This window comes from Aquarana catesbeiana, linkage group LG05, assembly GCF_042186555.1.
Source record: "Aquarana catesbeiana isolate 2022-GZ linkage group LG05, ASM4218655v1, whole genome shotgun sequence".
In the NCBI taxonomy this organism is placed as follows: domain Eukaryota; kingdom Metazoa; phylum Chordata; class Amphibia; order Anura; family Ranidae; genus Aquarana; species Aquarana catesbeiana.
Window position 1 is genome coordinate 410,058,162 of NC_133328.1, and position 288,358 is coordinate 410,346,519.

Consider the following 288,358-nt stretch of genomic DNA (forward strand, 5'->3'; position numbering starts at 1 on the left):
AAGTGAAACGTTCACTTGAGAAATTGCACACCAAGTGCACTTGTTGGAAGTGCAGTCGCTGAAAAACTGAGGGGAAGAGCTTAAATTCGGGGAAGCTCTGCTGATTTATTCCTAAAATCATGTAAAATCAAAATAAATTCTTTTTATTTGACAAAAACACACATAGGGGTTGATTTCCTAAAGGTAAAAAGCCTGTGCATTTTGGAAATTGCATTTGCCCTCTGCAAGAGCAGTTGCTCCAAAGCTTTATTAAATGTGAAGCAGCTCTGCTGAGTTCCATCATCCAATCATGTGCAAGCAAAAATCTTTTTTTTTTTCTTTTACTTGCACAGGATTGGGTACTCTTTGCAAAGTCAAGCTTTTAAATAATTTCTGATGCTCTGGAGCAATTGCACTTGCAGAGGGCAACTGCCCTCTGCAAAGTGCACAGACTATTTGCTTTTCTCAAATCAACCCCATAGTCTTTTTGACCTGTACCTGCCTACTCCCAAACAAAATGGCGTTTTTTAATCAAAAGACATAGGCAAGAATGTAAGGTAAACCAAAAAGTATTTATTTTATAAACAAAAAAATTAGGAAGGCAACACTGGACACACTTTTAGAATCTGGGAAGCCTTTCGTCCCCCAGGACACACATCAAGTTTGAGGACAAGAAAATAGGTATCTTGCGACTATAGGGAGCACAGGGAGCACAGTCAGACCAGACAGAAACCAGGCAATCACTTTCGACTCTTCCGTGGAGCCTTCCCTCCACGCTTCTCTGCAGCCTTCCCTCCACGCTTCTCTGCAGCCTTCCTCGGAGGTTGTGCCTCTGGTGGTGTACTTGGGGCAGGAGGAGGAGGAGGAGGAGGAGTAGGAGTGGCTTCATCTGCCAGATATGTGTTAGCAGTAAGCTCCCCTCTCAAGCCCTTCTGGTATGCCTGGAAAAATAGACCCTCACAGAGGAGGCGTTGGCCCTTTTCCAACTCCTGTAATCTGCAGGCTATATAGGTGCCATACGCCTCCTCTACATTGGGAGGTTTACTCAGGATCCGGCTTGCTTCCCGTATGAGCTCTAGGGATTCCTGCTCTGTTGCAGTCATCCTCCTGGGCCTTTTGTGTAGAATGCGGAGGGGAGGTACCTGGCACTCCGTGCGGCTTCTACTTGGCCCAGCCACAGCCTCCTCCTCTCTCCCACTGGGCAAGGCCTCCTCCTCTCTCCCACTGGGCAAGGCCTCCTCCTCTCTCCCACTGGGCAAGGCCTCCTCCTGGCTGAGGTCATCCTGTGTAAAAAAAAAGGGACATAGTTGTAATTTTCTGTTATGCAATCACACACAATTTTCAGCTCCTAACTTTCAAATATAATTACACAAAATAGTAAAGGCTATCTATTTGACCACACCATTATTTCAGATGATCAACAAGATCTGAAGTTACGTATATATTTGGCCACTACTGTCTAGTGATATGTCTACATATTACTCTTTGTGCAGAAGTGATTTTTGATGAAGCACTTTCAAAATGAACACCTTAACATCATTAATAACATTTACACAATCCCAAAATCTTCAAAAAAAGTATACCTGGCTGAAGCTGGCCGCATCCACTTCATCTATGGTGAAAAGGCCCAGTTCATCCTGGGACTCCTCAGCTGGGGTGGAGGTGGATGGAAGGCTGGAGGGAAGAGTGGATGGAAGGCTGGAGGGAAGGCTGGAGGGAAGGGTGGGGGGAAGGGTGGAAAGGGATTGCCTGGCTTCGGTCTGCTCATCCAGGAATCGCAATTTGTGGTAATACCACAACTTGGGTACATAAACTTGGTCAGCTGCTGCCCCGGATCTCAGCGACTCCTGGATTTTCCTGTGTTCCCGCTTATACATATTACGCAAGATACCTATTTTCCTGTCCACAAACTTGAGGTCTGCCTGGGGGAGTCGAGTCTTCACAAACTCTAAAAGTGTGCCCAGTGTTGCCTTCCTAACATCACGATTATAATATTGGGGGTGTTTGACCTCCCAGAGGTTTTTCTTCTGCTCATAGAGATCAATGAAATGGATCAAAAACTCTTCCTCTTTAAAGGGATTCATTATTTCTGCAAGACAAGACACAAGATCAAAACTTAAATGTCAGTCCCAAATCTCAGGATTAGTTTGTGTTGTAATCTAGGGGACACACACAAACACACACACACACACACACACACACACACACACACACACACTTACCTTCGTTTGTGACGCTCGCTACTTCCGCACGGACATACGTAGGCCATCGTACTAGCTTTATATACACTGCGCATGTGTCATGCTCCGCCTGCGTCGCCCGCCCCTGACGTTCGTGAGTACGATTTGGCCCCGCCCCTTCACTCTTCGTTGCGCAGTGGGAGTAGATAGCAAAAGATGGCGGAGCGATTAAGTGGAAGTAGCGCGGAGGAAAGCCCGGAGCCCCAAACATCCACATCCCGGAGGAGATATAAGGCCACCAACATGGCTTTTGAAGAGATGGTGGAGATGGTGTCCATATTAAGAAGGGAGGACTACGATGGCAAAAAAGGACCGTACACACGACCCAATCTGAGAAAGGACAAAATAATGTCCTCAGTTGTCACCGCTCTGGAAGATAAATTTGGTACAAAACGTTCGAAAGAACAATTGCGGAAGCGGTGGTCTGACATCAAAAGTCGGGAGCCAGAACAATATTGGCGAATAAAGAAGCTGCTGAAAAAAAGTAAGTACTTGTGTTTTACTATTGAGATACAGAACTTGCATGCTGATCCTTATTTTTGGCGGTTTTTCTGCATCGTTCGTAAATACCGTTCTTTGGAATAGATCGGATACTTTAAAAAGTGACGTTATTTTTTTCGCCAAATACGATGGGACAGGGTTGGACATACATTTATGGCTTGATAATTTGGCGAATTCCCACAATGAGTTGATGTGGTGTAGATGTGTTTGAAAATATAATGCTTCATCAAAAATGATTCAGTGTAATGTAGGGACAGGACACAGCAGCTGTTTCCACATCTGGACTCACGAGCACTATAGTTAGTGGGAATGATTTAGCAGTCCCACTATTGTTCTTCGATTTTATTTTTTGAAATATTGAATTGGAATATTATTCCGTACGTTTTTTGGCTCTGCGTAACTTCTGCATACTTTCAGCTATTAAAACCATTCAACTATTAAAATGTTCGTCTCTTTTAGCTGATGTGTGGTCATTTTCAAATTTTTTACTACCATTTATACTTTATTAAATAATCTTTTTTTTTTTCACTTTTTTAAACATTGAATTCAATGGGAGCATGCTTGAAATCCTCAAATTCTTCTTCCGCTCCCAAAAGTTTCAGCTCCTTCATACTTTCACCTAGAGACACCAAACAAACTTTACAATGTTCACTAAATATTCAGCTATCTGGCTATATCTTTTCAGTTTGATCTTTTTATAATTTTTGGAGAAAAAGCTTTTTGTTTAGAGGTCATTTCGTGTAATTTTAGACATTAATCAGAGTGTACTGTGTTTGTTTTGTTGCCATGGTTACCAAAGCTTCTGTTATACACAGGGGGGGAGGTGGCCGGAGCATCTCAGCTCTGATTACAGAGCCCGGGGGGAGGGGACAGACACACCATGTACTGATTTATAATATAGGAATATGATGGGGCAGTTTTGATGGCGGCCATTTTAGCCATTTAGCTATTCAGCATTCCCCCACATTTTGCTAAGGAAATGCATTTTCTAGTGTACTATGTGACCATAACTAAATTTTTGAGGGGTAATACACATAGGAGATCATTGAGGTGTCAGCATCTGTGAAACTTGCCCAAAAATATGCATTCTTTCTAATTGTTGTTCAGAGGTAATGTTCATCCTGTCTTCAACATTTATTATGATGCAAAATTGGCAAAAAAATCATAAACAACATTTTACTTTCTTTATTAAAACATAAAAGATCAGTGTGTTTTAACTTTACCTTTTTTTCTAATCTCATAGGGGAGAAAAGACTCAGACAACAGTCCAAGGATCTCAGGACCCCCCCAAGTCACCAGCCTGAGGCCCAAGATACCCCAAGCCCCAGCCCAAGACCACGCCCACCCGACGACCTTGAGGAAGGAGAGGTGGAGGAAGTGTGCGAGGTTTCAAGCCCACCAAGTGAGTGACTGACACCCCAGCTTGAGTTACTGTATTTTGGCGTGCATATTGTAAACCTTGTTTTTATTCACTCGTTTTAGGTGAGTTTCTGGTTGTGGAAGGCCAAGCGGCAGAGCACTTCACCACAGACAGTGCGCAAAGATTAATTGGCCAGATTATGCTGTGGAATGGCCACATAGATCAAATGCGTGAACAAATTCACAGCATGAAACTTCGCCTGGACTCCATGCAACAGGAAATGAAGAACATGATTGATGTTTTGGGCCGAATATAATCACGTTTGGCCTAAAAACATCAATCATGTTCTTCATTTCCTTGGGAAGTTATTTAGTTAAAAAAAAATTTGTTTAAAGTTTTGGGGTATACCCAAATTTTCATTGTGTGATGCACACGGTGTGTCATCATGTGCTATCTTCCATCATGGGTTAGCAATGTACTTGTTTTGTGTTTGCAAACCCTTCATCCTGAAAATTCTTTGGTGGTGAGAGGAACCAAAAATGGGATTGCACACACAAAACACGTACATTGCTCTCCCATGATAGGAGATAGCACATGTTGACTTGACCCTTTAGTAAAGCTCAATTTTGAGCATCTTATAAATGAGCAATTTCTGCAAGGGTGACATTACATGCACCGTTCTCAAAATATTGAACTTTGTAAGTTTTAATGTATTGTAAGTTTTGTTTATAAAAACACTGTTGTGTATGTAAATGTTTGGAGATAAAGGTCTATATATTTTATAAAAAATGGCTTGAATAATTTAGTAAAAGATAATTTTTTTACACAACGTAAAATATTTTTTTACAAAATAAAAAGAACCAAAAATTTACAAAAATATGATACAAAATGCACCTTTCAATGTGCACCAAGTAAAATTTTTTTCCCTATACAATGTGTGTGGCTGTTTCTTGAAGTCAACATTTGGGGTTTGTTTTTGTGGGCCTGATTAACTAAAGCTAAATGCACTTGACACTACTACAAGTGCACTAGGAGACAGACATAACTTAAAGGTAAACAACAATAAAAACAAGATATTTAGATAAACAAATTTTCTTTTTTATTTTTAAAAAAAAATTATAGCTGTTGCTGAATAGCAATGGCCCCCCGACCATTAAAATAATTGACATAACGGTCACGCACTTGACGTGCGGTTCGGGGGGCCAAGCGAATACGGCCAATTTCTAGGCCTGTCAAAGTGCTAGCCTCTTCCAGTCTGGCCTCAGGCCCAACAGAGGATAGATATGTAGCTGAATGTCTCCTTAAAAAGTTATGCAAGATGCAGCAAGCAAGGATGACGTGGTTGATTTTATAGTCCGCCAAATTAATAGCCGTAAGAAAGATACGGAACCGGCTGGCCAGAATACCAAAGGCATTCTCCACAACCCTTCTTGCTCTGGCCAGCCGATAATTAAATACCCTCCTCTCAGGGGTGAGTGTCCTTTGGGGGAACGGCCTCATCAAGTTCTCACAGAGAGCAAATGCTTCATCAGCAATAAAAACTGAGGGGAGTCCATCCACATTCTCGTCATCAGGTGGCAATTCCAGGCCACCGGTCTGGAGACGATGGCACAGCTCGGTCTGTGCAAAGACTCCTCCATCAGACATCCGGCCGTTCTTCCCCACATCCACAAACATAAACTCCAAATGTGCCGAGACCACCGCCATCAAAACTACACTATGGAACCCCTTGTAGTTAAAGAAATATGACCCCGAATGCGGTGGTGGCACAATCCGGACGTGCTTCCCGTCAATCGCCCCTACACAGTTGGGAAAGTCCCAACGGTCAGCGAACTGGGAGGCCACAGTCTGCCATTCCTGTGGACTTGAAGGAAACTGTGGAGTGTAAAAAAAATAAGATAAGGACTTTAATAAAAAAATTGTATATCAGATTACACCAAAACATTACTAAACAACAGCAGTCAAATATTATGAATATGTGTGTTTGTAATTGAAATGTTGAAAAACATAAGGCACACTTATAAGATTACTCACCCCCTATGATGGCCCATTGATACATTTGAATGTGGGGGGAGGGGTTCTAATTAGGTTAACAAACACACCTGACTGGCTGAAACATTTGTGGGGTGGGGGAGGGGTTCTAATTAGGTTAACAAACACACCTGACTGGCTGAAACATTTGTGGGGTGGGGGAGGGGTTCTAATTAGGTTAACAAACACACCTGACTGGCTGAAACATTTGTGGGGTGGGGGAGGGGTTCTAATTAGGTTAACAAACACACCTGACTGGCTGAAACATTTGTGGGGTGGGGGAGGGGTTCTAATTAGGTTAACAAACACACCTGACTGGCTGAAACATTTGTGGGGTGGGGGAGGGGTTCTAATTAGGTTAACAAACACACCTGACTGGCTGAAACATTTGTGGGGTGGGGGAGGGGTTCTAATTAGGTTAACAAACACACCTGACTGGCTGAAACATTTGTGGGGTGGGGGAGGGGTTCTAATTAGGTTAACAAACACACCTGACTGGCTGAAACATTTGTGGGGTGGGGGAGGGGTTCTAATTAGGTTAACAAACACACCTGACTGGCTCAAACATTTGTGGGGTGGGGGAGGGACAAACAAGACAATGGAGCAGACAATATACATTGTTCAATGGACTATAGGCTAGAGATAAAAATGGACCCAGCATTGCATGGTGGGGAGGTTAATGAAAGAAATTATGCATGTAGGGCAATAAATGATTAAAATAGGCATGCACAAAGATAAAGGGGACATTCACAGCAGATTGAAAGCATGGCAATTAGGTAAAGAGGACAGTTCTACAATACATCAAAAAACAGTTAATACATATCATGTAATGTTAAAGGATAAAACTTACCTTCATATATTCCTTCTGCAGGACCTGAATAATAGCAGAACAGGTCTCTGGGATTATGATCCCCAGAGCCTGGGGGGAGATGCCTGTCGAGAACTTTAAGTCCTGAAGACTTCTCCCTGTCGCCAAGTAACGTAACGTGGCAACTAGCCTCTGCTCCGCACTAATGGCTTGCCTCATGCAGGTATCCTGCCTGCTGATATAGGGGGTCAGCATAGCCAAAAGATGCTCAAAGATGGGGTCCGTCATCCTGAGAAAATTCCTGAAATCATCAGGATTATTCTCACGGAGCTCACGGAGCAAAGGCATATGACAGAACTGGTCACGCTGGCGCAACCAATTCTTGGTCCATGAACTCCTCCTCACCCTGTTCATGGACTGGACTCGGGTCAAAGTATTAACCCCAACACCAAGTCCCCACACAGCACGAACTCGAGAACGAGAACGTCCACTCGACATGGCTTCAAAACGGTCGGCTGCTCAAACTAACAAACTTATAACAAACGCACTGAAGAACAGCAAGGCCTATGAAGAACGACCTGAAAATCAGGAACGAGCGGAGCAGAACGGCCTGCAAGGCAGGTTACGAACTGACCAACACGCACTGAAAAGCAGATACAAACCTCACAAGCACAAACTGAACCGCAGAAAACGAACGAAATAAGCTGAAGTGTGAAAAGCGCGAATCGTCTCTAACCAAACTTCTACTAACACGAGATAAACACGAGATTAGCAGAAGGAGCCCAAAGGGTGCAGGAGTGGGGCTTGGACTTCCTTTTTCTAGTCCCGTCGTACGTGCTATACGTCACCGCGTTCAAAACCAGCGGACTTTTGCAGTGACCGTGTGTGGCCAAGTCCGTCCGTTTTTAAGTCCGGCGCAAGGAGCAAACAAAGTCCGACGAAAAGTCCGCCGGGCAAAGTCCGCCGTAAAGTCCGCTCGTGTGTACGCGGCATAAGGCGTGTATTTTCTGGCAGTCCTCTCAAGCATTACATATATTGAACATTATCTGCAGCACTTTGGTGATGTCAGGGGCCACATTTGAGGCCTCCTTTACCTCATAAGTTGACAGCCACTGCTCTAGGGCCATAATGCATAGTGAACCCTACACTGGTAACCTGTAAAGGCCTTGAAAGAGTTACCTATGAAATATTTTAGATACAAAAGTTTGTTGCCATTTCATGGGCACACACAGCTTTGAGTTTTGACACGCTTAGTCTGTGTTTACTCAATGCAACCCCATCTTTTACAGTGAGGGAAAAAAGTATTCGATCCCCTGCTGATTTTGTACATTTGCCCACTGACAAAGAAATGATCAGTCTATAATTTTAATGGTAGGTTTATTTTAACAGTGAGAGACAGAATAACAAAAAAAAAAATATCCACTGAAATAAGTATTTGACCCCCTTCGCAAAACATGACTTAGTACTTGGTGGCAAAACCCCTGTTGGCAATCACAGAGGTCAGACGTTTCTTGTAGTTGGCCACCAGGTTTGCACACATCTCAGGAGGCGATTTTTTTCCCACTCCTCTTTGCAGATCCTTCAACTCCCTCCACATATTTTGGATTTTATGGGACTAATGTCTGGAGACTGGCTAGGCTACTCCAGGGCCTTAATGTGCTTCTTCTTGGCCGTGTGTTTTGGGTCATTTTCATGCTGGAATACCCATCCACGACCCATTTTCAATGCCCTGGCTGAGGGAAAGATGTTCTCACCCAAGATTTGACAGTGTATGGCCCCCATCCATCGTCCCTTTGATGCAGTGACGTTGTCCTGTCCCCTTAGCAGGAAAACACCCCCAAAGAATAATATTTCCACCTCCATGTTTGACGATGGGCATGGTGTTCTTGGGGTCATAGGCAGCATTCCTCCTGCTCCAAACACGGAGGATGATTGAGTTGATACCAAAGAGCTCAATTTTGGTCTCATCTGACCACAACAATTTCAGCCAGTTCTCCTCTGAATCATTCAGATGTTCATTAGCAAACTTCAGACCGGCATGTTCTTGATCAGGGGGACCTTGCGGATGCGGCAAGATTTCAGTGCTTCACGGCGTAGTGTGTTACCAGTTGTTTTCTTGGTGACTATGGTCCCAGGTACCTTGAGATCATTGACAATATTTTCCCGTGTAGTCCTGGGCTGATACCTCACTGTTCTCATGATCACTGAAACTCCACGAGGTGAGATCTTGCATGGAGCCTCAGACCAAGCAAAATTGACAGTAATTTTGTGTTTCTTCCATTTGCGAAAAATCACACCAACTGTTGTCACCCTCTCACTACAGTAAGCTGCTTGGCAATGTTCTTGTAGCCCATTCCAGCCTTGTGTAGGTCTACAATCTTGTCCCTTACATCCTTGGACAGCTGTTTGGTCTTGGCCATGGTGAAGAGATTGGAATCTAATTGATTGATTGCTTCTGTGGATAGGTGTCTTTTATACAGGTAACAAGCTGAGATTAGGCGCACTCCCTTTAGAGTCCATTCACACAGGGACGACTTGTCAGGCGACCTAGTCGCCTGACAAGTCGCCTCCCGTTCTGTGCTATGGAACCGTTCTAAGGGGAGCGACGCAAGTCGCTCCGACTTAGAAAAAGGTTCCTGTACGACTTCGGGGGCACCTTGGGGCGACTTGCATAGACTTCTATACAGAAGTCGCCTTGCAAGTCGCCCGGGCAGTCGTTTGCAGGTCGCCTCGCTGAGGCGACCTGCAAGTTCGTGTTGCCCCTGTGTGAATGGGGTCTCAAGAGAGCGCTCCTAATCTCAGCTTGTTACCTGTATAGAAGACACCTGGGAGCCAGAAATGTTGCTGATTGATAGGGGTTCAAATACTTACTTCACACATTAAAATGCAAATCAATTTGTAACTTTTTGAAATGCGTTTTTCTGGTTATTTTTGTTGTTGTTCTGTCCCTCACTATTAAAATAAACCTACCATTAAAATTATAGACTGATAATTTTCATTGTCAGTGGACAAATGTACAAAATCAGCAGGGTATCAAATATTTTTTTTCCTCACTGTATATTTTACTAAAAATGGGTATTATATTTTTTTGTGTGCAGTAAAATGTATTTAACCACTTGACCTCCAGAAGATTTACCTCCCTTAATGACCAGGTCATTTTTTGCTGAGGAAGACCATTCAGAGGTTGATACATGTGCAGAGGAGAGGATCCAAGCCTATGACGTCCTGCAGCCACGGTGGTGAGCGAGCGGACCCTCTCAATACATGTAACAAGCGAATTTTGTTTTTATATCTAGTAAGTGTCCTCTTTTAGCAGGGTTTTAAATAAGTTTTAGTCCTCATGCACACGGACGTTTTTACAGCTGCTTTTTTGAGCTTTTTTTGCAGCTTAAAAAGGCCTGTCTATGTTAGTCTATGGCTTCATGCCCACCTAGGCGTTTTTGAGCTGCAAGTGACATAGGCGTTTTTAAGCTGTAAAAAAAACCCAGGACCATTGGGTTCTGAGAGACGTTTTTCAGCTGTAAAAACGCTCTAACGCTGAAAAACGCTCAAAAACGCTCAAAAACGTAATTTACCAACGTTTTTTAGCGTTTTTGATCCATTGAAAAAAAAAAAAATTTTGAAAAAAAAAAAAACGCTCAAAAACGCTAACGCGGAAAAACGCTAAAAAACGCTGAAAAAAGCTGAAAAAAGTTTAAAAAAATCACTGCAAAGATACTGGCGTTTTCATAATGTTTTTTTAACAGCCTGTGTGCATGAGGGCTTATAGCAGAGAGCACTATGTCGGCTGTGTTTTTGATTACATGATACATGAGTCCCTTGAAGTGGAGGAACAGCTGAATAATCTTGGAGATCAACCCCCTATCTGTGAGGGATACATTGGGTGGAGTGGAGATTGTGAAAGGGAGAAAATGAACAGCTGAGTCCTGAGAGAAAGAAAAGATGTTTGGGGAGTGAAAATAAAGAGTTCATTTGAGTCTTCCTGACTCATCCTTGAGGTGAACAGATTAAATAGCTGCTGGTGGTTTGCACAAGCAATAATGCCCCGTACACACGGTCGGATTTTCCGATGGAAAATGTCCGATCGGAGCGTGTTGTCGGAAATTCCGACCATGTGTGGGCTCCATCGGACATTTTCCATCGGATTTTCCGACACACAAAGTTTGAGAGCAGGATATAAAATTTTCCGACAACAAAATCCGTTGTCGGAAATTCCGATCGTGTGTACACAAATCCGACGAACAAAGTGCCACGCATGCTCAGAATAAATAAAGAGATGAAAGCTATTGGCCACTGACCCGTTTATAGTCCCGACGTACGTGTTTTACGTCACCGCGTTCAGAACGATCGGATTTTCCGACAACTTTGTGTGACCGTGTGTATGCAAGACAAGTTTGAGCCAACATCCGTCGGAAAAAATCCATGGATTTTGTTGTCGGAATGTCCGAACAAAGTCCGACCGTGTGTACGCCCTATTAGAATTAATGAGAAGCAAGGTGATATGATAATAACACTACTATCAAGATATTGATTTATGGGACATTTATTATGATTTTTTTACAAATTTTATTGCATGTATACGTAGCACTAAGTATAGCATTGAATTATCCCTGTAGTAGTGCTACACTGTGTGTGTGTGTGTGTGTGTGTGTCTTTTGGTACACATACACATATATATATATATATATATATATATATATATATATATATATATATATATTTTAAAGTGTAGTGATTTCACTTAAAGTGTATAGCGGCTGCAACTTTGCACTTGATTAATTTAGGGTGCCGCTTATTGTTTCACACATTTGTTCGTTTTTTGCGATATGACACTGCATTATTTTAACTGACAATTGCGTGGTTGTGCAACTTTGTACCCAATAAAATGTATGTTATTTTTTTTCCCACAAATAGAGCTTTCTTTTGGTGGTATTTGATCACCAAAAAGACCAACAATTGAAAAAAAAAACACAACAATATTATTTACTTACTGCTATAAAACACATCCAATAAAAAAAAATTTAAAAATCAAATTTCTTCATCAACTTAGGCCAGTATGTATTATGCTACATATTTTTGGTAAGAAAATCCAAATAAGCATTCATTGATTTGTTTGCGCAAAAAAGTTATAGCATCCACAAACTTTGGGATATTTTTATTTCTTTTTTTTTATTTATTTATTTTTACTAGTAATGGCAGAGATCCGCGACTTATAGCAGGACTGCAATATTGTGGCGAACATTCTGACACTAACACTTTTGACATTTTTTGGGAATCAGTGACACTAATCTAGTGATCAGTGCTAAAAATATGCACTGTCACTGTACTAATGACATCAGGGTCGATCAAAGGGTCAACTGTGTGCCTAGCCAGGGTTTTACTAAACTGTGGGAGGTGCTTTTACTAGGGGAAGACAAGGATCCTAGACCCTGCTTTGCAGAGACACAGGATCCATGCCTTCCCTCCTGTCAGAACGCCAATCTGCCTTGTTTACAAAAACTGCTATAGGGCGGTCGCTAAGTGGTTAACGTTTACCTTTCCAGAGAATAGCCTATGCAGTCAAGGGGCCTCGGCAGATATTAAAAATCTGTGCTGTTTGTAATATGATCATTAACTTTCTTGTTGTACCTGTAGACCATTTGGTTCGCTTTAGAAGCCTGACTGAAAAACTCCTAGTTGGTATTAGTTTGTGTAATGTTGTGAGCTATGATAAGGTCTATACAGATATGTTTCTCTACATGCTATTTTCTGTATACGGTACAAGCTTTTGTCTTTCCCTCACGTTGTCATTTAAACATTTCCAAAAGGTTTTTTTTTTTACTGATAAAACCAAAACTCCCTACTAGCAACTTTCATGTCCTGCCTTGTTGTTAGGACGTAAAAACCATTGGGAGCAATGCTGGGGGTGAGCATCCAGCGGTTTTCACGTCCTAGCAAAAATTCAGGAGTTTGGGGTTGCTAACTAGGAGTTTTTCAGCCAAGCTTCCAAGATGACCCAAATGGCCTACAGGTAAAACAGTAAAATTATTAAAAATTTTACAAAGCTGCACAGATCCTTAATATCTACTGAGGTTTCTTGACTACATAGGCTTTTTTCTGGCTTTTTTTCTTTTAAGTATGTTTTGTCCTGACAATATGTTTGATAAGCAGCTGCACTCATATCATGTGACACAAAAAAATTTAAATGGCCACCATTTTGTTCTCCAGGGACTCTGCTTTCAGAAAATATATAATGTCTGGGGGGTTCTGAGTCATTATCTAGCAAAAAATGCCCCATTCCTCTCTCTACTTTTGTTTACGTCCTGGGGTCCTTCTTTAGGTGTCCATATCACTGCCTGCGTGATGTAGACACTGCCTATTGGTGCAGATGACACTTCCAACAGCCGGGACCCGCTACAGGACTCTCAGCACTTCCCCCTAGTGGTACAAATCTGCATAGAGCATGAATCTAGGACACACATATTTGCCATCCTGGACACAACCAGGCGATTCTACCTGCCTGCTGTCACAATATATATCCAAATAAGACACTTGAGCTCATCTCTTTACTCACACACAGCCACAAAGGCAAGAGAATTCTTCTTGGGCAATGTAGTGGAAATAAAGAGGAAGTAAAACCCACAAACCCTGGTGGGTTTTACTTCCTTTTTGTTTCCTTGCAAAGGTAAAGCATAATGGGCTACTATGCATCGCATAGTAGCCCATTATGTGACACTTACCTGCAGGAGAAGCCCACGATGTCCCCATCTTCCTCACTAGCAGCGAGCGTCCATTCTTCACCCCTCTTCCTTCCGGGGCCGCAAACTCCGGCTCTGTGACTGCCCGGAGTCGCGTGACGTTACTCCCGCGCATGCGCGCGCCAGCCGCCGATCACGGCATGACCCGAGCTAGAAGCAGCACAGCATGCCCTTTCTAACTCCAGAGCATGCGCAGAAGAAATCGCCGTACTGTGTAAGGGTTTACAACCACTTTAAGTGGTTAACTATTTTTAACCCTTATGCTGCTAGCCGAGCTGGAAGAATTTTGAACAAAAAAAGAAGGTTCTAAGAAAGTTTGTTTGTTACGCTAATCGTTAGTGGGGCCAAATCATTGTTCATTATTTCCTTTATAGAGGAGAAAACTCGAAAGAGCAGGATGCAAAAAAATTTTCTCACACAAATTAATTTCTAACAGTTTATGTGGTTTTCGTTCAGTAAAGTCCATTCTCTTCATTTCAAAGTCAAATGTTAAAAGCAATTTAAATTTTTCGAACGACAAACAAATGTTCTGAGTATTTGCATTTTCCTAACACTTTCACTAAGAATTTTTGTTCAAAATTCTATCCATCTATGGCCAACTAGGAAGGTATATTATATTTACTTGTTTTGAACTTTTTTTTTTTTTTTTTTACATTTCTTCGGTTGCTTACTGATTTCTGGCCTAGGCCAAACTTATGTCATACTTCATACGGGAGTCTTAACCTCCCTGGCGGTATGATTATTTCTGATTTTAGGTGCTGAAAGCGGTACAATTATTTTGCACAGAAATTTGGCGTTTTATATTGTAGGCCTGTAATTCTTAGGAATAGTTCACTTGAATCTGTCCAAACAAGAGTCTAGTAGACATCCCGGGTATGATAAAGTTTGAAAAACGAAATAAAAAATTATAATATAATAAATAACTATAAATAATTATAACAAATAATAATATAATAATAATAAAAATTATTCAATAATGTAATCAAATCAAAAACACTGAAATTTGCTCAGTTGCAGAATTTTAGCTTTTGTTACTTTTAGTGTTTGATGACGGATCTCCTCACAAATCACTATCGCTCAATTCTGCGAGTGATTCTAATTTATTATCGCTTTTTTCTAGCTGCTCTAAAACCACTTTTGATGTAAAGAGACAGTTTTGGTTGCTATGGACAATCTCCAGTTTCCTGGCAGAAAGAACAGTTTTATATATATAAAACTGCATGCAGGACACTGGACAGACCACTAGGGACAAAGGGGATGTGTAGTTATTTGATACAGTACTGTAATCTGTAAGATTACAGTATGCTGTATCTATACTGTGTGTTTCACTTTTGAATTTACCGCCGAACTCCGTCCCCGTGCGTCGCAACGCTCGCAGGGAACGGAGCTCGGCACTGTGAATCGAGCGAGACACAGCGGCTCGCCGATCACAGCGGGGAGACATCGCAGGATCCAGGGGACAAGGTAAGTATGCTCTTCCTGGATCCTGCGATGCAAGCCCGAGTCTGGCTCGGGGTTACCGCTTTTGGTATGAAAAATCCAACCCGAGCCAGACTCGGGAATACCGCCAGGGGGGTTAATGGGCATTTCTTTTTTTCCTTCATCTGGAGGAGGGGTATTCTCAGCTAAACGCACCCTTCTACCTGCATGTCTGAGCTAAGGGCAGATGGATTATGAGAAGTAAACTACATGATTAATCTGCTCTTACTCAAGATGGCCACAGCCATAAATGATAGGGGGGGGTATTTTTTAAAGTGATTTCTCTGGGGGGGAAAAAGCATGGAGACATGAATGGATGGGTGAGTTTGCTTTGAATATTAAAAAGGGAATAGTGTTTGTAGTTTGTGGTGCTCAGATGCCATTAAGTTTTGCTTTAACAGAGAACAGAATCTTTGTTACCATGCTAGAGTGGGAGAAATAGGACTAATCCTTGTAAGGACACTTATATACTGATTGTTCTTAGTGAAAAACACTCCCCGCCATGCCATCACAAATCGGGTTCATTGGAGAGCTTCATGTTTTTCTTATAAATATCCTCATCCATTGGGATTCCATTATCTATTGTGTTATGAAGGAAAGTTCTATAGAGACATTGTACAAAGTTTCTATTGATTTCCTCTATTTCTGTGAAGGTTCTCATTTATCCTATCATGGTATAGCTCAGGGACTTGTGGTGAGGTCAATGGCTGGTGAGGCACTGGCTAGTATCAGAGCCAGATATACACAGGTTACATACGCAGTAATCGTTAGAGCGAGAGCAATAATTCTAGCACTTGAAAAATTGAAAAAAAAACATTTGGAGAAAATTTTTTCTTTACTCACCTCTAAATGCCTGTTGCTAGGGGGTCCCTCGTAGTCTGCTTCCTTCGGTGCCTGGGCTCCTGACGTCACTTCCCTCGGCACAAGAAGGGAGATCGCCTCTCCCTCTTGTCAATCATATGGGACACGTGACAGGTCCCAGATGATTGCGCGACCAGTCACGGCGCGCGGTGCGGCTCGCGCATGCACAGTGGGTGCCCGGCTGTGAAGCCACAGCCGGGCGCTCTCAGTTAAAATGCCGGCGTCGCCGAGCGGAGGGGGAGACGAACGGGGCTTCCATCCCCCGCATCGCTGGACCCTGGGACAGGTAAGTGTCTGATTATTAAGAGTCAGCAGCTGCAGTATTTGTAGCTGCTGACTTTTAATTTTTTTTTTTTTTAGCGGAACTCCACTTTAAAGAGTTGCCTATGGAGATTTTTAAGTACTGAAGTTTGGCGCCATACCACGAGTGTGCCCAATTTTAAAAGGTGACATGTTATGTATCTATTTACTTGGCGTAACATAATCTTTCACATTATACAAAAAAAACTGGTTATCTTTAGTGGGTTTTTTTTATATTTATGAAGCGATTTTTTTCCAAAAAACGCGTTTGTAACATAAAAAGTTGCAATGACCACCATTTTATTCCCTACGGTGTCAACTAAAACAATATATATAAAGTTTGGGGGTTCTGAGTAATTTTCTAGCAAAAAAATGCTGATTATTACATGTAGGAGAGAAGTATCAGAATTGGCCTGGGTGGCAAGGGGTTAATTACCCTTAGTAAGTAAGTAATATACCTGTCCCGAGAAAGTAATATCTATTGTTGGGGTGTTATGGTTTCTGTGTGTATGTAATATGAGTATGTGTTTGTGATGATTTATGTGTGTGTTTGTGATGGTTTTTGTTTGTGTGCAATATCATTGTATGTGTGCATGCTGCAATGACAGATACACACACACACACACACATACACATACACATACACATACACATACACATATACTGTATACTGATAGATAAACACACACAGTCACAAATGAACACCATGACACCCACACAATCCCAAACTAACACTTGCAGACACACAAATACCCACACAATCCCAAATTAACTGACTGACAGACACACACATTGCCAAATTATCACACTCAGAGATACACACATATATTCCCAAATGAACACACTGGTAGACAAACACACACAATCCAAAATTAACACACTGGCAGAGACACAAACACACATAGAATTCCAATTTAACTCACTTCCAGACACACGCACATAATCCAAAATTAACATACAGATAGACACATGCACGCATATGAAGCCTACCGGTGCAGCGTCCACCAAATGCAGCCTACCAGTGCAGTGCCCACCAAATGCAGCCTCATCAGTTCAGTGCCCACCAAATGCAGCCTCATCAATTCAGTGCCCACCAAATGCAGCCTTATCAGTGCAGTGCCCACCAAATCCAGCCTCATCAATGCAGTACAGTGCCCACCAAATGCAGCCTCATCAGTGCAGTGCTCACCAAATGCAGCCTCATCAGTGCATTGCCCACCAAATGCAGCCTCATCGGTGCAGTGCCCACCAAATGCAGCCTCATTGGTGCAGTGCCCACCAAATGTAGCCTCATCAGTGCAGTGCCCACCAAATGCAGCCTCATCAGTGCAGTGCCCACCAAATCCAGCCTCATCAATGCAGTACAGTGCCCACCAAATGCAGCCTCATCGGTGCAGTGCCCACCAAATGTAGCCTCATCAATGCAGTGCCCACCAAATGTAGCCTCATCAGTGCAGTGCCCACCAAATGCAGCCTTATCAGTGCAGTGCCCACCAAATGTAGCCTCATCAGTGCAGTGCCCACCAAATGCAGCCTCATCAGTGCAGTGCCCGCCAAATCCAGCCTCATCAGTGCAGTGCCCACCAAATCCAGCCTCATCAGTGCAGTGCCCATCAAATGCAACCTACCAGTGCCTGGATCACGATCTCCCGCTGTCACGGAGCTTGGATTTGAATTGCTCGCCCGGGTGGCCACTGTAACATCCCAGGTCCTGTGATACACGTCACACTGATTCAATTTTCTGGCTTTGGATCAGTGTTCTGTCTATCACAAGAGCAGGTCTAGGAGGCGGGACTCTGTTACAGCAGCCATCCGGGTATTTCGGACCCACTCTCCGTGACAAAGCGGGAGATACCCACTGTGTGTCCTATACACAAGGAGAGGAGGAGGAGGAAGGGGAGGACCAGTGGCGTCACTAGGGTTGGTGTCACCTGGTGTGGTAAAACATGGTGTCACCCCCCCCCCTCCACCAACTATAGTCATCCCTCAATAGAGACCCCCCTCCACTAAGTAAAGACCCCTCTACATCAGTACAGACCCCCCCTCCATCAGTACAGACCCCCCCTCAGGATAAACCATCCCTCCTCCATCCGCGCTTAGAGACATGATGACATCACGCGACGATGCATCACCAGTGTTTCGTCAGATTAGATGACCCGCCAGAATGTGTAACGGAAGTAACGTTCCGTCACTCCGTATGAATGTTTAGATGTTGAATTTTAAAAGCAGCGAACTTCTGTCAGGTTAGCAAACCTATGAGATCAGCAGGCTGCTTTTAAAATTCAATATCTAACCAGTCAGACAGAGTTCTAAGTACTGTATTTCACTATATAACCTCAGTTTACTGTTAAAAATAAGTGTAACATGCAAAACTCCAGTGGGTGTAACAAGATGTCTGCTTGCCCCTTATCAGTGTATCCTTACTATGGAGGAGTGCGGGGTATAGCAAGATGGCGGCGACGGAACGTCATTTCCATTACTAACTCTGACGGGTCGCCTAATCTGACGAAACACCAGCGGGAGATTACTCTAGCTGCAACTGCCATAGCAGTGCGGACAGGGTGCAGAGGAGCTCCTCCCCAATTGTGGGCCAAGGGGACACCTAATGCAAGCATCAGTGTCAAGACTGGCCCAAATGGGTGGAGCTTACCTGCCGGGTGGTGCGTGGAGCAGCCCCACTAAGAGGGCACACAGAGGACACCGGTGGAGGGCGCTGGGCATGGCAGCCAATGAGGAAGATGTTATAACCAAAAACCACAGTATGGGCAGCAATGGGGACACACAATACATCACTAGGGCACAGAAAAAAGCAAAAAAACAGACTTTACAAAAAACAGAGACCAAAGCCATACAATAAGAAAAATAAAGACTATATTGTATATATTGAAAATAAAAAATAAAAATAAATATAAATAATAACAAAAAAAACAAAAAAACAAAAACAAATGAAAAATGTGGAGTAAAAACAGGGAGATAGAAGGGGGGGGTAAAGAATGATGATGGAAAGCAAGATATAGGAGGTAAAGGCAGTTTATAGGGAGAAAGAATATATATATATCGCGCTGTCTTCTATAAATAAAATAGGTAAGCAGCTGACACAACAAGTGATCAAATCTTGCACCTTTTTATATTCAAAAGCAGTTTGTAGGTTAAGTTTGCATCCTCCTGATATAAAACCTGGAAGATGGGGCTTGAGGTTGAATGCCTCATTTAGACCAGATGGTGAGGTCGCCTGTAGATCAAAAAGTTCACATTGCAGTAAGAGTTTATTAAAATCGCCTCCTCTTGGATTTGGATGCTAGAAATTGCACTTTGGGGAGTGAGTCTACATGAACGAGAGCCATATGTCGGCCAATAGGTAGAGATGAGTCTCGTTTACGTATACTAAGAAGGTGCCAGTAAATGCGTTTCCAAAACTCATTCACTGTCTTCCCGACATAGTAACATCCACGATCGCAAAAGAGAGTAGATAAACTATGCCGGGAGTCCTGCAGTTAACATAATGCTTCGGATAAAACATATGGGCATTGGGTAGCTTTATATTTCTACATCTATCCATATATTCACAATATGTACAATCTCCGCATGAAAATGTGCCCAACAATTTACATGCATCTCCTCTGGTAAATTTAAACTCTTGAATTTGTTGGCAGCATTCTGGAGGGAATCATGAACGTCAGCCCACATAGAATTGAATGATTCCTGAACAGTAGCCAAGGCTGGAATGTCGGAAGAACAGGTCATAGGAAGAGGGAGTTAAGGGTGTTTTCTGAGAACTGACGTGGACATGATTATTGTGGGAGAACTCTGCCCACGGGAGTAGTGATGCCCAATTATCGTGATAAGCCGAGACCAAGGGATAGAGAAAGACCTCCAACTCCTGATTAACCCTCTCAGTCTGGCCATTGGATTTGGGATGGTAAGAAGAGCTAAAATCCAAGGTAATGTTGAGGGATTTGCAAAAGGCTCTCCAAAAACTGGACGTAAACTGAACACCCCTGTCCAAAACGACATGGGAAGGAACACCATGAAGGCGGAAAATCTCTTGTACAAAAATGGGAACCAAGGCAGGGGCAGAAGGGAGACCAGGAAGAGGAACAAAATCAGCCATCTTGGAGAACCGATCAATTACCACCCAAATGGCCGTATTATTCTCCGACAGTGGAAGATCGGCGATAAAATCCATGGCGATGTGAGACCAGGGCTCCTTAGGAATGGACAAGGGCATGAGAAGACCAGCAGGGGCTTGTGTGGAAGATTTAGACTGAGCACAGACATGACGAGCCTTAACGCAATCTTTAAGATCCGAGCGGAGATAAGGCCACCAGTAGAGACGACTGATGAGCAGGAAGGATCGGAGGAACCCAGCATGACCTACCACCTTGGAATCATGTCCCCAACGAAGGATCTTAGCTCTTAGCTCCGTGAGAACAAAGGTCAGGAGGAATTTTTGATTCCAGGGTGGTAGAATGGGCAACAATGCATGAGGTCGGAATGATCGGCTCAGGATCAGGGGTGGACTCCTCCTCCAAAGTGTCAAATGACCTAGAGAGCGCATCAGCCCAACTGTTGCAGGAGCCAAGTTTGTACGTAATCGTGAATCGTGAAAAGAAGAGACTCTACCTGGCTTGTCTGGGATATAGACGTTTAGCATTCTGTAGGTATTGTAGATTCTTGTGATCAGTAAAGATCGTAATGAAGTGAGGGGAACCCTCCAAGAGATGACGCCACTCTTCCAACGCCAATTTAATTGCGAGAAGTTCCCGATCACCAATGGCATAATTTCTCTCTGCCTGAGAGATTTTTTTGGAGAAGAACGCACATGGTTGACGTCTCTTCTCAAAAAACTGAAGAAGCACAGCTCCCACCCCCATCGAAGAAGCGTCTACATCAATAAAAAATGGGTCCCCAGGATTTGGTCTCCTCAAGAGAGGTCCAGAAACAAAGGCCTGTTTCAGATCGCGAAACGCAGAGACAGCCTCGGGAGGCCAGTCTTTGGCATTCGCACCCTTCTTGGTCATAGTGACAAACCAAAAGGCATAACCAGGTATTTGTAATGTCCGTCCCTAGTGTTAAACGCAGTCTTCCATTCGTCACCTTCCCGTATTCTAGTGAGATTGTATGCACCTCTGAGATCCAACTTGGTGAAAATGGAAGCCCCCTTCAACATGTCGAAAAGCTCAGATATTAGAGGTAAGGGGTATCGGTTTTTGATAATCACTGCGTTTAACCCTCGATAGTCGATGCAGGGTCTGAGGGTACCATCTTTTTTGGCAACGAAAAAGAACCCTGCTCCTTCAGGCGACTAGGATTTCCAGATGAAACCTCTCTCCAGATTCTCTGCGACATACTCAGACATGGCCTGGCTCTCTGGAATGGACAGAGGGTAGGTACAACCCGTGGGCAGAGTTGCTCCAGGGACAAGGTCAATGGCACATTCAAAAGATCTGTGGGGAGGAAGCACCTCAGCAGACTTCTTACAGAACACATCCCGGTATTCACTGTATGCCGCAGGAAGATCAGAAGATACGGATGTGGTAGCAATGGGAAGTCTCTCCTTGGGGGCCACCTTGAGAAGACAGGAAAAGAAACATGAAGGACCTCAAGCCAGGATCTGCCCAGAGACCCAGTCCACATGTGGAGAGTGGAGCTGTAGCCAAGGAAGGCCCAATACAATGGGGGTAGAGGCCTTGGGTAGAATGAGGAAGGAAATCACTCCTGGTGGAGTATCCCTACCGACATCCTAATAGGTAGCGTCTGGAAACGGATAGGGCCCCCTGGGAGCACAGTGCCATCAATTGCCGAGACTACCAGTGGTGTAGCGAGGGGAGAAAGGGTAAGCTTCATAGAAGAAGCAGTTCTCCAGTCCATAAAATTGCCGGCAGCCCCGGAGTCCAGATATGCTAGGACCGATTGGGGAGAAGGGCCTACATGGAGGAACACCAGAAGAAGAAGACGAGAAGGTGATGTTTCTGGATCCAATACTCCACCTTCTAAATGTATTAGACCCGAGCATTTCCCGGACGAAGCGAGCAGGAGTCACGAAAATGACCCTTGCCCCCACAATAAAGAAACAAGCCCAGAGTTCTGCGTCTAGCACGTTCTTCGGGGGTTAGACTATGCCGGCCCAGCTGCAGAGGTTCCTCAGCAGGCAGAGGATGCTCCACAGGGCGACGGGGGAAGAATTCTGGCAGACTAGGACCTAGGGGGTGCTGGCGTCTTTTTTTTTCTAGGGACCTCTCCTGGAAACGAATGTCTGATCAAACTGTCAGGTCACCTTGAGGCTAGGTGACAGATGCACACCGTTGGGATCAGGAGTGCACCGCAAGGTAGTGGACCCTACGGCTGACTGCTGCGGATGGAAGTCAGGGTGGTAAGGAAGGCAGTGCCGCTGGAACACCAACACGGATCCCACCGGGGTTAGAGCGTAAGATTTCCTGGGGTGCGGAGTCTAAGAGCCAGCAGGTGTTCACCAGAGCCTCTAGTGGTGAGGATGGACTGGGCTGCAACTGGCTCTAGGTAGCGACCCCCAGGCTCCCCAGCTCACACCCACAGTAGGCAATGGGAGGATAGGAATTGTAAGGGAATAAGCCAAGATCGGGGCCACAAGCAGACAAGGACAACAGAGTTCACACCAAGGTTCAGGGTCACAGGCAAACAGGGATAGTTGGGGACACGCCAAAGGTCAAGGTCACGAGCAGACAGGAATAGTTGAGAACACGCCAAGGTCGGTAACAGAAACAAACGTAGCGCACACAGCAGGCAGGAAACAGGAAGCCAAAACACACAAAGGTTGATCAGCAGGGCTGGCCTGCAGTTCCGAGGTTAATATAGAGTTCTCTGATAGGAGCTGGGGTGGAGCCATGTTAGAGGAGAGATTATAAAAGCAGTCAGGTGAGAGTCAGCTGGTCTCTAGAGATGAACACATGGAGACAGGTAAGCTGACAGACAAAACTCTATTGCATAACCATGACACATCAATATAGCGATGCCATGCAAGAACATGGCTCACATATACAGATAATGTGTCATCGGCCAGCAGTGAACGTTCCCACTCCCCCAGTTACAGGTAGGCATAGGAGGGTGCTGTATAAATGTCACTGGTCCCAAAAAAATCTGTCCACCACAATGTCGCAGTCCCGCTAAAAAGCTATAATAAATATATCCGCTATTTTGTAGATGCTATAAATTTTGCGCAAACCAATCAATATACGCGTATTGCGATTTTCTTTTTTCTTTTTTTTTTTTTTTTTTTTTTTTTTACCAAAAATATGTAGAAGAATACATAATGGCCTAAACTGATGAAGAATTTTTTTTGTTGGATATTTATTATAGCAAACAGTAAAAAATATTGTTTTTTTTTTTTCAAATTGTCGTCCTTTTTTGGTTTAAAGCGCAAAAAATAAACACCGCAGAGGTGATCAAGTACCATCAAAAGAAAGTTCTATTTGTGGGAAAAAAAGGACCTCAATTTGGTTTGGGAACAGCGTTGCACGACCGCACAGTTGTCAGTTAAAGCGATGCAGTGCCGTATCACCTGGTCATTAAGGGGGTAAATCCTTCCAGGGCTGAAGTTGTTATAGTACTAAACCCTCCTCTTTTCTTTTCTGAAAGAATGCCACTTCCCGCAAGGAAAGTTAAAGCATTAACAGTTGGTTAAGACTATGGAGTTGATTTACTAAAGGCAAATAGGCTATACACTTTATAAGTGCAATTGCTCCAGAGCTTAGTAAATGAGGTGAAGCTCTGCTGACCTCCATCATCCAATTACGTGCAAGCAACAATGCTGTTTTTTTTTTTTTTCCTTGCATGTGATTGGGTATTCTTTGTCAAATGAAGCTTCACCTCATGTTCTAAGCTCTGGAGCAACTGCACTTGCAGAGTGCACAGTTTATCTTTCTTTAGTAAATCAACCCCAATATGCCAAATCTCTTACTCTGTGTTGACATGCACTCCTTAGAGATCAATGTCACAGCTTGAATTTCAGGTCGGGGAGGATGGGGAATATGCACTGTAGTGTAAGGTGACCAGATTTTTAAAATGAAATCCGGGGACATTTTTTTTTTTTACTAGTAATGGCAGCAATCGACGACTCTTTGCCCGACGCCGCCCGCCTCGCAGCCTGTCAAGTCTAAAGCCCCATACACGCTATCAGATTTTCTGCTGATTTTTTCCTTCAGATTTACCAAAACCATATAATATGAGGTCAAACCTTAGGAGTTTCAATTTGTATGCAATCAGGCAGGCCCTCGCACTACATGGTTTTGGTAAATCTGAAGACAAAAATCAGCAGAAAATCTGATAGTGTGTATGGGGCTTTACTCTTCGGGCCCCGGCTACTGCTGGGTGGGGAGCAGAGGAAGATCACTCCACCAGGGAAGGCAAGGAGATAAGCAGGCAGGCAGCTGGCCGGGACTTGAGCCAAGGCAGAAGAACATGCGAGTGGAGCTGAATGGGCATGCGCCTGAAACTGAAGAAATAGTCCCTCCGCTCTGACCAGCACATGATCATCAGAAAGGGGCACAGATAATGGAAAAAATAAACCCCCATAAGCTAGTAGGAGCGGCAGAGGGGGAAGGGTGCAATTCAGATTTTTTTCTTTTTATTCTGCAAATTGCCCCAGCCCCTGTTCAAATCCAATCCGGGGACAAAACTGGGGACAGACTTGGTCTGGGGACAGTGTCCTCAATCCGGGGACTGTCCCCAGAAACCGGGGATGTCTGGTCACCCTACTGTAGTGGTCACATGACCGTTCATGTCACAGTATTGGGTTTCCAATTCCTATTGAAGGCACAGCACTGACCCCCATCACAGGCCTACCTATGTCAGCTGTACTGACGTCACTCTATCTCACTAATGGGATGGAGTGAGCTTGTGCGTGCCTTTGTCCCAGGTTGAGGAGCAAGCTCCTTCTTCATCACATGACTGCTCCCATTTCTAGTGCATTAATAACTAGGTGCATATGTTTATGTGATAGGCAAAAGTGTACACATATCAGTGGCTCCATGGGACCCCCACAAGACAGTGGAGCCACCCTCAAAATGGAAACAAGGAACCCTTAAAAGCAGTATGAAAACAAGGGACAGGCCTCGGACAGAAAGCATTGGGCAGCCAGCGGTTTTATATGTTGCATTTTCAAACTGGGTTTAATAACACTTTTAAAAAGGGAATTTTAACAAACTTTTAAACCTTCCATCATATTCTTCAATAATCTGCCTTGAAATGTGACACCATGGTGATCCGATTAGGTTTTCAGGTTACTGAATTCAGTAGAGTGTGTCCAGCACCCCAAATTGTACATTGGATCGGTACACAGACCCCCCACCTAGCTGATGTGTCTCCATGTTTGGTGGCAGATTTCAGAATGAAAAAAGTGAACAGAAGGAAGATCTTCCATTCAGTAAAAGTCAGCTGACAACCTCAATTGCCTACATTCTGCTACTTTTTGGGACATGGTGACAAAGCTCTAATGTGCTCAGTATAGGAAAATATTTCTGCTTAAACCAGTGGTCTCCAAACTACAGCCCAGGGGCCGAATGTGGCCCTATGCTTGCCTTTATCCGACCCTTGGGGCTCGACTCCTTCCACTGACACCAACAATAGGGCAATAATTGCTGCACTGATATCAAAAATGGGGTACTATTCCTCCCACTGACACCAATGGTGGGACACTATTCCTCCCACTGACACCAATGATGGGGCACTAATCCTCCTACTGACACCATCGATGGGGCACTTTTCCTCCCAGTGACACCAATGGTGGGACACTATTTCTCCCACTGACACAAATGAAGGGGCACTATTTCTCCCACTGACACAAATGATGGGGCACTATTCCTCCTACAGACACCAACGATGGGGCACTATTCCTCCCACAGACACCAATGATGGGGCACTAATTCTCCCATGGACACCAACGATGGGGCACTATGCCTCCCAGTGACACCAATAGTGGGAGACAATTCCTCCCACAGACATCAATGATGGGGCATTATTCCTTCCATTGACACCAATAATGGGGCACTATTCCTCCCACTGACGCTGATGATGGGGCACTATTCTTTCCACTGACACCAACAATGGGGTATTATTCCTCCTACTGACACCAATGATGTGGCACTATTCCTCCCACAGACACCAATGATGGAGCACTATTCCTCCCACAGACAGCAATGATGGGGCACTATTCCTCCCACAGACACCAATGATGCTGCACTAATAATTCCCCTAATACCCAAGATAGGACATAGTGACAAATAAGACTACATTCATATGGGCGCATGGTGGTGGTGGTGGTGGTGGTGGTGGGGGGGGGGGGGTTCAAAGGAAGCTACTTCTGGTGGTATTAAAGCTACCTGCACACTCTGTGGATGGCTATGGCTACTCTGTAGAAATCAATGGCCAACACAGCTACTGTTCGTGGGTTGGGATGGATTGCTCATCTCAGCAGTTACATGGCAATAGAAACTCCAGCCGACCCTGGATGCAGCTGGGGTGTGTTCTAGGTCGGCTTTTCTGCAGAGTTTTGACTGCAGTTAATCAGCCAGTTTTATTGCGGCCATAGCACAGAGTGTTCCTGCATCTAGAGTCGGTGTTTAATCACCACCTCTGAACATAGCAAACAATCCCTCCCTGGCCACCACTGTGAATGTAGCCTTAGACGTTGCACTATGTTACAGACTCGCCAGCTAGTTTTTGGACCAGCGGAGCGGAAAGCGCTGTCCAGGACTGACCCCAATTGATGCAAATATGTTCTCCTGGCAGATCCAAATGATGAAAGCAATACTGATTCTGTCAATTGGGTGAGTGGAGCTTAAAGTTAACCTCCAGGTATCTATTGCATACATACGCTGGTCCAGCTTGGCCATATGTAAGTATATATATCTCATACTTGAGGGGCTGCTGGGGAAGCTGACAATCACTCTAGTAGTCGGCACTCACTCGGCCTTGCTATTCACTATTCACCAAACACCATGTTTTTTATTTTCAATAAAAAAGGGAGGAAGGAGGGATCACTATGATATATGGAAGAAAGGAAAGAGGGATCACTATGATATATAGAAGGGAGGAAGGAGGGATCACTATGGTATATGGAAGAAAGGAAGGTGAGATCACTATGGTATATGGAAGAAAGGAAAGAGGGATCACTATGGTATATAGAAGGGAAGAAGGAGGGATCACTATGGTATATGGAAGAAAGGAAGGTGGGATCACTATGGTATATGGAAGAAAGGAAAGAGGGATCACTATGTATATGGAAGAAAGGAAGGAGGGATCACTATGGTATATGGAAGAAAGGAAAGAGGGATCACTATGGTATATGGAAGGGAGGAAGGAGGGATCACTATGGTATATGGAAGAAAGGAAGGTGGGATCACTATGGTATATGGAAGAAAGGAAAGAGGGATCACTATGGTATATGGAAGAAAGAAAGGAGGGATCACTATGGTACTAGATCTAGCCTCCCCTCCTCTTTCATTCTGTGGAGCCAGCAGGCGAGCGGGGGGGTAGGGGCGCTGTGCTGGCTGAGCACTGAGCAAGTCTCAACTGCAGCGCTGCGCACACTGACAGGTGGAGTCCAGTGCCGGAACTTGTTCTGGTACTGTGTTCCGCTGCAGGATTCAGCCTGGATTTGCGGGATGTGGGGATTTACTTGAAATCCTGGGACAATCCCCGCGACGGTTGGGTGATATGCACTTGCGTGACTCGATTTACAGTGCGACTTTGAGTGTGACTTTTATCCAACTTTACACTCTCTGGCACTAGGTCGCATTAAAAGTCACACCAACCTAGTGCAGGCACTTTTTCAAAAACCCTGTGACTTTAAATTGGAGTTCCACTCAAAAGTGGAACTTCCGCTTATCTGTCTACCCCCCCCCCCACCGGTGCCACATTTGGCACCTTTTGGGGGGAGGGGGAACGGGTAACTGTTTTTGACAGGTCCCCCTTCCCCACTTCCTGAGACGGCGCCGCGGCACCATCCCTCGGAATTTCAGTCTCCTCCTCCTTCATCTGCCACTGGGCCAATTAGAAAGAGTCGTGTGCTTCACTCATGCGCATTAGGGAACCGGCTGTGAAGTCGAAAGGGATAACTGCCGGTTTGGAAAGAAAATATAGTTCAAATAGGTTCCAAATCCACACAAATCAAATCCTCTTCTGGGGTCCCTCTGCGGCGCTCCTGGCTCCTCCTCTTCTTGAGTGTCCCGTCGAAAAAGTGGTCTCCTATGGGACACCCGTGCAGGTGTGCTCCCGTATCCTGCTGCTTCGTCTGTTGACACAGACAGCAGGACTCGGCTCCGCCCCCCGGCACCCGTCTCATTGGATTTGATTGACAGCAGCAGGAGCCAACGGTTGCTCTGCTATTAATCTATCCAATCAGGACACGAGACACCGGCTGGAGCTGGTGTGCTCGTTCCCGTTGTGGGAATTACGGGGCTCAGGTAAGTATAAGGAGATGTTGGGGTTGCTCGCTAAAGAAGGTTTTTCACCTTATTGCATAGAATGTATTAAGGAGAAAAACACTGAGGGTTTACAACCCCTTTAATGTCAGAACCGAGGGAAGCTTCTCTTATGTCAGCCATACACAATGCGAATTACGAATGAAAATTCAAATCAAAACTAAAATCGTTCGTTTTTCGCATTTGCGGTATGTGCAACTTTTTTACGACAGCCGAAATTGACTGATCCAACATGTTGGGTTTTTCTACGAAAACCGTCCATATTTCGTATCATTAATGGGAGAGTTGGAAGATTTGATCTAAGAAACTGCGCATGACCCGATTTTGTACAGTAGGGGCGTGTCCAGTAGAAGTGTGGTTAAAAGGTTAAACATTACATCACTTCCTCTATTGGCATGAATAGTGTTTGGAAGTACGATTTTGATGGTACACTCGCATGCTGTATGTGAGCGCCGCTTTCGTTTATCGCTCAATGGATCGTTCGAAATTCACATCGTGTATGGCCTGCATTAGTCTCCGTCTTATGACAGTATAGGAGTTTCCTAGGAGCAAGAGCATCTCCTAGCAATGAGCTATAGTGAAGTCTGTGCTATGAGGTGGGATTTGGGGAAGGGAGGGGACATTTACAATATATAATATGTGCTGTGTAAATTGATGGCGCTATATAAGTATCTCATCTGTAATAAACAAATAAACAAAAGACAGTTAGCAGCAACGAGAACGACTAACCACCCACCACCAGATGGCGCTGTCATCTCTCTATCGTTTGATTAGCACATTTATGGTACTGTACTCGTAGACGTGAGAGAGACACACAGAGGTGATTGGAGGGGGGATGGTGACTCTAGGACGATGATTGGACGAGGAGAGAAGCTGCAGACTGATGATTGGGAGTGCAGACACGCAGGATGGTGATTGGTAGAACACACACCCCTTACGGACGTTTGCCTATGTCAGTGTCAGTGCGGTGTTCGTAATGTAGTATCTGTCATATCAGCTGTAGCAGTCTGTGCATTGTTCACCTCTGTACACCTTGTACATTGTCTTGTCTGGATTGGTAGTATAATGTAAGGAGTACAGGGAAGACTATCAGTATTCCTACTTCCTCAGTCCTGATCTCTGACCACCCCTTCCTCATTAATCATTGACTGACTCACATTCCATCTGAACATTGCCTGGCATGTAATGATTGCTGATTTTTATTGCATGTAATCACCTAGAATTGTGCACATTGCAGATTCCATCCTCTTGCAGGCGGTCTCTTTGTATCTGGAGATAATGCTCGCACATCTCCCCTGTCCTGGCACCCTGAGAGCATTCTGCAGGATGTCCTCCTCCTGTGTCAGCGCATTGCCCGCATCCCTGTTGCGCTCAGCTGCCTACGTCGGGGGTTCCTGGATACGTTCCTCTGATTCTGCCACTTTCCCGGTGCTGGATCCCGCCACTGGCACAGAACTGGTGCAGGTTACTGACTGTGGGCCTGCAGAGTGCAGAGAGGCATTAAGAACTGCTTCAGGGGCATTTCAGAGCTGGAAGGAGGTGCCCGCCAAGGTGAGCATCAAACTGCCTGTGTGAAGGTGATATACCGCACTGCCAGGGTTATGTCTTCCACGCCAGATACTAATCTTCCAAATCTCAGGTTACTGAGAGCAAAAAAATCAGTTGTATGTTTAAGAATAGCTGATGATGGATTCACATTTCTATACTGTTCTATTACTATTATTATATATAATGTAATAATAGTAATATCGCTATTATTAGTAACTGAAGAGGCCGTTGTGGGAAAGTATCTTTTGTTTACATAGTTAGTTTGGCTGAAAAAGACACAAGTCAATCTAGCAAAAGGACAGCAGGTATTTAAGGACTTTAAATATACCAGTGTGCACACTTACCATGCTAAAAGAAAAATGTTCCTATATTATACAGTTTGTATAAAAATAATTTTCAGAAGATTTAATGCGCTTATCTTTGTGATGTATTTTCACAGACAACAATATGTGTTTTTATATTGTATGAAATAAAAAATAGATTTTTATACAAACTGATATAGGAAAATTTTTGTGTGCACAAATCCCAAAATCCTCTTTGTCCTTTTGCTACTTTATTGGGATGATACCCTAGTGCTCACACATTTTAGGTTTATTTCACTCTCCCACAAACATAAACTCGAAGCATACACAAGTCAATCTAGTTTAACCAATATTTAGTAAATAATTTCTACTTATGTTTGCATACATGCAGAAACAGTTACTCTGGTACAGAGATTTCCAAACTTTTCAGTACAAGGGCCAAATCTTATATTTTACAAATATGCATGGGCCAAAACACTGCTTTTTTTGTTTTTTTTTTTTGTTTTTATATGTATGCATACAATTTAAGTGAACGAGAAAGTCCTCCCTTCCATCCAGCAGTGCCCAGCAGAGCCCCCCCTTAGGGAGGGGGGGAATCTGTGCTGAAGACTCGGGGGGGGGGGGGGAGTCACGGCTGGCTGGCAGCAGATGCCCCCTTACAGAGGTGTTCAGAATGCCACCCTCACAGACAGCTGAAAAACATTGGTGTCTTGCTGCTGGCTCTGCTCTGTTTAGTGGTGTTGGACCCAGAACAATGTAGGCATCATTAGTTGGGACATTAGTCCGCCACAGCTCAAAGAACCCTTAGCAACCTCTGGAGGAACCCTCGGGTACTACAGAACCCTGACTGAGAATGGCTGCTTTAAAATGATTGTGAACGATGGCCTTCTAAAAAAACATATTTCAAAATAGAAATGAAAGGCAAAACATTTTTATATAAATATAAAAGTACATTATAAATACATTTTTTTTGCTTTTTATAAGTGATCACGTTCCCTCTGTTCTCTGTTGCATAAGAGCTGGGGGAGGAGAAGCAGGAGCACACTGAGCTTCCCAGTGAATGGCTGTGCGGTAGGGGCGTGTCAGGACAAGTCTGATCATTGAAGGAGAGCACACCGAGTTCTCAGCATAAAATAAAACAATGTGTCTGCGCTGGAAAAAAAATCACATCAATCAAAAGTGCAGCAATAATAAACATAAACAACATAGGTATTAACAAATAGTACACTTGAGTGAAAATACCCCTAAGTGCTAAAGTATAAAGTGCACAGTGCTATATAAAACGCACAATGTGAGTGGTCAATCAAAAAACATATAGATATTGGATCAAATGAAATATAAAGGGATATAACTACTAGTGAATGAAATAAAGTCCAAAACAGTATATATCCAGAAATATAAGAGTGCCCAGAAATAACATAGTCCGAAGATTTAGTGAAATCCGCATATCCTTCTTTCCAAAAGTGTGTCACCAAGAAACATGCTGTAGTGTCTTCCAGCCACCCCCACAGGTATATATGCTCACCTTCCTGTGTGTGACACAGTGATTAAACTATGTCAAACAAAGCTTTGGAGCCACTCCTGTGCTCTTTTGGAACCAGCTGTGCAGACTTCCAATGCTCTCAAATGAAGATAATATCTCCTCAGGAGATTTACAGCCTAAATGGGGGGGTCTTCTGAATTGGGAGAGGCTGAACACAACAGGATGGATGGAGAAGAGGGGAAAAAAAAAAATGATAGAGAGATATATATATATATATATATATATATATATATATATATATATATATATATAAAAAACAAATAAAAATAAACTTTAAAAGGCGTCCGGAGCGAGGACAAAAAAAAAAAAAAGAACGTTCTTTTTTTTTTTTGTCCTCGCTCCGGACGCCTTTTAAAGTTTATTTTTATTTGTTTTTTATATATATATATATATATATATATATATATATATATATATATATATATATATATATATATATATATATATCTCTCTATCATTTTTTTTTTTTTCCCCCTCTTCTCCATCCATCCTGTTGGGTTCAGCCTCTCCCAATTCAGAAGACCCCCCCATTTAGGCTGTAAATCTCCTGAGGAGATATTATCTTCATTTGAGAGCATTGGAAGTCTGCACAGCTGGTTCCAAAAGAGCACAGGAGTGGCTCCAAAGCTTTGTTTGACATAGTTTAATCACTGTGTCACACACAGGAAGGTGAGCATATATACCTGTGGGGGTGGCTGGAAGACACTACAGCATGTTTCTTGGTGACACACTTTTGGAAGGAAGGATATGCGGATTTCACTAAATCTTCGGACTATGTTATTTCTGGGCACTCTTATATTTCTGGATATATACTGTTTTGGACTTTATTTCATTCACTAGTAGTTATATCCCTTTATATTTCATTTGATCCAATATCTATATGTTTTTTGATTGACCACTCACATTGTGCGTTTTATATAGCACTGTGCACTTTATACTTTAGCACTTAGGGGTATTTTCACTCAAGTGTACTATTTGTTAATACCTATGTTGTTTATGTTTATTATTGCTGCACTTTGGATTGATGTGATTTTTTTTCCAGCGCAGACACATTGTTTTATTTTACCACTTTGCACGATTATGAAACGTGACTGAGTGTTTGCAGCTGGTCTCCACCTAAGATTAATTACTCACCATTTTGTTAGGCATTTATCCGTAAGTGGCTCGCAGGGTTTGCTCACTACTTGAGTTCTCAGCATAGCTAGAGAACTGACCACGGTGTGTTTTCTTGCTGAGTGTGGTTTGTTTTTAATCAGGAATATGAAGTTTTGGGGTAACAAACGCTTTAAGTACACTTCATAGATCTGAAAATCTTTTGTTTATATTGCCTTAGGAACGAAGCAATTTGTTGCGCAGATGGTATGACCTGATGATCCAAAACAAGGAAGATCTAGCCAAGATTATTACAGCGGAAAATGTAAGATCCTTGATGAACTTTGGCCAAGGTTCTGAAACCTCCTTGACCCATCCCTCTTTTTCTCTATATCCACATACAAAAACCTATGAATAGTATACACTTTGTAATGTCATATTAATGGAAACCTGTACTGAGAGAAATATGTAGGGAGTAATTTCTGACCTGCTTTTGAAATTGCTAGTTGCCTGGTTTCAATACTTCCTTCCACCATCATGTATTTTAGGGCTTTATTTTAGTTTTTTTCCTTGGCCATATCATTAATAGAGACTAGACAAATATTCATAACCAGAATTATTGTCTATCATGTTTAACACTAAAAAAAAATGTTGTGCTATATTGTAAACTCATTCGCAGCATGTGATCTGTGAAGTTTGTTATTTTTTTTTATAGGGCAAACCTTTAAAGGAAGCACTTGGTGAAATTATATATGCTGCAGGCTTTCTTGAGTGGTTCTCTGAAGAGGCTCGCCGTATATATGGAGATGTGATCTCTGTGTCACTGAAAGACCGAAGAGCTTTGGTCCTCAAACAACCTGTTGGAGTTGCAACCATCATTACCCCAGTAGGTCTTAAACCAGCCAGAGTGAAAAAAAAACAACATATCAATCTTTTCAGTTGTTATTGTTTATAGCAATTATAACATGGCAATCTTTCTCCATTCCTTAACCTGAAAATGGCAATTTTTTTTTTTCTTTGTATATTTTTGATCCAGTCCAGCCCCTTCCTCAATTCTCTTCTCGCCTACTTGAAGCGGAGTTCCAACCAAAAATGGAACTTCCGCTTTTCGGATCTCCCCCCCCCCCCCCGGTGTCACATTTGGCACCTTTCAGGGGGGAGCAGATGGAACGGAATGTCCCACGCTCCGCTTGAGTGCTTCCGTCGGTATATCGCTTCCTAAGTCCTGGAACACGAGTCCAATGGATCTGGCTATAGTTACCTCAGGAACCAGACAAAACCAGTCTTGGAGTACATCAGGAATAGCCTTCTTTATTTGAGATCTCACACAAATATATACAGCAGGATTGCAATACAAACTGTAACCAGAAACCTAATTAACATGAGCTAATTATCTAATCCTTTAGACAGCCTAGGTGACTCAGAGGCATGACCCCTCAGGACAGACTTGCCGTAGTTTAGCTCAGAAGACACAATCAAAGTTATCATAAATAGAAACACAAACCTTCTCGCAATAGCAGAAGCTAATTACAATTAACAATACAAACAGTAGACTGTTCGGCTCCTACCCAGCTCTGGAGGCCTGTGATCAGCTCTAAATATATATATATCTCCTAGGGGATGTTGTGGATAAATATTACTGTTATATTTAAGTAACCACCTTCTCATTGTCCATTAAACAGCTGTCCATCATTTTTCTCATGCACCCTGTGCCTCTCATGGACTCAGGGTGGCTTAGACATAGAAGGTGCATGGGGAGCTGAAACAAAGGTTTCCCAACCTCTCCAAGGGATTCTGGGTTCCACGGGCCCTCCCGTCACAGCAGATACCTGTATAATCCAGGTATTTGCTCCCACTTCCGGGCATAGATAGCTGCAGTATCTGCCGCAAGGCTTCACTTCCTGATTCCCTTACCGAAGATGGAGGTGCCTCCACCCGAGAGCCGAGGGACAGATCGGCTTCGGGTGCCGACATCGCGGGAGCCCTGGACAGGTATGTGTCCATATTTTAAAAGTCAGCAGCTGCAGTATTTTTAGCTGCTGACTTAAAAAGAAAAATTTTGGCGGAACTCCGCTTTGAGATTTACATAAGCCCCAACCCAGCAGCCACCTGAGATATCTACATCAGATATCCCAGGAGGAATTGCTTTCACACTCTGTGGCTGGAGGAGGGCAGAACTAGTGGCAGATCATCGGGGAGCTGTCTGAACCAGGAAGAGACAGATGGCGCCTGATGAAATCATGAAAGATGAGGGTGACGTCGGACCCTGTGTGCGGCAGCTGAGCGGCAGATCACAGCGGGACAACACTGGATTCGCTGGGTGGGTGAGTAAGTGAATTCAGGATATCAAGCAAACCCAGTAAAAATAAAAATGAACCCTGGGATTGGGGGGTGTAGTTCCTCTTAAAATGCCTCCCCTGAAGTATCCAAGCTCCACTCTTCTCTTATTTGTGCATAAATATGCCTATTTCATTAAGGTCCACCTGCTGGCTGTTAGGAATGGGTGGTTATAAAGCATGGTTTTATTAGCAACTTTATACAACCTTCGACATTAACATGACTGCAGTGTTGGCATATGCATGCTTGTGATGTTTCGCCAGCAAGCTGTGGCTACTTCGGATATAGAGGAGAAGAACAAAAATACTACTACTTAACTTATGGCAGTAGATATCATTACTTGCTTTGTACAAACCATTTGTATATTTGTAATTAATCCTTATTTTTTCTCTGCCATCAGTGGAATTTTCCCAGTGCAATGATCACAAGAAAGGTTGGGGCTGCTCTGGCTGCTGGGTGTACAGTTATAGTGAAGCCTGCAGAAGACACCCCACTGTCTGCATTAGCACTTGCAGAGGTATAGTTTATGTGAAATCCTTACATTTCATCCTGTGATCCTTGTGTGTGGCTGAGCATACTTCTCTTTGCTTTGTGTATATTGCAGCTCGCTCATCAGGCTGGCATTCCAGGTGGAGTGTACAATGTTGTGCCATGTTCCAGACAGAAGGCCCAAAAAGTTGGAGAAATTCTTTGCACAGATCCTGCAGTAGCCAAAATTTCTTTTACTGGGTCCACTGCTACAGGAAAGGTAATAATGCATTTAATACACTCTTTAAATATGCATTACTGTTAAGTATTTCCTCTGTTATTTCTACAAGCAGTGGTATAGATTTAGCAAGACATGGGATTTTCACCTTGACTCGTAGGAGTTATTTACTAAAACTGGAGTGATAACAATCTGGTGCAGCTCTGCATAGAAACCAATCAGCTTCCAGGTTTAGGCTGGGTTCACACTGGTCCGACAAACGCTCCGACATTGGGAGCTCATGTCGCATGACGTGTGAAATTTAATGTTTCCCTATGGGAGCCGTCCTAACTGGTCCGACACAAGTCGTTCCGACTTTATAAATGCTCCCTGTACTACTTTGGTCCGACTTTGATCCTACTTCAGCCTATTGACTATCATTGAAGTCGGATCAAAGTCGGATTGCCGTCTTGCATGATCCGACTTCGGCACGCGACTTGTGCTCAGATGTTCTTGAGGGGGAACTCCGCGCCAAATTTTAAATAAAAAACCGGCATGGGTTCCCCCTCCAGGGGCATACCAGGCCCTTGGGTCTGGTATGGACCTTGAGGGGAACCCCCTACGCCGATAAAAACGGCGTGGGGGTCCCCCCCAATCCATACCAGACCCTTATCCGAGCACGCAGCCCGGCCGGACAGGAATGGGGGTGGGGACGAGCGAGCGCCCCCCCCCCCCTCCTGAACCGTACCAGGCCGCATGCCCTCAACATGGGCGGGTTGGTGCCTTGGGGGAGGGGGCGCGCTGCGGCCCCCCACCCCAAAGCACCTTGTCCCCATGTTGATGAGGACAAGGGCCTCTTCCCGACAACCCTGGCCGTTGGTTGTCGGGGTCTGCGGGCGGAGGGCTTATCGGAATCCAGGAGCCCCCTTTAATAAGGGGGCCCCCAGATCCCGGCCCCCCACCCTATGTGAATGAGTATGGGGTACATGGTACCCCTACCCATTCACCTAGGGAAGTGTCAATAAAAAAAACCACAGTACACAGGTTTCAAAATTAATTTATTGGGCAGCTCCGGTATCTTCTTCCGACTTCTCCCGGTGTTCCGCCTCTTCTCCCGGGCCCCGCCGCTATCTTCTTCCAGCTCTATTGCCAGCGAGGGGCCCGGTCTGCTGCCGCTGTCTTGTCGCCGCTGTCTCGCCGCTCCTTCTCTTCATCTCTTCTTCCGATGTTGACACGACGCTCTCCCCGGCTGGAATGCTCTCTGTGCGCTCTGCTCTGACTTATATAGGCGGTGACCCCGCCCCCTTATGCCGTCACAGTCTCTGGGCATGCTGGGACTGTGACGGCATAAGGGGGCGTGGTCATCGGGTGATGACCACGCCCCCTAAAACGTCACAGTCCCAGCATGCCCAGGGACTGTGACGGCATAAGGGGGCGGGGTCACCGCCTATATAAGTCAGAGCAGAGCGCACAGAGAGCATTCCAGCCGGGGAGAGCGTCGTGTCAAAATCGGAAGAAGAGATGAAGAGAAGGAGCGGCGAGACAGCGGCGACAAGACAGCGGCAGCAGACCGGGCCCCTCGCTGGCAATAGAGCTGGAAGAAGATAGCGGCGGGGCCCGGGAGAAGAGGCGGAACACCGGGAGAAGTCGGAAGAAGATACCGGAGCTGCCCAATAAATTAATTTTGAAACCTGTGTACTGTGGTTTTTTTTATTGACACTTCCCTAGGTGAATGGGTAGGGGTACCATGTACCCCATACTCATTCACATAGGGTGGGGGGCTGGGATCTGGGGGCCCCCTTATTAAAGGGGGCTCCTGGATTCCGATAAGCCCTCCGCCCGCAGACCCCGACAACCAACGGCCAGGGTTGTCGGGAAGAGGCCCTTGTCCTCATCAACATGGGCACAAGGTGCTTTGGGGTGGGGGGCCGCAGCGCGCCCCCTCCCCCAAGGCACCAACCCCCCCATGTTGAGGGCATGCGGCCTGGTACGGTTCAGGAGGGGGGGGCGCTCGCTCGTCCCCACCCCCATTCCTGTCCGGCCGGGCTGCGTGCTCGGATAAGGGTCTGGTATGGATTGGGGGGGACCCCCACGCCGTTTTTATCGGCGTAGGGGGTTCCCCTCAAGGTCCTTGGGCCTGGTATGCTCCTGGAGGGGGAACCCATGCCGTTTTTTTATTTAAAATTTGGCGCGGAGTTCCCCCTAAAGATTCATACCAAACACAGTGCCGGGCATTGGCGGGGATCCAAGTCGGATCCCCGTTCATTGAAAATCGGACACATGCCGGCTTCATGTCGCAGGGCAAAGTCGGATCCAAAGTAGGACGGCTGTCGTGTCGCACCAGTGTGAACCCAGCCTAAGTTGTCAAAGCTTAATTGAACAAGCTGAAGCTGATTTGGCTTTCTGACTGCCTTCCTTTGCTAAAGACAGAGGGAATATGTGCTAAGAGTGTCTATAATGACCAAAGGCGACATTTAAGGTTGTGGTGAAAATGGAAAGGAATTCTCCTGCACTAGTGGATTATTTAAACTATTGTTTTATTTTCTGTCTCATGAAGATAACATGTTTTCTAAATCTCTGTATAAGAAAAGTTTGAGATTTTTTTTAGAGTATGCATGAAGAGAAATGTGGAGGCATCCTCCATCTTCTATTCAATCCCTGAAAATGCTTGTTATTTGTCCATCTCTGGCTTCATTATTTTCATTGTCTTGGAACAAGTGGGCAATTTAGAAAGTAGGGGTTCAGTCAGAACTTCTTTCTGGTCTGCTTGCCTAAGTTCTTAGACTTGTAAACTATTGCACCAACTGGAACAGCATAAAGGTAACGAGCATATTTTGGAAGGGGGGGTCAACAATGGCACCCTAAATCCCTCTCTAGGTATAGGTGTTCTTTAGTAGTCCTATGTTTTAAAGGTGGGAATTGTGGGAAACTATGGGCATAACAGACAGTTATTTTTCAGTTTTAAATATGAGAATTGTTTTGTGACTGATCATTTTTCCTGTTTTTTCCCTGTGCAGGTTCTGCTTCGCTATGCAGCTGATTCTGTAAAGCGGGTGTCTATGGAACTTGGAGGACATGCGCCGTTCATTGTGTTTGATAGTGCAGACATTGACAAAGCAGCAGCTGGTGCTTTTGCTTCCAAATTTCGGAATTCTGGACAGGTATGAGACATTGCTCATTTCAAAAGGAGACCTGAAGGGGGAGGATAAGTTAGGTGACTTTGGACTTGGTTCTCCCAGCGATGCAGGATTATGCCATGTACACACGGGCGGACATTTCGGCATTAAAGATCCGACAATCTTTCCGACGGATTTTCGAGGGAGTTACGACGGACTTTCGACGGACATTCTAATGAACAGACTTGCCTACGCACGATCACACCAAAGTCCGTCGGATTCGTACGTAATGACGTACGACCGGACTAAAATAAGGAAGTTCATAGCCAGTAGCCAATAGCTGCCCTAGCATCAGTTTTCGTCCGTCAGACTAGCATACAGATGAGCTGATTTCTCGATAGGAACTAGGTCCAGCGGAGTTTCGGCGGAAAGATTTCAAACATGTTCCAAATCTAAAGTCCGTCTGATTTTTGACAGAAAAAGTCTGCTAAGGGTTCAATGAAGCCCACACACGGTCGGAATGTCCGACGGATTCGTTCTGTCGGACCAGATCGGTCAAAAAGTACACAGCATTAGAGTATTTTGAAAGTAGCACATTAAAAAGTGAATACCGTGTTTCCCCGAAAATAAGTCTGGGTCTTATAGTAATTTTGGCTTCAGAAAATGCTTTAGGGCTTATTTTCAGGGGATGTCTTGTTTGTCCCGTCTTCTCTCCCCCTCTTCCTCCCTATCAGCTCAGGAGTCAGCATCTCTGTAATCTCCAAAATAAACCCTAGTTAAAGTCCTTGTAAAATAATTTAATCCGTTCTGTAAATGGATTATATAATGTCCAGTGTCTGTCTTTATGTAACATTATTGTAGAAAATACCTTATTTAGAGCGCTGCTGGGTACTCTCATGACCCACTGGAGCTCTTTTTCCCCACTCCGAGCACTGCTGAGGGAGTTGCCGAGATCCCCGCTGACCACAGCCGTGCTCCGAGCACTGCAGAGGGAGGGGCTGCTGACGTAAGCCAGGAAGAGAGATCCGGCGGGTCACATGAGCTCCCAATGAAGCTGTAAATATGGTATTTTCTACAATAATGTTACATAAAGACACACACTGGACATTATATAATCCTTTTACAGCATGGATTATGTGATTTTACAAGGACTTTAAACAAGGGCTTATTTTCGGGGTAGGGCTTATATTGCAGCCATCCTAGAAAATTGAGATAGGTCTTATTTTTGGGTTAGATCTTATTTTCAGGTAAACATGGTATGTCACTTTGCCAATTCAGCTCAAGGTGACAGGTTCTTTTAAGAGCCCCTCATCCAGTGTTGCTCACCCTTTGCCATGCTTCCCATCTGCCCTGTTCTTCTGTCCTTTGGAAATGCCAGGAGAGCCTGTGATATAACGGAAAATTTATATCAAATACTTACCGTAATTTTCCTTTCCTGATAGGCTCCATGGCAGCATACGTGTGGGTAGGCTCCCCCTCCATAACTACCCAATAGGACCCCCTCTCCCATAAATCTTTTCTCTAGGCTGCTATCCATGTTCCGTAACTAGCCTACTCCAGACATTTTGGGAGGGAGTCCTGCTGCCATGGAGCCTATCAGGAAAGGAAAATTACGGTATTTGATATAAATTTTCCGTTTTCCTGACAGGCTCCATGGCAGCATACGTGTGGGAAATAACTCGCCCAAAAATACACACGGGCGGGTAAAAATGTTTGAGCAAAGAAACCAAATTTATTTTACATTGTCAACCGACAATACTTGTAAACCAAAATTAATAGATGACAGAGCAGCAGGCTCAACACAATAATGGGAAACAAATGTGTTAATAGAAGACCAGGAAGCCGCTCTACAAATGATTTCAGGCGCGACATGCCGGGAAGCTGCCCACGAGGTCGAGATACTCCTGGTCGAATGAGCTGTCACTGCCTCTGGAGGAGCCAAGCCCTTTGCCTTGTATGCCCTCTGAATGGTCTGCACAATCCAAGAAGAAATTGATCTGACCGAAGCTCGCATTCCCTTGTTTTTACCATGGAGAAGAACGAAAAGGAATTCCGTTTGTCTGAATGGAGCCGTGACCTCCAGATATTGCTTTAGAGTGTGGCCTACGTCAAGTGGATGGACATCCTAATCATCCGATGTTCTGAAAGTAGGAAGTACAATCTCTTGATTTTCATGAAAGACTGAGGTCACTTTAGGGTTTGACCCAAGCATGGGAATCAACACTACCCTGTCTGGAAAGAAGGTTAGGAAAGGTTCTTCTGATCCTAGACTTCTAATCTCTGACACTCTTTTAGCCGATGTCACAGCTACTAAGAAGGTGGTCTTGAGCGTGAGATTTCTCATGGAAAGAGGATTGTCAGGATCTGATCCTAGATTAGAGAGAAAATCCAAGACAATAGGAAGGTCCCATTTGGGAAACCTAGGTCTTCTTTGAGGTTTAAGCCTGATAGCTCCTTTAAAGAATTGACGGACTAATGTGTGATTAGCCCAAGATACTCCTGTGAAGGCCGAGATGGCTGAAAATTGAACTCTTAGTGAGCTGACTGCTAAGGATAGGTCCAGTCCTGATTGGAGAAAACTTAGAATATCCTGTACTGTTGGAGAATTACACGGATTTGACCGGGAAGACATATGATCAGAGAATTTAGACCATATCCGTTCGTATACTCTGTTCGTACTTCCCCTCCGGGCACTAAGAAGAGTTGGAATAGCTTCTTCCGGACAACCTAGAGATTCAAGCCTCTCCCTTTCAAGAACCACACCCTGAGGTGTAGGCAAGATGGGTATGGGTGTAACGTCGAGCCTTGCGACAGTAGATCCGGCCTGAGAGGAAGGGGAACTGGGTCTTGATAACTCAGGAGCGATAACAGAGGAAACCACGGCCTGTTGGGCCAGAAAGGAATCACTGCAATGATCTCCACCTTCTCTGTTCTGAGCCTCCGGAGGAATTGAAGAATCACCGGTACCGGAGGGAAGGCATAAGCCTTCTGAAACTTCCATTGATCTGAGAGAGCGTCTATCCCGTAAGCCTGAGGGTCTCCGAACCTCGAATAATATCTGGGCATTTTGTGATTGCACGGAGAAGCAAATAGATCGACTTCTGGAAGTACTCCCAGGGTCAGAAGCCACTCGAACACCTCTCTGTGGAGAGACCACTCGTTGTTGTCCATTTGCACTCTCGAGAGGAAGTCCGCCTGTACATTCTGAATCCCCGGAATGTAAACTGCCGAAATGTTGGACAAATACTTCTGAGCCCAGCTCATTATTGGCTCCACTTCCTGTAGCAGAGACCAGCTACGAGTTCCACCTTGCTTCTTTATGTAAGCCACCACGGTTGTATTGTCCAACCTTAGCATCACAGATGACCCTACTATTAGATGGCGAAATGACAGGAGTGCCTGAAAGGCAGCCCTCAGCTCCGGAATGTTGGATACAATCCCTCGAGCTGGGAAAATCCATTGGCCTTGCGCCACTTCTGAAAGGCAGTGAGCGCCCCAACCTCGATTGCTGGCATCCGAAGTTAACGTGACCCATGAGATGGGCATGATTGAATGGTGATTGCGCAGATTCTTCTCTTGAAGCCACCAAAGGAGAGACGTCCTCATGGATGACGTAAGGTGTATGCGCTGGACTTGGCTGGAAGAATCCCATTGTTGAAGGAATCCTTTCTGGAAGGGTCGTGTATGCCATTGGGCCCACTTCACCATAGGAATGGTAGCTGTCATTGTGCCAATTACTTTCAGGCATTGGAGAGCGGAGAGGTGAGACGACGCAAGGGCTGCGTGTATTCTGTCTCGACTCACTCCAATCTTCTCCTCTGGAAGGGAGATGGTGCCTTCCAATGTGTTGAAGTGAGCCCCTAGAAACACCAGAGATTGTGTTGGCTCTAGATGGCTCTTCTCTAGATTCAGAAGCCAGCCGAATTCCTGCAGTGTGGAGATGACTAAGCTCTTGTGCTCTAACAGTTGATCTTTGTTCTGAGCTGGGAGAAGTAGGTCGTCTAAATAGTGGTGTAGACGAACCCCCTTGATACGAAGCAGAGCCACAACAGACAACAGGACCTTTGAGAAGACCCGAGGTGACGTTGTTAGGCCGAAGGGTAGACATGTGAACTGCAGATGCTGATTGCCTACCGCAAAGCGGAGGAATTGTTGAAACTCTGTTGCCACTGGCACGTGAAAGTATGCATCTTTCAGATCGATTGAAATCATCCAATCTCCCAGATGTATTGATTGTTGGATCGTAACTAAAGACTCCATTTTGAACTTTTCTTTTCGGATAAAGGAATTGAGATGTGTTAAATCTATTACTGGCCTCCATGTACCGTTTTTCTTCTGTATCATGAACAGAGGAGAATACATGCCTTTGCCTTGTTCGTTTTCTGGAACAGGGACGGCTGCGCCTTGATCCAATAAACAGCTCACGTAGGTTAATAGGACCTGCTTTTTCTCTTCTGAACCAGGAAGAGATGTGGGAACAAATCTGAGTCTTGGGGTATTGTTGAAGACCCACTTGTGACCGGAGGAGACCGTCTTGATGGTTCAGTAATCTCGGATTGAGGCCGCCCAGACATGCCAAGTGGCGAAGACGAGCCCCCACCTGGCATGCCTGAGCGGGCCCAATCTCAAAAGGACTTTGTGGCGTCCTGGTTGCCAGAGGAACCCCCTTTTGCGGGTTTCTTGAAAGAAGACTCGATTTCCAGGATCTTGAGAACTCCCGACCAGGTCTGTAGCTGCGCGCATCCCTAGCGCGATCAGAGTTTTGTCTTCTAGGAAAACTGCGTCTCTGATTTTGTAGGCGTCTGTCTTGAGGGAGGAAACCAGACTTCCCACCTGTGGCCCGGGTTATGGCACTATCGAGCTTATTGCCGAACAATGAAGAACCTTCAAACGGAATTCGGCACCAAGCTTGCTTGGAAGCTGGATCCGCCAACCACGGACGGAGCCATAAGGCACGACGAGCTGAAACAGCTGCCAACATAACCCGGGACATCAGGCGGATAACATCAATAGATGCCTCCCCAAGAAAGGCTGATGCCAGCCTGATCTCTTGGATAGGAGAATCCTTAGCTGTTTCAGTAGAGATACCTCTTAAGAACTCATCCACATTATCAGACCAAGATTCCAAAGCTTTGGAGACTGCAGCTATTGCAAGTACTTGCTTACATGCCATTCCTGACGTCAGGTAGATCCTCTTTAAATCCGAATCAATTCGCCTTTCCAAAGGATCTTTAAAAGATACAGTGTCTTCTAAGGGAAGCGTTACATATCTTGCTAGTCTCATTAAAGCTGCATCCACTAATGGGGCTGATTCAAGGTGCTATACTTCCTCTTCCTTAAAAGGATATAGTTTCAAGACCTTTGACTGCATGGAACTTTTCTTGTCCATTTTGCTCCATTCCTCAGAAATGACCTCACCCTGCTCAGCGAGAAAAGTAAAATACTGTCGCTCCTTATTGAGCTGCTTGAAAAACTTCCTTTGTTTTGGGGGGGAAGTAACTGGATCTTCCCACTTCAGGGCCTCTTTAACTGCCTTCACCAAAGAAGGAACTAAAGCATACTCAAACCCCACACCAGGATCTTCCAGATCCGATTCGCTATCTGAAACAGGAGCAGAAGGGTGACTTGGCTGGGAAGATTCCCATGTCTCATGCACAGAACCTTCACCCACTGGAGGGCATAATGGGTCTGATGGGGAATCATGGGGCTGTTGGGCCTCTCTCTCCTGTAGAGATTCTTTCACAACCCGCCTCACCATAGATTCCAAACGCTGGTCTGCACCATCCCTCTCATCTGCAGCTTTAGAGAAGCAGTGATCACAGAGAGATTTGTCTGTTGGAACAGGCATCCTGCATCCCCAGCATGATTTTCCTGAACTCTCTCTAGAGTGAGATGAAGGGGGGTGAGAAGGATTTTTATTGCGCTGTTCAGATCTGGAAGGAGATTTATGATGGCTAGACCTGGAGGAAGATTGCCGGTGGTGTGATTTTGATGATCCACTTCCTTTATGGGAACTACGGTGTGGATCAGACCTAGTAGGGCTGTGAGGAAAGAAACACAAAGAAGATAGAGAAAGAAATCAACTGGTGCCCTAAAATTCTACTCTCAATCCTTGTACAGGCAGAAAAGCAAAACTGCAAACATACCTGCTACAAGCGGGCTGGCCACTAGGGGGCAGTGAGGAGTCCATAGTGTCAATACAATAGGAAGCTGCAGAGACAGATTCACAGATTCAGCTGACTGACAACAGACCTTCCCCCCCAGACAATAGAGATTGTCTTACCTTGAACCGCCAAGATAGTAGCCCCGGGAAGTCGCCGTATCCCCCACGATCATTCCCAGGGCTCTGAAAGCTTTCCACAGCTTTTAAAAGTGGCGCCCGTGATGTCATCACCGACGTCAGACGCGAGACGCTCGCGCGCATGTGCGAACCAAGCCTCGACTTCGTATTGGGTCCGCGCATGCGCAGAGCGCACGCCGGTACCCGGAAGTCACAGAGAGAGCGGCTGCTGGAGCGCAGAGAGCGTCAGCGCCAATCTAGGACACCAGGAAGCAGAAAAAAACACACAGAGGTATGAAAACACATAAACACTGCTGCCGTATGTGAATGAATGTAAAAACTTACCCCTCCACCTACGATCACCTGGGCCGAGGAACGCCATCCATACACACACACACCGGACTTGGCAGCAGATAATGGTCGCCTGAAACATTAGGCAAACAGACCGTGCGCACATAGATGAACCGATCCAATCTTCAGCGCTACTCTGCTATACACTCCATACCCTGCTTAACAGTCAGGGCCTATCGGAGGAATCTTTGGCACTCGGCATCATCGATCGTAGGGAGGTTTATCTTCAGGTTGGAGAACCAACACCTGGTCCTATGGAGGAGGACAAAAAAGGAACATGGATAGCAGCCTAGAGCAAAGATTTATGGGAGAGGGGGTCCTATTGGGTAGTTATGGAGGCGGAGCCTACCCACACATATGCTGCCATGGAGCCTGTCAGGAAATATTTTTTTTCCCCCTTTCCTCCCAAGATGAAGCGCTCAGGCTTAAGCGACTAGCTGCCAGGCAAAAACACTGTCATGTATGGGATAGATGTCAATATTTCTACAACTTCCATGGCAGTAATAAAATGTTAGCATTCATACCAGTTTTTAGGTAGTGATGACTATCTATGCAGTGCTTTACATGTTGTACATTCACATTAATATCTATTGTCAAAGAGCTTACAATCAAACGTTCTTATCTCGCATACATAAATATTAGGGTCAATTTAGACAAGAGTCTGTTAACCTTTCACATGTCTTTGGAATATGCAGAGTAAACCCTCGCAAGCACAGAGAGGACAAGGGCATTCCATTTGGGTAGTGTCCTGGTTAGGATTTGAACTGATAATCCTAGCACTGCAAGGGAGCAGTGCTCACCACTATTTGCCATGTTATATTTCCTATCATCTTCTGTCTCAATGGACAAATCTAGTGTGTGAATTTCCCAAAAGTGTTCTAACACTTTCCTACTCTTTAAAAACTGGCTATACATACATTTAAATTCTTCAGCATCTTCTGAGGTCTAGATCAAGACTATTTATTTTTCCATAATTTCACATTCCTTTCATGCTATGTACTACCCCGTGCTAGTGCTAGTACTCTAACCTCAAAAATGGTGATACATTTTTATGCCTTGTTCACAGGGACTTGTTTAAAGTGACAGTCAGCACTCTAATCTCTGTTTAACATTCTCATACTAGACCGAAAAGGTTTCTTTTCTCTTTTAAAGCAGTACCCACTTAAAGCGGAGCTCCACCCAAAAGAGGAAGTTTTGCTTTAAGGCCCCCTCCCCCCTTGTTCCCCAAAGGGCACTTTTTGGGGAGTGGGGGGAGCGGGTACCTGGTTTTAACAGGTACCCACTCCTACTTCCGCTCGGATCACCTAGGCAGAAATTCTCCTCTCTCCAATTAGCCGCTCGGATGACTTTTATAAAAAAGCCAATCGCCTCCTGGAAAAAAAACAATACCAGGATGATGCCTGTAGCCGCAGGCATCATCCTGGTATACCACTTGATAGTGGTAATGTATATGTACGTTAGGCGGTCTTCAAGTGGTTAAACCCAAAAACAAACATTTTATTATATCGCAGCTTACCAATTCTTGGATGTGATGGCTGCATTCATTTTCTTTTTTAGGCTTTCTTTCTTCTATTTTCATCTGGTCATCTGGCCAGTAAGTTTGATTTGAAAAAGAACAAGCTGTCTTCCAGTTCACAGGGATGAGACAAACCATTTAACACTGGCAGGGGTAGTTAAAATAATCAGCTTTCATTTATGTAAACCCTTTATCCCAGAAGCAAAAAAAAAACTGCTGTAACTAATTGTAAAGCGTGAGTTAGAGTCTGACTTCAATTTGTTAGTGTATTTAACACTACCCCCCCATCCCCCAGAGATTGATAATGCTGCTCCCTGCTGTGCCCCCTGTGCACATTCTCCTAGAGTGGGGCCACTTTAATGCAGGAGGTGTTACTGGCTCGATCACCGGGTAAAATAGTGGGTTGAAAAGCCTAAAAAAAAAAAAAACGAATGCAGTCACCACATCTAATGATTGTTAAGCTGAAGTATATTACATATTTGGTTTTGGGTTTAACACCACTTTAAGGCTTTATCAAAGCTGCTAAAGTTGCCAAAGGTGTTATTAATGCTTTGTAAAACCTTACTGTACACACTGCTCTTATACAAACAGAAGCTTCCATGAATAACTAAAGCAGGAACAGGGGTTTTTTTGTACAACCAGCGGGTTGAACGAAAAAAGCTCCACAGATTCCTACAGCTGCTGTTGAACAGAGAGGGTTACACACACGTGGAATTTGAATATCAATACTTGTATACCATGCTTTAGTTGCACAAAACGAGAATAGATTGCCTTTAAATAATTGTATTTCTTATCTCCTACAGACTTGTGTCTGTTCAAACAGATTCCTTGTTCAAAAGGGAATACATGATGCCTTTGTAAAGAAGCTGGCAGCGTTGGTAACAAAAGATTTGCATGTGGGCAATGGATTTGAAGAAGGTGTCACTCAGGGTCCACTTATTAACGAAAAAGCCGTGGAGAAGGTAATTATTAGAAGAAACGTGAGCTTTTCAAATATTCTTCCGGGAAGCATAGTTATTTAATATGATGTGGAAACCTTGCAAAAAGATCTGAACGATTTAATGGGGTGGGCAACTACATGGCAAAGGAGGTTTAATGTAGAAAGATGTAAAATAATGCATTTAAGTGGCAAAAATATAAATGCAATCTATACACTGGGGGGGGGGAGAACCTCTGGGGGAATCTAGGATGGAAAAGGACCCTGGGGGGTCCTAGTAGATAATAGACTCAGCAATGGCATGTAGTGCCAAGCTGCTGCTAACAAAGCAAACAGAATATTGGCATGCATTAAAAAGGGGATCAACTCCAGAGATAAAGCCATAATTCTCCTGCTCTGCAAGACTCTGGTCCGGCTGCACCTGGAGTATGCTGTCCAGTCCTCAGGAAGGATGTACCAGTTTTCAGGAAGGATGTACTGGAAATGGAGCAAGTACAAAGAAGGGCAACTAAGCTAATAAAGGGTCTGGAGGATATTAGTTATGAGGAAAGGTTGTGAGCACTGAACTTATTCTCTCTGGAGAAGAGACGCTTGAGAGGGGATATGATTTCAATGTACAAATACCGTACTGTTGACCCCACAATAGGGATAAAACTTTTTCGGGGAAGGGAGTTTAACAAGACACGTAGCCACTCAAAATTAGAAGAAAAGAGGTTTAACCTTAAACTACGTAGAGGGTTCTTTACTGTAAGAGCGGCAAGGATGTGGAATTCCCTTCCATAGGCGGTGGTCTCAGCGGGGAGCATCGATAGTTTAAAAAAACTATTAGATAAGCACCTGAACGTCCGCAACATACAGGGATATACAATGTAATACTGATATATAATGAGACACATAGGTTGGACTTGATGGACTTGTGTCTTTTTTCAACCTCACCTACTATGTAACTATAAGAAGAACCAATTGTGGGAAGTTGTCTGTACACTCCAGTGGAATTTTCACACCAGTGATAATTTGTCCCAGAAATCCTGTACAGACTTTTTCCAAGTCAGAGTCAAACAAACAAAAGATTTCCCAGCACACATACCAGCCAGCCTGCAAAACAACCAAATTGGCACTGTCTAATGCCTCGTACACATAGTCGGATTTTCCGACGGAAAATGTGCGATCGGAGCGTGTTTCGGAAATTCCGACCGTGTGTGGGCTCCATCGGACGTTTTCCATTGGATTTTCCGACACACAAAGTTTGAGAGCAGGCTATAAAATTTTCAGACAACAAAATCCGAGCGTCAATTCCGACCGTGTGTGGACAATTCCGACGCACAAAGTGCCACACATGCTCAGAAGAAATTCCGAGACGGAACAGCTCGGTCTGGTAAAATTAGCGTTCGGAATAGAGCACGTTCGTCATGCTGCAATGTAAAAAATTGTTTAATAAAGCGCACTCTCTTCTTCTTTATAATGTGAGAAGAATGAAGTAGTTTTGCTGCTCATATTCACACAGACTTCTCACAAACTTCTTTCTTTATTATTTATCGTGATTCCCTCAATATATTTTGATTTGTCACATCTGACTTAAATTTTTTTTTTGTTGTTTTATTTTTGTTTTTTGTTTTTTTCAAGGCTGATTTTTCTATTTTTTTTGGGGGGGGTTTGTATTTTTTGCAAGGCTGATGTGTTTTTTTTTGGGTTTTACTCCATAATATTTTTGTGTGTGTTTTGTGTGTCAAGTTACCACAACACCATTATTATCTTGTATTATTTAATCTCAAGGAGATTGCTTGCTTGGTGTTGGTGTCACTTGTTAATTCCACATTGTATTTTTGAAATGTACCTGAATCCTCACAAACAAACTGTCCTTTTTGAAGGAAAACACACATAGGCGAGTATTATTGAAACAAAAATTCCTTTATTAAGGGCTCAAAACCAAACAAAGAGGGAGGCAACGCTGGAGAAACAGCAGAAATTGGCGAAGCCTTGGACCCCCAGGGCACACATCAATTATTTTACTGTAAAATTGGTGGCCTGAGGAGTTCATATCTAAGGGAGTGCAGTCTGGTCCAGAAGTCCCAGAGATCAGGAAAGCAGCAGATGACATCTGTGTCCCCAGGCTGTGGTACTACAAGAGCCTGCATCTTTTGCCAGACCAGACTGAGCACAGGGCCATCACTCTCTTGTCTTCTTTCCACGCTTCCTTCCCGGCTGTGGCTCTGGTGTTGGAGATGTGACAGGAGGAGGAGTAGGACCTGGAGGAGGAGTAGGACCTGGAAGAGGACTATGTGTGAGGTCACAAATGTGGGTAGCACATGTTATTTGGCCCCTCAACCCCTTATTGAGAGCTTCCAAAATTAAGGACTCACACAGGAGTCGTTGGCCCTCCTCCATCTGCATCATATTGCAGGCAGTTATGCCAGCAAAGTCCTCCTCCACACTGTGGGGTGTTCTGAGGGCCTCAGTAGCCTTCCAAAAGAGGCCTATGGCAGCCTCCTCCAGGTTACTCCTCTTCCTGCCACTTTGTCTTTAAAGAGGTAGGGGAGGGACCTGAGTATAAGGCAGCCTGCTTGGCCCGGCCACCTCCTGGCTGAGACTTCCCTGTGTATGAAAAAGGGACATGGTTTTAGTTTTTGCTTCATCAATCACAATCATAAATTAGTACTCCAAACTAACATCTAGTTAACATCATTGATTGGACAACCATGAAGATTTAGAGGCATGCTATACCTGGCTCAAGCTGGGCTCTTCCACATGTTGCTGCCTGGAAGGCCCAGGTTGGGCGTCAGAAGCCTCAGCTGGGGGGGGGGAAGGAAGCACGGAAGGAAGAGTGGAGAGTGCTGGCCTGGGTTCAGTCTGACCTGCCAGAAAATGCAGTCTGTCATAGTACCACAGCCTGGGGACATAAATGTCATCTGCAGCTCCTGATCTCTGGGAATCCTGGACCTTCTTGTGCTCCCTTAGATATGTACTCCTCAGGCCACCAATTAGGATCTTTAAATAGGTGATGTCTGCCATGGGGATCACCGTCTTCACAAATTCCAACAAATTATCCAGCGCTGCCTTCCTCTTTGTTTGGTTCTTATATTCAGGGTGGTTTATCTCCCATAGACAGGGCAGCTCCCTGAACATATCAATGAAGATAAAGTCTTTATCTTTCAAGATATCCATTTTCACTGCAAGACACAACACAAGACAAACCCTAATGTCAGCCTAAAGTCTTCTAAACTTGTGCAAATACAGGCCTCAATCTAGAAGCAGTATAGGCCCAATGTTAAATCTTACCTTCGCAATCACGATTGGCGCCTCCGTTACTCCTTCCTCCGCTCACAGATCGTACGTACTATGCACGCGTGTTACGCTTTATAGACACTGCGCATGCGTGAATCTCCGCCCACCCCTGACGTTCTTTATAGTCTATTCCCCACCCCTTCTCGTTCGTCACAGTGGGGAAGAGCACAATGCGGAGACACAGCAGGTGTCAGATAATTACACCAATGAGGAGGAGGAAAGCCCGGAGACAGAAACGTCCCGATCCAGAAGGAGACGATTTAAGGTATCAAATATGTCCTTTGCGGAGATGTTGGAGATGGTTGACATCCTGAAGAAGGCCGACTATGACGGGAAGTATGGACCTTACCCCAACCCCAATGTCAGAAAGGCCAAGATCATGGCGAAAGTGGTCAAAAGTCTGCACCGGAATTTCGGGGTACGTCGATCGAAAGATCAGCTCAGGAAACGGTGGTCGGACCTCAAATTAAGAGAGCACGAGCAGTACAGAAAGATCCGAGGAGTGCTGCAAAAAAGTAAGTAGTTGTGCTGTGTTCCTATTCTTTTTATGTTTATTACGTTCGTGCTACTCCATGTGCTTTTCTTAACTGTTATCCAGTTTAAAATGTCAACTTTCATGTTCATGGGCACATTATTCGTTTGTATCAAACATTTTTCTTTCGGCCTAGAAAACACCATTGTTTTGGCCATATGCATTTGCCCACATTTTTTAGGGCCTACTTGTCTGAAAATAATTTGGTTGTGTAGATGGATTTGTTACTAGAATGAAATGCAAACTAGATTCTGTGTAAGGAGAGGACACTCATTAGCTATTTACACATCTGGACGCTGGAGCACTAGTGTGGGACACAAGAACACCCTTTTTATTAGGGGGCCCACACAGGTGCTCCAGTGTATACTATAGGGGTGTCTCCATCTGTGAAGCTTGCACAAAACAGGTAAGTATTGAAGCTTGACAAAGGACAAGAAAAATGCAACATCTTGGAACTCTGCCAAAACAGACAATTGTACCCCACTTCCAAGCAATGTTTCATATTTATAGTTCTGCCATCAAATATCTGTGTGCTGAGTATACCTATTTTTTTTTTTTACATAGGGGAGAAACGACTCGGAGGACACCCCTCATCCGAGGAGACCAGAGACCCCCCCACCTCTGGAAGAAGGGGAAATCCACCCAAGACAAGCAGAGCAGGAGGAGGAAGACGTGGTGGAAATTGGCACCGCAACAGGTGAGTGTCTGCGACCACAGGCTCAGGTAAGAGATGGATGCCGGCATATTTATAATACATAGTGTTTTTTGGTTTCTATCTTTTTAGGTGATCGTGATGTTGTGGATCCAGATCCTTTCACCTCGGAAAGTGCACAGATCCTGATCGGGGAGATCATGGGGTGTAATAGGGACTTGGAAAACATCAAGAAAAAGATCAATGATGTTCTTCAAAAAATGAAGAACATCATTGATGTTTTAGGGAGAGTTTAAAACCCCACCAAATTCCTTTGGTTTTTTGTGTGCTAAAACTTTTTGACATTTTTTGACAAATTTGAAAAAAGCCAAATTTTGAAGATGTGTCAACATGTGCTATCTGCCATCACGGGAGATCAATGGACGCGTTTTGGGGGTGCAACCCCTTCCTCAATAATAAAGTAACTATGAGGAAGGGGTTGCACCCCCAAAACACGTTCCTTGATCCCCCGTGATGGCAGGTAGCACATGTTGACATTCATAAATTTGTGTGCATCTTCAAAATTTGCCTTTTCCTGGGGTTACTTCACCCCATCTCAACACAATATCAAACACAGTTTGTAAATACTCACGTCTGATATTGCCTTCAAGTTCTACCAAAAGTGAACTTTGTAACTTCAAGATTTGTGTCTTTCTTGTTGGTTTTAAACATGCCTGTTTTATCTTAAATGGACATTTCTACTTTTTCTAATGTGACCGCAAAAATTGTTATACAACAAACATGTTGGTTTGTTTTAAAAACCTTTTCTAAATGCACATGTGATTGTGCTGGTATTAAAAAGATTGTTAATCAAGAATGTGTGGATTATTGTTTCAACGCTACAACACTTTTGTGGTGCTCTAATTGGTGTTTTCTGTGACAATGGGTGTTATTTCCTAAGGGCAGATCCACTTTGCACTACAAGTGCATTTTCAACTGCACTTGTAGTGCAAAGTGTCTTTGCCTTTAGTAAATAACACCCAACAGTGCTTTGTAAGGTTACACAATCACGCCACTGTCAGGGTCAGCTAAAACAAACACAAGCAGTAAATGTCACCAAAGATTTGAGTAGTTATTTGTTTTTTTTTTATTATAAAAAGGTTTCAGACATTGTCTGGCATAATGATAACCCCCCTACCCGCAAAGTATTCAAGGTATCTTAGCCGGACATCACGGGCACTCAGGGGGTTCAAGCCAGGACGGCCACTTTCAAGCACCGTCAGGGTTGTTTCATTTTGAATTCCAGCCACAGGCCCAACTGAGCCAGCATAGTTGGCAGAATGTTGCCGTAAAAAGTTGTATAGAACACAGCAAGCCAGGATTATATGATTCAGTTTATACTCCGCCATATGTATGGGTGTAAGAAATAGGCGGAACCGGCTGGCCATGATTCCAAACGTGTTCTCTACCACTCTTCTGGCTCTGGCCAGCCGGTAATTAAAAACCCTCTGGTCCGGGGTGAGGGTCCTCATCGGGAATGGCCGCATAAGATGGTCCCCCAGCGCAAACGCTTCATCCGCAACGAATACGAATGGGAGTCCTTCCACATTGTCTTCTGGAGGTGGCAAGTCCAAGCTGCCATTCTGGAGACGCCTGTAGAACTCCGTCTGGGCGATGACTCCACCATCGGACATCCGGCCATTCTTCCCCACGTCCACATACAGGAACTCATAAGTAGCCGACACCACCGCTAACATCACAATACTATTGAACCCCTTATAATTATAATAGTACGACCCCGAGTTGGGTGGTGGGACGATGTGGACGTGTTTCCCATCAATTGCCCCTCCGCAGTTAGTAAAGTCCCACCGCTGGGCAAAGTGGGAGGCCACAGTCTGCCATTCCTGTGGCGTGGAAGGAAACTGTGGAGTCAAACAAAAAAAAAATGTTGTCATTTTGCACATAAACAGGGAAAGCAGATTAGACACAAACATTCTTGGCCAACATCAAGATAACATTTATTTGAGGGAGTTTTTAAAGACCAAAGTATAAGGTACACCTATCAGATTCCCCCCCCCCCTCTCATGGGCCATTTCTAACATTATGGGGGGGGGGACTCTTGGACAGGTAACCCTCTCCACTTCATTGAGAGATGAATGCCTAAATAATGTGTATTACTTTGAACAGCCCCTCCTTAGTTACACTATTGGCAGCCCACTGGACAGGTAAGAAGTGTCATAATACAAAGATATAAATACACACTGTACACATTTGAGTACATTTGGACATTCTGCTATTACCTATCAAGATAATAATAGTATACAGAAACTTGAAACAGTACCATCTGAAAGTATTCAGGCAGGCCCTTGCACTACATGCTTTGGGGAATTCATCCATAAATCTGACCACAAAAGAGGTGGGTATAGTGTGTATGGGTTTGGCAAAGTCAGCAGATAGATGATTGAGGATAGATAGAGAATTGTTATCAACTGACTTAGCAGTTGGGGGGAGGGAAGGTTAAAAATGATTTGGGGACCCCCCCAAAAAAGCCTCTGGCACTCTGCCTGAATTTAAAGCACAAATCACATTTCAAAACATTTTAGGGGATGTTTGGGGTAAAGCACTACTATGGTACTGATAAAATACATTTTTAAGTGACTACATGAGGTGAATATAGGGCCAGGAGACCATGCTGGGGAGGTAAGTGAAGGCAAATATGTATGAAGGACAACAAAAATAATGACATAAAAATCCAGCATGCATGAGAACAAAAGGGACATTCACAGCATATTACAATCATGTTAATTAGGGAATGAGGAAAGAAATACAATATATTATCAAACATTAAATACAATAAAATGTGATATTAAAGGATAAAAATCTTACCTTAATATACTCCTGCAGGACCTGGATGATGGCAGAACAGGTCTCTGGGATAATGATCCCCAGAGCCTGGGGGGAGATGCCTGTCGAGAACTTGAGGTCCTGCAGGCTTCTCCCCGTCACCAAGTACCACAGGGTGGCGACTAGCCTCTGCTCCGGAGTGATGGCTTGCCTCATGCAGGTATCCTGCCTGCTGATATAAGGGGTCAGCAAAGCCAACAAACAGTGAAATACGGGGTCCGTCATCCGGAGAAAGTTCCTGAAATCATCAGGATTATTCTCACGGATCTCACGGAGCAAAGGCATGTGACAGAACTGGTCACGCTGGAGCAACCAATTCTTGGTCCATGAACTCCTCCCCACCCTTCATGGACTGGACTTGTGTCAAGGTAAGGACCCCAACACCAAGCCCCCGCACAGCACAAACTCTACGAGGAGTACGTATACGCAACATGGCTAGAAAACGGTTGGCTGCTCAGAACGGAGTAACAGAACGCACTGAAGAACAGCAAGGCCTGTGAAGAGCGACCTGAAAAACAGTAACGAGTGGACAAGATCGCACTGAATAGTACAATACGAACTGACTGCATGCACTGAAGAGCAGATACAAACCCACAAGCACAAAATGAACAGCAGAAAACCACGAGTCCGAAAAAGCGCGAATCATCTCTCACCAAACTTTTACTAACACGAGATTAGCAAAAGGAGCCCAAAGGGTGCCGCACTTGGTTCTGAACTGGCCTTTTCTAGTCTCGTCGTACGTGGTGTACGTCACCGTGTTCTTGGCGATCGGAAATTCCGACAACTTTGTGCGACCGTGTGTACACAAAACAAGTTTGAGCCAACATCCGTCAGAAAAAATCCATGGATTTTGTTGTCGGAATGTCCCATCAATGTCCGATCGCGTGTACGGGGCATAACAGTTTGCGTTAAAAAATAGGGGGTTTTGCTTGCACACATTTGCAAAATAGTTACATGCGTAAGTCGCAGTGCCCACGTCAAGGGACCTCTGAATATACTGCGGTCCTAACTCTAAAATTTCCAGAGCCTCCATAGTAGGAGCACACATATTAATGTATAGGTTAAGGTGTGCCTGGACCAACCTATAACCAACCTTTGTAGCAAGGTGCACATGGCAACGCACATCGCAAAACACTACTGTAGTTGCAAATGTGTGCAAACAAAACCCCCTGTTTTTAATGCAAACTGTTAGACAGGGCCAATTTGGATGTTTTGCATGCTGGCTGGTGAGTGTGCTGGGAAATCTTTTATTTGTGATGTGCGTTGTCTTTCCATGTTCACCTTGCTGCAAAGGCCAGTTATAGGTTGGGATGGTTGCAGTTTTTTTGTATTAAAATGCACTTCCAGGGCACTGTGGGGGGGGCCTTTGACTTAGAACAAAATCAACATTTGATTGCTGGTAATGTATACTAATATTCCGCGCTTAGGACAGACACCAATACGAACTGCAGCCCCCCCAAAAAAAGGAAAACACCTAGGCGAAGTCCAAGTGCTATAAACTATGAAAGGGGGATTGGCGCTGTTCACTATTCAAATCATGATAACTTATCTCACTACAAAGGAATGCAGATCTGGGTGAAAAATTATATATATAGTGAAAATAAGTTGAAAAATTAATTGTGTGTAATCACATAAACATTAAATATCAAATATCCAAATCACCCCAAAAAAATTTATATATATAAAAAATGATGAAAATTACCATACGTATGACTGAAAACACTAGTAGACATAAGGACTATTCATAATAAAAATAAAAAATAAAAATGATTGCAGATGAAAAGTGTATTAAAAACACCCTGAAAAAACAGTAAATAATAAACAGTCCAAATTATGTTATACAAAAGTGTGTATGTAAGATTTAAATTGTGATCGTACAAAAAGTGAAACACTGGTGAAAAAATATAAAATTCAGATCAAAAGTGGTTTAAAAAATATGTGATGGTTATCCGTGCAAACAAAAACTACAAAAGTTAGTGCAAATATCCAGAAATTGTCCTATGTGTAATAAAATCCTTGTGCAAAAAATCTGATGTGTATCCAAGCAATTCCGGATAGGTCTGCTGTGATTGGTGTAAACCGACTTATGTGGAACCCCCTCTTGTGCACCCACTCACCGGAGCGCCCAACCCCTGCAGGGCTAATGGGCATATGAATGTAAATCCGGTGTCCAGAATTCCAAGCGATCGATGTCCCCCTCACCGCACCGAAACTCTACACTTGGGTTCTTGTTTTTCTTGAGACTCTTGCCACAAAGACACTGCAGCATATGCGTTCCTTTGCTGAAAATGTTCCAAAGAAACCACATTGATTTGGGCAAAAAGCAATCCAGCAGTTTAGACACCCTGAGAACGAAGAAATCCTTGTTGTTGCATACTAATGCCCCGTACACACGGTCGGACTTTGTTCGGACATTCCGACAACAAAATCCTAGGATTTTTTCCGACGGATGTTGGCTCAAACTTGTCTTGCATACACACGGTCACACAAAGTTGTCGGAAAATCCGATCGTTTTAAACGCGGTGACGTAAAACATGTACGTCGGGACTATAAACGGGGCAGTGGCCAATAGCTTTCATCTCTTTATTTATTCTGAGCATGCGTGGCACTTTGTCTGTCGGATTTGTGTACACACGATCGGAATTTCCGACAACGTTGTGTTAATACACAAATTTTTCCAACCGATGGGTTCCCTTTTAAATACAGGAAAGAAATGCAAAACAAGACATGGGTAAACCTTGCACGAGACCACATGGGTGAAAGGTCATGCCCACCTTTACCAGGTCTTGCCTTTTTGATTATGTCCGAGTACCACAGTTCTCTCTTTAAGGGCCAGTTCACACCATAGAAACGCAGTCCGGATGTGTTCCAGATGCTTTTCTGAATGTGTGTTTTTTAGACGTTTTTGCTTTTCAGTGCATTTTTGGTGTGTTTTTCATCCAGTCCAGTGCATTTTTTCCCCCCTCTTTTTTTCTTAACCTGAAGGGCCAGTTCACACCACGTACAGTCCAGGGTGTGTTTTATTTCTGCATCAAAAATGCATGGAAAGTAGGTTATATTGTTTCCAATGGCATAGTTCACATCAGTGCTGTCAGATCTGGGGCTTTCCAGTTCCAGAAAAAAAAGTAGAAAAGCATGACCAAAGCAATTCTGATACCTTCTACATACAGTTGTTACTGAGTTTTGAACTTATAATTACATTTTTGTAATTTAAACTAATTAAATGTGTTAAACTGTCACCATGTAGCTGAGATTTTCACATTTTGTTTTTAATCTAGGTGGAGCAGCATGTGCAAGATGCCGTGTCTCGGGGTGCTTGTATTGAAGTGGGAGGCAAACGGTCCAGTGCTGGCAAAAATTTTTATGAACCTACATTGATCAGCAATGTTACTACACAGATGCTTTGCACCAGAGAAGAAACATTTGGACCCCTAGCACCCATCATTAAGTAAGCAGAGATTGCAGTTGGATCCCTATTATGGGTCTGTTAATTCTGAGTGTAATTAAAGTGGAACTTTAGTCAGAAAATTAAGTTCTGCTAGATCACTTCAGGCTGGCCCCTTTTGCAGGTAAAGCTATGTAAAACATAAAAAAAAGTCCCTATACTGTTTAACACCCAGTAATACACAGTCTCACCCTGTTCTGCACATGCTCAGTTGCTCTCTCTTTTTAGGCACTGCTGAATTTGTAGAGGCCGATCTGCTGACAGCCTTAAAGCAGGATTAAACCTTCCTTTCCTTTACAGCCAAGAAAGCTGATTCTGTTTGAACTGCAACTGCCATGGCACTGCACATGTCATTTAGGACACCAGACATTTGATGGTTTGACACTCTGGTTGAGGACACAAGCAGATCAAACAGTTTTTTGTTAAAGTGGAAGTCCATGCAAAATCTAAAACCCCTGCATTTATAGATACCAGGGATCTAACGCTAACTTCTCTATTCCTGTAAAGAAAAAATTAGTATACATACCTTTTTTGGAAGCTGATCTGACTGGATCCCACGCTGAGCTGTCAACTGCAGCTTCACTGTAGAGGTAGGTGCAGAGGAGACGGAGGGCAATGGATCTACATGGACTTCCATTTTAAACTGGCAAATCGATGGGTTTAGTTACGCTTTATGATTTACAGCTGAGGGCTTTGGGATTCAGCAAAATGGCAGCCTCCAGCAAGAAGGAACAGGAACACCACTGTAGGCAATTTACAGCAAACGCTAATTCTGGTGGCAATTATTAATGTGGAATGTTTCTTCCTTGCTAAAGAACATTATTTTTTATCCAGTTGTTATGGGTAAAGTTTCACTTTAATCTTGTTTTCAAGCCTTTTCTGTGAGGAAGTTTATACCTTATGATTGCTTTATTTATGTTAGTGCTTTTTTTCAATGATACAAGGAATTGCAGGTATGCTCTGTTGCATTTTGTTTTGTATTTTTAATGTTTTTGTACTATAATACTCTATACTCTTATGTGTGGCTAGTGTGTTTTTCATTTTATTTTTATTTTTATTTTTAATTAACCAGATTTGATACTGAAGAGGAAGCCCTTGCCATTGCAAATTCAGCTAATGTCGGCTTAGCAGGTATGTTATACCACAGAACTCTGTAAACCAATGTACTAGGAGATAATGGCCAAACTTTATATGTGAGCTTAGGGTGGGTTAGATCATGCCTTTAGAGTCTTATATTTCAGAAATATATAGTGAAACATTTTTTTAGAACTCTGTCTACCTGACTCCTCCAGCAAGACTGCTAACATTCACAGATGTAGTTTTGACAAAAATATTTTGCTAGGATAAAGTTCAGATGTGAAGAGTTCTAACCAACCTGAGAGATGTAAGAAATCAACATGAAGGTAACCACACAAATATGAAATACGGGATATCAGGGTATTTTTGATTAAAAAATATATATATATATGAAATGGAACATATGCATTGATTAACAAGGCAGTCAGGGCATTTGTTTTTCATCTAAAGTAGTCCTTACCCCCCCCCCCCCAAAAAAAAAATATATATGTTTCCCCCCATTTGCATTACACTCTATGGCCAGTATTCTTCATATTTCAGGTACTAAACCTTTCGGCTGAATAACTGTTCCTGTGAGCTGTATTGATGACATTATTAAAATGATGGCAGCCACGTCATGTTTCACAGCATCTCCAGTGATAGAAGCATTTCTCCAACTACTGTCAGGAGCTTATTAACAGCATAAAACTTCCCTGTGTTAAAGGCTAACTCTACCTTTTTATATCATGTTACGTGCTGCATCCAAACCCTCTTTACTCCCTTTGCTTCCTCCAATGTGCAGGCCCTCCTTTCAGTAGTAACTCAGAAAAAATAAGGGACAAGAGGCTTGCATAGCATAAAACCTTTTAAAACCCTATTATAATATAGGATCGCCTGCACTAGTAACAGCTTTACAATAATATTAATTTTGCTTGTTAATTTTAGTGTGTTTTGTAGCTGCTATAAACATTCATGGAGGCTTTTTGGAGATTTTTTTTTCTTTACAGTAATATACATATACTATATTATGTGGTTGCAGGTTACTTTTATTCCCAGGACCCAGCACAGATCTGGAGAGTGGCAGAACGCCTTGAAGTGGGAATGGTCGGTGTTAATGAGGGCTTACTGTCCTCAGTAGAATGTCCGTTTGGTGGAGTCAAGCAGTCTGGCCTTGGCAGAGAGGGATCCAAATATGGCATTGATGAGTATTTAGAAGTTAAATATGTCTGTTATGGAGGTCTATAATGTACAATATCAAAATGCCATTATTTACCGAGCACAATAAATCCAGTAGTGCCATATGAACAAACCTTCCCTAATGAGTTAAGGTAGATGTTTGGGTTGACATTGACTTAGCAACCATCTGTCTTTATTTATGTTCTTGCAAGTATTGTCCACTGACCATCCTACCTTAAGGTAAACCTTAAGTGACCTAAAACATTTTGACGGAAACAGACTGCACCTTGTAGTTCTCACAAGTACCTATTGTCTATTTCACAATAGAGGCTCTGGCATTATACAGCTGAATATAGGGGAATCGTTTTAGAATCAGGGGGGAGCAGGACTTAACTTTGGTCGATCCAGTGGGTTCCACAGGGATCATTTTGAAGGCTAAAATAGTGCTCTCTTGTTACCTTAGAAATGTTTCATGGATCTGTAACTAAAGTATATTAATGCTGACTGTGAAAAAAACATGTGCCAAGAATTAAACTTGAATATCATTTTAGTACATCTATCAGGCTTTTCCAGTACTGCAGCTAAAAATAAACACTAACCATTTATTATAGCATTTAGAAGGAGGATCTGGACAGCCGCACTCCAATAAAAAAGCCTTTATTGTATAAAATAACAAAAGTTCAAACCACAGCAGGGTACAGGATAGATTAACTGACGCGTTTCACGCTCTCAACAGTGCTTAGTCAAAGCTGTTGACTTAATGTTAACTTTTCTAGGAATCTTCCAGGATGGTTTTCAGAGAGAGAAGAAGCTTCTCCCACCTAGCACAGGAAACACATTATAAAAAGGCTCCCACAGCCAGCGGCCCCTCAGTAATAACAAATAACCGAAGGCATAGATCATTAAGGCAACAAGAAAAATGACAGTAGTAAAATAATTATGCATAGATCCCTGAATAACTTAGTGATTGTAAAGGCAGAAGGTTTTTTTATCTTAATGCATTCTATGCATTAAGATAAAAAACCTTCTGTATGCAGCAGCCTCCCTAATACTTACCTGAGGATCCTCTAGAGCTATCAATGTTGCAGGAGTAATTTGGCAGCCCAGGACCCAGTCACAGCTCTGTGTGTCCATTCAGACATGAAGCCGCGGCCCGCCCCTGCTCCCTTTCCCTCCTCATTGGCTGAGAAAGCAGCGTGGCGCTATTGGCTCCCGCTGGTGTCAAAGTTAGCCAATGAGGAGGGAAAGGGAGCAGGGCCGGGCCGCGGCTTCATGTCTGAATGGACACACAGAGCTGTGACTCGGCTCAGGGGCCCCCTATAGCAAGCTGCTTGCTGTGGGGGCACTCAACAGGAGGGAGGGGCCAGGAAAACCAAAGAGGGACCCGAGGAGGATCTGGGCTGCACTGTGCAAAACCATTTCACAGAGCAGGTAAGTATAACGTTTGTTATTTTTAACTACAAAATAAGACACTTTACAATCACTTTAAAAAGGGGGAGAAACTAGTGCCATCCTGGAAGATTCCTGGAAAAGTGAGTTAACAAGAAAAAACACTTACTTCCTGAGTCATCTTACAGGACGGCTTACAGAGAGGACAAAATAGAACTACCCGATTAGGGCGGGACCACAGTTTACAGCACTCTCCTGCCAAAGGTCTGATCTTGACTTGAGAGCGAGTCCAACCTGTAGTGTTTCACAAAATTCTGGAAACTGGACCTGGTTGTGGCTTTGCAGATCTGGAGAGGCGAAGCTCTGGCCCTCTCAGCCCATGTTGTAGATACCGCCCTTGTGGAGTGAGTATTGACTGTTGAAGATTGTGTCAAAGAAGACGCTTGATATGCTTTAATGATTGCTGACTTCATCCATCTGGCAATTTGTTGCTCTCCTGCCTTTATTGGGCCTGGAAAATAGCACAAATAAACTAGCAGATGGTCTCCAGTCCTTTGTGCACTCAGTGTACGCAATCATGCACCTTCTGACATCTAGTTTGTTGAATTATGCTTCATTTGAATTTTTTTTGGATCTCTACAAAACAAAAGAATTATGTTTTCTTCCGTCCGATGAAAATTTTAAGCCAACTTTGGGGAGGAAGGCTAGATCAAGTGAAAGAGTGATCTTGTCTTCTGAAATGTTACAAAAAGGTTCAGCAATAGAAAGAGCCTGCTAGTGGAAACCAGCACCACTAGGAATACCATTTTTTAGGCTCAGTAACCTAGTTGAACAATCCTCAAGAGGCTCAAAAGGCTCTTTACATAAGCTTTGCGATACTGTGGACAAAGCCCAAGATGGGAACCTTCTGTTTTTTGGAGCCCTTATTCACTCTATTATCATTAGGAATCCTGATTAATGGTTTTTCTATTAAACTCTGTTTTAAAAAATTTGACAGGGCTGCCACCTGGACCTTGAGGGTTCTGAGTGCTAGATCGAGATCTGCCCCTGCTTAAAGAAAACCCAGAACTGCTGGAATAATTGGTTCTGTAATCCGGTTGTTAACTTTAAGCCATCCACAGAACTTCTTCCAAATTTCATTGTAAATAATGTTAGTGGATGATTTCCTGCTACTGAGACCCGTATCTTCTTCTTTGAAAGAAAACCTCCTCTTAAGATTTTTGGGAAAGAAAACTCTCTTTCTGGTTCTTTCTACTTTTGGAGAACAGTTTCCTTTAGGGAAGCATGAATAGGAAAGGTTCTAGCCTGTTTGGTTTGAAGACCCCCATATAGCTGGCTGTGGACTGTTGATTTCTTGTTTTCCTTTTCCTCTAATTCCTTCCGTCTCTTCTGAATGAAACAAAAATCTCAGAATTTTTTTGTTTTCACTTCCTTAAAGTGGAACTTGTCATTTTTTCATCTTTCCATCTATTAAATCCTCTGCCCTTGTTGTTTAAACTTTGGATAGTAAAACATTTTTTTCTACCAGTGAATACCTTATACAGCCCACTTCCTGTTTCTTGTCTAATAAAAAGCCTAGGCTTATGACATCATGCACAGCGCTCTCACTCTCGTGAGAGTTTGCCAGGAAGGGAGGGGGGTGAGTCATAAGAGGGCCAATGAGAGCTGCAGGTGTGCCTCTGTGTAAATCCAGGAAGTGTACAGGCAGCAGCTTCAGCTGCCCACAGTTAAAATGGTTGCAGCCAGACTCGGTGGAGGGAGATTTCTGAAGCATATTTGCCAATACAGAATCACAGTATATATATATATAAAATAATATGCAATATGCAAAGTGGTTGGAGGGAAGCTTCAGAATGACAAAGATGTTTTTATTACAAATTATGTGAGCAGACTGCAGTTCCTCTTTAAGCTCCCCCTCTTATGATTTCGAAGCTGACCCAGAGCTTTCTTCCATAATACCCTGCTCCTGCATCACCTGAACAGGTGCAGGTGCCAGAGAAGCTACGCTAGTGTTGGATTTATGGGAAAGAGGCCCAGGACCAGCACCTCCAGACCTGCTTCCCCGCTTGCAGCCTCCTCCATGATGACCAACCACCTCCTGAAGTGGGAAGGTGCCACGCTTCTCTAACAACCCTTTAAATGCGCGGCGGAGGGTCCCGGTCCAGCACTGCCATAGGGAGCAGTGTCCAGGGCTCCAGCTCTGGCGTGCAGGCTGCATATTCCCCCCAACCAATATGGCTGCCGCACGACTTCTGGCCGTGTCCACATCACTTCCGCCTGAAGTGCTAGAACTGACCTCATCGCCGCATGCCTGCAGCCGCTGGGGCTCGGTCTGCACAAGGGGACACCATCAGCTAACATAGGAGAACCATGGAGCCCAGCTGTACTGCCATCCCAGGGAAGACTCAGTGAGCACCAACCCTCCACCACAAGGTATCACCTCACTGGGGATACCCACATATACAAGTCAGGCTTATCTTCAGATCCACCCTAGACAGGGGGACCCTGGATGGCCCGAACCAATTGAATCCCCAGGTTCACTGCCCCTGTTACTGGGATTTAAAGGCCAGGAGGCCCCTGCCTCCTAGCATGGAGGCCAGTAGAAAAAAATAACTCCTGAGTTCCTGTCTTTGCCGGAGGAAACTCATATACTGAGGGGCTGCTGGCTGTGGAAGCCTTTTTATATTGTCGATCATGTTTTTCCTGTGCTAGGTGGGAGAAGCCTCTCTTTGTAAGCCATCCTGGAAGATGACTTGGGGGGGGGGGGGGGGGAGTAAGTGAACCCATAGACTAATTATTTCAACGAAAGGTCAGTAGTTTGCACACCTAAGTCCAGTTATTGAAATTAGTTTGGAGGTGTGGTTTAGAACTACGTTAAAAAAATTCACAAACATTTTAAGATTGCTGTTCATAAGAAGCATCAGCTGATGTGATCCATGCCTCACAAAAAGGAGCTCTCTGAAAAAATATGATCAAGAGTAGTTGATCTGCATAAATGCTGGAAAGGGATACAAAGCAATCTCAAAGTGTTTAGACATCTATCAGTCAACCGCTAGACAAATTGTTAAAGACCGTTTAGCACTGTGGCTACTCTTTTTCTAAAAGTGAGTGCCCAGCCAAGGCAGATCTCCCCCAATGCGTGCCCGCGAGTAGCGTGTTTCCGAGAGGACATACATGGATGCCCTCCCGGCAATTAAGGCAGTCTGTAGCAGTCTTTCGGCAATAGCGCGGGCGTGAGGTGGTTAAAATGTTTGCGGGTCAGGTGCACGTGAATTCATCACGTGCACTGACAGCTGGACATTTAGAGGCCCGTGGGCTGTAGGTTGACGACCCCTGGCCTATGTGATCTACAATCTAAAGGCAGCACTTTTTGTGATTGTTCAATGAAGGGGAAATAGATGCAACTTTTATTTTACAGACGGCAGTTGCCCATGTCACTCAACCATTCTTCCTTTTTGCTGCAAACTAGAATCTGGTACCTTTGGGTAACCAAGAGCATCCTTTGCTCTTTGTACTTTAAAAAATAAAAGCTAATGCTAAATTTTGATCGTACATTTGAATATAGTATGCCCACAAACTAGTCTAGAAAGACTATATAACATCATAATGTGCTTTTTATTGTATAGTGCTTTACATTGTATTATGTTGTCTGGTGTGGGATCTTTTCACAAATCTAAATAATTCTGAGAGTGCCATGTAGTGTGGATAACAAAAATATTAATAATTGAAAAAAAATGATATTTAAGTGTATCTGAGTTATATATAATACTAGTGATTTATACTGTGAACATTGCAATAAAACACTTAGAAATATTTATTTAAATAACCTTAATATGAATAGTAATGGAGTCTAGCTGCAATGTGATATACTGTGCTATTGATTTCTAAACTAGAACAATTTCACCAGTTGTATAGTTCAACTGTACATACTGAAAGCTTTAAACACATGAATCGTTTAGTTATTTGTTGGGGTTCCAGTAGATGAGGATGAAGAACACACCACTATAAAGAAGGTATGGTATTAATGGATATTGCTGTAGGAGGTCACTTGGCAACACCATCAGCAAGCAAAATGAGTCAAACTGCAGGTACCTTTTAGATTCACCTGACTTCTCAAAGTGCTTCTGGTTGCTCTCGTATAATAATTTATTTAGCACAAGCATCCTCTTATGTCCCGCTATATATTAGCAGGGTTGCAGTAAGCAAAGAGCTCAAGGTTGACTCTGCCCCTTCCAGGCCTGTCTGTTGGTCATTGAGGTCAGCCATAACAAAAAAAAGGGAGCCGATATATTTTGCGAAAGTTTCTCGCTTGTGTTCTAAAAGTGGCACAGCATGCACCAAATTCATATCCCTGTTAAAAACTTGTACTTGAGTTTGGAGCATGCTACCCCACTTTTAGAATGCATGTGGGACATGCTGCCTCTGTATGCCAAAATAAGTTAGTACTAATTAGCTTCAGTTTCCTAAGATATAAATTGTCTGTATTTTATTTTGAATTTGGCAAAGGTGTTGCACCACAATATAGAAGTGGAACAAATTAAAACTACCTGAATTTGGTACACAAGTCGCTATCAGAACCAAAACTGTTGCAGATGTTTTTTGAATTTGGCAGGAGCAATTATTGCCAGAAAAGTGGTGTAGCTTTATTGCATTCCCTCTATATGTTAATGCATAATTATAAAACATTGAATCATAAATTTTCTTTCACATGGCTTCTAAATATCTTGCCAATTACCTTCATGTCATAGTCTACTATGCTTTACAAGTATTAGATATATTTAGGTGCTGCATTTTCTTCAGACCAGTCCACTGATTTTGTAAAAGTTGATGGACTTCAAAATGAGATCTAATAATCTAGAAATAACCGAGCTAAGTTCTTGAAGGACTGGGCCATGGTACAGCCTTTTTGCGATGTCATAGTATATTAATTCCAAATAGGTATTTTTTCCATGTAGCCTGAAGAAGTTAATACAGTGTACTTTGATAAATGTTATGTCTGTGTAAATGTAGATTGATGAGAAATTTGAGAGAGTTCTTTTTCTGATTTCAGATAACTTGATAAATATGTTTTATTGATGAATGTGATCTGACAGTTGAATTCATGGTTGTATTTGTACTATGTTTTGTCTAATATGATTTTAATAAAAAAAAAATATTTTGCAAATGCTGTTTTATTAAATTTCATCACTTGGTATGCCCTAATATTTGATCTATAGTAAATTTTCACTCGCTCATAATTCTTTTTTTTTTTGAAGTGTGTATCTTAACCAGCTGAGGACACTGGATGGTGCTACACATGCCATGAAAAAAACATAAAGTACACAGGACTTGTGTAGCATATACAGTCCTTTTTGCTGCATCCCATCTTCCCTAGCTGCTGGCAATTCTCGGCTCTGAAAATGAAGCCTAGATTTGCTGTGTACATATAACTGCTTTAGCAGCTGCTGCTATCAAAAAAAGAACAATCTGACTCAGTGCAAAATATAGACACGGCTCAGTGAAGTCAGTTGCAGAGGCCTCCTCCCAAAAAATGGGCATGGCTAGGAGACAGGGGACTTGCAATGCAGCATGTAAATAATCCCTGAAGACTGTAGCTATTGAATTGGTAATTATGCATCTCTGGAGAGGGATAGTGGGATCTGTTCGGTTACAAAAAAAGAGTCCTCTACCCCCCACCTATGACTGGCCATATGAGTAAGTAGCATTGGAGGGCAAATAGATATAAACAAGGCCAAGGATGAATCCAAGGAAAAATTCCAAGCTTACTTACCAACCAGCCCGCGGACAACCGAATCAACCTGCCTAACGGCACTAACAGAATAAGTGCAGTCTGCCTGTGGGAGTCATGCTTGTAACTGTCAGCCTTGCAATGCTTCATGGGACTTGTAGTTTCGCAACAGCTGGAGGGCCGCCAGTTTGAGACCCCTGCTTTAAAGTGTATGAAAAGGGGTGGTATATGGAAATGTTATGCCCTATCGGGTTATGCTTTGCTGCCTGCGTCCTCTTGGAGAAATTTCTCAAGTGAATACATTCCCATTTTGGAGAGCTATCGCAAGAACAGGTGTCTCCATTAGGGGATTTCACTTCTCTCTTACTATGGTGGCAGTAAAATTTTAATTTCTTTTTGGCTTTCTGTCTCGGACAGTGGTCTCCAGGACAAGTAGGGTTAATCCCTCCAGCAAGGACACACAGAGAGACAAAAAACCCAGCCCTTCCCTAATCTATCCAAAATTAAGGATGAACATTTCACCTTTGCATATACACATTAAAGCCTAACTCCAGGAAGTAGACACAATCTACCCTTCTAGTGAGCCCCCTGCCCTGCAAGGGTTAAATGCTTGTAAGGTTTAGGGGCAGCTGAAGAGGCTTTATTACAGATCTTATCTTTAATCTGGCCAGTGCTCTCTTATTCTCCCTTTGGTGTTCTGGGCTGTGGTGGGCCTTCTGCATCATCACATACAATGCAGGGCTTTTAACCCTGCATTGTACATGGAGAAGGCAGGAGTGCATCCGCGACTGAGTACACATGTTCCTGCACCCGTAGACTAGATGAGCAGTTTACCCTTGCAGTTCTTCCTAACCACTTAGTGGTTATTAAGCCACTATGTGATCTTTATACCATCACCATTGTTAGATAACAACCTGTGTCCTAGTGCCTGTGCTTTATAAAAAAAAATATCAGATTTCTACCCGATTTTACACCGCCTCCCGGTGTTCATGTGACTCCCAGCTCTCTCCTCTCCCCGTCTAACAGCTCCAGCGGGTGGGACCGAGAACTGCTGAAGTCGGGCAGGGAGGAGAGGAGTAGAGAGCCGGGAGGCGCTGTGAAATCAGGTAGAGATCTGATTTTTTTTAAAAATAAAAAACACAGGCACTAGGACACAGGTTGTTATCTAACAATGGGGATGGTATAAAGATCAGATAGTTTTGTAGCAGCGGGGAGGGGAGCAGAGCGGCGCTAGTGAGAGCTGACAGGTGGGGGGGGGGGGGGGACAGAGGGAGAGCTGCAGATAGCAGTGGAAGATGGAGGCACGTAAATTGACCATGGTGTCAGGGCTCAGCAGCCATGATATATACCGTGATCAATTTACAGGGGGGAGGGCAGAACCAGGCAGGATCAGCCAGGTATTTCAGGTGATACAGGGGGGCAAATGACACAGCACAAGCACTGTGCTGTATAACATGCTTTAACCGCTAAGCCACCGCCCACCGTCATATGACGGCTGGACGAGGCTTCTATTGTTCTGGGAGGACGTCATATGACGTCCTCGCCTTCCGAGCCACTAGGGGGCGCGCGCGCGCCGCCGGCGGCGCGCGCGCCCGCTGCGTTGCTCGGGACCCGGTGCGCGTGCCCGGCGGCCGCGATGTCCGCCGGGCACCCGCGATTGCCGGGTAACAGAGCAGGAGCGTGGATCTGTGCATGTAAACACAGATCCACGTCCTGTCAGAGAGGAGAGGAGACCGATGGTGTGTCCCTTGTACACAGGGACAGCGATCGGTCACCTCCCCCAGTCAGTCCCCTCCCCCCACAGTTAGAATCACCTCCTTAGGTAATACATTAACCCCTCGAGCGCCCCCTAGTGTTAACCCCTTCCCTGCCAGTCACATTTACACAGTAATCAATGCAATTTTATAGCATTGATCGCTGTATAAATGTGAATGGTCCCAAAAATGTGTCAAAAGTGTCCGATATGTCCGCCGCAATATCGCAGTCACAATAAAAATTGCAGATCGCCGCCATTACTAGTAAAAAATAAATAAATAATAAAAATGCTATAAATCTATCCCCTATTTTGTAGACGCTATAACTTTTGCGCAAACCAATCAATATACGCTTAGCGCAATTTTTTTTTACCAAAAATATGTAGAAGAATACGTATCGGCCTAAACTGAGGAAAAAATTTGTTAAAAAAAAAAAAAAAATTGGATATTTATTATAGCAAAAAGTAAAAAATATTGTGTTTTTTCAAAAATGTCCCTCTTCTTTTGTTTATAGCGCAATAAATAAAAACCGCAGAGGTGATCAAATACCACCAAAAGAAAGCTCTATTTGTGAGGAAAAAATGATAAAAATTTCATTAGGGTACAGTGTAACATGACCGCGCAATTGTCATTCAAAGTGCGACAGCGCTGAAAACTGAAAAATGGCTTGGGCAGGAAGGGGGTGAAAGTGCCCTGTATTGAGGTGGTTAAAGGAACAGGATCCATTTTTTTTTTTTAGGATAACAAACACTTTAACAAGTGAGGAGATAAGATATAAGCCATAAAAGGGAATGCATCGTTTTCAATTAGTTGGTGGACTTCATAGACTTACACCGTGAATTACTGCAAAGCAGGAAGCAGAGAATGAGCATAAATAAAAAGGGATGTCTCCATGTAGACCTAAAATTACAATTTATTCATAGAAATAATGGCACTTTCCATTATCCAGGAGCCATTATTGTCATTGTCTGAGAGGGGCAATTTGGTCTTGTAATGATTTACCACTCTCAATTGGATGGTCTGAAATCTGCCAAAGGTAAGCCCCTAAAACCAGTAAAGAGGAGAAGAGGGTGTGAATTTGAGTCAGCCTCAGCATTCTGTGAGAAGAAATTTATTGATGTTAGTACCTAACTACATTATCAGGAAGCCTGAAATACATGAATAACTTCAGATATAAAACTAATATGTTTCTCATTTTTCCTGGTGAGGGGCATTTCTTCTTACAGAAGACTAAGGCTGTGGCTCCCGGATAAAAGTACCAAATACCATTGTCTTCCATATACATTATGAAGAATCAGAAGAATGTTGGACACGTATGGGAAAAATTACACAAAAAAATGTTTTTGTTTTTACCATTTATTTAACAAACTGCATAAAAGCATTCAAAACAAATCTGTATTTCACAACGTACAAGGTAAATACTACAGAGCGTAAATACATTTTCTCAGGTAAAGGACAACTAAGACCAAAAACAGAAATGTAATATATCACAGATTACAGTTTTTTAGATACAGTGGTGGCATTTGTTTTTATTTTTCAGGTTATGGACATTTTCAGTGAGTAAAGAAATACCTGTTGAATTCCTGTGAGCTTCACTGAAAGCACAAACAAACTTTTTGTTATTTATATTTTAAAGTTGCACTTGTTTGTCAAAAGCAATACTTTTGTTTATGATACTGGAGATTTTAGTTGACTAAAATACAGCTAAAACTAAAGCAATTCAGATGACTAAAATATGACTAAATTAAAATGCCATTTTAATCAAAAGACTGACTAGAGCTAAAATGAAATTTGATGTCAAAATTAACACTGCAGGTCACATGTTATTTGCAGGATTACTAGGTAAATAAAAGCTGGAAAAAAATGAATGCAGTCACTTCATCTAAGGACTGGTAAGCTGCAGTATATAAAACATTTGTTTTTGGTTTTAGCTATGCTTTAATTCTGGAACTGGAAATCTTGCCCGATATGAAAACCCATACAAATTGCAATTTCCTTTCCAATGATTCCTTTTAAAAGTTATAACAGGAGATGTCCTCATAAGTCATCTTTAACCCCCTACCTTTACTAAATATCACAAAGCACCATATTTTTTTGTACATATATCAGTTACCACAACAGATTTTGGTAGATGTGAGTAATAGTATGCTTACAATGGTGGATGACCTGTATCTAAAAGCACAAAAGAGAAAAACCCCTAAAAAGGACTTTAACCACTTCCATACCGGGCTTATTCTGGCACTCCTCTCCTACATGTAAAAATCATAATTTTTTTGCTGGAAAATTACTCAGAACCCCCAAACATTATATATATATTTTTTTAGCAGACACCCTAGGGCCTAGGGAATAAAATGTTGGTTGTTGCAATGTGGATCAGAGGGGAGAATGAGACAGCCGACTTCACAGAGTGACATATACAGTTCTGACATGGAGAGTGAGTGGATTGTTTTTAAGCATTTATTTTATCGAAAACTTCCGCACCAGCAGCTGCCTGTCGCCTCTCTCTCCCTTATGTTTTGATTGCTCTGTAATTGCTCCCCCCGCCCACCGCTCCGATCCCCCCTGCTGTCTAGGTCCCCCTGTGTGCTGGGGCTCGTAAAAGGAGGCCCCATGGTACCCCCTGTCAACTGGAAATGGTGTCCGGGTGTGAGGCAGAGGGAGACTCGGGCACAGCCTCCTAAACCCGTACTGTCCAGGTCAAAACCAGACAGGTGGCAACCCTAATGTCAGGACGTACCTCCATGTAGACATTACATTTATGCAAGGTATGATGGAGCAAGGATCTCTCTCACTTTTTTCATCTTATCCGGGTTTTTCCACCCACTCTTTGTTCAGTTTTCATTTATAATTTTGGCTCTGACCTGTCCCTCCGTTTTTTGGGCGTAATACACATATAAATTGAATCCTCTGTGAGTAATACTAGGTACCTATGTTGTATTATATTTATTAGATTGATACCGACCATGATCTATTGAATCCATAGAAAGATTCATTTCTATAGATCTCTCAATTCTTAATATATTAATATAGAAAAAAAAAACTTTGATTGCATTGATATAAAGCATTTTAAGCCAAACATCCATGTATACATATAGGGCATATGAACTATGGGCTATCTTATATATATCTCTGTCTATATCTTTATACTCGATATTACCAGCTTAAACATAATTAGGGGATTTAGTAATAAAATATAAACTATCAATTAATTTCTTGATGGAAATTTCGATATATAATATACAAATTTTATATTCAGACTGCTAATTTACATTTATATACTTACTACCTATTTAGCACATACCATCTATATATCCGCAAACCATCATCTGCACACTAAACCCATCCCTACATTGGTACAGTTGAAATCAATTAAACTAAGTTTTGCTCTAAATCTGTAACTATTCTATACAAACTACTTGAGAATATTAACAACAGCAGCTGCTTTGTGCAGAAGGGTCCGGAGACACAGTCCTATCTATGTTTGTTTTAAAATTCTTTGTGGAATGTTTTCATCTGTAACACCACTGTAATATATGTGAGTTGTGTTTAAACTACCTTTAATGAAAAAAGACATTATACTATATTAATTGAATTTTTTCATGATTACACTTATAATGTATTTTTCTTAAACCACTATATTGTAGATGAACTATCAATCCTCTTATAAACCCCTGAAGAAAGAGTTATCCAATACTCTGAAACGCGTCGGTTGAACCTAGGGAATTTCGATGTTATCTATGTGGTGATTGTGTACAGTTACTGTAACCATTCCAGTATATTTTAATGTTATAGTATGTTCAATAAATTGCACATTTTTTCAATATGACAATACATTAGTGCCTTTAAAGTCCTTTTAGGGGTTTTTCTCTTTTGTGTAGATAACTGTTTTGGATGTTGGCACTCCATAGGAATCCGATCACTGATGCAATTTATTGATGTATCAAAATGCAGATCTTCATTTGTGAGAGACGTGAATATCTGTTTGGATATTGTATAGTCGATATGGTTATACAAGGACAACACTTGTATCTTTACGTGGCACTGTGACAGATGAGCATTTGTTTGGATTTTGTATAGTCAATATACAACAGTGCTTCTCAACCTGGGTGGCATTAACGCCTGACCCAGTTTGCCTTGGACCAGCGTCATGACTTACCATGGTGTTATGGGTGTGGCAGGCTGGCTGCCAATCACCTTAGGAAGAAATGACATTTCAGGGCAGGATGCACAGTGTCATTCTTTTTTTATGGTGATGACAGCTTGCCCGCCTACACCATGGCACTAAATGATGCTGATCCAGGGCAGACAGCACGCAGGGCTACCCTCAACATTCAGGAGAGAATGTCTAATGCTTCCAGACCTGCTCCACCTCCTGCCATGCTGCTGGAGCCAAAAAATAGGATTTTTGACTTACCGTAAAAATCCATTTCTCCGAGTTCATTGAAAAACACAGTGCTCCATTATTAAGAACCATAGGGTTATACTGCCCCCTACAAGAGTAGGCAAAAAAAAGACTTGGCTACGCCTATGGGCAATCCTAGATGATATACACCCCCCTCTCTGCTATAGGCGTTCAGTTTATTTTTCTGCCTAGTCAGAGAGGGGGGTGTATATCACCTAGGACTGCCAATAGGCGTAGCCAAGTCTTTTTTCTGCCTAGTGTCCTACTCCGGTAGGGGGTGATATAACCCTATGGTTCTGAATAATGGAGCGATGTGTCTGTAAATGAATGAATGAGAAAGTAGAGTTCTGAAGTGATTGGGGGGGTGACTGTGTGGTGGGCTGTGAGATGGGTGGACTCTCTGATAGAGGAACTCGGATGTGATGGAGACTCCCAACGTGGGAGGAGGGGGGCTCTGATGTGAAGGAGAGCTTCTGATTCCAAGTAAAATTTTCATTTTTAGACTTGGGTGCCTCAAGATTGTGCATACTTTAAGAGGGTGCTGCAACTGCAAAAAAGGCTGAGAAACCTTGATATAGAAGTTATGGTTGTACAAGTGCCACATCAACAACTGTATGTGACTCTCTAACAGATGAGTATATGTTTGAATATCATATAGCCAATAAAGATATGGTTGGATATGGAAAATAAGGGCTAAATCAGTGTATGGTACAGTATGTGGCTCTGTCAGGACCATTTATAAGGATATATTAACACAGACATGCAGCGCTATACAGTGTGCAGGGCCCTGCAAAATCCTGCGCCTGGGAGTCACAGGTGTTGTGTACAGCCGCCTGTACAGATTAATGACAGGATGTGGATACATGCTGGTATGTGCACATCCAAGTGTATACATGCATACAGGTATGGCTGTATGACTCTTGAGTCTACATTCAGGGGTGTACATCCATATCTGTACGCATGTATACCCTCAGATGTTCATTTACCAGCATACAGCCACATTCTATCGTTGATTTGTACAAGCAGCTATACCTCCCAGGCTCAAGCTTCTGCACAGACATGCATGGTGTATGGCTCTATGTGAACGAGACCTTTGTGTCCAATGTCCAGAATTTGAATAGCTAATTTTATTGCATTCTACAAAGTGACTGAGTTGTGCAATCTATGGGCTTTTCTCTGCCTGGTTTTGCTGCAGTTAGTGCTGGGCTTTAAGCATTAAATTCTACTCCCAGTGCATGTGTTTCCTGCTTTCCCGTAGCCACTGGATACTGGACTTGAAGTTCTACCTCCTGACCTCTACATTGGAAAGGATATTTACTGCAAAAAAGGTAGGGGTTTGCTTTGTGATCCTAAAAATCACTGAAATTATAGAACAAATATCAAAAGATTTTGAATGAGAGTTTCACTTTTAAAAATTGCTTGCATTTATGGTTTATAGTTATATGTTTATACGGTATAGACATATGTTATTCAGTTATGCAGATATAGATATGTCTACATTATGAGTGTAAATATGAAAAAAATCTTCACATATACAAGAAATGATAAAAACATAATAATGTTTCAGAAATACATCATTTTAAAGAATAGGGATGATGTATCATATTAGGATTGATGAACATTACTATGGTCTGTCTATTAGGCTTGTAACCTTTGCCCCGATATATGCAGACGATGCAAGGTGTGTTTATCAGCACCCATCTAACAGCACCTGAAAACAAATGTCTTTATACATTTTCCAGGAAAGTAATATGAATTGCATCTGTATGCCAAAGCCCCCTTAACACCTATTGGCTTAAGGGGCTGAAAAACAATAAAAGGGTCATTGACCTAAATCCACTTTACCTCTAATCCAACAATTTGCTTTGTAATGTTATTCTTTTTTTTTTCACTTGCACAGCGTCTTCCAGGACAGCAACCTTTACTGCTCCCCAACAAAGTAGTACTGTGACATGATAGTCTGATGGGTAACACTAGCATTTATCCCTTATGCTTTGTCCTTAGAGATGCTCAAAAGCTATTTTTTTCTTTAATTGAACATCTTAATCTTCGTTGTAAGACCAAACAGATCTGTAAAAAGGAAGGCTTCCAGCTTCGAGTTTGGTCAGACACAAAACACATTTCTTTTCCTTCTAATCCAGTTCATCTACATTTGGAGCTGAAGTTAAAAGGCGCACCATTCCTAAGGGATCCGCTGGAAATATTTTTTGGATTCTCTTGGTCTGCCTTGTCACGTCTGAATATTGTGTCTTGGTCACTTTCAAATTCTGATTCTGAAACCATAAGGCTGGAGTTGTGCTCTGTGCTCCTGTGCTTTATGCCTGTCCAACAGAAAGAAAGAAAGAATGGCAGATCAATGAATTAGCACTTTATGTTACACAGCTTAGCTAAATCTAATCCTTCTTACCTTAAAGTATGTTCATGCTAACAACCGGTATTGGGAATATTTTATCTGTGCCTTTTAGTATGTGAAGTCTGGTAAAACTGAACTCTGAGCTGTCCCACCTCCCCACACACCCTCTCCTCTCCCATTCCCCATTAACTAATCACTGGCCAAAAAAAAAAAAATTGTAAAATTCCCCTTTTAGTCACCTAAATCCATGGTCACAAACTCTTGACCTTCTATTGGGTGCCCACACCACTGCATAACACAGACACTTACTATTGGCTGTAGGCGATGATGTCAGCACAGTGGGACTGTTGGGTAAATCTGCAGTGATGTAGTAATGTCCACCACACCTGAAAATGATGCTGGTGAGGGACCCAGGCAAGTATAAAACAGGTTTCATGGGTTTGTTTGCCTGTAGGTAAATGTTTTGTTTAACCACTTGCTTACTGGGCACTTAAACCCCCCTCCTGCCCAGACCAATTTTGAGCTTTCAGCGCTGTCGCACTTTGAATGACAATTGCGCGGTCATACAACACTGTACCCAAATGAAATTTTTATCATTTTTTTCCCACAAATAGAGCTTTCTTTTGGTGGTATTTAATCACAGCTGGGATTTTTATTTTTTGCTAAACAAACAAAAAAAGATGGAAATTTTTGAAAAAAAAAAAAATCATGTTTAATAGTTTGTTATAAAATTTTGCAAACAGGTAATTTTTCTCCTTCATTGATATGCGCTGATGAGGCGGCACTGGTGGGCACTGATAAGCTGCACTGATGGGCATGGATAGGCACAGATAAGGCGGCACTGATAGGCACAGTTAAGGCGGCACTGATGGGGACAGATAAGGCGGTACTGATGGGGACAGAAAAGGCGGTACTGATGGGGACAGATAAGGCGGTACTGATGGGCACAGATAAGGCGGCACTGATGGCCACGGATGGGTGGCACGGATGGGTGGCACGGATGGGTGGCACGGATGGGCACTGATAGGTACCACTGATGGGGGGCACTGATGGGGGCACTGATGGGTGGCACTGATTGGCACTTATGGGCACTGGTAGGTGACACTGATGGGCCTCTGATAGGTTGCACTGATGTGGGTGCTGATGGGTGGCACTGATGTGGGTGTTGATGGGTGGCACTGATGTGGGTGCTACTGATGGGTGGCACTGTGGGCACTGATGGGTGGCACTGTGGGCACTGATGGGTGGCGCTGATTGATGGCACTGTGGGCACTGATGGGTGACTCTGGTGGGCACTTGTAGGCAGCACTGCTGCCTATTGCTTTGTGTTGTAATAGCGCCGTGATCGGGACTGATGTCCCGATCACGGCCGCCGGCGATCGGGTTTTTTTTTCCTCCTCACGCTGTCAGCGCGAGGAGGAAAAATAGCCGATTACCGGCTCTGTTTACATCACATGATCAGCTGTCATTGGCTGACAGCTGATCATGTGGTAAGGGGTCGGGACCAACCCCTTACTCTGATCTGTGATCAGGCGAGTCTCATAGACTCGCTGATCACCGCGCGCGCCGCGCGCGCCCTGCAGGGGGCGCGCAGGCCGCTCGTGCACGGGACGACGTCAATAGACGTAGTCCCGGCAATTTAGATCCGCGCTGTTGCCGTCATTTGGCAATGGCCCGGATCTGAAGCTGTTAAAATTGTGTTGGCCAGGATATATATATACTGTAGCAAATGAGCCCCTCCACGTTGCTAGTGAGGGAAGAGTCCCTAAAGCTCTGTCTAGATGTGGGATAGGGCGGGGAATCACCACTCAAGGTGGATATGTGGATACAAGACTCTCCTCAGAGCTGGAACACCAGGTGCCGGCTAAGCATATAGCAAAATGACGCAAAAAGGAAGTTCTGGACAGCTGCACTCCGGAACATAGCCTTTATTTGTAAAAAGTCCAACAGATACAAACCACAGCAAAAAATGGGACAAACGAGCTGACGCGTTTCACACTTAACAGTGCTTAGTCATAGCTTTAGATGTGGGATGTTGTTGGAATTGGTGAAAACCTTTTCGCTGTACACCTGCATGTATCCACCACAGATGGGCGGCCTGGTACTGCGTAGTACCAATCACTGCAGGCAGGTGGTACAAGTGATGGTAAAGAGGAACTGCAGTCTGCTCACATAATTTGTAATATAAACATCTTTGCCATTCTGAAGCTTCCCTCCAACCACTTTGCATATTATTCTATATATACTGTGATTCTGTACTTGCCAAATATGCTGCAGATATCTACCTCTACTAAGTCTGGCTGCATCCATTTTAACTGGGCAGCTGAAGTCGCTGCCTGTTCACTTTCTGGATTTACACAGAGGCACACCTTCAGCTCTGCAACTTTCATTGGCCCTCTTATGACTCATCCCCCCCCCTCTTCCTGGCAAACTCTCAGGAGAGTGAGAGAGAGCTGTGCATGATGTCATAAGCTTAGGCTTTTTACCAGACAAGAAACAAAGTGGGCTGCGTAAGATATTTAAGAATAAATCCGCGCTTAGGACAGTATAAGAGCTGCTGCCTATCTCTAATTGGGACCCCTAAGGGTCTAATTGCATAGTAGATAAGTAAGATGAGAACATAAACGGCGCTGCCCTCTATATTATTAATAAGTACCAGGTAAAAATATCACAAAATCCACACTGAATCCAGATGACTCCGATACATAAAAGCTCCACCAATATCAAAACTTACTGCGGTTTAAACCAAAATGAACCATATATTTGGAGATAACCAAAATTTCAAAAACACCAGTACTTTAAAAATTGCTGAATAAAATGTGTTCCCCCAGCGGGATAAAAGTGTCATCCAGAGTGAAATATATAATACCTGAGTGAAAAAATTAGGTTGGACAGTGCAAAACAAAGGACAGTGTAAAAAACAGGGAATCAAGTTAAAAATTTTTTTTTAAAAATGTCTTAACCCCAAAGTTCAAAAGTATTGGGACAAGATGGCGCCAAAGGAAAACTATTAAATATTGAAAGAATATGTGTGCTTATTATTATCAGTGTGATGTCTGTGTTACCCCTTCCATATTTATATGCAAAAAATAAAAAATTGAAAATTGAGTAGGGTTGTGTTTGACCCCAATGTTCAAAAGTATTGGGACAATATGGCGCTTGTGAAACGTAAGATGTGAGATGTCCTTCTGTGCGAAGTGTGAAATGTCCTTCTAGGTGATAAACTAAATAATAATTGAATTTAAACCACTCCCTATGTTTAAATTACAGTGAATAAAAGAATATATACAATTAATTCAAATTTCTTTTGTTTGAGACAAGTAGTATAGTTAATTTCTAAAAAGTTTATATATATAATCCATGCAGAACAAAATGTTGTTAACCAGGTGGGGAGAACAGAGTTCAGCTGAAAATGCTGTTTATTTCACCCAAGAGGGTACACCGTAGTGACTTCTGTGCGATTTTTTCATAAGGTGACTTGAAGTGCTCGCCCCCCCGGTGCTACCCCACTCACCAGAGATAATCACCCCTGCAGGGGTACCAAGCGACAAAGTGGGTGCCTCAGGACGAATGATGTTCACTTCAAAAATGCTTCCATTCCTCTGCTCTGTGCGATCCTTACGGCTGTTCCAGATAAAATGTGTGCTCTGACATGACCATGCTACTCCAGCAGTGTACCACCTTAAGCTGTTAAACACTCCAGAAATCCAGAGAAAAGAGAAACACAAGGGGCTGCCTTCGTGAAGTATGTCAAAGTGTTTATTCCATAAAAGCAAAGCAAGTCCAAAAAATACAAGCCACAATGTAAGTAATAGACCACGCTGTAAGCAAGGAAGGGACCAGCAGCGATCTGCGAGCGTGCGTCCCAGCTTGCGTTCCAGCGTCCACTTCCGGGTATGACGTGTGAGCGTGACTCCGGAGTCCCTTCCTTGCTTACAGCGTGGTCTATTACTTATATTGTGGCTTGTATTTTTTGGACTTGCTTTGCTTTTATGGAATAAACACGTTGACATACTTCACGAAGGCAGCCCCTTGTGTTTCTCTTTTCTCTGGATTTCTGGAGTGTTTAACAGCTTAAGGTGGTACACTGCTGGAGTAGCATGGTCATGTCAGAGCACACATTTTATCTGGAACAGCTGTAAGGATCGCACAGAGCAGAGGAATGGAAGCATTTTTGAAGTGAACATCATTCGTCCTGAGGCACCCACTTTGTCGCTTGGTACCCCTGCAGGGGTGATTATCTCTGGTGAGTGGGGTAGCACTGGGGGGCGAGCACTTCAAGTCACCTTATGAAAAAATTGCACAGAAGTCACTACGGTGTACCCTCTTGGGTGAAATAAACAGCATTTTCAGCTGAACTCTGTTCTCCCCACCTGGTTAACAACATTTTGTTCTGCATGGATTATATATATAAACTTTTTAGAAATTAACTATACTACTTGTTTCAAACAAAAGAAATTTGAATTAATTGTATATATTCTTTTATTCACTGTAATTTAAACATAGGGAGTGGTTTAAATTCAATTATTATTTAGTTTATCACCTAGAAGGACATTTCGCACAGAAGGACATCTCACATCTTACGTTTCACAAGCGCCATATTGTCCCAATACTTTTTTAACATTGGGGTCAAACACAACCCTACTCAATTTTCAATTTTTTATATATAAATATGGAAGGGGTAACACAGACATCACACTGATAATAATAAGCACACATATTCTTTCAATATTTAATAGTTTTCCTTTGGCGCCATCTTGTCCCAATACTTTTGAACTTTGGGGTTAAGACATTTTTAAAAAAAATTTTTTAACTTGATTCCCTGTTTTTTACACTGTCCTTTGTTTTGCACTGTCCAACCTAATTTTTTCACTCAGGTATTATATATATTTTTTCACTCAGGTATTATATATTTCACTCTGGATGACACTTTTATCCCGCTGGGGGAACACATTTTATTCAGCAATTTTTAAAGTACTGGTGTTTTTGAAATTTTGGTTATCTCCAAATATATGGTTCATTTTGGTTTAAACCGCAGTAAGTTTTGATATTGGTGGAGCTTTTATGTATCGGAGTCATCTGGATTCAGTGTGGATTTTGTGATATTTTTACCTGGTACTTATTAATAATATAGAGGGCAGCGCCGTTTATGTTCTCATCTTACTTATCTACTGTGTAAGATATTTACTGGCAGAAAAAAAAATGTTTTACTATCCAAAGTTAAAACAACAAGGGCAGAAGATTTAATAGATGGAAAGTTGAAAAAAATTACTGAAGGTCCGCTTTAAGCAATGTTGATAAAAAATTGGTTACTTTTGTGGAAAGTGGTCTCACAGTTCTCTGCGAGAGTGCTTCCAGTGGCAGTTTTGTGCAGAAGGCGCTCAGGGGAACTGCTAGGGGAATCAGAAATGACAGACATGGTGAAAGTCTCTCTGTATGTTGGTGTGATGAGGTGCATTTCTGCTGGTGCGGTCCGAGGTGCGGCTGAGCAGTGGTTGGTACATGGAACATGTACTGCCCAGTGGCGTCACTAGGGTTGGTGCCACCTGGTGCGATAATACATGGTGTCACCCCCCACCCCCGGCACTAAGCAGGCTAGCACGTTGGTGCGGCTCTCCCCCTTAACCCACCACAATGGATAGAGCTGGAATGGGATCAGGGGAATGGATGGGGATGAAATCAGGATGGATGAGTCGGGATGGGATCAAGGGATGGATGGAGCCGAGATGGGTTCAGTGGGTTGGATGGAGCCGGGATGGGATCCGTGGAATGGATGGAGCCAGGATGGGATTGGGGAGGATGGATGGAGCAGGGATGGGATCGGGGGAATGGATGAAGCAGGGATGGGATCGGGGGGAATGGATGGAGCCGAGATGGGATCAGGGGGAATGGATGGAGCGGGTATGGGATCCAGGGGGTGGATGGAGCGGGTATGGGATCGGGGGGTGGATGGAGTGGGTATGGGATCAGGGGGGGGATGGATGGAGCTGGGATGGGATCCGGGGGATGGATGAAGCTGGGATGGGATCCGGGGGATGGATGAAGCTGGGATGGGATCGGGGGTGGATGGAGCGGGTATGGGATCGGGGGTGGGTGGAGCTGGATGGGATCAGGGGGTGCATGGAGCCGCGATGGGATGGGGGTTAGAGGATATGTGCTAGGGGGTGCTTTGGGGGGAGAGGAATTGCACTGGGGGGAGGGGGTCGAACTTCAAATCTGCCCCCCTCCTACTTCTAGCACAAGTCCTCTCTAACCCAAAACAAAGAGTACCCCCTAGCACCTATCCTCTTAACCCCCCTAAAATCACTCCCGGCAACCTGCCAATGCCCCCCCACCACTATGTCCCCCTCCATTGCAATACTCCTGTTGCATACCTCAGGGCAGGTGCTTTCGCGTGGATGGTGTCCCTTCACCTCCTCGTCTCCTCCTCCCAGCCTGTGTACATGTCAGAGCCAAGGAGGAAGCGACAGTGAGTGCAGCCAGAGGGGACAGAGATGTGATTGCGGCCAGGCCGTGTGTGGGGGGTGTGGGACGGTTGGATCCCGGGCACCCAGTCTGTCTCTGCTTCACTCCTCCCTCACTCTCCCTACACATCACATGGAGCAGAGAAGATCCCGGAAGGGAAGGAGGGAGCCGCGGCGCCCCTCTTAATGCAGCGCCGGTGCAAGTCTGAGCCTGTGTCACCCTCTGGCGCACCCCCTAGCAACGCCACTGGTACTGCCTCACCCGCTAGACCTCATGTGAAGGAAGGGCCCAGAACAGACGCCACTGTAGTGGGAATTCTGTCCATCACTCGCAAAGAGGTACAGTTTGAGGTACCCAGAGACACTCTGACAGGAAATAACAGTGTGGGTAACTATAACCGGGAAGTGAGTAAACCCATGTTGAATTTTGTCTCACGATGTGCTGGGTTGCTTCCTACTGATGTGGTGTATGAGAAGCACCCTAGAGCACTATCGGGACGCTCAGAGGTATTGGTTGAGGTACCAATGGACATAGAAATGGTTAAAGAGATTGGTGTACAAAAATGTTGCGAAAAGATTAGTGGGAACCCACGGTTCGGGAAGAAGTGCTTGTGGAAGCACACCCGGAAGATGTGGGTGGAGTGCCCCTTTAGAAAGAAGGTTGGGCAGGTTAGGACTCCTGCTGCTGATAGTTGGCACAAAGATGACAAAGGTGAAGTGTTGGTGGAAACATACCCTGAAAAAGAGTTGGGCCTACGCAGCTAATGGCTGGCACAGGGGTGTCCCCATCCATAGTGATGGGTTTATGTGTTCCTCCCTCCGGTTTGAAACAAAGGGGGAGGATATGTAGCAGCGGGAGCACGTGCTACTCAGAAGATTGCTGATTTATGCCAGATTTTTGGAGAGGCAGGCATGCCGATTGCACATCTGTGTGCTGGGCTATTAATTGTGACCTAACTCAGGGCTCCACCAACAAACAGGAGGTCTGTGCATGAGAGTCAGGTGGACTCCAAACCTTTCCAGGGGTTAGACCCTTTCACACTGCCAGCGCCAGGGTCGTTTTTGGCAGAGCTTTTTGGGGACTTTTAACCCCCGCTAGCGGGCGAATAAAGGATGCTGCTTTGCAGGTGCTCTGGCGGCGCTGCCCATTGATTTCAATGGGCAGGGGCACTTTAGGAGCAGTGTATACACTGCTCCTAAAGCACCTCAAAGAAGCTGCTTGCAGGACTTTTTTTGACGTCCTGCCAGCGCAGCGCTCCAGTGTGAAAGGCTTTCACACTGGGATTGCAGATGAGGCTTTTTTCAGGCGCTATTTTTAGAGCTAAAACGCCTGAAAAATGCCTCCAGTGTGAAAGGGGTCTTAGAAAGGCTGCAAAGGGGCATCCAGAGCGTGCATGTCTGCAGGAGGCAGATTTAGTTTGTGACAAAGCAACAAGGAGCTGATCGTGAGTAAGCTATGAGAGAGCTTGTCTCTAAGGAACTCTCTTTTGGTCTGAGGAGCAGACCTAAGGCCTAGGCTGGAGGCCTGAAGCAGCCGTGTGGCAAGAGCGTAAGCCAGGGGGCTGAAGTATTCTGATTGTGCAAGTTACAGTAATGGTGGAACCCCCTGCATGGGCTAACTGATGTCTTTTGTGAACTTTTCCATTCTTTTTTTTAAATAAAAGTGGACTACCCTGCCCTTAAAAATACCGCTTTGGACTCGTGCACTCATTGAAAACGCACCTACCGCTTGAGTCTGATCATCCCAATCTTACAATACATACACACATACATATGTTGTGTCACAATGTTTTATATGTTGTGTTAACACATACATACAATACGGTATGTTATTGTAAAACAAAAAAAAAACAAAAAAAAAAACAGTAAGTTGTATTCAGAGTTTCAGTTCCCACTTAATTTTGGCTCAATGTAGAGATTTCTGTTAAAAATAATATTATAGAATGTTCAATAAATAGTGGTGGTGTTTTTCAAGTGAAGGAATGAAGGAAGGTCAGAAGAAAGAAAGGAAAAAGTAGAACTTTGGATTTTAAGACTGTAGTGTTGGGGTTCTGTAGTAATGGTAGCCAAAAGAAGATCTCTCATAGTAAGACTGCCCTAAACCGCGACAAATCAAAATTATCATATCACGAAAACACATAAAGATTGACCTAGGGTACGTTCACACCTGCGAATGCACTAGACGCCAATTACATGCGAGAACCCCAGCTGGGATTCCTGGCAATTAGCTGCGGGAGGCAGCACCATTGAAAGCAATAGGAGATTCCCACAGCTAGTTGTGGCCGCAAGTATGTAGTCACAGGAGAGTGATCACTTACATGTGCACCCTTCAATGCATGTCGAAAAACTGATTTTTCACATTTGTTTTTACTTACCATATTTGGGTCTCAGTGCCATTCTTTCTTGATCATCAAAATTATCCAAAATAGTATATTTTGTTTTCTTTCTTATTTTGGTTCTCTTCCGGCTGATGTGAACACAAAAGTTTTGTATGTCAAAAACGAACGTAACATTGCAGGATCTAAATGTGTTTTTGCCTAAAGACTTAGTTCTGCATTAAAATAACATATTCAGTGCAATGACCCTTGGATGTCAGTTGCGTTTATGGAACACTGGATGGTACAGTCCTTAACTGAAATATGATGTTTTTGTATCAGTATGTATTTTCTTTAGGTTTATAAATAAAGATTAGAATTTTTTTTTATTTTTTAGACCGGTAAATACAAAATATTGCATATGAATGTTTCATATTTACCTTGTGCAGCCATCAGGTGGAGCTTAGGTCTCTGCCGACTACAAACTCTGTACTTTTATACCAATATTCGATCCCCTGATTAGCTCTATTCAGAAAAAAACAGCTGAATGATCAGAGGAGGGACACCCCTCCTTCCTTCTTTCATGTGCTGTTGCATGGAGTATAAGTTATAGAGAGGCAGGCCAACAGTTTGCAGCTACTGCTGTTTTACTACAATGCTCTGCAAACACAGTGGGGGTTATTTACGAAAGGCAAATCCACTTTGCACTACAAGTGCACTGCAAATGCACTTGGAAGTACAGTCGCTGTAAATCCGAGGGGGACATGCAAGGAAAATAAAAAAACAGCATTTTAGGTTGCACATGATTGGATGATAAAATCAGCAGAGCTTCCCCTCATTTCAGATCTTCCCCTTAGATTTACAGCGACTGAACTTCCAAGCGCACTTGCAGTGAAAAGTGGATTTGCCTTTCGTAAATAACCCCCAGTGTGTTGGGAGTTTTTTGTATGAGCTTGCCTAGCCCATAGATCCCTTTGTTGGGAACTAGCCTATCTATTTAATCGTGTCTTTGTTTTTTCTAAGATTTCCACCTTTTGGTTCTGCAATATATGATCTCGCTGTTTACATTACTATAGTTACCCTAGCTTTTGTAGTATTATAGTTATTAACTTCCCCAAATGTAACCAAACTTTTCCAGCATATGAGACTGATGACTAATAATATTGTGGCAAGTACAGTACAGAGGAGTATAGTCAATCCAATAATGTTTTTTACCTTTTATAGCAACAGATGCATACCCAGACCATGCCCATAAGAAAGGCAACCAAGGCAAATGTCAGCACAGTAATATAAAGTACACTCCAATCTGCAAAATAAATTAGTACCCTATATTAACATACTTTGCTTATGGGATGCAATTTATTAAAAATGTCAAATGCAGACCTTGCCTGCTGGGATTATACCTAGAGCCAGATATGAACAAATTCACTAAAATCTTTCTAAATGAAGTACTTTTTTCTGCACAGAAAGTCCTGGTAAATCAATGGATGAGAACTAATTCACCTGAGTTCAGTACATGGGTAGCAGAAATGAATAATAGCTTACCATATAAAAAAAACTCATATACAAGCACAGAGTATGCCCATCAAAATATAATAAAATTTGGGATAGGTGGCTACAACCTGCAGAAACCCTTAGTTAGCAAGGCAAATCTTCCTTTTTGTACCTAAATACTGCCCTCCACCCGCATTTTTGCTTTTTAATGGAAACTGAGTGATGAGTACACATATGTCAACAATGTACCATGATTACTATTACTAATATCTTTTTCTGTTATATGTGTAAATGCGTGTCTCAGCATGTAGTATACTATATACGAAATGTCTGTTAAGAGATAACCGTTGGTAAGATCGTCAATGCATATTTGACATTTCTTATGCATATATTCTATTTGTAAATTGTTATTTTTGTTACAATAAAGATACTGTTCAAAGTAAAAAAATATGTCAAATGCAGAGGTGTCTCCGTCTCCATAAAAAAAAAAAAAAATACATAAAAAGGAAAAAAAGGGGAAAAGTCAATAAATACATAAAGGAAAAGGAGGGGAAAACTCTCCAAAAAGGGATGGAGATTCAAGTGCTCTTGAATCTCGTTCCTAGACATAGGGAATTGCAGACAATTTATTTGCAACATGCTCATCATGTATGTAAATTAAAGCTAATTTCCCGAGGAATTTTCATAAATGGGAAACCTTACCTCCCTGGGCCCTTGACTAGCTACAAAATGGTATATGGGCATTTAGGATATAAAATGGGGGAAGGTCTGGTCTGGCTGGTCATACACGTAGATGGTAGCTTTTTGTATGGAAATTCATACAAGTACATTTATTGACATAATGAATGTTGTTGGCTAGTACTTTAAAAACGTTTGCTCTTAATATTTGATTTTGGAGTAAATGGACTGCTTTTATTATTAGGAATTTGTTAGAGAAAAAAATTCTACCCTGCACTTTTGAACTTTCTTGTCACTGCATTTGAAAAGGAATGTTGAATTGACCCTACTAACAGTTAGAGAGTTTTCATTTAAAGAACATTCCTTCAATTTTCTAACAAAGTGCTACTAGTATGACCAGCTTAAAGGATGAGTTCACCTTTGAGAACATGTGACATGTGAGAAGTTCCCTGTACTAGCAGTCACTTTTTGAAATCAGCTGGCCATGCAGGCCTCCATCCACACCGCCGCATCATTCATTCACACAGCTCTGTGTGTAAATGAATTACAAGCCCTGACATCCTTTGCGGCTGTCGGCTTGTAGTTCTCAACTACCACGGCGCTATGGTGGTTCATTGATACTTCCTGTCAGTGTATCTGCTTACCTCTATGGGATGTATGGCCACACAGATAAATAGAAGAGATCTGCCGATTGCTGGTGCAATGCTTTACAGGCTGAAAAAATATATAAATAAATAAATGCACATTTTTTTTTACCTGCAAAAAAATGTGCATTTATTTTTATTTATTTATTTTTTTTAAAGTGAACTTATCCTTTAAGAGGGTGGGGTTTGGGGTTTTATGGAAATTGGAGTCTCTCAAGCATGGGAAATCTTAGGAGAGAGACACTGGGGTTGATTTACTAAAACAGCTGAGTGCAAAATCTGGTGTAACTCTGTGTAGAAGCTAATCAGCTTCCAGGTTTTTTTTTTTGTCAAAGCTTAATTGAACAAGCTGAAGTTAGAAGCTGATTGGCTACCATGCACAGCTGCACCAGATCTTGCACTCTTCAGTTTTAATAAATTAACCCCACTAAAACTACTATTGCTACTTCTCATTCTGCAATTTTTTATTTAACTATTAGGCCTCATGCACACTGGACGTTTTTTGATGTTTTTACTGCAGCTGTTTTTGGCTGTAGACGTTTTTTTCTACAGTCATTATACACTCCATCATGTTATCCTATGTGTCCATGCAGACATAGGCTGTTATCAGCAGTTTTGGGCAGTGGCGTTTTTGAGCAGTAAAAAAAACCCCAAAACTAGTGGGTTCTGAGAGACGTTTTTCAGCTGCAAAAACATTCTAACGGCGATAAACGCTCAAAAATGTCACTCACCAGCGTTTTTTAATGTTTTTGATCCATTGAAAAAAAAAATTAATTATTTTTTTCTTAAAAAAAAAAAAAAAAAAAACGCTAAAAAATGCTATCGCAGAAAAACGCAAATAAACGCTAAAAAAACACTATTGCAAAAATGTTGAAAAAAGTTGGAAGCAGTTGAAAAACTCACTGCAAAGCTACTGGCATTTTTATAATGTTATTTTAACGTCCAGTGTGCATGAGGCCTAAAAGACAAGTATATCCAAACTAAACTTTTTCATATAGTGAGGAAGTTTTTGACTGAGGTGTTAAAATCATCAGGAAAACATTTTATGCAATAAAATAACACAAAACATTTCCCTTAAAAACTTGCAGACGTAAAAAAAAATTCAGTAAACTTTTCTCTCCCTAATGAAGTGTTATTATCACATGTGCTGATTCTTACAATGTCACTTTTAGAAGGCGGGCATAGGATACTGCAGTTTGATATATCAGGCCCATTATATGAATCCAACAATATAATTATAACATCATAAAAATATTTAGCAAATAACTTAAAGGTGAAGAAAGCACATGCAGAAATCAGTGCAGGTCTTTCAGGTCTATAAAAGAATGAAGATTATGAGAAGTAGACAAAACGGAAAACTGAATATCAAATACCGCAATTTTCTTTCCTGACAAACTCCATGTCAGCCTACTACTGGGTATGCCCTGCCCATACCTGCAGGACCTAACTCACAAATTTGACTCCCTCTGCCAGGCCGGGGTTACATAGCTAATTTTTTTGCACCTGGGTGGGAGTTTGTGCTGTGATGGAGCTGGTCAGGAAAGGAAAATTGCAGTAAGTATTTTATATTCAATTTTCCGCTTTCTTTACAGCTCCATGTCAGCCTACCACTGGGAATTAATTAGTTAACCAGGGTGGGATGATGGCGAAACAAAACAAGGTTAATTATGGCCTCTGGCTGATGAAATAACCATTTTGCTAAAATTAACAGTTGTCAACAATCTATGCAATAATGAGAAATAAAGGCGAAGAGGAAAAGAAAGGGACACCAGCCTGGAAGAGGGAGTCAAATTTATGAGTTAGGTCCTAAAAGGTGGAGGTATGGGCAGGGCATACCCAGTGGTAGGTTGACATGGGGCTGTCAGGAAAGCAAATATTTGAAAGGAATGTACTCACCGCAATTACTTTCCCCATCACTGACATAATGCTCGATAAAATTTTCCATCCAAAAGGGATAACAAAGGCAGGATTTTGTTATTGGGTCACAGTGTCCATGTCCCGAACATTTCAGAAGACATACTATTATACAGAGAAAAATTAATATAACTGGTGTGTACTGCTACCTGGAAACAAAGGCAAATCTTGTATAAATGTAGATCTAGTCATCATGGTCCTCCTATAGTGCATATTTCCCACACTATTAATCAGTAACGTGAGACTTTTAAAAGATCGAAGCACCAAGAACTAAGGCTATTTTATCCATTCAGCCAATTATGGTCAGCGCTTCCCCTCCCTATTCCATAGGTATAGGTTAATGCATTGCCATGTAGAAAGATCTTTTTATACAAAAGTTCTTTCTTCATTCAGATTGTGCTTCCATGTCCTTCTGCCATCTGATGCCTGTGGGTAGCTTTTGAAAGCCTGCCAGACTAGTGCAGAGCAAATCTTTTATGTGGATCGAGGTTAAAGGCAGACATCCCAACCTGCAAAAACTAATTTCAGGGAGATGGTAAACTCATTTCAGGGAGGTGGCGCTCCGCGCCCGCAAACCCCCAAACCCCCCCCGGCGGCAAAATATTTTTTAGATCACCTTTTTAATATTTTTCCACAGTGCTTCTGGGGAAGGGGGTGAGTGGTATGTGGCAGTGGTCGGTGTCAGTAGTTTTTTTTATTTTTAATTGATCTTTTTGCAATTTAATTTGTTTCTTAATTTTTTTTCACAATGCTTTTTGGGAGGAGGGGGTTGGGGCAGTGGACAGTGTTGGTAGGGCAGAGGAGAGTAGTTTACCATGTGCAGGTAAATTTAGCCAGGCCTGTGCTTTAAGCTGGGTCTGGTTGTTGTGATTTGGGACTGGGAGTGATCAGTGTAGTGGGGGATGTGGCCACCTGCACTCTGACTCATAGATGCCTCCCCTGCTTTCAGAAGGATAGTTGTGACCGGGGAACACAGGACCTGGATGTAAAGAAGATCAAGCAGAGGAAGTAGCAGTCAAGCGGAAGAGAGTAGAGCAGCATTCTGTGACCGGGGATACAGAACTGTTCTGGAGGAGAAGGTCAGTGTAACAGAAGAAGAGAAACTTGTCAGAGCAGTGTAGAATGCTATGGCCAGGGAACACAGCATTTTTAGTGATGGACTGGCTGGGATCAGTAGTCCGCTTATTGCCATGTGTCAGGTCATCGGGGGGAGATGCCGTGTCATCTCTGGCCTGGTTAGCACATTGGTAATACCTTCCAAAGACTGGGTGACTGTCCGATTCATGAAGGCTGGAGGGAGAAGCTGTGTGCGGCTCTGGTGCTTTGATTCATAAAGACAATATCATTCTAGTCTACAAGTAGGAATTATTCAGAGTGGTTCCTCTTGTTCCATTGGAAGTGAAGCTAGCAACTCAGTAACTATGCAGTAAAGGATTTGCACAAAGTAAAGAAGCAACAGTCAGTAAAGAAGTTAATGCACAGAAATACAAGGATACAAGGCCAAGGCCACAAGTAATTTCAAGAATGTGCTGTATCATGGGCATCTCATATTCCCTTTTCTCCTATCCAAGTTGTACCTCACAATAAAAGCATCAAAACGGAGCAAAATGACTGTTCATTGTCTTTAAAATGGTGAATGGGGGGTTGGCAGCAGGGCAATTGGCGGATGCTAGTAACCAAATCAGCATCCCTTACGGGGGTACTGCTACATATATATACATATTTTGTCCTATGCAGTAAGGAGGTGTTTTTCTTAGGAAAATGATGCCGGAGACTCAACACAAGAAGAACATTTGTTCTCTAGCGTTTGAGAATTCTCCCATTAAAATCAATGCAATTTGGTCCACCACAAAATGGCCACCAGCCGGAGCCCTAATTACAAGGACAGATTTTTTTAGTGTTGATGGGGATGCTAGGAGCAGAAGCTGTTTGCAGAGACGTCTGCGGGGACAGAGTTGGTCTTCACAGCTGTTCCCTGCACCGATCATTCCCGGGAGATTGGGAGGCGATTGCGGGTGTGTGGGAGCCGCCGCAGAAATGAGGGAGTCTCCCGCACCTCGCGGGAGACTTGAGATGTCTTTAAAGGCATTGATGAAACATTACTCAATTTTTTTTTTATTTTTTTTTTTATAGATGATAGATCCACAGATATACAAAGGCAAAATACAGAGTATAGATGAAGAATACAATCATATAGTACACTTACCAGCTGTGTCTACTCTGAGCACTTTGTACAATAGAAAATCCGCCTTTTCTTTCAAAAGCTGGTTTTGAAGCATTCGTTTAACATCTATTGCCTTCCATGTTTTAATGGGATGTCCACTTTCCACATAGAATAGGATCACAGTGCTGTTTTTTTTTTTTTTTGTTTTTTTTAACAGAATACAGTCAGACATTTAAGAAAAGAAGATTCTCATTAATTCAAAGCAATGCAACAATTATTGTTTAGAATTGACAAGACATCTGGATTATTTCTACTGAGGGCCACACCTGATAAATTCTAGAAAAAGATTATGGCATTTCGGAACTTAACATTATAGCAAAAACTGCAAGTTACAATTTGCAATCCCAGAGAAAGGGGCTATAAAACATTTCTTGAAATACTAGGTAGCGTTGCAACGATACCTATACTGAGCATTTGCAAAAGTACCTGTGCTCATGCAAATGCTCAGATACTAAAACAGATACCTTTAGACTCGGTTCATGGTGAAATTTCGCTGAGTGGTTCAGGTGATTCCATTGCGAATTGTAGTGTATGAGATTAGAAATCCCACCTGAACAGGACTGAAATCACACAGGACTCTTTTTCAAATTGCACTGAACAGGCTGTAAAAACTCACTTTGAGTTTCCAATTCGTTTTCATACATTTATGGTGTGAACGAGCCCTAAAAAAACCTGTCACATGACACTACTTGAGAAAAAGCATTGGTACTTGTACTCAGTGCATCCCTAGTATTAGGCCTCAATCACACTGGCACTTTCAAACACGTTTATATACATTTAGAGGACATTTTCAACTGTATATAAACGCATGTAAAGATTTTTTTATTGTGCATTCACCTGTGTTTGGGGAAAAGTCCGTTTCGCTGCATTTAGAGGAAATAGACTTCTGTGTGTCTGGGATTTGTTAGGGCATTCATGGCTAAATGCGACTAAAAGGAGATCGATTTAGGAAAAAGTAACCTGGGAATCATAAAAGTTTGCTTTTTCCAAATAATTTACCCTACGTCAAGGTGAATGAGGCTTAGGCTTCAAAATTACGTATGGCACCTCAAGGTTAGTGAACATTTTACTCACAATATCTCAGTTTATGCACTTTATTACATAATATATTTCATATAATCCTCTCTCACATGTTGCACTATCCGAACCCACTGTTACCCTTGTGTACCCCACACTACTATTGGGGTACACTCTATATCATGATAATTGCAACATTTACAAATATCCACAGTAGTCACCTAGTCACCACTTTTCCCCATTCCCCCCTTTTTTACATTTAGAGAATTGCCGACAGTTCAGATGCTGGTTCACTCATGCCGATGCCGTGGATTGCGGTCATGAATCGCATTCCCACGGTTCCCTTGGAAGATATTCCCGGGTACCCCCCCGGCAGTGCACCTCCCACACACAGCCCTACCGATTGTAAGTAACCCAACAGAGCTTGATTTATCCGATCTCTTTAACCACTTGCCGACCGCCGCATGTACATATACGTCGACACAATGGCACGGACAGGCAAATGGGCGTACAGGTACGTCCCTTTAAATTTGCCACCGTGTGGTCCCATGTGCGCCACCGGCGACCCTGCCGCGAACTCCGTGAGTGTGATCGCGGGTCCCACGGACTCGATGTCCGCGGGACCCGCGATCATCTCATGGAGAGGAAGAAGGGGGAAATGGTGATGTAAACAAGTTCTGCCTAGTGACACTGACACTGACACTGATCACAGCTCCCTGTAATCGGGAGCGGTGATCAGTGTCGTGTCACACAAAGCCCATCCCCCCCACAGTTAGAACACATCCCTAGGACACACTTAACCCCTGCAGCGCCCCCTCCTGGTTAACCCCTTCACTGCCAGTCACATTTACACAGTGATCAATGCATTTTTAATCACAATGATCGCTGTATAAATGTGAATGGTCCCAAAATAGCGCCAAAAGTGTACGATCTGTCCGCCATAATGTCGCAGTCACAATAAAAATCGCTGATCGCTGCCATTACTAGTAAAAAAAAAATTATTAATAAAAATGCCATAAAAAACTATCCCCTATTTTGTAGATGCTATAACTTTTGCGCAAACCAACCAAGTGCTTATTGCAATTTTTTTTACCAAAAATACGTAGAAGAATACGTATCGGCCCAAACTGAGGAAAAAAATGTTTTTTATATATATTTTTTGGGGATATTTATTATAGCAAGAAGTAAAAAATATTGCTTTTTTTTCCAAAATTGTCGCTCTTTTTTTGTTTATAGCGCAAAAAATAAAAACCGTAGGTGATCAAATACCACCAAAAGAAAGCTCTATTTGTGGGGAAAAAAAAGGACATCAATTTTGTTTTGGGAGCAACGTTGCACAACCGCGCAATTGTCAGTTAAAGCGATGCAGTGCCGAATCGCAAAAAGTGCTCTGGTCCTTGGCCAGCCAAATGGTCCGGGGCTTAAGTGGTTAATATCCCCCCATTGGTCTATGGTCCTTATGGTAATTTTATATATTTATATTTTAGATCACGTGCCCGCTCCTGATGAGTGGCAACCATCCAGCGCCACAAAACACGTCAAGCAACTAGTAGCCGTGCTCAAACTTTACTAATATACATATATCCAATCATCCATATTGATTGGACATCCTATGGCTTTAGGATTCCTATACAACGTATTATGAGGTTCTGCCCCTCTGCAGGTTCTGTGGTGGAGCTAACTTGGAGACAATATGTCATTAACTATTTTCTATTCAATTGTACCATCCCTATATGTGCATGATTGTATATATATGAACTTTAACACGTTAATTCAGTTGTGTATTATTGTTTACTATTCTTGTTTTTACACAATATTGTACCTCTTAGTATCAACTGTACTTATCAAATTGCACTGTGCTAGTTACTATCATGATGCATTACCTTTTTACCCATGTTACTAAGTTTATCAATTAATAAATATCAATATATTTTTATATATTTCTTTACAATCATTGTACTCTTTTGCAGCCACAAGCTTCATTTAAAGTCCCAATTTTTGTCCCTCTCCCTCTTTGCCACAAGATCAACAGGGTGAAAAGATAAAAAATAAATAAATTAATATCCAGTAAAACCTTGGATTGCGAGCATAATTCGTTCCGGAAACGTGCTTGTAATCCAAAGCACTCGTATATCAAAGCAAATTTCCCCATAAGAAATAATGGAAACTCAGATGATTCGTTCCACAACCATTTATTCCCAAGTCCTTCTATAGTCCATATAAAAAAAGATTATACAATGTAACTTTGAGGTAACTTCAGGGAATTCCTGGGTGATCTTCCTGTAATTTCGGATCCAAAACACATCAATTAAGATGAGGATCATACACACCGCAGCTCAAAAAAAGCTGCTTTTACAGGCATTTGAGCTTTTATTTCAACTTGAATAAGCTTGTGCTTTTTGTGCTTGTTTCGTTTTTATTGAGCTTCAAGCTTTTTTGAGCATAAGCATTTTTTTTTCACAAACCCTCCTTAAAGTCACAAGTCGGATAGAAGTCGCCTTGAAGTAGTACAGGAAACTTTTCTAAAGTCAGGACGACTTCAGTAGTGCTAATTAAAACCCCTCTCATTGACTAAAATGGGACGTGCCCCTACTCTTATTGCAAGACCTCCCTTGTTTATCAAGTTAAAAATGTATAAATAAAAAATTTGCTCGTCTTGTAAAACACTCGCAGACCAAGTTACTCGCAATCCAAGGTTTTACTGTAGTTGCAGGTCTCTGGAAGGAACTGAAGCAAGGTCTTCTGTCTCTGATTACACCTTGCACAAAGGAATCCACTAGATAAGAGTAAAAAGGCAAAAAGAGGAACACAGGAAAGCACACACCTAGCGCATTTAAACCATTAGTCCAGTGATTGTTCAGCATGAAGACTGAAACTCTCACTGCAGGCTGACAGGCTGAAGGGAGGCAGGCGGATCAACTCCACACTGGGCTCAGTTGAACACCAAAGCCTGGTGTTCCTTGGCCCACACAAGGCGCTCCTACGGTCAAGTGGGCATGGCTACGCATTATGGGGGCGTGTTCCCCTTAAGCAGCAATCACTGGAAATAACTGGCCACGACGTGAGCGATTCTCCTAACTTAGCAAGATGGGTCTGTATTCAAGGTGCTTCTAGTTACATGAAAACAAAACAAAAAAAGCCCTCTTCCCCCGACAATGTCTGTCTACTGACAAAACACGTTGGGCGGCGCCTGGTTTGTGACGTAATCATGCCCATCAGATGATCAGCACCATTGTTTTTACTTTGTAATTAAGTCTTATATGAATATAGTATTATATTATAGTATAGTATAGTATTATATGAATGCAATACATTCTAAACAGATCGGCTTTATGCAGTTTTACACTGTTTTTTGCCCCTTGTTTTCTTTATTCTTGCCCAGATGTCTATTCAAAATTGCTCCCAATGTTGCCAGAACTACTTTTGGGAATCGGTGCGGTGCCGCACCAATTCAGACGGGGCCATTGCCAACAATAGCCGACGATTTGGCATGCGATTTGACTTGTCAAATCGCATGCCAAATCGGCCCAATGTGAACGTGGGCTAAAGGCTGCGTCACTAGGGAAATGCAGGTTACTTTCAGGTATATTTTGTTGCTTTTGAGATCTATTTGAGGCATCTCTGAGTTCATTTAGAGTTCCTTCGTTTGTGGTTTCACCAGCCATTAACCTCCTAAACTGTATTAGTCTGCTTGAAGCTGCATTCTCATTGACTTGAATGGGGAGAGAAGCAGCCCTGATGTAAACAAAAGCCCAAATACACAGGCTCTTGGGCTCAGGGTAGACATGTAAATCTCTTCCTCAGAATAAGTAGGGGCGTGTTCTTGACTAGCTACTGTTTATAGTGAGACTCATCCAGTGAGGAAACATGACACGTGTACGGTCACTATATTTTTCCCTACTATCAATAAGCAGAGGGAAGGATTGGTCAGGCTGATAAATGTGTTGGGCACAACTAGTGCATCTGATTTTGTAAGCACTTATTGTTGCCTATGTGCACCTCTTAACAATTTGATCCTCATCTGAATCGCATTAAACAATTGAATCAGGGTGGGGTTGAGCTGTTTTTTAGCAGGTTTAAAGCCCAACTCCGGGAAACTTGAAAAGCATCCCTTACAGTGGGGCAGCACTCGTACTGTAAGGTTTAAATTCTTGTAAAAGTGGAATTGTTAAAGTAGATTTACTTACCTGATCCTCTGCTTTTTGATGCTAGACTGATTCCTGCAGCGTCTTCTCCCCTATGTCCCTGCAGTCTAAAGTCCTGATGTCATCAAGATCATGCAAGGTCTATAGCCCTGCGCTTAACATAATGATGTTGATGGACAGTTCACAGCCAGAGTGTGGCGGAACCCCATCTGCTGGGGGAGTAGAGGGGCAGTTGAGGAGAATTGGTTTTACTCACTCCCCTAGACTAAACAAGCAATTAACTCTTGCAGTGCAGGCTAAGCACCTCTGTAAGGGACAACCTTCATGTTTACTGGAGCTGGGCTTTAAGCTAAACATACACATTACAATCTGATTGTACAATCTCCTTTAGATCTACCAACAACTATGTAGTTCAGTGATCTATTTAATGGAATAGAAATGGAATAAACTGTACATATACCTTAAATCTGAATGTGCTTGTATCTTCTGAACTTTAACATCAGAGTCAAGGACATTGAGAAGAACAGCCAGTTGTCTCACCAAAGTGTCTTTCTGTTGTTCACTTAGTTGACTGACTGCAACCTCTAAAATAAGTTCAACCAGGCTTTGTTTCCTTGGATCTGTAGCAGGAAAAATAAGATCACAGACAGATGGTGGTAAATTTATAATTATAAACCAATTTCAAAAAGAGCCAAGTTGTAATATAAAGAGGAATGTATTGACAAAATGTGTGTCTATGATTATTTAAAAGGGGAAAAAGTGTTTAAGTATCTTAGGTTGAACCTGGGCTGTACTATGACAGGGTTGAAGTGCAGGCTCCTTGTCGTACTTGTAAGTACTAGTGTTGGTGTTCAAACCAATCCTTGGGACCTTGCGGAGCTACTTGGATCCTAAGCCCAGACTTTACATGGGGCCTCGACATCTGCCAGATTTTAGTGGGCAGGAGAAGCACTAGCATTTGACAGAAGATTGACAAGGAGTGAGACTTGTCAGAAAGTGTAGGTTTTTTTTTTTTTAATTGTTTATTTATTAACATTGGTATACAGGTATGTAACACATAGTTATATTGGTCCAGCTTGCTTGTAACTATGTATATAATATACCTGGCCAATGCTACTGAAAGCTGGAAATTACTGAAGTAGACACCACTTCTCCAGTGATCTCCACTTGCTTCGGGGTTCCCCTTAATATTCATACCAGACCCAAAGGGCCTGGTAATGGACTGGGGGGGGGGGGGGGGCCATGCCGTTTTTTTTAATGAGTTTTATCTATATTGCCGAGACCCGACAATTCAATACTTTTTATGACCATAACTTGCATATTAGCCTTTAAAATTAGCACTTTTGGTTTTTTATGTTAGTCTCCCATAGACTTTAATGCCAAACGTCCGAACAACCAAAGTTCGGCCCAAACTTATGCTCGGGCCGAACCGTTTGCCCATCCCTACTCTGCTGCATGGTGAGCTCAGCAGGTCGGCTGCTCAGCGTGCGTGCCATTCTGAAAAAGCTTTGCATTTTCCGAATGAATGCAAATTCTTCTCTAATTGGATTAGGTGAACAGGTGTTGCAACGATGTCACACTTTCCACCTTGTCCAATCAGACAACAATTTTCATTCATTCAGAGAACGAAAAGCATTCTCTGAGTTACGCCATGACGAGTGGCTGATCTTTTGTGTTCACGAGAAATCAGGCCTGGTCGATGTCCCAGCGATCTCCATTTGCTTCTGGGTGAGCGGCCGGGCCGGAAAGCATTCTCTGAATGGTGCCCATGCTAAGCAGCCAACCTTCTGTGTTTATAATGCAGAAGAGCAGCCGCACAAGCATGGGACCCGTAAGCAAGAAGCGATCACTGGAGTAGTGGTATCTACTTCAGTGGTTTCCAGCTTCCAGGGGCATCAGCCAGGTATGGTATATACATAATTACATTAGTCCAAGCTGGAATTCTTCTTCAACTTGGATGGATGACATGGTTCCATGTCCTGCCTGGGTCTAGGATCAAAGGAGTTCCACAGGGTCACAGGGATTGATCTTAGAGACAATACAAGCACTTGCAAGCAAAAGCAACTGCCTTCATTTGTAAATTTTACCATTTTATAAGCCAAGTTCAATTTATTTACTATAGCCACATACAAATCTTTCAGTTTACCATGAAGGATAATCACTGTTCACTAACAGCATTAATGTATGAACAGCACCCATTTATAAAGAAAGCATTCTGGAATGTAAATATAATAAGAGGCCTTTTCCTGCAATCAAATATGTATTCAGCATACAAAAGCTAATTAGCTTTGCTTGTGTGCCTATTATTTGCTAGATTAGGCCATTTAGAGCTATGGAGCAGGATGAGAAATTAATGTACATCTACACAAGATATTAATAGTAAGTATCGCATAATTCCCTGCCAATAGGTCGGATCTTTCAGATATGACACAGACTTGCATGATCAATCCTGAAACAAATCCAAGCACATGTCACAGAGTCCAGATATTATTGTGTCAAATATTTCTTTGGTATTGGTCAAAATGTAGTCACTTTGCACAGCATATTGTATCATTAATACACTTATATATACGCTTGCGAGAACAAAAATAGAGCTACAAAGTATATCTCCCTGGCGTTGTATTAACATTCATACCAGGACGCACTTCCACTGTGGCTGTGTCCATATCTGACTCTCCTTTTGCATCTGTAACCTTCAAATGAAACAGATAAATTCCTTCCACCAGATTAGTCAACTGAAGAACTGGTTTGTGTTCAGACGAGTCCATCACTTCCTGTCAAACAATGATATTTGTACAGTTCACAGGGAAGAAAAACATAAATCAAATAGATGTATTCAATCGATATAATTTAGACTTGCATAGACACTGTACAGCAGAGTTCAGACTGAGGGAGGGAGAAGAAGCACGACGAGTCAATCAGTTGTGCTGCAGTGCAAGGAGAATGTGATGAGCTCATCAGTCTGCTGCACCTCCTTTTACTGTCCAATGACAAGGTGGGGGTGGGGAGGAGACCTAAAAGCTGGCATCACACAGCTGTGTTGCATGTTCATGCATATGATACCATAATGTGCGTGTTATTATTTGTTTTTGCATGTTGGTGTGCTGCAACGTAATTTACACCCAAAACCACCTTGCCAACAGATACTGTATGCATTGCAGGGCATGCTACTGCACTACTGTGCATTGTGGTGTGCTGCTTAACCAAAAAAAATGATACATGGTGTGATCTGGAGCATTAAGAGGCCCAATCAAATGATCAGACTGCCTTAACCACTTCCGGACTGCAGCACGCCGATGTACATCCCTACTTTGGGGACGGATATTGTTGTTATGGCAGCAGCTAGCTGCCATAACCCCGGTATCCCCGTGTTCGGCCTGTGGTCCGGTACAAGATAAAAGTGGTCTCTGCGGCGGATTCGCTGCGAGATCACTTTTATCGGAGGTGGGGGAGGGCCCCCCTCCCGCCACGATCCGGTGCCCTCCGCTGCTTACCGGAGCCGTTGGCAGCGGCGGAGGCATTCGCGTCTGTCCCCTGGGCTGACATGGAGACGAGTGAGCGGAAGATGGCCCCCACCCATCTCCATGACACTGCAGGGCGGAAGCAACGTCAAAACGTCACTTCCGCCCATAGCTCTTAAAGGGCCAATTTATTTTGTTTATTTTTTTAAATGACAATTTTTTTTTTAAATTGCATTTTAGTGTAAATATGAGATCTGAGGTCTTTTTGACCTCAGATCTCATATTTAAGAGGTCCTGTCATGCTTTTTTTCTATTACAAGGGATGTTTACATTCCTTACTGTGTTACTGAGCTGCAGCAGAGAAAAATCAGGTGTCCTCCACTGGCACAGGGCTGGGTTGTGTGGCAGAGCTGTGTAAAGTTCAACACTGGATGAACAGTAATACAAATGCTTTGTATTTAATTGTGCATTTTGCCTGCAAGGATAGAGATAGGGTGGTTGTCACATACTCCAAGCTTTCCCTCCTTGTTGGGTGCCAAGCGAGGGTAACATGGACATGGGGTAGGTTCTTTGGGCTACGCCAAGCATTGAACAGGGTCACCAACCCTTGCATGGGGAGTAACCCTTCGCCCAGAGGCGTGCTCACCTATGCCTGGGGCCAGGCAGGATCCACGGTCATGGGTAGAGTCAAACATAAAGGTGGCCTCCCAACTCAGCCACATGTCTGCAGTACCCAAAGTGTGGAGTTCCTCACTTCCATCCCAATCGCGTCATATGACGTCTTTGACTTTTAGTGAGGAAATCTGAATTTCAGATATGATCTTTTTCAGCCGGCGATTCTGTGCACCGTAAGAACAATTATAGCAGCAGTTCAGCCGCTTGACCGTTCTTACAGGCATCTCTATGACCGTCGGAGGACCGGGAGTGACGTTATGACATCACGTCTGGGCCCTGGAAGTAAACAAAGCCAAGATCTCAGTTGGAAAGAATGAGATCTGTAATTTTTTTTTTTATCTCAATCTTTCCAGCCTGGAGGAGAGATGTGGGGTCTTATTAGACCCCACATCTCTCCATAAAGAGGACCTGTCATGCACCATTCCTATTACTCACTCCAGTCCCAATGACCAGCAGAGATGGACAGCTAGGGAGGGAATCAAAGCACTGATACCATCAATAGTGAAGAACCTGTCACCTAACCAGGTACTATGCCAGGTTGCCTTTTTTCCCTTGCAATTATTCATGGCAACTACTTCTTCCTTCTTGTCTTTTAAACGAACCTCTGTCGTAGTGATGTTACACATACCCCATATTGTGGTTATGGGCCCAAGTTCTTTAGTAATACGCCAAGACCTCGCATGCAGCCCTTTGAATAACTTCAGAGCAGGCTCTGAGCAGCTGAATCAACTTTTACTATAGACTTAGCACAACATGTATAACATGCAATAACATCCTTTTCCTAACTAAACCTAGCTGTGGCTGCCCCAGGTTACATGTGATGTCTCTTTGAGAGAGGGGGGTAGAAACACCCTAGTGTTCCTTGGTGAACTGGCAGGAACAGGGATAGAAACTATGGTAGGGAGATATTACTGCTAGAGTCTTCGGTGGGTAAATTAAACCAGCAAGTGAGCTAGCCCACCAGCCTTCACTTATAGCTGAATTTAAATGTGGGTGGACCTTTTGAAATATCCTAATTTCCTTATTTACTTACCCCAGCTGCTGGGCTCTGACCATCTCTCCACCACTGGTATGATACTATCCCCTGATCATCAACAGACTTTGATCCATCTAGTGAAATGGAAGTATTGGGAAGAACGAGGGCACGTGTTCCACCAGCATGAGCCTTAGGAGGGCTATTTTTCCCTGTGAATGAAAATAAACATTTAAGTCATAGACAGTCCTTCTGAACAAAGAGTTCAGGAGGCTTTGCATATTAAATTAAAAACCCAGTGGTGATTAAATATCACCAAAAGAAAGCTCTGTTTGTGCCAGTTAAAGTAGCACAGTGCTGACTAGCGAAAAATACCCTGGTCATGAAGGGGGTAAAACTTTCTGGAGATCTAGTAGTTAAAAAAAAAAAAAAATGGGATAGACTACTTGGTCTTATTTCTGCTGTTACTCTTCTATGCTTGTATGTTATAAGAGATCGCAGTCTTGTTTTTAAGCTGACTTGTGATTGCCCCAAAATATGGTGAAAAGTCAGGAAAGGTGAAATCTGTCGATGCAGCAAGTAAATTCCAGATGCCCTTGGCAATTTGCTTCCAACAGTAACCACCCCAAACCCTGATGCTGGAATTTGAAGTAACAGCAATACATATTCATAGGGTTATGAAAAGTTGATGTATTGCATTGTATTTAAAGATTTTGTTTATTAGCCTACTCAATAACACATCTTTACATTAAAGCGGAGCTCCATCCAAAAGGAGAAGTTCCACTTTAAGACCTCCTCCCCAGCTCCGGTTTGTGAAATGGAGCTTTTGGGGAGGAGGGGGGGGCGGGTACCCGATTTTGACAGCTTCCACTTCCACTTCGATAGTTCTCCTTCCCCCCTCCCTCCCAAAGTCTTCTGGGACACATGACGGGTCCCAGAAGACTTTGGGACCAGTCACAGAGCGCAGCGTCGCTCACGCATTCGCAGTGGGCACCCGGCTGTGAAGTCTCAAGCTGTCACAGCCGGGTGCCCATAGTAAAGACACCGGCGAGGGAGGACACAGGGAGAACATGGCTGGGGTGAGCACACTGCTGGATCCTGGGACAGGTGAGTGGCTGTTTATTAAAAGTCAGCAGCTACAGTTTTTTTAGCTGTTGACTTTTAATTTTCACTTCAGAGACTGGAGCTCCGCTTTAAGCAGGAACTCTTCAATTTTAGAGGCTTTGTAAACAAGACTGTTTTATGGGGATGTAGTAAATATGTCTCTGAAATGGTGCTTCACTCTGACTCAAACTGTAATTGTGAAAGAGTATACATTAAAAATTAATTGACTAATCACCTTAAGAGCTATGTGCATACATATTTTTTATTGTCATAACTTTTTCATAAATGAAACAATAAAAATTACATATTGAAGAATTATGCATACACTGCCTGAAGTCACACATCACCTTTTAGTCTTCTCTTGTTCCTCCCTAAAACCCACAGATGTGAAAGAGGTTGAATAATTGACAAAGGGATTGATTTACTAAAACTGGAGTGAAAAATCTGGTGCAGTTGTGCATGGTAGCAAATCAGCTTCTAACCTCAGCTTATTTCATTCTATGCATTAAGGTAAAAAACCTTTTAAAAGAAAATGATGGGAATGTTCTTTTTTTTGGAATCATACTTACCTAGGTCGATGCAGCATTGGTCCAATGCTGCATCTGTCCCCCACCAGCTTTAAGACTGAGAACCGAGCGATCAAAGACCACCGATCACTTGGTTCTCAGAGCTCTCTGCCCCCCCACACTCACTGGAGTGCTGGACTGTGGAGGTGGCAGGAATGGCCGGCTCAGCCCCTCAGCGGCTCGCTGAGGGGCTGAGCCAGGTGCTGGTCCATGCATGTGGGCGGATCCCAACCATATGGTCGCAATCTTTCCCGGACCAGCTCTGTGACGTCAGCCCACTGTCTGCTAAAAACAGGTCACAAGAGTGCAGAACGAACTGCACTCCTGTGATCCACAGAAGTACAGCCAAACGAGCTTTGGCTGTACGTACGTCTCCTTTAAGTGCAGCTCCCCCCGCAACCCCCCTAAATACTCACCCGAGCCTGGCCTCGGTCCAGTGCTGTGTACTCTGCAGCAGCTCTTCTCCCCTCTCCTGGCTCTCATAAAATTTGTCTGAGAGCAGCAGGAGCCATTTAACTTTTAATATCACTTTTTTTTTTTTTTAACAGAAACGTTTTTTTTTTTTTTTCATTGAACAAATCAGCATTACAGCAGTCAGCAAAAGGTATTCCTGCAGGTACAGTGCAAAGTATTGCCTATAAAGATATTCCACAATTGCGAGTTATTAACCTACGATTCATGTTAAACCAATTTACAAAGGGGAACATAAGCAAATATATCAACTTGTTGTGTAGAGTATTGTCATTCAAGCAAACTTACCCAGTAGGGTACCATCAAACAGTGAAGGGCAATAAATCAGTATCACTGGGGGGGAGGGGGGGGGGTTTTGGGAGACTTTAACAAGTATGAAGGGGTAGATCCCTGAGGAGAAGAGCGGACGCTCAAGAGGCCAGCCCCTTATGCTCCGTTAACCACAGGCATCTATCCATGCGGACCACACCTTGTTAAATTTACCCGGGCATTGCCGACTCTCGTAGGTAAGTCTGTATAGAGGCATTACTGAGTTAACCGCCATTCGCCAGGAGTCAAGTGTGGGTGGGTTAGCCGATTTCCATTTGAGAAGTATCTCCCATCTTGCATAAAACAAGGAGAAAGTAATACACAGTTTAGTATATCTACCCCCCTCGACTTCCTCCAGGTAGCTCAGCAAGCGCACCATAGGTTCCAACGGCGTCTGGACCTCGCTCAAATCACTCAACGTCCTGACCACCTTCCCCCCAGTATGATCGGAGCCTGGGACAGGACCAGGCCATGTGCCAAAACTTCCCCACCTCACTTCTACATCTAGGACAGTACGGGTCAAGTTGTGGGTATATGTTGGCCATTCTAGGGCAAATAAGGCGGCACCGAAGCTACAACGACCTCCTACACCAACCTCTTATCCACCGCCCGTCCCGGCCGAGCTCAGAGTCCTCCTCGGCCAGAACTACACCTCTCTCTCTCTCTGGCTCTCGCGATACTTCCCTGACACAAAAAGGAAGCCCCCACCTCCAAGGGAGAGCTTCGCCATCGGCTCCTTTGGTTGGGGAAGGAAGCCGCTGGGGCTTTGGATTGTCCCGGGTTCCCGCGGACGGGGCCATGTAGGAGGCCGCGGAGCTGTGATCGACATTTGAGACGTGGAGGCAGAGATAGGACCCGCGCTGGTCCAGGACCCCAGCTAAGATCATAGCTACCTGCACTCAGTTGTCATATGGTTTATCTAACATCGCTAGGCGTGGAGGCAGAAATAGGAGTTGCGCTGGCCCAGGACCCTGAAGTAAAGGATCACAGCTATTGGCAGCTACTTCTTTGCGGTTTACCTAGCACCGCTAGGTAAGGGGCCACTACTTATATTAGTGTGTTTCATGCACGAAGAGGACACAGATTGAATTGTATTTCAGACACCTCACCCCTGTTTATTTGAGCACATAGGACCCTTTGTCATTGCACTATAAGAGGATATTAACACTTTGCACTTTATGCTGTTTCACCTATGCACTCAGTTGCATGCTACTTGGACTGTGTTTTTTGGTTGTTGGTTTTGATCAGCAGATTATTTAGGACTATTACTGCTGGGACACTGTTTCTTGATTGAGTAGATGTGTTCAGGTCACCTTAGCACTTGCACTTTTTATGCCGTTTTTTGCACATAAGTATTATTTATTTATTAAGGATACATATATTCACTGTTATTTGTATGGATTGTAAGTTTTTTATTGTAATATTTATTTGTTTACATTAAGCTGGTTTTGCATATTTATATCCACGTTCTTAAGATTTATTATCTTTTATTATTGCACAAGGTCTTCAGTGTTTACACATATTCATTTTATTCATAATGGGGAATCAGCATGTAGCCTATTGATTTTCCCATTAGTGGTTTACCACATTCCATAGTAGTTTATACGGAGATCACATACAGCAGTCCCCTGCTCTGAATAGCGCAGCACCTCTCCCCCCTCCATTTCTTGTGTATTTTGGGTTTTTGCTTGGCCCATTTTCGGTGCGTGCAGCCGTCCAGTCGCTCACTGTTTTTCCTTTTCCATTAGGGTAGCGCAGGAATACTTACATTACATTCCAGCTGATATGACCACGCTCAGTCCGTTGGCAAAGACCTTGGCCAGCAGTTTGGCATCCACATTTATCAATGATATAGGGCGATATGAGTAGCATAAGGAGGTGTCTTTTCCTGGCTTAGGGATTACCACAACAATAGCCTCACTCAGGGAGCTCGGAAGTGCCTCAGCAGTTAGCGACTCAGTGGCGTGGAGTCTAACAGATAGCTCTCCAGCATACAGTTTGTAAAATTTTACAGGGATACCGTCCGGGCCGGGGGTTTTACATGATTGAAGTATCTTGAGTGCCTTTAGAATTTCCTCCACCGAGATGGGGTTGTCCAGTTTGTTGCGATAGGTCGAAGTCAAGATAGGAATATCAACGGGCTCTAGGTAAGAAGTCAGTTACTCACTAGTATAGGTCACCCTGGAGCTATATAGGGTTTGGTAGACAGAGACAAAACAGCTGTTTATCTCTTCAGGGGAATATAGAAGATCACCACTGGGGCCCTGTATGTGCGAGACCAGCCCCGGTGGGGCAACAATCCCCGCCACCCAACCCATCCCCCTAAAACTGAGGAGGGCTTCCAACTCAAACCAAATCAGATTGTCGGCTGCAAAGGGGGGTCCTGTACAAGAGGCGACCTTAACCCTCCGGACAGTATCTGGGGGGCTAAGCGGCAGTCAGAACAGCTTCCACATCCGAGATATCCGCTGGAATAATGAAACGTACTGCATGGGACAAGGGACAAGGGGGAAAAAAGAAGGCAATTTGATGTCCCAACAGTAAGTGGGTATTTGTAGTAGTTCCACTGCAGCCTCAATGAGGAAGGAAACAAGGGGAAGAAGTCAGACCACAGGGATCTCCTAACTTGGCCCTGTCAGGGGCACTTACTTGGGTTGCTGCAGGTGGGGCAATTGGGCACCACCGATGCAGCGAGCTCCACATGTGTGAATAAGGCACAACAGAGGCAGCCATCCGGCCGGTGATGCCTCAGCAATGGGCCAGGCTGGCAATTTCAGAGGCCTGGGCCCAAGGGAGGGTGGTTGAAGGAAAGAAAATTGCATAATCTATGCCCAACCTAAGAAACCAATATTAAAATCAAATTTGGGACAGTTCTCATATTTTGTCAAACTTAAAGTGGATGTAAACCCGGATTTTTTTTTTTTTTTATCATACTGTAGAGTATAAGATTTCCTATCATTTGAGCCCAGTCTTGCCACACAGAGTTAATCCATCTCTGAGCAATCCTCTTTTATTGTTCAGTGAGACAATTCTTGACAACCTGAGAAAAACTTTGTCAAATACTCCACCTTGTGTGAGTGACAGCCTAAGACACAGGCATTATTTTTTTATTCCCTCATCCCCACTGCTTTCTTCAACAGCTCTGCAAGGATTGGCTGTTCCACACCTCAGCATGATTTGGCATGCTGAAGTCATGTGGTTACTTTCCTGTCTTTTCACAGAAGTTCAGTGTTAGAAATACACAGGGGAGTGTAGAGGTGGGCGGGGAGTCTACTGACATCACAACTCCACCCACCGAGCTCCAGACAACAGACCCACCCACAGAATCTGCAGTTTTTCTAATAACAGACAGAGGGGAGACATTTGACAGGTAAAGATACATGCAGTAGGCATGTATATCCTTATAGATAACCCCTATGGCAGTAGTTTAGAAAGGATGACATTGGGTTTACATCCACTTTAAGCTGGCCATACATTATACAATTTTCTTATTCAATTTCCTTTAGTACAAGGGCGCCTGCCTGATTGCATACACATGGAAAGTCTTTAGGCTTGACCTCATATTACATGGTTTTGGTAAATCTAAAAGAAAGTTGTACAAGAAAATTCTATAATGTATGGCCAACCTTAAGCCTAGTACACGCTGCTAATTTTTTTTCATGCAACCTAGCGGGGTGAACGAAAAAAAAAAAACCTGACAGCTCAGGTCAGAGCCACTGTACTAACCATCTGATGTTAGTACAGCGATCTCCCCTGCTGTTCTATTGTGTTCTGACAGGAGAACAGGCACCCCCCCTCCCACCACCCCCACCACCACACCAAAACGCTGCAGTCAGCGTTCTCAGCCATTGGCTGAGAGCACTGACAGGGAGCTGGTCGTCAGACCTTTTTCAGTCATGCCCCTTTGACAAAAGCCGGGCAAATAGCTGGCTTCTGTCGGATTGGGTGCAGTACAAATGGGCCAAATGTCGGCCGGTTTCCATTGAACTTAGCTTTAGGCGGGTAAGCTCTGCTGATTCCAATTTGTTTGTATTCAATAATTGTAACAAAAGGTCCTTCAATCTGGTGTTGAGGAATTTTTCCTTTTAGTAAAACTACTTTTCTAGCAGAGAAAAGCAAGAGTCTTTTCAGCTGTTTAGAGTATGTTCTCATTATGTCATTTCGTACTATAATGAGCAATTAGTATGGCAGATTAAAGCCCACAGTTGTCATCAGGAAGGGGGTGTATTTTTGGAAAATGACCAAAAAAAATTTAACATCTGCTGGTATTTTAGAACGATGGTAGGATTGGGATGAATGGTTGATTACCAATTTGTACATTTTATAAGGCGTGTAGGGTAATCTATGGTTTAAATAGTATAGAGAATAAATGTTCAGTGTATAAATAATTGTAGATAATTAAATAGTTAAATTGGTGCGTTAACACAAGAACAATGAGGCTCCATTCACATCTGTGCATTTCCTTGCATTTTAGAAATGCTCTGCACCAAAAATCGCAGTAAAAAACGCACCAAGCTCCGCTCTAAAAAAAAAGTTTGCTGTGTGCAGGGCAGCCCATTGCGGTGGGTGGGCTGCCCTATGTGTGATGAGTGAAAATGTTCCAAAACACCTCCCCACCTTGCAAAAAAATATGCATGTGGGAATGCGAGTTCCCGCTATGCAGAGATGTGAATGGGGCTTGACAGCTGAGTGTTTATGTCCACTCCCTTCTATGTACTTGTATAAAGATGGCCATACACTATGCAATCTGATTGTATACTGTGTAATTAGTGAGAAGAGTGATCACTGATTGATTGCATTTCATTTAAAAAACGTGCAGCTGGGAGTGGAAGGGTGGATGATGCAGGGTGTGTGCTAATGAGATCAGCTGGTCAACTCCTTCCTGTGAACAAACAAGAAGGGACTTATGAACCAAGATACTTTGCTTAATTCAATATGGATGTTAACAGATGGGGGTGATACCCTAACAACATCTGCATATAGATACAGCTGCTTGCAAACACCCAAGGTCTCAAAAGATCATGGGTGGGTGTGTTCCTCTGAATTAGAGAGCATATCAGAAAAAAAGGGGAGGGAAGGAGAACAAATTCTTCAACAAGGAACCAGCAAGGTAGCAAAAATATGATTTATTATAGAAAGATAATACCACATATACACCAAACAGTGTCAGAAAAATATGACAGTAAGTGAACCAAATACCACCACTAACAATAAAATAGACAACGTTGTCTAAAGACAAAAACAACATACAGATGGCCACCACTACACATACAATCACATCTGATTGGCTGAATGGACAGGGACCGTCTCATATATAGTGTCTATAAAGTAATGTTAGAGGCCAGGAGGTGAATGTATGCAGCCGTGGATGATGGGAGTCCGCTGTGCACGCTGCCAATGGCAGACATGGAGTGTAACTAGAAGTATAGGCCACGAGGGTTGCTGGTAGTAGCACTTGCAGGTGAATACTCAGCCACAGCTGATAACATACATAGGCAGCTGTGTGGATGCAGTACAGAGGTACAGGAGGGAGTGTGTGCCTGTATGGGTGGTGATGTATAAACACAGCGTGTTTGCTGAATCATGGAAAGATAATGGATAGATACAATCTCACCAAACCACGGACATCAAGGTATAGCAGGCATGCTGAACATTCCGATCCTCCTCGGGTCTTCTCAAATTATGCAAGGCAGCTAAATCCTCCTCTGGCCAAGTGGAAGTGGCTCGTAGGTCTGTGTGGACGAATGCCCACCAGAATAGTGGAGATTGGGGGGATGTTGTGGCGTACCGCCTGAATGCGGTGTAACTCCTCAATCACTTCCTGGTTCCGTGCGGCAAGGCTTCAGCGGCTTAGCAAATCAGGTCCCCAGGTCCCCAGGGCTGGTGGGTGGATCTGTATGTGTGCTACGTAGAGCGTGATGGCGTCATGCTGACGCGTTTCATCCGTCAAGGATTTCTTCAGAGCATGCGCCGTAGCAGGCAGCTTATATAGCCATTCCAGTTAGAGACGTGGATACGTCAGCTATCGGTTGTCTAGGCAACAGCGCAACAAATAGACGGCCATTCATATCATAAGACAACAACAAATAAAGGTAGAACGGGCCCGTCCGTGGGTGCAGCACCTTCTCAAGGTGATACAGGAAGAATTAAATAAAGGGGGGGAGGGGAGGGAAACAAGAGGGGGGGGGAAAGGGGGGGAGAGGGGAATAGTACTGAAGAAAATTAAGGTGGATATGGAGATCAGACGTGAATAAGTGTATTATCAAATAGACAAGACAAGAACAGAAGGACATGAGGTGTCTCCCTTAACAACTATGATGTAAGGAATACTGACAAGTTGCACTCATTATTTAACCCATGTGAGGACATACTGTCAAGGGTATATATCCACATTTTTTCTTTCTGGCAGAGAATCCTGTCGAAGTCACCCCTTCTAAGGGGAAGATTTAACCTGTAGATACCCTTGACAGTAAGTCCCGTGGGATCCCCACCATGATGAATAAGGAAATGTAGGGGACTGGGACGCTCGTCATCCTTACTGAGAATGCTCTGGACGTGTTCACTGATTCTGACTCCTTCCTGTGTCATGACCTACAGTCTGTAAGGACGTAAGACAGAAGCAATAGATATGTTTGGAATCATGGATGGAGGACAGTAAGGTAAGTGTGTAGATTTTATGGAAAGCTTTGATATTTTTGCAAAAAAGTACATGAATGCTATATTAATGCATAGGGGAGCTGGAATTTAGAAAAAAAAAAAAGTGAACGTAGCCTTTAAATATGTCTCAAATAATTATTTTGATGCATTAGTACTGGGCGCGCTCAATAAATCAAAAAATAAAAATGGCATGACATCTAGACTTGTAATGAATTCTGTTTGATCTAACAACATATACTGTATTTTGTTAAGAGTAATAAATTGCAGCAATACACAGCAATAAGGCCCCTTTCACACGGTTGGATAGAATGGTGCTTTTAGCTGCGGATTTTCTAATTTTCTACCACAGCTAAAAGCACACAATGCTTTCCTATGGCCCCATTCACACATTCACCCTGCGTTTAGCTGCAAATTAGATACATGCGGTCCTGTGCGGATAGAAAAAATAGAATTGACTGCGTCCAGCAGTGATTTAGCGCAGCTACCCGCACATAACCGCAGGTATTCGCAGTACACTGTGTCAGCTGCGGATAACAGCGCCGAGCTGCTCATGTGGAAAGGAAAAATTATTTTTCCTTTGCCAATGAGCGACAAGCACGGGGATCCGACTCGGATCCCTGCCAATGCCCGTCACTGTTTGGTATAAATCTTGAGGGGGAACTCCACGCCAAATTTTAAATAAAAAAATGGCGTGGGTTCCCCCTCAGGGGCATACCAGGCCCTTCGGTCTGGTATGGATTTTAAGAGGAACCCCCTACGCCGAAAAAACGGCGTGGGGTCCCCCCCAAAATCCATACCAGACCCTTATCCGAGCACGCAGCCCGGGTGGGTGCTTTGAGGGAGGGGGGCGCCCTGCGGTCCCCCCCCACCCCAAAGCACCTTGTCCCCATGTTGATGAGGACAAGGGCCTCTTCCCGACAGAGACCCCCGAAGTCGGAAGAAGACCCCCGAAGTCGGAAGAGGACCCCCGAAGTCGGAAGAAGACCCCCGGAGCTGTCTAATAAATCACTTTAAAAATCTGTGTAGTGTTTTTTTTATTGACACTTTTTCCCTAGGTGAATGGGTAGGGGTACCATGTACCCCATACTCATTCACATAGGGTGGGGGCTGGGATCTGGGGGCCCCCTTATTAAAGGGGCTCCCGGATTCCGATAAGCCCTCTGCCCACAGACCCCGACAACCAACGGCCAGGGTTGTCGGGAAGAGGCCCTTGTCCTCATCAACATGGGAAAAAGGTGCATTGGGGTGGGGGGGGCCGCAGGGCACCCACCCCCCATGTTGAGGGCATGCGGCCTGGTATGGCTCAGGAGGGGGGGCGCTCACCCGTCCCCACCCCCTTTCCTGGCCGACCGGGCTGCGTGCTCGGATAAGGGTCTGGTATGGATTTGGAGGAGGGGAACCCCACGCCGTTTTTCGGCGTAGGGGTTCCTCTTAAAATCCATACCAGACCGAAGGGCCTGGTATGCCCCTGGGGGGGAACCCACGCCATTTTTTTTATTTAAAATTTGGCGTGGAGTTCCCCCTCAAGATTTATACCAAACAGTCCGAGTCGGCACCCTGTCGGGTTGCCATGGAAATGGCAAACCGCAGCCAAACGCAACCGCAGCTAATCGCACTGTGCAAATGCAGCTGATCGCAGTGCCTGGAGTCTTGAACTCCACAGGAAAAAAAACATGCTTTTAAATTGCGGCAGAATAGCCGTACGCGTGAAAGGTGCCTAAATATTAGTTTGTACTATTTGTACTCCAGTACCTGGTTGCCTGGGTGGGTGAGTCAGAGGGCCAAAACCTGGGAGCCGTCAGCAGCTGGACTCATCTCCACTATCGGGAGCTCTGATAAAGAACAGGCAACTCCCTAGACCCTGCTCTCACCTTCACTAATCGAGGGGGAATGCAGAGCTCTCTGTGTCTCCTCTGTGAATTTTGCCACTGTCTGCCCCCAGCTGCTATTTCCTGGTTAGTCAGTCTTGTCCCTAATCCCATCCATGACAGCCTGACTCTGAGTGACTCAAAGAGACTGTCCAGGGAAAGCATAGATGCAATCATGCCATATCAAAGCTCCAAAAAACTCTTAGGTCCATAAAGTCCTTTTAATTCATATAGGTTGGCATCTAGATGCACTGGATAATAGTTCAGGCATGCATAACATACAGATGAAGAGGATCCCAGAATTGAACGCTTCCAGGATTCAGATGGTTGACAGGAAGAACTGATGGAGGCAAAATTGAAGAATTCATTTCTTTCTACTTCAGTTCAGACTGATTAACTGAAGCTTGTTTTATAGTCTATCCTTGACAACCCCCTAGAACATTAAACTTCCAGGCCAAGAAATGGTGAAGAATGACTACCCCATTACTGGAGAGTGCAAAATCTTGTGCAGCTCTACATCAAAACCAATCAGCTCCCAGGTTTTTTTGTCAAAGCTTAATTGAACAAGCTGAAGTTAGTCGCTGATTGGTTACTATGCACAGTTGCAGCAAATTTTGCCCTATCCAGTTTTAGCAAATCAACCCCAATGTTATTTGCTTTCTAACTAACTTTCTGCTCAAGGAAGAAATTCTAAGAAAGGGGAACGACAACTGAAGGAATGATCCTTCAGGATAATAATACTGTATATTGGGATAATATTGTACTTGCGTGTTGCATTCTGTACATCAGCAGGTATAGAGGCACAGTCTTTGTCTAACTATGAGCCATTAGCACACCTTGATTGTAATGAGATATGACTGATAGTATTTACCTTCTTTAACTTTAATGGAGACAGCAGCTGTGCTGCTTAACCCTTGCTGGTCCTTGACAGTCAAACGAAAGCGGTATGTTCCAATGTGCAGGTCAGAAACAACAGCCATTGGTTTATCACTGTTTTGAATTATCACTGTGGTGGGCCCACTGTAAAAAGGAACAAAACTATGTTAAAATAGCAAAATGAGTGTAGAATTAACATAAAAACCTGCATAAGTAGATCCCTTTGCAAGATGGTATTATTCCCATTGTACCATTGTACCTCCATATGCCCATTTATCAAACCAGCTTGAAAAGTGCTTCCTACTAAAATCCTCTTATTATTCTCTAACTTGCACTTGGAAAAAATGGAATCTATTAGTGCAGTTATCAAAGACACTGTTTTTTTAGAAATAATTTTAATAAACACTTGACAGTCCTGACCTCAACCCGATAGAAAACCTTTGGGATGAATTAGAGCGGAGACAGCGAGCCAGGCCTTCTTCAGTGCCTGACCTTACAAATACGCTTCTGGCAGAATGACACACTCCTAAACCTTGTGAATAGACTTCCCAGAAGAGTTGAAGCTGTTCTAGCTGCAAAGGGTGGACCAACTCAATATTGAACCCTACGGATTAAGACTGAGATGCCATTAAAGTTCATGTGCGTGTAAAGGCAGGTGTCCCAATACTTTTGGCAATATAGTGTATACAGCTTTGAAGCTGTAGGCATAGCGGTGCTTAGACACCTTCACATTCCAAGAGGTGGACTGCTTTTTTGCACAAGTAATTCAAAACAAAAAGGTACATTTATTTAGGCTACTACTTCGTCACAATTAGCATTTTTGGATGTTCCCTATAATATACAATAATAACTCAAAATAAATGCTCACTGGACATAACCTATTTCACTCGGTTCTGCTGCTTGATAAACTGATACCTGATGTTCTCCCATTCATAGGTCACAATGCCATGGTCATCTTTACTTCTGCTTCCATCTAGTGTTGTAGATTCCACAGGAAAAGTCAGTTCCTTATCTGGCCCAGTTTCTGCTACTGGTGGACTATTATTTTCTGCAGGAATAAAACATAACTAAATTAACATGAGAATAATGGCCATTTCTTTATTAGGTGTATAACCCCTGTGGGAAACCTGGGGTCCTGAAATATTAGCCTCCTGAACAGTCTATAATGTCAGCCTGCAACTCACATATCCATGTCAAGAATGGACTATATATATATATATATATACATGTATAATGTGTTCAGAACAGGCAAACTTAAGGCTCAACACAATACAATCTCCTGCGCTCAGGAGCTTGGTCCATGTGTGGCTACCGCTGAGGCTCTGATGAAGAGGGTACTCCCTCGTAACGTGTAAGCCGTTTGCGATGCCATCCGGTTCCTTTCCAACATCCGGTGCAGGTGTCTAGAAGACACGGTTCCGAACTTTTGGAGCAATGTTAAGCCTTTCTTTTAACATTTGTTTGTGAGTATGACTTTTGTTTTTACTATTTTAATACATTTTATCTTTGGTAATGAACAAGGTGGGTGTGCCCTCCCTGTTTTTCTAAACTTAAGGCTCAGGCAGGGGAGAAATTAAGCAACTAGGCAACAACCATAGGCATTTAAAGATACAGTCACTATATACAGTAAGTTATTCATGCCCCAAAAAATAATGGTATGGATTTTGCTGTGATGTCAGTTTTGGATGATACACAAGTACATATCTGTAGATGGAGTATAACTAAACTTAATCTGCCTGGACTATATATGGGACCTTATTGGGATTTTAAATGCTTAACCACCTCCCACCCGGCCACTGCACATATACGGCCTGGTGGGAGCTTCCTCCTTTTGAGTGGACGTTCAGGAACGTCCCTCAGAAGGAGGCGGATCGCGCGCATGCGTGCCCTCGCAGCGGCGCGATCTCGATGCGCTTGTGTCACCCGGACAAGGCGCATCTCCGATCGGCAGGAGGGCTCCAATCACAGTCGTCATGTGATGTAAACAGTGAGCTGGTTGCTAGGCGATCGGCTCTCCTCTCCTCACATGGAATTTGTCAGTGAGGAGAGGAGAGGGGATCGCTGCAGCCACCCGGTGATCAGTGAGTATGAGCTGTTTTTTTTACACACTGATCACTGGCCCAGTGTCCCCACAAAGTGTAGAATCACAATGTCCCCAAAATAGTGTCCCCAAAATACATGTCCACACACATGTCCCCACAGAGTAAAAACACCTGTCCCACATATGTAACAGTAAAATCATGTCCCAATGATCATCTGCACACATATGTCCGTGATCATCTGCGCACATCTGTACATGATCATCCGCGCACATCTGTACATGATCACAGAAACCAATTATTATACACTTAACGAAATTTTTTTTTTACCAAAGACATGTAGCAGAATACATTTTGGCTTCAATTTATGACATTGGATTTTATTGGATTTCTTTTAAAACAGAAAGTAGAAAATATTGTTTTTTTTTAAACTTCTGCTCTTTTGCTTATATCGCAAAAAAAAAAAAAAAAAAACTGATTTGTGAATACCACCAAAATAAAGCTCTGTGTGAACTAAATGATTTTGGGTACAGTGTTGCATGAACACGCAATTCTTATTGAAAGTGCAAGAGCGCTGAAAGCTGAAAATTGGCCTGGGAAGGAAGGGGGCGAAAGTGCCCAGTATTGAAGTGGTTAAAATGAAAGCTCTTTCCAAAAGCAGCGAAAAAGAAAATGTCAGCTCTTACCTTCTTTAGCCAAAAAAACCCTCTCTATTACATTCATTGACCAACAAAATCCTCATATTTGGGCCCCTCTGACATTGGCTTGGCTTTACTTTACTACTAGAAAATTCACTTCCATGCCTTCTGACCTATGCCCTGCCCAATTACCAGCTAGTTGGCCATTAAGGGTAGTCTCACTGGGCAGAGTACAGGAATGTGGGCAGGCACTCTTATTTTATAGAATAATGGCACACTAATGTTTATCATTACATCATATAGAATACCATACCACACGTAACTTTTTGGAGCAAGCAAACAATCAGAGCTTACAAGTACTTGTCCCTTTAGCGAGTCATGCAGAAGAACATGTACAATTAGTCACCTCACCTACCAGGCTCCACAGTTACAATTACTTGAGCAGTAGACTGCTGCTGGGCAGAATCTGTCACCGTCAACTGAAATATATACTCTCCAGGTTGTTCTGCTTTAGCTTGAAGGTATGGGGAGCGTACGCCCTGTGTAATATAAAAGTTCAAATCACATTTAACCCAAGAACCACAAGGATGTTTTAAAAATGGTTTGCCAAAAAAATAAAACCAACAAACACCATCACTTGTAGACAATGGTGCTTTGTGAATACTTTGTCATTTACAGTATAAAATATTTAAGTGTAATACAAAAATGTATATACAGTGTATATATACACACACACACCCAACACCCATTGTAGTGACCCGATCAATACAGGATAGATGCTAAAATCAAAATGCTATATACTAACCTTTCCAGCGGCTCTCAGACCCACTTTGCTAATACCTGGCTTCTTCAGGTATTCAACATTTTCGAGGCTGTCAATAACTATTCTTCTCACCACACTCTGTAGACCCTCCTGACAGTTTATATATCTTTACAGCAGGGATATGCAATTAACGGACCTCCAGCTGTTGCAGAACTACAAGTCCCATGATGCATAGCAAGACTGACAGCCACAAGCGTTACACCCAGGGCAGAGGCATGATGGGACTTGTAGTTTTGCAACAGCTGGAGGTCCACTAATTGCATATCCCTGCTTTACAGGATGTACGAGCCTCTGAGAAGAACCACAGTGTGCAGTAGGAAGAAAAGGATATTCACACATCTGGAGGTGTCAAAAACCTGCAGCAGCCAGGGATCAGCAATGCAGTGGAGTTTAAAGTAAATGGCTGCCAGAAAGTGTTCTTTTAGCATTAAAGTTCACACTGGTTTCACACTGGTTTGACAGTTCCAAATCACATGACAAGTCACACCCCATTGCCAGCAATAGAACCATTCATATCAATGCAACGTATGTCACAGAGGTTATGAAAAAGGTTCCTGTACTACTTTTTACAGGTTTAAGGCGCCTTTCACATGGACGGCTATTCTGCCGCAGTTAAAAGCATGTTTTTTTCCAGTGAAATTCAAGACTCCAGGCACTGCGATCAGCTGCATTTGCACAGTGCGATTAGCTGCGGTTGCCAATGCGATTAGCTGCGGTTGCGGTTAGCTGCGGTTTGCCATTTCCATGGCAACCCAACGGAGTACAAACTTGCACTGCTTGGTATGAATCTTGAGGGGGAACTCCACGCCAAATTTGGGCGTGGGTTCCCCCCCAGGGGCATACCAGGCCCTTCGGTCTGGTACGGATGTTAAGGGGAACCCCCTACGCCGAAAAAACGGCGCCTCAAAAACGGTCCCCCTCAAAATCCATACCAGACCCTTATCCGAGCACGCAGCCCGGCCGGTCAGGAAAGGGGGTGGGGACGGGCGAGCGCCCCCCCTCCTGAGCCGTACCAGGCCGCATGCCCTCAACATGGGGGGTTGGTGCTTTGGGGGAGGGGGCGCCATGCAGCTCGGATAAGGGTCTGGTATGGATTTTGGGGGGGACCCCACGCTGTTTTTTCGGCGTAGGGGGTTCCCCTTAACATCCATACCAGACCGAAGGGCCTGGTATGCCCGTGGGTGGGAACCCACGCCCAAATTTGGCGTGGAGTTCCCCCTCAAGATTCATACCAAACAGTGCCGGGCATTGGCGGGGATCCGAGTCGGATCCCCATGCTTGTCGCTCATCGGGAAAGGAAAAATAATTTTTCCTTTCCCGAAGAGCAGCTCGGCGCTGTTATCCGCAGCTAACACAGTGCACTGCGAATACCTGCGGTTATGTGTGGATAGCTGCGCTAAATCGCTCCTGGACGCAGGCAATTCTATTTTTTCTATCCGCACAGAACCGCATGTATCAAATTCGCAGCTAAAAGCAGTGTGTGAATGGGGCGATAGGAAAGCATTGTGTGCTTTTAGCTGCGGTAGAAAATTAGAAAATCCGCAGCTAAAAGCACCATTCTATCCGTCCGTGTGAAAGGGGCCTAATTGCGGCTTGCATAAACTTCTGTTAAATGAAGTCACAGGCTGTAATAAAATAAGCAGTGCAAATCGCACTATGTGGCTTTGAAATTACGTAAGTAGTGCAATTACAAAGCTGCACTGGTGTGAACCAGGGCTTAAAGGGAAATAAACTCTGCATTTGGCAGCAGCTATATGGAAGGTATATTCTCGAGGTCATCATTTATTTTACTTCTTAGTGAGGCACATGTATGTGCAAATCGGCTATCTAACACTTGATATGCACTTTGGCAGGTCAGTGACATACTTTTCACAGAATATCATAGTATAATAGGGTTGATTTATAAAAGCTAAAAACAAAGAAAAGCTTTTCTTGAATGTCCATGGAAGGACTCTAGATTGTACAACATCAAAATAGCAGGAAATTCCAGCTTCTTCTTAAATCTTTATTGAGCACTAACAGCAGTGCAACATCTAAAGTGCTAACATGTTTCGGCTGGAGCCTTCCTCATAACATACAGGTTTACAATAAAATCAAGTTTATATAGAAAAAGATATCCATTCCTCCAAAAAAGGGGCGGTACAATCCAATTTAAAATCAATTAACAATTAAAATCAAGTGAGGTTGGCAGAACCAGAGAAAGAGGGGAGGGAAAAATGCAAACACAGACTGAAAACTCTAGGGAAAAATTAACCCACTGTGGAATCAAATTATATTCCTTTAACCACTTGCCAACCAGCCGCCTCAGTTTTACTGCGGCAGAATGGCACGGCTAGGCAAAATTACGTTATGTAACGTCGCTTCGCCCTGTGGCCACTAGGGGGGCGCGTGCCCGCTGCTCGCCCCCCGAGCCGATGTGAGTGCCCGGCAGTCGCGATCACCGCCGGGCTCCCGCGATCGCTGGTGACACACCAAGAACCAGGATCTGTGTGTGTAAACACACAGTTTATGGTTCTCTAAGAGGAGAAGAGACTGATCGTCTGTTCATACAAAGTATGAACAGACGATCTCTCATCTCCCCTAGACAGTCCCCTCCCCCCTTCAGTTAGAACACAGAGAGGAAACACAATTAACCCCTTGATCGCCCCCTAGTGGTTAACCCCTTCCCTGACAGTGACTTTTTTACAGTAATCAGTGTATTTTTATAGCACTGATCGCTGTATAATTGCCAATGGTCTCAAAAATGTGTCAAAAGTGTCCGATGTGTCCGCCATAATGTCGCAGTCCCGATAAAAATCGCAGATCGCCGCCATTACTAGTAAAAAAAAAAAAAATAATAATAATAAAAATGCCATAAAACTATCCCCTATTTTGTAGATGCTTTAACTTTTGCGCAAACCAATCAATATACACTTATTCCTCTTAAGTTAAAAGCACAATGACACCAGCACCTATAGGCCACTGGATTCTGATTCTACTGACAGTATTTAAGGGGGCTTGTTACAACTTTTGGAGGATGGTGGAGAAATGGGGGTATTAGAATAGAGGGTCATTGATTTCTTATTTATAGATAAACCTGTGACCCCAATATTCCACTACATTCCAATGGTGCACAAACAGCAATCCCCTGTTAAGGGATGCCCAATAGTAGCAGGTATTGGATCCCTATTAGAAAGACTTAGTGAATGGGTTGATGAGCATTTACAACCCTTGATCAGTCATCTTAGAGATACAGGACATTTACTGGCACATAAAGTGTTTAATAAAGATTTAAGAAGAAGCAATCGAGTTTCCGGCATTTCTTGCTATTTTGATGTTTATGGGACACAACAAGTCTGAGCACCGTTATTCAGCTCATCATTCTACAATCATGCGGTAGAGCTTGGGTGAGTTTTTGTCTACATTACCAGGATTGTACAACAGTCTTTAAAAGTTATACTGCCACGTACAGGATGTTTGAACACTGGCACAGCAAAAACCGTTAAGCCGGCTGCCATATAACACTGCCTCCCACTATCATGCCTCCATTTACAATACATTTTTACAAGATTCAGAGATCAACACAACCTCTGGTATGCCTAATCTTATAATACTCACATAGTGAGTGAACCTGGGCTGAATGATATACCACAAATTAGTTCACAGTTGAAGCTGTTGAGCAGTTTTTATATTTTCTTGCCATTTTCTAGTTATACTGCGGCAGGATGGCTCACCTGCGTGAGCTGTCGTAGCTGTATGTCGGCTTTTTAAGACACTGTAGCAGGTGCGCCCGCAGCCACCCGCGATCGCTTGTGGCAGGATCCTGGTTCTGGCAGGGGAGAGGAGACAGATCGTGTGTTCCTACTAAGTAGGAACAACGATCTCTCACCTGTTCTAGTCAGCCACATTCCCCCCACCTAGGGAACACATTTAACCTCTTGATCGCCCCGTAGTGTTAACCCCTTGTTAGTGAAATTTATACAGTAATCAGTGGCTATTTTAGCTCTGATTGCTGTATAAATGTCAATGGTCCCAAAAAAAGTGTCTGATGTGTCCATTGCAATCCCAATAAAAATCACAGATCACTGCCATTATTAAAAAAAAATAATAATAATAAAAATGCCATAAATCTATCCCCTTTTTTTGTAGATGCTATAACTTTTGCGCAAACCAATCAATATATGCTTATTGCAATTTTTTTTACCAAGAGTATGTAGAAGAATACATATTGGTCTAAATTGATGATGAATTTTGTTTATTTATTATAGCAAAAAGTAAAAAATATTGTGTTTTTTTTTCAAAATTGTCGCTCTTTTTTTTGTTTAAGCGCAAAAAATAAAAACCGCAGAGGTGATCAAATACCACCAAAAGAAAGCTCTATTTGTGGGGGGAAAAAGGACATACATTTTGTTTGGGTACAGCGTCAGTTAAAGCGACGCAGTGCCATATCGCAAAAAATGGCCTGGTCAGGAAGGGGGGAAATTCTTCCTGGGCTGAAGTGGTTAATAATGGAGGAACTGAACACTGATGACATCCACTGGGGAGTGTGGCACAGGTGCGTTTCCCTTTCTTTCTCCCACTGTTTCAGCCTGGAAGAAGCATTATTCTGTTTAGGCTTCTTCTACGTAATTACTTTGGAATCATCTGGTTCCAATAATTGACTGCTTATAGTGACTTAGGCCCCTTTCACACTGGGGCGGTAGGGGGCGTCGGCGGAAAACAGCGCTATTTTTAGCGCTGTTTTACCGCGGTATTCGTCCGCTAGCGGTGCGGTTTTAACCCCCCGCTGGCGGGCGAAAAAGAGTTAAAACCACTCGTATAGCGCAGCTATAGCTGCGGTATTGCCGCGGTATAGCCGCGCTGTCCCATTGATTTCAATGGGCAGGAGCGGTTTAGGAGCGGTGAATACACCGCTCCTTCACCTCTCCAAAGATGCGGCTGACAGGAGATTTTTTCTTCTCCTGCCAGCGCACCGCTTCAGTGTGAAAGCCCTCAGGCTTTCACACTGAACAAACAGCGGAGGCTGTTTTGGGGCGGTTTGCAGGCGGTATTTTTAGCGCAATAACGCCTGCAAACCGCCCCAGTGTGAAAGGGGCCTTAATCACCTTCGGCTGCCTACCAGGGGTTTGGTATACCAGGCTTAGGCCTTCACAGTTATTTTCTTTTTGAAAGATGTAACTGCTGGTCTAACTTAATTTCCTTTTTTGGGAAGTATTGTTCCACTTGTATTTTTCCTCCATATTGTTGGTAGAAACTCTATGCTTCTTCAAGTACCCTCTTGGAAGTCTGTTGGACCGCATCTGAAACACCAGGTTGATCGAATATGTCTCCTCCAGACAAAATTTCTCTCCACATTGAGCAACTTGCTCTTCATTAGGCCTCTAGGCCTCGATGCTACTTAAATTCCACATCTATTGGTTGTCTTTGCCCATCCCTGCTTTTGGAGGTCCCACATGTCAGACTATTCTACAGTCCTGTGTCCCTCGAAAGATGATAAAGGAAATAAGATTTTTATGCTTGTATATTACATGGAGCCCCCTTTTTTATGTGGCCTTATGTACTGCTTCCTCACAAAACTCAAACAGCTTTTGTTTTGCAAGTGTCCTAACCTCCTGTAGGTGGCATTATAAAAGGCATGTCATAGACTATTCTACAATTTTGTTTCCCTCAATGGACTCTAAGTCAAAGCTTTTACAGTAAGTACAAAAATCTTTTTGCTTATATAAGCCATTCCCATCCCCCCTTTAATATTCTTATCTATACTGGGAACCCAGGAGAAAAAAAAAGATTGGATGACGATTTACAGTTTTTCTTAATTTGATTTTCATAAAACATCTGTGCTGATAACTGAATAAGGTAAATGTCTGTCTGCAGTGTTTGCAATTTCCTACATAAGACGTGTCCACATTTGCTATTGTCCTCAAATACCCACAACAGGCATACACATGATCCATAATACCTGCATAGTCACCACTTTCCCATTACTGCTGGGGCTCAGCGACCACTCATAGTTGACAATTTGATGGTCATCTTTGCTCTGGTTTCCATTCAGATTGATATGATTTTGGGGAAGTGTTATAATTTGATTAGGTCCAGCATTGGCAATGGGTGGCTTGTCCACAGGTTTGTAAACCATTACAGTGGCTTCAGTAGAGTTTTTAGCCCCATCTGAGTCAGTTATAGTTAACCTGTCAAAGATGAAAAACATTTAAATCTAGCATCATAACAAACTCAATATAAATACACTAACTTGCAATAAAAAAAAAAACAAGGAACCCACAAAAAAACTTGGCATTTTCCAACTAGCCATGTTTTTTATAAAACCATTTCAATATAAATTAAGTTGTATAGCTCATATTCCTAGTCATGTACATAAATAGTAGCTAACAGTGAAAATAAGAGCTCATCAACCACTATACAGTAGTGGCTAATAAGTAGTAGTGTAGTGGCTAATAAGTTCTTTTTTGCACACTAGGTCATCAGTCACAATAAATTAGTTCACACTCCAAAAAGACATGCTGGTAGGTAAAATGGTTCCTGTCTAAATTTGTATGAGGTATGTAGGGATGTGAGATAAGGGCAGGGACTGATGTGAATGTACAATTATATATATATATATATATATATATATATATATATATATATATATATAAACACCTTCACAAATTTTCGCCACTATTTAAATACCTATAAAAATAATTGTTATAGTTGCTGTGAATATTGCCATGGCCCACAAATCCTAGACTAGGCTCTTTTGGCCAGACAATGTTTACTATATCAGATCAAATAGCACTGCCTGAGATCAGAGGACACTTCAGTAGGAAATAAATGATAACCGTGATACAATGTTAAATCTGTGTGTTCAGGACAGGGTGTAAGTTTTTTCAGCAATGGAGCCTTTCCATTTATAAATGCAAATCTGAAAGATCTATTTAACTTTGATAACATCTATAGGTATTTTGTAGCTCATAATTCAGCATAAAACGTATTATGTACATTTACCGTCAATTTCTGTCCTTCATTCTGTTGATAAATGAAAAATGGCACACCATAATTTCATATATAAAGCTGTTAAAATAGTAAATTATAAGTAATGTGTGTAGCACCCTCCTAGCATAGGATGCTAGATAAATTAAGTTTTTGGCTTCTTCTCTAGTCAAGGGAGCAGTGATTGTTTGTTCTGGTCTGTTTATGGTTTCACCGGATGGGAGTTTGATTGCTTCCTTCTGCCTCCTGAAGACACTTTCAGAGCTTGGGGCACAATAAAAATAACCAGCCTGAATATTCATCATGCTCCAGCCAATCCCTGATGAGGAATGTCTAGAAGAGGGCAGAAAAGGGAATAAATAGTCTGAAGCACTGGGTTTTCTCTCCCCAGGAGGATTCCAGAGCCTAAGGGGTTGCCCATGGACTGTGTAACTCTTCTTGAGTCCTAATTGGTGTCAGGGCTGAGAGTCTGGATGGATTTTCTTAGAAGCTGTGTGCAGGACCTCACCACAAAGGATCTGGTTTGGAGAAGTACTGTCTTATTTACTGGACTGTGTCCACAGAAAGCTGTAGGGTGGCAGCTGACCTGAGGACTTGTGATTAAAGACCTTAAATTGAACCCTATGAATGTGCAGTGTTCTGGACATCACATTGACTACCTACTTGTGCATAGGTGCAAAGTAACCAGATACCAAAGATTCTTGAACAATAGTCTTATAACTGTGAAGCCTAATGCTGCGTACACACGATCGGACATTCCGACAACGAAATCCTGGGATTTTTTTCAACGGATGTTGGCTCAAGCTTGTCTTGCATACACACGGTCGCACAAATGTTGTCGGAAATTCTGATTGTCAAGAACGCGCTGACGTACAACACGTATGACGGCACTATAAAGAGGAAGTTCAATAGCCAGTGCGCCACCCTTTGGGCTCCTTCTGCTAATCTCATGTTATTAGAAGTTTGGTGAGAGATGATTCACGATTTTCAGCCTCGTGCTTTTCAGTTCGTTACTGCTCTTCAGTTTGTGCTTGTGGGTTTGTATCTGTTCTTCAGTGCGTGTAGTCATTTTGCATCTGGTTTTCAGTGCGTATTTTTATATTACATATTTGATTTTCAGTGCGTTCTTGTCCGCTCATTTCTGATTTTCAGTGCGTTCTGTTAGTTCGTTCTGACCAGCTGACCGTTTTGAAGCCATGGTACGTACTCATCGTACAGTTCGTGCTGTGTGGGGGCTTGGTGTTGGGGTTCTTACTTTGACCCAAGTCCAGTCCATGAACAGGGCGAGGAGGAGTTCATGGACAAAGAATTGGTTGCTCCAGCGTGACCAATTCTCTCATATGCCTTTGTTGCGGGAGATCCGTGAGAATAATCCTGATAATTTCAGGAATTATGGACCTCGTTTTTCACCGTCTGTTGGCCTTGCTGTCCTCTTATATTACCAAGCAGGATACCTGCATGCGGCAAGCCATCACTCCCGAGCAGAGGCTCGTCGCCACCTTGCGGTATTTGGTGATGGGGAGAAGTCTGCAGGACATCAAGTTCTCAACAGGAATCTCCCCCCAGGTTCTGTGAATCATTATTCCAGAGACCTCTTCTGCCATCATTCAGGTCCTGCATGACTATTTTAGGGTAAGTTTTATCCTTTAACATCACATTATATGTATTTAAATAAATGTATTTTTAAAATAAATAATAATAAATAATATTTCCTTTGATTTACTGCTTGTGTTTCTTTTAGCTGTCTCCTAGGTTCTCCAATTTCTTTGATACATGAGGTGACAATCTCTTCTTTAGCTAACTATTATTTATGCTGTGGTTCTGCTACACACACACCTTCTTTTTGTTATTAATGTATGTAATGCATTAATGATAATAATATTCATCATTTTCAGCACCCTGAATTCATTTTTTGGAGTGACGATAATGGCCTGATTGATGTAAATTATAAAGCACTGTGGGTGTTATTTACTAAAGGAAAATCCACTTTGCACTACAAGTGCACTGCAAAAGTACACTGAAAGTGCACTTGTAGTGCAAAGTGGATTTGCTTTTAGTAAATAACCCCCATTGTCACTGTAAACACCAACTTAAGCAAAAAACTGTTATTGAGCATTGAAAGAAGAAGCCACACATTTTTGAGTAGAATTTTTTTTTTACTCTGTGCACATTCACATGTGCGTTTAGAAAAGGGTTTTTGAATAAACCAACATATTTTTTGGAATTTTTTTTTTGGGACAGTAGAAATATCCTTTTTTTTGTGGTAAACAGGCATGTTTTTCAAAACATAAAACAATACACAACTCAGGAACTTACAAAGTTCAACTTTGATAAATTGAAGGCAATATCAGATATTAGTATGTCCAAACTATGTTGATATCGCCTTCATCAGATGGGGTGATGTCACCCCTGTGAAAGCCAAATTTATAAAATGCACAAAAATTGAGTGTCAAAATGGGGATTTGCCTCCTGATACCATGCCTAAGGTCAACATGTGCTAGCTCACATCATGGGGGATCAATGGATGTGTTTCGGGGGTACAACCCCTTCCTCTCAGCTACTTTAGGAGCAAGGAAGGGGTTGCACCCACAAAACGGTACCTTGATATCCCATGATGGCAGATAGCACATGTTGACACACTGTGTGCATCTTCAAAATTTAGCTTTCGACATTTTTTAGAAAAGTTATAATAAAAATCAAAAAATTATAAAATTTTGGTGTGTTTTATATTCTGCCTAAAACATCAATGATGTTTTTGAGTCTTTTTCAACATTATTGATGTCTTCCTTGATCTTCTGTAAATCCTGATTGCACACCATGATCTCCCCGATGAGGACTTGTGCACTTGTACTTGTGAAATGAGATTCTTCTTCCACAACATCCACATCACCTAAAAGAAAAAAACACATCATGTATTATAAATATGCAGGCATACGTCAATTACCTGATGCTGTGGTCTCAGTCACCTGTTGTGGTCACTATTTCACCCACTTCATAAACCTCTCCTTCCTCCACATCCTCAGGTTGTGGTTTTGGGAATTCCCCTTCTCTAGAAGGTTGGGGGTCCCTGGTGTCCTCTGATGTCCATATTCTTTTCTCCCCTATGTGAATAAAATAAAGGTATACTTAGCATGCAGATATTTGGGGCAAGAAATAGGAATATGAAATATTGCTTGAAGTGTCGTACAATTGTCGGTTTTGGCAGAGTTCCAAGCAGAAGACATTACTTTTCCCTTTATTAAAGCTGAATACTTACCTTTTTGGGTAAAGTTTCACACATGCAGACACCCCTAGTATCCACTGGAGCACCTGTGTGGGACACCCTAAAAAGTTTGTTCTGGTGTCCCACACTAGTGTTCCTGCGTCCAGATGTGTAAACAGCTGCTGAGTGTCCTCTCCTTACACTGAATCAAGTTTGCATTTCATTCTAGGGAAAGTGGGACTTTAAGTGAGATAGATGACTTTGTGGAGGCAAAGTTGAAATAAATGCAAAATTGTTTTTATTAGTAACGAACGTTGTATAGAATATGGCAATAAAATAACCACATATATATTCAGTACAGTAATTCATAGAGACACCACCCACACATAACATACAGGTGTGGCATGGGAAAAAAAGTTTGCATGAGTATGGTATTATCAGAGCAGTTCAAAGGTACATAACATAGAATAAATTTATATTAATACATATGACATAAAAATGACATAAAAACAGCACCAGCGACAGGAGTATGGGTATAGGAAGTAAAACCAAAATAAATAAATAAATGAATGTCAAAAATTATTAATCTGCTGCAGACCAAAATTCACTGTGTCCATTACAGACACAGGTCAGCATCACTTGTGCCCGACGCGTTTCGTATAGAGACACTCCTCAGGGGCAGATGCTAAAGTATATCTGCAGAGTGTAAAGAAAAAAGTGGTGACATTAGTCTAGTTCTAATTAGTAATGTAAAAATAGGGCAGATTAGCCCGTCCTAAATACTCACATAGGGTCCAAAACGGTAAAATGTTGCGGCCATGTGATCAAAGTCCCAAGATAGCCTCAACCGGGAACTGAGGTAATTGCAGCCGCGCACAGCAGGGCGCATGCAGCAAAACCTCCCGATGACCCAAGGCACAAATTGCTGGTGCAAGTGGAAAGTTGCAGTGGCCTGTGAAGGCAACCTGGAGTGATCTGAGAAGGTGTAAAAAAAGAGTGTGAAATTGAGAATGAATAAAAAAAAAAAAAAAAAAAAAAGGTAAAATAAATGGAATGTGATGTAAAAGGGGGGTGTGTGTTGACTCAATATGTGAGCTATGTGAGCATTATTGGTGTTGCATGAAAAAGTGAGGGTTGGATGATGAGAGCCAATATTAAAACAAAAAAAGTGTCAACAGTGATAACAAAAAAGGAAAAAACATCAAACAAGAGTGGCAGGCAATTGTGAATGGCCTAGGGGGTGACTTACGTGTTGGAGCAAAGCTGGAAACTAAGGAAAGTGTTGAATGCGATGTGATAGCTAGGAGGTGTATCAGCAAGAGTGTGACAGGGGAGGCAGCTTATATGTACCCCGCACACGTGCACGCCGGCTCTTACCAGCATCACGCTAGCGTGTGATAGGCAGGAAGGGGCTCCGGAGAGGGCGGTAGGCACCGCCCTCCACAGAAACCCATATTCACCGCCAGAACAGCTGGGATGGAAATCACATGCTCTGTGTGTTGGCCTCAATCATGACGCCACACACAGGGCAGGATACATGGCGCCGATGCTCTGTAGGCATCCACCCGCTACCCCGTAACACACCCCGCCCCCCCGCCAGTCCATTTGGGGTATGTTGCGGTTGTTGTGATTATCGGTCCCCTTGTTGGTCTTCCACCCGGGAGCTGCGATGCTCTTTACGTGCCTCCCCCTCCCCTCTCCGCCCACCGGGGGGCGGGGTGTGTTACGGGGGTAGCGGGTGGATGCCTACAGAGCATCGGCGCCACGTATCCTGCCCTGTGTGTGGCGTCATGATTGAGGCCAACACACAGAGCATGTGATTTCCATCCCAGCTGTTCTGGCGGTGAATATGGGTTTCTGTGGAGGGCGGTGCCTACCGCCCTCTCCGGAGCCCCTTCCTGCCTATCACACGCTAGCGTGATGCTGGTAAGAGCCGGCGTGCACGTGTGCGGGGTACATATAAGCTGCCTCCCCTGTCACACTCTTGCTGATACACCTCCTAGCTATCACATCGCATTCAACACTTTCCTTAGTTTCCAGCTTTGCTCCAACACGTAAGTCACCCCCTAGGCCATTCACAATTGCCTGCCACTCTTGTTTGATGTTTTTTCCTTTTTTGTTATCACTGTTGACACTTTTTTTGTTTTAATATTGGCTCTCATCATCCAACCCTCACTTTTTCATGCAACACCAATAATGCTCACATATTGAGTCAACACACACCCCCCTTTTACATCACATTCCATTTATTTTACCTTTTTTTTTTTTTTATTCATTCTCAATTTCACACTCTTTTTTTACACCTTCTCAGATCACTCCAGGTTGCCTTCACAGGCCACTGCAACTTTCCACTTGCACCAGCAATTTGTGCCTTGGGTCATCGGGAGGTTTTGCTGCATGCGCCCTGCTGTTACCTCAGTTCCCGGGTGAGGCTATCTTGGGACTTTGATCACATGGCCGCAACATTTTACCGTTTTGGACCCTATGTGAGTATTTAGGACGGGCTAATCTGCCCTATTTTTACATTACTAATTAGAACTAGACTAATGTCACCACTTTTTTCTTTACACTCTGCAGATATACTTTAGCATCTGCCCCTGAGGAGTGTCTCTACACGAAACGCGTCGGTCCCAAGTGATGCTGACCTGTGTCTGTAATGGACACAGTGAATTTTGGTCTGCAGCAGATTAATAATTTTTGACATTCATTTATTTATTTATTTTGGTTTTACTTCCTATACCCATACTCCTGTCGCTGGTGCTGTTTTTATGTCATTTTTATGTCATATGTATTAATATAAATTTATTCTATGTTATGTACCTTTGAACTGCTTTGATAATACCATACTCATGCAAACTTTTTTTCCCATGCCACACCTGTATGTTATGTGTGGGTGGTGTCTCTATGAATTACTGTACTGAATATATATGTGGTTATTTTATTGCCATATTCTATACAACGTTCGTTACTAATAAAAACAATTTTGCATTTATTTCAACTTTGCCTCTACAAAGTCATCTATCTCACTTAAAGTCCCACTTTCCCTTCTCTTTCGCACTAGTATAGGGATGGAGGCACACCGCATATGTGCCTCATTCAAAGTCCCAATTCCCCTTCTCCATTCGCATTTCATTCTAGTTACAAACCCATCTAGACAATAATGTATTTAACTTCTTTTAATAGAAATAGGCCTGAACAAATGTAGTTAACCTGCACCTGGCAAAAACATTGTATTAGTGGGCGAACGAACAATGTTTACTACGAACGATTACTATGCCCACGAACCTGAAACTTGCCATTTTAAACTGTACAACAGTAAAGAAAAGCACATGGAACAGCACAAACGTAATAAGAAGAATAGGAACACACGACAAAACACTTGCTTTTTTGGAGCACTCTCTTGATTCTTCTGTACTGATCCTGCTCTCTCAATTTGAGGTCTGACCATTGTTTCCTCAGTTGATCCTTCAATCTCCGTACCCCAAAACTCTTCTGCAGTCTTTTCACAACTTTAGTCATGATCTTGGCCTTTCTGACATTTGGGTTTGGGTAAGGTCCATGCTTCCCGTCATAGTCGGCCCTCTTCAAGTTGTCCACCAAGGACATATTAGAGGCCTTAAATCTCCTCCAGGATTGGGACGTTCATGGCTGCGGGCTTTTGTCGTTGCTGCTCTCTGCTGCATGCACCTGTTGTTTCTCCGCAATGTGCTTTCCCACTGCGCCGAAAGACAAGGGGCGGGGAATATACTATAAAGAAGGTCAGGGGCGGGCGGAGTTTCACGCATGCGCAGTGCATATAAAGCATAACACGTGTGCGTTGTATGTACGATCTGTGAGCGGAGGAGCGCTAATCATTCTAACGAAGGTACAGTTTGAACTTGGTGCCTATACTGCTTAGAGATTGAGGCCTACACTGGGACAAGATTATGCAAGTTTAGCCTGACATTAGGGTTTGTCTTGTGTTGTGTCTTGCAGAGAAAATGGATCGATTTCAACGATCATGATTTCCTCCCCAATTCATTGATTTGTACAGAGAGCTGCCCTATCCGTGGCAAACAAAACACCCCTTTTATACAAATCGACGAAAGAGGAAGGCAGCGCTGCATAAATTGCTGGAATTTGTGAAGCCACAGATCCCCACGGAAGACATTAACTATTTGAAGTGCAAAATTGGTGGCATGAGGAGCACATATAATAGGGAGCGCAAGAAGGTCCAGGATCCCAGAGATCAGGAGCAGCAGCAGATGACATTTATGTACCCAGGCTGTGGTACTACGACTGCCAGACCAGACTGAAATCAGGCCATCACTCTCAACCCTTCCTTCCACCCCAGCTGAGGCTTCTGACGTCCAACCTGGGCCTTCCACCCAGAAAAAAAGATGTGGAGGAGCCCAGCTTGAGTCAGGTATAGCATTGTTCAACATATTTATCAAAATTGTGTGTGATTGATGAACAATAAACTAAAACTATGTCCCTTTTTCATACACAGGAAATCCTCAGCCAGGAGGAGGCTGTAGAAAGTGGCAGCCAGGAGGTGGCAGGGGAAAGTGGCAGACAGGAGGTGGGGGGGGTAAGTGGCAGCCAGGAGTTGGCCGGGCCCAGTAGCCTGACTGAATCCCAGGTCCCTCCCCTCCATCTTCAACAAAAAAGGCCCAGGAAGGGGAGGAGCGTGGAGGAGTCAGCACTTGGGTTAATTCGGCAGGCTTTTGCGGCCCTCAGAACCCCCACCAGTCTTCTGGAGGCCTATGCCTGCATGGTTGCCAAGAAAACACAGGAAATGGAGGTGGGCCAACGCCTTTTTTGTGAGGAACTGATATATATGGCCCTAAATAAGGGGTTGAGGGGCAGAATCACAAGCAAAACCCACCTGTGTAAGTTGGACCATCCTCCTCCTCCTCCTACACCTTCTGCCACAACTCCAACACCAGAGCCACAGCCTGGAAGCAAGCGTGGAAGCAAGCGTGTAAGGAATACAAGAGAGTGATGGCCTGGGTTCGGTCTGGTCTGGCAAAAGACCACAGCCTGGGGACATAGATGTCATCTGCTGCTGTTCCTGATCTCTCTGAGTCCTGGACCGGATTGTGCTCCCTATTAAATGGACTCCTCAGGCTCCCAATTTCGCCTGTCAAATAGTTGATGTGTGCCCTGGGGTACAAAGGCTTCGCTAATTTCACCAGTTTATCCAGCATTGCCTTCCTCTTTATTTTGTTAGGACCCCTAATAAATGTATAATTTTTTTTCTTAAATCATTGGCTATGTGTTATAATTAAAAAAGGACAGTTTGTTTGTGAGTAGGCAGGTAGATTTAAAAAATACAATGTCAAAGTAACAAGGGACACCAACACCAACCAATCTCTTTGAGGTTAAAAAATACAAGATCATAATGGTGTTGTGGTAACTTGACAGACAAAATGAAAAAAAAGATTATGGAGATCACTAGAAAAAAAACAGGAGATCTTGATTTCCAAAAAAAAGAGATTACTATAAACAAAAAATAAAAACATTATTCTGGAGATCTGGGGAAAAAACAAAAAATTTTATTCATGAGATCACAAGAAATAATAAAGAAATCAGTTTGTCAGAACTCTGTGTGAATATCAGCTGCAAAACAACTTCATTATTCTAGCATTATAAAGAAGAAGAGAATGCGCTGCATTGAAAGATTACAAAATGTGCAGCGTGATGAATGTGTTATCTCCATTACAAACGCTAGTTTTACCAGACCGAGCGCTTCCGTCTCGTACTTTGGTGCGTCGGAATTGAGTACACACACTCGGATTTCCGATAACGGATTTTGTTGTCGGAAAATTTGAGATCCAGCTCTCAAATTTTTGTTGTCAGAAATTCTGACAAAAAATGTCCGATGGAGCCTACACACGGTCAGAATTTCTTACAACAAGCTCACATCGAAATCTGATAGTGTGTACGCAGCATTAGACTCCTCAGAAACTTGCATCATGGTCTTCAGCTGTGAGGTCTTAGCCTGTTCAGAAAGTTAGCTCATGGTCTTCAGCTGTGGGAGTTTAGACCGTCCAGCTTTCACATTTACTTAAGGAGAAAATTGTCCTGTAAATGCTATATGCTAATCATTTTGGAGTATCCCATGCCCAATCTTTATCCTGGTATATTTTCTTCAAACAATACATTTAGAAAAAGACATAAACTGGTGCTTGCTGTGGTGGGCAGCCTCTGTACTTTTAAGTTAGGTTAGTCATTACCAGTGGCCCCTTTGAGGGTAGCACTATGTATGCTAAAGAAAAAAGTAATACATTAGTTTCTAATAGCTGTCATAGATAAATAAACAGAGTGAACCCAGCCAAAGACAAGGCATGAAGTACCCAAGCCCTTCATGAGAGCTGACGACTAAATAGAATTCACTAAATCTAAGTATTATCAGTAATGTGTAATATAGGGTACAGCTGTAAAACAGTATAAGCTTTTTGCTTTTTGGCTGCCTGTCTGCAACTGAACATTTGTATAAAGAAAGAGGAGATAGGGGTGAGCTACTGCACCGTTCAGTTAAGTATGTAAATCTGAGCTTTAGCTATTGAGTTATGTAGACAACATGCATTTTTCAACAAAGCAGGTAAAGATAGCTCAGGTCTAGAGCTCCATGCGATATATGGAAATGAAAATACAAAATATTCTTCTATTTACCTAAGAAAAAAAGGCTTTCAGTGAACTTCAGCTCTGCTTCAACACCTACTGAAGCCTGCTTGTGGCTTTTTTAAAGTGGCAGTCAGTACTCCCATAATGATTTCTGTTTAACATCTCCAAACAATTCTGTGCATACAATTCCTTAATGTGAAAATTACATTTAAAGGTAAACCAAAATATTCTTAAATCCCCACCTATATGTATAGTTTCCAGGCTCCAGATCAGAAAGATGCAAAACGGATTCCTCTCCTACAGTCTTCAGTTCATCTGAAGGTCCTCTAATTTCCTCCCATAGGTATGCTATGATTTTATCATCATCGCTACTTTCTGTGTTGGAGACATAAGATAAAATGATAAAATAAGAAAATTAAACACCACATTGCACCTTTTAAACTAAAGGAAATAGGTATGCTTACGGCGTCCATCAATAAAGGCAGAAGTTGAAGGTGAGGACACTTCTTGTGTTCTTGGAGACACAACTGCAACTGGCCACAGGTTTACTCTAGCTGCTAAAATTGAAAATATAAGTAAACTTTGGGGTGGATTTACTAATTCAAATAGACTGAGCACTTTGCAAGTGCAGTTGCACTAATTTTCCCTAGAGCTTAGTAAATGTGGTAAAGCTGTGCTGATTTCCATCATCCAATCACTTGCAAGCAAAAATGCTGTTTTGTTTTTATTTTCCTTGCACCTGATTGGGTATTCGTTACAAAGTGAAGCCTTACCACATTTACTAAGCTCTGGGGAAAATTAGTGCAACTGCAATTGCAAAGTTCACAGTCTATTTGCCTTTAGTGAATCAACTTTAAAGGCTAAGTTCACCTTTTCTTTCTCTAAATTCCAGCTCCCCTATGTACCAGTATAGCATTAATGTACTTCTTTTGCAAAAATATCAAAGCTTTCTATTAATTTTACATACACTTTACCTTATTGTCCTCATGGATGTTTCCCAAACATATCCATTAGTTCTGCCTTACTTCCTGGGCAGACTATAGGTCATGACAAAGGAAGGAGTTGACCAGCTGACCTCCTACCTACCACTCATCTCCAGGTGGATGTTTTTTAAATTAAATGCAATCAATCAGTGATCACCCTTCTCACTAATTACACAGACAAAGATTTTTTTCCTTTAATTTTAATCTTGCATAGATTTGGCATTTTGAAGTGTGCAAGAAATGATAGATGAGATAACAGCCCATGTGGATAGAGCTGTAGTATTGAAAACAGGAGAAGTGTGTCCTGGGTTTTGTAACGTTCACCAAACTATACAATCTGATTGTTCAATCTCCTTTAGCTCTACCATCAACTCTGTAGTGCAAGGGACTGTCTAATTGGATACAGAGTGAATGGATAGATAGGTGGGTAATCCTAATCCATAGTTCTGGTTAATCTAAACAAAGTTGTACAGAGATTGTACAATCAGATTGCATAGTGTATGGCCATCTTTATATAAGTACATTATTATTATTATACAGGATTTATATAGCGCCAACAGTTTACGCAGCTCTTTACAATATAAGAGGGAGACAATACAGTTATAATACAATAAAATACAAGAGGATTAAGAGGGCCCTGCTCAGAAGAGCTTACATCTAATATATCTCTGCATAGGCTGTTATCTCATCTCTCATTTCCTAAACACTTCAAAATGCCAAATGAACAATCTATGCAAGATTAAAATTAAGGAAGGAAAAAAAAAAATGATTGCTTGTGTATGTAGTGAGAAGGGTGATCGCTAATTGTTTTTTAAATGAAATGCAATCATACCCCTGGAGATGGGTAGTAGGTAGGAGGGTGGATGATGCAGGGTGTGTGCTAATGAGGTCAGCTGGTCAACTCCTTCCTGTTTCATGACCTATAGTCTGCCCAGGAAGTAAGGCAGAACTAATGGATATTTTTGGGAAACATCAATGAAGACGGTGAAGTAGGTGTATGTAGAATTAATGGAAAGCTTTGATATTTTTGCAAAAGAAGTACATTAATGCTATACTGGTACATAGGGAAGCTGGAATTTAGAAAAAAAAAGTGAACAAAGGTGAACTTAGCCTTTAATAAAAGTAACAAATAAAAGCAGTGCAAAATCATTCATGTAAATGCAATAAAGCAAACCATTCTACAGCTGTTTGGCTCACCTTGGTTTTCATTAGATGTAAACCCAAAACCGTGAAAAGGGCTGTGGGACACCAGGACTGCCAGGGGAAGCACTAAGCTACCCACACATCATGTTGTTGATTATCAACACTACTATCCCAAGAATAATAAAAAGTTCTATTTTGACACACTGCCTACCTCTCTACTTATGTACTGCATAATGCTCTGCTTTAATTCTGCAGACGTTGGCCTTAGATTTATTGAAACAGACTGTGCCAGATTGTCACTTTCAGCTCATCTGCTTCCAACCTCAGCATTTCAAGTTTAGCTATTAACCCTGCTCTTGTTACTGTGATACTAAGACTGAATAGCTAGAGGTGGGGTGGCTCAACATAGTGTACAGCAGGGATATGCAATTAGCGGACCTCCAGCTGTTGCAAAACTACAAGTCCCAACATGCCTCTGCCCCTGGGTGTCATGCTTGTGCCTGTCAGAGTCTTGCTATGCCTCATGAGAGTTATAGTTCTGCAACAGCTGGAGGTCTGCTAATTGCATATCCCTTGTGTACAGGATAGCAGGAGGGGATGGGTGCAGGAAGTCATATAACACAGTATCTTATTAATAAATATATATATATATATATATATATATATATATATATATATATATATATATATATATATATATATATATATATTTATTAATAAGATACTGTGTTATATGACAAAATAAATATTTTTGAGTGGTTTCAAAAATTGTTAACTGTTAATAGACTGTTAAAGAGTTTAATTTACATATCAGAAGTATCAGAGGTACCCCTATGGTATTTGTACTACTGATATAAAAGAAGCAACTGTAGTTTGATGCAAACTTTGACCTTTCTATGTATGGTTATATGCATTTTACCTTGTAAAATGCAATAAAACTTTCTTCCAAAAAACGTGTCCTGGATAAGTACTTAAGAACATAAAGTATAAGGGTAAGCATTACACTTCCTCAGCATAAACATACCAAACTTACAGAAAATACAACATAAAGACTTTCCAAATGCCTCAATTTGTACCTGGCTTGATTGTAACGTTAAGAAATCCTTCTCCAAAGGCATGTTCTCCAGACACAGCCACTTTCAATATATACAGGCCTGCTGTGACCTAAAACATTTAATTTACATAATAAATATAAATATATAAGACATTCTTTCACCTGATTTAGATCATCACATCCAACCAGATGCTTTAGCTGGACTGAAATCACACTGGAGACCCAGGGCTGCTGATAGAAATCATAGGGCCCCGTACAGCCTATCTAAAGGGGCCCCCTTCAGCTCCACCCTCAACCCTACCCCGGGCCCCGCCTTGAAAAAATTGATGGTTATGGCTGGCTGGTGTCAGTAGAGCAGTGGACAGGGTTAGTAGTTTTTTTTTAATTATTATTTATTTATACAATTTTTACAAATGTATTTATTTTTTTTACAATTTAATTTCTTTTTTTTTAATTTTTTTTTTATTTCACAAATCCTTTATGGGGGAGGAGGATGGCAGTGAATCGTATCAGTAGGGCAGTGGATGGTGTCAGTTTTTTTTGTGTTTTTTTTGCAATTTTTTTTTTTGTTACAATGCTTTCTTTTTTTTTGGGGGGGGGGGGGGGGGGGGGAGTGGAGGGTGTCAGTGGTTATTTTATTTTACTTTTTTTATTATTTTTACAATTAAATTTTTTTATATGTATTTATTACAAGCCATTCTTTTTTTTATCAGCCCTGTTGTGGGGGGCTTTGGTGAGATATCAGGGGTCTAAACAGACCCCTGACATTTCCCCTTTGAGACAGGGAAAGGGACTGAGGACACAGATTCCTCAGTCCCTATCTCAGCAGCCTCAGCTGCACTGAAGATGAAGGAACAGGAGACAGACGCTCCTGTTCATTCATAAACTGAATCATCATGAACACAGTTTACAATGCTCAGTTATGAATGGACAGAGTCAGTGATCACTGACTCTGTTCATTCAGAAAAGGAAAGAGCCGGTAAATGACATATTTACCAGCTCCTTCCTCCGCTCTCCATCCTGACAGATCCGGGGAGAACGGAAGAGGACCTGGGGAGCTGGAGGAGCACGCGGAGGACACAGGGAGCTAGAGGAGGGCCCAGAGAGCCAGAGGAAGACCACAGGGGCCCAGAGATTAAGGAACATTTGATGGGTAGTCGGGGATGATCGGTGTGGCTGTGGTGGGGATTACAAGCACCGATCTCCCTATGTGGCTTTCAATAAAGCAGCTGACAGCTTCCTGTGGCTGTCAGCAGCTTCATTGAAAGCCACACAGAGAGATCGGTGCTTGTAACTCGCCCCCACCGCCGCACCGATCATCTGTGTGGCTGCCCGGGCCCCCCCTGCTGCGCTGAGAATGCTGGGCCCAGTACAACAGGGCCGGCTGTACTGGCTTATCAGCGGCCCTGTGGAGACCTCTAGAAATTCTTGGAGTCTGTGGCATGGTTGGCTTAAAGCAAACCTGTACCAGGCTATGGAAATGGACCATAAACAAGTCCATGTTGACTTCTGTAGCTGCAGGCACTGTGGAGAAATTCATCCACAAAAGTCATTGAAAGCATTCTCTCATCTGCTCAGTTTATCTTGCTTCCCCCACCAATGATTCAGTAGCTAAGAATATGTACCTTTTTCAAAGTCCATAGCCTGGCCACAAGTTCACATTAAGCTGCCCCATGCTCCCCAACATGAACCCTTTCTAGATTAAGTGCCTATATAGTATAATTGACCATATTTAATGAATGGATAAATAAATGAAGGCCCATAATAAGTAATAGTGCAGAAAAGCTTACAGCTTTTCAGGCTTTTTAAGCCAGATCTTAATTGTATGCTTAATGACCTGCAGTTAACTAACAAAAAACTCCATATAAGATATGGCCAAATGGTTCTCAAATTGTTTTACTATAATATTTGGTTTTAAATCCAGATCTATAATGACACATAAAGTTCCAGAAGGTAACACATAAAAATGCTTTTAAAAGCTTTTGAGAAAAATATATACTTAAAGTGGTAGTAAAGTCAGTTATTACAAAACTTGCTGACATGCAGGGTTTTTATAACAGACGAGACCCTAGAGGTCTCTTCTGTCATAAATATTCCCCTTGCCTGTCAGCGAGTAATGTGATCTGAGCCGCCCATGTGCAGCTCAGACCACATTTACAGCTCGCTCTGTGTGCCGCTGCGATGTGACTCCCGTGTGCATGTGACGTCGCCCCAGCACAGCCAATCAAGCCACCAAATATTGCAAACCTAGAAGAAAGACCGGGCAAAGATGGAAGCTGCCGTAAACAAGAGAGAGCGGTGAGAGCGCAGCTCTGGAGGGCTGCGTTAGTAGGCAAGTCTGTCAGAATGTACTAGTATGCAGTGTATACTAGTATATTTTGGCTTAAAGTGGTTGTAACCCTAAATAAAATAAAAAAAAAAAAAAAAAACGAAGACCCTGTTTCTTTAAGGCATGCTGTATAGCACAGTGCTTGTGCTATGTAATTTTTCCCTTCCTATCTTGTAAAAAACCTGGCTGATCCTGCCATTTCCTGTGTCCCCCTGCCTCTGCTGACCATGGTAATCAGGGCTGCTGAGCCCTGATTACCGTGGTTAGTTTACGTGCCTCCGTCATCTGCAGCTCTCCTCTGTCCTCTCTTTCCCCCTCCTTCCCTGTCATCATGAGAGTGGCTCTCCTGCCCAGCCCTCCCCCCGCCAGTAAGCCGCATAATGCAACTAATATACAAAGTATCCCTTTCGGGCATGCTGCCATTCACTACAATGGATTTATTTTTAAAAAATGTACCCCTACATTGTTATCAATACAGAAGAATTGGATTTTAACCTCCCGAGATGCCAGCTCTTTTGACTGTTTTATACTGATCGCTTCAGAGTACGGTGGGGATTTCACTGGATTTTATTGTATTGTTCTGTGCATTGCTCTGTACATGTGCATAAAAATTATATATACGGTATATATATACACAAACTGTATATATAGTGAGACACTGACAAGCAGAATTGTCCGCCGTCTCTCTCTCTTGTAAACGTATTTAACAGTAACATAAAAGTGATCTGAAACCATTTTAATCTCCCTTTAAAGCACACTAAAGGCTCCTGTATTGCTATACTTGTCTGAACAAGTACCAAATCAAATTACTATGTGATGCACAAGCCTCAAAGTATACCAACTACTTCCTTTAGCTTCCCTGAATGATCCATATTCGCCTTTATTTGTGTCTCACACGTTCCCCCTCCCAGACACTGTGGGAGGGTTTAAACAAAGGGGCATTGCTGTCAATTCAGAAAGCAGAACCAGGTGTGGCCAGGTGCTGAATGATAAGCTATAGGCTTGTACATCAACAGTAACACTGCTGACAGCCTTGCCCCCTCAAACATTTTTTCATTCCACTGTAATGCAAGCAGACTTAGCCTACATGGGGGTGGCAACTCTACTCTGAATTCAGGAGCTGTGCAGCATTGTTGCCACACCATCACAGGAAGCTGCATTAGGTGGACTTAATTGGCAGGATCTACAGGTATTTGTGAAACTTTGCAGGGGGACTAAGAGAAAACTATAGGTGAAGATGGTAGGCCATAGTTCTACTTTAAATGACCTCAGAAAAATGTGTACACTAGAATGTATGGATTATGCAAAGAAGATTAGCAAATTGCTCTTTCAAACATATACGGTAAACAAAGGTTTTGCTTACATTTGACATTATTGGAGACCTCGTGTTTTTCATTTTCAATTCACCATGGAATTCTGCCGGCTGCTTTATCAAACTCCATTCATATGCATAAGGCACATCTACAAGTGATACACAAAACTGCAGTTAGCCATAAACAATATTGCCTTTTGGTAAAGTGACACTAAAGACTAACATACAGTACACAGATAAATGCATCCAGATCTACATATCAGTTTGTATATAGGAACTCACTGGTCTGGGGTTCGGGGCTTACAAAGACATTAAGTTGAACGTCTTGAGTTGGTAAATTCACGTCCATGTTGCCAGCTGTGGTTACTGTGAGCACTAATATGAACAAGAAAAAAACAAAAACAAAAAAGAATTTCAGCATCAAGCACTTTGTCGTTTGCCTTAAAGATACCCTGTCCCAATTTTATTAATATTAGCAACAATTTTGCATCAAGATTATGTGTCAAGTTATCTAGCTTTATTTAATTATTTTCATTTGACAAGACGGCAGCCCCCCCAAGCAAACTCAAAGCTGTCCGTCAAATGATCTGAATTATTCCCCTACTGTATTTATTTATGTTTAAGGTAAAAACTATAGGCAAAACTTTATTCTTTTTTCATTTTGGATAGAGTAAGGCTACATGCAGACTAGCGTTTTTTTGAGCTCCTAGCAGCGGTTATTAGCAGTTTTTTCTGCTCCTAGAAGCTAAATGGTGTTATCCTATGTGTCCATGAACACTATTTTAGGCTATTAGCATTTTTTGAGCTTCAGCTCTTAGGAGCAGAAAAAAAATAGTTTGCCAATAAAATGCTAATACTCCTAACTGCTCCTATTATCAGCATTTTTCATCCAGCGTTTTTTCTGGCATTTATTTTAGCTTATAGTATGCATGGAGCCCAAGGGATGTTTATAACCCATGTCAGTTTTTTCTTTGTCCTATTCTGGAGATTCCCTTGACTTCCCATTCCAAAGCCAAAGCATGAAGCAAGAGGAAATCGCTCATAAGTAAGGGAATCCTTGGATGTCACTAGAACTGGTGCCCCAATTGGAAGATTTCCCCACTATTCCTGTTCTGTTGATATTCCAAAATTATTTTCCATTTTCGATAGAGTAAAAGAATGGTTATAACCACTGTCAGGTTTTTTTCTTTGTCCCATTCGGGAGATTTTCCTGTACTCCCTGTCCCATAGCCAAAGCATGCAGTGAAAGGAAATCTCTCAGAAGTGAGGAAATCTTTGGTTGTCACCAGGGTCATCTGAACTGGTGCCCCTATTGGAAGATTTCCCCTCTATTCCTGTTCTGTTGATAACCCAAAATGTTGGCATTTCTTTGACTTTTACTCTTAGTGATGAGGGTAAACATGACAAATAGAGAGGATGAATCCAATCCCTCTCCACTCTATACAAAACAAAAAAAAAGTTTAGTAAAAGTCTTTAGTTATACCTTAAAACGCGCTGTACAGGCAGAGATGTGAGATTAGGAGCTCGCCAATGGCTCCTGCTGCTGCCTTCATGTCCAGTGAGGAGGGATAGAGTGGAGAGAGCCGCTGTTCTCGGGCACAGCGGTGGATCAAGACCGGGCTCAGGTAAGTATAAGGGGGGGGGAGAATGCAGAGAATGCATTAAGGTAAAAAAACTTCTACATTTACAACCATTTTAAGGGTGAAAAAAAATATATTTGGTAATGTTTCAGCAATGTAATGATTCATTTGGCTCATCCTAAGGCCTTTTTCACTAGGGCCTTCTGATCAGGTCCGCCTTTCTTCAGTGTGGGCCTGATTGGTGGACCTGTTTTTCAAATGGACCTGATCAGAAGCTCCATGCTGGTCTATGGGAAGGCTTGTGTTTGTTTACAACCACCTGCCTCCCAGTCTGTCCTAAATGTTTTGGATCAGAGGAAGCCTGATATAAACAGACACAAGCCCATTTACATTTGCCATACAGCCATTATGGGTCTGCCACAGTCTGCCATCAAAAGGTGAACTGGAGAGGCACGGATGTCGTGAAACGACATCCATCCTGTTATGCTTCAATGCAGGAGCTGATCTGCTCATGGATCTCCTGCTGAACGGAGCATAGCATCCTGTGTGGAAGGACCCTTAAGCTGTTTATGAATTAGGGATTCTTATTATTCTGAATTAACATGTTTTCATCTGCAATGCATCTCAGGTAAAAAAAAAAAAAAAAAAATCACATGGGAGCTGCATTTGAACTCTGTTCAATCTGAAAAAAAATAGAAATTCCTTAAAATGTTTTACCAGCCAGATCATTTTGGAGAATAAAATTTTCTCAGCCTAGGCTCACACTGCTAAAATACAATTTTGATTAGACTTTTAGTGCGATTATGTAGAACAACTTGGATGCTACTTTTAAGTAGTTTGAATAATCTATGGGGCCAATCACATTCGGGAATCACACCAAAGTAGTACAGGAGCCTTTTCCATAATCGTGTCATGCAGAGTTGTATTGATGTGAATAGGCATTGGGCACCATTGAAAATGTGATTTCTATTGTTATTCGATGCGGTACAGCTCAAGTTGCAATAGTTCAGTTGTTGCACAATCCAGCTAGAATTGCTTGTATTCTGCATTCACCTTTCATTGTACTTAATAAGCTTAAAGCATAACTACAGCCAAATAATTTTTTTCATTTTGGATAGAGCAGGGAGGGATTAGTTTCTCTCCCACAGGAAGTCTGTTTGGCCGGCAGTAAGGAAGATTTCAGCAGGAGGTTGTGAACATTGCTGTTGGCTGCAGCTGTTATAGTCAGGTACTTAGACTGGGGAAGGGAGTTCAGACACATTTTTATCAGAGGGGCTACATAGTCAGGATAAGTGTATCTTAAATCTAAATGTACACGTATCCTTTGTGTGTGCTTACACAGTCTTTCAGTTATTGTATACATGCATTTGACATATTGATTTTTGTCCTCATTGCATCAACTTACTTGGATATTGGGCAGTGGAGGTAGGCAGTGCATTGATGGTAATGGATGGATATGATGGCATAGCAGTGGTTGTGTTTTCTGCATCCACCTGGTGCTCTGATACCAATTGCTCAGTTGAATGGTTTGCACTCCTCTCTGTAACATCAACTAAGACTTCATCCAGTATAGCAGATTGGGGGATAAGTGTTGGAAGCTAAAAGCATGATTTATAAAAAAAAAAAAAAAGATGATATAAGGTGAACACTGTAAAATTTGTACTCTATACATACATACAGTTTAAGGCTCGATTCACACAGGGGCAACACGACTTCAGCGCGACTTTGCACGGCGACTTCAACACGGCTTCAACGCGACTTCAGCGCGACTTTAGCGCGACTTTAGCAAATTACAACGCGACTTCAAGTCGCCTCCAGGACAGGCGACTTCGGCTGTGGCCAATCACAGGACAATCAGCTCTCTGGGAGGGAGGGGTTTGCCTGGGCAAACGAAATTTTTTGCCTGCAAAGTCGCTTGACTTTAGAGAGATCCGACTTGGAGGTGACTTCCATTGATTTCTATGGTACAGGTCGCCTACCAAGTCAGATCCAAGTAGTACAGGGAGTACGCTCTGAAGTCGGAGCGACTTCAGTAGTGTCTATTAAGACGCTCCCATTCACTATAATGTGAATTTCTTTCTGGGGCGACTTGGGGCGACTTGAGGGAGTACAAGTCGGATCCCAAGTTGTCCCAGTGTGAACCGAGCCTAAAAGGCACTTATCAGAAAATATGGTAACTACATTTGCTGATTTGTTTTGGAAGGTGCACGCTCCATGACTGAAATTCCTACACAACTTCTTCCACAATGGAACAGTATTTAGTAACTGCTTTCACACCAGAACAGGTCCAAAAAATACTGCTCTTTACCTTGAAATCCTCAATCTTCCAGCAATTAATTAGCAAAAGTCTTTTGAACCGTCATTCTTTCTCCTGATCAAGAACTCAGTATCCACTAAAATATATTGGAAATCTTAAGACACATCCTAAATGCAGTCAATGTTTGTATTTCCGGTCACCCTGGCAAGAGGAACCCCCTCCTTGCATTCAGATGTGGCTCACTCTTTAGACGTGTTCAATAAGACATGGCACTAATGAATCCGATTTCTCTACTCTCAGGAAGGAAAATGTTTATTGGCAGGAAAAATCTGCACTGGTTTTCTGCATCATACATCTTTTCCTTCCCCCTCGCCTCTTTTTTTTATCTCTACCCTTCTTACACAACCATGTTTGGACCTTACCTGTGGACTCCCCTTTTTATGGCCCACATCCCTTTTATACCTCCCTATCCCTCCCCCAGTGGTTCTCTGTTTCTCCTCTCTCCTTTTCCCCTTACCTGGCTTTTCTCCTGAACAGATTTTCATCATCATCCTCCAAGTCCCAACCTACCCATGCACCTTCACCCTAGTTTTTACTTACCTCTTTTCCTATATTATAGAAAGGTTTATGAAGGGGTGGGACTTTGAGTTAAGCACACGGATGCAGTAAAGAAATGAATAAAGAAGTGGTTTATTAATTGAGTCAATTTTTTTAGAACATAGATTGAAAATACATTGCATATAGTATGTCATTGTTTCAAAATAAATCATCACATATAGATACATTATCATATTATAAAACAGTATTTTACAGATACACAGGTCACGTAATAACATGATTAATTGTATTGTAGGAATACTCATAAAAGTAGCTTGCGCATTAAAGCGTCATTAGAAATAATAGTTGAGATAAGATCAGTAGGAAAATAATATTAAAAACTTGCATCTAGACTCTAATAGAAAATGTAAGGCAGTACTTTACAGTTGCACGGGTCACATAAGGGCGTGATTAATTGCAGTGTAGGTAATACTGAAATCAGTAAAAGGATGCATTAAAGCATCACATTAGGAAAAAAGGAGAACTTATACTTGGTAGAGAAGAACGGCCGTAGTGATTTCATGAATGGGTAGTTGTAACGGTACTTGTTAGCTCTACGCGTTTCGGGACCTTTAAGTCACTCGTCAGGAGCAAGACCGTGATAAACATCTAATAAAGTAAATATAGTAATAGGGACATTATGATAATCTGGAAAATGGGTGGGCAAATGCAGGGAATGTGCAACATCCCCTCACACATCCATACATTTGTCCTTACTACTTACATGCATGTGGTTGCGCAGAGGGGGAAGTGCAACCGCGCAAGTCAACCCGGCCACTAATGTCAGTCCCGGAGCTGAGGGGACCCGTCCAGGCAGCATAAACCAGCAGCGACAACATCCCTAATTGGTGTAAGTGGAAAAGTGAGGATGAAAGATGGGTGGATGAGAGAAGAAGAAATGAACTGAGAGGCCCCAATATAGGGACCTACTGGAGAAAAGAGGGCTTGTGGATGTGGTGCACAAAGGATAAAGGAGGGTGTGAGTGAAAATTAAAGTGAAGCAAAGAGTGAAAAAAGTGAGGAACAGAATGAAGTGAAAGGGTGAAGTGAAGAAAAAAAATAAATAAATGAAGAGTTGGGGAAAGAAAAATAAAAAAAGCAAGAGGGAAAAAAAAAAAAGACAAGAAAAGGGGGGGGGGGGAGGGGTAAAAGAGGAGGGAAAAGGGCTGGAATTGGTAAATGGAGGTAAAAAAGTGAAGACTGTGTTACCTGGTGCGGGTGAAGTTGGGCCAATGTGCCAAAAGGAGAAAGATGTGATGAAGGGGAAAGTCAGAGATGCAGGTGTAGGTCACAGTTAGGGGGAAGCCCCAGCAGGGATAGCCGACCCAGACCAGCCTCCAACGCAAGTTAATAAGCAGGATGGGGAGCGGGGGGCACACCAAATGCCTGGCCGCCAAACCCAGCGTGTCCAGCCATCTCTCTTTGCTTCACTTTAATATTCACTCACACCCTCCTTTATCCTTTGTGCACCACATCCACAAGCCCTCTTTTCTCCAGTAGGTCCCTATATTGGGGCCTCTCAGTTCATTTCTTCTTCTCTCATCCACCCATCTTTCATCCTCACTTTTCCACTTACACCAATTAGGGATGTTGTCGCTGCTGGTTTATGCTGCCTGGACGGGTCCCCTCAGCTCCGGGACTGACATTAGTGGCCGGGTTGACTTGCGCGGCTGCACTTCCCCCTCTGCGCAACCACATGCATGTAAGTAGTAAGGACAAATGTATGGATGTGTGAGGGGATGTTGCACATTCCCTGCATTTGCCCACCCATTTTCCAGATTATCATAATGTCCCTATTACTATTTTTACTTTCTTAGATGTTTATTACGGTCTTGCTCCTGATGAGTGACTTAAAGGTCCCGAAACGCGTAGAGCTAACAACTACCGTTACAACTACCCATTCATGAAATCACTACGGCCGTTCTTAACTACCAAGTATAAGTTCTCCTTTTTTCCTAATGTGATGCTTTAATGCATCCTTTTACTGATTTCAGTATTACCTACACTGCAATTAATTACGCCCTTATGTGACCCGTGCAACTGTAAAATACTGCCTTACATTTTCTATTAGAGTCTAGATGCAAGTTTTTAATATTATTTTCCTACTGATCTTATCTCAACTATTATTTCTAATGACGCTTTAATGCGCAAGCTACTTTTATGAGTATTCCTACAATACAATTAATCATGTTATTACGTGACCTGTGTATCTGTAAAATACTGTTTTATAATATGATAATGTATCTATATGTGATGATTTATTTTGAAACAATGACATACTATATGCAATGTATTTTCAATCTATGTTCTAAAAAAATTGACTCGATTAATAAACCACTTCTTTATTCCTTTCTTTACTGCATCCGTGTGCTTAACTCAAAGTCCCACCCCTTCATAAACCTTTCTATAATATTAAACGGGATGGAGGATGGGATGTAGTCGGCACCCCATCCTCACTCAAAGTCCCACTTTTTCCATTCCCTTGTTCTTTTCCTATATTCTTACCACTTCATCTATGGTCCACTTAACCTCCTGTTTTACCTACTGAAAATAGCTTTTCAATCAGTGAAAACATGTACCTGAACACTCCTAATAGCTACCTTGATTAGCTTTTTGTAATAAGGCCAATAACAAATGTGATATAAAGTTGAATATCTATACTTGGCTTGATACCACCCCCCCCTTCCTCAACTTTTGTAATATTGTAATATTTTATTTTTATATTTTGAATGAATTTCCATTGTCTGTAAGCTTGCAAATAAATAAAGAATTTGAAAAAAATAGAAAATAGCTTACCTCCTCATTGGTTTCCCTTCCTCTGTGCAAAACTGTGTCTGCTTTTGCTATTGCAGTGGTTAGTTGGTCTCCAGATAATGTCTCAGAAACGTTGCTCAACACAACATTACTCAATATGGAATCTTGTTTTGGATGCTCTACATCATCATCATCATTACGTCTGCCAACCTCTACAGCAGTGGTGTTCCTAACTGCATCAGGCATAAGCCAACTTATGAAGTCCAAATCAGGCTTTAATTTGTCTGCTTCATTTAAGTTTGGATGGAGAAGATCCAGCTGAGGAGCACCATAATCATCTGTGTAGTCTGCAAGTTCCTCCAGACCGGGGTTCTTGATTAGGGAGGACAGATCCTTAAAACTGGCCATATCCTCCTCTGGATCACTTTGATCTCCAAGCAAATATTTTCCATTAGGCACAAAGTTATCATAAAGTGGTAAGGAAATAAATCTCGGAGAAGGCCTAAGAACAAATGTTAAGTATGATTGCATGTGCTCAAATTTTTGGGGTTCACAGCTCTCTTTATGTTGGCAGTCCACAATATAACATTGTCTGCCCAATAACCAGGCAAGGTCACAGCCTGAGTGGTTGCAACAGGCTATAGTACACTCTGACATAGTCCTGGCATTTGGAATTCGAATGAGGTGTGTATTTTGTAAATTAGCAGATATAGCTGCGTTGGCAAAGGAGGCACCTTCTCGGCACTGGTCACATAGATATCCTGGAGGTTGTGAAAAAAAAAAAGTGTTATACAACACATTTGCCTAATTTTCTTTTCTTTTGTTAATCAGGTACATTTTATTAGGTTTTGCAATTTTAATATACAAAAATAAAACATTAACCGGTCCCCCCACTACCAAATGTAACAGTCATTACAGATGTACAGTTAGCTAAAACAGTGCAGGCTATAGGGAGAACCATTTAAATCTCACAATAGTAATACAATCATAATATAGTATTTAAGGTGATACAGCATGGCATTAATGTGTCCATAGTGCTAAAAATTAACCACTACATAATGAAGAAATATTATGGTTATAATTCCAATATCATTTTTAATAAAATGTATCAGCACACTGATGTCAACTAGTTATTTACCAGTTTATACATGACTAACCACCTCCTGACTTTCAATCAGTCAGGAGTATTTTATGAATATATGGAGCCACTTCATGTTAAGGCAGTACGTTGGAGCATAGCAGCCAGAGCTGTAAAGCCTAACCCAATAGTAGCATGTTATTAATTCAAGTAACCATTCTCAACCAGGGTTGCTAGAGCTGTGGCTGATTGACCTCTCATTTGAAGGTGCCTCCATTGTTCTGGGGTCAATGCCACTTGGCAGAGCAATCACATTGCTAATGGTGGTTGAGTGTTTTTTTTTTAGCACACAGAATGTAGAATTTAATATTACTGAACATTAACTTTCTGCATTTGGGGTATAATTATGAACAAATAGCCAATAACCAAATTTGTCTTTTTTATGGATGTAACTTGAACATTTTTTTTTTATTTAGAGAAAAGTATCATGAGATAAAATAGGATAACTGTAGCAGTTGCAAAAACCTTAGTGGGGTTTCATCAAGAAAAAACTTAATTGCCTGGAGTGGAATGTTGCTGCCCACAGGCTGTCTGCTCATCAATACAGACATGGTATTGTGTACATATACAATGCATATTAGCGTGCATATATTTTAGCACTAGTTACGGTCTGAAGATAATCTTTAAGTATAACTAAAAGGCAAAACTTTTTTTTTGTTTTGGATAGAGTGGAGAGGGATTAGAATGCTTGTCAGTTTTTACTGCTGTCTGTGCTCTCTGTCTGTGCTTCACCTTCTCGATTTGTCCTGTTTACCATTATCATTGAAAGTAAAAGAAAAATTCTAAATTTTGGGTTGTCCCCAGAAACGTAATAGAGGGTAAATCTTCCAATGGGGACTGGGAATAGTTCTGGTGACCTGTGAGGCCTCCAAGGAATTCACTAAATTTGCAGGGATTTCCTCTCATTTCCTATTTGGCTATGGGACAGGAAGTGAAGGCTAATCTCCGCAATGGGACACAGATGGCAGAAAAAAAAAGAACCCTCCTTTGTTCGATCCAAAAATGAAAAAAAAAAGGTTTTGCCTATAGTGCTACTTGAAGTATATCTCAACTTTTAGTTTAGGTAACAGGTGATTAACATAGTCTTGGCTCCCTTATATCATCTTTAATTGCAAAAATGTAAAACCAGAGGAGGTAATAGTTGATGCCTAAAATGAACCTGACCTGGCCAAAAACATTCCTAAGGTAACACCTGTGCTGAAATGCAGATAACGTGTGCCTGCAATTATCTGTGATAATCATAAATTAGAAACCTGAGTGTCTGTGAAGGCAATTAGATTCTGAAGTCAAGATTCAGCCCACCCTTCTGGATCCTTGTCCGACCTCCTGTCAATCAACTGTAAAATGCCAGAACTTCAATGAGCAGTTAAAGCTCCATGCAAAGCCTAGGTCTAGGTTCCTAGGAGTTCCATAGGGACCAGTATGAAGACTAACACAGGTACTTGCCAGCACTGCATGATGCCTGTACACTGTTATTACCAGCTTTAATAAACATGTGATGAAAAACATTTATTAAATTATACTTATTAACACATATCAAATACAAGTGAATTGTCTTACCAGTAACAGTGCACAACCAGATAAAACAAGTACAAAGGCACAGAGTCATGATGCTAGGTTACTTCACTGTGTGCCCTCAATTATCTCTCTTACACTTTTGTGGCTTTTTCATATTCTTGTATTATGCCTGTAAAATAAAAAGAGAATAACATGAATGTTGCTTTAGAAACAAAACGACAGTTAAATTTTCTGAACATTTAAAAGCAGACAATTCTGGGTTTGGGGTATATGTCCCTAAACAGGTATGGCCCTAACCCTATGTAGGCAGGTAGAATCCCCCTTTTAGGGTTGCTCCTCAGAGGTGGAGTGATGACGCAGGGTTTCCTGATATAAGGTGAGAGGTACCAGGGTTCAGGGTTCTGGATCTGTGGTCTGCACAGGAGAGGGGTCCCGGAGAGGGTTTTTGTGTGTTTTCCCACAACTGGCAAACTCTACAGAATTTCCTTATGAGGGTCCATTTGGAAGCAGACACAAGGGTGTATGTACCACTATGCTCATACTCTGTTACAAGTGGGCAATGTTATAGTATTGAAGAAGTTGACTAACCATGATTAGAAATATCTGTATAGAATTTGGAATGTTATCAAAAATAAAAGACTACTACTTCTAAAGCAACAAAAAGCCTCAAAGTGATATTCTACTAGAGTGATGTGTTAAAAACAGCCAATACCTGGAGAGGAGAGTTATGTGCTTTACTGGTGCAAGCCTGGTCAGCTCTGAAGTAGGTGGTGATGGAAGAAAAAAAAAAAGAGTCCCCCACAGTGAGAGAGAACCCCTTCATATTACCTGCGTCAGGTGGTCAGGGCCTCTATGTCTCATGGGCCCCAGGTGAATGGTTGGGCTTCTGGAGTTTCTGTCTGGACCACATGTCAAACATAGGCCTAGGTGTGCGACTCCAGGCAGGAAGTGGTTAAAGATCAGATGATCAGGAAAATGGGGAAGAGAGGTCTAGGGCTGACATCCGTGTACCTGACAGTATGTGGTTCAGGCTGAACACCAGTGTGATGCCCTACAACTCTGTATGTATAGGCAGAGCCCAGCTGTGCATGTCAGCCACATGGAAATAAATTGGGTGCCCGTTACACAGGAGTACCTCTTGGTACAACATCTAGCCACAACTTATCTCAGCCTGTCAGATTTTGACAGACTGCTGGCAGTGGGGCTGGATGCTGCCCCTGGCCTTTCTGGGCACCCAAAAAAATGTTGGAATTTGACACTGACTGTCAAACCCCCCATGTGCATGAAGCCTAATTGTGTTCACTTGCTTTGTTGATGACCAATAGATCAGATGTATATTTATGTGAGGATATGTTTCAGTTTCTAAAAGAGGCTTTTAAAAGTAGGAATTCTACATTATAAATAAATATAATTTCTTGGAACTCTTTTGCTTTCTGTGTCTCCCAGATGTAAATCACAATGCTAGAAGGTCTACATTAATTCTCGATACCCAGTTTCATACAAGGGTTTTGTACTATTACACAGGATTTATCCAATCCCTTCCTGAATTTAACAGTTAAAAGATAGTACTGTAAGGGCTCACACCCACGGCCCTATCTATTTCAGGTACTTTACAATTTAAGATCCCTAACTCACATGCATACATACACACACATACTAGGGCCAATTTAGACAGGAGCCAATTAACCTACCAGCATGTTTTTGGAGTGTGGGAGGAAACCTTTACAGGCAAAGGGAGAACCAACAGACACAGGGATTCGAACCAACAACGCTAGTGCTGTTAGGCAGAAGGGCTGACCACTTAGCCACAGTGCTGCTCTAAGTGTAAATGAAATGCCATGCCCTGTTGTACCGGACACATTTTGATCAGTGTATAGTCATCTTTACAGGTGCCAGGCTTTGGGATGATTAGGCAGTGTATGGACGACCTGGTAGAAAAATACTTTTTTGTACCTTGGATCTTCTGAGATACAATTATGTAATAGATAGGCTCTTTAACCTTTGAATTTCAAGTGAGAAAATTGTTACCTTACTGAAACCCAAGAACAGAATTTTTACCAAAATGTCAGAAAAGCCATACATAAAACAACTCATATAAAAAACACACAAAACAGTAATTGATGCAGCTCTATATTCATAACACATATTGGGGATGGGTGGGGGGCAAAGACTGTGCATGATGACACAACTGCAAGACATTGTTGCCTAAACTGGTAATATAATGCTACCTATCTACCCACAGCTACTGTCTTAAGCTGGCCATACATTATACAATTTTCTTGAGCAATCCAGGCCCTTGCACTACATTGTTGAAGGTAAATCTAAAGGAAATTAATATGAAAATTGTATAATGTATGGCCAGCATTACAAGCCAATTCTGCTTCAAATGACTTTGACTCCTCCAGAGTCAAGACAGTGATATTAAAACTTTCTGCCTTGCCATTGAATAATTCCTTGGGCTTGTTCTCATACTGTGGGTGTTTTATTAAAATATATTTTTAGTTTAAAAAATGTAAGGGTTCTATTGCTAAGAACTTCCCCACATAGAACACATTTCAGATGTTCTCCCCCAGAAATAAAATATTGGGTTATATTTACTTTTCTGTCTCAGTAATTTTTATTGGATGTTTCAGGGATAATAATGATAAAGTTATCAACCAAACATTGTGTTTCACAGAGGTACAATGTTAAACCGTAATATGCAATACATATGCAATCATTCCCTAAGTGCTAGTTCACACCGGATGCAGTTCCGTTCAGTTCTGTGCGCTTTTCTTTCTGCACAAAATGCATGCACAGTTCAATGTATTCCAATAGCTCTAGTTCACACCATGCAGTCAGTTTCCGCACCGGAAACTAAACTGACTGCATGGTGTGAACTAGAGCCATTGGAATACATTGAAAACACTGTGCATGCATTTAAAGCGCACGGAACTGAACGGAACTGCATCTGGTGTGAACTGGCCCTAAAAGTAAGCAATAGACTTGCATAACCTTACAGCGATTTGTGGGCTACATAAAAAAAAAAAAAAAAGTGGGTATTAAGAGTGGGCGCCCCGCCTCAAAAAATCCAGAGTGCAGGGGGAACACAGCCCTTGGGAGGTATAGATGAAATGGGGAGCTAGTTGCCACATCAGGAGAGACACCACCCCATAGGCGGGGGTCAGCAAGAATCCGTGTCTGGAACAACTGTGAAACATTGTATAAACAAAGTCAGAACAAGAAAGAGAGAGGAGAAACAAAAAAAAAAGGGAATAGAGTGGAAGAGAACAGGGTAATGGCTTACCCAGGTTGTAGTTTCCTCTAGGCTACTTACACACTGGGGCGGGGGGGCGTTAGCAGTAAAGTGCCGCTAATTTTAGCGACGCTTTACCGCTGTAATAGCAGTCCTTTTTAGCTGCTAGTGGAGCACTTTTAACCCCCGCTAGCGGCAGAGTAAAGGGTTCATAGCGCCCACAAAGCGCTGCTGCCAAAGCGATTTGGCAGCGGTGCCCATTGATTCCAATGGCAGGGGCGGTGGAGGAGCGGTGTACGCACTGCCTGAAAGATGCAGCTTGCAGGACTATTTCTAACGTCCTGAAAGCGCACCGCTCCAGTGTTGAAAGCACTCGGGCTCTCACACTGGGGCTGCAGGGGAGGCGTTTTTCGGGTGCATTACAGGCGCTATTTTTAGCTAAAAAGCGCCTGAAAAACACCTCAATCTCAAAGGGGTTTAAGGCCGTCGGCGGTGAAGCGCCACTAGTTTTAGTGGCGCTTTACCATAGTTTTAGCTGCCCTTTTCGGCCGCTAGTGGGTCGCTTTTAACCCCCACTAGTGGCCAAAGAAGGTGTTAATAGCACCGAAGCGCTTTGCAGGCGCTTCAGGAGCACTGTCCATTCATTTCAATGGGCAGGGGTGCTTTAGGAGCGGTGTATACACCGCTCCTAAACTGCCCCAAAGATGCTGCTTGCAGGACTTTCTCTTAACGTCTTCAGGCTTTCACACTGGTGTGACAGGAGAGGCGCTTTACAGGCGCTGTTTTTAGCGCTAAAACGCCTGTACAGCGACTCACTGTGAAAGTAGCCTTAGTAGTAGACATTTCCAGCTAGTGCTGGGATTTCAGGCCTTTTTATCCCACAATCTTTTCTTGATAATTGCCTTCTCCACCCACCTTGCATGTGTTTTGATTCGTAGTCAATTATAGTGTGCTGTCGCTCACAAATTATCTGAAACTTCAGCACAGTCAAGTGGCAACCCTTACCAATCATTTCAGTGACCCAATTTGCATTGCGATCCATACTTTAAGAAACACTGCTGCTAGCAATAAATGGATGGCTTTATAGGCAAATAAATAAATAAATAAATAAATAAATATATATATATATATATATATATATATATATATATATATATATATATATATATATATATATATATATATATGGTATTTGATGTAATCTTCTGACAAAATATTTGATCGATCAATTATCTACTTGTTGTGCCACATCCTAAATTCGAGTTTAGAGCAAAAGAAGTTCCCCTAGCGGACTTTAAAGGCACATTTTTTAAGAAAATATTTTAAAAAAAAGGGTATGTAAAGTAGATAACAGTTTATTAGTTACAAAAAATAATCAAGTGAATCACATAGTTACAAAGTTAAGAACAAGGAATGCATTTCCATAAATATAGAAGTTGATACCAATACATGTGCACCCCGCGTTTCGGAGTTACTTATGCCTCCTTCTTCAGGGGTGATTGTAGGGTTTGCAACAAGAATTTTCTATATGGGAAATAATATGTATAACATAGACATGATGAGTGCACAATAAAGGAACGTAAATACAAAATCTATAGTTGTATGAGTCTGTATACATACACATTCATTTCTCTGTTTACACTTACATTGGTATCTACGGATATAGGTTGTGCATTCCAGGACGAATTAAAAGAAACATAGATATGTTGACGTACTGCCCATCGGACACGCTCCCTGGTCGTGGTGTGTAGAACTTTAGTGAAGTATAGCAGGAGTATTCACATAGCCACTGTCAAGGTGGAAGTAGAGACGTATAAATATATAGGGTGGTTTTATTCTTCCTTCCAGTAGGAAGAAAGGCCCAAGGTTAGCGGGCATATGACAGTTTAGATCTGAGGTCACACTGGGGCCAAATGTGTATCCTGTAAATCATCACAATCATCGCAAATACATTTTTCGTGCAGCAATCCTTCCTCGTGTTTTTATATATATATATATATATATATATATATATATATATATATATATATATATATATATATATATATATATATATTTTTTTTTTTTTTTTGCATATAAATAAATACCTAAAACCTGAACATGCTGCATTAATACATACACATACTAGGGCCAACTTAGACAGGAGCAAATTGGCCTACTAGCATGTGTTTACTTGTGTGGGATTCTGCCCACACTTCAAAGGAAAACCCTAAAGGAGGATCCTATTGTTGCAAGTACTAAACATTAAAGCTGGCTGTACACTAGCAGATCGTACTAACATTTTTGTTTTACTGTTCATTTTTGACAGCAGTGACAAGAAAATTTGAAGGAGTAGGATAGAAGGAGGGAGGGAGAAGAAGAATGCTGATGGGCACAGCACTGAATTGATCTTCTCCTTGACTACAGCAAAAACATTTTTTAATCTCAATGTAGGGAAGGCATTAAGGTAAACAAAAAAAAAACTTTTAGCTTTAGAACCACTAAGTCTAGTAAACAGGTGTGACCTGAAAACAATGGACACAGTATGAACAAACAGGCCATAGACAAGCTAATAATAACAACATAATGATTTAGCCAAAAAATGAATGCCAGTATGGAAACTGAAGACATTTTATCTGGTAAGCACGGTTTCTAAAGACAGTAAAAATGTTGAATGTCCATTTCTGACGTAAGTACTGTATGTGTGGTTGTTTGTCACGGCCTCCATGTTTTGTGATGGGTCACATGGATGGCCTACCCACATGGGTACAGGCAGGGTCACTTTACACACATGAGGTACCTCTGCTCCGTGCCATCTCCATCAATGCCCTGGGACAAAGCTGAGACTGCCATTGGGGAATACTCAACCCTATGGAGAGCCTCTACTCTTAGAGATGGACATACCCCATGTACACTTGACACTGTTTTCCAGTCAACCCTTGGTTCCCCGTGACAATGTACACTTTAATTATAACATGCATTTTGGAATGACATGCTGAGCCAATGTCCACAATTGCCTGTCCAGCTTTTTTCAATCCTGCTGTCAAGTAGTGGAGTGGGCCCTGCTGTGCCCTCTCTGCGGGCTCCACACCTGCACTCAATTTAACTCTTGACCTTCCGCACCGCTTTACAGGATGGGAACCTCTGCAGTGCAATACGCTCATGTTGCCATGGGAGACAGACCATTGGTGGAAGGAGTGCCGGATACTTCTCCCTTGCTGCTAGAGGCCATTACACCTATAACAGGTAAATGCTTTCGACAGACTGCTTGTTAAACTTCTGTTACTCTTGACAACCACTTATGTTTTCAAATTACTTCATTCCACAAGATTACCTTCATCCCCAAATGTGTTAAGACCCACTGGTTAACTGTGTGTGTCCATTAATGAGCAGCTAGTGCCTATCATTTAGAAGGACCTTGAAGTTATGTCAGTTAAAGGTAGACAAAATTGGATAAAGCATACATCAAGTTAATTGAGCTCCAGTGTAAGGGTGAACATGTACTTTCTCCCTGGAGGGAAGAGGTAGATAGCACAAGCACATAAGTCCTTTTTGGGTGACATTCTCTCCTGGACATTGGGGGTGCCAAAGAGCCTAGGGCCCATTAGCATTAGGTCATTGTACTTCAGAAGGACTACCCTTAATGTACTAGCCCAGTACTATAAGGCCTGGTATTTACATGGCAGGGGGCTGCACTCTCGCTGCCCACTTGCTATGGAGATACCAGTCGCAACACAGTTGCAATATTATGAAGAGCTCAGGTCAACAAATTTGCACACACACACAAAGATTTACTGACTCCTTTATGGTTATTCTACATAGTGAGATCCTTTCACAAGATGAAAATTAGCCTTGTCTTATTTGAGTAGGCCAGTTTTTATCTCTGGAACTAGACCTGACCACTAGAGCATAGTGAGACCATTTCACAGGATAATTTTCGTATTTGAGCAGACTCCTTTCTATCCAAGATCCTCACCATGACCACCATATACACATGTAGACACATTTTCCTCCCCCGTTACTGGACCCAGCTGGTACTGGGTACACAAACTTGATTAGAAATAGCACCACGTAAAGCTATTTTCTGCATTTTGAATGGCACCCCATAACAAAATTTAGCAGGCAATGCATCGCCACACATGCTGTACATTGTGGTAATAAAAAGACTCATGTTCATTTTTTGGCAATTTTTAAGCTCTTTCATAATGGATGCAATGCCTTAATGTAGTGTGCCTTAAAAATAAACTCCAAGTATGATCTTTAGTGCATACTTACATTTGTCCTGCTTGGCACAATGCAAGTATGCATTGAATGAATGACTTGTATAGCGCTACCTATGCGAACTGAATCGCCTCAGGGCGCTTTTTGCCGCAAGTGTCCATCTGCGGTATAGCGCGGTCCTTTTACCCCATGGAGACCCGACGCGCTCACAACCACATACACATATCCCTCAGTTGCCCCCCCCCCCCCGCTGCCTCCAGAAACCTCATCCCTTACAGGGCCACCAAGCCTGCGGCAGAGTCCCTCAACCCCCTCCAGAAATCTCAACCGCTACAAGGACATCAAGTTTGCCGCACAATCCCCTAACCCCCTAAAGAAATCTCACCCTCTACAGGGACACCAAATATGCTGCAAAGTCCCCTTACCCCCTCCAGAACTCTCATCTCCATGCAGTGACACTCCATCCAGGGTCTTTCAGGATTTCAATACATATTTTTAAGCCTATACTTTTACTGTGTGAATATAAACATTTTTTCTCTTTTTTTTATTGTTGGGGCATGGTAGGTTTTGGAAGAATTGACCAAGCCCTGGTCTCAATGTCAGGAACCACGGGTTTAAAGACCTTTCTAGATCCTTTGCAAAGTTTCTTTTGCAGCACTGCTAATTATCCGTCATGCTTGCATACATCAATATATTACTTTACAATGTATATTACACATCTCCCAAAATGGCTGTCTTATTTAAGCTTATTCAAAAGCTACAGTAACAGATCATTTCCATAACCAATGGACGTACAGTACATTACCAATTCTAAGTACAGCATTGGATTACACATTACTAATTGTAATTGAAGTGCTAAATGTATGTATACAGCAGATGGTACTGGTAGAACCTTCTTGTAGCTGTCAGATGATTGACACACAAACCTCATTTTACAAGCAGGACTGGTCAGGCAGAAAAGTGCATCATTGCAATATTGTGTCTTGGTAATCACCCTGATCCGATATTGCACATAGAGCATGATAGTGCAGTTTCTGGCCTTAGGATAACAGACACACAGATGTCCATGATTTGTGATTAGCCAGGCAAGACTAATGGTTGCTTCAGAAAAGAAAGGCACAGTCCATTGTTCCCTACCTGGTAGGCTGATGGTGGAAATGAGATGCTCGCAGTTGCTTGAGAGTCAGTACGGCCATGCATCCCTTGCTGCCTGGTGTCTTTCTCTCAATGCCTGTCTCTTGTTCACAGATGAGCTGGAGGTGAGAGGAGTGGTGGAGCTGCTGATGCTGCAGGGGGTGGGAGGTGGGGCTGGGACACAGAAGGCCCTGTGGATAAGATCCATGCATCCCTATGTGTACAGATGATGGCAGATAAGGAGGAGGCTCTCTCTGATTTTAATGTGCATGACCAAATGTGCTGGATGCCTTACATTACATATTAATGACAATGACAAGCAGTTTTACAGATGATTTGTGGATGATGACAAATCCAATTTAAAGCAGTCCTTTATCCCCAAACAAGCAAGTGCTGTTGCATGCTGCTCTGAGTGAACATCCCCAAACCTCATTAATTAAATTTTTACATTTAAAGAATAACATACATACAAAAATAACATACATTTCTGCAACCCCATTTCCTGTGTTTCAACAGGCACTGAGGACATAGGGCTCCATTCACGAAGCAGTATCTACCGCTTTAAGAAATGTGATAAAATGCTGCATAGCTTTTAAAAAAAAAAATGTTTTTGCCATTCACTAAAAAAAACAAAAAACAGGCTTGTAATACTGCATGTGATATTTTTCTGAAATATTCAGCATTTATCCCATGAAACCATCCAGTGGAATGGAGATACAGTAGAGAAGAATTAGAACCCCTGTCAGCTTTTATTGCTAATAAAGGAGGTAAAAATGTTTTAAACTGTATTAATATGCCAACTCACTAATGGCCCGTGTACACGATCAGAAAACCGTATGAAAAATACTGTAGTAGTATGATATCTGATCATTAGTACACAGCTTTCGAGAGCCGATAACTACAGTTCATCCGATATTATCCGATGGAACAAGCATGAAAACATTCTCTCGTACGATACCAGATCGTACGATTTTCTTTTTTTTTTTTTTTTTTTGGGATGGTGAAAGCTTTTATTTATCCTGATTTGAACCGGAGCTATGGCAATCCGCCACAGACCTCCCCAGAACTTGGACTAGGAAGTTTGGTTCGTCTAAAACTGCAATGATATCATGTTCTGTGGCCTTATTGCCATCACATTGCAATTAATACTAAGCCAGTTGGCCGATTGTCCATAGAACCCTGCCTACGGCCACTTTTTTTTTTTTATACGATTTTCATTTAATCAGTACGGTTGTCATTTAAAAATGCAATTCAATTACACTACAACAAATTACATCACTTATGAATTTTTATTGTCATATGAGGATTTTCGTAACTTTAGTTAACTCATTTTCGATATGAGACTAGCATGCAAAAGGAAAAAGAAAAAAAAAACAAAAACGGATGATTATTCGTCTGATAATCTCATTGTATGTACTAGGCGTTAGTCAGTGCGGTCCATGCAGCCTATGTATTAATACAAAAGAAATGTGACAAGAATACCAGTCAAAGGAAAGCTGCTTTCACAGGACACACTTGGTATATCAAAAACAACTAAGTTCAAAAAAGTAAATAGAAAATATCTTTAAGAATGTCAAATATTGAATGGAAATTGGATATAAACAAAAAAAAATCACACATATACAGTATAAATACTTTTTCCAGAAAAAAAAAATATGTTGCCATTTTTATTGGTGGAAGAAGGGTATTTATATATGTGTGTGATTTTTGATACTATTTTTCTTTCAACATTTCACATTTTCTAAAGATATTTTGTATTTACTTAACCACTCTGGAAGTTTAACCTCCTTCCTGACCGGGCCATTTTTTGCGACACGGCACTGCGTTGCTTTAACTGACAATTGCGCGGTCATGCGACACTGTACCTTAATAAAATGTATGTCCTTTTTTTACCCACAAAGAAAAGAAACATAGAAGAAAAACAAGAAAACCAACAACTTTGAAAAAAAAAAAATATATATATATATATATATATATATTTTTTACTTTCTGCTATAAAACATATCCAATACAAAAAAGTAAAAAATCTAATTTCTTCATCAGTTTAGGCCAATATGTATTCTGCTACATGTTTTTAGTTAAAAAAAATCCCAATAAGCGTATTTTGATTGGTTTGCGCAAACGTTATATGGACTTATGGACTTTTTTTTTAAATGTTTTTACTAGTAATGGCGGCGATCAGCAATTTTTGTCATTGCAGTGGACAAATCTGACACTGACACTTTTTGGGGACCAGTGACACCAATACAGTGATCAATGCTAAAAAAAAAAATACACTGTCACTGTATAAATGACATTGGCAGAGAAGGGGTTAACACCAGGGGTGATCAAAGGGTTAAGTGTGCTCCCAGGGAATGGCGACACTGGAGGAAAACAGAGATCCGTGTTTCTGCTTAGCAGAAACACAAGTTCTCCATCTTTCTCTCTGGCAGAACATTCTGCCTCTCCTCGAAATGATCCGCAGGTCCCGGCGACCATTGCAGCCGCCATACCAGCTGATTGGCTCCCACTGTGTCCAATCACAGCAGGACAGGGATTCTGGCAGCGTGTGCGCCCAAGAGCAGGAACAAAAAATGATGTACAGGTACATGAATTTGCGCTAAAGGGGGCGCCCATGCTGCAGTACATGTACATGGGGCGGTCCGTAAGTGGTTAAAGTATAACTTAAAGGAAAAACTTTTTTTTTTAGATTTGAATAGGGTAGAGAGGTATTAGAACAGTGTTTCTCAACCTTTATTCAGTTGAGGCACCCTTTAAAATTATGGACAGTCTCGAGGCACCCCATTCTAAAATGTAAAAAAATATATTCTAATAGCTTTACACAATACAGCAACATCCACATGTAGGACACCCAACGTTAGAGGTGATTTACTCTTCCAAAGCAAATACACTTTTGCACACTGGTACTGACTAGTATGCCAATGTTTCTCTTCTCCCTTAATTTCTCTCCATCAGCTAATGTGACCCCAGTGCTGATGGAGAAGGGCACAGGAAGGTCAAACAAGGATGCTGCGGAGGCAACAGACATCCTCCTTATTAACGGATGATGTCATTGGTTGTTAGGATGCCAGTGTCTAGAAAGTCGTAATGGTGCATAATGATAAATCATGGCTGTGTGTAACTAAAAGGCAGGCTTGATCCACCTGCTGGCCTATATACAATTTGATACATTTTTGGGCATTTTGCCAAAGCACCCCTTGGTGCCTGGGCACCCTGGTTGAAAAAGGCTGTATTAGAACGCCTATTAGATTTTTACTGCTGTCTGTGCTCATATTAGGGAGATTCACCCTCTCTATTTGTCCTGTTTACCATGATCATTGAAAGTGAAATGGGACTGGAAGTGAAGGTAAATCTCCCCAATGGGACACAGATGGCACAAAAAACCTCACAAGGGCTCTAACCCTCCATTACTCTATCCAAAATGAAAAATAAAATGTTGCCTTTAGTTACACTTTCAGCCTCTTTCAACCTTTTTTTTTACACAGAGGAACCCTGGAAATATATTTCCAGTCTCTGGAAACCACTGCTAAAAAGCACTATGTTTTTTTTTTTTTTTTTTACGAAAGGCAAATCCACTGTGCACTACATGTGCACTGCGAGTGTAGTCACTGTAGATCTGTAGGGAAGATCCAAAATGAGGGGAAGCTCTGCTGATTTCTATCATCCAATTATGTGCAAGCAAAAATGCTGTTTTTTTATTTTCCTTCCATGTCCCCCTCAGATCTACAGTGACTGCACTTCCAAGTGCACAGTGGATTTGCCTTCAGTAAATAAACCCCTATATCTATAACTCATGCTACATTAGTGTAATCGAAAGTGGGAAGAAGCTCCCTACATTTGTGGTCATGGGGAAGAATTACCCCCTAATAGATAGCTAAAAAGATCAATGGTATCAGTGGGAAGATATCTCTAAAAATAATTGTGAAAAAGTAAAATACTCCCACTACACATGACATATGTTCTAACAAGGGATTAGACCATTGTGATATTCATGTAAATTCTATTATGTTTGGAGTCATTGGGTTTTTTTTATTTTGCAGCAAATCATGTAAATGCTTGTATATTCACAAACAAAAAAAGTCTCTAAAATCTGGTGAAATTACATGTTTTACTAAATGTAATGGAGTGGATTTACTAAGAGCACATCGACTGAGCACTTGGCAAGTGCAGCTGCTCCAGAGCTTAGTGAATGAGTGGAAGCTCTGCTGACTTCAATCATCCAGTCATATGCAAGAAAAAAATGCTGTTTTTCCTTGCATGTGATTCGGTATTCTTTGTAAAGTGAAGCTTTACCTCATTTACTAAGCTCTGGAGAACTTGCAAAGTGCAGTCTATTCACCTTAAAGTAGAACTATAGGCACGACTTTTCTTTTTTCATTTTGGAGAGAGTAAGAGGGTTATAGCCCCTGTCAGTTTTTTTTCCCATTTTTTGCTGTCCCCCCATTGGAAGATTTCCTCTCTATTACTTTTCTGCGGACCACCCAAAATTTGTGAGTTTCTTTCATTTTTAAAGTGGTTGTAAACTTATTTTAAGAATTAAAAAAAAAAAAAAACCTGCAAGATAAAGGCATAATGAGCTAGTATGCATAGCATACTAGCTCATTATGAATTACTTACCTGAGATCGAAGCCCCCACAGCGGTCCTCGTTCACCGCTCCGGCGGCCGACATCTCCCGGGGGGTTACTTCCGGGTGTCGCGGCTCCGGCGCTGTGATTGGCCGGAGCCGCGATGACGTCCCTCCCACAAATGCGCGCGGGAGCCACCAGTGATGGCACAGTACAATTGAAGCAACGGGTACCTGTGTGCCATTGCTTCAGTTTGCTGAAGTGCGCATGTGCCGATGACGTCGGCACATGCAAATACAGGGATATCTCCTAAACCGTGCAGGTTTAGGAGATATCCAGTGTAACTACAGGTAAGCCTTATTATAGGCTTGCCTATAGTTTAAAGTGGTTGTAAAGGGTTTACAACCACTTTAATGGTAAACAGGACAAATAAAGAGGATGAATCCCCCTACTGGGGGCACAGACAACAACAAAAAAAACCTGACAGTATAGCTGCATGATTAATCATTCAAAAATCATGATCTCGATTCAACCCCCCCTCACAATCTCTTTGCAGATTTTCCTGATTCATTCATGTAACAAGTGTAGAGAGTTCTCTGCTCACTCAGCTGTCAAAAGAAAAAAACGGACAGCCTGCCAAGTTTTTCACAACATTGTCTGCACTGGTAGATAACTATAAACATTGTAACTTTTCGTTCTTAGATCAAAGGGATGAACATTCCGTGTGTAAATTTAACCACTTAAAGAATAAACCTTTTTCTGGACACTTGTTTCTTACAAAATTAAAATCAGTATTTTTTGCTATGAAATTACTTAGAACCCCCAAACATTATATATATTTTTTTTAGCAGAGACCCTAGAGAATAAAATGGTGGTTGTTGCAATATTTTATGTCACATGTCACACATATATTTGCGCAGCGGTCTTTCAAAACGCAATATTTTGGGAAAAAAATACTTCAATGAATAAAAAAAAAAAAAAAAAAAAACTAAACAGTAAAGTTAGCCCGATTTTTTTGTGTAATGTGATTTTATTCTAAGCAAAAAAATTGTGATTCTCATTTTATCCAGAATCGTGCAGCTCTACCTGACAGGTGCTTTAATCAACCTCTACTCTATCCAAAATTAAAAAAAAAAAGTTTTTCCTTTAGTTATACTTTAAGTAAATCAACCCCAATGATTTCCATATTTGATTTCTATGCATTACTGTTGAGAGACGTGATCCAAAAAGGCAGAGACTACTCAAAATTGTATATTTTATTTTTACATTCCTTAAATACCGCATGCCTGGACCACTACCTAATTACTGCACACATTTAATTATTTATTTCCTTCTGTGAATTGAGTGTAATGCCTTTTCATGCGGTATTTACCGAGCATTTTGTAGTAAATACTGCAAAACGGTATAGTGAATTGACAGTTTCAGGATTGCATGCGATATTTAAGAAAATGTGTCCAGACACCTAAATACTGCATGCAATCTGCTTTAGTAAATGAAGTCCATAGTCAAAGTTTCACAGGTGCCTCTGGGAAGGCTACATCACCAGTGCCTTCCTGGGAAATCTTGCCTGAGCTTGCATATGAACCAAACCGGACGCGTCATGGTTTCTTCTTATTATTATTATATAACAAACTTCATCATCAGGTATCATACAGCACATTCACCTTGGGAGATCCGGCTCAGTGTGTTATAGAAATATAACACCTGCATGGAGGACATGTCCATACCGCTCAACTTTCTGAAATGGAAATGAAGGATGCCTATAAGCAAGAGTATGCAGGCATAGACACGCCCCCCCTAAAAAGGAGAATTGTACAAAAACATTATTGGTTAAACCCACAAGTGCTTTTTTTTACCACTCATATTCCTTTATATTGGCTTTTGGAATTTAAAAATGCAACAATTTTAAAATTGGATGAAAGGTTTTGGATTGTAAAACACTTTTTGATAGACAAGTAGTGCATTTTTTAGTGCATTCCAAACAAGCATCCACTGACACTAAAAAGGGAAATTGGTGTCTGCATGCAGTGTCAGTATGGTGTCAAGAAGAATGTAAGCTCCTTGAGGGCACGTACTGATGTGAATGTACAATATATACAGTGGGGGAAATTATTATTAGATCCCCTGCAGATTTTGTAAATTTACCCACTTACAAATAAATTAAGAGTCTAGAATTTTTATCATAGGTGTATTTTAAATGATAGAATATCATTCAAAAAATTAAATAAAATAAAACAAATGATATAAATGAAGTTGCAGTTCAGTGCGTAAAATAAGTATTTGATCCCCAAGCAAAACATGACTTGGTGGAGAAACCCTTGTTGGCAAGCACAGAGGTAAGATGTTCCATGTAGATGGTTACCAGGTTTGCACACATCGCAGGAGGGATTTTGTCCCACTCCCATTTGCAGATCCTCTCCAAGTCCTTAAGGTTACGAGGCTGACGTTTGAAACTCAAAGTTTCAGCTCGCTCCATAAATTTTCTACACTGAAGATGGGTCATGGATGGGTCTTTCAGCATGACAAAGACCCAAAACATAACGTCAAGGCAACAAAGGAGTGGCTCCAGAAGAAACACATTAAGGTCATGGAGTGGCCTAGCCAGTCTCCAGACCTTGATCCTATAGAAAATTTATGGAAGGAGCTGAAACTTCAAGTTTCCAAGTGACAGCCAAGAAACCTTAAAGGGTTTGTAAACCCTTGAGGTTTTTCACCTTAATGCATTCTAAGAAACATCTTACCTCTGTGCTTGCCAACAAGGGTTTCTCCACCAAGTACTGGTGTACTCATGTTTTGCTTGGGGATCAAATACCTGTTTTACTCACTAAACTGCAACTCAGTTTATAACATTTGTATCATGTGTTTTTTCTGGATTTTTGGTTAATATTCTGTCTCTATCATTTAAAATACAAACTAACATAATCTGCAGAGGAACAAATAATTATTGTATCTACTGTATGGCGCTATAAGTGCCTGTAATAAAAAATAACATTAGTAGAAGCATACAGCCAGTAAAGTCCTAATCTGCATGCATGCCATCAGCAACTCAGGAATTACTACAGCCATTATATATTAACAATGTAGCCAGATAACGAGCATTTTCAAAAGACATCAGCAATAGAAGCTACCATATTACTCTCAGCCCAGGTTTACCCTTTTTAGTGATCTTGATGGATGATAAAATAAACAGTCTCAAAATTAGGTTAATATTTAGCTATAACCAATCCTGCTCAAATATTATAAGCATGCGGTGCTGACTCAAATAATAATATATAATATAATATAATATAATAATATTATATAATAATATAAAATAAATAAAACATTTTAGAAGCAAAGGGTCTGAGCCTAGATACAGTTTAGGAGAGGCTCCACATCCTATGATGCCAGGACAGCAGCACTATGACAAAACCCAACTGGTGTTATACTAAAAGTCTCATTCTAAACAGTGCCATTAGAAGCAAAAAACAAGCAGAGGCAATAGTTTTAATCTGGTCACACTTTAAAGGCATTGTAAACATTGCTCCTTGCTGCTTGTGTTTTTCACCTGCAGATGTGCATTGATCACGTACAGCCATGGCCAAACGTTTTGAGAATGACACAAATATACATTTTCACAAAGTCTACTGCTTCAGTGTTTTTAGATCTTTTTGTGGGCTGTTACTATGGTAGACTTAAGTATAATTACAAGCATTTCATAAGTGACAAAGTCTTTTATTGACAATTACATTAGGTTTATGCAAAGAGTCAATATTTGCAGTGTTGACCCTTCTTTTCCAAAACCTCTGCAATTCGCCCTGGCATGCTGTCAATCATCCTGACTGATGGCAGCCCATTCCTGCATAATCGATGCTTGGCGTTGGTCAGAATTTGTATTTTTTTTTTTCACCTGCCTTGAGGTTCACCTGTGTATTGTGAGTACGTGTGTTGTGAGTACCTGAGTGTTGTGTGTGTATTGTTAGTACCTGAGTATTACATAGTTACATAGTTAGTAAGGTTGAACAAAGACACCAGTCCATCCAGTTCAACCTGAGTGAGCACCCACAATTGTTCCCATCCCCGTACATTGCATCTCATCAAGATGCCATCTACTTTATTATTATTTATTTATTTATTTTTTATATATATTTAAGGTACTCATGTAGCGCCATCAATCTATGCAGTGCTCCACACACACCCACCCCCAAGGGGTCTGCAATCCAAGGTCCCCAACTCACACCCATACACCAGGGCCAATTTTTTGGGCAGAAGCCAATAAACCTACCAGCATGTCTTTGGAGTGTGGGCGGAAACCGGAGTACCCGGAGGAAACCCCACGCAGGCACAGGAAGAACATGCAAACTCCAGACAGGTAGTGTCGTGGTTGGGATTCGAACCAGCGACTCTATTTCTGCAAGGCGAGAGTGCTACCCACTACACCACTGTGCTGCCCGTATTGTGTGTACCTGTGTATTGTGAGTGCACGTGGGCAGTGAGTACACAAGTGCTGCAATAGCACATGGACTGAGTCCATGTGGGCTGCGAGTACCTGTGTATTGTTGAGTATTAGTGTCAGGCAGCTAGTTGTTAGTTAATTTGGACAGGGTACTATCCCCAATCCTCATTAAAATGAGTAGGTACGATGCCCGGCGGGTGTGGAGATTTGACTTGGTGTACATCTTGCGGCGTGTATGTGTTCCTTGATCATCTGTTTGAAGGCGAATACTGCTGTGCAAAATGTAAGCACATTGTTTCCCTGGAAGCCCAGGTTCTGAATCTAGGGAATCAACTGTCAGCAATGAGAAGACCCTCCATATTAAAGGAGACTTGGGAACGTTCCTGCAGGGGCCAGCACAGATGCGGGTGGAGACAGAGGTGCAGGCACTAGAAAAGAGTAGATGGGTGACAGTGAGGAAGGGTAGAGGGGAAAGTGCATGTACTTATTGGGAACATCCCAATAAGTACGCTCCGTTGAGTGACATTGGTGAAACCAGTCAGGGACCAGCACTGCTGGAGCTGAGGGACTCCCCTAGCTGCCAGGGGAAGAACTCCTCCAGTGAGAGTGGGGGGAAGCGAAGGGAAAGGAAAGACAGATTTTGGTGATAGGAGACTCAATTCTTAGAAGGACAGAGAGGGCAATCTGTGACAAAGACCTGAAGCGCCGAATTGTATGCTGTCTACCGGCCCCTCGGGTTCGGCACATCATGGATCTGGTGGACAGATTACTGGGAGGGGCTGGGAGAAACCCGGCTGTCATGGTGCACGTTAGTACCTGGAGGATGGGGTAAACAGTTCAATCTCTGCATTTGTGGCCGATACTAAGCTAAGCAGGGCAACAGCTTCTCAGTAGGATGTGGAAACCTTGCAAGTAGATCTGAACAAATTATTGGGTGGGCAGCTACATGGCAAATGAGGTTTAATGTGGAAAAATATAATTAAGCAATCTACTCACTGGTGGGAGAACCTCTGAGGGAATCAAGGATGGAAAAGGACCGGGGGGTCTTAGTAGATGATAAGCTCAGCAATGTCCGCAGAAAGGATGTGCTAGAAATGGAGCGAATACAGAGAAGGGCAACAAAACTAATAAAGGGACTAGTTATGAAGACAGGTTAAAAGTACTGAACTTATTCTCTCTGGAGAAGAGATGCTTGGGAGGGGATTTCAATTTACACATACCATACTGGTGACCCGTTAGTGATAAAACTTTTCCGCGAAAGGGCGTTTAATAAGACACAAGGTCACTCATTAAAATTAGAAGAAAAGAGGTTTAACCTTAAACTGTGTAGAGGTTTCTTTACTGTAATGCCCTGTACACACGGTCGGATTTTCCAACGGAAAATGTGCGATTGGAGCGTGTTGTCAGAAATTCCGACCGTGTGTGGGCTCCATCTGACTTTTTCCATCGGATTTTCCGACACACAAAGTTTGAGAGCAGGCTATAAAATTTTCCGACAACAAAATCCGATCACGTCAATTCCGACCGTGTGTGGCCAATTCCGACGTACAAGGTGCCACGCATACTCAGAATAAATTCCGAGATGGAACAGCTCGGTCTGGTAAAATTAGCGTTCGGAATGGATATAGCACTTTCGTCATGCTGCAATGTTTTAAATAAGGTAAAGGGAGAGGGTGCTGCGCTAACCAGAAGTATTAACAAGGGGGTAAACAAGAGTGTGAGGAGTCCCTGAAAGGGTAGTCCGACTAATTGAGGGAATGCTGTTATAAAGATGTCATGCCGCCATTCCCATATGCATAAAAGTGCAATGGAGCAAGTATTATACTAAACAAATCTTCTGCATATAATAATGAGTGTACACCAAACAAATTCAAAAATAATAATAATAAGCCATCTACTAATAAACACATTCACATGTGTAATCTACCTATAAAAACGTGCAAAAACGCATGAAAAGTGCATGGTGCTGGGTGACTGGGAAAATAATAAAATATGCTGGTATGACATATACTAATATTCCCATATCCATGTGTAAAAAATGGAGTAAATCATGCAATAAGCAAATCTTGTGCCTGTAAATATGAAGTATGCGCCAATCTAACTATAAATAAATATTTTGAGTTAAAATAATGACGCTAGAACATAAGTTGATAAACGCATTCAAATGTGCAGTATACATATAACACTCATGGATATGGGAATATTAGTATGATATTTCATACCAGCATATTTTATTATTTTCCCAGTCACCCAGCACCTTTCATGAGTTTTTGCACGTTTTTATAGGTAGATTACACATGTGAATGTGTTTATTAGTAGATGGCTTATTATTATTATTTTTGAATTTGTTTGGTGTACACTCATTATTATATGCACAAGATTTGTTTAGTATAATACTTGCTCCATTGCAATTTTATGCATATGGGAATAGCGGCATGACATCTTTATAACAGCATTCCCTCAATTAGTCGGACTACCCTTTTCAGGGACTCCTCACACTCTTGTTTACCCCCTTGTTAATACTTCTGGTTAGCGCAGCACCCTCTCCCTTTACCTTATCCGTTTGCTTTGGGGTTTAGTCTGTCCCCAATTTCGGTGTATGCAGCTGTCCACATATTTTTAGTCTCCACGTTCTTTCTCCATTGTGGTAGTGCAGGAATATCCACATCATATTAATGTTTTATATAGTTTAATGCAGCGCACTCTGTTCTTCTTTATAATGCTAGAAGAATGAAGTAGTTTTGCTTCTGATATTCACACAGACTTCTCACAAATTTCTTTCTTTATTATTTATCGTGATTTCATCAATAAAATATTTGTATTTGTCACATCTGATTCAAATTATTTTTGGGTTTTTATTTTTTTGGTTAGTATTTTTTTCAAGCCTGATTTTTTTTTTTTAACTCCAGAATATTTTTGGGTGTGTTTTGTGTGTCAAGTTACCACAACACCATTATTATCTTGTATTATTTAATCTCAAGGAGGTTGCTTGGTGTTGGTGTCTCTTGTTAATTTCACATTGTATTTTTGAAATGTACCTGTCTCCTCACAAAAAAAACTGTCCTTTTTGAATGAAAACACACATAGGCGAGTATAATTGAAACAAAAAATCCTTTATTAAGGGCTCAGAACCAAACAAAGGAGGGAGGCAATGCTGGATAAACAGCAGAAATTGGCGAAGCCTTTGGCCCCCAGGGCACACATCAATTATTTTACTGCAAAATTGGTGGCCTGAGGAGTCCATATATAAGGGAGTGCAGTCTGGTCCAGAATTCCAAGAGATGATGAACAGCAGCAGATGACATCTGTGTCCCCAGGCTGTGGTCATAGAAGAGCCTGCATCTTTTGTCAGACCAGACTGAACCCAGGTCATCACTCTCTGGTCTTCCTTCCACGCTGTGGCTCTGGTGGTGGAGTTGTGGCAGGAGGAGGAGGAGAAGGAGGATGGTCCAACTCACACAGGTGGGTTTTGTGTGTGATTTCACCCCTCACCCCCTTAGTTAGTGTTTTGTAAAGAAGGTCCTTACACAGGAGGCGTTGGCCCTCTTGCATGCCCTGCAGTTTTGTGGCAGCCATGGAGGCAAAGGCCTCTTCAGGAGTGGGGAAGGCTCTCAGGGGCGCAGAAGCCTCCTGAATCAGCCTGAGTGCTGAATCCTGCCCGTTACTCCCCTTCCTGGGTCTTTTGGTTGGAAGGCGGAGGGGAGGAACCTGTGATTCGGTCAGGCTCCTACTGGGCCCGGCCTTCTCCTGGCTGCCACTTAGCCCACCTCCTCCTAGCTGCCACTAATCCCCGCCTCCTCCTGGCTGCCACTAACCCCCGCCTCCTCCTGGCTGCCACATTCCACAGCCTCCTCCTGGCTGCCACATTCCACAGCCTCCTCCTGGCTGAGGTCTTCCTGTGTATGAAAAAGGGACATGGTTTTAGTTTTTTCTTCATCAATCACACACAATTTTCACCTCATGACTGTTGCTAATTGAATGTTAACAAATATAACAGACTATCATTCTGAGCCCAGCATTTTTCATTCTTGTCCCAATTATTTTTGCCCACTACTGTGTATTGATATGTAAAACACTTTATGAAATCAGCAATTAGTGATCAATAATAACATCTAGTAAACATCATTTATTAATTGACCAGAAATCTGTAGAACAATGCTATACCTGGCTCCAGCTGGGCTCCTCCACTTCTTCCTGGCTGGAAGTCCCAGGTTGGACATCGGAAGCCTCAGCTGGGGTGGAAGATAGGGTGGAAGGAAGAGTGGAAGGAAGGGTTGAGAGGGATTCCCTGACTCCAGTCTGGTCTGACAGAAATCGCAGTCTCTCATAGTATCACAGCCTGGGGACATAAACGTCATCTGCTGCAGCTCCGGATCTCTGGGAATCCGTGACCTTCTTGCGCTCCCTAAGATAAGTGCTCCTCAGGCCACCAGTTTTGGCTTTTAAATAGGGGATGGTTGCCGTGGGAACCACCGGCTTCACCAACTCCAGCAGTCCAGCCCTGCCTGCCTCTTTTGTTTATTGTTGTATTGGGGGTGTTTCACCTGCCACAGAAAGGGCAGCTCCCTGTATTTGTCTATGAACAGGGGGAGGAAGTTGTGGTCATTGAAGCCATCCATTTTATCTGCAAGACACAAGACAAACCCTAATGTCAGGAGAAACTCTCCTAATCTTGTTACAATATAGGCCTCAATCTAGAAACAGTATAGGCCCAAGTTTATATCTTACCTTCGTTATCACGATTGGCGCCCCCGATACTCCTTCCTGCGCTCACAGATTGTACGTACTAAAGCACATGTGTTATGCTTTATATACATTGAGCATGCGTGAAACTCCGCCCGCCCCCGACGTTCTTTCCAGTCTATTCCCCACCCCTTCTCGTTCGGCGCAGTGGGGGAAGAGCACATGGCGGAGGCACAGCAGGTGCGTGCTAATTACAGCAATGAGGAGGAGGAGGAGGAGGAAAGCCCGGAGCCAGAAACGTCCCGATCCCAGAGGAGACGATTTAAGGCCTCAAATATGTCCTTTGGGGAGATGTTGGAGATGGTCGACATACTGAAGAGGACCGACTATGATGGGAAGTATGGACCTTACCCCAACCCCAATGTCAGAAAGGCCAAGATCATTGCGAAAGTTGTGAAGAGTCTGCAGAAGAATTTAGGGGTACGACGATCCAAGGATCAGCTCAGAAAGTGGTGGTCAGACCTCAAATTAAGGGAGCATGAGCAGTACAGAAGGATTAGGAGGGTGCTGCAAAAAACTAAGTAGTTGTCCTGTGTTCCTATTCTTTATTTTTCTTACGTTCGTGCTGCTCCATGTGCTTTACTGTCGTACAGTTTAAAATGGCAACTTTTATGTTCATGGGCACATTGATCGTTCGTATGAAACATTGTTCGTTCGGCATAGAAAACACCATTGTTTTGGCCATATGCATTTGAATACATTTTTGCTAGCCTACTTCTCTTAAAATAATTTTGGAGTCTAGATGGGTTTGTAACTAGAATGTAATGCAAACTAGATTCTGTGTAAGGAGAGGAAACTCAGCAGCTGTTTACACATCTGGACACTGGAGCACTAGTGTGGGACACAAGAACACCCTTTTTATTAGGGGGTCCCACACAGGTGCTCCAGTGTATACTATAGGAATGACTCCATCTGTGAAGCTTGTACAAAACAGGTAAGTAGTCAAGCTTGACAAAGGACAAAAATATTTCTTCATCTTGGAACTCTAACAAAATAGACAATTGTACCCCACTTCCAAGCAATGTTTCATATTCCTATTTCTGCCATCAAATATCTGTGTGCTAAGTATACCTATTTTTTTTACATAGGGGAGAAAAGACTCGGAGGACACCACTCATCCGAAGAGACCACAGACCCCCCACCTCATGAGGAAGGTGAAATCCCCCAAAGCCAAGAGGAGGAGGAGGAGGAGGAGGAGGAGGGAGACGTGGTGGAAATAGTCACCTCAATAGGTGAGTGTCTGCGATCACAGGCTCAGGTAAGAGATGGATGCCAGCAGATTTATAATACATGGTGTGTTTTTGTTTCTATATTTTTAGGTGATCGTGATGTTGTGGATCCAGGTCATTTCACCAGTGAAAGTGCACAGATCCTGATCTGGGAGATCATGGGGTGTAATAGGGACTTGGAAAACATCCAGAAAAACATCAATGATGTTCAAAACAAAATGAAGAACATCATTGCTGTTTTAGGGAGAGTTTAAAACACCTCCAAATCCCTTACTTTTTTTTTGGTTTTTTGAATCTACAAATTTTTCAGATTTTTTGACATATTCGAGAAAAGCCAAATTTTGAAGATGCACACAGTGTGTCAACATGTGTTATCTGCCATCACGGGAGATCAATGTATGCATTTTGGGGGTGCAACCCCTTCCTTAATAATAGAGTAGCTGATAGGAAGGGGTTGCACCCCCAAAACACGTCCCTCGATCCCCCGTGATGGCAGCTAGCACATGTTGACATTCGGAAATTTGTGTGCATCTTCAAAATTTGGCTTTTCCAGGGGTGACTTCACCCCATCTAAACGCAAAATCAAACACAGTTTATAAACTCTCATGTCTAATATTGCCTTCATTTTCTACAAAAGTTGAACTTTGTAAGTTCCAGATTTGTTTATTTCTGGTTTGTTTGAAACATGCCTGTTTTACCTTAAATGGACATTTTATTTTTTATTAATGTGACCGAAAAAATTGTTATACAACAAACATGTTGGTTTGTTTTAAAAACCTTTTAGAAATGCACATGTGATTGTGCTGGTATTAAAAAGATTGATACTCAAGAATGTGTGGATTATTGTTTCAATGCTCCTAAAATTTTGTTGTGGTAAAATTGGTGTTTTCAGTGACAATGGGGGTTTTTTCCTAAGGGCAAATCCACTTTGCACTACAAGTTGAAGTTGAAGTGCAGGCTCAAGTGCACTTGTAGTGCAAATTGTATTTTCCTTTAGTAAATAACACCCAACGGTGCTTTTTAATGTTACACAATCACGCCATTTTCAGGACTGCCACATTTCTGTCAGGGTCAGCTAAAAGAAACACAAGCAGTAAATGTCACCAAAGATTTTAGTATTTAAAATGTTTTTTTTATTTTAAAAATGTATCAGACATTGTCTGGCATATTGATGCCCCCCCTACCCGCAAAGTAATCAAGGTATCTAAGATGGACCTCGCGGGCACTCAGGGGGGGCAAGCGAGGACAGCCACTTTCAAGCGCCATCAGGGTTGGTTCATTTACATGAATTCCGGCCTCAGGCCCAACTGAGGCAGCATAGTTGGCAGAATTTCGCCTTAAAAAGTTGTGGAGAACACAGCACGCCAGGATGATATGATTCAGTTTATACTCCGCCATGTGTATGGGTGTAAGAAATAGGCGGAACTGGCTGGCCATGATTCCAAACTCCACCACTCTTCTGGCTCTGGCCAGCTGGTAATTAAAAACCCTCTGGTCCGGGGTGAGGGTCCTCATAGGGAATGGCCGCATAAGATGGTCCCCCAGCGCAAATGCTTCATCCGCAACAAAGACGAATGGGAGTCCTTCCACATTGTCTTCTGGAGGTGGCAAGTCCAAGCTGCCATTCTGGAGACGCCTGTAGAACTCCGTCTGTGCGATGACTCCACCATCTGACATCCGCCCATTCTTCCCCACGTCCACATATAGGAACTCATAAGTAGACACCACTGCCAACATTACAATACTATTGAACCCCTTGTAGTGGTAATAGTATGACCCCCGAGTTGGGTGGTGGGACGATGTGGACGTGTTTCCCATCAATTGCCCCTCCGCAGTTAGGAAAGTCCCACCGCTGGGCAAAGTGGGAGGCCACAGTCTGCCATTCCTGTGGGTTGGAAGGAAACTGTGGAGTCAAACAAGAAAAAGAAATTAATCATTTTGCACATAAACATGGAAAGCAGATTAGACACAAACATTCTTGGCCAACATCAGTATAACATTTATTTTAAGGAGTATTTAAAGACCAAGGTATAAGGTCCACCTATCAGACCCCCCCCCCCCCCCCCCCCTCTCATGGGCCATTTGTAAAATTTTATGGGGGGGGTATGTTTTGGACAGGTAACCCTCTCCACTTCTTTGAGAGATGAATGCCTAAATAATGTGTCTTACTTTGGCCAGCCCCTAATTACTTTACACTATTGGCAGCCCACTGGACAGGTAAGAAGTGTCATAATACAAAGAGATAAATACACACTGTACACATTTTAGCACATTTTTACATTCTGCTATTACCTATCAAGATAATACTAGGGTACAAAAACTTCAAACAGTACCATTTAAAAGTATTCAGGCAGGCCCTTGCACTACATGCTTTGGGAAATTCATCCATAAATCTGACCACAAAAGAGGTGGGTATAGTGTGTATGGGTTTGGCAAAGTCAGCAGATAGAGGATTGTTATCAGCTGAGTTAGCAGTTGGGGGAAGGGAAGGTTCCAAATGATTTTGGGACACCAAAAAAAAAGCCTCTGCCACTCTGCCTGAATTTAAAGCACAAATCACATTTTTACACATTTACGGCTTAAGGTAAAGCACTACTATGGAGCTGACAAAATACATTGTTAAATGACTACACAAGGTGAATATAGGCCCAGGAGAGCATGCTGGGGAGGTAAGTGAAGGCAAATGTGCATGAAGGACAAAAAAAATTACATAAAAATACAACATGCATGAGGACAAAGGGGACATTCACAGCATATTACAATCATGGCAATTAGGGAATGAGGAAAGAAATACAATATATTATCAAACATTAAATCCAATAAAATGTGATATTAAAGGATAAAAATCTTCCCTTAATATACTCCTTCTGCAGGACCTGGATGATGGCAGAACAGGTCTCTGGGATAATGATCCCCAGAGCCTGGGGGGAGATGCCTGTCGAGAACTTAAGGTCCTGCAGGCTTCTCTCCGTCGCCAAGTACCGCAGGGTGGCGACTAGCCTCTGCTCCGGAGCAATGGCTTGCCTCATGCAGGTATCCTGCCTGCTGATATAGGGGGTCAAAGCCAACAAACGGTGAAATATGGGGTCCGTCATCCGAAGAAAGTTCCTGAAATCATCAGGATTATTCTCACGGAGCAAAGGCATGTGACAGAACTGGTCATGCTGGAGCAACCAATTCTTGGTCCATGAACTCCTCCCCACCCTGTTCATGGACTGGACTTGTGTCAAGGTAAGGACCCCAACACCAAGCCCCCACACAGCACGAACTCTACGAGGAGTACGTATACGCAACATGGCTAGGAAATGGTCGGCTGCTCAGAACGAGATAACAGAACGCACTGAAGAACAGCAAGGCCTGTGAAGAGCAACCTGAAAATCAGTAACGAACAAAGACGAACACAACGACAAGTCAATTGTACTCGCTGCACTCACTGAAGACCAGATACAAACCCACAAGCACAAACTGAACAGCAGAAAACGATCTGAAAACCACGAGTCTGAAAAAGCGCGAATCTTCTCTCACCAAACTTTTACTAACAAGAGATTAGCAAAAGGAGCCCAAAGGGTGCCGCGCTTGGTTCTGAACTGCCCTTTTATAGTCTCGTCGTACGTGGTGTACTTGACCGCGTTCTTGGCAATCGGAAATTCGACAACTTTGTGCAACCGTGTGTATGCAAAACAAGTTTGAGCAAACATCTGTCGGAAAAAATCCATGGATTTTGTTGTCGGAATGTCCGATCAATGTCCTATCGTGTGTACGGGGCATAAGAGTGGCAAGGATGTGGAATTCCCTTCCACAGGTGGTGGCTTCAGCGGGGAGCATCGATACTTTCAAAAAACTATTAGATAAGCACCTGAACGACCACAACATACAGGGATATACACAATGTAATACTGACATCTAATCACACACATAGGTGGGACTTGTCTTTTTTCAACCTCACCTATGTAACTATGAGATTTGACTACAAGTTCTCAATGGGATTAAGGTCTGGGGAGCTTCCTGGCCATGGACTCAAAGTTTCAATGTTTAATTCCCCAAGTCACTTAGTTATCACTTTTACTTTATGGCAAGGTGCTCCATCATGCTGGAAAAGGCGTTGTTGGTCAACAGGCTGTTTTTGGATGGTTGGGAGAAGTTGCCCTCGGAGGATGTTTTTATACCATTCTTTATTCATGGTTGTGTTTTCCGATAAAAAAATTGTAAGAGTGAGCCCACTCCCTTGGCTGAGAAGCAACCCCACACATGAATGGTCTCAGGATGCTTTACTGCTGGCATGACACAGAACTGATGGTAGCGCTCACCTTTTCTTCTCCGGACAAGGTATTTTCCAGATGTCACAAACACTGGGAAAGGGGATTCACCACAGAAAATGACTTTACCCCAGTCCTCAGCAGTCCACTCCCTGTACCTTTTGCAGAATATCAACCCGTCCCTGATGTTTTTTCTGGAGAGAAGTGGCTTCTTTGCTGCCCTTCTTGACACCAGGCTATCCTCCAAAAGTCTTCGTCTCACTGTGCATACAGATGAATTCACACCTGCCTGCTGTCATTTCTGAGCAAGCTCTGCACGGGTGGTGCCCCAATCCGCAGCTGAATCAACTGCAGGAGACGATCCTGGCACTTGCTGGACTTTCTCCCTGAAGCAGGTAACCATGGTTAACAGAAGAAGAATGATTTCAAGCACCACCTTCCTTTTAAAGCTTACAGTCTGTTAGTCTAACAATCTAACGCAATCAGCTTTAGAAAGTGATTTCCAGCATTGTCCTCATCAACACTGACACCTGTGTTAGAATCACTGATATGTCAGCTGGTCCTTTTGTGGCAGGGCTGAAATGCAGTGGAAATGTTTTTTTTGGGATTGACTTCATTTTCACAGCAAAGAGGGAATTTGCAATTAAGTGCGATTCATCTGATCGCTCTTCATAATACATTCATATTCATATATGCAAATTGCCATAAGAAAAAACTTAGGCAGCAGAATTTGTAAAAATAAATATTTGTGTCATTCTCAAAACCTTAGGCCATGGCTGTAGTTTCATGTTGCATATTGTATAACCATTGTGGCCACTTCAGCCCCGGAAGGATATCCCCCCTTCCTGACCAAGCCCTTTTTTGCGATACGCACTGCGTTGCTTTAACTGACAACTGCACGGTCGTGCGACGTTGTACCCAAGCAAAAGGGACGTCCTTTTTTTCCCACAAATAAAGCTTCTTTTGGTGGTATTTGATCACCTCTGCGGTTTCTATTTTTTGCGCTATAAATAAAAAAAAGAGCGACAATTTTGAAAATAAAAAAAAGCAATATTTTTAACTTTTTGCTATAACAAATATCCCCAGAAAATATATATAAAAAAAACTAAATTTCTTCCACAGTTTAGGCCAATATGTATTCTACATATTTTTTGAAAAAAATAGGGGATAGATTTATGGCATTATTAATATATTTTTTTTTTAATTTAGTAATGGCGGCGATCTGCGATTTTTATCGTGACTGCAACATTGCGGTGGATACATCGGACACTTTTGACACTATTTTGGGACCATTGGCATTTATACAGCAATCTGTGCTATAAAAATGCACTGAGTACTGTGTAAATGTCACTGGCAGGGAAGGGGTTAAACACTAAGGGGCGATCAAGGGGTTAACTGTGTTCCCTCAGCATGTTCTAACTATAGGAGGGATGAGCTCACTAGAACATGACAGATCACTGGTCCCGATCACTGGGAGCAGTAGATCCCTGTCATGTTGCTAGGCAGAACAGGGAAATGCCTTGTTTACATAGGCATCTCCCCATTCTGCCTCTCCGGGCCACCGGCGGGCATAGAATCCATAGGCATGCTCCCGCGGCAGGTGCGTGTGCCCACTAGCCGCGGATGACGCGACGTACGGGTACGTTGTTTTGCGCATCCGTGCCACTTTGCCAACCTATATCGGCGTGAGGCGGTCGGCAAGTGGTTATGAAAAGGGAATGATCTGACCCATGGTAGATTAAAAAGGAAGCATTCCTAGCGTGACCACCAAGCAGTGCTGGGTTTTTTTTTTGGGGGGGGGGGGGGGGACACAGCTTGCCATTCAAAAAGCAGTGATTTGCTGTGAAATGCAGAGACCATGAAAAAAAAAAAAATGAACCATGCCAAACTTTTTATAGTCCCACCCAACACTAAGCACCACATGGTACCTATAGTTAGCACAAGATGTTAGAAAAGCCAAATCTGTGCACCCTCTGATCTTGGTTTCACCGTTTTACTAGGGTCTAGACTTCTAAACTAAGGACCACCATCCCTCTGCGGGTCCAACACTGGGCAGTATGTGGGAGTGGTGGCATCAAGGGGATAAAGCAACATTGGATCTAAAGGGGTGCAAACAGGCTGTTCTGAACAATAAGGGCCAGAGCAGTCACTAAGCGTATTTGAAGGATTAAGAAATTAAAAATGTTTCAAAGACTCACTTTAAAGTGTTACTAAACACACGCACACACCCTTTAATTTACATTGTCCTTTCTATTTCTGTATATGGATGATGACATTTTAACCACTTCCATACCGGGCCATTGTCAAATGATGTCCACAAAAACACCCTGCCATCCAGGGTGGAAGTCATATGACAGCCTCAGCTTCTTGCCGTTACTGCTGGACCCCAGTAATTGGGACCAGGCTCTTTACCACGTGACCGGCTGTGTCCAATCACAGCCAGTCACATGTATTCTGCTCGTAATTACCTCTCGTGTGCGCCCTCGGGGGTGCGCAGTGTGGCGATCGAGGATGAGGCATGTCCCTCAGGCACAGCCCATGCCCGATCAGGGTAAAGAGCCAATGAAATTGGCTCCTTTACCACGTGACCAGCTGTGTCCAATCACAGCCGGTCACAAATGTCAACTTGATGAACCCCAACAAACTCAAATGCAACAATAGTAAGAAGAGCCGGCAAGACTGTAAATCCTTGAAGTGTTGTTTATTGGTACATCAGAGTGACAATAAAACAATATCGCTGACACTTTTCGGCAATAGCCTTAGTCGTAGCTAGTTTGAAACAGATATGGCAATTATTTATATATATATATATATATATATATATATATATATATACATATATACACACACACACACACACACACACACACACACACACTATCTCACAAAAGTGAGTACACCCCTCACATTTTTGTAAATATTTTATTCTATCTTTTCATGTGACGGACACTAAAGAAATGACACTTTGCTACAATGTAAAGTAGTGAGTGTACAACTTGTATAACAGTGTAAATTTGCTGTCCCCTCAAAATAACTCAACACACAGCCATTAATGTCTAAACCGCTGGCAACAAAAGTGAGTACTTTGTGGGGACGGAAAGTATTCAGACCCCCTTAAATTTTTCACTCTGTTATATTGCAGCCATTTGCTAAAATTATTTAAGTTCATTTTTTTCCTCATTAATGTACAAACAGCACCCCGTATTGACAGAAAAACACAGAATTGTTGACATTTTTGCAGATTTATTAAAAAAAGAAAAACTGAAATATCACATGGTCCTAAGTATTCAGACCCTTTGCTCAGTATTTTGTAGAAGCACCCTTTTTGTTCTAATACAGCCATGAGTCTTTTTGGGAAAGATGCAACAAGTTTTTCACACCTGGATTTGAGGATCCTCTGCCATTCCTCCTTGCAGATCCTCTCCAGTTCTGTCAGGTTGGATGGTAAACGTTGGTGGACAGCCATTTTTAGTTCTCTCCAGAGATGCTCAATTGGGTTTAAGTCAGGGCTCTGGATGGGCCATTCAAGAACAGTCACGGAGTTGTTGTGAAGCCACTCCATTATTTTAGCTGTGTGCTTAGGGTCATTGTCTTGTTGGAAGGTAAACCTTTGGCCCAGTCTGAGGTCCTGAGCACTCTGGGGAAGGTTTTCATCCAGGATATCCCTGTACTTGGCCGCATTCATCTTTCCCTCGATTGCAACCAGTTGTCCTGTCCCTGCAGCCCCCATAGCATGATGCTGCCACCACTATGCTTCACCGTTGGGACTGTATTGGACAGGTGATGAGCAATGCCTGGTTTTCTCCACTCATACCGCTTAGAATTAAGGCCAAAAAGTTATTTTGGTCTCATCAGACCAGAGAATTTTATTTCTCACAATCTTGGAGTCCTTTAGGTGTTTTTTTTTAGCAAACTCCATGCAAGCTTTCATGTGTCTTGCACTGAGGAGAGGCTTCCTTCAGGCCACTCTGCCATAAAGCCACGACTGGTGGAGGGCTGCAGTGATGGTTGACTTTCTATAACTTTCTCCCATCTCCTGACTGCATCTCTGGAGCTCAGCCAAAGTGATCTTTGGGTTCTTCTTTACCTCTCTCACCAAGGCTCTTCTCCCCCGATAGCTCAGTTTGGCCGGACGGCCAGGTCTAGGAAGGGTTCTGGTTGTCCCAAACGTCTTCCATTTAAGGATTATGGAGGCCACTGTGCTCTTAGGAACCTTAAGTGCAGAAGACATTTTTTTGTAACCTTGGCCAGATCTGTGCCTTGCCACAATTCTGTCTCTGAGTTCTTCAGGCAGTTCCTTTGACCTCATGATTCTCATTTGCTCTGACATGCACTGTGAGCTGTAAGGTCTTATATAGACAGGTGTGTGGCTTTCCTAATCAAGTCCAATCAGTATAATCAAACACAGCTGGACTCAAATGAAGGTGTAGAACCATCTCAAGGAAGATCAGAAGAAATGGACAGCACCTGAGTTAAATATATGAGTGTCACAACAAAGGGTCTGAATACTTAGGACCATGTGATATTTCAGTTTCTCTTTTTTTAATAAATCTGCAAAAATGTCAACAATTCTGTGTTTTTCTGTCAATATGGGGTGCTGTGTGTACATTAATGAGAAAAAAAAATGAACTTAAATGATTTTAGCAAATTGCTGCAATATAGCAAAGAGGGAAAAATGTAAGGGGGTCTGATTACTTTCCGTCCCCACTAAATATACATATATATATATATATACACACACACACACACACACACACACACTCACATACAAACTCCACTTCTACATAATTGGCTTATCAAGTTAGTGTCACAGAAAAGTAGCATATTTGATACCACCAATCATTGAAGTGGTTGACTACACCTGTTTTCAGACAGCAAGAGAAAGGTGAGAGGAAAGGAAGACAAAATAAAAATTGTTGTGCCCAAAGAGAAGTGTGTAAAAATGCTACATGAGATTTTGGGACCTTATTATTCCAAGGGAAAAATGTATTCCTTAGAAGAAAGTGAAAGTGTAGACTAATATTCAAGTAAAATACTTTGTGGTAGTAACACAATGTAAAGTCAAGATTTATGGCAGGATAATAAAAAAATTATAGATTCACAAATGATTGGTCAAAAATGTCAAGAGGAAAAAAAAGAAGGCAGAAGACAAGCACAGAAGGAAGCAACTAAGAGAAAAGGGCAAAAGCCAAAGCAGGTGAACAATAAAACTAAAGATGGGATAGGATGATGTCATTTGAGAAATAGATCCACATGGTTCATGCCTGTGGGGGTGCATGTCCCCAACAGGAAAATCCACTTAACTTCCTGTTGTAATAGTCTTCTGTGCTCGTCTCCTCCACATACAGACATTGTTTTTTGAGCTGCAGTGAAAGAAGGAATCCATGTTACCTTCATGTATAAATTTGAAGCGTTTTGATACAGTGGGGACAGAAAGTATTCAGACCCCCTTAAATTTTTCACTCTTTATTATATTGCAGCAATTTGCTAAAATCATTTTTTTTCTCATTAATGTACACACAACACCCCATATTGACAGAAAAACACAGAATTGACATTTTTGCAGATTTATTAAAAAAGAAAAACTGAAATATCACATGGACCCTTTGCTCAGTATTTAGTAGAATCACCCTTTTGATCTAATACAGCCATGAGTCTTTTTGGGAAAGATGCAACAAGTTTTTCACACCTGGATTTGGGGATCCTCTGCCATTCCTCCTTGCAGATCCTCTCCAGTTCTGTCAGGTTGGATGGTAAAAGTTGGTGGACAGCCATTTTTAGGTCTCTCCAGAGATGCTCAATTGGGTTCATGTCAAGGCTTTGGCTGGGCCATTCAAGAACAGTCACGGAGTTGTTGTGAAGCCACTCCTTCGTTATTTTAGCTGTGTGCTTAGGGTCATTGTCTTGTTGGAAGGTAAACATTCGGCCCAGTCTGAGGTCCTGAAGACTCTGGAGAAGGTTTTCGTCCAGGATATCCCTGTCCTTGGCCGCATTCATCTTTCCCTCGATTGCAACCAGTCGTCCTGTCCCTGCAGCTGAAAAACGCCCCCACAGCATGATGCTGCCACCACCATGCTTCACTGTTGGGACTGTAATGGACAGGTGATGAGCAGTGCCTGGTTTTCTCCACACATACCGCCTAGAATTAATGCCAAAATGTTCTATCTTGGTCTCATCAGACCAGAGAATCTTATTTCTCACCATCTTGGAGTCCTTCAGGTGTTTTTTTTTTAGCAAACTCCATGCAAGCTTTCAAGTGTCTTGCACTTGAGGAGAGGCTTCCGTCGGGTCACTCTGCCATAAAGCCCCGACTGGTGGAGGGCTACAGTGATGGTTGACTTTCTACAACTTTCTGCCATCTCCCGACTGCATTTCTGGAGCTCAGCCACAGTGATCTTTGGGTTCTTCTTTACCTCTCTCACCAAGGCTCTTCTCCCCCGATAGCTGAGTTTGGCCGGACGGACAGCTCTAGGAAGGGTTCTGGTCATCCCAAACGTCTTCCATATAAGGATTATGGAGGCCACTGTGCTCTTAGGAACCTTCCGTGTAGCAGAATTTTTTTTGTATCCTTGGCCAGATCTGTGCCTTGCCACAATTCTGTCTGAGCTCTTCAGGCAGTTCCTTTTACCTCATGATTCTCATTTGCTCTGACATGCACTGTGAGCTGTAGGTCTTATATAGACAGGTGTGTGGCTTTCCTAATCAAGTCCAATCAGTATAATCAAAACACAGCTGGACTCAAATGAAGGTGTAGAACCATCTCAAGGAAGATCAGAAGAAATGGACAGCACCTGAGTTAAATATATGAGTGTCACAACAAAGGGTCTGAATACTTAGGACCATGTGATATTTCCGTTTTTCTTTTTTTATAAATCTGCAAAAATGTCAACAATTCTGTGTTTTTCTGTCAATATGGGGTGCTGTGTGTACATTAATGAGGAAAAAAAATGAACTTAAATGATTTTACCAAATGGCTGCAATATAACAAAGAGTGAAAAATTTAAGGGGGTCTGAATACTTTCCGTCCCCACTGTACATCGGACAACCTTCTCTCATTACTATTACTCTGTTATAATGTTCGCTAATCCTTGTGGGAAGGGGCCTGGAGGTGCATCCTACATATTGTATTTTACAAACGTCACATTGTATCACGTAGACTACATATTGAGTACTACAATTTATAAAGTCCTTAATAGGGAATACCTTATTGTTATGGTACGAGGTGACAGACTTGTGATTCTTGTTACAATACCTACAAGTATTCAAACCACAACTATATGAGCCATTAACACCGAGCCACGTTTTGGGAATGTGGCAGTTTGATGTAGACTGAGCGACAAAGAGTTACCCAAAGTTGGGGCACGACAAGAAAAATTACACCCTTTGGAAAGCACATCTATTAGGTCCTTGTCACCATAGAGGATGGCAAGATGTTTGTTAACGATCTGTTTTATCTGATTAAACTCTCTGGAAACCTCTGGTGACAAAGGTAAGGGAATTTTTGTATGTTTTAAAGAGTAAGATAATTTCTCTTTGTTATATATTAGATTGTTCCTGTCCTTCCCTGAGACTATAGAAATGGCTCTATTGATATGCCACTTCTGATAGTCTCTATCACTTAATTGTTTTGAGATGTTGGAACATTCTAGCTGAAAACTTTCTGGGGTAGAGCAGTTGCGCTTGGCTCTAATGAACTCAACCACCGGGATAGAATAGTATGGGGTGGATGGCAGCTAGAGGCCAGAAGCAAGGAATTTCCGGCAGTGGGTTTGCAGAAGGTTCCAGTATTTATAAAGCCAGTGCTGGAGTCCCTGAGTGTGATAGCTAGAAAGTCAATTGTGGTCTTATGGCTCACATACAAAAAAAAAAAAAAAAAAAATCAAGATTTCGGCTGTTGAGGTATGAGACAAAAGAAGTTAGAGGAATCAGTATGGACCCAGATTAAAATCAGGTCGTCTACAGTATGTAATGCCCATACCAATAGATGTGGGGTGCATAAAGATTGCGATGTGAAAAAAGAAAAACATTCTTCCCAGCATCCCATGTACAAATTAGCTAAAGATGGACAAAATTTAGCTCCCATGGAGGCTTCACAGCTTTGTACATAGAAGAAATCGTGAAAGAAGAAATAATTGTGTTGTAATAGAAAAGTGACAGCCATGATGATGAATTCTTTGAGCTGGAGATCATAGAAACTATATTTGGACAAGTGAAATTGTATTGCGTCTAGAGCAAGATGATAGGGTATGCATGAATAGAGAGACTGAACGTCTAAAGGAACCCACAAAAAATGCTCTGCCCATTGTACTTCATTTATATGTTTTAGGACTGATGCTGTGTCTTTTATATAGCCCGGCAGTCTTGTCACTAAAGGTTGCAGATACTGGTCTACCCATTCACCTAATCTCTCAAGGAGTACCCGTCACCAGTTGGGGTGTTTTCTTTTCAAAATGGGGTCATTTTCTGGGCAATTCCATTGTCCTGGTGCTCCAGGGCATTAAAAAGTGTGATCGGAAGTCAGGAAACTTAAAGTGTAAATTAATGCTCCTAGAACACCTTATGGTGCTCCCTGCATGTTGGACATCTCCATGTGGCCATAAAAATGTGAGCAGCGCTACAGAAAGTAAATATAATGTATGAAAATTAATACAAATAAATAAGGATCAAGAGTCCGTGATGGACCAAAATTAACAATAATTAACAATATAAGTGGCAAAAAAAAATTACATAAAAAGGGTGGTAACATAAAAGGGTAGTAAAAATTAGTCCCAACAGTGAAAATGTGGAAACAATGAAAACTCAGTGGAAAAACTCATCCAAACAAATAAAAGGTGAGGTAAATTGGTCACACCAATAGCTATTTGTGAGAAGATCCACCACCATATGTGCTAAACGCTTACCAGATGGCAAGCTTTGGATAGCTTGTAAGTAGCCTCACAATCAATGGTAAGCAGCGTCACACCACGGCTTCTCAATGAAGGGCCAAAAACATACAGGGTCGTTTTTATAGTTACTGTTTGATTTGTGTATATCTCACATATCTGCAGCTGTTTTGTATTATTTTTTCCCCATCAGGTAGCGCGGTACATACATGTTTTCTGTTCTCTATGTGGACAGGCTGTGTAAAAAAGTCTCACACATGTGGTATTGCCATACTCAGGAGGAGCAGCAGAATGTTTTTTGGGGTGTCATTGTTTGCTATGTACAGTGCCTTGCAAAAGTATTCACCCCCTTGGCATTTTTTGTGTTTTGTTGCCTCACAACCTACAATTAACATGGATTGTTTGAGGATTTGCATCATTTAATTTACAGAACATGCCCACAACTTTGAAGATTTTTTTTTTATTGTAAAGCAAACAAATAGGACAAATTAACAGAAAACGTCAATGTGCATAACTATTCAGCACCCCTAAAGTCAATACTTTGTAGAGCCACCTTTTGCGGCTATCACAGCTTCAAGTCTTTGGGTACACATTTACATGTTTCCTCTTTACCCACTCAAGTGTTGTTTTAGCAGTGTGTTTGGGGTCATTGTCCTGCTGGAAGGTGAACCTCCGTCCTAGACTCAAATCATACACAGAGTGATGCAGGTTTTGCTCAAGAATATCCCTGTATTTAGCACCATCCATCTTTCCTTCAACCCTGACCAGTTTCCCAGTCCCGACTGCTGAAAAACATCCCCACAGCATGATGCTGCCACCACCATGTTTCACTTGAGATGGTGTTCTTTGAGTGACGTGATGTGTTGGGTTTGTGCCAGACAGCGTTTTCTTTGCTGGCCAAAAAGTTAAATTTTAGTCTCATCAGACCAGAGCATCTTCCTCCATACATTTTGGGAGTCTCCCACATGCCTTTTCGCAAATTCAAAACGTGCCATTTTGTTTTTTAATGGCTTTCTTCTGGCCACTCTGCCATAAAGCCCAACTCCTATGGAGCGTACGGCTTATTGTCGTCCTATGTACAGATACTCCAGTCTCTGCTGTGGAACTCTGCAGCTCCTCCAGGGTTACCTTAGGTCTCTGTGCTGCCCCTCTGTCCAATGATCTCCTTGCCGGTCCGTGAGTTTTGGTGTGCGGCCGTCTCTTGGCAGGTTTGCGGTTGTGCCATGTTCTTTCCATTTGGTTATGATAGATTTGATGGTGCTCCTAGGGATCAAAGATTTGGATTATTTTATTTATTTTTTTTATATAACCTGACCATGACTTGTTCTTCTCAACATCGTCCCTTACTTGTTTGGAGAGTTCCTTGGTCTCATGGCAGTGTTTGGTTAGTGATGCCTCTTGCTTAGGTGTTGCAACCTCTGGGGGCTTTCAAAAAAGGTGTGTATATGTAATGACAAATCATGTGACATTTAGACTGCATACAGTTGGACATCATTTCACCAATTATGTGACTTCTGAAGGTAATTGGTTGCACCAGAGCTTTTTATGGGCTTCATAACAAAGGGGGTGAATACATACGCACATGCCAAATATTTTTTTATTTCTGAAAAATTGTTTTATGTATATTTTTCTAATTTTATTTCACCAACTTAGACTATTGTGTTCTGATCCATCATATATAATTCAGATTAAAAAAAAAATTTAACTAAAGGCTGTAATGTAACAAAATAGGTAAAAACGGGGGTGAATACTTTTGCAAGGCATTGTACATGCTATAGGTTAAAAAAAAAATAAATCAAATTGACAACCTGGTGTAAAAAAAAAAAAAAAAAAAAAAAAGTTTCTATCCAAGTTTTTTCTAAACTTTTTGAAAAAAAAATGAACCATTCAAAAGAATCATTATGCCTCAGACTATATGTTGGGGTGTTTGCTTTCCAAAATGGAGTCATTTTGTGGGCAAATCCACTGTCCTGGTGCTCCAGGGCCTTCAAAAACGTAATAGGTCGTTAGGAAATTATATGTGTAATTTATGCTCCTAGAACGCCTGATGATGTTCCCTCTGCATGTTGGGCATCTATGTGGCCAGGCTGTGAAAAAGTCTCATGTGGGTGGTATCATACTCGGGATGAGTAGCAGAATTTATTTGTGTAATTGCAAGTATGCATATGCTGTGTGTGAGAAATAACTTATAATGTTGTAGAATTGTGGGAAAAAAAATTACAACTTCAAAAAAGCTCATCATGCCTCTTACTAAGTACCTTGGACTGTCTACTTTTCAAAAATGGGTCATTTGTACTTTCCTGACATTTCAGGGCCTCAAGAAATGATGGGCCTTCAGTACATCAGATGTGATCAATTTTCAATGATTTTCACCATAGCTTGTAGACTAACTTTCACACAGACCAAATATACAAACGTGGGTTATTTTTACCAAAGATATGTAGCAGTGTAAATTTTGGCCCACATTTATGAGCAAAAATTACTCGTTTGCAAAAAATTCATAGAAATAAAAAATAAATAAATAAATAATAATTTCAAAATTTTCGCTCTTTTCACGCATGTCACAAAAAAATAAAAACACCAGTGGTGATTAAATACCACCAAAAGAAAGCTCTATTTGTGTGAAAAAAAAGATACAAATTTTGTTTGGGTACAGTGTTGCATGACTGAGTAATTAATTTGCAGAGCAGCTTTCAGAGCACTGAAAGCTGAAAATTGGTCTGGGCAGGAAGGGTGTATAAGTGCCCTGTATTGAAGTGGTTAAAGAGGAAAAGGTTACTTGGATGCTTTTTTTTTTAAATGTAATATATAGTGCAGCAGTCACATGACCCAGCTCTTTCCTAGCCTGTCTGCAGGGAAAAATAAGCAGGAGGAGCTTCTAGTCCTCTGTTGGCCACACACACACACAAAAAAAAAAAAAAAAAAAAAAAAACCCACCACACAGCCTTTGGAAGAGTAAAAATAAATATCAATAAACTGTTTCAAATTGGCATGCAAATCTATATATTTGAAATCAAATCTGTTATTTTGTGGAAATGCGTTTGTGTGGGAGGATTTCTGCCAGTCACAGGCTGTGTTAAAATAAGGAGGGAGGTGAAGCCACCATTAACCACCACACTATAGTTGAATGACAGCTACACCACGGACGGTCAGTTCTGGAAGGCCGTCATACGACGGCCTTCCGTGATCGCGCCCGCCGCGGTCAGTGTCCTTAGGACACTGCTAATCAGATTGAGGTAAAGAGCCAATTACCGGCTCTTTACCATGTGATCAGCTATGTTCAATCACAGCTGATCACGATGTAAACAGAAGCCAGTTATCAGTTTTCCTTTTTCTCACGCTGACACTGAGGAAGGAAAAGACCCGATAACCGACTTCTGTAAGAGGGACAAGTACACTGATAATCAGTGCAATCCCAATAGTGCCCACCAGTGCTGCTTCAGTGCCCACTATGAGTGGCCATCAGTACCACCTATCAGTTCAGCCTCATTAAATGGCACCCCATCAATGAAGGACAAAAATTACCTGTTTGCAAAATTTTATAAGCAGCTATGAAAGGTTCCCCCCCCCCCCCCCCAAGTTTTCGGTATTTTTTCATTTATTTAGCAAAAAATAAAAAAAGCAAGTGGTGATTAAATACCTCCAAAAAAAAAAAAAAAAAAAAAAAAAAAATGTTGTTTGGGTACAGCGTTGCATGACATGAATTTTGATAGAACACCCCCCCCTCCTTGCTTGAAGGTTAGTAAACCATTTATAAATAATTCATCTAGGCTGCCATCTTGCAGAAACACTGAATGGGCTTATAGTATAATTTGGGAACACCAAATCTGCCTACTAGGTACACTCCTTGCTATATGAATCTGTTTTTGTATTCTTCATGATGCATCTGATGCCTTGCATCACCTATAGGTGGTAAAACCTTCTAAATAGTGTTGGTAGCGTATATACATGTACCTGCTTTTTGAGCGGTTACTTGAAAATTCAATAAAAATTCTAAATGCTTTCATGTTCTAAAAAAACATTTAATTTGCAAATTATAAAATATTTCAGCTCATAAAATCACATCAAAATCACACAATAATCCCCAGTGATCACTAGGAAATCTACCACAATCCAGTTTTTCAGTGCCAATCAATTCCAAAGAGTGAGGAATTACTTGGATGCCATCTACAGCAGAGCGGTACAGTATTCGGTCAAAGCGCATCCTGCAGGTGTATGAAGCCTTTATGTTGTTGTTCATTTTTGTGTCCCATGTATAACGGCAATGTTCAGGCTTCCCCAGAAATTCCCAGATGTCCAAGATGGGACTGGGCAGGCCACCTATTTTTCCAACCTGTCAATGGAACAATCAAAAATACAAAATGGTGAAAGAATATGATCAGTCTGTCAGTGTAAAGTGTCTTAATGAGAAACACCATTTTCTATTACACTTTGGAGTGCACCCTGGTTAGAAACCAGTGTCATGTTTTTATTGCTGTATCCTCATTGAGATCTCTTCTCCTTTCCTGTCCCAGTTCAGGATTGAGGTACAGGAACTAAAAAGGAGAAAACTCCTAAACATTCAGACCAACATCTGAAACCGGATCTAAAAACCAATCCCACCTTCTATCCAGCATCTTGTCTGGAGTTCTTATTTGATACAATATATTGTCCAAAGTATTGGACGCCTGCCTTTACACGCACATGAACTTTAATGGCATCCCAGTCTTAGTCGATAGGGTTCAATATTGAGTTTGCCCACCCTTTGGAGCTATAATGGCTTCAACTCTTCTGGGAAGGCTGTCCACAAGTTTAGGAGTGTCTATGGTGATAGCGGTTATAGCTGCAAAGGGTGGGCCAACTCAATATTGAATCCTACGGACTGAGATGCCACTAAAGTTAATGTGTGTGTGTAAAGGCAGGCGCCCCTATACTTTTGGCAATATAGTGGAGTTTAAGCGATAGCCATTAATTATAAAACATTTGTAAAGGTAACAAGGTACAAGACTCCTACTGCTATAATATTATGCATAAGCTAAAAATGTAACTGTCTAAATATCTGTACATGAATATGTATTTAAAAGGGGTTTTCGCTTTATGACAAAACAGACACTTACACAGAATTTTTCCTTCCCATATGCAAACAACTGTGGGTTTAAAAACCTACTCTTATGCAGATATGGTGGTCCAAGACCATAAACTGAAATATAAGGGAAATGGCAAAGTGCATAAGCGAACAGGTTATGAGCAATACCAAAATTTTGCCACTGAAAGATGGTTCCCTTTAGGTACAGAGTAGGAAGCCGTTTAAAAAGAGATCCTCTCAAGCCATATATAGGAGCCACCACAACCTTTTTGACGTTGCAAGTTGCATAATGAACATCCATATGCTTTTTACTACCTTTAGAGTATCTGCTCTAGAACAAGCATGTGTGTGTATCAACAGTCAGAATGCCTGACACACACGCTTGTTCCAGGTTACCAATTCAGCAAGCATTAAAGATGAATAGAACAGCCCAGAGTTTGCACCTTTAACAGCAACTTGGCGATGACACCTTCCATACTTCTATCCCGACAGATTCCTTTAAGTTATTAAGTCACAATGCTTGTAAGCTTGTTCAGGTAACACCTTGAAGAGCTTATATATAGATCAGGGTTTTCATGCATACTTATGCTACATAACTAAACTTGACTTTATACTAGCAGACTTCATAAATCCTAGGAGTGAATTTCACAGCACTGACTGGCTAAACAGTGGTGCTAAGATTACAGATATTCTGTATCTTTTCAGTTGACCTTGAAGCTGAACACCTGATATGAAAAACCAGAGTTAGACTTACTGGTATCTATGTTTCTAGGAGTTGCCCAGGACAGCACTAGAGAGATAGGCTCCACCTCCGGAGGCAGGAAACACAAGAAATTCAAATCCATAAAGGTTGGCTTCCGTCCCTTTTCCCCGGTCTTTATCCAAGAATTTCTCCGGAGCGGCTTATGAAACAAAAATAACTTGTCCAAATTTATAACAGCATATAAGGAGGGAATCCCTGCTGTCCTGGATGACTCCTAGAAACCAAGTTACCGGTAAGTCCAACTCTGGTTTTCTCTAGTCATCTGTCCAGGACAGCACTAGAGAGGATCAAGGTGAACTTACCAGATTGGGTGGGTTGGGGGGACTACCGCTTGGAGGACTTTTCTCCCAAACGCTTGGTCTTGCGCTGAGATAAAGTCCAATCTATAATGCTTCATGAAAGTCGAGTAGCTTGACCATGTTGCTGCTCAACAAATTTGCTCTGGTGTCACGCTCGCTTCGCCCAAGAAGTTGATAACGTCCGTGTGGAGTGAGCCATGGGGGAAAAAGGACATTCCTTCTTTAAAATCTTGTAAGCTTGGAACCCCTTTTTTTTCCCCGAATGCAAAAATAAATACATTTTCTGCTTTCCGAAATTTCCAGATACCGTAAGACACAGACTCACGTCCCAGTTGGTGGAATTCTGTTTCTTTTGGATTGGTTGGGGACCCACAGGAAATAGTTTTGCTCTTTCTGAGTCCTGTGGAATTTTGACACCACTTTAGGCAAAAACCCAGGGTCTGTATGCAATAACAGTCCGTCTTCAAAAATTTGCAGGAAAGGCTCCCTAATGGAAAGTGCCTGCAGCTCGCTAATGTGTCTGGCTGTGGGTATGGATAAGGTCCCGTTTTGGCAGAATTTTGCACGGAATGGGTGTAATCCTGGCTAACCCCTTAAAGAACCTACTAACTAGCGGGTCTAACGCCAGGGGTTGCTCCAAAAAAAACAGACAAGGCCGATACCTGCACTTTTAATGTACTAATAGCCAGTCCTTGGTCTGCACCATCTTCTAAAAACTCCAAGACGGCTGGAAAACTTGCGGACACCTTCTTGGTATCCAACCATGAACAGAAAACTTTCCAAAATTTAACATAAATTGCTTGGGTTACCTTCTTTCTATTGGAAATAATTGTGTTTACCACCCTGTCCGAGAGCCCTTTAGACTTCAGGAGGCTTTCCTCAGAAACAAAGCTGACAATTTTAGGGTCTGTATTTTTGGTAATAGAACTGGGCCCTGAGACAGCAGATCCTTCCTCTCGGGCAGCATGAGGGGAGGCTCCTCTGCCAGGTGTAACAGCGTGGAAAACCAAGGCCTCGTCGGCCAATACGGGACCACTAGATCATTGTGGTGCACTCTTGAACTTCCTCAGGACCATGGGAAGAAGTTTGAAGGGAGGGAAGGCGTAGCATAGGCAAAACGCCCACTTCTGGGCCAAGGCATCTATCCCCTTGGCCCCCACTCTTTACAGCGTGAAGTTCACTGGAACCTTGGCATTTGATTTGTTGGTAAACAAATCCACCTCTGGCAGGCCCCATTTCTCTACCATTAGCTGGAAGATTTTCTTGTTTAGTGACCATTCTGACTCGTACACTTGTTGTCGGCTCAGAAAGTCCGTCAGATGATTGTCCACTCCCTTTAGATGGACTGCGGATATTGACTTCAGGTTCCTCTCGGCCCAAGAAAAGATGATGCTCGCTAGTCTGATTAAGGACAGACACCCTGTTCCCCCTTGTTAGTTTAAATAAGAGACTGCTACCACTGCCCAAGAGGACTTGTACGTGGTGACTTTTCAGCTCTCTGGCGAAAGCCCTTAGCACTTCCCAAATTGCTTGCAACTCCCTCCAGTTGGCTGATTTCTGGGACGGTTTTCTTCCAGCACCATTGGGCTACTCTTGACACCCCAGTGGGCACACCAGCCCCAGGTACTGGCATCCGTGGTGATGCGGACGGCCACCAGAAGAGACCATAATAGACCCTGCACAAAGTTCTTTGTCCCTCCACCAGAGACCTCTTGGTCTTTGGAGATAGGCGGAAGGTTGTGTCCAACAATTCCTGTGCTCCGTCCCAGCTGTTCAGGATATTGGCCTGGAGGCACCTGAAATGGGCGATTGCCCATGGTACTACAGGGATTGTTGCTGCCAGGAGACACAGACCGACATGGCTGAACTGATGGAAACTGACAGATTGTTCTGAAAAAAGGCTGCCGTCGCCTTTACCTTCACTACTTTCTCCTCTGAGATAGATCTTTTGCATCACTGAGTTCACCAAGAACCCCAAGTACCGTAAGGCCTGTGTCGGGGTTAGGTTCCACTTCACCCTGTTTATCAAATAACCCAGCTTTTCCAGAAAGGAAATGGCCTCCTGCAGCTCTCCTTGTAATTTGAGCGTGGAGGGTGCAAAAAATAAAAAGGTAGTCTAAGTATGGGATGGCCGATATTCCTTTCAGTCTCAGGGGGGCCAGTGCCTCCGCCAGGATTTTCCTAAAAATTCTGGGGGGGGGCGACTGGATGATGACAGGCCAAATGGCAGGGCCCGGAATTGAAAAAGGTCTGACCTCCTTCCCCCACTTGATTGCCACCCTCAAAAAATTGAGATTCTTCATGGATCGGGACGTGTAAATATGCATCCCTCAGATCGAGGGAGGCTATGAAGCAATCCGGGGGAAGAATTAACCGTAAAGATTATTTACATCCGACGGTTTCCTTACTAGGAAAACGTGAGAGTAGAAACCATGGTTTATTTCTCGTGGTGGCACTGGAATAAGAACGCCACTTTGGGCACTTTGTTCCAAATACAGGCGGAATTCCTCACTGAAGGGGAATCTCCTCTTCAGGCTTTTAGGAAAAATTATTTTTCTGTGGTTCCACCCACTCCTTTTTGATAGCGTCCGCCAGTGCACTGGGTACCGGAAATAACCTGTTTTGGTCTTCTTTCAGGGTCTGATAAATCTGGTCATGTAGGGACAAGGAGGCCTGCTCTTTGATATCTAGCGTCTCGTAGATTACCCCCAATAAGGCATCCACCTCCTTGAGCGAGAGCCTGTATCGGGTTGAACTTGTCCCTTGGCCCGGAATATCTTTGGATGATGCTGTCTCACTTAGCTCATCCAAAGGATCTGATTCCTTCCCCACACCACTTCCTGATTCCCGGAACTGGAAGTGATGTGCCAGAAGTCCCCGCTCTCCTCCAGAGTTCCACAGACCAGAACGCGAGGCCTATGCCCGCCCCCGCTGGACTCGCGCCGGGATACCATAGCATCCGGGCAGCAGACCTCCCTGAGCCCTGTGCGGGGGAATTCAAGCCCTCCCCGGGCTATCCTGGAGGATGCTGGAATCAACTCTCCACAGCCTGACCGGGAGACTCAGATGCCTGCCATCCCGTTCAGGTACTTGTAGACCTCCTTCCCCCTCTCCCTTAGGCAGCCCTACCTAGGGTCAGGGGAAGGAGAGCTCCCTTCCAGTCGCTTCCTTCGGTTGAGGAAACACAAAGACTGGGGAAGAGGGACGGAAGCAGCCCTTTATGGATTTGAATTTTGTGTTTGCTGCCTCCAGAGGTGGAGCCTATCTCCCTAGTGCTGTCCTGTACAGACGACTAGAGAAAAAATGTCTTTTAAGTGCAACATATTGTAAACGCCTGAACTTGTAATCCTTGGTACAGCAGCACTCAAGAGTGGGAAAGGGAGGGTCAATACTCAAGTCATATCATTCAACCTGTATTCTTATATGCAGATGAACATGCCAAAATGCATTCCTGCACAAGCAACGCGACTGACATCACACTGGAGAGCGGGGTCTTGTCAGGCAGAGCTTGGCGTCAGACTCGTGGCTTTCCTTCCCTTCTTCATACACTGGAGCAGTTCAGCATCCCCCGTCAGCCCTGGCCAGGGCTTGGAGACTGCTAGAGAACACCTGCTGTTCTGTACACCGCTTGTACGTCCCATATGTTGTTTATAGCAATACTTACTACACTATTGGCCCTCTTGTACTTTTTTTTCTGCTTTTGATCTTGTAATGTACATAGAGCCCTTTTTTGGGTATCAGGTTACTTAACCAACAGCATTGTCACAAATGTTACATCTACCTCAGTGCAGGTGGTCAGACACTATAGCTAGCTACTGTGTGCTTCACCTATAGCAGCCCCCTTTCCCTTAAGGCAAGCAGGCCAACCAGTACTTAGTTGCCCCCAGGACTTTTACACAATGCTATAGTGCCTGGCCACCACACCAGGGCAGACACGAACAGAGCAAGCAGACTACTTGTAGTTTAGCAGACAGAGCGTGGTTCTATGATAGGTAAAAGGCAGGCTGAGTTCAGGGAATAGTCCAATATCCGATCCGGGTCATACACAGGGAAATCCAACAGCAAAGCAGGGCAGACAAACTGGAGGCTTGATCAGGAACAATGCAGGTAACTGTCTATCACAAGCAAGGGAGAGTGTGTTCGGTATGCTTATATTAGGTGACTGACCAGATCAATCACCTTGCAGATGAACACCCAGACAGGGGGAATGCAACAGCCAACACCCGGATGCCGGAATGAGGAGCAGGAACACTAAGCAATCCTGACAAGCATCTGCAGCTCAAGGGCAGAAGACTGGACATACTTCCCACGCTCTGTGCACTTGACTTTTTTGGGCATTGGTAGCACGTCCAGTGTGCTCAACTAGTTAAGCCAACACGGTTTAAAAAAAAAATATAAAAAAAGTCTTTTTAGTTAATTTATTGATTGCATAATCAATAAACCTATTTTGCAAGACAAATCTCACTAAAAAAAATTCTTGAAAAAAAAAAAAAAAAAAAAGAAGAAGTGTTGGTAAAGAATGACGAAGCTAAAACTAATCTATTGGTCAATAGTGAAATGGGAGAACTGCTCTGTTCCAAAGTCAGTGTACAGGCATGAGAGCTGAAGTGTTAAAAACAGTTCATGACATCTTGTAATGTAGAAGGTCAATCAATAAGTCAAAGCAATAAATAGGCAACAGAGTTGTGTATTATACAGACCTCTTTGTCTCTTAAGTTGGTATCGCCACCAAATATCACAGTGGTTGATGGAGGAACCTCCAACATCTTCTGAAGTACAATGCCCAGTTGCTTCATCCGCTCATTTGCATGATCTTTGGTGCTCTCTAAGTGGGAAGTCATGAGGCAGATGTCACTGCCACAGAGTTTCACCTAGAGAGAGCGAGAGATTATAATATAAATATTCACAGCCTTTGTTCAATACTTTGTTAAAGCATCCTTGGCACCAATTACAGCCTCAAGTCTTTTTGAGTATGATGCTACAAGCTTGGCACACCTATTTTTTTTGGGCAGTTTCTTTCATTCTTCTTTGCAGGACCTCTCAAGCTCAATCAGGTTGGATGGGGAGTGACGGTGCACAGCCATTTTCAGATCTCTCCAGAGATGTTCAAACAGGGTCAAGTCTGGGCCACTAAAGGACAATCAGAGTTGTCCTGTAGCCACTCTTATCTTGGCTGTGTGCTTAGGGTCATTGTCCAGTTGTAAGATGATTCGCCCCAGAGCAGATTTTCATCAAGGATGTCACTGTACATTGCTACATTCATCTTTCCCTCGATACTGACTAGCCTCCCAGTTCCTGCCACTGAAAAACATCCTCACAGCATGATGCTGCCACCATGGTTTACTGTAAGGATGGTATTGGCCAGGTGATGAGCAGTGCCTGGTTTCCTCCAGACATGATGCTTGCCATATTCAGGCCAGAGTTCAATCTTTGTTTCATCAGACCAGAGAATTTTGTTTCTCATGGTCTGACAGGCCTTTGGGTGCCTTTTGGCAAACGCCAGGTGGCCTGTCATGTGCCTTACTGCGTGGCTTCCGTCTGGCCACTCTACCATACAGGCCTGACTAGTGGAGTGGAGCAGAGATAATTGTTCTTCTGGAAGGTTCTCTACTCTCCACAGAGAAATGCTGTAGCTCTGTCAGTGACCATCAGGTTCTGGTGACCTCCCCGACTAAGGCCCTTTTCCCCTAATCACTCAGTTTGGCCGGACGGGCCACTCTAGGAAGAGTTCTGGTGGTTCCAAACTTCCTCCATTTATGGATGATGTAGGCCACTGTGCTCATTAGGCCCTTCAAATGCTGCAGAAATTTCTGTACCCTTCCCCAGATCTGTGCCTTGATACAATCCTGTCGGAGATCTAAGGACAATTCCTTGGCTTGGTTTGTGCTCGGACAAGCACTGTTAACTGTGGGATCTTATCTAGACAGGCGTGTATCTTTCCAAATCATGTCCAATCACCTGAATTTACCACAGTTGTAGAAACATCTTTCACATTGTCATTACGGGGTATTGTTTATAGAATTTTGAGCAAAATATTGTTTAAACCATTTTGAAATAAGGCTGTAAAATAACAAAATGTGGAAAAAGTGAAGCGCTGTCAATATTTCCAGATGTACTGTATGTTATGTACGGTAGTTAATGAGATATAGAGAGGATAGGCTGATGCTTGAAATACCAGCCGGTCATCAGAGATTTACAGACACTGGCTAATCATAGCTGAGCATTTTTGGTAATAGGGAACATTCAAAGATCTATTAAAAAAAAAAAAATCCTTACATCCCCATAAGGATAAACAGCCCAAAAAAGAAAATGAAGTACTGCTGCAAAGGCAGCATTAAGGTAGGAGTGCAACAAAAGTTTGTCCCTAAATCTTTCCAGTCTTGTATACAGAAGTGGAGGCACTAAAGGGCAATAATAAAGCTGATTTCCCTCAATTTTGGAGCTATTTCCTCACTTCTGGCTTAGTCTACATGACCGAAAGTGAAGGTAAACCCATCAATGGGAGACAGATGGCAAAAAAGCTGTCTAAACTGCCCCTAAATCCCCCTTTAAGAACCCAGTCACAAGAGAATATTAATATTCCCATTGCACATGTTTCTGGATCAGGCTCAAAAGTAACGGGTGCTGCAGTATCATCTAGCTGGCAACTGGAACAAATAGAGTTTAACATTCATATTTGCCAGCACACCACAGATCACCAATGTTGTCCGAAAAGCATATTGCAGAATAATTACATTAAAAAAAAAAAAAAGTGCAATTTTTCAGAGCCACGCAGGACTAGATAAGATATTACTGCTATATCCACCAATCAAAACACAACAGAAAGGGTGCCCCCCCACCATCTGATGTCATAGGACATCAATCCCGACAGCACAGTATAACCCACATAGTCCGTAAACACACAGCAAGAAAAGTCCCATCCTGGATCTACATTATTCATGCTCGTCTGTAAAAGCGAGGCTAATCCCCTTGTGAAAAACAGCCAGCACAGTGAATACCATCAAAAATAGATCTGATCGGGCATTCTTACCAGATGTGCTTGATCTCAGTATCATATGACCTCAGAGGACAGGGGGGTTCACCCTGTCGAGAGAATAGAGATATTTGTGTCACTATATGCACGTATCACTTGCCTGACCAAGAGGGCCCTGCAAAGCTCCGAACACTGTACTTTTTTGTGATGTGATCATTCAAAAAATAAATATAAAAATAAAAATTGGTCGATCCGTGGTGTAATGGAAAATATGAACGTTAATCTTAACCACTTCAAAACCAGCCTCGTTTTGGATTTTAGGTGTTTAAGAGTTTAAAACAGGTTTTTTTGCTATAAAATTACTTAGAACCCCCAAACATTATATATTGTTTTTTTTCTAACACCCTAGAGAATAAAATAGCGGTCATTGCAATACTTTTTTTGCACCGTATTTGCGCAGCGGTCTTCTAAGCGCACTTTTTTTGGAAAAAATTCACTTTTTTGAAAAAAAAAATAAAACAGTAAAGTTAGCCCAATTTTTTTTTATATTGTGAAATATAATGTTACGCCAAGTAAATTGATACCCATCATGTCATGCTTTAAAATTGCGCCCGCTCATGGAATGGCGTCAAACTTTTACCCTTAAAAATCTCCATAGGCGACGTTTAAAAAATTCTACAGATTGCATGTTTTGCGTTACAGAGGAGGTCTAGGGCTAGAATTATTGCTCTCACTCTACCGGTCACGGTGATACCTCACATGTGTGGTTTGACCACCGTTTTCATATGCGGGCGCTACTCACGTATGCGTTCGCTTCTGCGCGCGAGCTCGTCGGGACAGGGCGCTTTAAAAAATTTTTTTTTTATTATTTACTTTATTTTATCACTGTTTTTAAAAAAAAAAAAAATTTGGATCACTTTTATTCCTATTACAAGGGATGTAAACATCCCTTGTAATAGAAAAAAGCATGACAGGACCTCTTAAATATGAGATCTGAGGTCAAAAAGTCCTCAGATCTCATATTTAGACTAAAATGCAAAAAAAAAAAAAAAAAAAAAAAAAAAAGTCGTTTAAAAAAAATGACACAAAAAAAATTGTGCCTTTAAGAGAAGTGGGCGGAGCCGTCGTAATGACGTCGCTCCGGCCGTCACATGGTATAGAGACGGGTAGGGGCCATCTTGGCCTCACTCGTCTCAGTACCTCAGCAGTGACAGGTCCCGATCTCCTCCGCCGCTACCGACGGCTCCGGTAAGCGGCGGAGGGCGCGGGAGAGCGGCGGGAGGGGGGGTGGCACCTCTCCCGCCGCCGATAACGGTGATCTCGCGGCGAACCCGCCGCAGAAACCACCGTTATCGTGTACAGAATCGCCGGCCCTAAAGATGGATACCTCGGTTGTGGCAGCAGCTGCTGCCGTTACCGAGATATCCATCTTTAAAAAAACAGGACGTCAATATACAGTGGGCGGTCGGGAAGCGGTTTAAAGTGGTTATAGGACTTACATTTTTTTATAAAAATGAATATTCTTGTACTTACCTGCTCTGTGCAATGGTTTTACACCGAGCAGACCCAATCCTCTTGTTCTGGGGTCCCCCGCCGACTCTGCGTGCTCGCTCCAGAGTACCGCTGCTGCGTCCACTGACACAGTGGAACTCTGTCCCGCCCTGGGAGTGGGGGGAGGGGGGCAGCTGCAGCATCAAGGTGAAAAACCTTAAGGCTTTAGAACCACTTTAAAGAGGTAGTAAACTGCATTTAAAATACAAAAACACAACAATTTGTCCCTGGGCAGTTTAATTCATAATGTGCTAGTATGCATCGCGCAATGGCCCACTGAAGGTGGTTCCATCCTCACCCTGGTCTTTTCTGGGTTTGCGGGCTTTGGCGATATGAATGGCCCAGCCAGCGATGACATCACTCATGCATGCGAGAGAGTCGCTGTTTATATGTCACGGCTGTGAAGGAACGGCACAGGCTTGCTGTTCCTTCTAAACGCATGCACCGGCGACTTCACCGGCTGCATCTTCTAAACAGTTGACATTAAGGAGAAATAGGAATGTACTCCCACTTTAAAAATAACCCATCACCTGCACTATGGTATTACACAGGGGCCTTCTCAACCCCTTTTTTTGCTAGTAGAAAAAAATTAAAGTTTCATACCCTACAAATTTCTATTATAAGCCCTGTGTAAAAACACATTTTAGGAATGCAAACGCATGCACCATGTACAAAAAAGAAAAAACTGCACAACAAATATTGGGTATTGCTGTGCATGCCAAAGTAACAGCATTAATTCTAGGGCCATCATTCACACTTAACTAATGGATGACCTGTAAAGGTTTTTAAGGGGGTTTCCAATAGACAAGCTGGCCACCACACCATAGTGTAGACCAAGGGACAAGTCACCAAGTCTATAGACCAATACTGGCAATTATTTTTTTTAGTCCTCTGCTTTTTTGCTGGCTGTCAGGTCCCCCCTAGGCTGAAGGACAATTTAAGAGTTCCTTTGGAGAAGCTAGAGGATAAGACTAGCCACCAACCCCTCTTTATAATTAGTTCTTTTAATTGGACTTAAAATGTAGATTTCCTTTTTTTTGGTCAATAAGTTTTTACTGAAAGATATTAACCAGTTGCCGACCGCCGCACGACTATATACGTCCTCAGAGCGGCACGGGCAGGCAAAAGGGCTTACCTGTACGTCCTTGCCTGCCCACGGGTGGGGGGTCCGATTCAGGTCAGGGTCGATCAAAGGTGAGGGGGAGGCCACTCATTCGTGGCTCCCCCTCGCGATCGCTCCTGGCCAATGACGGGCTTCCTCGGCTTCTGTGAATGTAAACAGAAGCGGAGGAAGTGATGTCACTCTCCTCGAGCTGGTCTTTTCGTTCCGGCGCCGAGGAGAGAAGACATCCAAGTAAGTTTGCACCAACACTACACTAACAGTAGAACACGCAGGCACACTTGTCACCCCCCTGTCACACTGACACAATAGCAGTTTTTTTTTTTTTTGCATTGGTGTCAGTTTGTGACAGTTATAAGTGTTAGGGCAGTTAGGTTAGCCCCCTTTAGGTCTAGGGTACCCCCCTAACCCCCCCTAATAAAGTTTTAACCCCGTGATCACCCCCCGTCGCCAGTGTCACTAAGCGATCGTTTTTCTGATCGCTGTATTAGTGACACAGGTGACGCTAGTTAGGGAGGTAAGTATATAGGTTCAGCGTCAGTGTTTTATAGCGACAGGGACCCCCATATACTACCTACTAAAGATTTTAACCCCTCGATTGCCCCCTAGTTAACCCTTTCACCAGTGATCACCATATAATTGTTATGGGTGACACTGGTTAGTTGGTTTGTTTATTATAGTTTTAGGGCACCCGCCGTTTATTACCTTATAAAGGTTTAACCCCCTAATTGCCCGGCGGTGATATAAGTTAAGTTTTTAGGGTCAGATAAGGTCTGCGTCGCCCCAGGCAGTGTCAGGTTAGCGCCAGTACCGCTAACACCCACGCACGCAGCATACACCTCCCTTAGTGCTATAGTATCTGAACGGATCGATATCTGATCCGTTCAGATCTATACTCCCCAGCAGTTTAGGGTCCCCCAAAAAAACGCAGTGTTAGCGGGATCAGCCCAGATACCTGCTAGCACCTGCGGTTTGCCCCTCGGCCCAGCCCAGCCCACCTAAGTGCAGTATCGATCGATAACTCACTTACAAAACACTAAGCACACATAACTGCAGAGTTCGCAGAGTCAGGCCTGATCCCTGCGATCGCTAACAGTTTTTTGGTAGCGTTTTGATACAGTCGCTGACAGTCAGGAGCTTTTTTGCCTGTGAGTCTCACTAGTGTACCCCTAAATGGTAAATCGAAGGTACACTAGTGAAGAGGCCTACACATTTCTGAGCATAACAGATAGTGAAGAGGAAGTCACTCATCTGTCAAGTTCAGGCTCAGAATACGATCCTGTAGAGGACAGCGGCTCCATGACAGATAGCTCTGACGACGGAGTTGTGGTCCCTGCTAGGGTCAGGCGTACCAGACCCCGAACTTCTTCTGTCCTTGAAGTGCAAGAACCGCAGGTCCCTCGTATGGAGCAGAGAAGTACTAGCGCCACTACTCCTTCTGGTGAACTGGCAAGCACCAGCGGCCTAGTACACCCTGGTCGTACATCCAGCACTGCAGTATCACGTGGTGACGTGGCGAGTCCCATAAGTGCAGTTCAAGCTGGTGAGGTGGCAAGCACTAGTAGTGTCCCGCTGCCACCAAGAAGACGAACACAGGCCCGTCGTGCCCATAGTGCCCTACCTGCTGCATTCGCCAATCCGAATTGGGTACCCACCACTTCTGCAGCACCCGTATTGCCCCCATTCACTGGCCAACCCGGAATTCAGGTGGAAACAGTTGATTTTACGCCACTGGATTTTTATTCACTGTTTTTCACCGAAGATCTCTATAGATCTATTGTGGACCAAAGCAATTTATACGCTGGTCAACACATCGCCACTATTCCCCAGTGCTCCCTTGCCAGAGATTGGAGACCAATTACGGTCTCCGAATTTAAGATCTTTCTGGGCCTTTCCCTCAACATGGGCATAACCAAAAAGAGTGAGTTGCGGTCATATTGGTCCACTGACCCAATTCACCATATGCCCGTGTTCTCTGCTTCCATGGCCAGGGCACGATACGAGCAGATTTCGCGGTTTATGCACTTCAACGACAATGAACTCTTTTGTCCTCGTGGAGACCCTGCATACGATCGGCTCTACAAAATTCGGCCCCTCGTAAACCACTTCAACCAGCGTTTTGCAGACTTGTTTACGCCCCATCAAGTTGTCTGCGTTGATGAGTCCCTGATTACATTTTCTGGCCGCTTGTCATTCAAACAGTACCTTCCCAGCAAGCGTGCCAGATACGGGGTCAAGATGTATAAGCTCTGTGACAGGGCCACAGGCTATACATGTAGTTTTATGGTTTACGAGGGCAAAGATAGTCACATAGAGCCGACAAACTGCCCTGACTACATAGGAAGCGCTGGCAAGATAGTGTGTGACTTGGTGTCACCCTTATTCGGAAAGGGGTACCACTTGTACGTGGACAATTATTATACGAGCGTGCCACTTTTTAGTCACCTCTTTGATCATCAAATTGGAGCATGTGGCACCGTGCGACCTAATCGCCGGGGCTTTCCCCAGAGGCTTATAGATTCCCGTCTTAGGCTGGGGGAGAGAGCCTGCTTGAAGTATAATAACTTGCTCGCTATGAAGTGGAGGGATAAGAAGAATGTTTTCGTTCTCACCTCCCTTCATGCAGACACGACGGCCCAAATTACTACGGCGACTGGTGTTGTGGAGAAACCCCTCTGTGTCCACGAATATAACCTTAATATGGGAGGGGTGGACCTCAACGACCAGTTGTTGGCGCCGTACCTAATTGCCCGTAAGGCCAGATGCTGGTACAAAAAAGTGTCTGTATACTTATTTCAATTGGCTTTGCTGAACGCTCATGTGCTATACAGAGCTTCAGTACGGACTGGATCCTTCCTTAAATTCCAGGAAGAGATCGTCAGAGCCCTTCTGTTTCCAGACGGTGCTCCACATCACCTTCCCCAACCAAATTCAGTAGGCCGGCTGCATGAGAGGCATTTTCCTTATGTCCTCCAGAGTACCCCTACCCAACGAGCCCCCCAAAGAAAATGTCGTGTCTGCACAAAATGCGGATTTAGGCGTGACACCCGGTATTATTGTCCCTCCTGTCCTGGCAATCCTGGTCTTTGCATTGGTGAATGTTTTGAACGCTATCATACACTAGTTGAGTTTTAGCATAGGGTACAGCACTGCACAGACTAGGACACACTTTCACAGGGTCTCCCAAGATGCCATCGCATTTTGAGAGACCCAAACCTGGAACCGTTACAGTTTTAAAAGTTAGTTATAAAAAAAAGTTAAAAAAAAAAAAAAACAAAAAATATAAAATAAAAAAAACAAAAATAGTTGTCGTTTTATTGTTCTCTCTCTCTCTATTTTCTCTCTATTGTTCTGCTCTTTTTTTACTGTATTCTATTCTGCAATGTTTTATTGTTATGTTTGACCATTTTTTTGTTTTCAGGTACGCTATTCAGCTGCAGCGCGGATTTATTTATCTTGACAGCAACAGCATTTGCTCCCACGATACATAAAGCCGTGACTCCAGCGCTGTCGGAGGTGATTTCACCACCACAGTTACATACTTCAGCATATATGCCGAAGTGTGGGGGCAGCAGTGGGTGGAGGAGCGATTTGCTCCTGCCTTTTGTGGGAGGATGCCCCCATGCTTCGGCATATATATATTTTAGGTAGGCACAGGTTGCGTTAAATGTTTTATTTTTTACTATTTTTTTTTGTATTTGCTTTGCAGGTATGGTAAGTATTACTGTTATACTGTAATGTTACTTTGTTTTTTGTTAACCATCATTTGCTTAGCAAGTACGCCATTCAGTTGCAGCGCAAATTTATTTATCTTGACAGCAACAGCGCTTGCTCCCACGATACATAAAGCCGTGACTCCAGCGCTGTCGGAGGTGATTTCACCACCACAGTTACATACTTCAGCATATATGCCGAAGCGTGGGGGCAGCATTGGGTGGAGGAGCGATTTGCTCCTGCCTTTTGCGGGAGGATGCCCCCATGCTTCGGCATATATAAACGGTGCATGTATGCCCATCATTAGAAGTGGGTGGATGAAGGGAGGTATTCTAATGGTGGGCATACCCACCGATCAATATCTTTTTTTCGTTCAGCCCATAGGCTGCATGAAAAAAAAGTTTACAATATATGCCCAACAAGGACCAGCAACATACTGGTATGTTGCTGGACTTTGAGTGGTTATACCAGAATGATGCCTGCAGGTTTAGGCATCATCTTGGTATCATTCTTTTCAGCCAGCGGTCGGCTTTAATGTAAAAGCAATCCTAGTGGCTAATTAGCCTCTAGACTGCTTTTACAAGCAGTGGGAGGGAATGACCCCCCCCCCCACCATCTTCCATGTTTTTCTCTGGCTCTCCTGTCCCAACAGGGAACCTGAGAATGCAGCCGGTGATTCAGCCAGCTGACCATAGAGCTGATCAGAGACCAGAATGGCTCCAAACATCTCTATGGCCTAAGAAACCGGAAGCTATGAGCATTTCATGACTTAGATTTCGCCGGATGTAAACAGCGCCATTGGGAAATTGGGAAAGCATTTTATCACACCGATCTTGGTGTGGTCAGATGCTTTGAGGGCAGAGGAGAGATCTAGGGTCTAATAGACCCCATTTTTTTCAAAAAAGAGTACCTGTCACTACCTATTGCTATCATAGGGGATATTTACATTCCCTGAGATAATAAAAATGATTAAAAAAAAAAAAAATATGAAAGGAACAGTTTAAAAATAAGATAAAAAAGCAAAAAGCACCCCTGTCCCCCCCTGCTCTCGCACAAAGGCGAACGCAAGCGTCGGTCTGGCGTCAAATGTAAGCAGCAACTGCACCATGCATGTGAGGCATCACCGTGAAGGTCAGATCGAGGGCAGTAATTTTAGCAGTAGACCTCCTCTGTAAATCTAAAGTGGCAACCTGTAAAGGCTTTTAAAGGCTTTTAAAAATGTATTTAGTTTGTTGCCACTGCACGTTTGTGCGCAATTTTAAAGCATGTCATGTTTGGTATCCATGTACTCGGCCTAAGATCATCTTTTTTATTTCATCAAACATTTGGGCAATATAGTGTGTTTTAGTGCATTAAAATTTAAAAAAGTGTGTTTTTTCCCCAAAAAATGCGTTTGAAAAATCGCTGCGCAAATACTGTGTGAAAAAAATAAACACCCACCATTTTAATCTGTAGGGCATTTGCTTTAAAAAAAATATATAATGTTTGGGGGTTCAAAGTAATTTTCTTGCAAAAAAAAAAAATTTTTTCATGTAAACAAAAAGTGTCAGAAAGGGCTTTATCTTCAATTGGTTAGAAGAGTGGGTGATGTGTGACATAAGCTTCTAAATGTTGTGCATAGAATGCCAGGACAGTTCAAAACCCCCCCAAATGACCCCATTTTGGAAAGTAGACACCCCAAGCTATTTACTGAGAGGCATGTCGAGTCCATGGAATATTTTATATTGTGACACAAGTTGCGGGAAAAAGACAAATTTTTTTTTTTTTTGCACAAAGTTGTCACTAAATGATATATTGCTCAAACATGCCATCGGAATATGTGAAATTACACCCCAAAATACATTCTGTTGCTTCTCCTGAGTACGGGGATACCACATGTGTGAGACTCTTTGGGAGCCTAGCCGCGTACGGGACCCCGAAAACCAAGCACCGCCTTCAGGCTTTCTAAGGGCGTGAATTTTTGATTTCACTCTTCACTGCCTATCACAGTTTCGGAGGCCATGGAATGCCCAGATGGCACAACCCCCCCCCCCCCAAATGACCCCATTTTGGAAAATAGACACCCAAAGCCATTTGCTGAGAGATATAGTGAGTATTTTGCAGACCTCACTTTTTGTCACAAACTTTTTGAAAATTGAAAAAAGAAAAAAAAAAAATACGTTTTTCTTGTCTTTCTTCATTTTCAAAAACAAATGAGAGCTGCAAAATACTCACCATGCCTCTCAGCAAATAGCTTGGGGTGTCTACTTTCCAAAATGGGGTCATTTTGGGGGGTTTTGTGCCATCTTGGCATTTTATGGCCTTCAAAAATGTGATCGGTAGTGAGGAGTGAAATCACAACTTTACGCCCTTAGAAATCCTGAAGGCGCTGCTGGGTTTTCGGGGCCCCGTACGCGGCTAGGCTCCCAAAAAGTCCCACACATGTGGTATCCCCATACTCCGGAGAATCAGCAGAATGTATTTTGGGGTGCAATTCCACATATGCCCATGGCCTGTGTGAGCAATATATCATTTAGTGACAACTTTTTGTAAATTTTTTTTTTTTTTTTTTTGTCATTATTTAATCACTTGGGGCAAAAAAAATAAATATTCAATGGGCTCAACATGCCTCTCAGCAATTTCCTTGGGGTGTCTACTTTCCAAAATGGGGTCATTTGGGGGGTTTTGTACTGCCCTGCCATTTTAGCACCTCAAGAAATTACATAGGCAGTCAAACTAAAAGCTGTGTAAATTCCAGAAAAATGTACCCTGTAGTTTGTAGACGCTATAACTTTTGCGCAAACCAATAAATATACACTTATTGACTTTTTTTTTTACCAAAGACATGTGGCCGAATACATTTTGGCCTAAATGTATGACTAAAATTGAGTTTATTGGATTTTTTTTATAACAAAAAGTAGAAAATATCATCATTTTTTTTCAAAATTTTCGGTCTTTTTCCGTTTATAGCGCAAAAAATAAAAACGGCAGAGGTGATCAAATACCATCAAAAGAAAGCTCTATTTATGGGAAGAAAAGGACGCAAATTTCGTTTGGGTACAGCATTGCATGACCGCGCAATTAGCAGTTAAAGCGACGCAGTGCCAAATTGTAAAAAGTGCTCTGGTCAGGAAGGGGGTAAATCCTTCAGGGGCTGAAGTGGTTAAACAGATAACAACCAAGATACAGACATCAGGAAGTGAGAATCTCTAGAAAGTTATACATTGACATGCTATCCATATTGATCCTCTTATGTATACTTCTGGTCCCCTACTCATCTCAACTGTAATAACTCAATAGAGCAAATGGGGGGTGGTTAATCATATGTACATATATACCATAAGTGGCATGTATATAGCCAACATTTCCTAAGGTCCAGAAACCTCTAATGGCTGAATCCTTAATGCCATATCCTTAAATCCAAATAAAAATCAAATCAAGAGAAAAGGAAAATCAGTAAAAGAGAAGTAGAAAAAGAGAAAGCAGAAGGGAAGGGGAGAAAAAGGGAAGGGGAGAAAAAAAGGGGGGGGGTAATTGTCCAGTCGTTACAGCGTGTTTTTCACATGTAAGTCATTATTCACCATTCAAACATCCTTACTAGCCATAATCTCAGCATATGATGATGAGAAATTAAAGATGAACCAACAGGACCATATCTTAGATGCCAACTCAGATTTGTTTTTAAGTGCTATCTTCCATGTGATATATTCTATCCACTTCTATTAGCCATTGGCGTAATGAGGGGATTTTTTGCTGTTTCCATAATTTTGGTATGAGAGCCTTAGCAGCATTCAACAAATGAGGTGTAATTGACTTTCTGTATGATCCGATTGGTTCGTCTGTACAATGAAATAGTAACAACCACGGGTCATTTGGAATTTTACTGCCTTGTATTTTTTCGACCCAAAATAAAATAGTGGACCAATATGGCCTAATGAAAGGACAAGTCCACCAAATGTGGGCGTGGGTTCCTGTATGACCACAGCCCCTCCAACATAGATCTGAAATTGTTGGAAAAAACTTGTGAAGTGTGGCTGGTGTGTAGTGCCACCTGGTTAGCATTTTATAGTTTACCTCTGCTGCCTTTGATGCTATTGAAGAAACATGGGATAGGCGGAGGATCACAGAGCGTTGCAGGTCCGAGAGCGGTTTCTGGAGATCCTGTTCCCACTTAGTTAGAAAAAAACGAGTGTTCTGTTGATGATATTGATATCAAAGCTTGATAAAAGTTAGACAGGGGTTTGTCTGGGGGAAGATCTCCCGCTAGCAAGTATTCTACAGGATTTATGTCTTCTTCTGACCTTAACGGTTGAGGTAAAGATTTTACAAATTGAGAAAGTTGATGATATTGCCATTGATGCATAAAGGGTACCGGTGTAGTTGTTATAAGGGCAGATATTGTTCTTCACAACCTTGCCGATAAGGACCGATGTGTCTGAAATCCAATCACCGTATTTTGAGTCCATGCTCTTTTTTTTTTTTTTTTTTTTTTACACATAACAGCACAAGGATTGCTTCTAAACAGGGCTCTGTGTTGGATGAGAGAGGATCAGGGTTGAACACTGCTAGAGGACCTGGACACCAAGCATGTAGAGCTCTATAGGGAGCTCTCAGTGCAGACAGAGGCCGCATCCATGGATAGACTTTCCACTCCAGACTTGCCAGGGCAGAGCTGATCTCTTCCAGGCAGAGTAGAGCTGGTGACTTGTGTTCTAAATGACTGTGCTCCATTTCCAGCACACCCATGTTGGCAGAGAAGCGCTTTAATTTACAGAACAAGTCACCATGTAGGACTCTAGTCTTTCTTATGAGAATGGGTGGGTTTGGGCTCAGTTGCCTGTCTTCTTGTGTACAAGAAAGATGTCCAGGGCTGGAAGATGGTAAAGCTGAAGCTGTTAGCCCTCTCCCCTGTGTGCCACCTGCTACAACTCCCTCTCCTCTGTTTTGTCACTTAGACCTCATTAAAATTTGCCTCCATGATTGAAGACCACTGAGGGGCGCTGTCGACCAGGCTAGCTCAGCAACCATAGCATGATCAGAATGGGAGCACATGCTCAATGTCCTTGGTCCCCTGGGGTATTCCACAAGGATTTAAGATGATCCTTCTTATAAAGAAAGTCATTCCACTGTGAAAGATTCCAAAAAACGAAACCACAATGAACGAAACCACAAAATTATTAAATAGGAACATTCACGAGAGAATTCACCTGCATGCCATTCACTGCTTTATAAGCTTGCCAAACAGTCGTATATTCCATCCCCCCCCCCCCATACACACCGATTCCTCCTGTATTAACTGTATTGTCTGCCCTCATGTTGTAAAGCGCTGTACAAAGTGTTGGCGCTATATAAATCCTGTATAATATTAATACACAAACTCCTACTGTACATATGGACAGCGACACTCGCACAATTGCTCAGGTAAACAGAGACAGGCAAACCAATGCATGCACACATGCATATACAGATGGAGATCAGTGAAATTTTGTACTAGATTGTGACAGGTAGCTACAGTTGCAATGAATATATTTAGTGGGACTGCTTCAGCAGTCCCACTATTATTCGTTTTTATTTATTTTCAATTTTATTATTCCATACGTTTTTTGGCTCTGCGTAACTTCTGCATACTTTCAGCTATTAAAACCATTCAACTTTTAAAATGTTCAGCTCTTTCAGCTAATGATGGGACTTTAACTTTTTTTTTTACTATTTATACTTTTTAAAATATTAAGGTTTTTAACACTTTTTTTTTAACATTGAAGTGAAAGAGCATGCTTCAAATCCTTAAAATCTTCTTCTGCTCCCAAAAGTTTCAGCTCCTTCATACTTTCACCTACAGACGCCAAAAAAAAAAAAACTTTAAAATGTTCACAAAATATTCCGCTATCTGGCTATATCTTTTCAGTTTGATATCTTTTACAGTTTTTGTGAAAAAGCCGTTTAAGTTTAATGATCATTTCAGGAAATGTTATCGATTAAACAGAGTGTGTATCGGGCTGCTTAGAGTGGATGATGTCATAGCTAGAGCCTTAAAAAAATTATCTTAGTTCCTTCTCTATAAATTGCTCTCACGCCCACAAGATCTACTTGTCATACACAATTTATACATCAAAACGTAGGTATTTTTGTCTAGTTTCAGGCAATGTGCTCAGTTTTGTGATACGCCTTTTACTTTTGGCTGGTTGAGCTTCCAAATGATAAGAGTTCTACACTTTCTTCCATTGACTGTCCTGTATAAAATTCTTTACACTTCCCAGCAAAACGCACAGCCAACTTTTTTAAATCACTGACATGCCCACATTTTTAAGTTTATCAACATAAATTTTATACCGATACGTTCACAAAGGCCATGTGTCTCTAATGGTGAAGTCGCTGTTTCCATTGCATGTACTGTTGTGGATTTATTAAGGCTTGTTTGAAGGGTTCTCTCACACTGTCTCTCACTCATTAGGTGTGGGGATTAATGATCAAAACGCTTTTCAAAAAAACCTTTAAATATTCCACATCTTTCATACATTAGTGGTGTTATTAAACTTTAATGAAATTCATTTTTATTTTAAAACCATTCCTACTTTTCCAACTATTCTCACTTCTTTAACTTTTTCTTACAGATTTAAGCTATTCATCCAGTTAGCTTTAGCAATTCAGCATTCCCACTCTTTCTCCAGGAAATGAATTTTCTAGTGTCACATGCTGTTTTGATTATTTAAACGTGGTAAACCTTTAGGCTTAGGAAAAGGAGTACATGTATTGCCACTCAGTATACAAGCTGCTGCATATATGAAATGTGCAATATACTGTATATGCTCTGATTATATCTTAGTGGGTCATTTAGATTAATATATATATATATATATATATATATATATATATATATATATATATATATATATATATATATATATATATATATATATATATATATATATACACACACACACACACACATACACACATACACAGAGAGAGATTGAGATTTATATATTATGAAAACAAAAAAACAACTTACATGCGCCACCAGTAAATTCCTCATCATGGAAGTTGTTGGGAAAGGAATAATTTCTTGGCTTACTAGTGTCGCTCTGGATTTTTTCAGCATAATGGCAGTGAAGTATTCATTGTCATTTCCTAAAAATGAATAATTTCAAATAATCGGAAGTAATCGGAAATGAAGAAGAGGCTTGGATACGGCTATTAATGCGCAGAATTATGGAGAGGGAAAGCTACTGCGGGTGGAACTAAATGACAAGAGACGCGGAAGACCAGAATTAGTATGGCGCCAGTGAACAGCAAGCAGCAGCTTTTAAAAAAATGCTTTATGACAGTAAGAAAGATTTGAGCATACTTAGTGCCATGTTCATTGTAAATAACTAGTTTGATTTCAACATGGTTTAAATCATGTATCATTAGTTTACTGCCAAAAAAAAATGCACCCACCATATTTGAATGCTAAGCTGCAATATATTACATTTTTGTTTTTGGATTTATTACCACTTTAAGGATGCAGAGCATGTAATGTTAGTTTTCTCCAGAATGCCCCAAAAAAATAAATATATAATATAATAATTAGAGGTGTATTGTATAAGACTGAATTCCACAATGTTTCCAAATGAAAACCCTAGAATGGTGAAAACACATACCTGTAATGATGGTGTAGCTAACCGCTCTCTTCTTTAGATAGTCATACAGTGGAGGTATAACCTCTTGTAAAAACACAACATCTGGACTGTACCTGTTATAGGGATAAAAGAAATATGAAGTATGGTTAATTATCCTTACACAAAAATCACTCTTAAAAAGCTGCATCACTATATGTTCCAAAAATGTACAACTTTTCCATGAAACCCACATGCCGTGCACACATGTCCAACTTCCTGCTGGCCACTTGCACCCATACTGACAAGTCTCATGATACCCTGGGCTTCCGGTGATCATCAAGCTGAACATACCAGTCGGCTAGGTGATGGCTGGCCAGTTCGTAGTCCACAATGGACTGCATTGAGAGTACTTACAAGAGTGACAGCTGCTCCAGTTTAGGTAGCAGAGCTCGGAGGATTTATCAATCTTAGAAAGAAAACACGAGTTTAGGTATTCTGACTGCAACTGTTGTAGTAGTGACTCAAAGTGGTTGTAAACCCCCAAAAAAATAAATACACCCAACCCTGTAAGACCAAGGCAAAATGAGCTAGTATGCATCACTTACTAGCTCATTATGAAGTACTTACCTTAGGTCAAAGCTTCTGCAGCGGCCCCGCACATCGCTGTGACCAATGTCATGTCTCCCGGAGTTACTTCCAGGCTCCGGCGCTGTGATTGGCCGGAGCCACGATGACATCACTGCCGCGCATGCACGGGAGCCGCCGTCATGGCACGCTACTAAAGAAATGGCACAAGCGAGCAGTTTCTGCAGTGCGCATGCGCCCATGAAGTCAGCGCAAGCGTATAAGGTAAATATCTCCAAAACCGTGCATGTTTAGGAGATATTTACAGTACCTACAGGTAAGCCATATTATAGCTGCTGCATCTGCGCCTAAAGGGGGTAGTGGTTGGGGGTAGCACAAGCACAGCTCAACTGCAGGGTTTTACTGGCCCCAACCGTTATTGAGAATCAGTCCTAACACTTTTCGTCATTAGTTCGAGATATCAGACATCTCTACAGCCAGGACAATTTGGACGAAAGGATAATAGTATTTTACAAACATATGTGGCTTGCGAATATAAGATTCAGTATTGAAGGCTCATTATCCTACTAAGGGCCAAAAAGTGATCACCCCAAAATTTTCTGATCATTGTGTCTGAGAAATGAAAAGGACTGCTTCCACAATCTGTTCAGTCATCACTTCTGTTAATTGTTTGACAAAGTATGGAATCACCACTCTTGGAAAATGTTCATTTAATTGTGAAAAAAACCACCTACCTCTAAATCAGACATGCCTCAAAACCATTTTCATTTAACATTCCAACCTACTGGCTTTAGGAAACATTTAAAAAAAAGAAGTCGATTGCAACAGTTTTTGCATATCAAGCAGAGGAAAAAAAAAAAAAAAAAAAACATGGAATCACTCAATTCTGAGGAAATTATTATAGAATTGTGTGTTTTTTTTTTTCCACAACACTACAGTACACGACTAGTACTTTGTTGTGCCACCTCTGGCTTTTATAACAGCTTGAATTCTCTGGAGGCATGGATTTAGCTATTGACAAACAGTATTCTTCCTCAATCTGGCTCTAACTTTCTCTTATTGCAGTTGCCAGATCAGCTTTGCTGGTTGGAGCCTTGTCATGGACCACTATCTTTAATTTCCACCATAGATCAATTGGATTGAGGTCCGGACTATTTGCAGGCCATTCCATTGACATAGGTGTTTCTTGAAGGAAAGTTTTCATGGCTTTTGCCCTATGGCAAGATGCATTATCCTGAAAAATTACATCAAACATGCTTTCAATTGAGGGAATAAGAAAAGTGTCCAAAACTCTAATATAAACTTGTGCATTTACTAAATATTTAATGACTGTCATTTCCCCTGTACCTTTCTGACATGCAACCCCAAATCAATGATTGTAGAAATTTGCATGTTTTCTTCAGGCACTCCTCTTCATAAATTTCATTGGAATGGCACCAAACAAAAGTTCCAGCATCATCCTGCCCAATGCAGATTCGTGATTCATCACTAAATATCACTTTCATCCAGTCATCCACAGTCAATGATTGCTTTTCTTTAGCCCACTGTAACCTTTTTTTTTCTGTTTAGGTGTTAAAGAGGAAGTAAAGTTATAACTGTACCTACAGGTAAGCCTATAACAAGGTTTACCTGTAGATACTGTAAATATCTCCTAAACTTGCAGTTAAGGAGATATTTACTATAAAAGCTGCCGATTATATCATTGGCGCATGCGCTCCGAAGGAACAGCCGTATGTGCAGTTTCTTCAGAGCCCTGTGCCATGACCGGCGGCTGCACGGGAGTGATGTCATCGCAGCTTTGGCCGCTCAGTACCAGAGCCTGCAAACCCGGAAGAAACACCAGGGAAGATGTCAGCCGTCTCGGTGGCGCGTTGGCACCGATGCAGGGCTTCGTTAGTAGGTATTTCATAATGAGCTAGTATGATTTGTTTGTTTTTTCGAGTTTACAACCTCTAATGATGGTTTTAGTTTGGCTTTTCTGTATGTAAATCCAATTTCCTTTAGGCGATGTCTAACAGTTCAGTCACAGACATTGACTCCAGTTTCTGACCATTTGTTCCTCATTTGTTTTGATGTGCATTTTTTGTTTTTAAAGGCATATTGCTTTACGTTTTATATCTTGATGCATTGATGTCTTCCTTTGTCTACTAGTACGCTTCCCTTTAACAACCTTCCACTTTGATTTGTACTTGGTTCAGATTTTAGACACAGCTGACTGGAAACAACCAACATCTTTTGCAACATTCCATGAGGATTTACCTTCTGGAAGATGTTTTATAACCCTCCCCTTTGTTTCAACTGACATCCTTCGTGCTGGAGCCATGATTCATGTCAATCAAGTTGGTGCAACAGCTCCCCAAGGTGTTCAAGCACTCTAACTGCAGACTAATTAGCAGAATGTAAGCACATGGTGATTCCATAATATTTTCCTCAGAATTGAGGCATTCCATATTTTTTTTCCCTGTTCTTAATCTGCAAAAACATATGGCAATTGACTACAGTTTCTCTTTTTGCTTTTTTTTTTTTTTTTTTTTTTAAGTTTCTTAAAGCCAGAAGGTTGGACTATTAAATGAAAATGGTTGAGGCATGTCTGATTTAGAGGCTTTTTTTCACAATTAAATGAACATTTTCCAAGAGTGGTGATTCCATACTTTTTGCGAGGCGTTGTAATAGCATGTAGAAATATTTCTGTGAATGCAGCTACAGAATTCTGGTGCCCTTCCACACATTTGTTTTCTATTAATAAGCACTCAAACTAGACAAATAGCATTTGAATTATGAAAACAGCACAAAGAAAATCTCAAAAGACAATACTTAAATCTAAACTGTCTGCAATTTTAGAGAAAAAAAACAAACTGTAAAACACACTTATTTGGGAATCCACATGGCTCTCATAGTGTGATGCAGAAAAACACACTAGTCACTGCAAAACTGGTGTTCATCCACTTTCACGTTTATTAGGAACGCACTGAAATTTCAGTTGCCGAAACATATCCGCTGAAAATTGTTATTTCGGGCACATTACCGGAAAAAAAAAAAAAAATTGTCGACAATGGGGCCGAAAACTACGCATGCGCAGTAGGTGCACCGACTGGTGACGTCACTCGCTGTGTCGACGGCGTACACGTTCCTCATGACTAAGATGCTGGAGTTGGGAGCATTTTCTCCTTGGACGAGATGAAGTTGGGAGACGGGAGCATACAGGGCTGCATTAGAGGGGGCATCGTCCCTCCTGGATGGCTACTATTAATACTTTTCACCGGTGAGCATTGCCACTTTCCTTTTTAACCACTTAAGGACCAGCCTCGTTTTGGAATTTAGGCGTTTACATGTTTAAAACGGGTTTCTTTGCTAGAAAATTACTTAGAACCCCGAAACATTATATATATTTTTTTCTAACACCCTAGAGAATAAAATGGCGGTCATTGCAATACTTTTTTTCACACCGTATTTGCGCAGAGGTCTTACAAGTGCGCTTTTTTTTTAAAAATTCACTTTTTTGAATAAAAAAAAATAAGACAACAGTAAAGTTATCCCAATTTTTTTTTATATTGTGAAAGATAATGTTATGCCGAGTAAATTGACACCCAACATGTCACGCTTCAAAATTGCGCCCCCTCGTGGAATGGCATCAAACTTTTACCCTCAAAAATCTCCATAGGCGACGCTTAAAAAATTCTACAGGTTGCATGTTTTGCATTACAGGGGAGGTCTAGGGCTAGAGTTATTGCTCTCGCTCTAACAATTGCAGTGATACCTCACGTGTGTGGTTTGACCACCGTTTTCATATGCGGCCGCTACTCACGTATGCGTTCGCTTCTGCGCACGAGCTCGTCGGGACGAGGGGTTTTAAAAATTTTTTTTTTTTTTCCTTTATTTACCATGATTTTATTTATTTTTACACTGTTTAAAATAAATTGTGTCACTTTTATTCCTATTACAAGGAATGTAAACATCCCTTGTAATAGAAAAAAGCATGACAGGTCCTCTTAAATATGAGATCTGGGGTCAAAAAGACCTCAGATCTCATATTTACACTAAAATGCAATAAAAAAAAAAAAAAAAGGCATTTAAAAAAAATGTATGGGTGGAAGTGACGTTTTGACGCCGCTTCCGCCCTGCAGTGTCATGGAGACGAGTGGGCGCCATCTTCCCCTCACTCAGCTCCAGGCACAACAAGGGGACAGACGCGATCACCTCCGCCACTACCGATGGCTCCGGATCGCGGGAGGGGGGGCCCCCTCTCCCGCCACCGATAAAAGTGATCCTGCGGCGAATCCGCCGTAGAGACCACTTTTATCTGAAAGCCAACCGCCGCACGAAAACGGGGATACCGGGGTTATGGCAGCTAGCTGTTGCCATAACAATATTCAGCGCCAAACTTTGGACGTAAAACGGCGTGCGGCGGTTGGCAAGTGGTTAACTGACAATCCAACTAGTACTATAAACTAGCACTATAAATACAAAAAACATTGATTGCATGCCATTTAGAAAGATATTCAGCTGTATGTAGTGTTTACTTAGTGTAGTTGTAGTAGTACAGGCAATGCATGTTTGAACTATTTAGAAAGAAAGATAGCAATTCAGTATGTTATACTACAATGACAAGTGCATGAATATTAACCGCTTGCCGGCCGGCTCACGCCGATATACGTCGGCAGAAGGGCACGTACAGGCATATTAACGTACCTGTACGTTGTCCTTTGAGAAGCGGCTTGCGGGCGCTACGAGCTCTGTGAGTGTGATCGTGGGTCCTGCGGATTCGATGTCCGTGGGGATACCCGCGATCGTCTCACGGAGAGGAAGAACAGGGAAATGCTGATGTAAACAAGCATTTCCCCGTTCTGCTTAGTGACACTGATCATCGTTCCCTGTAATCGGGAGCGGTGATCAGTGTCATGTCACACATAGCCCATCCCCCCCCAGTCAGAATCAGTCCCTAGGACACAACCCCTACAGCCCCCCTAGTGGTTAACCCTTTCACTGCCAGTCACATTTACACAGTAATCAATGCATTTTTAAATCACACTGATCACTGTATAAATGTGAATGGTCCCAAAATAGCGCCAAGTGTCTGATCTGTCCGCTATGTCGCAGTCACAATATAAAAAAAGCGGATCGGCGCCATTACTAGTATAAAAAAAAAATTATTAAAAAAATGCCATAAAACTATCCCCTATTTTGTAGACGCTATAGCTTTTGCGCAAACCATGCTTATTGCAATTTTTTTACCAAAGATATGTAGAAGAATACGTATCGGCCTAAACTGAGGAAAAAAAATATTTTACATATTTTTTGGGGATATTTATTATAGCAAAAAGTAAAAAAAATAATGTTTTTCTTCAAAATTGTCACTTTTTTGTTTATAGCGCAAAAAATAAAAACTGCAGAGGTGATCAAATACCACCAAAAGAAAGCTCTATTTGTGGGAAAAAAAAGGACATCAATTTTGTTTGGGAGCCAGGTCGCACGACCGCGCAATTGTCAGTTCAAGCAACGCAGTGTCGAATTGCAAAAAGTGCTCTGGCCAGCCAAATGGTCCGGGGCTGAAGTGGTTAAACATGACAGTACACAATATACTACTGAAAATCTCAAATATAGCATGCAATCGATATATTCTTTGGTAGAAGATGTACTGTAGTGCAGACATAACTACCTTGCATGGTAAGAGCTGCACTGAAAAAAATAAATAAATAAACCCCCCCCCCCCCTCTCCAGATTTCACTCCCACTACTATAGATCATTCTATGCTAATCTTATACGCTATCAGCAAAGGTGGACCATATCTGCAGTGTGGAAATATTTTAAAGTTTCCGATAAAGACCCCAAATTTGCAATCTGCAGTCTTTGCTCAGCAGAAACTTTCAAGAGGGGGTACAGTGCCAAGACATTTTTCAACAGGTTTGATACACCACCTAAAAAACATCATCCAGTTCCGCATACAGAATACAAAAAAACAGTACCGCTTCCAAAAAGTGCCTCAGGCTCAACACCTTCTGTGGCCACAGTCTTCGAAAAAGGTTAAAAAAATTAGGAGTGACAGTCCCAAAGCTCACGGCATTACAGATAAAATTATGGAATTTATTGCATTAGACGACCAGCCATTCTCTGGTGGAAGACATTGGATTCCGTAGGCTCATGCAACATATTGAGCTGCGTTACACAATACCAAGCAGATGCTACATTGCAGATAACTGTCTACCTGAATTGTTTTTGCAGTGTTAGAAAACACGTTCATGAGCTCAGGAATACCGACATAGCAATCAGTTTTGCTACTGACATTTGGAGTTCAGACGTCAGTCCAACAAGCATGCTTAGCCTGACAGCGTAGTGTATAGATGCCACAATTTCAATTGCAAAACATCCTACCTAACCTGTTCCCATCCCACGTACAGTCAAATGATGGCCGCTAGTGTCAAAACTGTCCGATCTGTCCGCCGCAATATCGCAGTCCTGACAAAAAAAAAAAAAAAAAGAAAAAAAAGCCATAAATCTATCCCCAATTTTTTTAACCAAAAATATGTAGAATACATATCGGCTTAAACTGAGGAAAAAAATATATATATTTTTTTTTAAATATTATGGCTAAAAATTAAAAAATTGCGTTTCTCAAAATTGTCAGTCTTTTGTTTATAGCGCAAAAATATAAGCCGCAGAGGTGATCAAATACCACCAAAAGAAAGCTCTATTTGTGGGAAAAAAATTTATAAAAATGTTATCTGAGTACAGTGTTGTATGGCTGCACAATTGTCATGCAAAGTGTAACAGCGCTGAAAGCTGAAAATTGTCCTGGGCAGGAAGGGGGTGAAAATGACCTGTATTGAAGTGGTTAAGGCACGCGAGTTTGTAGGATCACATACTGCAGCAGCAATATCTGACGCTTTAAAAACCATGCTTGACACATTGAGAAGTCTAAAGTGCATTTGATTGTCTGAGAATGCACGGAACATGACAAAGGCAATGGACGACAGTGAACTTAACCACTTCATCCCTGGAAGATTTTACCCCCTCCCTGACCAGAGCACTTCTTGCGATTCGGCACTGCTCCGCTTTAACTGACAATTGCGCGGTCGTGCAACGTTGCACCCAAACAAAATTGATGTCCTTTTTTTCCCACAAATAGAGGTTTCTTTTGGTGGTATTTCATCACCTCTGCGGTTTTTATTTTTTGTGCTATAAACAAAAAAAGCGTAAATTTTGAAAAAAAAAAAACAATATTTTTAACTTTTTGCTATAATAAATATCCCCTAAAAATATATTTAAAAAAAACTATTTTTTCCTTAGTTTAGGCCGATATATATTCTACATTTTTTTTTTCAAAAAATAATCCCAATAAGCGAATATTGATTGGTTTGTGCAAAAGTTATAGCGTCTACAAAATAGGGCATAGTTTTATGGCATTTTTACTATTTTTTTTTTTTTTTTTTTTTTTTTTTTTTTTAACAACAAGGTTGGTCTTTATTGGAAAAATAAATGGTTCACATTGCATTTACAAGGCATGAAATATTGCAGTGGATACAATCATGAGAGGACAATAATACAGTGGCAGTACCCAGTATATACCATTCATAGTAGAAAAACACATATCCAATCCCAACTAAGTCATAGGCAGTGTTCTCTTCCCCCGTATTTAATAGTGCAAAAAAGGGAAGGATGGGAGGGGCAGCCAGAAACTCCCCATGACAAGACTAGTCGTCTTCAACATATATGGAACAGATACATAGACGTGCCTGCATGATAGTGTGATTTACATAGGATCAGTCCATGGCCTCCACACCCTCTCAAATTTTTGGGGACATCCTCTATTCATATGTTAACTTATATAATGGTAATACGGCATTAACCGAGGCCATCCAAGACCCCATTGTGGGCGGGAGGGGGGAGGTCCACTTCAGCAATATCTCTTTTTTGGCATAAAAGAGTAATAAGGAGAGTAGAAGCTTAGTATACCTAGGTCTTTGGTCATCATCCTGTATGCCCAGCAGGGCCAGCTCTGCCGTTCTAGGTAACTGCAGCTGGAGACGTATGTCTAGAAAATCGAAGATATCAGACCAATACCGAGAGAGTCTAGGACATGTCCAAAACATATGTAAGTAGGTGCTGTCGGTGGATTGGCATCTTGAGCAATTTGGGGATCTCTGCGGGTAAATTCTGTGCAGTCTCTGAGGCGTAAAGTAAATTCTATGTATGAACTTGGTCTGAGTCAATTTATCTCTGGAAGATATCACTAGTTGGTAGTTATCCTCAAAGCATTCCTCCCAAGTTTCCCTGTCCAGAGATGGGATATCGACCCTCCATTTTTCCCATAATGCATCTATTTTTTTTTTAGAGTCCACTCGCAGCAGCGTTAAGTATAGTGCCGAGAGAGGTTTCTGGAGGGTTTCCTGAGCTAGGAGTCCTTCCACCGCGTCCACCACAAGGACAGGCGGTGTCTGGAATTGAGCCCGGAAAGCATGTCTTAGTTGATAGTAGCGGAACAGCATCCCCATAGGAAGGCCATGCCTCTCTCCTAGGTCCCGGAAAGAAAGCAGGGCCCCAGAGGAGACAATATCCCCCAGTACCTTAATCCCATGACGGGCCCACAATTGTGGGTCTGGAATTGTCCTAAAATGTGGGAGGGGCGGATTTCCCCATAATGGGCAGTATGGGGACCATTTATCCGGAGCTAAAAAACGTTTTCTAGCCACCCCCCATACTCGCAAGGTAGCCTTAGTGGGGCCCAGTAGGGCCGGGCTAGATAAGGCTCCCCGATACACCAAATTTCCAAGCCCCTTAAAAGGAACCCACAACTGCCGCCTCCAGACAGACTGCAGCATTGGCCTTAGACTGTTCAAACCACCATCTAATTGTTACCAGCATGGCCGCCCAATAGTACATTAACCAATTAGGTAGTGCCAAACCTCCACAACTGACAGGGAGTTGAAGGGTCGATCTAGCTATCCGAGGGGAGGATCCTCTCCAGAGGAAGGATCCTATGCAGGCATCTATCTCCCTGAAAAAGGATTGGGGTAACCATACTATTTTTTTTTTTTTTTTTTACTAGTAATGACGGCGATCTGCGATTTTTATCGGGACTGTGACATTATGTCAGACAATTTTGACACATTTTTACAGCGATCAGCACTATGAAAATGCATTGATTACTGTAAAAATGTCACTGGCAGTGAAGGGATTAACCACTAGGGGGCAATCAAGGGGTTAATGTGTTCCCTAGTGTGTGTTCTAACTGAAGGGGGGGATGGGGCTGTGCAGGGGAGATGACCGATCGCTGTTCATACTCTGTATGAACAGACGATCTGTCTGTTCTCCCCTCAGAGAACCGGAAACTGGGTTTACACACACAGATCCCGGTTCTCCGTGTGCCCCGAGAAATCGCAGGAGCCCGGCGGTGATCGTGACCGCCGGACACTTGCATCGGCTCTATGGGCGAGCAGGGGGTGTGCGCACCCTAGTGCCCACAGGGTGAAGCGACGTTACGTAACGTTGTTTCGCCCAGCCGTGCCATTCTGCCACAGTACAACGCCCATCCGTGCCATTCTGCCACAGTACAACTGCGGCGGCTGGTCGGCAAGTGGTTAAAAGCATACCGTGTATAGCACACATGCTACAATTGGCTGTGAATGAGGGATTGCTGAGTCAGCACACCATATCTGATACTGTATCAAAGGGAAGAAAAATAGTGGGTCACTAAGCATTCTCCACTTGCTTATTCCAGATTACAAGCTTTGCAGATACAGTTTGGAATGCCACCAAAACGACTGCAGCAAGATGTAGCCACTCATTGGAACAGCACCTACTATATGCTGCAAAGTCTTTCCGAACAAAGGCGTGTTTTAGCTGTGTACATTGCAGATTACGAGCTGCCGGCAAAACTGAGTGCACATCAGTGGATGTTAGTTGAAAATAATTTGTCTCTTCTATCTCCATTTGAACAGTTAAAAGAAATAAGCTCAGCTAATGCTTCCATTGCTGAAGTTATTCCCTTGATTGCTGCACTGAAGCGTCTGCTAGGAAAAGAGGTAGAAACAGACCATGGTGTAAAAAACTTCTAAAACCACTCTACTGGAGGCCGTTAACCAGTTTTAAGACACCAAGTCCAACCCTCTGTACTGCATTGCAACAGTTCTATATCCTCGATATAAAGAGCATTATTTTAATGTGGAGAAAAAGCAGCATGCACGGGAAATGATACAAGCTCAAATGGAGGTGATGGAAGCAGCTGGTGAAGGAGTGTTGAGGTGTAGCACAGAGAAAAGTATACCAGAGAAACGGTCACATACAAATGAAGAGGAACACACTCCCTCGATATCTTATAGGTTTGAAGAAATTTTACATGAATGCACCCCGATCCATAGCAGTGCCACAAAATCTGGAGCTACCCAACAACTGGATGAAGGTAATAGAACTCTGGACAGCCGCACTCCAATGAAGAAAATTTTCTTGTGCCTTTTATTGTGAACACAGGATCATACTGTACAAACCACAGAAAAGCAAAACAGGCTAACGCGTTTCACAATACCAAGAGTGCTTACTCATAGCTATAGTATAGCTATTCTTCTAGAGGAGAAACTTTCACTTCGGTGAACCTGCCTGGAGCGGTGGTATCCATTACCCAACAACTGGAGACTTAGCTGAAAAGCCTATCACCAGAAGCGACAATCCCCTTGAGTACTGGCGTATCAACAAAAACCATTTTCCTTTGCTTGCACGGAGATATTTATCTGCCCCAAGCACCAGCACAGAGAGTGAGACACTAATCAGTCTAGCATCTCATATTAATGAAAAGAGGAACTGTCTCTCCTGTGAGAAAGCTGAACAACTTTTTGTTCTTAAATCTACCACTTTTACTGAAATAGATTAGAAAGCAGTAGCACAGTCCAATTTACTATGAGTATGTTCCGATTGTCTAGTTGTGCCACTTTTGCACCAATTTCCAACCAATCACAGTGGACTGTAAAGTTAAACTACTAAACTTATTTCAAGTTTTGAAGTCTCAAGTTTTATAATTGACTAGTTAAATAACAGAATAGAAAGGGTAGGGCAGGCCCTTTGCTATTTTGTTGGATGTTCACTGTAGTTCTTCTACAGGTTTTTTTTTCTCAATTTAAAAGAACTCCAGATTTTGAACTACATAGTTTATTGTTGGGCCTAACTATGGGCTGACAGCTCCCTGAGCTGTCAGCGAAACTGCATCTGCAAAACTATGTATTGTTGAAGAAATAATGCATTTTATAATCTTCTGGCGGAGATGTTAAAATCGGTTAGGCCTCAAGACAAAATAGATGGACTAAAAGGTCTATGTGAATTCATATGTTTTCCAAGTTTTCAATGGATCAACCATTTTTGGATTATACAAATCTTGTGTTGAAACAGATTTGCCTGAACAAGAATGTCCCGTTTCACAAAACAAGATATTTACCTGTCTTTGGTGGGTAAAAGCGACAAACACAGCCATAGAAGAAAGGGTTATACATACTATTATCACATAAATATCATCCTCGTCTAGCAAAACCCATTATCTCTGCATAGAAGGTTAGGTTAACCAAACGGCTTCCAGGTTTTTTTTGTCAAAGCTTTAAACAAGCTGAAGAACTTAAACTCATTGGCCAATATACTCAGCTGCGCTAAATTTTTCAATCTTTCCAAATTTAGTAAATCAACGCCACAATCTCTGGTGCTTGGAAGCGGGCCCCAGACTTTTGCCTACATTTTTCCCTGCTGGCTTCACTGGACATGCCTCGCCTCGATGCCCTCTTATGACTAGGGAAGTCAGTGGATACACTGTCTGAAATGAAACAAGACCGAGGGTGCACTAGCCTAGTGCATTATCATCAAGACAGACCCCTTTGTTAATATGGTAAGTAATATACAACAAACCAACAGGTGTACTCCATCAACTTTGTCATCAAAGTAAGCTTCCAGTCCACGATACATCATATCACATCACCTATAGGACAACTGGAAAAACCCAAAAGGCTAATGTGTTTTGAGGAATTGCCTCTCTCTGGCTTTAAGAGGCAAGTCCTTGAAACACATTAACCTGTGTTTTCCAGTTGTCCCACTCCCATTATGTGATGTGAATGATGTATTGTGGACTGGAAGCTGATGTTTTAATTTGACAATAAGCTTTGATACAACTACCCTGACGGCTTCTTAGTATGATGTGTATATTAGGCGGCGCGCCTTCTGTTTTATTTTATTTTGTTTTTTATTATCCTTGTGCAGCATATGTACTGTTACTGTAAGTTTCTATATTTAATTTTGTATATTTTTTTAATTTTCTGTGTCCAATGTATGTGGGTTACTTTTTAATAAAGTACTTACTTTACTGGATTTTTAATTCATGATAACGTCGAACGAATATAACAATTTTATATATCAAAATGTTATTTTTTAAAAACTAATTTTCGTTATCGGTTTCTCGGCTTAGTGTATCCTTCATTTTCGGTACCAAAATTTCTTAATGTAGTACAAGAAAATTACACAAAGAATAGGATAAGTGAGGTACAAAGTTAAACGTGGTTTTGCAAATCAATTACAGGTTTCAAATAGCATCCAAATTTCACTCATGTGATGGCACCAACTGGCTCAAAATACCGAGGAGAGGGGAGAGTCAAATAACCACCAGTGGTCATCGCATATTACATATCCATAGCAGTTAGGTAACCTAAAGAAATCAAACGTAGTTTTTAAGCATTGAATAGCCTCATAGCCGAACAGAAGAAAAAAAAAGGAGCGACAACCACCACAATACATGTTTTGGTTCCAAATACAGTGAATGTGAAATTAATATAGGAACCTATTTCGTATTATCTCCCCTGACTAAAAGGAAAAAAAATACATAAAAACAGAACCCCTAAGGGACTTCGTACTGTGCAGAGTCATCCAAAAAGGTACAAGTATAAAAAGGCAGATGCAAAACCTTATTACAAACATCATAAAAAAGTCCAATAGGTCAATAAAATAGAGTCATAGTTACAGAAGATTAAGAAATAAATGTACAGCATAATACCAAGTGGTAATACATATACCCTAGTAGTCCGAGATACAGAGAACTGCCAGTATCACATTACTTGGAGGCTTCTGGCCTCCGCATGCATTGGATGGCCATTTGGCGTCCCCATCCAGATTATGGGGGCCATCTTGTTTGGCTGGGGGGTGATGTCCTAGGGCAGGGGTAAGAATTTATATGCAGCAATTCTGCTGCAGCCCTCTGTGGCTGAACACCTTGTGACATTTCCCTCCAGACATCTCATTGCCGTAAGTGTTGGCGTTTGTCCTGATGCCCCTTGTAAACAAGAGCATTCCTTATTTACTTAGCACTTTTCCTACCCACCACGCCTGTTCCCGCACCACCCAGTATACTTTTTCCCCATTTTTTGTTAAACTTTGGACATGACTTCCTTGTGTGGGGCCTTTATAGGAAATTCCCCCACTATATATTTAGAAATCTCATTTGACTTATCAAATAATCTACCCTGTGAATACCTGGTATCTCTCGGATGGCCCTTGTGGATACGCAATGGACCGCAAAGTGCCCCCCTTCCTGCGCTTTCCTCCTGGGAGACTTCAGCCCATGTGACGTTTCAATTTTGCACTGTTTTTATCGATATTCATCTGTACAACGTGAGTGTTTCTGCATATGGAACCTGTTTTATCACCGTAAACGTTATGCAATTGATGTTGGTTTATTAACCACTTCCTTACTGGGCATTTATACCCCCCTCCTGCCCAGACCAATTTTCAGCTTCCAGCGCTGACGCACTTTGAATGACGATTGCGCGGTCATACAACGTTGTACCCAAATAAAATTTTTATCATTTTTTCACACAAATAGAGCTTTCTTTGGGTGGTATTTAATCACCACTGGGGTTTATTTTTTGTCAAACAAAAAAAAAAAAACATTTTTCATAGTTTGTTATAAAATTTTGCTCCTTCATTGATATGCGCTGATGAGGCGGCACTGATGGGCACAGACAAGGTGGCACAGATAAGGTGGCACTGATGGGCACAAATAAGGCAGCACTGGTAGGTGACACTGACGGGCGGCACTGATTGGGCGGCATTGTTGTGTACTGTTAGGTGGCACAGGTGGTAGAGATGAGCATGCAGCTGCTCTCCTTGACGGGACCGTTGTCCCGATGACAGCCGCCGGTGATCGGCATTTTTTTTTTCTCCTCACGCTATCAGCGCGAGGAGAAAAAATAGCCAATTACCGGCTCTGTTTACATCACATGATCAGCTGTCATTGGCTGACAGCTGATCACGTGGTAAGGGGTCGGGACGGACCCCTTACTAAGATCTGTGATCCAGTAAGTCTCATAGGCTCGCTGATCACAGAGCGAGCTGCGCAATCCATGCAGGGGGCGCACAGCCCGCTCAAGAACGGGAGGACGTCCATGGACGCCCTCCCGGCAAATCAGGTACGAAAGATGGCTACAGCGCGGATGGGAGGTGGTTCATTATTTCAATTGCATTATAGATTTGATAAACCCCACCTCTCCCCTGAAGGAAACCTTTTCTGAAAGATGTGGGACTTTGCCTGAGGACTATATCCAGACTGACCAAGTGATGTGATACTGGTAGTCTTCTTGGTGTATCTCAGACTACTAGGGTATATTTATTACTGCTTGGTATTATGCTGTACATTTATGTCACCATCTTCTTTAACTATGACACTATTTTATTGACCTAGTGGCCTTTATGATGAGGTTTGTAAAAGTCTGGCAACTGCCTTTTATACTTCTACCTTTTGATTGACCCTACCTACACTGCCACGCTAGGAGTTCCCAATTAACCCCTTCATGTCCAAGCCTTTTTCTGACACTTGTTGCTTACAATATTTTATGTCACACTATTTGCCCAGCTGTCTTTCAAGTGCAATTTTTTTTTAAAGAAATACACCTTCATGAATATATATATATATTTTTTTTTTTGCGCACACATGGAATGGCGACAATCTATGGTACCTAAAACTCTCCATAGGCGTCACTAACTCTAAACAGGTAACCTCTAGAAATTTTTAACGATCGCTGCGATACCAAACATGTGTGGCTTGAAAACGGTTTACATTTGCGGGCGCAGCTTACATATGCGGTCACTTCTGCAAGCACGGAGGGATGAGGTGCTTTACATTCTCCGCCCCCCCCCCCCAATGAATGTAAACATCCCTTGTGACAGTAAAAGGCAGTGACAGGTACTCTTTATGGAGGAATCTGGGGTCTATAAGACCTCAAAACCCTCCTTTGCACTTAAAAGCATTCAAAACACCAAGTTTGGCTGTTTTGAATACGGTCATAGTTTTAAATCTGGCGCCTTGTCATGACATCACTTCCGGGTTACTAGATCCGAGACCCGATCAAAGCAGATTTCTGCTTTGTTCAGTTTTCCAGCCGGCCAGCGGACGTTCTGGCTGGCCGTTCAGGGCCTTCAGGTGGAACGGGAGAGCCCAGGTGAACCGCAGAAGGCAGTGGGACATCCCCTCCCGCTGCCTGTAATAACAGCCGAGTGGCTATTATAAGAAAGCCAATTGTCCACTCAAAAAAAAAAAAAAGAAGAAGGGTAGCTGTAGGCATCACCCCAGTACAACCCCCTGAAGACAAAGGCCCCATATTTGCATTAAGTCAGCATCAAGGGGTTAAGCTCCCTAAATATTTCACATTTGTTCGGGCATCCCTGTTTTTGATAGGTTCATTTTTCTAGCTGGAGTAAAGTATTTACCTTTCTAATCTGTTAGCCATCAGCCTTCTCACCAAAAATTATAAGCAACTAATAGCTATGGTCAGTAAGGGATTCTCTTCTGGGGCCAGCCAGCCCAAGACGCACGTAATAGGGTTTAAAGAAATGCGGGCATCAAACACCAGATTTAAATCCACAATACCATGCCAGAATCTGAACGGTTTGAGGCAGCTCCATAACATATGCATCAATTCCCCAGTGTCTCAGTGTAGCACTATTTAAACCCCTTCTCCTTTGCATGTTACTGTGGCTTTCCCTCCACCTCATTATGTCACTGCAGGAGTTGTATGGCTTTTCCTCCACATGTTACTGGAGGACTTGTGACACTCCCCGAATCTTTATACCACTGCAGTAATTTTGAAGCTTCCCCTCCTAAGTCACTGCAGGACTTGTGTGGCTCCCCAGTCTTTTTTGTCTCAAAGGTAAAACATCAGGTGGTTTGTTTAGATGCCTGATATCGCACCAATGTCCAAAAGGGGTACCCAAAATATTTTAAAAATGGTTAAAATAAAAACCCGACACGTGGCAGAACTACCAGGGTCGCAATTGTAACCAGGCCTTGGCATTCTGTCACTGGGTTCAAAAGGGAAGGGCACTGGCCGGGGGTCAGGGGAGCCTCTTTAGTTTCTTGCACCGGGGCCCTGAAGGTTCTAGTTATGCCTCTATAGAAGTCACACAGTGGAAGGTGTAGATTACTGTACCCCTAGAACAAGGCATCATGCAGGGGAATGTTCTACAGATTGCAAATGGAAAAGTTAAATGCAGTAAAATATATTAACAAAAGTACTTACAAAGCTAAATATGAACAAACAGCTCGAGCTCTTTCTGGAAGATTAGAAAAGTCAAGCCCATCAATATTCCATGTAACAAAGATAAAATGGCTTTCATCTTTCTGGCTCACTGCTGTGTTCTTTGCTGTATGACTGATAACTGGCTCATCACTGGTCAGATCTATGCTGGAAAAAGGAAACAAACTGTTATTTATCACACCAATACAGGCCATTTCAAAAGGAAATTTAGTGAAGAGAATGTTCAGGCTGCCAACGTACCATTTCTAAATTGCCTAGTTGCCTGACTACTATGCTAACCAATGCCATATATACTTTAAAAAGTATGCCACCCCAACATTTCTGATGCATGTCTAGGTTATTACTTGTATTAAAAAAGATCCTATTCTCTTTGCATTGCATCCTTTGTATGAAATATCTGGTGATCCTGCTAGTCCCCAGGCTTTTATTTTTCAAACTGACCATGCCAGGGCAATGAAAGCACACCCATCCCAGTGTGGTCAGTTTGCTTCGTTCATTTTATTTGGGAGCAAAGCCTACCTGTCCTTCAGTGGCAAGACTCATGCCGACACTCCCACTTGAAGTCTCCACCCCCACCTCTAAGCCCCTATGCAGCTGAGAAGATGCATAGAATAGATTTTTTTTTTTCCCCCTAACACACATTTTGCATTTCTATTTTAAACAGATCAGTCATTTAGACACAGATTTATTGCTGCATGCTTGTTCTGGTTCAGTAACTCAAAGCATTGTATGCTGAGATACAGGCAATTATGAACTACACAGGCATCTGACACCTGGCCTGGAAGCATAGGATGCTAAAGGTTCTGCCAGAGGCCATAGCGCTGTAAGAGAGCAAAGTCAGGACGCGCTGCTCATCAGTACATATATACACACACACACACTGAGTGTCAGTATTAGTCCTCATGATGTTCTAACACATGGCTTTTAAAATAATTTGTTCTCAATATCATCTTGATTGTGTATATGTATACATGTTCTATTTTTTTTTTATATTTTTTTTTGTGTATGTTGTTACCATACAATGATTCTGAATAATGTTTCGAGTTTGCTTCGCGTTCAATTGACATATCAGATTTCTTCTGGCAGTGGACCGAACTCTTCACATCAGATTTGAGTGCATGTACCGTGTACTCCAGCCGGGTATTCTTTGCGATATCAGCTGAGTACTGTTTTTAATTGGTCAGTTCACCTGTAACCCAATAATGACACATTAGAGCAGTATATACAGTAGCTCACAAAAGTGAGTACACCCCCCTCACTTTTTATATCTTTTCATATGACAAACACTGAAAAAATGACACTTTGCTACAATGTAAAGTAGTGAGCGTACAGCTTGTATAACAGTGTAAATTTGCTGTCCCCTCAAAATAACTCAACACAGCCATTAGTGTCTAAACCGCTGGCAACAAGAGTGAGTACACCCCTAAGTGAAAAATGTCCAAATTGGACCAAAAGTGTCAATATTTTGTGTAGCCAACATTATTTTCCAGCACTGCCTTAACCCTCTTGGCATGGAGTTCACCAGAGCTTCACAGGTTGCCACTGGAGTCCTATTCCACTCCTCCATGACGACATCACGGAGCTAGTGGATGTTAGAGACCTTGCGCTCCTCCACCTTCCGTTTGAGGCTGCCCCACAGATGCTCAATAGGGTTTAGGTCTGGGGAAAAGCTTGGCCAGTCCATCACCTTTACTCTCACAGCTTCTTTAGCAAGACAGTGGTTTTGGAGGTGTGTTTGGGGTCGTTATGTTGGAATACTGCCCTGCGGCCCAGTCTACGAAGGGAGGGGATCATACTCTGCTTCAGTATGTTACAGTACATGTTGGCATTCATGGTTCCCTCAATGAACTGTAGCTCCCAAGTGCCGGCAGCACTCATGCAGCCCCAGACCATGACACTCCCACCACCATGCTTGACTGTAGTCAAGACCTACTTGTCTTTGTACTCCTCACCTGGTTGCCGCCACACACGCGTGACACCATCTGAACCAAATACGTTAATCCTGGTCTCATCAGACCACAGGACATGGTTCCAATAATCCATGTCCTTAGTCTGCTTGTCTTCAGCAAATGGTTTGCAGGCTCTCTTGTGCATCATCTTTAGAAGTGGCTTCCTTTTGGGCCGACAGCCATGCAGACCAATTTGATGCAGTGTGCTGCATATGGTCTGAGCACTGACAGGCTGACACCCCCCCCCCCCCCCCCCCTTTCAACCTCTGCAGCAATGCTGGCAGTACTCATGTCTATTTCCCAAAGACAACCTCTGGATATGAAGCTGAGCACGTGCACGCAACTTTTGGTCGACCATGGCAAGGCCTGTTGAGTGGAACCTGTCCTGTTAAACCACTGTATGGTCTTGGCCACCATGCTGCAGCTCAGTTTCAGGGTCTTAGCAAGTTTCTTATAGCCTAGGCCATCTTTATGTAGAGCAAAAATTATTTTCAGATGCTCATGTTTTTTGCCATGAGGTGCCATGTTGAACTTTCAGGGACCGGTATGAGAGAGGGGGCAATTCAAAAAAAAAAAAAAAAAAAATTAATAATAATAATAAGCCAAGCAACCAAATTTAACACACCTGCTCCCCATTCACACCTGAGACCTTGTAACACTAAAGAGTCACATGACACCGGGGAGGGAAAATGGCCAATTGGGCCCAATTTGGACATTTTCACTTAGGGGTGTACTCATTTTTGTTGCCAGCAGTTTAGACATTAATGGCTGTGTGTGTGAGGGGGACAGTAAAATTTACACTGTTATACAAGCTGTACACCTACTTTACATTGTGGCAAAGTGTAATTTCTTCAATGTTGTCACATGAAAAGATATAATAAAACATTGACAAAAATGTGAGGGTGTACTCTTGTGAGATACTGTAGGTGATTGTGGTGACTAGTTCCAATAGGTAATGACAAAGATAACATTTGCGCAAAACACATCTACCTCTTTGTTCCCTGCTCCATCTGTCAACCACAGGTCATTTGAAGCTTCAATAAAAGATTTTTGGAAGTGCAGCCGTTCTGAATCATTTCCTTATGGATCAGTCTATTGTTCTGTAACCTAGTCAAACACAGCTTGACCTTTTGACATATATGACCTATGGCAATTAATGATACAGTGTCATCTAGGGAGGTTGAATTGGAGAAGGTTTCACCTATAGCTGACATCAATGTAATAAGGCAGAAAAAGATATGGTCAGGTGGGATTGTCTTCTCAAAACTTTCCAAATAAAAAAGGTCATCAGGGCGCGAGCCTCTGGTCCATAAACACAGTGTACTTTTAGGGTGTTCAGGGCAATCCTCTGATCCACCCCAGCCTGCAAAAATTCAAGTACCACTGGTATCGCAGGCCTAGAGGTTTTTCTATCCTGGCACCAGTGTGAACAAACCTTCCAGATCTTTGAGTAGATCTTTCTAGTGATCGGCTTCCTATGGGGGTCCCACCATGGGGCTATCAGGATCAGTTTGTACTCTGAGCAGCCCAGCTTTTGTAGGAGGAATGCTAATGGGGAAAGCTGTACACTAGGTAGCAATCCCAGTCCTGTGCTAGAGCATCCCACTCCCTCCGATCCCCCCTCGCTGGTGAGAGAAAAACACTCCACCTTCCCGTTCCCTCTGTGGACAAAAAGATCCATCTCCAGCACTCCAAACTGCTGACTTATCTGAAGGAACACGTCTTGGTTTAACTCCCATTCCCCCTGGTGGATGGGCTGTCGGCTTAGAAAATCTGCCACCACATTGGTGGTCCCCCGATATGGACTGAAGGGTTCCTTTGGCCCAACCTAGAACTTCTAAAGCCAATTTTAGGAGTCTCCTGGACCTCGTCCCCTCCTGACAGTTCAGGTAAGACGGTTGTCACATTGTCTGATAGTATTTGGACTTCTAGTCCTTGCCCCCCCAACTGAAAGCCTTCAATGCTTGACCCACCACCAGGAGCTCCCTGTGGTTGGAGGAGGCCTTGCTTGGGTCGGGGTCCAAGAACCCTGTGCCCGGAAGTCCTTTAAGTAAGCATCCCAACCCCAGGCGCTTGCGTCGTTAGTGATCTTTACTGGGTTCCACTGGGCCCAGGGACGACCTGACTTGAACCTGTCTTGGACCAGCCACCATTTCAGGGAGGCCCTTACTTTTGCCGGGATAGAAACCCTCCCGTCCAGCGACTCAGTCTTTTTGTCCCAGGAGGATAGTAGGAAAACCTGCAATTCCCTGGAATGGAGCTGAGCCCAGGGAACCGCTGGAATGCAGGCGGTCATTAGCCCTAGGATTTTCATAACCTGTCTGCAAGAGCCGCTCCTGGGTTCCATTAGTGATGAAACCGCCGTTACCACTTTCTCCCTCTGGGATAAAGCTTTTGAGCACTTGCATCCACCAAGTAACCCAGGAAAGTTTATCTGGAATGGATCAAGAGATGACTTCTCCCGGTTCACTATCCAACCCAAGGTCTCCAAAGTGAGAATCACTTTGTCTATATCTGCTCTCACTTGTTCTAAAGACGGGCCGTAAATCAGGAGGTCGTCTAGATAGGGTAGAAGGGAAATCCCCTGCAGATGCAGGTAAGCCAATGCCTCTGCCAGGACCTTTGTGAATACCCTTGGGCTTGAAACTGCCAATGCTGTATAACTTTGCTCGTGAGGACTGCAAATCTTAAACAGACTGATGTTGCAGGGCAATCGGGACATGGAGGAAGGTGTCCTATAAATTTATTGTAGCCATGAAGGCATCCTTCAACAGATGTTTGCGCACACTGTATATGCTTTCCATCCGGAAGCTCTTTTGTTGCAGAAACTTGTTCAGCTTCCTGAGGTTTGTTATCAGGTGAAATTTCCCTGATGGCTTCTGGACAATGTAGAAAAATCCCTAGTAGAGCTGTTCCAGTGGTATAGGGACAATTACCTCCTGTCCCGCCAGATCCTGCAAGTTGTCAAGCAACCCTGCTGCCCTTAAAGGATCCTTGGGTGGATGGGTCAGTATAAAGATTTGTGGGGGAGGGGAGAGAAGTTACAACTGATAGCCTTCTATTAGAATCTGCAAGATATAGTCGCTCTGAGATCTTTCTCCACTGTGGAATAAAGAAAGAAAGTCTCCCCCTTACCCTGAGGCTGGTGTCACTTGGGCTGCTTGTTGGTGTCTTTGGGTCCGGAAAAGAGCAGACCACCCTTCTGTCTGTTCTTTCCTTAACCCCCACACCTTCTGTTTGAGTTCTTCCTGGCCATGAATTGGCCCTGGTTAGGGGGACCAAAAAAAAAAATTATAAAATAGGCAGAATATTATGTAGATATAGAGAAAGATCTGACAGGTCCCGATACAGGTCCAAAGAGCTGGGAACCCTCAAAAGGTGGTCCGCAGAGCCGTGACCTGGAAATATGATCCCCTTCTCACGACTTGACCCAGATGGCCCACCTTGCAGAGTTGGAGGGCTGCTGACTTAGCCATGGTCCTGACAGTTTCTACTGCTGCATCCGCCAAGTATGCCACTGCTTTACTCAACATCTCTAGAGAGTCTGACTTCCTTAGAATTATTTCCCCTCATGACATGGCTGGAGAGTCTGTGCAGCCAGGCATCTACATTCCTTGCTACACAGGCTGACGCCAAGGCAAGAGCAATGCTTGCCGCATTGGCATCCCACGCTCTTCGTAGCAGCCTTTGCAGCAGTTTAGTCCATTATGTTACCTGAGGATAAACCAGATTTCTTCGAGACCTGTAAAAGGGCTGCATCCAATGTGTCTTGAAGAATTTCTCCTCTTCCCCAAATGGAAACCTCCTTGTCCATGTTTTGAGTTTAAGGACTTCTCTCTGGGTCCTTCCACTCTCTCAAAACAAACTCTTTGAGGGTCTGGTGGACTGGGAAGACATTTGGCTGAGGTTTTCCCAGTCCCTGTACATCTTATGCCGGGTGGACATCCGAGTTGGTGGCTCCAGGATTTCCTTTGAGGTGTAAATTGCCCTGAGTAGCTCCTCCCGGTCTTCCACGGGAAAGAGGTGTCTACTGTGCCTGGAACCCTCAATGTCCTTGCTTTCAGACTTCGAATTTTCTCCCTCTTCTAAGGAGCTTCGGATCTGACTCCCCTGGGTCCTCAAATTCCTCTACCCCAGATGTAAGAGAGGAGAGAGGTCTCTGCCGGGTTCTCGAGGTTCTGTCAGATGCCACCCGTTGAGAGGGGGTACTGTTTAGAGGTCGACCGATATGGGTTTTTCTCTGGCCGATGCCGATATTTAGAAATCGCGGTGGCCGATGGCCGATATGTGATGCCGATTTTTTTGGGCCGATATATTTGGCCGATTTTTTTTCTTCATCTCATAAAATCTAACAGTTAGACCCCTTTCACCCTGGGGCGTTTTTCAGGCGCTTTTGGGCTAAAAATAGCGCCTGTAAAGTGCCTGTAAAATGGCTCCCCTGCAGTCTCAGTGTGATATCCCGAGTGCTTTCACACTGAGGCGATGCGCTGGCAGGATGTAAAAAAAAGTCCTGCAAACGGCATCTTTGGAGCGGTGTATACCGCTGCTCCACCACTCCTGCCCATTGAAATGAATGCGCACCGCTGCCGAAGCGCCTGCAAAGCGTTTTGGCAGCGGCGCATTTAACCCCTTCCTCGGTCGCTAGCTGGGTTATAAGCGCCCCGCTAGCAGCCGAATAGCGCCTCTAAAATGACGGTAAAGCGCCGCTAAAACTAGCAGCGTTTTACCATCAACGCATGCCCGCTCCAGTGTGAAAGCAGCCTTAAGTAATACAGAAATTTTTTTTCATTTAAACATTAAACAAAACAAACCTTCAATCAGTTCACTTGTATGTATAATTTAGAAAAACAAAAAAACAAAAAAACAAAACAAAAAAAAAATATCTTAAATAATAAATACACAAAAACAGGTAATCAAAACTTTTGGACGAAAAAAAATGGGCTAACTTTACTGCTTAGGTTTTTTTTTTTAATTCATTACTGTATTTTTTTTTTTTTAAATTGCGTTTGAAAGACCGCTGCGCAAATACCGTGTGACATAAAATATTGCAACAATCACCATTTTATTCCCTAGGGTCTCTGCTAAAAAAATATATATAATGTTTGGGGGTTCTAAGGGATTTTCTAGCAGAAAATACAGGATTTTTACTTGTAAGCAACAAGTGTCAGAAAAGATTTAGTCTTTAAATGGTTAAACTGAGAGCTTCTACACACAGAGTTCAGTCTATTGATAAAAAGAACCTGAAAGATACAATGTATCTTCTTATCAGACTTGGCAGGCTGCCCAGAGGAGGAGAGAATCCTCTCCACAGATAACTTAAGGAAACTTGCATTAACTTCTATTACAGAAGTCATTTGCAAGTCACGGCTGAAGTTATAATCGGCCTGTTTTATCAGCACAATCGGCCGATGCCGATTAAGTAAAAAACGCCAAATATCGGCCGATATATCGGCCGGCCGATATATCGGTCGACCTCTAGTACTGTTCCTAGGACAGATTCTCTACCACTAGTGCTAGGCCCTTCTTTTGATGCCATCACCTTTTTTTTAGAGATTGGAGCATAGCAAGCATCTGACTGTACTGAGGGGAAGTCCCTCATCACTTCTGAGGTTTCCTTGCCTGACAGTTTATGGATGCATCTATAGCAAAAAGGTTTCACATGATCCTGTGGAAGCTTTTCATTGCAATACCCACACCTTCTTACTCTGGGGAGGGTTTTTTTTTGGGCTTATGCCTGTGGGCCCCTTGAGCAGATCCACTGGGGGTTCTAGGGAGATAAAAGAAAAGACAGTACCCATAAATCTTAACAGGCTGTATATCTCCTTGCTCCCACCAAGGGGTGTGGGTAAGACCACCCTTACACAACCACTTGCTATGCCAAACAGAGGAAGACTCACTACCCATGGCTGCAGCCACTGCTGTATCCTCCTCTCCACTCCTGGTCACAACAGACTTGCTGTGGGTGGGAAGGTGAGAGGGGCTCATGGGACCTCCACCTTGCTTCTCCAGATATTTATGGGTCTGGCCACCACTGTCCAGCACCATTTTGCTGGAGCCCCGCCGCTGAAAGCGAATTAGGCCTCTAGCACGAGGCCTCAGGTCGGCGCTGGGCAGATGCCGGCACGGCAGCTCTACCATATTGGCGTAGTCCAGCGCCAGAAGTGACGTTGCCCGGAAAGGGAAATGGCGCCATCTTGCTCCAGCCAGAACGCTCTCTCCTCTCCCAGGAGTGCTCCACCGATCTTCCAGGGACCTGCGCTGGCGTGTGAAGCTGCCATCTACCCCTCCCAGATGACCTGGACTCCAGTCGACCCTCCGGATCTTTCAGCCCCCAAACTGAATCTGACCTGGGTGGAAGGTAAGGGCGTGTACCCATTGGAGCTTCAGGACACCCCTCAACGTGGGGGGGGGGTTAGGGGTGGTGTCGGGGGAACATCCGCTACCGACTTCAGGGCCAACAAAAATAAAATGTTTTGCTGCTGGGAAACACAATCAAGAACTGAGGTGCAGGGGGCCTTTTAACCTCATGTGTTGATTGTGTTTCCTGTCAGGTGGACTAGTCATCTCAGGTGTGCCGTACTGGAAGAGGACTAGAGAAAACATTGTAATAGTTTTGTATGTAGAACATCAATACACTGTAGAGGCCCAACCTTCACTGCTTTGGAGCGCAAAGTAACCTTAATAGACAAAAGCAAAAAACACTGGCAATGAATAAGATCCCATTCACACAGGGCAATTAGCTGTGTGCCCCATGTCATACCAGCACAGGTGTTGTGTGCATCTCCATACTGGCAGTCCCATAGAGGTCTATTGGGACATGCAGCTGCACGCACACAGCTGCTGTGTGCCAACCATGCAGGTATGTGTCCCCAAATTGACCCTGGGTGCATTCATGGTCATACACCTGCACCAATATCACATTGGGACACTGGCTATGTAGCCCTGTGTGCCAATAGACATCTATGGGGCTGCTGGCACAAGGATGCATGCAACACCTGTACATCCTTGTACCAGTAACCGAAGGCCCTGCTCAGTACATGCAGCTATGTGCCCTACGTGAACAGGGCCTTAAGTGACCTTGGCTTAGTTCTAGTATTTTAAAAAATCAAGTTAGACTTACCGGTAACTTGTTTTCCAGGAGTCTTTCAGGACAGCACCTTGAGAGCGTGGCTCCACCCACTTGACAGGAAACACACCTCCACCAAACTTTAAAAGGAGGCTCCTTCCCACTTAGTAGTAGTAGAGAACCTCCGGCCCAAGCTGGAACACAATCAGAATATGGTTAGTCACAGCATAGTAATTTAATACAAGAAGGGCGGGTTGCTGCTGTCCTGAAAGACTCCTGGAAAACAAGTTACCGGTAAGTCTAACTTGATTTTTCCCTTAACGTCTTTCAGGACAGCACCTTGAGAGGATAAGAGACTTACCCACTTAGGGAGGGACCACAGCCTGCAAGACCTTTCTGCCAAAAGCTTGTTCACTTGCTGACAGAAGATCCAGCCTGTAAATGACGGACAAACGTAACTTGACCACATAGCCGCCCTACAAATCTGATCTGGGGTGGCACCAGCCATTTCTGCCCATGTAGTGGCCTGAGCCCTGGTAGAATGCGCTTTAATTCCCAGCGGGGGAGATAGCCCCGATTGAGAGTAGGCTGCTAGAATAGATGACTTAAGCCATCTAGCTATAGACCCCTTAGAAGCTTGTTGGCCCTTCTTTTTACCAGAAAAAAGTATAGAGAATCCGAGGATCTAAAATTACTTGTTACCTCCTGATACTGTAATAAAGTCCTTCTTACATCCAAATTGTGGAATTTGCCTTCTTTTTCCCCCAAAGGGTTAGAGCAAAAGGTTGGCAGGATGATCTCCTGCGACCTATTGTGTCCTGACGCTACCTTTGGCAAAAAACCCGGATCGGTTTTAAGTATAATCCTATCTGTGTAGATAGTTAAAAAGGTTCTCTTAACAGATAGGGCGTGCAGCTCACCAATTCTCCTTGCAGACGTTATTGCAACTAAGAACAAGGTCTTAAGAGTAAGATTCCTTAGAGAGATTTCTTGTAGTGGTTCAAAAGGTTCCGTTGTAAGGGCTTGCAGGACCACTGATAGATCCCAATTGGGAAAGTGCTTAGCCGGAGCTGGTCTAGATCTGGTAAGTGCCTTGAAAAATCTTATAACCAAGGGCTCCGAAGAGATTGGTCTTTCTAGAAATACTCCCAAAGCAGCTACTTGAACTTTAAGGGTGCCGATTGACAATCCCCTGTCTGCCCCCTCTTGAAGAAATTCCAAAATTGACACTAAATTTCTTACTTTTCTCTTAGTCAAATGACAAAAAGAGTTGAAGACCTTCCAATATTTAGCATAGATTTTTCTGGTCACTATTTTCCTACTGGAAAGTAAGGTAGTTACCAAGGGTTGTGACAGACCTTTGCTTCTTAACAACTGCTCCTCAGAAACCAGGCCGTGAGGCTTAGACTGGCCACTCCCGGATGCTGTATTGGACCCTGTAGGAGCAGGTCCTGCCAGAGAGGCATCCGCCAAAATGGTCTGACTGCCATCTGTAGAATGGTGGAAAACCATACCCTCTTTGGCCAAAATGGAGTAATTAGGATTACTGCCACCTTCTCCCTCTGTATCTTCCTTAACACCAACGGGATAAGTTGGAAAGGAGGAAATGCGTAACCCAGATGGAAGTTCCAGGGCTGGATTAACACATCTGTCCCCTGGGCCTTGTCGTTTCTGTGAATAGAGAAAAATACTGGGAGTTGTGTATTTTCCTGTGACGCAAATAGGTCTATTTGCGGTTGACCCCAGACCCTGGTAATCGTAGCAAAGATTTCCGGATTCAGGCTCCATTCTGACTCCTGAATCCGCCTTCTGCTTAGATAATCTGCCACTACATTTAAGGTGCCTTTGAGGTGGACTGCTGATAAGGACCGAACATGCTTTTCTGCCCAAACCAGGATCTTTGAAGCTAGCAACTGAAGTGTTTTGCTTCTTGTACCCCCCTGTTTGTTTAGGTAGGCTATGGTAGTGGTGTTGTCTGAGAGGACCCGGACATGAGAACCTTGAAGGATAGGAGAGAAGGCATCTGAAGCTAAGGCGACTGCCTTTAGCTCCCTCCAATTTGAGGACCTCTTTGCTTCTGTCCGAGACCACATTCCTTGCGTGAAGTCTTGGTCTAAATGAGCTCCCCAACCCCATACACTGGCATCTGTCGTTACCACTTTTTCTATTGGAAATGACCAGAGCAGGCCTTCTGACAGATTCTCCTGTCTTCACCACCAAAGCGATCTCTTGACTTTGGTGGGTATCTTTACCTTTGCTTCCAGAGATTCTGACCTGTGATTCCATATTCTCAGGAGAAAGCTCTGGAGAGGCCTGAAATGTAACCTTGCCCATTGAATGGCTGGTATGGTTGCGGTTAGGGTTCCTAGGGATGACATCACTTGTCGGACTGATAATTCCTGGCTTGCCTGTAAGGACGCTACCACCTTCTGGATTTTCCCCTTCTCTTCTGGGAGAAAAATCTTTTGTTCCCTTGAACAGATCTGATACCCCAGGAATAGTATTTTCTGGGCTGGACTGAAATTTGACTTCTGCATATTTATGATCCAACCCAGGGTTTCTAGATGACCTCGGGTCTTTCCGAGGTTGTCTAGCAGTCTTTCCCTGGAGGGGGCAAAAAGGAGTAGCTCGTCCAAGTACGGAATTACCGCAATCCCCTGCATGCAAAGAGGTGCAAGCGCTTCTGCCATTATTTTTGTGAATATTCGTGGGGCAGAAGACAGGCCAAAAGGGAGGGCCCTGAATTGCAAGTGCAGAACCTCTTTTCCCCAATTTTATCGCCAATCTTAGGAATCTTTGGGACTGCGGGGCTATAGGGATATGCAGATAGGCATCTCGAAGGTCTATTGATGCCATAAAGCATTCCCTCGTCAATAGATTTCAGGTTTAGGATTAACCGAAAATCTCCGGATGGTTTCTTTATCAGGAATATACGGGAATAAAATCCCTGATAAAGCTCCCCCTGTGGGACGTAAGTCATAACCCCCGATCCTTTAGATCCTTTAATAGGCTCTTCATTGCCAGGGATCTTGTTACATCTCTTGGAAGATTTGTCACCAAGTACCTTTCTAGGGGGAGATCTGAAAATTCTATATTGTAACCCTGGGCTAGCATATTCAGAATGTACTGGTTTTCTGTTATGCTTGCCCAACAGGGGAGAAAGTCTTGTAGTCTTCCCCCTACCTGTAACCGACTGTCATTGCGTCTTGCTGGCTGACGCAGGAGGATGGAAAAGGACATTTCCTTTGCCCTTACCCCTCTGCCCTGACCAGCTTTTCTTTTTCTCTTGAGGCTTGTTCTGTTCCTGAGCCCTTTGAGTACGAAAAAAATGTTTGACTGGTTGTTTCTTCTTTTTGACAGGAAAAGATTTTTTTATCTGCAGTCCTGTCCAGAACTGAATCCAAATCAGGGCCGAACAATAAGTCTCCTAGAAAAGGGACCCCGCATAATTTGTTTTTAGATGCTGTGTCCCCTTGCCAAGTCTTTAGCCATAAAGCCCGTCTAACCGAATTAGCAAGGGCTGCCGCCTTAGCTGTCATCCTGATACTCTGCTGAGGCATCAGAGACATAGGCTACGGCTGCTGAGAGGGTAGAAAAGGAGTCAAGGATTTCTTGCTTAGGGGAATCTGCTATTATATGAGCTTTAAGCTGATTTACCCAATACTCCAAGTTCCTGGAGATGCAAGTAGTTGCCATTGCTGGCTTAAGGTTGCCCATAATGGATTGCCAAGTCCGCTTGAGCTGTTGATCCATTTTTTTATCCATGGGGTCTTTTAAGATCCCCATGTCCTCAAATGCTAGATCAGTAGATCCTGACACTTGAGAAAAGGCTGCATCAAGTTTTGGAACCTTATTCCAAAGAGCTGCTGGGTCTTCATCAAAAGGGAACCTTCTCTTATGAGCCCTAGAGAAAAATGGTTTCCTATCAGGGTCAGCCCATTCTTTCCTGATTGTTTCAGAAATCACTGCATGGACTGGAAAGGTACGGGACTTAGACTCACTAAGCCCTGCATACATCTTGTCATGTAAAGACATCTCCTTATGCTCTTCAAGGCCTAGAGTAGCATAAATAGCTTTTAAAAGGCCATCCACCTGATCCAAAGACAATTTATACTTGGAAGACATATTTTCCAGCTCATCTCCATCCTCATTCGATTCATTAGAATGGGATGGGGAAAGCCCTTCCCGGTTCAGTGGACCCATTTCTGCCTTTACTGCTGGGACTAACAGTGAGCCTTGAGAGGACTGAGGTAGTGGGCTGACTTGCAGATGGATAGGTAAGTGAGGATCTGAAGGATTGAATGGTAGCATCCAATTCCTTTTTAGCAGATGCGATTAGATCACTGCATGCGGAAGTGGTTTCTTCCCTCACCAAGGAGTCAATACATGCTTGACATAAAGCCTTTTTCCAGCCTTCATTTAACTTAATTTTGCATGAAGGACATTTCTTTCTAATCCCAGGGTCAGAGCTCTTGGCCTGCCATGATAAGGGAAAAAAGAGAGAGAAAAAAGACAAACCATCTTTTAGAGTCAGCCTGATTACTCAAGGTTGCTCACCACAGGTGCACAGTGAGAAAAGCTATCAGACTCACGTGCCCTGACAGGCCCCTCCGCCACCAGGGGGAAAAAATACCCTCAAACTTCACTAACATTTAGAAAGAAGAGGGCTAGAGAGAGACCCCACAGTAAAGCTGAGCAGAAACTACAGTCTGCTCCTTACCTGGGCCTTGCTGGTGCCTGTGCCTGTTCCACTCACTGCGGTTCCTGAATCCATGCTGAGGCAGCAGCGTGATGCCTGTGGCGAAAATGCCGGTTTCGGACTCCAATAGCACCTGTGCGCCGGACCGGAACCGGCAATAAATAGGCACCAGACCTATTCCTCCCTCCTCCCCCTGCGCTTCCGGCAGAAATGACGCCTGGCGCCTGCTCCATGGATGCCGCCCCACTTCCGGATACCTCACATCCGGCGGATGCAGTCCTCTGACTGCCCTTCCCAAGATGGTGGCGGCGTCAGGGAAAAAAAAATGTGCAGGCAAGGGAAAAACAAAAAAATGCCTGACGCCCCTGCCTGGGAGCAGCAATACCCGGAGCAGTCCTGGCTCTCCCCGAGCACTGACGAGGGAGAAGGAGCCCATCCACCCGGCACCTGTAAGCCTGTGGAAAATGGGAGGAATCGGCTCTCCTGAGGTAGGTAAAAAATAGTGGAGTAGGGAGCCTGTTCTCTCAGGACAGAACCTTGAGAGCTCCAAACTCCCACATGTGTTCCCGCCGGAGGAAACACAAACTGATAAGTGGGAAGGAGCCTCCTTTTAAAGTTTGGTGGAGGTGTGTTTCCTGTCAAGTGGGTGGAGCCACGCTCTCAAGGTGCTGTCCTGAAAGACGTTAAGGGAAAGTTTAATTTTTTTTTTATTTAAGAAAGGGCAACATCACATACAATCAAACACCCAGATGTTGTACAAATTCTAAGCAGCAGGGAGAGCATGTCACAGGTCTCATAGGTTATAACAAGTTATGAAATCAAGTGGTAAAAAACCTACTGTAGGTGGCCTTAGGAAAGTTTCTTTAATGCAGTGTTTTTTTGGGGGGTAATTTTATGTTGCAGTTGAGCTTTAATCTTACCAGCAATCTGGGGCGGTTACAGGCATTTGTTGTCCTTCAGACACAGTTTGTTCACTTTGAATTCCCTCCTGTCTCTCTTGATTTGTATTCCCCTCCTGCGAGATGCTCTCCACTCCGGGTTCAAAGTATGAGTTAATAGCTCTCTACAAATGGAAAAAAACAAAAAAAAACAAAACTTTTTTTTTTTTTTTAAACATGACTACCTTTAATTTGAGGATTTTAAAGTTCTAAGCGTAGTTTCAAGCAGTGATGAGTACACCCCCTGGCACCAAATTTTGAATTCCCTCCATTTTTCATAAACTAAAGCACAACTCCAGAGAGCGTTAAACTGCTCACTTACACTGCAAGGGTTAGATACTCATTTACATTGTCTGGGAAAAGTAGTTTTAGCACCCCCGTTCACATTGGAGCGATTTGCCATACAAGTTAACAGGTCAAATCGCATGACAAGTCACATCCCATTGCTGGCAATAGTAGTGTTCAAATTGATGCGAAGCCAACTTTGCGGTGCCGCATCGATTTGAAAAATTTCAGGTGTGACTTCGACATTTCAAAGCCGCACGCGATGTGAATGGGGGCTTAGGGCCCATGTGTAGACAGTCTAGGTTGACTGCGGGAAAAACCCTCTCCTTACCACAGCAGCTTCTAAACTCTTGTAAAAGGCCAAGTGTCCATAGACATACAGTATAAGCTTTTATGGAGTTGAGTTTAGGCAAAAACACACCCCAAAAGCTCCTAAAAATTTTAGAAGCTGTAGTGTACATGAGCCCTTATTTGCCTCATCCGTGGCTCCCCTGGCAGCTCACGCTCTCATGTCCCTTACTTTTCCAGAATTAGACTGCCCCTCTGCGTCCCCATGTTCAAAGCAGGAACATGGGCTCTACATCAGTCTTACCAACAAGGACAGCGCTCGGAGCACAGGGGAAAAGAGACCGTAGGGATCAATCTAGCTGCACAGAGGGAGCCAGCAGTAGAGGAAGCCTGCAGGAGCAGAGGATCAGCTAAGTAAAATGCTTCCCCCCAGACCAGTGATGGTGAACCTTGGCACTCCAGATGTTTTGGAACTACAGTTCCCATGATGCTCAGCTACACTGCAGAGTACAATGTAGGTTAATGTAGTTCCAAAACATCTGGGGTGCCAAGGTTCACCATCTCTGCTCTAGACCCAAACCTGCATTTAACCCTTGCACTACAGGGGCCACCCAACCACAAGGGAGCAGTTTTAAATGTCCCTAAATCCCCCTGTATAGAATATAAACACTGGCATACTTCCAGCTCCCAGTCATTCTCTGCCAGATAGCACTGAGCCACCCCCTGGTCGCAGCCTGCAATGCTGGCAAACGCCGTACACATCTGTTCCCGATCACTGATCACATCACCACCTTCTCCTTGTAAAGTCTCTACATTCTGCTCCTCGTCCATGCTTCAACTCACTCCAAACACATAGAGGCTCAGGACACGCCCTCCCCGGGCAGCAAAGCCACGCCTAATCCTCAAGTCTCGCTTTACCCGCGAATACTATTCCGTCCAATCACACGTCCGCCTCCACGAAGCAGTCTGCTGATTAGCGGAGCGCACGAGGGCGTTACGTCCCCTCGGCCAACAGCAGCGCAGCTGACACTTCTCGAGCTGAGGCACGTGATTGAAGTAATCCGGAAGTGTAAAGAGTTCTAAGCAAAATTACTCACTGAGCCTCTGCCGCCTGGTAGCCTACCCTACCTCACCTCAGCGCTGCTGTTCTCTGTTTCTACAGCGAGAGACGGCCACCCTTATTTATAACTATTTCCGTTTGGAGGCGGGGCTAAGGCGGAGTCATTGCTTCACTTTGTAGAGGTGACCTGCTGTCAGTGTAGATCTGCCAGTCATGGGCTCTGTTGGTGTGAACGTATTGAGGACGATGATGAGAGGGTTGAGTGAAGGGCCCGGATTTGACCGAGTACTGAATAAGGTATGACGGTCTGTGTTGGGGCTGCGATCTGATTGTACGATCTACCAAACTGACATATGAGACACACCTGAGCCATCCATTCATAGTGGAGCCATTTACTGAGGACTTTGTGCTGCTCTGTGGTCTAAAGGGGATTGTACAATCAGATTGGTGTATGGTCAGCTTTGGACACATGCAGGACTAATGCCAATAGGAACCCAACATTGTTTTCTGTGTACAATGCATGCGGTTTGCAGTGCAGGATTCAAGGGGTTAAAGTAGGCAGTAAGGAGGTGACAAATGCTCTCTAAAGAGTGACCTGAAGGCGGATCGCTCTTCAGAGATCAAAGCACATGTGAACAAGCCCTTATTCTACATTATATCATATTATAGTGGACAGTAACCCATAGCAACCATATTGTCAGATAAAGCATGGTTTCTGGTTGCTATGAGTCTGCATCAGTGTGGCTCTGCGGTAGTTCTTATCGCTGATCTCCATCCTTTTTTTTTTTTTTTTAAACCATTTCACACCTGGCCTATAGCAAAATGACAGCTGGGCGGTGGCTTTCCCATCCTGATTGGACGTCATATGACATCCCGTCAACATGTGTCGATCACGGGGCTGTGCAGTCTGTCCCCAGCCATGTCCACAGCTGATGACTGATCCGAGTATCGGCTCGGTGCTGGTACTATGTGACTGCCGTGTCCAATCACAGCACATCACATGACAGTTGTACACAATGGATTCCTTTCAAGCCATCTATTGTGTTGCTAGCTGTGATTGGTCAATTCAATCACATGGTACAGACAGGGCCAATCACAGCCCATATGTACCATGTGATTAGCTTTCGCAGCTAATCACAAGAAAACAATGAATGAATCAGTTTCATTCAGTAAAATGCTTGCTTATAGCATTGAGCAAACGTGTAAAAAAATTAAATACAATTCTGATCACTTGCCCAGAGCAGTAAAATGTTACTATGGTAACATTATATTGCTCTAGCACAGTGTGTTTAAAAAAATCATTAAAAAAAGTAATTAAAGTTATAATTTTTTTTTTTTTGTACTGTCACCAGTCAGTATCCCTGATCACTGACACACCAGTTATATGATGACGCTGTACTGCACCGGTGACAGTATGTGAAAGAAAATGTGATTTTCTTTTTTACGTTCTTCATTTTCCAAAGAATTATGACAAAAAATTACAACTTCAAAAAGCTTGCAATGCCTCTTACTAAATACCTAGGACTGTCTACTTTCCAAAAAGAGGTGATTTGGGGGATATTTATACTGTCCTGCCATTTTAAGGGTCTCAGGAAATGAGATGTCAGTACATCAGGATTGATCAATTTTCAGAATATCTATCTATCTATCTATCTATCTATCTATCTATCTATCTATCTATCTATCTATCTATCTATCTATCTATCTATCTATCATAGTTTGTGGACTAGTATAACCTTCCTATATACTAAATAATATACACAGATTTGGGGGGTATATTTACCAAAGAAATGTAGCAAAATACATTTTGGGCTAAATTTATGAAGAAAAATTATTTATTTGCAAAATTTTATAACATAAACCAAGAAAAACACGTTTTCTTTTTCAAATTTTTTGCGCTAAAAAAGACCGACAATTTTGAAAAAAAAACCCAATATTTTTTACTTTTTGCTATAATAAATATCCAAAAAAAAATTTCTTCATCAGTTTAGCGCAATATGTATTCTACATATTTTTGGTAACAAAAATCGTAATAAGTGGATATTGATTGGTTTGCGCAAAAGTTATAGCGCTTACAAAATGGCAGAAATATTTATGGCATTTTTATTATTATTATTATTAATATTTATTTTTTTTTACTGGTAATGGTGGTGATCTGAGATTTTTAGCAGGACTGCGACATTGCAGCAGACAGATCGGACTCTTTTGACACTTTTTTGGGACCATTGAGATTATACAGCGATTAGTGCTATAAAAATGCACTGATTACTGTATAAAGGACCCTGGCAGGGAAGGGGTTGACACTAGGGGGGCGATCAAGGGGTTAAATGTGTTCCCTGGGAGGAGTTTCTAACTGTGGGGGGGAGTGTACTGACTGAAGGAGGAGAGAGATCGTTGTTCCTTATTACTAGGAACAGACAAAATTCCAATTTAAGTAGGGGTGCAACGGATCAAAAAACTCACGGTTCGGATCATTCCTCGGATCAGGAGTCACGGATCGGATCATTTTCGGATCAACAAAAAAAATAAATAATTGAATTTACAAAAACCTGTGAAAATGCCACCACCACCATATAGTCCCCACTGTAATATCCACATCTCCCCCCACTGTTATAATATCCACAATCTCCCCCCACTGTAATAATATCCACAATCTCCCCCCACTCTAATAATATCCACAATCTCCCCCCACTGTAATATCCACAATCTCCTCATCTGTAATATCCACAATCTCCCCCCACTGTAAGATCCACAATCTCCCCCCACTGTAAGATCCACAATCTCCCCCCACTGTAAGATCCACAATCTCCCCCCATTGTAATATCCACAATCTCCCCCCATTGTAATATCCACAATCTCCCCCCATTGTAATATCCACAATCTCCCCCCACTGTAATATCCACATCTCCCCCCACTGTAATATCCACATCTCCCCCCACTGTAATATCCACATCTCCCCCACTGTAATATCCACATATCCCCACATCTCCCTACATCTCCCCCACTAATATCCACATCTCCCCCCACTGTAAGATCCACAATCTCCCCCCACTGTAAGATCCACAATCTCCCCCTACTGTAAGATCCACAATCTCCCCCCATTGTAATATCCACATCTCCCCCCACTGTAATATCCACATCTCCCCCCACTGTAATGTCCACATCTCCCCCCACTGTAATGTCCACATCTCCCCCCACTGTAATATCCACATATCCCTACATCTCCCCCACTAATATCCACATCTCCCCCCCACTGTAATATCCACATCTCCCCCCACTGTAATATCCACATCTCCCCCCACTGTAATATCCACATATCCCCACATCTCCCTACATCTCCCCCACTAATATCCACATCTCCCCCCACTGTAATATCCACAATCTCCCCCCACTGTAATATCCACAATCTCCCCCCACTGTAATATCCACAATCTCCCCCCACTGTAATATCCACAATCTCCCCCCACTGTCAGATCCACATCTCCCCCCACTGTAATATCCACAATCTCCCCCCACTGTAATATCCACAATCTCCCCCCACTGTAATATCCACAATCTCCCCCCACTGTAATATCCACATCTCCCCCCACTGTAATATCCACATCTCCCCCCACTGTAATATCCACATCTCCCCCCACTGTAATATCCACATCTCCCCCCACTGTAATATCCACATCTCCCCCCACTGTAATATCCACATCTCCCCCACTGTAATATCCACATATCCCCACATCTCCCTACATCTCCCCCACTAATATCCACATCTCCCCCCACTGTAATATCCACAATCTCCCCCCACTGTAATATCCACATCTCCCCCCACTGTAATATCCACATCTCCCCCACTGTAATATCCACAATCTCCCCCACTGTAATATCCACAATCTCCCCCACTGTAATATCCACATCTCCCCCCACTGTAATATCCACATCTCCCCCCACTGTAATATCCACATCTCCCCCCACTGTAATATCCACATCTCCCCCCACTGTAATATCCACATCTCCCCCACTGTAATATCCACATATCCCCACATCTCCCTACATCTCCCCACTAATATCCACATCTCCCCTCACTGTAATATCCACAATCTCCCCCCACTGTAATATCCACAATCTCCCCCCACTGTAATATCCACATATCCCTACATCTCCCCCACTAATATCCACATCTCCCCCCACTGTAATATCCACATCTCCCCCCACTGTAATATCCACAATCTCCCCCCACTGTAATATCCACAATCTCCCCCCACTGTAATATCCACAATCTCCCCCCACTGTAATATCCACAATCTCCCCCCACTGTAATATCCACAATCTCCCCCCACTGTACTATCCACATCTCCCCCACTGTAATATCCACAATCTCCCCCACTGTAATATCCACAATCTCCCCCACTGTAATATCCACATATCCCCCCACTGTAATATCCACATATCCCCCCACTGTAATATCCACATCTCCTCCACTGTAATATCCACAATCTCCCCCACTGTAATATCCACATCTCCCCCACTGTAATATCCACATCTCCCCCACTGTAATATCCACATCTCCCCCACTGTAATATCCACATCTCCCCCACTGTAATATCCACATCTCCCCCACTGTAATATCCACAATCTCCCCCACTGTAATATCCACATATCCCCCCACTGTAATATCCACATCTCCTCCACTGTAATATCCACATCTCCACTGTAATATCCACAATCTTCCTCCACTGTAATATCCACAATCTCCTCCACTGTAATATCCACATATCCCCACATCTCCCTACATCTCCCCCACTAATATCCACATCTCCCCCCACTGTAATATCCACAATCTCCCCCCACTGTAATATCCACATATCCCCCCACTGTAATATCCACATATCCCCCCACTGTAATATCCACATATCCCCCCACTGTAATATCCACATCTCCTCCACTGTAATATCCACAATCTCCTCCACTGTAATATCCACATCTCCCCCACTGTAATATCCACATCTCCCTCACTGTAATATCCACATCTCCCCCACTGTAATATCCACATCTCCCCCACTGTAATATCCACATCTCCCCCACTGTAATATCCACATCTCCCCCACTGTAATATCCACAATCTCCCCCACTGTAATATCCACATATCCCCCCACTGTAATATCCACATCTCCTCCACTGTAATATCCACATCTCCACTGTAATATCCACAATCTTCCTCCACTGTAATATCCACAATCTCCTCCACTGTAATATCCACATATCCCCACATCTCCCTACATCTCCCCCACTAATATCCACATCTCCCCCCACTGTAATATCCACAATCTCCCCCCACTGTAATATCCACATATCCCCCCCCACTGTAATATCCACATCTCCTCCACTGTAACATCCACAATCTTCCTCCACTGTAATATCCACATCTCCCCCCACTGTATTATCCACATCTCCACTGTAACATCCACAATCTCCCCCACTGTAATATCCACATCTCCCCCCACTGTAATATCCACATCCCCCCCCACTGTAATATCCACATCTCCCCCCACTGTAATATCCACATCTCCCCCCACTGTAATATCCACATCTCCCCCCACTGTAATATCCACAATCTCCCCCCACTGTAATATCCACAATCCCCCCCCACTGTAATATCCACATCTCCCTACATCTCCCCCACTAATATCCACATCTCCCCCCACTGTAATATCCACATCTCCCCCACTGTAATATCCACATCTCCCTACATCTCCCCCACTAATATCCACATCTCCCCCCACTGTAATATCCACATCTCCCCCACTGTAATATCCACATCTCCCCCCACTGTAATATCCACAATCTCCCCCCACTGTAATATCCACATATCCCTACATCTCCCCCACTAATATCCACATCTCCCCCCACTGTAATATCCACAATCTCCCCCCACTGTAATATCCACATCTCCCCCCACTGTAATATCCACATCTCCCCCACTGTAATATCCACAATCTCCCCCCACTGTAATATCCACAATCTCCCCCCACTGTAATATCCACAATCTCCCCCCACTGTAATATCCACATCTCCTCCACTGTAACATCCACAATCTTCCTCCACTGTAATATCCACATCTCCCCCCACTGTAATATCCACATCTCCACTGTAACATCCACAATCTACCCCACTGTAATATCCACATCTCCCCCCACTGTAATATCCACATCTCCCCCCACTGTAATATCCACAATCTCCCCCCACTGTAATATCCACATCTCCCCCACTGTAATATCCACATCTCCCTACATCTCCCCCACTAATATCCACATCTCCCCCCACTGTAATATCCACAATCTCCCCCCACTGTAATATCCACATCTCCCCCACTGTAATATCCACATCTCCCCCACTGTAATATCCACATCTCCCCCACTGTAATATCCACATCTCCCCCACTGTAATATCCACATCTCCCCCCACTGTAATATCCACAATCTTCCTCCACTGTAATATCCACAATCTCCTCCACTGTAATATCCACAATCTCCCCCACTGTAATATCCACATATCCCCCCACTGTAATATCCACAATCTTCCTCCACTGTAATATCCACAATCTCCTCCACTGTAATATCCACATCTCCCCCCATTGTAATATCCAAATCTCCCCCCACTGTAATATCCACATCTCCCCCCACTGTAATATTCACATCTCCCCCACTGTAATATCCACATATCCCCACATCTCCCTACATCTCCCCCACTAATATCCACATCTCCCCTCACTGTAATATCCACAATCTCCCCCCACTGTAATATCCACAATCTCCCCCCACTGTAATATCCACATATCCCTACATCTCCCCACATCTCCCCCCACTGTAATATCCACAATCTCCCCCCACTGTAATATCCACATCTCCCCCACTGTAATATCCACAATCTCCCCCACTGTAATATCCACAATCTCCCCCACTGTAATATCCACAATCTCCCCCACTGTAATATCCACATATCCCCCCACTGTAATATCCACATCTCCTCCACTGTAATATCCACAATCTTCCTCCACTGTAATATCCACAATCTTCCCCCACTGTAATATCCACATCTCCCCCACTGTAATATCCACATCTCCCCCACTGTAATATCCACAATCTCCCCCACTGTAATATCCACAATCTCCCCCACTGTAATATCCACAATCTCCCCCACTGTAATATCCACATATCCCCCCACTGTAATATCCACATCTCCTCCACTGTAATATCCACATCTCCACTGTAATATCCACAATCTTCCTCCACTGTAATATCCACAATCTCCCCCACTGTAATATCCACATCTCCCCCACTGTAATATCCACATCTCCCCCACTGTAATATCCACAATCTCCCCCACTGTAATATCCACAATCTCCCCCACTGTAATATCCACAATCTCCCCCACTGTAATATCCACATATCCCCCCACTGTAATATCCACATCTCCACTGTAATAGCCACATCTCCCCCCACTGTAATATCCACATCTCCCCCCACTGTAATATCCACATCTCCCCCCACTGTAATATCCACATCTCCCCCCACTGTAATATCCACATCTCCCCCACTGTAATATCCACATATCCCCACATCTCCCTACATCTCCCCCACTAATATCCACATCTCCCCCCACTAATATCCACATCTCCCCCCACTAATATCCACATCTCCCCCCACTGTAATATCCACAATCTCCCCCCACTGTAATATCCACATATCCCCCCACTGTAATATCCACATCTCCTACACTGTAACATCCACAATCTTCCTCCACTGTAATATCCACATCTCCCCCACTGTAATATCCACATCTCCCCCACTGTAATATCCACATCTCCCCCCACTGTAATATCCACATCTCCCCCACTGTAATATCCACATCTCCCCCACTGTAATATCCACATCTCCCCCACTGTAATATCCACAATCTCCCCCACTGTAATATCCACATATCCCCCCACTGTAATATCCACAATCTCACCCCCACTGTAATATCCACAATCTCCCCCCACTGTAATATCCACATCTCCCCCACTGTAATATCCACATCTCCCCCACTGTAATATCCACATCTCCCCCCACTGTAATATCCACAATCTCCCCCACTGTAATATCCACATATCCCCCCACTGTAATATCCACAATCTTCCTCCACTGTAATATCCACAATCTCCTCCACTGTAATATCCACAATCTCCCCCACTGTAATATCCACATATCCCCCCACTGTAATATCCACAATCTTCCTCCACTGTAATATCCACAATCTCCTCCACTGTAATATCCACATCTCCCCCCATTGTAATATCCAAATCTCCCCCCACTGTAATATCCACATCTCCCCCCACTGTAATATTCACATCTCCCCCACTGTAATATCCACATATCCCCACATCTCCCTACATCTCCCCCACTAATATCCACATCTCCCCTCACTGTAATATCCACAATCTCCCCCCACTGTAATATCCACAATCTCCCCCCACTGTAATATCCACATATCCCTACATCTCCCCACATCTCCCCCCACTGTAATATCCACAATCTCCCCCCACTGTAATATCCACATCTCCCCCACTGTAATATCCACAATCTCCCCCACTGTAATATCCACAATCTCCCCCACTGTAATATCCACAATCTCCCCCACTGTAATATCCACATATCCCCCCACTGTAATATCCACATATCCCCCCACTGTAATATCCACATCTCCTCCACTGTAATATCCACAATCTTCCTCCACTGTAATATCCACAATCTTCCTCCACTGTAATATCCACAATCTCCTCCACTGTAATATCCACATCTCCCCCACTGTAATATCCACAATCTCCCCCACTGTAATATCCACAATCTCCCCCACTGTAATATCCACAATCTCCCCCACTGTAATATCCACATCTCCTCCACTGTAATATCCACATCTCCACTGTAATATCCACATCTCCACTGTAATATCCACAATCTTCCTCCACTGTAATATCCACAATCTCCTCCACTGTAATATCCACATCTCCCCCCACTATAATATCCACATCTCGCCCCACTGTAATATCCACATCTCCCCCACTGTAATATCCACATATCCCCACATCTCCCTACATCTCCCCCACTAATATCCACATCTCCCCCCACTAATATCCACATCTCCCCCCACTGTAATATCCACAATCTCCCCCCACTGTAATATCCACATATCCCCCCCACTGTAATATCCACATCTCCTCCACTGTAACATCCACAATCTTCCTCCACTGTAATATCCACATCTCCCCCACTGTAATATCCACATCTCCCCCCACTGTAATATCCACATCTCCTCCACTGTAATATCCACATCTCCACTGTAACATCCACAATCTCCCCCACTGTAATATCCACATCTCCCCCACTGTAATATCCACATCTCCACCCCACTGTAATATCCACATCTCCCCCCCACTGTAATATCCACATCTCCCCCCCACTGTAATATCCACATCTCCCCCCCACTGTAATATCCACATCTCCCCCCACTGTAATATCCACATCTCCCCCCACTGTAATATCCACATCTCCCCCATTGTAATATCCACAATCTCCCCCCACTGTAATATCCACAATCTCCCCCCACTGTAATATCCACATCTCCCCCACTGTAATATCCACATCTCCCTACATCTCCCCCACTAATATCCACATCTCCCCCCACTGTAATATCCACATCTCCCCCACTGTAATATCCACATCTCCCCCACTGTAATATCCACAATCTCCCCCACTGTAATATCCACATATCCCCCCACTGTAATATCCACATCTCCTCCACTGTAATATCCACAATCTTCCTCCACTGTAATATCCACAATCTCCCCCCACTGTAATATCCACATCTCCCCCCACTGTAATATCCTTATCTCCCCCCACTGTAATATCCACATCTCCCCCCACTGTAATATCCACATCTCCCCCCACTGTAATATCCACATCTCCCTCCACTGTAATATCCACATCTCCCCCCACTGTAATATCCACATATCCCTACATCTCCCCCACTAATATCCACATCTCCCCCCACTGTAATATCCACATCTCCCCCACTGTAATATCCACATCTCCCCCACTGTAATATCCACATCTCCCCCACTGTAATATCCACATCTCCCCCCACTGTAATATCCACATCTCCCCCCACTGTAATATCCACATCTCCCCCCACTGTAATATCCACATCTCCCCCCACTGTAATATCCACATCTCCCCCCACTGTAATATCCACATCTCCCCCACTGTAATATCCACATCTCCCCCCACTGTAATATCCACATCTCCCCCACTGTAATATCCACATCTCCCCCCACTGTAATATCCACATCTCCCCCCACTGTAATATCCACATCTCCCCCCACTGTAATATCCACATCTCCCCCACTGTAATATCCACAATCTCCCCCCACTGTAATATCCACATCTCCCCCACTGTAATATCCACATCTCCCTACATCTCCCCCACTAATATCCACATCTCCCCCCACTGTAATATCCACATCTCCCCCACTGTAATATCCACATCTCCCCCACTGTAATATCCACATCTCCCCCACTGTAATATCCACAATCTCCCCCCACTGTAATATCCACAATCTCCCCCCACTGTAATATCCACATCTCCCCCACTGTAATATCCACATCTCCCTACATCTCCCCCACTAATATCCACATCTCCCCCCACTGTAATATCCACATCTCCCCCACTGTAATATCCACATCTCCCCCACTGTAATATCCACAATCTCCCCCACTGTAATATCCAAATATCCCCCCACTGTAATATCCACAATCTCCCCCACTGTAATATCCACAATCTCCCCCCACTGTAATATCCACATCTCCCCCACTGTAATATCCACATCTCCCTACATCTCCCCCACTAATATCCACATCTCCCCCCACTGTAATATCCACATCTCCCCCACTGTAATATCCACATCTCCCCCACTGTAATATCCACATCTCCCCCACTGTAATATCCACAATCTCCCCCCACTGTAATATCCACAATCTCCCCCCACTGTAATATCCACATCTCCCCCACTGTAATATCCACATCTCCCTACATCTCCCCCACTAATATCCACATCTCCCCCCACTGTAATATCCACATCTCCCCCACTGTAATATCCACATCTCCCCCACTGTAATATCCACATCTCCCCCACTGTAATATCCACAATCTCCCCCACTGTAATATCCACATATCCCCCCACTGTAATATCCACAATCTCCCCCACTGTAATATCCACATCTCCCCCCACTGTAATATCCACATCTCCCCCCACTGTAATATCCACATCTCCCCCCACTGTAATATCCACATCTCCCCCCACTGTAATATCCACATCTCCCTCCACTGTAATATCCACATCTCCCCCCACTGTAATATCCACATATCCCTACATCTCCCCCACTAATATCCACATCTCCCCCCACTGTAATATCCACATCTCCCCCAACATCTCCCCCCACTGTAATATCCACATCTCCCCCCACTGTAATATCCACATCTCCCCCCACTGTAATATCCACATCTCCCCCCACTGTAATATCCACATTTCCCCCACTGTAATATCCACATCTCCCCCCACTGTAATATCCACATCTCCCCCCACTGTAATATCCACATCTCCCCCCACTGTAATATCCACATCTCCCTCCACTGTAATATCCACATCTCCCCCCACTGTAATATCCACATATCCCTACATCTCCCCCCACTGTAATATCCACATCTCCCCCCACTGTAATATCCACATCTCCCCCACTGTAATATCCACATCTCCCCCACTGTAATATCCACATCTCCCCCACTGTAATATCCACATCTCCCCCCACTGTAATATCCACATCTCCCCCCACTGTAATATCCACATCTCCCCCCACTGTAATATCCACATTTCCCCCACTGTAATATCCACATTTCCCCCACTGTAATATCCACATCTCCCCCCACTGTAATATCCACATCTCCCCCCACTGTAATATCCACATCTCCCCCCACTGTAATATCCACATCTCCCCCCCACTGTAATATCCACATCTCCCCCCACTGTAATATCCACATCTCCCCCCACTGTAATATCCACATCTCCCTCCACTGTAATATCCACATCTCCCCCCACTGTAATATCCACATATCCCTACATCTCCCCCACTAATATCCACATCTCCCCCCACTGTAATATCCACATCTCCCCCCACTGTAATATCCACATCTCCCCCACTGTAATATCCACATCTCCCCCACTGTAATATCCACATCTCCCCCCACTGTAATATCCACATCTCCCCCCACTGTAATATCCACATCTCCCCCCACTGTAATATCCACATCTCCCCCCACTGTAATATCCACATCTCCCCCCACTGTAATATCCACATCTCCCCCCACTGTAATATCCACATCTCCCCCCACTGTAATATCCACATTTCCCCCACTGTAATATCCACATCTCCCCCCACTGTAATATCCACATCTCCCCCCACTGTAATATCCACATATCCCCACATCTCCCTACATCTCCCCCACTAATATCCACATCTCCCCTACGATTGTCTGCTTGCTTGCAGTTGAGGCAGGTGATGATGACGTCAGCGCGGCGCTCACCCAGGCCGCCGCCGGGTGTACCAAGATGGCCGCCGCTCTGGAGCTAGGCCGAAGCCACGGCCTTTCCTAAGGCCGAGGCAGCGGAGCGCTCCGCGGATCGCGTGTGTGCCCATTCGAACAGGTTGAACCGTTCGCATCACAGATCGGTGACGATCCGTTGCACCCTTAGCTTTAAGTGTAGGGGACTCCCTGACATGCCACATTTGGGGGAGCGGGGTGTTTTTATGAGCACCCAGCTCCCACTTCCTCCCTGGCACCAGAAGGAAGATCATCTCTCCCCCCTCCCTGCAATCTTCTGGGACACGTCACAGGTCCCGGAAGATTGCCCGCCAAATCGCAGTGCATTCGCAGTGCTCGCCTGGCTGTGAAGCCACAGCCGGGCGCCCACGGTAACGATGCTGGCGGAGAGGAGCGGGGCTTGGTGTGCCCGTATCACTGGACCTTGGGACAGGTGAGTGTCTGATTATTAAAAGTCAGCAGCTACACTTTTTGTAGCTGCTGACTTTTAAATGGGTGGAACTCCGCTTTAAACTACAACTAGGACCGAAACAACTAAATGAATAATCGACAACTAATCGATTATGAAATTAATCGATTACTATTTTCATAATCGATTAATTGGCCAGTAACATAATGGAGTTAATAAAAGCTAAAATTAGCCCTTTATAGTACAAAAAGAGCAAATAATCTCTACTGTAAATATTACTTTCACTGTTGCACAGTAAAAAAACTAAGGGCTATTTTTTTTTATTTATTTTTTTTTAACCCCCATTATGTTACTAAATGTCTTAGGCCTGGTTCCCACCCATGTGTTTTTTGGTGCTTTTTGCAGAAATGCACTACAGTTCATTTAACGTTCACATCTATGCTTTTTTTAGCTGCTGTGTATTTGGAAAGGGTCAGGGACCTTTTTCATTTGGTTCAACATACTTCAATGGAGAAGCTGCAGAAAAGCATGTAATATTACAGTTCTGTTTGAAAATCTGCAAAACAGTCTAGAACTTTTTTTTTCTTTAAAAAAAAAAAATTGATCTGATGATATTTACCAGATTCAACCTCTAATAGTATATAGAGTATATCTCTTCTGTCATTTATTCTCAGAGTGGATTAAAGATTTTACTCCCTAACCATATAGTTGGTTATTTATATTTACCCCTGCGTATAGAGATATTTAGGAATAAATTGCCTTTTTTTAAATTATACACCACACTTTTTTTTTTTTTTAAGGGTTATTAATCGAAACAATAATCGGCCAACTAATCGATTATGAAAATAATCGTTAGTTGCAGCCCTAAGTACAACTAAAGGCAAAACTGTTTCTTTATCTTTTGCTAGAGTACAAAGGGATTAGAACACCTGTCAGGTTTTTATTGCTGTCTGTGTCCCCAGTAGGCAGATTCACCATTTTATATTTGTCCTGTTTACCATTCTCATCGAAAGTATAAGAAAATCTTAAATGTTGGGTTGTACCCGGAAAAGTAATGGAGGGGAAATCTTCCAATGGGGACATTAGTTCTGGTGACCTGGGGGTTGCCAAGGAATTTCCTTGATTTGCAGGGATTTCCTCTCATTTCCTATTTGGCTATGGGACAGGAAGTGAAGGTGAATCCACCCCAATGAGACACAGATGACAAAAAAAAAAAAAATCTGACAGGTGTTCTAACCCTCCCTTGGGCTTGGTTCACACCTATGCGTTTTTTTATTGCTTTTTGCAGAAACACACTACAGTCCATTTAACATGGTTTCCTATGGGACACGTTCACATGCTTTTTTTTTTTTCAGCCGCTGCGTTTTTAGAAAGGGTCGGGGACTTTTTTAAATGCAAAATTGTGCATTTTTAGTTCAATAGACAATGGAAAAGCTGCAAAAAAAAAATGTGAATTGCATCGAAAAACACATCAAAAACACGTGGGCAAAAATGCAAAACACACCGCCAAAAGCACGCCAGAAATGGATCAAAAGCAAACTACGTAGATGTTAACCAGGCCTTACTCTATCCAAAAAGGGGGAAGCAAAAGCGTTGGAAGATTATATCACAGCATTTTACAGAATGTATACAACACAAAGGACGCACATTTGCTAAAATACGCTAGTATTTGGAGAGGAAAAGGTGATGTAGTTGCTTAGACTTAAAAGCACACATCCATGAAAATAGGTTTGTTAACTAAAAAGTAGATCTTTTTATACAATATATACTTCCATAAGAAAAATATCCCAGAGTACCCTCTAGCATAAAAAACATGTGAAACGGTCACCAGTTTATATTAACTATAAGTTAATATTCAGTAATGAATAATGTGATTTAGTTAGTCTACATTCAGATGGCTGAATATCTGCATCTAGTTTGCTGCATTTGGCAGGGACTTTGGCCTCTGGATGAAGCAAAACTCAACTGCTCTTGTTGCAAACAAACTGGCTGATTACCGGTAGCTAAAACTCAGCAGAAAGACCAAGAATTGGAGGATCTGTTTGCATGTAATCGTTTAGATGAGCGGTTATATACCAGCAGCAGCCTGCCATACAAAGTACAAATCTGTCTGCTGCTGCTTTGTGGACAATGTGTGAAAGCAGCGTTTATGCCAACAAGAATCTACTGATTTTTACCGGTATCCATCCATGGCTGCAGATATTTAGCCATCTGAATTTAAAGTGGTTGTAAACCTCAGATATGAAATCTGAACAAAGCATATTCCCCTATACTATAGCAATGGTCTCCAAACTGCAGCCCTTTGCTTGTCTTTATCTGGCCCTTGAGGCATAAATACTTCCACTGACACCAACAACAAAAGAAAAAAAAAATCCTTCCACTAACACCAATGAAGGGGCATAATTCTTTCCACTGACAGCAAAAATGGGACACTATTCCTCCCAACAACACCAACTATTTCTCCTCTTATTACCAAAGATCTGGCATTGTTTACCCTGACTGGGCACAGTCAGGCCCCCCTAAAGTCTGAAGGACAGTAAACTGGACCTTTCTTTAGAAAGTTTGGAGATCCCTGCACTATAGTGTGTACTTGTCTCAATCCAGAGCACTTAGTGTCATTTCTGTCTGCTGCTTCCTTCCTCTGCTATCAGCATGAATCACTTCTGACAAGTTTTACTGACACCAAGAGAAGAAAGGTGACAGGGGAGGGACATCCAGCTGATTGACAGCCTCAGCTCTGTTCCTGTGTGAAGGGGGTGTGTCTTCCCTCCAATCAGCTCTCAGAACTCTCCTCACTGAGCTCTGCAGAGTGTAACTTAAGTTCTCCGTCCCCTTTTTTCCTGACAGCTCAAACGAGCCTCTAAATCTTGCAATTTGAACAGATGAAGAGAAGACTTCAGATAGGCAGCTACAACTTATGTAGAAGGATTTGTTTCATCTCTGTATCACCTGAGGCCAGTCACTTCACTGGGTATATGAAAAGGTTTACAACCACTTTAATCTTAGTTTCTTCATTAACCACTTGCCGACTGGCTCATGCCGATATACGTCGGCAGAATGGCTGCGCAACACAACCTTTGGGTACGTTGTACCCTCTGAGAGCCGCCGGAGGCGTGCGCCAATGCGCATGGTGGCGGGCGCGATCACCACCAGCGTTCGTTGGCATGAGAGCCAGCACGGGGATTTGTGTGTGTAAACACACAAATCCCTGTTCTGTCAGGGGAGATGAGACATATCGTTTGTCCCTAGTAAGTAGGAACAGCAATATGTCTCCTTCCCCAGTCAGTCCTATCCCCTTACAGTTAGAAACACTAACTAGGAAACACATTTAACCCCTTGATCGCCCCCTAGTGTTAACCCCTTCCCTACCAGTGACATTTACACAGTAATCAGTGAGTTTTTATAGCACTGATCGCTGTATAAATGTCAATGGTCCCAAAAATGTGTCAAAAGTGTCCGATCTGTCCACCGCAATGTTGCAGATCACCGGCATTACTAGTAAAAAAAATTAATAATAAAAATGCCATAAATCTTCCCCATAGTTTGTGGATGCTATAACTTTTGTGCAAACCAACCAATATACGCTTATTGCAATTTTTTTTTTTTTTTACCAAAAATATGTAGAAAAATGCATATCGGCCTAAACTGAAGAAGAAATTTGTTTTTTAAAAACATTTTTAGGGATATTTATTATAGCGAAAGGTAAAAAATATTGTTTTTTTTTTTTAATTGTTGCTCTTTTTTTTAGTTTATAGCGCAAAAAATAAAAACCACAGAGGTGATCAAATACCACCAAAAGAAAGCTCTATTTGTGGGGGGAAAAAGGGACGCAAATTTTGTTTGGGTACAGCGTCGCATGACCGCGCAATTGTCAGTTAAAGTGACGCAGTCAAAGTGAAAGTGATGCAGTCATTGTAAAAAGTGCTCTGGTCATAAAGGGGGTAAAATCTTCCGGGGCTGAAGCGGCTAAAGGATGATTTCTCAACTTCAGTCACTATTTACGGCTTGTAATTACATGGCACTGCTCCCTCAGAGCTCTTCCTCCAATAGCTCCTTTCCAGGGCAGTTTAATACCAACAGGCTACAATGAACTTTTTTCACCAATCAGTATATCAAAGTAGGTATATAGAATTATTCTTTGCTCGACCATGGTTTCCGCTCACACTACCATATTCAGCTCTGGAAAAAGACTTGAAAGCCAAAGTATGGACAGGGAAAGAATGGATTCTGGTAAAGAATATGCCTAGAGGGAGAGCTTGCTGTTTCCTAGAAGCAGTAGAGTGATTTTTCTTTATATTTCAAATGTATGCGTGTGAACCTTGGTCCGACCAGAAGTCAGAGGATTGGTACCTTCCCATGTATGGTAACTGCATCTGAGAAGAATGCCCTTAGCACTAAAACATGAGTTCATGCACCACATGGATGTAATTAATCCTTGGGGGTGCATGCACTTTTTTTTGTGCATTTGGGAGCCCATTCAAATGAATGGGCTACCTTAAAGAATAAGTTCACCTTTGTTACCATGTTACATCCATATTTAGGGTGTAACATGTACCAATTTCAGCATTCCCCCCCCCCCCCCCGATCCTCCCCTTCCCTTGTGACAGTGGGTCAAGGATCTTCTCCCCGCATCTGCTGTCACAATTCAAAAAGAGCATGGCCATGTGAGGCTCCGCCCACACAGCCACATCTTTTATTTACAGAGTTCTGTGAATGAATGAACTACAAGTACCGTCATCCATTGCAGCTGACGGCTTGTAGTTCTCAAAACTACCAGGGTGCTGATGAGTGCTTTTGTAGTTCATTGATCTTCCTGTCATTCCCGTATCGGACAGCTACACTGGCAGTCTGCAGGAGCCTGGCATTGGACCCACGATCTGCTGATCACGGGTGCAATGCTTTACAGGCTCAAATAATACAACATACCTGTTTTATCAATGCATATACACAGTGATTCCCCCAAATGCACTGCAGTACACCTAAGTAGGTTAAAGTAGAACTATGGGCAAAACTCTTTTTTTAATTTTGGATAGGGTTAGGGGGAGTTATAACCCCTGTCAGATTTTTTTGCCATCTGTGTTCCATTGCAGATTTCCTTTCACTTCCTGTCCCATAGCCAAACAGGAAGTAAGAGGAAATCCCTGCAAATTTAGGGAATCTTTTGGGGACCCCCAAGTCACCAGAACTACTGTCCCCATCGGAAGATTTCCCCTCTATTACTTTTCTGGGGACAACCCAAAATTTGGGATTTTCTTTTACTTTCACTTTCAATGATAATGGTAAATGGGACAAATAGGGGGCAACAGACTGCAATAAAAACTGACAAACATTGTAATCCATCTCCACTCTATCCAAAACAAAAAAAAACCTTTGCCTTAAATTATGCCTTAACCTATTTCCTGTTCAGGTGGGAGCTTGTCAGGGCCTGTTCACACTTGTCTACAGCCCAAACTGCGACCATAGAGCAGTGCAGCAGGGGGTAGTGTGATGTGTGTTTTATCGCCTCACACAGCTCTTTTTTCTTTTTTTTTTTATTTGAAGTATACAATTTGACACTTCATTGATATCACTTATACTGTACACTGGCATAATGGCGAAAACAGACTCCATATTGTCTCCACTGAGCCCAGAGGGAGTCCAGCTGGTCTCTTGGAAGGGAAAACAAAAGCTCCACCCACGGTTCTGTCCCCAACCCACAGGTGTCCTCTGTAAGGTGCTGTGGATGAGACACCTTGAGAATGATTGCCCCTGTTCTATCAAGAAATGCCCTTCATCAAAAAAAACCTCTGATGTGTCTGCGCATGCGCAGTACGCACCGTCACTCCAGCTGATATGTTGATCAGCTGGCGTGTCGTCAGCACGGCGCATGTGCAGATCGTCGGAGGCAGTATCCGACGATCTGCTACGTGCCGAGGGAGAATGTAATTGTCAGATTCTGCCTCACTATTGTGCGGCAGGTTGTGGGTGTGTTGGAGGGCAGGTTTTGTGTGTGTTTAAACCCACCCTTAGACACAGCCAACTCATGCCCAAAACATGTCCCGCAACATCGACGCAGAATCTGACAATTTCATTCTATCTCGTCGCTTAGCAGATCATCAGATACTGCTTCAGTCGATCTGCGCATGCGCCGTATTGACGTCACGCCAGCTGATTAACATATCAGCTGGAGTGGCGTTGCGTACTGAGCATGCGCAGACCCATCAAAGGCATTTTTCAACGGAGGGCATTTCTCGTTAGAACACCCCTCCTAATAGCAGGCTCCCGCCACAAGGAACTGACCTGTATAGTAGTCATGCTGTCCATGGTGTGGGGTCCTTACAATATTATGTAAACGCTGGTGCCACCACTGCTCAGGGCCAACATGTAAATATCAACAAAGTGTAGCCAGCTGTGGTGCTGCCGCTGATTAAACACTACAGTATTGGTGTTTACAAGTTAGCCTTGAATGAGTCATGTATGCAGCAGAGGCGCATGCTCAGAATGACCTTTGATCATTAAGAATTGGCAAGGGTTATTCTACGCATGCTTCTCAGCCACATAAATTACTCCTTTAGGGCTGACATGTGAACATCAGTGGCCCTGTGAATGAACTAAAAAAAACAGTGTGTTACAGATAGGTCCCTGCCCTTCTCATCATATATCAAAATTATCTTGGATGCTGTCATACAGCGATCTCATTGCAGTGGCTCACCCAGGGCTGGAAAGTACTGGTTTTACAAAATTCACTGCTATGGCTCCTTTGTAAAAAATGATGTATGCACAGCTGATCACCATAGAGAATATTGGCTTTCTTCTCTCTGCCAGGGGCAGCCAGTCATCTGCTTGCACACACATACTAACCTATGACACAGTGCGCTTCACACTCTGCCAGGTCTGTGTTTTAGGATCAGTAGCTGCGGAAGCCAGGGGCTGCTAACAGGTGGCATGGGGGTATAACTGTTTAAAGTCAGGCTGATGTTTAGTTCCACTTAATATAGCAAACCGTAATCTTTTTCAATAAAGCCGAATTCCAGGTATGGCTATTGTTGCACTGGATCAGTTTGGACCAAAGTAGCTATTGTAAAGTTTGGGGTTGTAAAGCTCAAGTGTAGCGCCCGCTAGCATGTACAATTCATGCCAGAAATGATCATTTAAGGGCTTGTTGGCCCCCTTTTATTTAAGAAAGTTAAAACAAAATTCCAGAAAACAAAATCAAAGAGTTTTCCTCGCAGGGGTTTCCACCATCAACACAAAGTATCATTAAATTGATGCTCCTGGTTTACACATGCAACACAATATTTATTCAGCCTCCTGGCTTACACATACAGCAGTTCTGCTCAGGCCCTCCACTTCAGACCCTCGCCTGTCTCCCACTGACCATTTCCTTGCCAACACTGTCCACGTAGATAGCAGCCCTCAGGCTAGGGTCTCTGGCTTCTCCAATGCACACATGCACTCCCTGGCTTCTCCCTTGTACACCTAGACTTCTTGGGAGGGTGGAGCCCGGAACAATGGCTATGTCACCATTACTAGCCCAGCACACACCTCACTAGTGTGCTGGTGGTTCCAAACACCTGGACCCAAGATTGGGGATTTCCTCCCACCCAGTTCTCTAAAAAATCTCCAGGCTCTAGGTCCCAAAGTGGATTTTTCTAAACAATGAGGAAACTGAAAAGCCAGTTTTCTCCCAATTATGTAAACCCCCTGGAGCCCCTCAACCTGCCTGGTTCAGAATTCTGGGTTAACATCACCCTGGTGGGGCATCACTCTGCCACACTATGCATGAGTCATACCTGGAAGATCCACAGGGAAGCTGGAAATCGATGTAGTAGGCATAACTTCTACAGTGATTGCCTCTGGCTTCCAGGTCCCAAGCCAAGTAGCTGCCCTGCTGCTTAGGGAACACAGGAGGTCACATGCTTGAGCCCAAATCAGAGAACACTTTTAATTTATTCAGGGAAAGAAAAGCATTCTCTGATTGGATGAAGTAGAGAAGCAGGGTGGTGACGTTACAATCTCCACTTTGTCCAATCTGAAAATGCTTTTCATTCTTTGAATAGTGCCTATGACGTGTGAGCAACCTTCTGCAGGGCAGTCGCGCAGCATGGGACCCAGAAGCTAGTGGCAGTTACAATGATATCCAGCTTCCACAGGGATTGACCAGGAAGGGCACATGCATAGTTACATCAGTCCAAGTTGGACCAATGAAAATAAACACAAATAGCCATAACTGAAATTCAGCTGTAAGCTAACATTTTGAAGAGCTTTATCTTTTAGCTACTAATTTACATTGTTTTAATAAGCTGTGCTGATCTGTGACAATGGTTTCTATAGTGCTTTGGTCATACTCCTATTTTTCCATACTTTTTTGTGAGTGCCGGTCTTGGCTACCTGTTAGCTGATACAGCAATGACAAAATAGAAAAGTTAAGAGGATGTTGGGGACGTGCTGGGACCCTCCCATTAGGGGCACATGGGCGCAGGCCCCCTGATCTACGTGCAGGGCGCCGGTGCATGGATTCCAATGGGGGGGTTTTGAAGCACGTGATTAGAGCCTGAGGCTCTAATAGGCTTCAAAAAAGAGTGGGCTTGGGGTGCAAAGCACTGCACTTAGAGCCCAACCCAGTTATGTGACAATAGCGAATAAATATTCGCTATCGCCACACTGATCCTCCTTTGCGACCCGTCGCCCGATTGGTTGAACAGGCGATCCTATTGGACGCCGAGGAGGAGGAGGGAGGAGATGCACAGCGGAAGCCGCTGTGATGCAGAAGAGGAACAGAGGACAAAGGAGCTGCTGCCCGCAACCTAGATAGGGTAAGTGCCAGGCTTGATGACCGACCGGGGGGGGTTCCAGGTGACTCAACTAGCCGCCACTGTTGGGAAGAATGAAAGTCACTTTGACTCGCTAAATAGCACAGATAGAGAGTCAGCGTGGCATCCAAGCAATTTGTATTTTCAGAAGGTGTTGGTAATAAAAAGTATAAAGTGTTTCTTTTAAGCTAGCAAATGTACACATTTTTTGTAATTGTTTTACATTTTCCAGCTACAAATTGTATCTGCAAGTCCCGGAAAGCTGGTCTGTGAAATGAAAGTTGATGAGGATCACACAAACCGTGGTGGTACGTTACACGGAGGCCTGACTGCTACCTTGGTGGATATGGTTTCCACAGTTGCCCTGTTAAACACAGACCGAGGAGCTCCAGGTGTTAGTGTGGACATGAATATTACGTATGTATGCATTTTTGTATTTTTTTTTAATACTTTTAGGTTTTTATATTCTATATTTTAAAAATTTGCCAATTTGTTGGAGTATATTACCAGGAAGAAAACTGCTCCTGCATTAAATTTATCTGGAATTTAGGTTTAGCCAGTAGTAAAGAGTTAAGAATCATTTTGCATTCGGGAATTTATAACTTTTCCACTGTGGATGTTATCACAGTGAGTCTAATACCTGCACAACAAGAGTTCAAGATGCTAACATCCCTTAAAGGAGCCCCAATCCTCTTCTCTGGCCCCCTGCTGGTGCTTCTGCCCCCCCTTGCTGAGTGCCCCCATAGTGAGCCTTTTGCTATGGGTCTATTGTGCGGGGTTAATCATGAGCCGCAGTCTGTGTGACCTTTAATCACTCTCTGTGATTGACAGCAGCAGGAGCCAATGGCTCAAGCTGCTGCCACTGAGCTAGTGAGGAAAGAGAGCAGAGATGTTGCTTTCATGCACAGCGCCGAATATAAAAATTTTAATAAAATCTGTGGTCTGATGCCCCCGGTGGTGCACCTCCATGCCCTGGGACTTTATATGAGATGCAAAACACACAGCCACTAAATAAATAGTATTCATGATTGACAATTTATTTGATAGATGAATACAAGTCTCATTCCATTACATAGAACACAGATAAAATAATAGCAATCTGATTTGTAGTGGTTCCAGAACAATACATTTTTATACGTGATAAAATATTCCAAGAATCAATACATAATTCAATAGAAAAATGCATCCTAAAACTCGACGCGTTTCATGAATCTGTTCTCTTCCTAAGGAATAGATGCACATGTAAATATCTGTCAGATCACTTTACAGTTACTGTATTTATTGGCGTATAACACGCACTTTTTCACCCTGAAAAATTGGATGCAAATAGCGCGTGCGTGTTATACGCCGATACTTCAATTTTACCTTCCTCGGAGGGGACAGGGAGAGGGGGCGGGACGAGCGCCGTCAGATTACATACATTGAGAATCTCCTGTCTACTTGGCGACCTCTGTAATAGGAAGTCCCGTCTCCTGGGCCACCATTGGACCACTGTTCTATCATAGGAGATTCTCACTGTATGTAATCTGTCGGTGCTCGTCCCGCCCCCCTCCCTGTCCCCTCTAGGCTGCAGATGAGCATCGATCAGGCTGCACTTATGGCAATGGTGAGGCTGCTGCACTGATGGCAATGGTGAGGCTGCTGCACTGATGGCAATGGTGAGGCTGCTGCACTGATGGCAATGGTGAGGCTGCTGCACTGATGGCAATGGTGAGGCTGCTGCATTGATGGCAATGGTGAGGCTGCTGCATTGATGGCAATGGTGAGGCTGCTGCATTGATGGCAATGGTGAGGCTGCACTGATGTGGACTGATGAGGCTGCATTGATGGCACTTGTGAGGCTGCAGATGGGCACTGACCCTTATTTTGCTTCAAAGTTCCACCTTATTTAAAATTTAAGTTTTTTTTCCTGAAACTTCCCTCTTAAAGTTAATGTGTGTGTTATACGCCTGTGAGTGTTATACGCCGATAAATACGGTATTTATTTAGCAATAAAGATTGCTACATAAACACACAAGGTTAACCTGGATAAGGGTGCATGGTATTCCTCAGAAACCAATATTATTTCTGAAATACTGATCAACCAGGAAACTCCATCCTGTTTGCTGCTTCCTTTTCTTTTTTTTTTTTTTTTTTTCTTATGGTGCATCTAGACAAGTAAAAACACTCAAAAATGTGATGTTTCTTGATCTGACCATTATTTAGCAATTGTCACCTTGAAAGGTACACTCACCACATTTTAGCATAAACTGGTATTAATGCATGTTAGTACAGGTACAAAGAACGTGATTTGCTCTTATATGCATTTAGTGATATTATTAGTTAAACTTGGACCTTAATCCAACCTCCTGTGGTGGTTCTCTATTAGTCTGTTTTGAAGCCCATGATAATGATGTACCAGTAGATACCTGTGGGTGAGGATGGGGCTAAGTGGCAACTATAAACTTGATATCTGCATGTCTCAAATCTAAGGATTTCAGGGTGCTGTTGAAGATATATGCAGGCACCACTGGGTGCACATCACATGCTAATGCCAGCTTACAGCAGATGTAGTGAGTACAGATTCACTTTAAAGGTAACTTTTGGGCTACCCAAAAAGTACAATATGAAACTTAACTTCAAAGAACAGGTAGGCATCCCTGGGACCCAGGAAAATATGCCCTACATGTTCCCTACAGATGTAAAGACATAAATATCTGCTGTAATGAAAAGACATAAATATCTGCTGTAATGTAAAGACATAAATATCTGCTTCAGCCACAAGATGGTGCAATACATATAGGAAGCATAGGAAAAATAGTATAATTTTGGAGATGCTGGAATTCACATAATACAATGAATTAATTGTGTGCTGCAATTCACCACTATATAAAAGTTTTTTCGTGCACCACACATACTAAGGTGTGAATGTGATCAAAAACTGTGGAAGCTGTTTGGAAGTCACTTAACCACTTGACGACCGCCTCACGCTGATGTACATCAGCAGAATGGCACGGGAAGGCAAAATCACGTACCTGGTACGTGATTGCCTTCCCGCGGGCGGGGGGTCCTATCGGACCCCCCCCCCCCGGTGCCTGAGGCGGTCGCCGTTGGTCTGGCAGCGATCAGAGATGAGGGGGAGGCCATCCGATCGTGGCCCCCCCCCCTCGCGATCGCTCCCAGCCAATGAGAATCCTCCCCTGCCTGTGTGTAGTACACACAGGCAAAGGATGTGATGTCATCTCTCCTCGGCTCGGCAGTTTCCGTTCCGGCACCGAGGAGAGAAGACTGTAATGTAAGTGCACAAACACACACAGTAGAACATGCCAGGCACACTTTACACCCCCAACCCACCCCACCCCCGATCGCCTCCCGATCACCCCCCAATCACCCCTCCCCCCCCGTGTCACACTGACACCAACCAGTTATTTTTTTTTTCTGATTACTGCATGGTGTCAGTTTGTGACAGTTACTGTGTTAGGGCAGTTAGTATTAGCCCCCTTTAGGTCTAGGGTACCCCCCTAACACCCCCTAATAAAGTTTTAACCCCTTGATCACCCCCCGTCGCCAGTGTCACTAAGCGATCATTTTTCTGATCGCTGTATTAGTGTCGCTGGTGACGCTAGTTAGGGACGTAAATATTTAGGTTCGCCGTCAGCGTTTTATAGCGACAGGGACCCCCATATACTACCTAATAAATGTTTTAACCCCTTGATTGCCCCCTAGTTAACCCTTTCACCACTGATCACCGTATAACCGTTACGGGTGACGCTGGTTAGTTTGTTTATTTTTTATAGTGTCAGGGCACCCGCCGTTTATTACCTAATAAAGGTTTAGCCCCCTGATCGCCCGACGGTGATATGCGTCGCCCCAGGCAGCGTCAGATTAGCGCCAGTACCGCTAACACCCACGCACGCAGCATACGCCTCCCTTAGTGGTATAGTATCTGAACACATCAATATCTGATCTGATCAGATCTATACTAGCGTCCCCAGCAGTTTAGGCTTCCCAAAAATGCAGTGTTAGCGGGATCAGCCCAGATACCTGCTAGCACCTGCGTTTTGCCCCCTCCGCCCGGCCCAGCCCACCCAAGTGCAGTATCGATCGATCACTGTCACTTACAAAACACTAAACGCATAACTGCAGCGTTCGCAGAGTCAGGCCTGATCCCTGCGATCGCTAACAGTTTTTTTGGTAGCGTTTTGGTGAACTGGCAAGCACCAGCCCCAAGCAGCGTCAGGTTAGCGCCAACACCCACGCACGCACCGTACACCCCCCTTAGTGGTATAGTATCTGAATAGATCAATATCTGATCCGATCAGATCTATACTAGCGTCCCCAGCAGTTTAGGGTTCCCAAAAATGCAGTGTTAGCGGGATCAGCCCAGATACCTGCTAGCACCTGCGTTTTGCCCCTCCGCCCTGCCCAGCCCAGCCCACCCAAGTGCAGTATCGATCGATCACTGTCACTTACAAAACACTAAACGCATAACTGTAGCGTTCGCAGAGTCAGGCCTGATCCCTGCGATCGCTAACAGTTTTTTTGGTAGCGTTTTGGTGAACTGGCAAGCACCAGCCCCAGGCAGCGTCAGGTTAGGGCCAGTACCGCTAACACCCACGCACGCAGCATACGCCTCCCTTAGTGGTATAGTATCTGAACGGATCAATATCTGATCCGATCAGATCTATACTAGTGTCCCCAGCAGTTTAGGGTTCCCAAAAACGCAGTGTTAGCGGGATCAGCCCAGATACCTGCTAGGACCTGGTTTTTGCCCCTCCGCCCGACCCGGCCCAGCCCAGCCCACCCAAGTGCAGTATCGATCGATCGATCACTGTCACTTACAAAACACTAAACGCATAACTGCAGCGTTCGCAGAGTCAGGCCTGATCCCTGCGATCGCTAACAGTTTTTTTGGTAGCGTTTTGGTGAACTGGCAAGCGCCAGCAGCCTAGTACACCCCGGTCATAGTCAAACCTGCACTGCAGTAACACTTGGTGACGTGGCGAGTCCCATAAGTGCAGTTCAAGCTGGTGAGGTGGCAAGCACAAGTAGTGTCCCGCTGCCACCAAGAAGACAAACACAGGCCCATAGTGCCCTTCCTGCTGCATTCGCCAATCCTAATTGGGAACCCACCACTTCTGCAGCACCCGTACTTCCCCCATTCACATCCCCAACCAAATGCAGTCGGCTGCATGAGAGGCATTTTCTTTATGTCCTCCCGAGTACCCCTACCCAACGAACCCCCCCAAAAAAGATGTTGTGTCTGCAGCAAGCACAGATATAGGCGTGACACCCGCTATTATTGTCCCTCCTGTCCTAACAATCCTGGTCTTTGCATTGGTGAATGTTTTGAACGCTACCATACACTAGTTGAGTATTAGCGTAGGGTACAGCATTGCACAGACTAGGCACACTTTCACAGGGTCTCAGAAGATGCCATGGCATTTTGAGAGACCCGAACCTGGAACCGGTTACCGTTATAAAAGTTACAGTTACAAAAACAGTGTAAAAAAAAAAAAAAAAAACACAAAAAAAAATATAAAATAAAAAAAAATAGTTGTCGTTTTATTGTTCTCTCTCTCTCTATTCTCTCTCTATTGTTCTGCTCTTTTTTACTGTATTCTATTCTGCAATGTCTTATTGTTATTATGTTTTATCATGTTTGCTTTTCAGGTATGCAATTTTTTATACTTTACTGTTTACTGTGTTTTATTGTTAACCATTTTTTTGTCTTCAGGTACGCCATTCACGATTTTGAGTGGTTATACCAGAATGATGCCTGCAGGTTTAGGTATCATCTTGGTATCATTCTTTTCAGCCAGCGGTCGGCTTTCATGTAAAAGCAATCCTAGCGGCTAATTAGCCTCTAGACTGCTTTTACAAGCAGTGGAAGGGAATGCCCCCCACCGTCTTCCGTGTTTTTCTCAGGCTCTCCTGTCTCAACAGGGAACCTGAGAATGCAGCCGGTTATTCAGCCAGCTGACCATAGAGCTGATCAGAGACCAGAGTTGCTCCAAACATCTCTATGGCCTAAGAAACCGGAAGCTACGAGCATTTTATGACTTAGATTTCGCCGGATGTAAACAGCGCCATTGGGAAATTGGGGAAGCATTTTATCACACCGATCTTGGTGTAGTCAGATGCTTTGAGGGCAGAGGAGAGATCTAGGGTCTAATAGACCCCAATTTTTTCAAAAAAGAGTACCTGTCACTACCTATTGCTATCATAGGGGATATTTACATTCCGTGAGATGACAATAAAAATGATAAAAAAAAAAAAAAATGAAAGGAACAGTTTAAAAATAAGATAAAAAAGCAAAAAAATAATAAAGGAAAAAAAAAAAAAAAAAAAAAAAGCACCCCTGTCCCCCCTGCTCTCACGCTAAGGCGAACGCAAGCGTCGGTCTGGCGTCAAATGTAAACAGCAATTGCACCATGCATGTGAGGTATCACCGCGAAGGTCAGATCGAGGGCAGTACATTTAGCAGTAGACCTCCTCTGCAAATCTAAAGTGGTAACCTGTAAAGGCTTTTAAAGGCTTTTAAAAATGTATTTATTTTGTTGCCACTGCACGTTTGTGCGCAATTTTAAAGCATGTCATGTTTGGTATCCATGTACTCGGCCTAAGATCATCTTTTTTATTTCATCAAACATTTGGGCAATATAGTGTGTTTTAGTGCATTAAAATTTTAAAAAGTGTGTTTTTTCCCCAAAAAATGCGTTTGAAAAATCGCTGCGCAAATACTGTGTGAAAAAAAAAAATGAAACACCCACCATTTTAATCTGTAGGGCATTTGCTTTAAAAAATATATAAATGTTTGGGGGTTCAAAGTAATTTTCTTGCAAAAACAAATAATTTTTTCATGTAAACAAAAGGTGTCAGAAGGGGCTTTGTCTTCAAGTGTTTAGAAGAGTGAGTGATGTGTGACATAAGCTTCTAAATGTTGTGCATAAAATGCCAGGACAGCTCAAACCCCCCCCAAATGACCCCATTTTGGAAAGTAGACACCCCAAGCTATTTGCTGAGAGGCATGTCGAGTCCATGGAATACTTTATATTGTGACACAAGTTGCGGGAAAGAGACAAATTTTTTTTTTTTTTTTTTTTTTTTTTTGCACAAAGTTGTCACTAAATGATATATTGCTCAAACATGCCATGGGAATATGTGAAATTACACCCCAAAATACATTCTGCTGCTTTTCCTGAGTACGGGGATACCACATGTGTGAGACTTTTTGGGAACCTAGCCGCGTACGGGACCCCAAAAACCAAGCACCGCCTTCAGGCTTTCTAAGTGCGTACATTTTTGATTTCACTCTTCACTGCCTATCACAGTTTCGGAGGCCATGGAATGCCCAGGTGGCACAACCCCCCCCCCCCCCCCAAATGACCCCATTTTGGAAAGTAGACACTCCAAGCTATTTGCTGAGAGGTATAGTGAGTATTTTGCAGACCCCACTTTTTGTCACAAAGTTTTGAAAATTGAAAAAAGAAAAAAAAAAATTTTTTTTCTTGTCTTTCTATATTTTCAAAAACAAATGAGAGCTGCAAAATACTCATCAGAAAATAGCTTGGGGAGTCTACTTTCCAAAATGGGGTCATTTGGGGGGGGGTTTGTGCCATCTGGACATTCCATGGCCTCCAAAACTGTGATAGGCAGTGAAGAGTGAAATCAAAAATTTACACCCTTAGAAATCCTGAAGGCGGTGATTGGTTTTCGGGGTCCCGTACGCGGCTAGGCTCCCAAAAAGTCTCACACATGTGGTATCCCCATACTCAGGAGAAGCAGCTAAATGTATTTTGGGGTGCAATTCCACATATGCCCATGGCCTGTGTGAGCAATATATCATTTAGTGACAACTTTTTGTAATTTTTTTTTTTTTGTCATTATTCAATCACTTGGGACAAAAAAAATTAATATTCAATGGGCTCAATATGCCTCTCAGCAATTTCCTTGGGGTGTCTACTTTCCAAAATGGGGTCATTTGGGGGGGGTTTGTACTGCCCTGCCATTTTAGCACCTCAAGAAATGACATAGGCAGTCATAAACTAAAAGCTGTGTAAATTCCAGAAAATGTACCCTAGTTTGTAGACGCTATAACTTTTGCGCAAACCAATAAATATACACTTATTGACATTTTTTTTACTAAAGACATGTGGGCGAATACATTTTGGCCTAAATGTATGACTAAAATTGAGTTTATTGGATTTTTTTAATAACAAAAAGTAGAAAATATCATTTTTTTTCAAAATTTTCGGTCTTTTTCCGTTTATAGCGCGAAAAATAAAAACGGCAGAGGCGATCAAATACCATCAAAAGAAAGCTCTATTTGTGGGAAGAAAAGGACGCAAATTTCGTTTGGGTACAGCATTGCATGACCGCGCAATTAGCAGTTAAAGCGACGCAGTGCCAAATTGGAAAAAGTCCTCTGGTCCTTATGCAGCATAATGGTCCGGGCCTGAAGTGGTTAAAGAGATAGTCACCTTCATTATCATTTTGAACAATTTTTTTGGATTTTGATTGCACTTTTCACATTGCGTATATATTTTGATCACGTTCACTTCTTAGTATGTGTGGAGCACGGACAGACTTACTTTCAATTCAGACTATGAATAGGAGCATATAGTGATTTTTTTTTTTTATGGATATCTTTATTTAAATATTGCTGTTCATTTAAATATTGCTATTTTTTTTAGGATACAATTTTATACATTTATAATTTTCTCATTTAATGGTGAAGCGTGGCACACAATTAATTGTATTCACCGTAATACATTTATTGTGTGTGTGTGTGTGTGTGTGTGTGTATATAGTTCTGTTAATTTTTAGTTAATTTTGGGACACTTACCATAGTTGCTCACAAGATTTTCCTGTTTATGTGCTGGAGTTCACATAACCACTTCCGTCATCTCCCTATTATGAAGCTACAGTATTACTTTTGTTGAAAACACACATTCTTCTAGTTATTCTGTCCAGTTAATAGGTAGGGGTCATTGCAGAACATTTTAACCACAATCTATTTTTACACATTTCCAGCATGTTCATATAAATATATATTTTTTGGCTGTGTCTAGAGTTGTTTTTAATAGATAAGCCTGGAAGTTTAATGTCTGAATTATCTAATGCTGTATTATTCATAACATCAATCCCATACTTATTTAATTACTTCTAATGATCATGCTACATCTAGGTAACGTGTTGATATACCTACGGCTAATGAGAATCTTTTATTTTTGTTTAAGGTATATGAATGCTGCTAAAATTGGGGAATCAATACTCATCACTGCACAGGTTTTGAAGCAAGGAAAAACCTTGGCCTTTGCAACTGTGGATTTAGTAAATAAAGATACTGGGAAAATAATTGCACAAGGAAGACACACAAAGCATCTAGGGAATTAGAAGTTGAATATGTTTGTGTTTAATATGCTTGTGTTATGATGGAAGATTGTGTAACCTTTCTAAAAACAGTGTTGCTAACGCACCAGAAATGTATTGACATGACACAAATTTACTGGCACAGCCAAGTTTTTACTGACATTTCCGAAAGTTACAAAATTACAGTTTTAAGTGCAAATATCAGTATTTAGGCTACAAACAAGTACAATATGGAATTAGCAATGTGATATTAGCTATTAATGCAAAAAAACATATTTCTTATTTTCTTTTCGATATAGTAAGTAAGTAGCTCAGGGACAGGACTCAATGGGCAGGCATACCCACATGAAGTTGACTCTCAAAGTGACACGGACAGCAGTATGCAGCAGCACAGATGATGAAACCTCCTTAACATGTCCCCTCCTGAGTCACAGTGCCAGTCTCTCTCCATGCCAGGTGGTTCCTTCAGTCTACTCCAGTCCAAACAGCAATGGCAGTCCCACTCCCGGTTTGCCTTGGTCCCATCCTGCAGGGGCTCTGCTTACTCCGCTCGGCGTACCTGTATCTCCTGTGGTCAGTTGTGTGGCTTCGCTCCCTTCTCAGCTTTTCTTGGTGTAGTATGGGCTTACGCAAATGGTGTAAATTTTTTCTCATCTGTGGCCCACATCACACAGTGGGTGAACAGTGTGCAGGTAGTAAGTGGGATTATGTCCCAGCAGGCTGGTGGGTGAGATTACATCACACACAGTGGGGCAGTAATTTCCCCATCTGTGTGTGCTGTGTTCCAGAACCAGCTTCGGTTTTGAAAGCGAGGCTCCCTCTATGTGTGTGATGTTAGGTCACTTGCCTGCTGTGTCAGTAATCCCGCCAGCCTTCTGTGACAGTTCCACACACCTGCTGTCTATGATGTATGCCACAAACACGTTACTTCAGTCGGCCATAGATGGTTTCTAATTCCAGCTGAACTGGCCAAGATTTGATGCATATATGGGCACCCTAATTGTACCCAAGTTGATCCGCCTAAGTCAACCACCATGTCGGATTTCTAACATGCTATTATTGCCAGCGGCTATAGCTGCTAGCAATAATCACTGTGCTCTCCCGGCAGTGACGGCTGCTCATGTGGTGACCCCACAGACAGAACACAATATTTCCACAGGAGGTACGTGTTGATGGGGGGAATCAAGCAAAAATCGCATCATCTATGGCCAGCCTTCACCACTATGTGTAAGTAATTAGGTCCGCCCCCTGCTGTGTTTAAGAAGGACTTATAAAGATGTGTGATCAAGTGACAGCCAAATAAAAGAATTAGAAAAGTTATAAAACATTCTTTAAGAAAATAAGTATTTTGAGCCATGTATTCCTGTTTGCTGAACTAGGATTATTGAAGTGTGTTCACAAATACTGTAAAAGATTGGACTGTTAAACAAGAATATGTTTTTGTTGAGTAACCTGCAAGTTTGTGGTCTGAATAAAGAGCATTTTTTCAAAACATGGCTGTGTCAGTGCATTGATTGTTAGCTAATCCGCCCTCAGGAATTTTGCTGGATGTAATTGGCTGTTTTTGCTTATTTATGTACATAAATTGTATAAGTGCCAGTTTATTAAAAGCAAAAAAAATAAAATAAAAATGTAATCCCAAACATATAATAGCTAACAGCACACCGCTCGAACCAGCGTGCGTAATGACGCTACAACCAAACCCTGTCACAGTGCATTTCAGAATACAGGTCATCTTCAGGGAAGTATGAACTGGCGGGTTTAATGGTATCACACTTTCCAGTTTGTTTATTTCCTCCTATGTACCTTGGATTGTCCATGTACAGTATTATTTGAGTTCAGGCTGAATATTAGTGAAGGCGTTTTCATGTTTGGGAGGCCATTTGAATCCGGTAAGGAGCTGGTGTGCAATTAGGTGGTGGAACACAAATTGCGGAGTATTATCACAGCTTATACACATGATCTGTCGACTTTTTTATTGAACTATTTACAATCACTGGCCACTTTATTAGGTACCTTGCTAGTACTGAGTTGGACCTCCTTTTGCCTTCAGAACTGTCTCAATTCTTTGTGGCATAGATTCAACAAGGTGTTGGAAACATTCCTCAGAGATTTTGGTCCATATTGACATGATAGCATCACGCAGTTGCTGCAGATTTGTCGATTGCACTTCCATGATGCGAGTCTCCCATTCCACCACATTCCAAAGGTGCTCTTTTGGATTGAGATCTGGTGACTGTGGAGGCCATTGGAGTACAGTGATCTCATTGTTATATTCAAGAATCCAGTGGTGAGATGATTTGAGCTTTGTGATATGGTGCATTATCCTGCTGGAAGTAGCCATCAGAAGATGGGTACACTGTACACTGTAGTCATAAAAGGATTTGCCATGGTCAGCAACAATACTTGGTTAGGCCGTGGCATTTAAATGATGCTTAATTTGTACTAAGAGGCCGAAAGTGTGCCACGAAAACATCCTCCACACAATTACACCACCAGCCTAACCCATTGATACAAGGCAGGATGAAGCTTTGATTTCATGTTTTTTTATGTGAAATTCTGATCCTACCATCTGAATGTCGTAGCTGAAATTGAGACTCCTCAGAACAGGCAACATTTTTACAATCTTTAATTGTCCACTTTTCGTGAGCCTGGGTGAATTGTAGCCGCGGTTTCCTCGGTTTCCTATTCTTAGCTGACAGAAGTGGCACCTGCTTTAAGGTTCGATGTGTTGTGCGTTCAGAGATGGTATTCTGCATACTTTGGTTGTAAGGAGTGGTTATTTGAGTTACTGTTGCCTTTTTTCATCTCAAACCAGTCTACATATTCTTCTCTGACATCAACAAGGCATTTGTCGCCCCCTGGATATTTTCTCTTTTTTTTTTTTTTTTTTGGACCATTCTCTGTAAACCCTAGAGATGGTTGTGCGTAAAAATCCCAGTAGATCAGCAGTTATTGAAATACTCAGATCAGCCTGTTTGGCACCAACAACCATGCCACGTTCAAAGTCACTTAAATCCCCTTTCTTCTCCATTCTGATGCTCGGTTTGAACTTCAGCACGTCGTCTTCACCACATCTAGATGCCTAAATGCATTGAGCTGCTGCCATGTGATTGGATGATTAGCAATTTGTGTTACCAAGCAATTGAACAGGTTTACCTAATAATAAAGTGTCCAGTGAGTGTATATTGATTGCACTTTATATAATTTGATGCATAGTTGTATTGTTCACTACAAAAGGATATGTGTGTATAAATCCTGATTGGTTGCTTTTGGCTATGACTTCACTTTTGTTCTCAGTTTTATTTATTTTTTTTGTTTTACTGAATCCGCTGCCATGTCTGAAAAAGTTGTAGAATAAAACAAATTTCAGAGCACTAAATTATACTGTAAAATGTAGTGTCAAAGAAAACCAAGCAATACAATATATAGCAATTTTTAGTAGCATATTAAGATCTACAGACATCTTACCAGAGTTTGCTCTGCGGAGCACATCTTGATATCGATTAATGCTGGACTTGTCACTGTGTTACAATTTGTTTTCGTTAATCTGAACATTCACAGATACAGCACGTGCACTTTACAAATTGTTATGTGTGCCTATTGTTATATGTGCCTATATTTAGTTTAGCTGGTTATCATGATGGCACTTGATTCATGTTATCTTTGATTCTGGCATATCTGTATTGTTTGGCTTGTATACAATGTATTTGTCCTTACACTTGTACTTACACTTCTTGGTTCAAGTACTATTGTAATTGTTGCACAATTTTAGATGTGTCTGTTCATTTTTCTCTAGGTTCACATCTGGGGGTTTATATGTCCAAATAGCGCTGCACATTCTTTTCACTATACTCACATGCAATTAGTCTTATTGTGGTGCCAGCAGCTTATTCTCAACACTGGTAGCGCAGTAATTGTTTCCACATAATATTATTCATATAGATTTGAATTAAAAAAACAACCTAGTACCTTGGTATGACCTAAATTACTGTTTTAGTTTCCAGTCTGGCTACACAAGTAGAAGCTTAATGCTCACAAGTTTAACTGCTTCAGCCCCGGAAGATTTTACCCCCTTCCTGACCAGAGCACTTTTTGCGATTCGGCACTGCGTCGCTTTAACTGACAATTGTATTGTCGTGCGACGTTGCACCCAAACAAAATTGACGTCCTTTTTTCCCACAAATAGAGCTTTCTTTTGGTGGTATTTGATCACCTCTGCGTTTTTTTTTATTTTTTGCACTATAAACAAAAAAAGAGCGACAATTTTGAAAGAAAGCAATCTTTTTAACTTTTTGCAATAATAAATATTCCCCAAAAATATATAAAAAAAATATTTTTTACCTCAGTTTAGGCCGATATGTATTCTTTTACATATTTTTGGTAAAAAAATCGCAATAAGTGTATATTAATTGGTTTGCCCAAAATTATTGCGTCTACAAAATAGGGGATAGCTTTATGGCATTTTTATTTATTTTTTTTTTTTTTACTAGTAATGGCGGCGTTCTGCGATTTTTATCGTGACTACGATATTATGGCAGACACATCGGACACTTTTGGTACATTTTTGGGACCATTGGCATTTATACTGCGATCAGTGCTATAAAAATGCACTGATTACTGTAAAAATGTCACTGGCAGGGAAGGGGTTAACCACTAGGGGGCGATCAAGGGGTTAATTGTGGCCCCTCTCTGTGTTGTACCTGAGGGAAGGAGGGGACTGTCTAGGTTGGATGACAGATCGGTGTTCATACTTTGTATGAACAGACGATCAGTCACTTCTCCCCTCAGAGAACCCGAAACTGTGTTTACACACACAGATACCAGTTCTTGGTGGGTCAGCAGCGATCGCATCGTCTTTGGGAGCGAGCAGTGGGCATGCGCCCCTAGTGGCCACAGGGCGAAGCGACGTTACATAACGTCGTTTCGCCCAGCCGTGCCATTCTGCCGCAGTAAAACTGCGGCAGCTGGTCGACAAGTGGTTACGTAATGGGCATAATGGGTAAGACAAATTGGCCTAAATCTAAAGAGAGCTTTAGGATTTGTGCACCCGGGCTTCAGCTTGTATAAGAGCAGCATGTACACAGGGTCGTCAACAGGGGGGGTGCAGCCATACCCATATGGGTCCCAGGCCCCATTGGATCAGTAGGGTGCTGGGCTCAAGCACCTCCCCCCGCAGCTGTCACAAGCCAATGCTGCACATCTGCCTTACTTGCTGGCTGTCACTGGAGCGCTAGGAATTGCCAGCAAATTAGATGGATATGCAGCGTGCCTTTACAACCCTCCAGTGACTGCCTACCTAGCTGGCTGCTTGAGCTTCTCTTTTGTTTACCATGCTGTGGGTGGAGGAAAGGGGGATTGATCAGAGCAGGCAGGAGTACCATTAGTCAGGTGGCACTGGCCCTGCCCCGCCTCTCACTTGGCAGCTCACAATATTTCTATGGGAGGCTGGGACTAGGAGAGCAGAGCTTCCCTGGCCAGAGGTGTGAATGTGGCCAGCTGAATTATTGTTTGTTGATCTGACTGGCTCTCAGTCAGATATAGAAATGGCCCTTTACAGGCCCTTTACAGGAAGGAACTTGTAGCCCCTTGTGGTGTATCAAAAATTACAGTGAGCAGTTTGGACTTCTCTTCTGTGGCTACTGATCCCAGCACCACCTCTTCAGATGCTGCCAACCCACCTGGCTGCAGCTGCCCCTTTCACTAGCCCTCCAGGCTAACTTTTCCAAATTCACCAGCCCACCCGGCTGACTCAGGAGATCTCTCAGGAAAGGATGAAGACTTAAGCACACCGCCATCTTCAGGGAGACTGGCTACATGTGGCAGTCTCCCCCTTGTTAGTCCCCAGCAGTGCTGATAAACTCACGCTGTCCTCTCTTGCTTCGGTGCCTTCAGGAAGGGCTTCCTCCCATGTGTTATGGTAGGATCCTTCCAGCACCTGAGCCCTGGCCCAAGGCAGGACACCCCCCCCAGACTAGGGGGCACAACTGAAGGGCTACCGACAGCCTCCTCAGCACTGTGTCTCCATCTTCCACCCAACTCCCTTGCTGGCATGGCCTATGTGTATTTATGGAGTGGTTTCAGCCCCCTTCCAGCCAGCCTCTGGAGATTGGCTGAGGCTCCATAAATATTCAATGCAGATCCTCCTAACCTCCACCCACTAAGGTTCTCTAACCCTCTAAACCAGGGGGAGGCACCAGAGAGCTGCCAGGATGAGTTACTCAGCCCTACACTCTAGTTAACCCTGACCCATATTCCATAGCTCAGGCTTAGCCCTGAGCTAAACTAAATTTACCTACTCTAAACTCTAATGCCCTGTACACACGGTCGGACATTGATCGGACATTCCGACAACAAAATCCATCGTTTTTTCCGACGGATGTTGGCTCAAACTTGTCTTGCATACACACGGTCGCACAAAGTTGTCGTAATTTCTGAACGTCAAGAACGCGGTGACGTACATCACGTACGACGAGACTATAAAAGGGCAGTTCAGTACCAAGTGTGCCGCCCTTTGGGCTCCTTTTGCTAATCTCATGTTAGTAAAAGTTTGAGAGATGATTCGCGCTTTTTCAGACTCGTGGTTTTCAGATCGTATTTGTGGTGTTCAGTTTGTGCTTGTGGGTTTTGTATCTGTACTTCAGTGCGTTCGTTACTGATTTTCAGGTCGTTCTTCAGTGCGTTCTGTTACTTCGTTCTGACTAGCTGACCGTTTACTAGCCATGTTGCATGTATGTACTCATCGTAGAGTATGTGCTGTGCGGGGGCTTGGTGTTGGGGTTCTTACTTTGACACAAGCCCAGGTTTTTTTTTTTTTGGGGTCCCAAAATCATTTGGAACCCCCCCTCCCCCCCAACTGCTAACTCAGCTGATACCAGTCCTCTATCTGCTGACTTTGCCAAACCCATACACACTATAGCTACCTCTTTTGTGGTCAGATTTATGGAAGAATTACCCAAAGCATGTAGTGTAAGGGCCTGCCTGAATACTTTCAAATGGTACTGTTTAAAGTTTTTGTATCCTATTATTATCTTGATAGGTAATAGCAGAATGTAAAAATGTGCTAAAATGTGTACAGTGTGTATTTATATCTTTGTATTATGACACTTCTTACCTGTCCAGTGGGCTGCCAATAGTGTAAGTAAGGAGGGGCTGGCCAAAGTAATACACATTATTTAGGCATTCATCTCTCAATGAAGTGGAGAGGGTTACCTGTCCAAAACATCTCCCCCCCCCCTAAATTTTTTAAAATTGCCCATGGGGGGGATCTGATAGGTGGACCTTATACTTTTGTCTTTAAATACTCCCTAAAATAGATGTTATACTGATGTTGGCCATGAATGTTTGTGTCTAATCTGCTTTCCATGTTTATGTGCAAAATGATACATTTTTTTTTTCTTGTTTGACTCCACAGTTTCCTTCCAACCCACAGGAATGGCAGACTGTGGCCTCCCACTTTGCCCAGCTGTGGGACTTTCCCAACTGCCTCGGGGCAATTGATGGGAAACACGTCCACATAGTCCCACCCCCCAACTCAGGGGTCATACTATTACAACTACAAGGGGTTCAATAGTATTGTGATGTTGGTGGTGGTGTCGGCTACTTACGAGTTCCTGTATGTGGACGTGGGGAAGAATGGCTGGATGTCAGATGGTGGAGTCATTGCCCACACGGAGTTCTACAGGCATCTCCAGAATGGCAGCTTGGGCTTGCCACCTCCAGAAGACAATGCGGAAGGACTCCCATTTGTCTTCGTTGAGGATGAAGTGTTTGCGCTGGGGGACCATCTTATACGGCCATTCCGAATGAGGACCCTAACCCCGGACTAGAGGGTTTTTAATTACGGACTGGTCAGAGCCAGAAGAGTGGTGGAGAACACGTTTGGAATAATGGCCAGCCGGTTCTGCCTATTTCTTACACCCATACACATGGCGGAATATAAACTCAATCACATAATCCTGGCTTGCTGTGTTCTCCACAATTTTTTAAGGAGAAATTCTGTGAACTATGCTGCCTCAGTTGGGCCAGAGGCCGGAATTTAGAATGAACC

At 42.9% G+C, this 288,358-nt stretch overlaps 4 protein-coding genes across 7 annotated transcripts; 2 read left to right on the top strand and 2 right to left on the bottom strand.

Moving 5' to 3' along the window:
* Positions 1 to 29,606: 29,606 nt before the first annotated feature.
* On the top strand, positions 29,607 to 65,203 carry ALDH5A1 (aldehyde dehydrogenase 5 family member A1). Its single transcript, XM_073631155.1, has 10 exons — positions 29,607 to 30,305; positions 33,481 to 33,564; positions 33,955 to 34,125; positions 35,977 to 36,093; positions 36,181 to 36,324; positions 39,279 to 39,422; positions 48,328 to 48,486; positions 59,089 to 59,258; positions 60,328 to 60,386; positions 61,351 to 65,203. Exons 1-10 carry the CDS (start codon positions 30,033 to 30,035, stop codon positions 61,554 to 61,556), a joined length of 1,527 nt encoding a protein of 508 aa, XP_073487256.1. The 5' UTR covers positions 29,607 to 30,032; the 3' UTR covers positions 61,557 to 65,203.
* A 9,932-nt stretch (positions 65,204 to 75,135) lies between these two features.
* Positions 75,136 to 160,734, bottom strand: KIAA0319 (KIAA0319 ortholog). Of its 3 annotated transcripts, none has more exons than XM_073631158.1 (21): positions 160,483 to 160,734; positions 151,953 to 152,079; positions 149,297 to 150,015; positions 145,052 to 145,244; positions 142,349 to 142,441; positions 142,118 to 142,215; positions 138,448 to 138,535; positions 135,710 to 135,799; positions 135,488 to 135,620; positions 124,407 to 124,635; positions 118,061 to 118,184; positions 115,884 to 116,016; positions 114,964 to 115,112; positions 103,178 to 103,329; positions 100,644 to 100,782; positions 98,469 to 98,628; positions 92,829 to 92,971; positions 90,605 to 90,727; positions 87,108 to 87,198; positions 85,953 to 86,044; positions 75,136 to 77,081 (listed from the first exon to the last, which is right to left on the bottom strand). In XM_073631158.1, exons 2-21 carry the CDS (start codon positions 151,999 to 152,001, stop codon positions 76,903 to 76,905), a joined length of 3,177 nt encoding a protein of 1,058 aa, XP_073487259.1. In that variant the 5' UTR covers positions 152,002 to 152,079; positions 160,483 to 160,734; the 3' UTR covers positions 75,136 to 76,902. The 3 variants fall into 3 exon arrangements, with proteins under 3 accessions (XP_073487259.1, XP_073487258.1, XP_073487260.1); XM_073631157.1 differs by having other exon boundaries at positions 135,710 to 135,802; positions 160,483 to 160,733; XM_073631159.1 differs by lacking the exon at positions 135,710 to 135,799 and having other exon boundaries at positions 160,483 to 160,733.
* Positions 160,735 to 192,591: 31,857 nt separating this feature from the next.
* TDP2 (tyrosyl-DNA phosphodiesterase 2) lies at positions 192,592 to 248,932 on the bottom strand. Of its 2 annotated transcripts, XM_073631160.1 has the most exons (7): positions 248,688 to 248,930; positions 247,419 to 247,561; positions 232,767 to 232,931; positions 215,695 to 215,786; positions 215,064 to 215,182; positions 199,418 to 199,588; positions 192,592 to 192,923 (listed from the first exon to the last, which is right to left on the bottom strand). In XM_073631160.1, exons 1-7 carry the CDS (start codon positions 248,838 to 248,840, stop codon positions 192,642 to 192,644), a joined length of 1,125 nt encoding a protein of 374 aa, XP_073487261.1. In that variant the 5' UTR covers positions 248,841 to 248,930; the 3' UTR covers positions 192,592 to 192,641. The 2 variants fall into 2 exon arrangements, with proteins under 2 accessions (XP_073487261.1, XP_073487262.1); XM_073631161.1 differs by lacking the exon at positions 199,418 to 199,588 and having other exon boundaries at positions 248,688 to 248,932.
* A 111-nt stretch (positions 248,933 to 249,043) lies between these two features.
* ACOT13 (acyl-CoA thioesterase 13) lies at positions 249,044 to 281,802 on the top strand. The gene is made up of 3 exons (XM_073631162.1): positions 249,044 to 249,366; positions 271,187 to 271,371; positions 280,176 to 281,802. The coding sequence occupies exons 1-3, from the start codon at positions 249,283 to 249,285 to the stop codon at positions 280,330 to 280,332; spliced, it is 426 nt and encodes a 141-aa protein (XP_073487263.1). The 5' UTR covers positions 249,044 to 249,282; the 3' UTR covers positions 280,333 to 281,802.
* The last annotated feature ends 6,556 nt before the right edge of the window (positions 281,803 to 288,358 follow it).

Excerpts from the sequence above, each read along its gene's own strand:
- ALDH5A1 (XM_073631155.1), top strand. The coding sequence starts at position 30,033 with ATGCTCGCACATCTCCCCTGTCCTGGCACCCTGAGAGCATTCTGCAGG. Across the intron at positions 30,306-33,480 it reads GGAAGGAGGTGCCCGCCAAG|GAACGAAGCAATTTGTTGCG; the intron begins GTGAGCATCAAA and ends ATATTGCCTTAG. Across the intron at positions 34,126-35,976 it reads TTGCAACCATCATTACCCCA|TGGAATTTTCCCAGTGCAAT; the intron begins GTAGGTCTTAAA and ends CTCTGCCATCAG.
- KIAA0319 (XM_073631157.1), bottom strand. The coding sequence starts at position 152,001 with ATGACTCTGTGCCTTTGTACTTGTTTTATCTGGTTGTGCACTGTTACT. Across the intron at positions 103,330-114,963 it reads CTCCATTAAAGTTAAAGAAG|GGAAAAATAGCCCTCCTAAG; the intron begins GTAAATACTATC and ends TTTCATTCACAG. Across the intron at positions 100,783-103,177 it reads GTCAGAGCCCAGCAGCTGGG|GAAGTGATGGACTCGTCTGA; the intron begins GTAAGTAAATAA and ends ATTGTTTGACAG.
- TDP2 (XM_073631160.1), bottom strand. The coding sequence starts at position 248,840 with ATGGACGAGGAGCAGAATGTAGAGACTTTACAAGGAGAAGGTGGTGAT. Across the intron at positions 199,589-215,063 it reads GGAATTTACTGGTGGCGCAT|GTGAAACTCTGTGGCAGTGA; the intron begins GTAAGTTGTTTT and ends CGCTCTCTCTAG. Across the intron at positions 192,924-199,417 it reads CCAACTTAAGAGACAAAGAG|GTTGGAAAAATAGGTGGCCT; the intron begins GTCTGTATAATA and ends TTCCATTGACAG.
- ACOT13 (XM_073631162.1), top strand. The coding sequence starts at position 249,283 with ATGGGCTCTGTTGGTGTGAACGTATTGAGGACGATGATGAGAGGGTTG. Across the intron at positions 249,367-271,186 it reads TTGACCGAGTACTGAATAAG|CTACAAATTGTATCTGCAAG; the intron begins GTATGACGGTCT and ends TACATTTTCCAG. Across the intron at positions 271,372-280,175 it reads AGTGTGGACATGAATATTAC|GTATATGAATGCTGCTAAAA; the intron begins GTATGTATGCAT and ends TTTTTGTTTAAG.